The sequence below is a fragment of the Sturnus vulgaris genome, chromosome 2 (genome assembly GCF_052056855.1).
Source record: "Sturnus vulgaris isolate bStuVul1 chromosome 2, bStuVul1.hap1, whole genome shotgun sequence".
Classification (NCBI taxonomy): Eukaryota; Metazoa; Chordata; class Aves; order Passeriformes; family Sturnidae; genus Sturnus; species Sturnus vulgaris.
In genome coordinates this window covers 65,205,462-65,493,819 of record NC_142244.1, presented here as the reverse complement: position 1 = coordinate 65,493,819, position 288,358 = coordinate 65,205,462, and the positions used below count along the sequence as shown (strand labels likewise).

Below are 288,358 nucleotides of genomic sequence, written 5' to 3'. Positions count from 1 at the left end.
TGAAATCCATTTACTTTGTTTTTAAACTGATAAAATGCCTTGATCCCAATAATTTGAATGATGATAAAATTCATCATTCATTCATTAGCATTCACCTTGATGGACATTGTCACCTTTATCACTGTGGAAGCACCTAGATGAGGGTTGAGCTAAAAAAAATAAAGTGCTGTATGTTGTTTACACTTATAATCCCATGCTAGGGCATTTATCTGGGAATAGCTTCCAGTATTTATCAGCTGTTTAGGTAACCACTGAATAGAATGAGATAGAATACAAAGAAGCAAGAATCAGAACCAGGGGTACCGACACTTACAGCATGAAGACCGTCTTTCTTTCCAGTATCCACAAATCCTAAATGCTTTACTGCAATCTGTCTTGGCTCCAACAGGTTCATTCCAACAGGACAATGTTTGCTTCTGAAACTGCATTCCACATCTATGAGTATTAAAACTGGAGCATTCAACTTACTGCAAAATTTGAAGTCATAGATTCAGAAGACTGGACGTGTAGTCCTGAGACAGATGCTAAAAGCCGTGCAGGGGACAGGGCTCTGGTCAGTACACTAGCTGTTACAGATCTCAAAGTTTACATCTATTGACAGAATTCACAGAATTTTTTAGGCTGGAAAAAACCTCCAAGATAATCAAGTCGAACCTTTGACCAACCTCCACCTTGTCAACTAGACCGTAGCAGTAAGTGCTACATCCAGATGTCCAATCATTTCTTGAACACCTCGAGGGATATTGACTGAAGTATCTCCAATCCTTGACAACCTTGTCCTGTCTTTCCCTTTATTCAGAAAATGTACCGTGTGAAATTAGGAACATAAAATGACCTTGGAAATCCCTCTTCAAAAGCTTCACTCCTAAATTTTGGGTTCCAAAGTACCAACTACTCTTGCCTCTAACATTTTTAAATTCAAGTTCATCAAAGGAAAAATATAGCTTAAGACTGACTGTAAATAATTATCTGATAAGCACTTTCCAAAATAAATGTGTGTGGGGGGGGAGAGTATTAGTGTTCCAAATCCTGTTTGAGTGAGTACAAGATTACTTCAGCAGACTAGATAGATATAGGTGTTAGGAATATTGACAAAGACATTAACATGGATATTGATGTTCTTATAGATACAGGTATAGAGAGCAATAGAGAGAAAACTTAGCTTTATATAGTTACATTTCAAACTACATTTATTTCCCAAACTTAAATTTTAATTCAGTCAAAACGAAAAGGTACATGACTGGATAAAATTTAAATCATGAACCTCCTATCTGTAAAAATATTAGACTTTTTGCAACTCTTTCTGAACTCAGTAATAAGTGTAGATGAATTATAGGTTGAACTATGTATAGTTACAGGCAATCACTCATTAGCAAGGCTCCTGATATTGCTGACTATTCAGCATTTTATTACTATGAAAGAATATCAAGAATCAACTGAGAGATTAGTGGTATTCTGATGATATTGTGATGGAAAGGACTACTAACAATTTGAGTAAAGTATTTCTAAAACTGGCCTTATTTATATATTAAATCATTTCACATTAAACATCAAAAAAGTACAGTTTGTATGAAATTTTGTTGTGATTTATAATTATAATAGTTATTTTTCTTCATTTTAGAAATAGTTTCTGGAGACTAATGGTTTCACTAAATCTATCTACAATATAACTGTTCCAATTCTCTATATCATAATAAGGCCTAAGCTTTGATAGTTTTTTCTTATTTCTTCTTATTTTTTTAGCATTTACAGTACTTTTTATTCACTTAAGTATTATTATTGTTCATGCTACTGTCTCTATTTTCATATGACTTCTGCTTACAGAGATGAAATGCAAACTCTACCAATGTAAAATTTGAATTGCTTTCTTTATCTTCACAGGCCAATATGCAACTGCAATTTATTAGAGACCCAGAACACTTAATTAAAGCATCTAACTTCTACCTTTTGTTGGAATTTTAGAGACTTAATCTTCATAAAGTTTATCCACCACCTGAAGAGGGAAGGTGCCTTTCAATGTCTCTAGAAAAAGTACCAAAACAAACAAAAAACTTCAAACCCCTGCAAGTGAATAAACAAACAAATAAACCTGTTTGTTTTAATGTAGCTTCTGATATGTTTGCTTAAATTTAGCAGATTAGTCCTTGCGTGGAGGGAGGGGGAGAATAAAAGTTTGATAATTATGTCTAAACTGTGTTGACAATAAAATGTCAACTGTGCTGAGCATGGAAATGTATGGTACCTTTAAAAATCTTGCTAACTTATACAATTATTGCACTGTAAGTAAAATATTCAAATGACCAAGGCCTTGAGGGATATCAACCTAAAATAAGAGAGAATCTTCAATTTGATTGTGTTGTGGGTCAGACTGCTATTATGTTTTATTTAAACCTGGATAAATAAATCCATTGAAATATTTGAATTTTCACTAGCCAAAATTAAATGCACTCAAACCTGGAGGAATGGTGGATAACATCACAAAAAAATGAGCCACTTAACATAATTTGAAGCAATTAAAAATGAATAATGTGATTCAAAAAAACCCATCGTGCTTAGAACCTGATTCTGATCTGATCAGCTGCTATGTAAAGAATAGATGTACGCTTGTGTTAGCTCATATCAATTGTTCTGCACTTTACTTTTGTTTAGTTACATTCATTGTGGCATTATATCATCGGGTTCCAATATCTCACAGGTTGCAGTCAGCTGTGCTTCTTGATTATAAGCCAAAGGTTGACAAAAAAGCTGTCAAAGCTATAAATCCTCTATGACTTACTGCTTGTTTGTTTGCCCGTTTGTTTTAATCCTCTGTCTGTAGACTACTAACACTCAAGGACTTTCCTATTTGTTCTCCAGCACTGATAATGTAATCCCAATTATTTGGGTTTTCAGGTTAGGAAATCAAAGAATGAATTGACATAATTTTCTTCTGGCCTTGTTTAAACTGGGATAGAGTTAATTTTCTCCTTAGTAGACAGTGCAGCGCTGTTTGGATTCAGTATCAGAATAATGTTGATAACACAGTCATGTTTTGGTTGTTGCTAAGTCTTGATTACCCTAAGCTGTGGAATTTTCAGGTTCCCATGCTCTGTCAGCAAGCAGGGCCAGAAAAGAAGCTGTGGTGGGGAGCATGGCCAGAAAAACTGACCTGAGCTGGCCAAAGAGGTGTTCCATACCACAATGACATATTCAGTCTATAAACTGTGGGGACTTGGCTGGGGGCTATCAATTAGTGTTCGGACACTGGCTGAGTATTGGTGGTGAGCAATTTTATTGTGCATCACCTGGTTTTCTCAGATTTTGTTCCTCTTTGACTCTCATTATTATTGCTGTAAATATTTTTATTAGTAGTAATAGTAATGATAATAAATATTTGCGATAAATATTGCTGTTGATGTTGTTGTTATTTTAGTCTTTTAACTTATTTAAATTATTAAAGTATCCTTATCTCAACCCATGGGTCTTACCTTTTTGCCAATTCTCCCTTCCCATCCCACCAGGGGAAGAGGAGTGAGAGAGCAGCTGAGTACTAGTTAGGTTAAGTCATGATAATCCTGGTTGTCCCTCTCCTCCATCTCACTAGTGTGGAGGCCCCTTTAGTACTTGTTACAGGATTTTTACAATAAATTTTCAAGCCCTCCTTATTTCCTTTTTTTCTCTAGTTTTTTTGGCCCCACTTCCTAATTATCTTGATAATTATAGTTAATTGGTTAAGAAAAGACACCACAGCATAAGACTATTTTTTATAAAACATTACAGCAAAAAGATCCCCTTGTGGTGGGATAATTTATAAAAGCATTCTCTGTTTTCTAAGTTTCTGTGAATCTGTGAAATATTTTCTTTTGAAAGCAATAAGAATATTGTGCAATTCTAATTCAAAATCATGCTAACTCAACCTTTTTAATTTTTAATTTAGTTATATGCTGGAGCTAGTGTAGTTTCCTTGGAAACTAATAGATCTAGCGAAAAAGAAAAAGTACAAAACTTTATACACAAAAGAGACTGGTTTTTGCTTGCTGCTTAATTCTGTAGGCCACTGAAAATGTTCTCAAAGAATTTTTTTTTCAAGAAATACTTAAGAGAAAAATTTTCGCAGACCTCAATCTTAACACAAAGATGTTAAAGTGTTTATGGAACCTTTTTAAATCTAATGATATACCTGCTGATGTAAGTATAAAAGTTACCCAAATGCCTTAACTCTAATTACACAAAAGTGAAAAAAAAACGTACTAAAACAAGGGAATGAAAAAATCAGATGGTAGAAAGTAACACTTTTTTTACTGTGGTACAAATATTCAGTTATGTACACATATGGAAATAATTTCAACTACTCAAATTCCTACTTATTTTGCCAGTATATGAAAATTTTCTGATGCTATTTTTTCTGTTTGAAGTAGCTTTGGATAATTCGCTTGTAGATTTTTTTTTTTTTTACAGCATTTCAAAATTATACAGTAAATGAAATTTTTCACAGAGTGCTTCATATCAAAAACCTATTTTCAGCTTCCACTGCCCTCAATGCAATTTGTCTGGTCTTCAATGGCAGCTTCTCACACCACAGACACAGTGAGAACAGACCAGACATGAACACTGAGAAGGCAAGCACTGCGTCTGCATGGGCAGGTGCAGCTCGGCAGGCGCTTGCAGTGCCCAGGGTGCAGTCTGGCAGGGCAGATGCTGGCCATACCCCAGGAGTCATGGGGCTGCCCGAGCACTGAGCCTTCTGAGAGGTGGGGGTCAGTCACTGGGACAAACCAGACTGTGACAATGGTGCTGTGAATTTTCTGGATTGGTACTGGCATATGTGCAGCCACTTCATACAGCAAGCAAAAGAGATGTCGTTTATCTACAGTGTTTAACCGTGTCTTCTCTCTTGCTCCGTGGTGATATTTTACATCTCTTCATATTGGTATATTTACTGAATTTCTGAATTTTGTGATTGCCAGGACTCTTGCTGTCTAAATGAGGTTATATTGCAATCAAATACATGGAAAATCCAGACCGGAGGTGATGTTAAGGGCTATCAGTGAGCTGAGGACATCATCACAGTTTATTTTGGATCAAACTTTTGTTCTACGTGCTCATCCAACCCACATATAATATGTGGTTTAAAAGTTTTAAGACTTTTCAGCACAAAAACCAAAACAAAACAAATAAACAAATAAAAAACAAAACAACAACAACAACAAACAAACTAAACAAGCAAACTCACAGACATCCTTTATTCATATTTCCTTCTTTGGCACCTGCCTGTATAACAGTGCATTGTCAATGTGGCATATAAATATCTGCGCTTTAATTGCATGTAAATGGATCCTCATCATCTCATCAGGATGATCTCTCAGCTTCTTCTGTAGGCTCAGAATGCATTTGTGCATGTCATCCAGCTTCTGAGGAGCCCTAGGAAACTCTCCTTTTTTATCAAGTGACTCAAAATTTCATTAGTAAAGGAAGTTAGAATATTTAGCAGCTAGTAGCTGTTGTAATCCTCAGGCTAATGAAGTTTTTTCTTGGTTTCTATTGTAACACATCTTCAGATAGTGCTTTGACTGACCTACATGTACTCAGGTACCAAAAATTTTATAACACTCACCTAATGACCTCCTTCTGGCTCATTGTATGGGATCTACAATTGCTCCAAAAATAAACTTTGTGTAATTTCAAGCGATACTGTGACTATCTAAGGATTATTACCTCCGGGGTTTTTAGATACATTTGGACCACTAAGACTAAATAATTGTGTTTTCTTGTTCTTTCTTCATGTATGCAATAGATTAGAGTACTTGATTACAATTTATGGACTCAAACTAAAATGAAAAATAAAATATACACTTGTACAATGATTACATTCTCTCTATAAGAATATAACATTGTATTAGTTACTTTTGTACATTTTATTTGATAATTTTTATGTTACGAGCTTTTTACCAGGCCCATTTCTAGTATGTTGTGTTTTCTTCTGTAGTGTTGGATAGGGACTTGTCCAGCATGGAGAGAAACAAAAAACACTTAGCCTGTTGAATGAGCAAAATATTTTCTACAGTTTTATTTTTCACAATATTTAATTTTTTATTTTTTTTATGTGTGCTAAAACCTTTGTACAGAAAGGAATATCTGTTTGGTTTTGTTAATTTTTGAGGATTTTTTACAAGATTCACAGTCCCTGGACATTGAATGTACTTCCATATAAGTAATTTTTCCATCAGCTCTCATGTTGTTTGGGGTAGGAAGGTTATTTGGTTTCATTACTTGTTTTGAGGTTTTTGGTTTTTTATTATCTCCACAAAAGACAAGCAAAGTCTCATTGAAATAGCAAACAGACTGAAAAAAACCAACTTTGACTGAGAAGCAGAGTCATGTCTAGAAAAATTTCTTTCAGCAACCTAAATTTCAAAGGTCTGAGAAACTATTGGGAAAAAGCATATAAGAAAGAGTCTGGCTTGTTTACATAAAGTAGTTAAATTAACAATGGATCAATTGATTAACTATTGTACTGTTTCATAAATAATCATCAAACTGGTTCCACAAGGTGAAAGTAAACATACTAAATATAGTAAGTGCTGTCTTGTCAATGAAAACACAAGAAGAATGCCTTGCTTCCCCCTTGAAAAAAAAAAAAAAAAAAAGGCTGGGAAAATTTAAATGCAAGCATTTAATTTTAGATATAAAGATTTTGAGAGCTATGGATTAGTATTGTAGAGCTGGACAGCTTCATACTTGTGAAGTGTTATTTCCTTCAGGGCATTAGGTTTTATGACTGATGAGATGAATCCAGACGAAGGATCATAACCAATAACATGGATGGATTGTCATTCTGAAATTTTTCTCAATAGAGTATTTAAGAAGCAAAAATATATAAATGTTTAAATTTTTCAAAGACATAAAACACTGAAAAACTTTTATATCCATAAAAGTTCTGCTGTACATGTCATATTTGCTTTATGGTGTTTCTTTTCTTTAATTATCCTTTGCAATATTTCACTTCTAAAATTATATTTTCTTAGGTCTATATGTTTAATTCACCATTGATAAATATTATTTAAATACTTAACACCTTTTTTACAGAATGTCATCTTGAAAATTATTGTAGTGATACTCCAGACATCATGTCAAATTGTACTTAATTTTCTTTAATGTTTCCTGTTTATCTCTGCAATGCAAATACATCCCATTAAAAATAATTTCTTGCAGACATTTGAAGCAATTAAATGATCACAAATATTCACCCATCAGTTAAGGACAGCTTTTTAACCTCAGTTCTCATAATCCTAAATTTGCTAAAATATAATTTTGCAATTTTCTATACACAATTTATTTTCTTTCCATTGCTTCAGGATGATTTTCTCAGTATTTCAAATTAAGCATTAATGTAATATTAGTAGGACAACTATATAATATACATTCGAGGAAGATTTGGATAAAAAAAAGAATTTTATGAAGTCTCTGGGCCATAGTTTTTATGCTTCTTTATGGCTTTCAAAGGCACCTTTTTTAAAAATAAATCATCATATTGGTATCTATATTTAGTGCCCCTCAATCATTATTTGACACCTTTCCTTGTCTCCTTATTGCCCTGGAGTTTTTGAGGGACAATATGAATGTGTGTGCAGCCCAAAAGAAAATGGCTATTCTCTTTTTTTTTTACTAAAATGAATAGTATTGCTGCTAACAAGCTCTCTCAAATTTTTAAACACCTACACTCAGACATGATGAAGAGAAAACAATGGGACAAACTGTCATCTGAAACAGGGAAGGGAAGGGAAGGGAAGGGAAGGGAAGGGAAGGGAAGGGAAGGGAAGGGAAGGGAAGGGAAGGGAAGGGAAGGGAAGGGAAGGGGAATAATATAATGTAATTACATAGAAGCAGTTAAGAGATTACATTTAGAGTGGTCATATTTGACATTGGAATTACCTTCATGTTAGAAGTGAAAAAACATGTTACAGGGTCAAAGGTCATTTGGTATATACAGGTTTTCAGACACATGAATGATAATATGTGAAAACAAGTATATATTTATTCTATATTATTTTACTAATTTTATATTATCTCTGCATACATATATTGTTTGACATTCATGAATCTTATTATATTATATACATTTGAAAATAAGATTTACCTTTTCAGTCATCAGTAATATAATATTATTTTTTTTCTATCATCAGTAGCACTGTTTTGATTTAGTGCTTTTAATGTTTTTTAAATTTTAATCTATATGAGACATTAAAAATATGTAATGAATCCTGAAATTCCCCAAATGAAAAAAAATATAGATTAAGAAAACCCCTTTTTTCATTGAAAAAATCAAGCTCAAATCCACTACAAAGTAAAGGATTCTTATCTTGAAAATGGTTTAGAAATCTTTCAAAAAATGAAAGAATTTAAATACCTGTAAATCAATTTTATTTACCCCCATAAAAGAGGACTCAGATCAAGCAACAGTAGCCAAGCACATTGCATTTTTTGTGTGCATTTGCATATTCATCTTATTCCTTCTGCTCTCTTTCTCCTTATCTGGTTGTCCCTGAATTAGTTCCACATGTAAAATATACATTTTCCAAGTGTACAAGTGGAAACCTGATCCATGGAGTGTCCAGGATGGTTGCCTTACCTGCAGTTATGACTCAACAAGATCACAATTCAAACCAAGTGGAAAGGATTTGTAGGTCCTCCACTCACAATTCAGGATCAAGTAAATTCTTAAGCTACTTCATGTTGTTTATTGGTACAGAAATGAAGCATATAATTATTTTCCAAAAGTCAATCCTTCTGACAAACTTGAGCTCTAGAAAATTCTTCATTTATTTTTAATGCATGGAATATGCTATTCTGCTTCTCAGACTACTCTCTCTTACAAGGGCTCACAACTGAAAAATTATAGCTTGGTTAGAAACAATGTATGGATGGACCAGAAAACAATATATGAGGCATGAAATGGAAATGTCAGCTGGAAACTACTAACCATCTCTTAGCATTGCTTGTGTTTAACTAGAAAGAGGTATTTAGCAATTAGCATGTCACAGTCTGTCATTTCATTTGTCACTCCTAACAGAACTTTCTGTCTTCAGAGTAGAAGTCGTTAATTCTCTTTTCTTTTATATGTTTCTGTTTATGTCAGATACAGTTTGTTATTCTATCAAAGTATTGGAATGCAAATTGATGAGAAATGATGTGCGATCGTTTCTAATTGATTATAATACATATCAAACTAGTCTCACTTTAAAAAATGACAGAAGTAGGAGTTCAAATCCATGCTAATCACTTTTATCCAAATGATTGTCAGTTTTTGTGTATTAAAAGCTTCTTCAAAACTCTCTCATCATATAAAGACTTTTCTAGAAAGCACTTCTAAAAAGTTGTATTTTTTTCTATTACTTACAATTTTTGTTTTCATCATTAAAATGTAAATAAGATCTGTAATGCTATGAATCGTATACTTTTCCAATGAGAAAAAGAAACAGCAAATATTACTGGCAATTTTCATGACTATAAAAGCAGTACCTCAACCTATAGTCCATCTGACCCAAGAGACAAGAGGGGAAGAAAGGGAGAAAAAGGCCAAGGCATTGCATGGCACAGAAGAAAAATGAAGTCTTATATTTCTGAGCTGAAGGATCTCATACAAATCTTGATGAAAAGTGTGCAGTCAGAATTAGTTAGTTTGTCATGTCTTCATGGTTCAAGTGAAAGCAGCAGTCATTTCTGTGCCAAACATAATGCTAGAAAATACTGTCATGCTATTCTTAGAATCATTCTTATTGCTTTTAATTTAAACACTTTTGAAGAGCAGTGGTTAATAAGACATTCTGGGTTTGAGTAAATTAAGATTCAAATTCTTTTTCATTCAATTGTTTTCCATGACACCAAGAATTTATTTGAGAAACAGCTATTCAGGAAGACTTCAAAGTTTGACTACAACTTCAAATATCTAGAACCAAATTGTAAAACCTCAGCTAGCGACTGATAATGAGGGTAATTGGGTTTTAGTAATAGCAGGTCCCTGGACTGAGTGCTAAGAATCTAGGGGCTTGATTTCTTGGAAGGAAATTTGACCATTTAAAAATAAATTAATTCTGTAGTCATCAAGGTCCAAGAGAAGAGAAGAAATCAAGTTGTAAAGGTGTCTGTTTTTATAAATATTTGAGAGTGCCATTTATATTAATTTTGGAGTTTCTATATATTTTTTGACACTGAAAATTAAGAGAACTTAGATAATGTTGAAAGCAGGATGGGTCCCACTTGTTTTGCTCAGAATCTGTGTAGCATCCCCCCATCACACACACACACAAAGATCAATAACGTATTGAAAGCAAATTGCAGGTTGAAGAAAACCCAAACAAAGCAATTTTGTCATTTTTGACTAGGTATCCTATAGCTTATTCTCAGATTTACTGAGAAATCTTTTTGCTCTTTGAATGTTTTTCAATCTTTTTTTCCTCTCTAGAGCAGCATCATTACTTTTCATTGCTATAGGGCTTTCAGCTTGACCAATAAAGACATTCAGCTAAAAGAAATCATAACATCATAGAATCTTGGGTTTGAGTTGCAAGGGACTCTAAATATCATCCAGTTCCAATCCCCCTGTCGTGGGCAGGGACACCTTCCACTACATCTGGGTACTCAAATCCCCATCCAGCCTGGGCTTGAAAACTTCCAGCATCCACAGCCTCTCTGGACGGCCTGTTCCAACACCACAACCCTCACAATAAAAAATTTCTTCATAACATTCAATCCAAATACAAGATTTTTTATGTTTCTTACAACATTTAGTCAGCTAATTATTATTCGTGTTTACATATTATGAAATTGTGGAAACCCTGTATTTATTTAGGGAAGTTATAGCAAAAGTAATCTGTCTTTCCTCATTCATTTTAAAATTTCAAATTTTACAAAATCTAAGAAGAACATGCTGCAAGAGTGGTCTTTATAATTCTATTTTATTGGGCCAGTAAAAGACCTCTTGATGTTTTCTCTTTCTCTTTTTTTTATCCCCTGGACATTTTTTTACTAGTGTCTGTGGAGAATCCTGAATGTCAGCACTATCAAATCTTAAATATCCACCAGCAGAATCTTTCTACACTTCAAAATTTTCCTAATTACTTCTTTTTGTCATGTGTGGCTTTAAGAAAATGGAATAGACACAATAGAATCTGAAGGACAGCACAATGATGTGCTTCTGATCTACCCTAAACAAATTGATGTCTTCTCTTTCTTTTCCACATTCGCAAACATTACCTTAACATAAACTTGATTATAGGTTGGTGTATCTCAGCATAGGCACAAGATAAACTCACAAACAAGCACATGAACTTCTCAGAACTCCCTTCAACTTTCAGGCATATGGACTGCCTTTGCTTACCTTCATTTGTTTTTCATTTATTTTATGCAGGTGGTCATAAATTTTTGTTATTTAAATTTTTATTATTCATTTTTCCTTTCTAATGGATCATCACAAGTACAAGTTGCAGCCTTAAGTCAAATATTATATTTATTGTCCACTCATGAGTACAAAAACCTACTACTGTAAAGCTAAAAAGCAAAGTATAGCTAATGGCTAGAGATAAAAAAAAAAAAAATCTGACCAGACAGCATTTAAAAGTGTGTTTAAAAGTGCCAGATATTAAATTCATAGCTCAGTCAAAAGATTCAGTATGAACAATGAAAAGATTCTTCTTCTTCAAAATAGAGGTCAATAGTAATATTCCATAGCATAGGGATAAAAAATTTGCATTATAAAAAAATTAATGCATGTTAATATATCATTATTGCAATTAAGCATAGCATTATAGGACAACAATTAAATTGTTGAACCACTGAATGAATCAGTCCACAAAGATTCATCAGACAGCAATGTTTGGAGACAAATGATTATTACTGGCTGCAGTGTCTTTTAAATGAAGAATTTAGCCACTAATGGTCATTGCCATCCATTTTGAGCTATATACACCACTTCAAATACCCAACAGATAAACTGGTTAAATATGACATTTTGAAAAACTCACCACTTCACTTTAATTCAGCATAGATTTTTTTTTTCCCCATGGGAAATGAGTAAACTATATTTTTGATAGAAAAAACTGTCCACCCCCTGATTTAGAAAGCCAGTGAAGACAACTTAAATATGAATTTGTCACAGTCAAGGAGGAAAAAATCCACTATTTAACAGAACTGTAAATATTACTACCTTTACAAGCAACTTGTGCATATACCGGCTAGTAATACCCTCAAGTAATTTTGTCAAAAAAGGCCTAAAATAAATGTACTACTTTGCTGACATTTTTCCAGATTAAATTAATTCATTCTGTACACACCTGATTACAATTTCCATACAAACATAGAAAAAATGAATGAAAAATTATTTTCCCTCTTTTATTCTATGGATTGTTAACATCTGGCTATACAAGAGGCTATACCCGTTTTTTTGATAAAATTTAAACTTAATAATTTATTTTGGTCTTCTCATTGAAATAAGGTGATGACCCATCCCTTAAAGTGGGTTGTCACACATAATGTTAAGATAGATAGATAAAGAACAGTTAAACGCTTATTTTTCAAGTTGTCTATTAAGAATTACTTTCTGAAGTGTGAAGATTTCCTGTGAAACAGAAATCATGGTAACTGTCCTATACGCCTGAGAAGTTACAGCGAGTTAATCTTCTCCTTTGGTGCTAATTATGAATTTGAGGAGCAAGCTTTTACATCCAGGTGCAAATCTTCTTAGCTGATGGTTTTGTTGCTGTTTACTTAATTCTTTGAAGGCATTTATTCTATGTTTCCTTTAATTTCTTTGAGATTTGTTCTTAAAATATAGCATCATCTAGTCAGGCTTCAAACAATACGGTATTACAAGAAAATTATTAAAAATAAATTTCTAAATATACAACCTTTAAATTTTTCATTGGAAGTCAGATTGTTTTAAGTTAAATGCCACTTCTTATGTCAGGGATCTGTGTAAATTCACCTATATTTTTTGGTTGTTGAAACATAAGCCTCTCAAAAATTATTTCAAATGAAAAACAATATTTTATCACAATACTACAGAAACAAAATCATCAATATGTAAAATCTAGTACAGCTATAATAATGTTTAATTATAATAACTTCATATAAAATGTTTTACAGTTATGACAAATAAATTTCATAGTGTTCCCGATCAATTGCATTCTGTTCATATTTCAAGGGGATGCACATGTATCACTTTGAGAGCCATTATACTTCCTAAAATTTTAAGAAACTCCACATAAGCAGAAGTTGAGTTTTAATTTTGAAAACAGAATAAAATACACTCAATCATCAAAGATAAAGTTTAGTTACTTGCTTCAAGAACTACGGACAAGGTTTTTCTGTTTGGGTTTTTTTCTTTTAAAAGGTAGAATAATGTACTATCAATTATGACACGAAATAAATTATGTTTTGGAAATAAAAATGAGTGTAAAATACCCGATTTTTGTTCTACCATTTAGCTTAGAGAATTTGTCCATGATCTATTCAAAAAGATCAGAAGGTAATTTCTATCTCACAAGAAAGCTCCCTAACCTCCAGACAACAGAGAAGATGAGAGAAAGAAGGAGAAGCAGCACATTTCACCTGAGGGTTGCACAGATGATCAAAAATGGGGACTTAATAACATTCACAGGAACAGAATAGACTTGAAAAAGAAGTTTTTTTCTCTTTTAATGGTGGTCAACTTACAGAGAAAAATTTCATTCCTTCTTGTTTATTCTAATTTTGGCAGAGAACAACCAAATCAAATTCTTAAAATTTGTAGTTAAAGAGTGCAAATATTATGATATTTTTTTATTTTCCTGCCCCCACACCCTCATACCCCCTACCCTCTCATCCCTCAAACCCCTTCTCTACAAGAACAAAAGGAACTGTTTTTAACACTCATTCAGATACAGAAATTTTAAAACTGAGAGCTAAATTCTTTGAAATCATGGCAATTTGGATTTGTGCAGAATATTACTTCAGCTGACCTCATGGGTCATCCCAAATCTTGCAAAATCAATGTTTTTCTCAGCTGAGTTCAAAGAAATTAGGATATATTCTTGGAACTACAAAGACTATGAACTGTCATAGCCCCAAGCAAAGAAATATTAGTACGAAATATTAATAGTGTAGTTATATATATAAAATACCATGTCATGTTAGCACACTTTAAACATAGTGGATAAAGTGCTGCTGCTACCTCACCCTCACTGTCAGTTAACTAACAAGGAACCAGACCACTTTATGTGGATCAGGAAATTCACCAGAAAGCTGACTAAATCTGCACAGGCTTTGGCATATCACCCACTCCTACTGTTTTATATATGTACCAAAAACATTGCAAGAGGAAGTCCAAGGTCACTCAAGAGAAATTTCAGGGCCCTGGGAAGAATTTTCTTTTTTTTTTTTAATAAATATTTGTAAGTTGTTAATGATGTGAGAAAAATGCTGACAAATGTAGCACCTGCAAGTAGCTAAACATCTGGATAGTTAGGATTTTATAATTAAACAGCTTTTTTATTTACCTTCCTTTTGTTCTTAATGGCATAGAACATGAAAATTAAAGCAGTCATATTTTATAGGGTCACATATCTTTTACAATATTTCATAGCTTTAATTTCTTGATTTCTGCTTTCTTCTGTTTTCAAATGGACACATTCTATCTCTCAAACTCCTTTTTCAGCTGAAAGAATCTTAATTTTGTTGTGTATATCAGATAACTGTATTATTAATTAAGAAAATCATTAATAATTTAGCCAATTCACTTGGCCTGAAAGAAATCAAGATAGAAGTGCTCTATTGATTTATTAACAATATGCAATTAATCAGCAGTCATTGAAATGCGCATTCAGGATCAATATCCTAAAAACCTTTCCAGAACTCATTGTAGAATTTCTAATCCCCGACCCAGAATCACACAACAAACCCGCTTCTCCCTGGGCTACATGTGAGTGCTGGTTTTTTGTGCATCCCTCATGATCTGTGTCCCCCTACTAACGTGCACAATGGTCAGTACAGCAGAGAGCTGTGGCGCCAGACACGAACACCTGAAAGTGTGGGACCCCATACGACACCCCACTGGCTGAAGTGCAGCTGCTCGCTGCAGCTTGAAGGAAGGCTGCTGTGCACAGCCTGGACAGGAGTTGAAGCATCACAGGGTGATTTCTGGCAGCATTAAAACAGGTTTGACAGCTATTCAGACACCCTCTTTGAGGGTCTCCTGTGTGCTTCAGAAATAAAAGCTTGAAAATATGTGAAAAATACTGGGATCTCTAAGTGACTCCAGTAACCTCTGTTTTGGCAGCTATTTTGTCCCTCTAGTCCTTATTTCTCCTCATTGATTGTTAGGGAATTCTGGTTGATTAGGACTACTTTTGATCAAACAAATCCTACTAGCATAAATTTTCCTATAGTGTTATGTTTTTGCGCTTTAGAAGGACAAGACTTTGAAGTTTCAGATCTCTTCTAAATACTCAGTCAGAGTGGGAATAGAAACAATACCTCGTAGAGCACTTCATGATGCACAGTAAGTAGAGGAGAGAGATTTATAAGCATGTTTTTCTCTGTTGTGATGGAAAAGTCTTTGTAAATATAATAAAATAATGTTCATATTTACAAAATGTTTCTCCTACATCTGGCTATTCTGTATTTTCATTTAAAGATGTAAAGTTGTTTGGTTAATAAGACCAAATTTCTGCCTTAATTCTGAAAGATTAATTTTATCATTGACTTTCATCACTTCCTCTTCCCTGGCAAAAAAAAAAGGCACGATCCAAAGTCTGAGCAATACTGGTTACATTTGTGCTGTTAGACTGATTCCTTTCCCCAGGTGAAATAGTGCAGAGGAGCTACATTCCATAGAGTGTAGATCCTATAAACTATGAAATCAACGTGTCTTTATGACGCAGAAATTAGAGTTCTCTGGTGTCCTAAAAAAAAAAAAAAATCTTTGTTTTATGTGAGGCTATGGAATTTGATTCTTCAAGTGCTATTAGAGCATGTGTATTTAATACAGTCAGGACAGTTCTGGATTGACTATGAAGGGTGTATAAGGAACTGATAGAGCCCTGCCTATACACTGACTTGTATCCTGACCGGGATCTTACACCTACCTTGGACCCTGTACACATTGACCTGACATCCTGCTGCCAGCTGCTGACTGAACCTACTTACTAGCACCAGACCTGCTCTGCCCTTGCTGTTCAGGAAGATCTGTGGATCTGTGTTGGTCGCTGAGGGCGTTGCCCAGACCTTGGCCCCCAGCTCTCCATCCCTTCAGGAGCAGGGCACTATTTTTGCCACAAAAGAATTTGCACGTCTGAAGGTTGCACTATGAAGACAGATTACAATCAGTGTTTACTATAACATCTTATAATAATTAAGCTGTTCTTATTTTTATTCAGCTGCTGTTGTATATTGAAATAACTTTACCCAGTAACTCTGGCTGCTTCTCAGCTCAGACTCCTCTCACACATAGAAACGTGTCTTCATCATCATCTGAGGACCCTATCCCTATAGTTTACTCAGGTGCCAAGAGTCACAAAGATGTGTCACTAGTTTTTTACTAAGTAGTTGGAAAATACGTCTATGAGTTCTATGTTTTACGAGACATATATATATGGGAACATGTAATCTTATCTACAGAGGCAACATGTAGAGCTGTTGCCTCTTGGATGTGGTTAGAACTACAGAACGTTTTGCTGAAGCGGATGTGAGTGGCTTTGAACACATCCAGGTGCTTCTGCCACTCTGACTTTGTCAGTTCTTGCAGCTTCAAAAGGACTGACAGTTTCTGGAGCTATTCTGTTCCTTTGAGACATTCAGACATTATCCCTCAGCACATCTTTTTAATCTTTTTATTTACCTGCACTTTTTTGGTAACTATTTCTCTGTATGCATACAGAAGCACACAGATTTTCATTTCATGGACCTAGCTAACAAGAGTTTTCTTGGGTATGTGGACACATGATATCAATGCCTGTGCAACAGACATTGGATATAATGAAAAGAAATAAGAGATGGAAACAAAAGCTAAACATCTCGGACATGTTTGATGATCAAAGAAAGCATTGCCATATCTAGCATATTGCATTTTTTTTTCCCCCAGACACTTGAATCAAAAGAGAATATTATTCTTATAAAGCTTGAAAGGTCAGAGACAGACTTGATGCTTCAATTCTTCTCTGACAAATATGACCTCCTCAGGGCAGGGTTTAACTTTTGGAAAATACTTGCACTCTTTTATTAGTAAAATCATCATTCTTTTCACAGTGTGTTTGTGGTCCATCCCTTTCATCTCACTGTTGGTTTATTTCTTTTCCTAAGCTGCTCTGATATTCCCCATTTCCTGCCCAGCCATGAGAAAAATAGATTAGACAAAGCTTTCAGTGTAGGACCTTGAATATTTTTTTATTCCCAACTTTGTTGTCATGCCTAACTGAGCTACTGTTTCAGCATCATTAAGACTGAATGTAAATGGATATATGACACAGTAATGAACAAATGAAATGTTTCTTCCTGGGAGGTTAAACTTTATCATATAATACGTGTTGGAAGTATCTGCATTGCTTAAGACATGCTCTTCCTTTATACATTTATTGAAGAAGAATTTATTGAAGACAGAGCATCTGCAAAATCTAAATCAAAATTAAATAAACTCCTTCAAAAATTAATTAAGATTGGGCAAATGTCCCTCCACCCCCTGAAAAGAAAGGGAGATTTTTCTTGCTGTTGTTTTAACTTTTAGTGCTCATATTACCATTCTATTTTCTTGTGTGTATCACGAGAAGGGGGACCATATGAACAAGGTAAGAGAAGTGTCAGAAATATTTTTTGTTCCTATAGACTATATAGTGAGAATACAGAAAATAGAACTAATATCAAAAATCCTATTCCATTAAAATAATGGACTTAATTTCTAAATTAATATTTAATCTTTTTCCCACTTAGTTCTTTTCACAGGTGAGGGTCAGACCCGTCTATTGCTTTGCAATACCCAGAAATAATACTTTTATTGCAACAATTTTCCTGATAAGCAGTTAAACACTTTCCATACTGTTGTTCATCCTGGATAATTTGATCACTGTGGGGCATGTTGTGCATAATTTTACAAGAATGGAACACATACATTTACATGACAGAAAATAATTTCAACTTAAAAAAAACTATTAAGAAGAAATAAGACACAGTAAAAAACATTCCCTGATTGTTTATTGAAGAACAGCGAAGCAAATTGAAAAGGAACTATTTATGCACTTTGGTGCATATTCCTTCCTCAGATACTTTTGGTCACACTGAGGTGAGACTGAATCAGTGCCCACAGCTTACTCAGTTTTGTGTGGCAGGTAGAACATAGCAGGGGGTGAAATGAATTCATCTTTCTGTCTTCAAGTGAGCTAAAAGCAATTGTATTCTTCCCATGTGGTCATTTGAGGTGCTTGTCATGTTCAAGCTAATGATATCAGGCACCCTCAGGTTGTTTAAGTATTCATGAAGTAATTAAATTCTCATTAACATATAAATAAAAGAAAACTGAAAACAAGTTTAGGAGGCACCTAACATCTGTTCTAATGCTTTTAAGTATTAAAATGTGCCACATACAGAAGGAAAAGTGCATTCTGTCCAGGCAAGTATTTTGCATAGATTATTTATAGAAACTGTAATTAAACTGATTTGGCATATTAAGTAAAATTAACAGCAAAGCATCATTTAGGTAGTTCAGTGTCTCTGACACTCTGACTTAAATAAGAAATTTAATATAGGAAAAAGAGGAGTAAAATTAATCTTTATTTGTTCTAAGATCCAGATAAAATGACAAGAAAAATTGAAAATTTATTCTATTAGAATTAGAGAAATATAAAATCTCACACTGCAGGCATATTTCCAGCTGTTCTTTCAAAATACACTGATTTTTAATAATAAAATTCTATTAACATTTGAAAAAAACAATTCCACAAAATACTTATAAGTTTATCATTATATTTCTTTAAATTTAATTTAATGCATATTGTCATACAACTTAAGACTTCAGTTCAGACACAACCTTATTCTCTAAAATGATTTTTTCCTTCTAATATTAAGCAGTTTACTTCTTTAGATAACTATTCCCAAGAAACTATTAGAGAAAATATGTTTTACCTATTAAGGAAATCTGTGTTCTATACCATGTCACTGCAGTTTTCAGTATGATAGAAATAGCTAATAAAATTAAATAATCTTGAACCATACTTTGAGCTTGATAGGCTGAAAAACAGCAAAAGAGATAGAAAAATCTGATAGAAGAATCTTCAGAATGTGTTAAAATAACCATTGCAACAGAGACAGCTCTGGAATAATGCATTTCTGAGAAATAAATTTTCAAATGTATTTTTCAAGGGAAATATACTGAATTGATTTTCTTCTTTTCTATTTGTAACAACCTCTGTCTTGTTTTTTATCATAATCTGTATTAAAAATTTATTCTGTATCAGTTTAATTTCATTGTGGTCTTATTGACTTAGTACAAAGTACATAAGATACACACTTATTGTCCTTACTTTAGCAGGGTGGAATGTATAACCAGAGAAATTAAACATTTTCTTACTGTTCATGCTATATTGTTCATTTCAAAAAACAGTATTTCATGCCTTATTTCATGCCTTTCTCCTTGCTGTGATGCCTACAGAGGGGAACGTATGCCAGTTATGCAATGTGTTTGGTGCATGCTGAAAAGGATATATTGCAAAAAAGGGCACATAGACCTTCCTGAAATAAAAAGATAAACCTATGTTTTTTTCTGGTTTTAACTGTGGCAGACAAAATCCAAGTAATTTAAAAATAGCTGCAGTGAGTTATCATTATAGACACAAACAGCTATTATTCTTTTTATAAAGGGTGCTATTCATTACCAGTTACAACATTTACAAGCAACAAATGAAAATATTCTCCTCTTTGTTTGGTTCAAAACCTGTTATGAACTCATATCAGTACCTGTCAGCTGTTATGATTAGCAGAGAATAATATTTTCTTAGGCATTACAGCAGTGAAAGGAAACTATGTACTATTACAACCTAGAAGAAAAAACAAAAACCAGTAAAAGAAACAAAACAAAAAACCAACCAACCAAAAAAAAATCCCAAAAAACAAAACAAAACAAAACAACAAAAGAAAAAAAAAAAAAAAAAAAAAGAAAGAAACCAAAAGAAAAGAAAAGAAAAGAAACAAACAAAAAAATTTAGAAAAATAGGTCCAAAGCCCATACAGCAATGAAGACACTAGCTGAAGCCTGGATAATTGCAATCTTATACTGGTAAAAGATCATGAAAAATTAATTCAGTAACTCTTGAAACAGGAACCGAGACTTGGTTCTTACATACCTACAGGACAAGGAAATTAAACATTACAAGGCTTGCTTGAGAGAATGTCTGCCCCAGAGCAATTATCTGTGCTTACCTTGGAATCCCAACTGATCTTAGATTATCTCACAAAACACATGAGAGAAATACTGCCAAAACAAACTCTAATCTTTTTATGAACCTGGAATAGGGAGCAAAATCTTGAAGTCTGTATGAATACAAAGCATCAGTATTGGTATAATCTCTTTAATGTGGGGATGTGTAGTGAGCATGCAGTACCTCCATGCAGTACTGGTTCTAAATAAGAGCTCATCTTTTATTACTATTAGTCAAAGCACTATTTTAGAAATCTTCTTGAATAGACTTTAATTCAAGACTAAGCAGCTCTGGATCCAGGGCTGAGTTGTGATGGAGAAAAGATAGTAGAATCAATAGCCGTTAACCACGTTGGGTATATTTCATAATAATGCTACGAGTATCCCTTTATAAAGACATATTGGTATATATAAAACATGGTTTAGCCATACTACTGTCAGGAAACAAAACCAAGCCTAGATATTTACAGCTCTCTCTGGAACAGGATGCTCTCAGTTGTTTCCTATTAAACACTCATCTGTCTCTTTAGTTCATCTTCTGCTGCCAGACACAGTTACATTGAACATTACACTGACCAAAAGTGTAGTCATCAGTAGATCAAACTGATTTTTCAATTGAACATGTACTTTGCTAAATTAGAAAAGACATACCTCAAAGACTCACTTGATCATCTACACTGTACTTGTACACTCACACACTGGCTGTGTTTCTGACAACTGCAAATTTCTCTGAGGTACATTATTTCCAGTGAAATAGCTTTATGCATGTGAATGAAACTATTCCACCCACTTCTTCAAGGTTGTGACTTACTATTTTTTTATTGCTGAAATTATGTAATTGGTTTATTCCAAAATAGAGCAAGGTGTCAGTTATAGAAAACTTTCACAATTTCTCTGCAAGAGAGAGCTCTGGACAAATTTTAAGGATATTATGTCTACATAAACAGTAGTCTTTATTTTTGGAGTTCAACTCTATGTGTTAAGATTTCACAAGCCAAGGCAGGGTTAGAGCTCAGAATTCTGGATTGCTGCTATGACACTGGTGAAATTAAACTTCTGTGTCTCCATTGACTGCAATTGAAGAACTTTTTTCCAGTGCACCTTGTTGAATCTGTATCAGTGAGATCACCACTTTATGCATCTGGTTTCATTTTTTACTCACATCTCACATGGAACAGGCTGCCCTTGATGCTCCCTCATGAGACCACTCTCTTCTCACTGCGTGCAATTCATAAAAATTATCACTGTTTCACCCAGTTTGTGGTAGGGATCACACATTTTCACTACACCAGAGAATCTTGTTCTTTTTACTTTCTTATCATGGGTTTAGCAGTCCCTTGAAATTCACAGTAGAATGCCAAAACCAAGTCCCTGATGCTGGGATCAAATGGATAAAACTTATATATTAAGAAAATATAATATATTAATTACTCAAGGTTTTGGAGAGATAGTATTTTTGAAACAAAATAAATCTGTAAGCAAGATACTTCTTTCTGAAAGAAATTCACTATTCACTTATAGAATATATAAGTTAATCAATCAAAGCCAAAACAGTGATATAAAAAACAGCTAACACCAAAATAAATATGAGATAATAGAAATCGGTGGAGCAGATTTACAAAAATTTTTTTACTTTAGGTAACAAATGAATTTTTTACCACTTACCAAAGGGAAGTCCGGTATTGAAATCTTCAAGTCAAGACCGGGTGCATTCTTGAAAGGGACTTTTAGCTCAAACGCAAAGTGTGAAGATAAATATTAGAGTGATTCTATGACCTACACTATGCAGGCAACCAGAATAAATGATTTAATATATGCTTCTGGCCTTAGAAGTGGTTCATTTGTCATAATCTGCAAAAAACAGTCTCTTCATAAATTATGTCTGAATTTTAAGGAAGTACTAGATAATTAAATAAGTGCATAGGATAATTAAACAGTATCAGGTAATCTGATCAAGTCTTCTCTCCATTCTGCTTACAAAGATCTAGGATATTAGACTTTCTCACAATTTCAAATATATTGTTGGTATTTCTCTGATCATGAAAGAAACGGAAAAGATCATACATTCAATATTTTTTTTTTCAGTGATTAATGGATTTTACTACTGGAACACTTCTCATAAATGTTCTTCTTCATTAACCTAACAAGTCACTGCAGAATAAAACAAGCCAATTAAAAAAAAAAAATTGTTCATACAGATGCTTGCTTAATTTCTCCAGTTTTTCCAAGGCTCTAGAAAATATTATAGCATATGATCTGTTAGACATCTATTGTATATTAAGAGATCCTATAAGAATTATAACAAAAATATCTCACAAAGCATAGCCTAAATTCAGAGAATTATAACAGTAAAATTAGCTAGCCTAAGAGAAACTGTACTTTGGATATTTTTTCTAGGATGTTACTTTTATCAGAAGAGTGGAAGAAAAAAACTAAAACAGAATCAGTAAAAACAAAAATATCTTTATCTGTATCTTTTTTATATTTCTTTGAGATATTCTATGAACAGATTTATTAATGTTCATTTCCAAGTCTCCAGCATAACACAGACTACTCCTAAAGAGAGAGGTACATAAAAGTAAGGCAAGCATGAGAGCACCATCTTTATGATGTATTTAATTCTCAAAGAAACCAACCAAAAATAAAAGGCAAGAGTGGCACTGAATTGGACAGAAATTCATACATCCTGTTCACTCTTGTTAATGGAATTGGTAGAAAATCTATTCTACACCTTAAGAACATAAATTAAGGAGAAAAGAATGACATGAAAAATTTTGTTTAATTAAGGTCACAGAAGCAATATAATCTTTAAAAAATGTGCTTTTTGTTGAATACTTCCATTTGGCAAAAGAGTGGCAAATAACTTTTCTACCAGCAATCTGGCAATTTATAATTTTTATCTTTAGTCATTGAAGACTGAACTGGTCTTCATTATTCCTTTTTCTGATGTAGTTGAATAATGTGCTATTTTCTTTTTCAAATTTCTTTTAGTTGTTTATTTGTAAAAACTTAATTGGAGATAGTCTAGAAATATTTTTCAAAAATTTAAATAAAGGATTCTTGCTACCTTGTGCTTAAGTATCCAAATAAATTAATGGGAGTTTTGGAATATTTTAAGGGGAAAAAAAATCCTTTATCTTTTGAGTATAAATTATATTTGTTAAAGACGAAACATCCGTTTCATCACTTTTCTTAAGATAAATAAGATGGTCACCCCTGTTTAACTGACAACCTTTCATATTACAAAAGCCCCCACTTTCCATGGAGAACACTGTCAGTCAAAGAGCAGGGACAACATATACTGTCATTGCAGTTTGCTCAGTTTAGGAGTGTAAAAAGGTACAAAGAGTCTGCTGAAAGTGCTGAAACTAAACAAAACCATTCCAGGACTATTCACTGCTTTTTGGCTTCTGGGTTGTTCTGGGAGGTAGTCTGGGTTTTATGACTATTAAACAGACTTTTTGTATATGTGACGTTGATCTATATCCTCTGGTATGGATTTTAGAGATAAGTGAATAGATCTTTTTTATTAAGGATCACTTTGGTATACCTTTATTATGCTATTTTATTTACACTTGGTATTATTATTTTCATATTAATACTTTGGCTAAAGGACTTGTGCTACTTGGATATGCATTGTCATATAACAATCTACTAGAATGTGTCAATCTTTCCTGTAAAGAGATTTTTTTTCTCCCAAATGTGATGGGAATTATTTCACTGTTGACCTGTTTTTAGGCCAGACCAATAAGTAAAGTTAGAAATTCCACATTTTGTTGGTACAAGTAGTTCCTTTTCTATAGACATGCTTTCTTAAACTTGTTGTCAAATTAAAAAAATACTGAAGTCATGGATACATAGATTCAACTTTTTATTAAAAAAGAAAAAGATTTCTTGAAAACACTCACACAAATAGCTACTGAGTGCTCTGACAGTAATAGAAGAGGAAGTATAAAACTAATTTTCCCATTCTGTTGGAGGATATTTTTAGTTACACTAACAAGCACCTTTACTGTCAGTCTCATCTGTATACTTAGAACAAAATGTTAGTATGCATTTATCAATCACAGATTTGATGCATTTCTAGTGGACCAAAGTAAAGATGAAAAGGAGACTGAAGGGTAGTTTTTTCACATAAGAAAGGAATCAGGTCATTTTCCCAACAAGGCACAATGAAATAAAGGTTTCAAAAAATGTGTGTCAACATAAAATTCACTCAGTCACAACTGGTATGTTTATTTTAGCAATTGTGAATGGTAAAGACCAAAATATCTGTTCACTCACTTAAAAACCAAACAAACAAAAAAAAACCAACCCCAAAACAAACGAACAAACAAAAAAATTTGCAAATCCCACCTTTTAATTAGTATTTCTATTTATACCATTCCCAGGACTTCATTCTACCAGTACCTCAGAAGCAGTCAACTGTCTCTAGACTTTATTACTTTTGCATTTTGGATGCTTGATTCTTTTCTTCTTCTTACTTCTTATGTATCCTGAATAGATAAAATTGTAATCTAATGCTGCACTTATTTATTCCTAATAGGATTTAGCTATTTATAGTTTGTTTCTTCAATTTCACTTTACCTGCTGTATACCATCAATTAAAGCAAACATTACCGAACTTGGAAAATTCAACAAACAGATTCTTTTTTTTTTTTTTTTAATGATGAACTATGCTACCTTAATGAACCATAAACTGTTCAACACAGTGATATTTAAGTTTCACCTGTTGCAATTAGAAACTTGTGTAATCTTAGAAAAATGCTGATCACATGGGTGTTAGCTTGTCACAGCTCTGATAAGCAGAGAAAGTGTATAATCTAGTATCTAAATAATTTTTTAGGCAGATATATGATATGAGTTTAAATTTTCTTGGAGTAAAGAGTTTAGAATGAATGAGTGCTGCAACCTGGGTGTATATACTACATCTGGCAAATATTCAGATGCATAGAGGGGTCATTTATGAAATTAACACTAAAGGTAATAGGCAAATTCTTTGAAAAACAAAGCTTTTGTTTTTCTTTAGGAAAAAAATCAGTTTCTATACAACTGATAATAATATCTTCTCCTTCACTGACAGTTTATGCCAGTATTCTTACATTTATTATGTATTGCACAGAACACAGCATGTATTTATGGAAATAAATGAAGCTGTGTTTTCATGTCATGACTCTTCCTTGGAATTCTGGAGAGGAAAGAGTCAACGATATACAATAAAATTAATGACTTAACAAAGAGAGTTTTAAATGAATAGAGTAGATATAATTATTTCTATAGTTAATTAAACTGTTTTTTTAATGAGTTCATTTTTGCAGAAGGGATGTAACAATCCTTATGTTTACCTTGCTTTATATGCATTCTTTAAAAGGGTTTTTGTATCTCTCCTTCTCTTTTTCCAAGAAAATTTAAAATTTCTTATGTTTGCAGAAGGTTGTGAGCACTATATAAGATTAAACCCCTCAGGCTGTAGGAATACTTTTTTCCCTGTGAAAGAACACTCCTTTTGTTGAAATATAAAACATAAAGAAAATTTGAGATACTATACCATATGATAATCTTATTTAATCACACTAGTAAAATATTAAAAAGGCATAAACTAATCGCTGCTTAAGTTCCTCAAGAAAACAATTGTCAGATATGGTGGCAGGAATGTCAGCTTCTAGATCAGGTTGCTCAGGGCCCCACGGAACCCGGTCTTGGAGCACCTCCGGGCTTGGGGCATCCACAACTTCTTTGAGAAACCTGCTTCCTTTTTCTTAATTTAAAATCGTTCCCCCCTTGCCCTCTCTCTATCTGCCCATACAAAAAGTCACTCTATCATTTTTTTTATTATTATTATTAGCTCTTTTTAGGTACTGGAAGGCTGCTATAAGGTCTCTCCAAAGCCTTTTATCCTCCAGGCTGAATAACCCCAGATTTCTCGGTCTATCTTCACAGGAGAGGTGCTTCAGCCTTCTGATCATCTTCATGGCCCTTCTCTGGGCCCATTCCAGCAGGTCCATGTCCTTTTGAGGCGAGGGGTCCCAGAGCTGGATTCGGAACTCCAGCTGGTATCTCACGAGGACAGAGCAGAGGAGCAGAATCACCTCCCTTAACTGCCGTTCACCCTTCTTCTGATGCTGCCCAGGACACGATTGGCAGGTTTGTTTCTTTATTTCCTTCTTTCCCCTTAAGACTTCCAAACAAGAATGAAGAGAAGTAGGAATACAAAGCAAAAGGGATGTAGGAAAGGAGGAAGTCAGGCAGGAAGAGAGGGAAACTGACACGAAGTCAGGGAGAGAAGAAAATCGTATAATCAGAATATCCTGATGGATTGGACAAATTCTGTATTTATCTCAGTGTCCTACTACCTATATTTACCAGTAGGATTTTCTGAGCATTATGCTAGCACTATGAAATAATCTGCTCATACACTTAGCAACACAGGTTAATTTTTTCCTTGCCTATTTGTTTGTTTGTGGTTTTGGTTTTGTTTTGGTTTGTTTTTTGGTTTTTTTGGTGAATGGTTAGGATGGAGGATATATACTTTGAAAAGAGAAGAGGAAAGTTAATACAAGATATTATATTTGTGGAGGCTTCTGTTGCCACACAAACAGGAGCCTTCCAGGCATTTGCATTTAAAATACATAGAAAATCAGTGTCTGATTAGCTTTTCATATGTTGTAAGCATTTCACGTTATCTCCCTTTCTGACTTTTCAGAAATGCACAACACCTGGAGAGAAATATTGTATTATAAATCAGTAATTTCAGCAGAATCCTAATCAGATCCTAATTTTATAAGTTCTAACTTTTTTCATTTTATATATTTTAAAAATTGGCTTTTTACATTTTTTTTCCATTTCCACATAAGACAGTGGAACACTATTCATTGTATAGAACTGAAAGCTGCAAAGAATTAGCAGGCCAAGTACACAGAAGCCAAAGAGTCATTTCCCTGGCAAGGGAGATCATTCAAGAGCATTTGGAATAGCTCCTTCTTCCTGCTCATGTTTCTTTTTTTGTTGTTTAATGGTTTTCCAGTCAAAGAACAGAATGATAAGTAGCTGGCTTGAATTTTTTAAGAGCTCTATGACAGCAACAGTGAAAGCTTTATTGCTGTGTGACCATAATCACAAAACGTCCTTCAGTGTTTGGATTGTAATAGAAATAGTTATTGCTACAAGATATTTTAAACCCAGTATTTTTAAGTACATAATTTAGAATTTTTACTGGAAGAAATACCAGAGGATTGGACTCAGAGTTTGGAATTCTGGCATTGAAACAAATTGGCAGGGGCTTCATGCTGCTTTCACCAAAGCTGTCTGAGCATTTTTCATGTCCCTGTAATTTACAAAGATATAAATAGCCAAATCCAGTAAGGGATTTAAGCTTTTTTTTTTTTTCCTCGGTTCAATATTGTGATCTAAAATCCCTGTGTCACTCACTACCTGATGCTGGGAGTACTTATATTCCTTTTTATTACCCTTGGTGGAATTAAACTTTTTCACATGTCCATAGTAGGGTTTAGCCTTGATAGGCATCAAACTGCTTAAGATCTGTCATGAAGCTGACCCCAATGAGGACCAAAATTATCTAAAAGGTCCATTTCGCAAAAACACTATAGAATATAGAATGGCTGGAAAGGACCTTCAGAGATCATCTTGTTCCACCCCTTTGCCATAGGTAGGGGCATTTTTCACTATATTATGTACCTCAAAGACCCAATGTGATCTCAAACACAGTGCAGTGTGTGCAGTGCAGTGGTGGTGGAATCAACAGCTTCTCTGGGTAGTTTGTCCCAGTGTCTCCCCACCCTTATTGTAATTATTTTCTTTTTGAGTTCAATTCAAATCGACCCTCTTTTATTTTTAAACCCTTGCTTCTTGTTCTGTTACTACAGGCTCTGGTAAAAAGTCCCTATACAATTTTCCTACAAGCCTGTTTAGGAACTGGAAAGTTGCTATAAGCTTTTCTGGACCCTCTTCTTCTCCAGACTGAACAACCCCACCACTCCCATCTTGTTTTCATAAGAGAGGTGTTTCAATCCTCTGATCATTTTTGTCACCCTTCTATACAGGGAGAAAATCACCTCTCTCAGCCTTTCTGGCCGTGCTGCTTCTAATGCAGCCCAGGACACAGGTGGCTTTCTGGGCTGCAGGCACACATGTCCAGCTCTTCATCCACCAGTATCCCCAAGTGCTTCTCTTCAGGGGCACTCTCAATCCATTCATGTGTCAGTCTGGATTGATATTGAGGATTTCACTGCAGAACTTTCCATTCGGCCTGGTTGAACTTCATGAGGTTTGCACAAGCCCACTTCTCAAAGTCCCTCTGGATGGCATCACTTCCCTCCAGCATGCTGACTGCATCACACAGCTTGGTGTCATCAGCACACTTGCTGATGTACAACACTCTGTGTCATTGATGAATATATTAAATCATATTTGTGCTGATGCAGACTCTTACAGGAAACCCCTTACTGCTGGTTTCCGCTTTTTTCAATTGAGCCATTGACTGTAGCTCCTTGGATGCAAATATCCACCCAATTCCATGTTAATCTATTAGTTTATCCATCAAATCCATATGCCTCTGATCAAGAAGCAGGTTTATTGGGGGAGACCTTATCAAAGTGTCTTTATCAGTCCTGGAAAATGATATCTCTAGCTATTTCCTTGTCCATTGATGCCATCACTCTATTGTAGAAGACCACTAAATTTATTAGGTAAAATTTACTCCTGATGAAACCATGTTGACTATCTCTGAGCACTTCCCTGTCTTCCCTTGACATGCTCCATTATCTTACCGAGTAATAAGGTGAGTCTGACTAGATGGTACTTCCCAGGACCCTCCTTATTACCCTTTTTAAGGATGAATATGAGTAGTCCCTTTTTTCCGGTCACTGGGGACTTCTACGTGAAAATCTCATTTACACTGGAATGCATATTGACCAAAATCTAGCTCAAATAATGGATTTACTTATTTTAATGGGTGAATCTAAAAATAATTCATGTCCACGATGAGCACTTGGACTTTTTGACTTGGAAGCTTCTTTCACCAGCTGATCTTGAGCAGGACAAGAGACGAAGGGTTCTGTGTCTACCATATACAGTTTATATTCAAGTCCTCAGGAATTGAAGAATCTGCTTATTACTCAGATGTTGCTTGTCTTCTGAGAACTTTAATTTGCTGTTTGAGATCTTGTTCTGCTCTACAGTATTTTAAAGTCAAAAAAGTTAACTTAAATCACAGATGTTATAAGATAGTGTAGATAAAGAACTTTTATATAGATGGCTTAGATTTCAGCATAACTGTATATAAAAGAAGTGTCTTGGTAACTCAGTACTCTTCACACAAATCTTGTACAGTGGTGTACACTCAGTACTTCTGGGAACATTAAGATGCTTCACAAAGAGGATCCAAAAATGGTAATAAAGATCTATAATCATTCAAAATAAAACATTAAGGACAGATTTTCATTTTAATCTTCAACATTTCGTTGTTCAAATTTCGGATTCAGCATGTCATCTCTATTAACTGAAAATTAGTTTTTGAAACAGAAATTCTAACACTCAGAAATAAAAGATATTCTTCTAGAAACAGTCTTCCCAACCTTTCAGGAATATTTTATTGAAACACAGTGTGACCCCAATTTTTATCTTGTCTTGGCAAACCTTTTCTCCTATTTCTGTTCTTCAAGAACATTGTATTGTATCTGCCCCTCCCCATAGTACTTTAGGTTAGGATGGATCAGATATACTCAAAAATCAAGTCTGCTAAAGCTGTGTATCTAGAAGAAAGAAAAATTCAGGTTTTACTGTTCCAGGAAGAAAAAATCTTAATTGCAGACTCTCATGCATAAGACAGACAAATATTCAGTTTCAGCCTTGAAACCTGAAGTACATTTGTATTTAATTCAGTGACTGTGTAATGCAGAATGCATGGACTTAGATTGAAGTCTCTGCCCTTCAGATGAATAGCTTTCTCTTTTTCCAATCCTGGATGAATCTCGTTTCATTTTATTTGTCTTCATGGCAAGGCTTCAAGAAGAGAGACAAAGAACAGCCTGAAATGGTTACCGACATAACCTGCAATGTAGTTGTTAAGACATGTTATTGTGAGGTTGAAAATGGAATTTTAAACTTTTTAGATAGCAACCTTATATCCAGGGTGAATGAACTAAACACTAGAACCCATCATTCTTATCTTAAAAGGAACATGAAGACTGTATTTAGGATAGCACTTGAAGCTGTTAAGGCCAGTTGACTGGAGTTACCACCTCAGGATGTGTCAATATAGAAAGTGACATTCTTCCTTTGCAGCTGTGGGTGAGTTCCTGTTCACCATTTCATTTGATGGAATCTCAGAATGCCGAGCTGTTGTGTTTACTTCTTGCCAGGCATAATATAAGAAATCCCTACACTTATCACAGGGGTCTGTGATCCGTTTAGAGGGGTAAGTATTAAAAAGTTACACACTTGCAATCTCAGCATGTGGGGCCTCTCACCTTCTAGTAGGCCTAGTGTGGAGGGAGCAGAAAACAAAGAAGAAATTTTCCCTGCATCCTCAGAACAAGCTCCTTGGAAAACCATAGCTTAGAGATAAGAAATGGCTGGTGAAATGATGAATACAAAAGGAATTTATCTTCCCCCCCTCGGAAGACCCTCTTATCTATCTTCAGTATTAGTAGTTCATTTTCTTTTAGTATCCATAGGCCAGCTTTGAATGTAAAATCCCTCAGGGATTGGTTAGAAAGTAGAATTCCCTTGGTAATTGGTGCAAATTGTAAAACCCTCAAAAGATATAAAAACCCCTGTAAAACAATAGCCGTTGGTATATGCTAGATATAGAATAAACTATGGATTTATGCCTTTCTGCATATGCTGGTCTCTTTTCCCCGCTGGTCTGAGAGCTCACCACGAGCCAAAATTCTATCTGGAAAGGCTCGGGAACTTGCTCTGTCACTGAGGGCTGCAAAAGCAGTCTCAGGGATCCCAAAGGGACCCCAAAACCCCCACCAGTGACAGCCTAGTCCAAAGTCATTTACTTCCTCTGAACAAGAAGGTGTTTGCTTATCTTTTTGTCTTTTGTCTGCCTAATCATAGGCAAATTTTTCTTTGATCCAGGCACCTCATGTTCAATATGGTAAGGATAATTATTTTGCAATTATTTCAGGTAGGCAGAGACTACCAACCCCAATTATAATTGTAGAACCAGTTGACAGAAAAAGAAGATGAGGCCATTCAAGAGGGAGAAGAAAAGTATTTTTCTGGGGGAAGCTTTTAGTTTAAAGGTGCTGTACAGTCTATGGTGTCCAGACACCTTGATGTTTATTTTTCCTGGATTTTATATAAGGTGTGCTTGGAGTACAGGCCTTCATTTTCTTATAAAGTATATGTTTCTGAATAGACAAGGACTGGAAGAATGAAGAACTGTCCCTTTAGGTGTATTCCAAGTTGATGAATATCTAAGGAAACTCAAGGTGCACAATTAATAAAGAGACCTAAGTCACTGGCAGTGGGTAACATAAAGCATAAAGCATGGAAATTTGCTTAGGGGTCTCACTTATGCTGTGTTGCTGTTCTGAATAAGTCAATAAGTCAAACTGCCTTCTGATCCAGCAGGGCTGATCAGTGAAGGGTCCCCAGCCTGGCTGGGCACAAGGGTCTTTTCTTTCCTGGGGTAAGGACAGACAAATCAAACAGTAAAGACCAAGGAAATTTCCTCTCTTTCATGTACAGATGGACCTCTCAGTGAAGAAAAATTGGCACACTCACAGACTTATGGTCAATGGCCTGATGCCCAAGTAGAGACCAGTGAGGCATTTTTCAGGGGTTTTATTGTAACCATTGTGTTTTATATCATTGTCAGTGACATGAACAGTGGGATCAAGTGCACCCTCAGCAAGTTTGATGACAACACCAAGGTGCATGGTGCAGTTCATGTACTGGAGGGAAGGCATTCCATCTATGGGGACCTTCACAGGCTTGAGAGGTGGATCTATGGGAACCTCATGAAGTTCAACAAGGCCAAGTGCAATCTGCTACACCTGAATCAGGGAAATCCCCCATATCAATAAAAAATGAGAGATGAATGGATTGAGAGCAACCCCGGGGAGTACTTGGGGATACTGGAGGATGAAGAGCTGTACATGAGGCAGGAATGTGTGTCTACAGCCCACAAAGCCAACTGTGTCCTGGGTTGCATTGAAAAAAGTGGCACTCAGGTCAAGGAAGGTGATTCATCCTCTGTATTCTGCTCAGAGAGACACCAACTGCAGTCCTGCATTCAACATTGGATCCTCCAACATGGAGGACATGGAGCCCTTGGAGTGGGTCCAGAGGAGGGCCATGAAAATGAACAGAGGGCTGGAACACCTCTCCTGAGAAGGCAGGACAAGAAAGCTGGGTTTGCTGCTGGAGAAAAGAAGGCTTTGGGGGACCTTGTAGGAGCGTTCGAGTTCCTAAAGGGACTTAGAGAAAAACTGGAAAGGGACTTTTAACCAGGGTATGTCGTGACAGGACAAGGGGGAAAGGCTTTAAGTTGAAAGAGATTAGGTTTGTATCAGATGTTCTTTACTGTGAGGGTGGTTAAACAGTGGACCAGGTTGCCAGAGAAGTTGTGGATGTCACATCCCTGGAGAAGTGTTCACAGCCATGTTGGATGGGGTTTTAACCAACTTGCTCTAATGGAAGTTTTCTCTGCCCATGACAGGAATAGGGATAATAGACGATCTTAAATAAGCTTTCCAACCAAAATATTCTATAAATTATCTATTAAATTTCCTAAGGAAAGGGAAAAAAACCCCAAAAACACAACTTTTTTTTTAAACAAACTGGAGTCACTGCTTTGAAAAGTGCAAGCAGGAATTATATTGCAAAGAAATTATTTCAATTTTTTTTAACTCCTTTCAACTTTTATAATTTTATAATAATTATACTTTTTTATGACTGCACAGTTAGTATGTATTAAACTTCTCTATTTTTCTGTACTCTGGCAATATTGGACCTCATAGAGCTATTTATCAGTACTGTTGAGAAAGAACTTGTATCATTGTATCATTCTTTAATCCTATTCATTTGGGTGAATGCAATTGTCTTTTAAGCTAGACTTCAAATTTATTTTTGATGTAACCCTGGAGTAAAATATGTCTTCCATTAAAAAAAAAAAAAACAAAAACAACCAAAAGCATATTAAGTGAATAATAAAAAAAAATTAAATGCAAAATAATTATATAATACTGATATGATATGATATGAAGCAGATAGTCTCTTACTTTCTTATTGCCAACCTCTTTTTCTAAAACTTAATTACTAAGTCAATGCTACTCCTCCTCCACAGGAGTTAAAGTGGTTTTGCACGCAGGCTTTTGAAAACACACACATCTCATCAGGTAGAAAATATTAAGGATTTGGATACGTTTAAAGTTCCATGTGTCCAGAACCAGAGACTCTGAATTTATAGAAAATATGTACATTCAAGCAGGAAACCTCTCTGATTCTTCTGGTTGTTGTTTATTTCTTATTACTTATTCTTTTTTTTTTTTTTTTTTTTTTTTTTTTTTTAAGAAACAGATAGTAATTGCAATTTATTTTAAAATGGAGCTGGAGGTGATGTTCCATTTCTGTATCCAGGTTAGGCTCACATACAACACATATAGCATATTGTCACATCTGTGTTCTGGTCTAGAGTCATCCCTGACTAAGAATTGGGATGAAGGCACTTCTAACATATCCTGTTTAAGCTCTCCAATCAGAGAGAACATAGAATTAATATTTTTGAGATCTACTTGAAGGATATATTAGCCAATCTTTGTCTAGAAGATTTGAATCTGTATCTTCTTAAGCACTGAACCTAAACCCACCAAGTTGCAATCAATAAAGTATTTTCAGGGCAGTTGTAATAAATAGATGATGTATAAACTCAGAAGTAACTACCTCCATATTTTCAAAGAATATTAAAAGGACAGGTTCTACAGCTGAATTCATGAGGGTTTGATTCAATATTCTGTCCATGAATATTGAAGATGTTTTGAATCTAATAGACTTTATACCCCAGAGACAGTTAGTGTTATATCAAAAAATTCCAGGCAGCTGATTTTAAGATTAAAAAAAAAAAAAAAAAAAAAAAAAAAGGTGAAAGCATTTTAGTGCTTTCTGTATCAGCAAACTCTGAACAGTTTCTTCGTTTCAATTCTATTGTTTCTATATTACAGTTCTAGGGAAAAGAAAAGAAAAAAGGGCAAAATATGACACCGGAGGAGAAGGGAATCTAGCACCAGAGGATGAAGTACGAACCAGACAAGTGGACAATAAGGTGGACTTAAATCTGGTTGAACTTCCAGACTTGCAAGAATTAGAATGAGCACCATGAAGTTCAGCTGGAGGCCAGTCACCAGCATCGTGCCTTAGAGGTAAATACTGGCTTCAAATAAATGGATGAAGCTCCAAACATCATGAATGACCTCATTGACTGAGAAGAGCACAGCCTCAGAAAGTTTGCAGACAATACAACCCTACAGGGAGTTAATGACTAATCAGGTGATTGTTCTGCCATTTAGAAGGATCTTTACAAAATGAAGAAATGGCCAGAGAATAATATCATCAAGTTCAACAAAGGGAAATCACCGGAAGCAATTGAGATACTATTAGACAGGCAGGTAGATAATATCAAGGCTGTTCTTCCCACAATAGATTGGACCAGATGATCTTTCAAGATCCTGGGCCATTTTATGATTTGATGACATGCAGCATTTTGTACCTGATCAGAAATGCTGTCATGCCCAAGTTCTCTCTTAGTCACTGAATTATCCATGTTCGCTCTTGTATCACAGAAGACAAGAAACTGCATCAGCAGAAATGCTGCTAGCACCTTAAAGGAGGTGATCCCTCCTCTGCTCAGCACTGGTGAGACACATCTGGATGGCTGGATGCAGTTCTGGGCTTCCCAGTACAAAAGAGACATGGATTTACAGAATAAGTTAATGACAAACCACAAATATGGTTAATGTTTTGGAGCATGTAACATACAAGGAAAGGGTAAGAAACTGGATCTATTCAGCCTTGGGAAGATGTGATTTAATGACATCTTGTCAGATTTTATAAATAGCTGATGATTAAGAATAAAGATGGGGAAATCAAACTCATTTGAGTGATACTTATTGAGAAGACAAAGGCAATATGTACAAATGGAAATACAGGAAATTCCATTTCTATGAAACTAAATATTTCTGAAAATATGATTACTTACTGGAACAGTTTGCTCAGAGAAGTTGTGGAGTTCCTGGAGATGTGGACAGTCCAACTGGACACGGATGTAAACCATCTACTCTAGCTAAACTGCTTCAGGGAAAGGTGTTGGACTAGATGATCTCCAGAGATGTCTTCCAACATCAAAGATTCTGGGATTCTGTGAAAATAAAATATTCTGACGTTAAATTTTACATTAGTTATGTATTAAACAACCTCCCTAGCTAGTTTCATTAATTCTGCTCAACTCTTTTTACAAGTGGGCAAACTTTATAAGGAACAGGATGACCTTCCAATATTTATTTTCCACAAAGTTAAATTTTGCAGATGGTTGGTTTTTCCATACTATTTTCCCAACAGTGAAATCTAACCAAGAATACCTGCCTCAGTTATAGACTTCATTCCTCATGAAGTTCTCTAATTATTTATGGAGAGCAACGTCATTACCTCTTGATCATATTGTAGTAACTGAAGAAGTCTAACAGATGAACAGGAAAACTCAGAGTGTAAAGCTTTCTTTATGTTAAAAACCAAAATGGCTGCGTGTCTCACCCATCAAAACTATGATTTTGATACTTTTTTTTCCAGGTGTTATACTATAACCTAAATGGTTACATGAAATATTACATGCAATGGAATATTGTAAAAATATTGTATTGGAAAAATAGTGGGATATAGTGTGCATAAAATCCCACATGTAACCTGTGTGCATTCTGATGGCCTGTTCTTGTAAAGTGTACAGCAGTAGTTGTTAGTATATGCAACGGATTAATACTTTCAGTTTTCTGCACATAATAAACACTTGTTTAATGTGGTGCGACGGCTGAGCTTTCTTGCAAATATATTTTGAAGAATAAGATAGACTCTGTGCTGCTTTGCCCTTCATTTTGAATTGGTCCCAAATTCAACTTCTCTTTAGGAATAAGAACTAATTACTATGCTGGTATTTTTCAGTTTCCTGAGCATCTGTCTGGTTCTCTTAAAATATCCCAAAGGTATTTACCACTTCCAGTCTTTGCATCATTTCCTCAATTCCTGGCAGGACTTTCTTTAAAACTTAGCCCCTAAACACTACTTGGTAATGTTTCATAAGTTTTTCATTCACTCTTTGGCATGTGAAGACCTTAATTATATCCCTATGAACCTCTGGCATAGGTCCAGGTGCTGAGAAAAGAAACAGCAAGCTCACCTAAACAACACCTCTAATTGAGAAGCTGCAGTCTGAAAAGAGGCAACTAGCTGTTCAGTAGTAGTTCTCTCTTCAGAAACTGTAGTGAGGTGAATTTTACTTACAGTTATGGCATTGCCACCCAAATAAGAAATTAATTTGATCTAACAATATTTGGATCAGAAAGACTATGTTTGCAGTCTCCCCAGCCGGTGCATAATATGATAGAGTAATAATTAGGTAAAATGATACATTGTGCAGAGTCTGATAATTCATACATTCTGCTCATATATCTAAAAAAAAATTTTTTTTCCTGGCTACTGTGTGAATATACAGAAAAAGGAAAATGAGCTTGATATGCCTGGGTTAATAACTAAAACTATATTAATTGTGCACATAGGGTCTTGTTCAGTCCTAATTTATATCACCATCTGCAAAAAATGGAAGACAAAGATGTAAAAACATGGCTCTTTTCTTGGCTCTGTGGAAAAGTGTTCACTTTGAAGGGAGAAAATCTGTGAATATTTAAGTAGCATGTGCTACAATAATTTTGTTTATGTGACTTTAGGTGGGTCCACCTGCTGTGGATCTCCTCAGGCCACAGAAAGACAACATGTGTCTTTGTGGTCTGCATCATAGGCTCTAAGGAAATCTCAACTCCAGTGCCTGGACCATCTCCTTTTTCTGGTTTTCACTCACTTGGGTGTCTGCAGGGTTGTTTCTCTCATATTTTCTCACTTTTCTGCAACAGCTTCTGAGCTGTGTTTTTTTACCCTTTCTTAGATAAGTTATCACAGACATGCTACCATTATCATTGATAGGCTCAGCGTTGGTCAGTGTTGGGTCCTTAAAGCTGCCTGGAATTTCTCTATCCCCCATGGGGGGCAGTGTCTGGCATCTTCTCCTAGAAACAACCTCTGCAGCCCCCCTCCCTATCAAAACCTTGGCAAGCCAGTCCAATATAGGATGCTTGAAATTTCTCTCAGAGAGACTTTACTGATAAGAGCTATAATCTGAATTGTCTGTGCTAATAAACTGATGCAAAAATCAATTTCCATATCATTAGTTTTCATCTGCAGGTCTACTTTTAGCTCAGTAGGAAGCACTAGAAATACAAAACACTACAGAACACACTGGGATATCTCGTTTCTCATAAACATTCTGGGAAAAGTTAAGTTTCAGGTTATTATGAAAAAAGTTATAATTTTTACTGCAACATCCAAACACCATCACAACAGTTTTGCTGCCAAACTGCCATAGAGAAGGCTACAGCTGTTATCTCTAACAGTAATTATATGAATATTACATATTATGCATTTCCACATAATTTTATGAAAATTGACCTAGATAAAAATCACACAGGAATTGGTGTAAGGCTAAGCATCTTTACAGACTAAATAAAACTATTTGTGAAAGCTGACATTAAATCCAGCCCCACATCTATCCCCTCACAAATGGGCAATTTATGCAATTTTATTCATGCAATAAAGCTTTTTTTTCTTAAAAATAAATTCTCCACTGGCAATGAATATTTTGCTTCTTCTTGGGAAATTCCTACATGCATTCAGATGATCTCATAGCAGTGGACAAATTAGGATAAAAAGTGAGTCTCACCATTGTTGAAGGAAAAGTACAGCACCATTCAATATGTCTTCCTAGATCTCTTTCATGCTGGTGACAGCTGTGTGAATACTAAGCAGAACAAAAAATAAATTCCTATTTTTAGGAATAAACTATTAGTATTAACCTGCTATCACACATAAATACAGAAAAAAACCCAATTCTATTAACTTTTAATATTACTATTGGAGTGAAAATGTTAATGAAGATGATATAACAGATATGCACCTCCAAACTTCTGTCTATTAAACATTTTCTGAAATTATCTTTTTTTTCCTAAGCATTTAATTATGCTAGTCTATCAGCAATTAGATTGGACCATTGATGTTCTCATACATGTAAAAGAAAGATGTTTCTACCTGAGATATTATATGTGAAGTCTCTTCACAGTCAATTAAGAGGGAAAAAAGAGGCTTTTAGGGCATATACGACTTATTCGAAACCTCTACCTTAGAATAAACTTTTATTTAAATTCCAGGTTTTGAAAATTATATCAGAAAAGTGGTACATAATTTATAACAATAATTCTCTGTGTTCATAATTGCAAACACATGCTTGTGTTTAGGTTTAAATAAAACCCAAAGAAACAATACAACTATATTAAACAGTTATGTTTCCATAAAATGTATAATTCTGTCAATTAAAGACAGATAGTGATATTTTAAAGCAGTCTAGGACCATGTATCTTGGACATGGAATACCTATTTCAACAGATTCTCCTAGGGCATTAATCAGTCATTAACTTAGTAGGCAAAAGAGATAAGTGTTTGTTGGATGTGGAAAAGACCTTCATCCCGAAGACAGTTTATGTTAATAATTTTCTACCTTGTTCCCATTAGAATTCATGAGCTCAGGTGGAGTTGGAAAGATTTGGATAGGTGAGGTCAGCATAAAATCAAGCCAGTAAACTCCAGAAACTATCCTAGGTTTTAGAAAACTATGGGAAAAGTTGTGTTTTTAAAATAGAAATTAAAATTTGGTGACTAAGATTTTATAAAAAGGTACCTATCCATACCCTGGTTTACCACTGTGCAGTCTCATCAGGTCGGACTCTTCACTCTGGTAAGCCATTGCCTGCCACATATTTTAGCTGAAAGACAGTAATTTACATGCTGATGTAAGCAAACCAAAGGAAATCTCTGAAAGCCCATTAGTGACCTAAGGGTTCTGAACAGATATTACAGAAGCTGGTATTAGCTTCTACAGAATAAGTACTGATGTCCTGACGCACATTTATCTCAGAAGATACAGGTAGAGAAGCAAAATATGCCCCTCTTATTCAGATGTTTAGTGCACAAAATTGTATACAGATGAACTTCATTTGTGACTTGATTCTACTATAGACATATTAAAGCTATATTTCCTCCACAATAAGAAATTTACTAGTCACAAAGATAAGGTCAGCTTTGGAGAAGCTTTGAAGGATGTGAAGATATTTATATTATCTATTTTTCTGAAATTGCTTTGTATTATTATTATATTCTTCTGAGCAAAAATTAGACTTCTTATCTTGGAATGCACGACCAAACAATTAGGGTAGAATCATTCTTATGCTTTTCTTCTCTCCATTATATTTCTTTGCCTAGTCAAAACTTAATTATTCATGGAAATAGAAAGAATGAATATTTTCCAACACATGATTATAGCTGTTTTCACTGCAAAAATTTCTGAGATCATTTTTGATGTGCGTTGCAAAAAAAGAAACAAAACAGTCTGGATTTATGCTAAGTGCACTTCTTTAAAAATTCAGATGAACATTCATAGAGCTTGCTTTGCAAGGGATTCTCTAGAGAAGCTGATTTCAAAGCACATTGAGCTCAATAGGAAAAAAAAAAAGCAGCTATTTTGATCAGGCCCTACACTCTCTATTTTTTTCACAATGTATTGTTCTGCTTACCACAAAAAAAGTCACAGGGCAGAACAACTAGGAATCCTGCAGTCTGTTCACAGGATTTATATTAACAGATGCTACCAGCAAGGAGAAGCTGCAAGAAGAATTAGGACAGGTTAACATCTAATGTTATGGAGCAATATAACAAGCTAAGGAAGATTTTGTTTTATCTTACTCTTCTTCTGTTTTACTAAAATATGCAAGTGAAGTGTCAAAAGAGTCCTAAAAAAGATTATGTTTAATTGCATGAATATGCACCCTTACTTGGAAAAGTGTCACACTTATTTTCCTCATCTGTCCATCCTAAAAGCACATGACAGCATGCTCTTAAAATCTCAGGTTGAGAAATGTTTGAGTTATGAGCTCAGATTATTAGCAGAAATCTTCTGCTTTAAACATTCCAAGTACAAATTAAAGAGCATTTAAAAAGAAAAAATTAAGAATTTGGTGATGTCTGACATGCACAAAATATTTCCCTGTTCCTCTGTCCCATCCTGAATTGTTAAGGTAAAGACTAAATTGTTTTTCTTAGCCTCACTGGGATTTAGCCAAAGTGCACATATTGATTTTGCTTTGCAGTCACACCCAAAATATCTTGCAAAGTCTGGAGAGATCCCAAGAATAGGATGCAGCTGTCACCATAAGATTTGTCCTTTGTTGTTTTTTTTTTTTACAAAGAACATCTATATATGTTCACAGTATCATGTTTGATTTCATGAACATCAAACAAAATATTCTTTTTCTACCAAATTTATGTTAAAGCTGGTTTTGAAAAAGTCAGTATGCATTGCTATAAAGACAGGCAAATGTTAAGGTATAATTCTTTCCAGAACATGTGCTGTTCCTGTGAATCTTCCTCTGGGAAGATTTGTTCCAGTCTTGGAAAAAAAAATGTGAGTTCACTTTTTTGTGTCTATTAGTTAAATATTGAAGTGACCACATAAAACTTGTCTCTAGTTACTTCTTCATTTTCTCTTGGTAATTCCACTGCAAGTTAAAGAAGGGGTGTTCATTGAGAGACGGGTCTGAAAGAAAACTTACAAATAAATCTGTTCTTTATTGTGACTGAAAAAGGCCCAAATCCTTCATATCTGGTGAAGACAATAGGTTTCTCATTTCATTCTTGAATTATTTCTCATTTCATCCTTGGACAGGATGTTGAGACTTATATTTTAAGCTGTCAAAATCTTTTCTTAAAATCATGATTGAAATGTACACTTAATTAGCTCGTCTACTACTCTCTCGGAAGCTTATATTGAACAGCTTGTAGTGCTTAAACTCTATTTTCCCAGGAAGGGATGTTACAAATATGCTTGCTGAAAGACTGGAGACAAAGGACTGAGATCAGCCACACAATTGAAATCAGCTGGCAGTAAAGAGAATCTGCAGTGGATGAGCTGTGACCAGGTAGCTTCCATCTGTGGTGCCCATTAAAAGCAGAGGGCGATCAAGAGTCATCCTTGTGGTGTTGCACTTACCATTTGGACAAAAGATAAAAATAACATGGATTCAGGTATAGAAATACAAAATATGTTTCTATTCTAAAGCATTTCTTTATCTTCTTTCCTTTTTAAATTTAGTATGGTAGTAAAGAGTATTCTGTTAATAGCCCTGATTATGAATATGTTTCTTGATTAATTTATTTAGTCAAATTAATGTGCTTATAAATATATAAATTTTTTGGATTCAGGCTATATAATGCCCACAGAAATATGCAATGGTATCTCTGAAACTCCTTCCAAGAAATATAAAATACTTATAACATGTTCTAAAAATTGTTGATTTACATAGCAGTCTAATTCCACAGGAAAAATGCTCCTTATAATCCAAAACCTTTTCCAGACTTTTTAAATTATAAACGTCTATTGTATTTTTTAAATTATGAATGTGTAAATGCATTGCCTATTTGTTAAGCTCAGTGATACAGCAGTTTAGTACAAATGAATATGTTTTTTCAATTTTTTTTTAATTTAAAAACAAATATACAAGAAAAGGAATATTAATATATTAATGTATGGGGATAATAACAAATATTGCAGAGAGTAGGACTGTATAAAAAGAGAGCTTCTCCAGTTTACTTCTGACAAGAAAGTAGCCTGGTATTTTCTACAAAACTGTAGGCTCTTTCTATGGCACTTGTTTGTGATTCCTATTTAATACAACGCAGGATTAACTTTCCCATGAGCAGAATCACCTGGCAAAACATGCCTCATGGCCTTCAGTAAGTGCAGTAAAACGCTTTTCACAATAATTTTTATGGTTCTAGATGTTTTTTCATACTTATGATTAGTATAATTTTATATTATTTTTTTTGTAATTCTTTAACTAATAGAGGTACACATAGCACCATCTAGAGATATAAAAGCAAAATTTTTAGATGAATCACTATCAGACAACCAGCATACAAAACGACTCCACAATTTATAACTATTACTCATACTATATTTTCAGATGACAAGCTATAAGAAATTCACACCTTCCTAAAAATGCAAACACTTCTCTAATGTGAATTCCCTGCATGACTTTTCCAGAAATACACTGGCTGAGCAGCTTCTGACTATAATTTGTGTTCTATGGCAAATTACTAAGATAATGAGTAGATTAGACAGTATTTAATGACATTCTTAAAAGCCCCTCATGCTGAGTAGAAATATTAAATATCTCTTAAATAATATGTAGGATAAACACAGAAAATCAGACTGGCAATAATTATTATGTAGTGCTGTTCCATTAAGAAAGCAATCACTTAACCTCTGCTCTAAGATCTATGAATAAGCAGCCAGGCACAGAGAAAAAAAGATGATGTGGCTGAAGGCTAGCCGACTTGCACTACAAGCAATATTCAGCAATCTAGTTTTGTTCAGTAAGGGAATTAATCACTTGCGTCTTTGCAAAACATGTCTAAATCTACTATACAATAACAGTAATTTTGGCTCTTGAAGAAGTCTATTTGCTTTATCTTTTAATAAGGCTAGTGGATTGAAGCAAATGCTGAAGATGAGAAAAGAGTTTTTCAAGACATTATGTCTATGAAAGAATGAGGACGCACAAACAGTCTGTTACTTTCTTTTCATGCCTTTAACTGCAAATTTTCTAAGTTACTTCAGCCAGGACATTTCAGAACAACCCTTCAAATGAAAGAAAGCTAAAAACACAAAACCCCACAATGCTATATATATGATTATCAAATTTTATTTTCAGGCTAAGGTGATATTTGAAATTCTACTGCTGTGACAAGATATTTCAAGCTGTGTTAAATCAAGAATAAAATGTAAAATGAATTTACTTTTTAATATTGTATTACAATAGTCCCCATGTCCTTTTATACTGGTATACAAACAAAAGGAAATGCAATTAAATTAGTGACAACGTATGACTGTAAAATGAGCACACTGCAAGCAGTGTTAGACTAGATTATTTACAGGGAGAAAACCTATATTGAAATTTGAATTATAATAAAATTATTAAAATTATTCAACATATTATAAGAATACTGATAAGAGTTAATGACAGTATTTCTCTAAGACTACAACTATCTCCCATAAGCAAGTGATAATAAAACAAATTTGCCAGAAGAGCTGAAAAGTGGTAGCAGAAGTGTATCTGAAGGTCAGATACAGATTACCAATGTTTTAAAATTCATTACTTCAAAACTCTCCTTTTTGTGAAATATGATGGTCTTAGTAATATGTTATTGACACAGAGATACACAGCACTGGCAATTGGTGAGGAACAGCACTTTAGAAGGAAAGTTTTTTTCATCTTTACTTCATAACTTGCAATGTTTTTTCAAGCTATATACCTGAAAGTAACTTACTTTCCAATATTTTAACCTTTGACTCTATTTTAATGAGATTACTCAGATTCTCATGGATAGTTTCAATCATTAATAGCATCATGGAACTGATTTAGAAAATATTGAGAAAAAGTAAAGGCAAAATTTTATTTATCTATAACTAGATAGTCTACTCTTGATTCAAGTAGTTTGGGACATACCTTTGAGGGGAAAATTACTAAAATTGATCTAAAAAACAACAATATAACCTAGTTTTATAGGTAGGACATTGGTTATTCACATAGGCATTTCTTCCAGGAGAAAAATCAAAGAACAATTCAGGTACTTTTATAAACTTAGTAGGATGAATAACCTTCTAGAAGAGTCAGTTCCTCTGTCTGACATTTCCACTTCTCTCTCTATCCGGGAATGCAGATCAACTGTTTATATTGCACACCTTGACTGCGGTCAAGTCAATTGCACTTATTATCAGACTCATGATTTTTCATCACCTTTTTTTCCATGAAGCCACTGAAACATGAAGTTGTACTAAATTAGCCTCCACTACATTTAATGAACATTATCTGTTATCTTCATTAAAAAAAAAAAAATAAAATTCTGAAGGGTGGAGGTTTGCAACAAAGTACCTTGAGAGAAAAAAAATGAGGTAGTATATTAAGTATGTATTTTTCCTCAAAATTTGTAAGCTAAGTTTTCCTAAATGACAAATGCAAGCATAGAAAAAACATCTCTAGCTTTTATTTTTAAAGCAAATTTTAAATAGAAGGAAAAAAAACCACATTTTGGAACAGTAGTATTACTTTTTTTAAAAATGAGCGTTAAAGAACACTGAAAGAGGGACTGTATCTTTTTTGAGCTCTATGGGTTGAGCGCATGCACTAACAATTAGAAAATCTAATTAAAAGGTGAAAAAAGTGTTTTTTCCTAATAATCTGTCTTATGATTTTCAACGACCAAATACAACAAAGAATATAAATAAAAGTTGCTCTTTGACCTCCCTTTGGAGTGCAGAAATGTTGTGTACAGAACATATCAGTATGCAGCTACAGCAGGCCTCATTAGTTTGCCATCTGCCATGGTGGATAGATGCTAAAATGTTGTTATTGCAAGGTTCATTGAGCAGTAAAATTATAATATTTAAAAAAAAATGTATTTTAAGTAAAAATCCCTTGAAAGAAAACAGCTGTTGAATGATGACTGAGGCTGTGATCCCATTAAAATAAAAGACATCAAAAAAATAGAAGAAATTTTAAAACAGTTATATCAGCCTTAGTTACTTCATCCTGTAAGGATAAGTGAAAGAACTTTTCAATATGGTCATATATATTCCACAAAGTAATATTTAAATGACACAAGATACTATGTTTTATACTAGTTATTTTTGTTCCAGCATGTTTTCATTTCAGAATAATATAGAGTTTCCTAGAGCTTTTTTGTCAAAATAAAATGTAATCATATTACAAAAAAACTTAAAGATCTGAATGTTATAGAGTTAACATAGCTGCTTTTAATAGTTTTTTCATATATTGTATTTTTAGTAAACTGCTCTTGCCAAATGATAAAGATCAATGATATTATGTAATAAGCTTTTAGCTTATTAGCTTATTTAGCTTATTAGACTTTCTTGTCTGTCTCCTTCGGTATCCTTACAGAAAAGTAAAAATATTACTTTTCTTAAAAAAAGAAAATAAAAAAAAAATATAAAAAATAGAAATAGTAATAAAATCTCCGCTGTACTCTTTCTTCTTCTTGTAGTTAACATGCATTGGTCCCTACTATCCTATCATAGAATCACAGGGTCACAGAATATGTCCTATGTCCCCTGAGTTGGAAGGGACTTGCAAAAATTTAGTCCAACTCCTGGCCCTACACAGGATAAGTCAAGAATCACACCATGTGTCAGACAGTATTGTCCAAATGCTTGAACTCTGTCAGGCTTGGTGCTGTGACCACATCAGGGAACAAGTAATAATTTCTGCAATGAAAACAAATTATAGTCTCATATTGTCAAGCAATGGCTAGGTCAGCCACACCATTCCCCTCCTGCACTAAAATGTCATTCACAGTTTGGGAATGGCAGGTCTTTCAAAACTGAATGAAAGCTACTCCTGCCTTTGTGGGGCAAGTTGTTTCCCCATTGCTAGACATTGTTGCTAGCCACGTTTCACTCCTCTGACAACTATTCCTCACTCCTTTCTTATCCACAAACTCCTGATAACATTCTCCACAGTGACACAATTGCCTTGCTAGGCATTTCTCACATGTTGCTGTTACTAGGAGTTTTACTAGGATGTCATGCTCAGCTGTCTATTCTGACTGACATGTCCAATATCATTGAGAGCCCCTCTTAATCCCTGGAATGGGTATAATTTGCAATATTAAGATTTCTTGAACCAACACAGATGAATTGATTTGTTATGGCTCTTACAGGTTCAGAAATTAGTCTGAAAACTGAAATGGAAACTATAGAATAATACAGTATTCTATTATCAGTTCTAATTTTGAGAATACAATTATAGTAAAGTTTAAAAAAAAAAGGTACTATTTATTCACCTTCATAGAACAGAATACACCTAATTACTGTAAAGAGAAGAGGGTACTATAAAAATGGAGAAGGAAGAGTACTGTTATTGACTTCAGTTAGACTAGTTCTTATCTGCCAGTCTTGTATATTAGATAAAAAGACTAATGCATTTCTCTAGACACTCATCACTGAACAAGATGGGTTTGAGGGTTCTAAAATAACTCAGTACTAAGAAAGAAAATTGAACATGAATATGATGTGACCCGTGAATTGATCTATTCATGATTTTCCAGATACTCAATTTCATTTTTATCATCTGGAAATGAATGAAATAGTAGTTTTTTATGATAACTTATACGGAAACTACTAGCTATAGTTTTGTGTGACATAATTGTAATTTATTAGCTAGGTAATTTACAAGTCAATACAATCTTAGCAGCTTAGATCTTATGAGTTACTGTGACAATGTGTCATTATTTACAGCAGACGTAGTGACTGATGTACTTGCACACACTGTAACGGTTTATGTATAAGAGCATAAAATCTTTTAAAAATAGAATAAATAGCAAGAATTGTCAAAGTATAACTCATACTTGTAATGAAACAGTGCCTTAGAAATTTAACTATTTAAGTTAGAAATAGTGTTGAATATAAAACTGGAATGAAATAAAATATGCAATAGCTTAATTAAAAATATTAATATCCAAAAATCCAACCCAATTATGGAGTCTTCATAATGTCACCATAGCGTTCAAAGAAAATCAAGTTCTATCCTAAATATTAAAATGTGATACACACAAAGAATAAAAAATGTTTTAGCAATTATTTAATGTACAATTTTGGTAGTTTCTAAAAAAAGTATGACACAGTTGTTCTAGACATTAAAAAAATTTTAATAAATACAGAATGAATTATGGTAACTGTCTTAAAGAGCTTACTTTGTAATTTAAAATTAATATTTAAGAAGCATGTTCAAGAGATGAAAGACTGAGAAGGAAAAATGACAGAGCTAAAGCAGAACAACTGTTTGATTGACTGTCTTTAATGCCATGAATTTCCATTAAGTTTGGAATAGAAGTAATCTGTGATAAAGGTATGATAATTGCCAAATCTATCTTTACCTTTTTCATTATCATCTATTCTCAGATTTCTCAAAGAAAAGTCCTTTTGTCATCATGCTGAAGTTTTGCTGCCAGGAGAATCTGTCCATAGCAGGCTGGTGCTGCTCAGGAGGAGTAGGACCAAACAAGGTTAAAGAAGTGTTTAACAAATCTGATCCATCTTGCAAGTAGCCAGAATCCAAGAAAAGCGATCACTGCAGCTTTGTAAACAATGCAAGTTCCTGAGGGCAGCGTGGATCTATGTCATTACTTCCTATATTGGTGCAAATCACTTGCCACAGAGGTTCACAGAGGAGCAGTCTCTATTTTCACAATGCAACAGCATTCATCCCTATCCCTAAGAAACAAGATGTAAACATATGTGTGCGTGAAAAGCACATCCTCAAAGTGCTACTCAAGTATATTGGCTTTTAAAATGTTGTGTGTCCATCCGCTTTGCAATGCATCATATTTGTGCAAATACTGATTGAAACTAAACAAAAAATTACGCTTGACTACAGCACAAACAAGATATAGCATGAAATATCCATAGTTACAAAAGCACACAGAAAAAAATATATATATTGCCATACTTGAAGAAACCTATATGCTCCATAAAGTTATTTTGTCACTAATGATGAAAAAGTAACAAGAGAGGTAACACCTATAGAAAAACATTTTCTTACAACATATAAGTTTGCGCAGTTTCCCATAGATGTCCACAGGCACTTTAATATTAGATTGTCCTATTCCCTTTTGAAGCCTTTGCACCTGCTTTGACATCTTTCTGCTTACCTGGGAGAAGAGTTTCAGATGGATATAGTTGCTCCATATTTTCAAGCTTGCAAAAGTAGAGAGACTCTATAATTTATTCTGTAAATTACTAAATTACCCTGTAAATTACCTTTCTCATTGAAAGATAAATATTCTTTTATTGGGTGGCAGGCAAGGACAAGAAAAAAGGGAGAAGGGATGAGTTGGAAACTTCTTTATTGCAAATTGCAAAAAAATATTTTATCTTTGAGTGAATGGTAAATGTAGCAAGGCAAAGTTGGAAAGAAAAGGTCATATCTTTCATTAGTCTACCCAATATAGTTTCCAACAGCTAGGCTTCCCAGACTACTAGCTCTTCCAAGTCTGATAAAAAGGCCACAGTCTTTAAACTAAATACTGGGGGGGGAAAAGCCAACCTGTATATTATTACAGTCTTTCTGATTCATGGAGCTATATGAAATTTTCTTTTTATGCCTGAGCAGTTTTTAATTTTGCTCATTCAATTTCCTAAATTATATTTAATATCACTATGCTCCGTGTTGTTTACTGTGCATATTTCCCCTGTTAACTATTCAGGTTTGTAATTTGTTGTTATTTTTTATATTTGGCTTATGGCAACCTTGGAAAAGTCATGGCACTTACTGAGATTCTGTCACTGCCAATAAAGGGTTATTTTTGTCATTAACACTTCTGAAATTTAGAAGTGACATTGAAATGCCTAGTGTTGTGTTTCTCTTGCATATTTTAATGGAGGTATAATACATATCTATATCATCTATATCTATTTATATCTATATCATGTCCTCATGATATTCTTTACTAAAACTCTAATTTATGAAGGTATTTCCCAAGGATAACACTAGGTGAGTACAACAATTCAAATCCAGAATTAGAGATTTCTATCACAGCCAGTAAAATTCATGAGTTGAGTCTGTTGCAAATTCTATGGTATACTAGGTCATATTCCTAAACTTTTAGATTCCAGAAATCATTTTTGTTCTGAATGTGTCTAATGTTCCCATTTTACATCTCTGTTCTTTTTATTTCCTTTTATTTTTACACAATTTGGGGAGGGGGATATGTTTATCAAAGAAAATATGGTTTTTGTAAAAGATAGAAAAAATAGTCTGATAACTGTGTTTTTTCCCCATTAAACAATACATGTCCCACATGAGATTAAAACAGAGATTTCCTAGAATTAAATTCAGATTTTGATCTAAATATAAAGAAGAGAAATAGATAAAGTAATCTTTGTTTCTGACATAATTTTATCAAAGTAACTCTTTGAGTCCTGGTGGATTAAGATGAAAATTTTTTGTCAGTGTTGATTCCTAAACAATAGAATTTATTGGCAAGTAAGGCAATCTGAATTAACCAAACTGAACTATAAAGTGCATAAACAAAAATAAAAACAAAAATAGCACCTCACACACTTCTGCTCACTTGTTTTAATGGTGGCCACTGTATAGTCATAAATGGTTGAATCACAGGTAACATGTTAACTTATAGAATCCCATTGCAGCAGAATATAAATACATCTGTATGCTTTATAACTAAAAGAGAAGAAAAACAAACAAACAAACAAACAAAAACCAAACAAAACCAACCAACCAAACAAAAAATCCCCAAAAGGATAAACGATACTCAAACTGAAAAAATACCACCAAACAAATTATTTCAGTGTAATTAGAGGCTACAAAACCTACAAACTGTAAATTAACTAACCAGGATATAATGAGTAGCAATTGCCCCTGCACCCAAACAGAAGTATACTATAACAGTCAACTACCAGTGGCACATAAGTATGTTGGAATACTCTGAGTGGCATAGGCAAACAATATAAATGTATTTTACAGAGGAAGTGAGACATAAAAAAGCATGTGCATCTGTACATAGCAGGTATCCAAGTGACAGAAAAACAGTAAGTTCCCAGGCAAAAGCCAAGTGCAGGGCATTGTCAGTAGGAAGAACATGACTTGTTCTGCCTACTTACCCAAAGCAAAGGGTATCAGGACCACAGGAGAACCCTTCTTTTTAGGAGAGGGACAAGAACATAAAAAACCCAAGCACCACCCAAAAAGAGAATTGGACAAGAAACATGGCAAACTTGTTTCAATTCCCGCTTCTTGTGTCCTAGAGCTTTCAAGCCTGATCCACTTGATCTGTGCAACTAAGAATCACCACAGACCAGAGCCATTACAGCTTATTATACAGCAATGGAAAAGTGAGATGTTATTAAATAAATTTAGTGATTTTTTTGTACTCTGCACTGTCATGCTTTTGCAATTGTATGTCATATGTAACCTATTAAAATAGTTGTGTTCTTGAATAAGAGGCAGAAATAAAAATGCTTGCATAATTAGTGTTCTGGTGAATCAGAGAGTTGGAAATAACAGATATTCATTTCACAAAGACTCAGGATCTCTTTTTTCCATGATACACAAAGATTCAATCCACAAACAGATCAAAGATCATCTTTAGCAGTATCGCTTATTAGTAAGAGTCCTGTAAAGTGATTTAAAAAAAAAAAAAATGTTTTGCTCATTGACACTGATTTATTTGTTAGTACATCTTGTTCAGTTTTATCCTCTATTCTTATTCTTGTTTTTGTTAGCTTGGCAAGTCTAGGGACTATTGTTATACATGCTCAGACATTTTAAAATGTGAAGCTTTGCCATTTTTACCTTGTTTGACTGCTGCTTAGCCATATTGAACTGTGTCTTAGGCATCTCTTCTATGACGTAACCATGACGTTTTTGCCTCTCCTAAAACTTTGTGCTTTGTTGTGGACTGAATAATTCAATGATACTGGAGGCTTCACATCTTCCTATTCAGACTTTCTGTCAAAATTGTTCCAAATCCATGCCAAAGTCAGTACCCATGTTACATTCAGTCCACTGCCATTTCCCCCCAATTTCATGAAATTCCTTGAAACAATACTTAGCCATTAGTAGAAAGTGGCTTAAGGACATTCAGTATTTTCTTCTATAATGCTTGAAAGTTGTCTATATGTCACTTGATTCATATGAATATTCCACAAATTAAACAAATGAAAGAAGAAAAAAAATTAGTTTTTCTGGAGATACAAATTCTACAACATGCAGAGATGGGAATTGTTTGCAACTGCAACATTGTATTACAAGGGCAAGCAAAGTCAGGATAAGAAGGTATAAAAAATAATGTGGATAAGCAAACTTCAGTAGTAATATACTTTTGTGATAGATAAGGAAACAAAAACAATTATTTAGATACTTCAGAGAAAAAGGGAAGATAAAAGGAAAGGTAAAGGCTCTAATTATCAGAAAGGAAATACACTGGAGGGGATAAAAACTAGAATTTGTAAGTACTTGCTCTGCTTCAGTTCACTCAAAAGGACTCTAGTGTAAAATGATTAATTATGCTGGGAGTAGATGAACAACATAAGAGAACAGACATCAACACTGTTAAAGAGCAAATGAGAAAATACCTGGACCAAATTAATGTTTTGAATCTGTAGGGTCAGATTAAATCCATCAGAGAGCGCTAAAGGAATTAGTCAATGAACTTTCATAGCCAATGGCAAGTGCTTTTAGAAAACTCCAAGGAGATCCTAGAACTGCAGATTAGTAACTTCACATCAATTATAGGAAAAATACCAACTAAACAAAGATGCAATGTGAATAAAAGTAATTCTTATAAGTGCTGGAATGATGTTTAAGGCACAGAGCAAAACAAATATTAGAGTTTGAAATGAGCTTATAAAACAGGCAGAAGAAAATTAATAAGTATGATTCCTTCTGCCTAATACACTTATTTTCTAGAAGCATATACACAATCTAGGTTGTTTTTCCCTTTTTTTCTGACTCAGCTCTTTATAGATTAGCCGTTTACACTTATCAGCTTTTGCCTAATCTGCATTGATCATTATTATAAAATTCATCATGCAGTAATAGAAATGATGAAAAAAAAAAATAAACCAGGACTTATATGGGTTTGTGGATGAACAGATAGATAAAAAGCAGGTTCTATTTGCTTTTCAACTGTATTAGAAGTTTTAGAAGATATGAGCATTTAAATAATAGTGTTCAGTTGAATTATTGAATCACTGAGAAAAAAAACTGTAGAGACTTTTCACCTTTTAGTACCATGCACTGTGAAAGCCAAATTGTAGTTTTCTCTGGCCAACAAGATCTCTAATACCTGAATAGGAAAAATTTGGTTTTGTCACTGCTTATGCTTCTTACATAAGTCAATCACAAGGTGGATTCTAGACTAAATAGTATTGATTAGAACTTGAGTATTTTGCAGGGAATTTATCTTTTAAACAGTTCATTGGTATTTATTTTAAAACATACATGGTACATTTGCTTGGATGACATCCATGAAGGGCACAGAGATTGTAGGATTCTGTCAGAGAATAGAGTATATCAGAGAAAGAAGTATGAAAGAGTAGCTAGCAGTATTTTAATGCAAACAAGAAGGGTAGAAGATTACCTATCAAAAAAAGTCTTGTGCTAGGTATTTAGGACTGCTAGTAGAGAGCAGGTGGATTTTGAAAAAGGAACAGACGGATTTTTCATCGACAGAAGAGGCGAGCTGTCAAAGTAGCAGCTGTGGTTGAGAGGGAAGGACAACCAATTAATTGTCTGTGCCCTTTTTGGCACATGTCAGGTTCTGCTATCGTTTATTTACAGAGGCTCAATTCATTGACAATACACAGAGGAAGGCAGTCTAAAAAAGTTTAGGGTATTCTACATCTGGTACAACAATAAAGCAGTTTTCTTACCACATAGGTGGAGACAAATAGAGAATGAATGGTGAGCTGGACTATATGAACCCTTGCTGGGTATTTCCCACAGGGCATTGGGCAATTAAGCTGCAGTTTAATTAAGACACATACTTCATATTTTGCCTTTCTTTCTGAATTTGCAGGGTGTGCATGTTTTCTAGTAGACCATGAAACAAAATACTAGTAGGCACTTTTCTAACAAACCGCATACGTCGTGTCATTACTGTCTGGAAACTACTACATAAATTGTCAATATGTTAGAATCATCATCATTAAGTCTGCAAATTATTTCAGTTTGATGACTCCCCACGCAATGTAGCTCAGGACAATAAACACCAATTTTCTTGGAAAGCTGACACTTATGAGTGGAAGAGTTGAATGGAATAACGAGGAATGTGAAGTGGAATAGAATTACATCATGTTTCACCTTTCTAGAGCCAATTATATAGTTCAGTGAAGCAAAAATTAAATAACTAAGAATCTATTGAAGAAAATCGAAGTGCAGAAAGGTGATAACTAAAGTTTCATGTAAAGGCCAAACACTACTATGAGTATGAGCCAAAGTCTTCTCAAAATTCCTTATTCCTTCTTTGCAGATCTACTATAAAAATAAGATACAGTGCTACAATTGTAAATATACTTCTAAGATGTTTTGAGCAGGACATGAAGCACACACCTGAATAGTGTTTTAGTTCAGATAAGGAGTGTATTTTTCGAGCAAATCTGACAGAATGTCAGATGTATGAAATACCTGAGTTAGCAAATAGTGTGGGACACCCAGGAATCAACATGTAAAGCAGAGTAGTTGCAGCTGAGAATCTAATGCAAATAGTACAAGTATTTTGGAAGTTTTAACTTGAAGGTTGCTGAAGGTCATGGAGGTTTTTAAATTAGATCTAGTCTTGCCCTGTGAACTGAAATTTTGTTAGCTGTGCACTCTCAATATAAAGGAACCAGATCGTAATTTCTGAGAGTTTCTACAATGAAAATCAAAGCTCAGTAAATGGACAGCTGGAAGAACTGTTTCAAAACTGCATTGCTTGTTCAAATTAAAAACCTCATGGTCATGTACTTTTAGTGCACTATGAGCAGTGTCAGAGCACATGACATGAATTTGTTTTCAATTAAACTAAACTGAAGGTATTGAACAGCAGCATACTGCATACACTCCAGCTGCAAACAGGTAACCAATCCATAGGACAAAAACAGAGCAATATCCAAAGCAATATCCAAAGTACAAAGGAAATCAAAACAAAGAAAAGCCTAGACTCATGACTATATCATGAACATCAAACCTTGCCCCTAAAGTCTCATCTTCACTGAGATCCTGTATAATTCCTCTGCACTTGCTGGAGTAAGGATGTTTTCTCAACCTATAAACAATATGTTGTAAAACACACAAAGATATTTTAAAGTAATATCTACCATAAGAACCAGATTAGAGCAATCCTAAAACCATGTTAAAAAAACACATTTTTTTCTAATTACAGCATGTTTTCAGTGTGACAGGGAATGGGATGATTTAAGGTTCAGGAAAACAGCACAGAATACTTTGCCTTTATTGATAAACAAAGGTGCACTAGGGATATCTTCCTGGCCCCAGAAGATGACACTGGCTTGTGCAGAAACCACTTACAACTAGGCTCCTTTCTGACATGTTGACTTCTCCACAGGTGTCTGGAGTCAAGATATAAGGCAGATAACACTTCAGAAGAATTGATGACTGTGCTCACTGTATAGTTTTACTTTAAGGAAAAGAAGCTGGAAATTACTCCCAAGATCTAAATTCCCAACCTCAGCCTCTTGTGATTGGAGCTTAGCAAAATGGGTTTTTTCCATTATTAGTAAAAGGTCATGAGCTTTGTACTAACCTAATAGAGTGAATTCTTCTCTGGACTTGCTTGTCTTTTGTTGATTTTAGCTTATTTTAATCATTCCTTAAGCATGAGGTCACTGATGTCTATTTGTTTTAAATTAAAATCTGCAAATGCCATCTATATTGAAGGCTTGACAAACTGAAATAAACATTTAACAGCAAACATCAGCTCTTCCTGTAGACTAAGTTTGGGAAACAGTTTTACTGGTTTCATTTTTAATCTGTGAGACCGTGAGAAGGAAAGTGTGTGTGATATGAAAACATCTCTCTGAAAAAGTGAAGATATTATTCTTGCTTAATGAAAAAGGAGGAAGAAGTGCTAGACACCACAGGGTAGATGAAACTACTTCTCAAATTATTTTGCAATTCTGGATTGAGAAATATTCTTACTCTTATCCTGTTTAATGGAAAGGTTTGGCCACTTTAAAAATAAAGTACATGTAGAAATTATAATAAGCAATGAATGACTAGGGACCTAACATTTTATGAGTAGAAAAAATTACTTTTTTGCCAAAAAAGAGAAAAAATATGATGTTATGTGCTTTAAAGGAAAGTACATATATGAGTACATTTTAAAGCAATATATGTTAAATGCATTTAATTGTGATTTTTAAATGAATGCAAACACGTAGATATTTTTCTGATATGTAGCCCAACAGAAATTTTAGGTATGGAAGCTCAGATAATGTTATTTCTAGGAAGAGCTGCATAAAATAAAAGTAATTTTTAAAAAGCTCTATGTCTTTTTTTTTAGACCTGCAGTGACTAGGTTAATGTTGGCTTATGGCTACAATGCATGTAAGTATGTAATTTAAAACAGGAAGAGAATCTTTATTCATATATAACTCTAATCCAATTTTTTTCTCAAAATTTCTCAGCAGGATAGGGAATGGGGAATAAGAACAGGTAGAGATTTGAACAGACCCAAATACTGGTGAATGGTTTTATTACCTATCTTAGAGAAATCTCTGATCATTGAATGCTGTTATTAATTTTGTCCCGAATCTTATCGTTATCTTCATTAATTGCACCAATGAAAATTTAATCCTGAATGTAAAGTTCCACCTAGGAAGAACAAATTCAGGAACTACAGCATTTAGAATGCAGCTAAGCACCAGGATGCAAGACTAGATTCAATCAGCAGGTATTCTAAACAGCTTAAAAAAACCCACTGGCAGGTAAATGTAGAATTTGAAAAAGGAATTTATTTAGCTAAGGATGAAACTGGAATATATCTTCTCTTTGATGATGAACTAATGAAGCAGTTTGTACAGTTCTTTGGAAAACTGGTTCTGTTTTATTGTTCTCATTTTTTTCCTTTGTGTATCTGGTACAGGACTGTCATGACTGAAAGAATAATTTTGAGCTTCTTATAGTTTTGTATGGTTGAAATGCCTTTTTCAGTTAGATCTGTTATTGTTTCTTTTAGAATCTTTTTAATTTGTTTTGCTGCATCTGACACAGATAACTGGTTTGTGCTTTTCCATATCTTTGCATGTGTCTTACTTTGCATTGCATTCTGATGACTACACTGCTACCACATAAACTGAGAGGTTTCAGCATACTGGAAGCACTACTTGCTTTATCACTACAGATCTACAAATGTAAATTGCTAAAATTAAAGCAATTTGTTTGTATAAGAATATGTTTTCCTACTTCATATATAACTATATAGGCTCATTTTCTGTCTGTCTGTAATAAAATTAAAGAAAAATGCTTGTGACTCTTGTTTCTGATGCACAGTATAGGAGATTGCAAATGGAGTGACCGGGACATAAGGAGTAGATACTGTTTCAACTGGGCTTCTGAGCCAAGATGCTGAAGGGTTCTACATCATACATATTCATATTTATGCATATATGCATAAATAGATGCATATATGTGCACTTATCTCACAGAATATGCAGAGTTGAAGGGCCTCTCAAGGATCATCAAGTCCAACTCCTGTCGTTCCTGCACAACACTATCCCCAGAAGTCCTTGATCCTGAGGATGTTGTCCAAAGTCTTCTTGAGCTCTACCAGGCTTGGTGCTGTGACCACTTCCCTGGGGAGGCTGTTCTGGTGCCCAGCAACCCTCTGGGTGAAGAACCTTTCCCTGATATCCAACCTAAACCTCCCCTGACACAACTTCAGGCCATTCCTTCGGGTCTTGTAACTGGTCACTGCAGAGAAGATCAGTTCCTGCCCCTCCTCCTTCCCCTCACAGGAAGGTTATAACTGCAATGAGGTCTCCTCTCAGTCTCCTCCAGGCTGAAAAGACCATACAGCTCCTCATACAGCTTCTCCTCAAGGCCTTTCACCATCCTCATGGCCCTCCTTTGGATGGTCTCTAACAGCTTAATGTCTTTTTTATATCGTGGAGATTAAAACTGCACACAGTATTCAAGGTTTGAAGATTTATGTATATGTTTATAAATACATATCATATATACATATATAATAGATAATACATATACACATAAATCCATAAATGAGATGTGCTCATTTATATGTTTATATATATACAAAAATGTATATGTACTTGTTGTATATATATGTTTCCCACTAACAGACTTTCGTGAAATTCAGCCAGAAATGGGATCAGGATGCAGCCACTGGTGTACTTTGTGTTGGTATTAGTTGAGTGTGTCTGTCTGTGTTGATCAATGTGGCTGATGTGTGGCCATGTGCACATACACTGAATATCTGTGTCTGGTGTGTCTATGTGCTCAGCCTTACTGCTGTTTGGACCTGTGCACCTGGAGCTGCAGCAACTTAATCTCTGTCAGACAGCTGGATTTGATCTCTCACCAACAAACACACGCTTTTCTAACACCAGATGTGGTCCAGGATTTGTAAGAAGAGGGAAATGGACATCAATACATCATGGATAATTAATTTTTCAAATGTAGTGTCTTTAAAATTTACCAATTGTCCATAATGAAATCGTGATTTTTGCAAATTGTTGTTATATTTGAAAAATATTTAAACTTTAAAATGAACACAGTTCAGATTTTAAAGTTCACAGTTTAAAGTAATTTCATTGATTTTTGTCATTTGGCTTTTTTCCCTTTAATTTCTTGAAAATACAAATACATGTTTTTACATTGTTGATTTAGATCAAATGATATTTTTAAGATCTTTGAGGCAGTTGACTAAATTTAACAAATTGACCAACACAAATATATGATATAACTGATTGATTGTATAAGACTTTTTATCTGCTGCTTCATATCGTAATATAGTGTTCAAAAACTGTCACTGAACGCCCTTAAAATGAAATTAATTTTGCCACAGACATATTTTGTTGCATCATAAAATAAGTCTGAGGATGTGAAACTAATTTTCTACCAAGATTCACACCATCAAAATATTTTCATAAATGAGAATAAAAGTAGATAGTGCGGATACAGTCAAATAGAATTAATACGTGATTAAACTGTGACAGCACTTTAAGCATATTTTTCTCTCTACTCATTCAGATATGATTACTATAACACTTACTGTTAAAATCATATTTCATTTTATTTTCATGTTTTAAAGACCATTGTTCTGATTGTATATGCCTTCTGAATGAACTCTGTAGTAAAACTCATATTTAAAGCATTTTTTTCATTATGTCCTTAGGAACATAAAATACTATCAGTTTTACCACATTTAAATTTTCTACCTGAGCAAATCTACTGAAGGAATGGATTAATGAAGCTATTCCACAGTAGCAGAAGTCTGCTTCAGAACTAAAACTGGCTCTTTCATTAGAATTAATGTGGTCCACATTTTCACTGAATAGTATTTAGAAGTTCCATTCAAATTTATTTCTTTGTTTTAAACATCACTTTGAACTCTTGATGGCAAGCATAAAGAGCACAAAACACTAATAAAACATGCAGAAAAAATTCTCCACCTCAAACAAACAAACACAACAAAAAATAAATGAGCAAACCCAAACAACAAAACCCCTAGACTCTATTTTGCACACCAGCGTTGGCTGCTAGGGTCACATCAATTGGGTTTCTTTAGTCGTTTACATCATATTATCTCAATTTATATAGTAAGAGAGATCACCCTTTGTCCAAAATTACAAGAATTTTCACGGTACTCATATTGTACGGGAAAAAAAATAAATGTTTATTATTTTCGTTCACTTGACACTCCCAGGGAGCAGCAGGAGTAGGTTGCTCTGGAAAGGCTGGGCACCGGGAGCCGAGAGTGACAGCAAGGCAAGCAGGGCAGTGCCCCCAGCAGCAGCAGCAGGACCCAGAGCACTGAACAGGAGCCGAGTGGGTCTGGCGGTGCCGCCGGGTTCTGCCAGCAGCTCTGGCTGCCACACGTGGCTGCAGCCAGGAGACCCAAGGCCAGCACAGGTGGTGGTCACGTCAACAAGTCAGGATCAACATTCAAGCTCAAGTGCAACTCCAGAGCGTAGGGAGGAGGGGGACCAGATCCACACGAGGCTTCTCACAGTTCGTTCTCACTTTTTAAACACAAATGTGATCCATGGTTATACAGGAGTGTCGTATTATAGCTAACTTTGAACACCGGCAGCTAAAATCTTGTGGGAGAGGAGGCTGAAAATGAGGCTGTTGTTGCACTCAAGGCCATGGCAGACATTTTTAAAAAAAAATAAGATTAAATGGAACATCAGCATCCAGCCAGAAGCTGTCATAAAAGAAACTACAACCCCAAAGAAACTTAGGAAGTCATCACTTCTACTCCCCCAAATTCTGGGGATCATTTAATGATGCAATGCAAAAAAACCTCATTAGATGCTGTGGGAGAAGGAAGAAAAGAGGCAACTCATATCTCTAGACAATATCCAAAATTTTTTTCAGACATTACTTATTATATGTAAAAAAGAGAAAATTCACCACTCATAGTTAATTCCTTTGTTTAAATCAATTATTTAAAAATGTATACTGAGACCAGTAATACATTTATCATATATTTGAAAAGGAAAAGAAACAGACTGACAATAAAAGCTATTTATGAACTCTTTATTTATTTGCTTAAGCCCAATTTAACTTATATCCTGCTGTATTTTATCTAATGAATCATTATTGTCTATTAGGAAGAAAATATTATGAATGGAAATTTGCCTGCAAATGAATGAATGCCTAGTTATGGCAAAGTCCAATTTAATCAGCTCTAACTGGCTTGCATTTATTATGTCTCATGGTTTTCTGATAGCAATAAATAATATTTTTATAGTTTTTAAGTTCTAAAAAGAATAAAGTATTTATGCTAAAATTGTCTCAGTGTTTAAGGACATCTAGAACAAGCTTCAACAAGCTGGCAAAAATAGAACTAGAAGCTTTGAAGACATGGTTATGTCTTGATTCATAGACCCTACTATATAAACAAAAACCTGTCCCTTTAATCTATTGCTGTAAGGTTCTCAAATACATACTTGCATAAATTAATAACTCTTTATAAATTGAGGCAACATTTAAATCCTACTATAATTCTGCTGTTAATACACTAATCTATTCAAAAACTGCTTCTATGGTATGAACTTAAATCTAATCAGAAATGCAAATACTATGAAAGACCAGGTTTTCTTTTTAGTTATGTTTCTTTATAGCAATTCAAACAGGAATTAGGTAAATCCACGACAAAAGAAATATGTCTTCATAAACATGCACAGTTCAAATGATGAATTCGATTCTTATTGATTCCTATTATAAGACGAAACATGAGAAATTTATAAGTATACTACTATTACTACCACCACTACTAATAATAATGTCAACCCCCTCAAAAATAATCCTAATAATACAGGTTACATACTTATTGTTTCCAACAAAGAAAAAAGCATCATGAAACTTCCAATGTCAAGACATATGATTGCAAAGGAATTATTACCTGTATTAACAGGTCTGCATTCGTTTTAATTTGATGGATATTTTTATTTCTTTATCTTCCCAGTCACTTCGTTTGCAATAGGAATTAAATGAAATGTTTGAAGCAAATATCTAGTCATTTTGGCTTAAATTACTGTCCTTATTAACCATTATATTTTAATCTGTTTTGTTATTCTGTGTATAAAACCCTCTGAATAACTTTTTATCATACAAAACAAATGATTTTGCATATAAATACTCATAAACATGGAAATGTCTGTCTGTGGAAGAGTTTTTTATGAACATTAAGAGTGTAATGGTATATCCTAAGAAACTAATAATAAGCAATGAAGGATAGATGTGGTTGAGAAAGAAATAATTTTCTCATATTGATAAATAAATAAATAAAATAGCGATGAGAGAGGAGCAAACAGTTTAGTAGTCAGGATTGAGACACTATTTCTACTATAACATTACATGAAGCTGCATGAAAGTTTAAAAATTAATTAAATTCAACTATTTAATTTAGATTAAATATTTATCATACACTTAACACATAACCTTTTAAAGTAATTGAATAAAGTTTAAAACTAATACCAACTTAATCTATTTTCCTCATAAATAACCCAACCATGCCAGCAACAAATGTGTGCCTTTGCTCTGTAATTGATAAATTAAACTTGTAAAGACTTTTAGGATTTAACTGTTGTTCAAAAAATAGCTGTAGTGGGTTGCTTCGGTATCAATAATTGCCAAAAAATAATTAACATGTTAATTGGAATTTATTTTAGTATAGTGGTAGTTATCTAGTCAATTGCTAATTAAAACACTTAAACCATTCCTTTCAATTTATATGAACGAGATTATACTTTTATTACCTACTTCATTTTTAGATAATGATAGGGCAAGTAAATTTTTGTTCCTTATTTATTAAACTTAAGCAATAAGAACTGATACTTTACTTGCAGTGAAACCTCCTTTTATCAAGAGAACATTAATGATGTGAGTTTGACATTACATGTACTTTAAAAGTGAGGTCTGCATTTGTACATGGTGGTGGTAACTGATGCCTCTTCCTTGTCTCTCTTCTCTGTCTCTCTTCTCTGTCTCTCTTCTCTGTCTCTCCTCTCCTCTCCTCTCCTCTCCTCTCCTCTCCTCTCCTCTCCTCTCCTCTCCTCTCCTCTCCTCTCCTCTCCTCTCCTCTCCTCTCCTCTCCTCTCCTCTCCTCTCCTCTCCTCTCCTCTCCTCTCCTCTCCTCTCCTCTCCTCTCCTCTCCTCTCCTCTCCTCTCCTCTCCTCTCCTCTCCTCTCCTCTCCTCTCCTCTCCTCTCTTCTCCTCTCCTCTCCCCTCCCTTCCATAAAATGCTTTCCTTTCTTTTCTGGAAAAGATGGCAGCATGCATGCTACCGCAGGATGACACAGCCTGTGCATACATCATAAGCCTATATATGTGTGTGTATATATATATATATATAAGGAGAGAGAGACAGAGAGACAGAGAGAGAGAGATAGATATAAAAATATATACACATATATAAAATATATAATATGTAATATGTGATATATGATATATGATACATCATATATCATATATAATATATCAGATATCATATACATTATATTATATTATATATATGTAAGGGGGAAGGCAGGGGCAGCAGCTCAACCTCTCCAGGCTCCGGGATTGCTGTCAGCTGCAGATCCCCCGGACCTGCCCCTGCCCTGCCATTACAGGCTGTATCTTTTTACTGGACTGAGTGGGACCAGGACATAAAAAAAGACAGCCAAGCTTTTGGGCATCCAAGCCCTTCTTCATGTCTGAAATAGAAGCAGTAAGTTTAAGGTAACAGTTCAGAGTCTAAATAGATACGCATCAGTTAGGCAATTTTTGAAAGAAAAGACTGTTCGTGTTGAAAAGAGATGAGAGGACAAAAGAAAGCAAGACGAAGTGGAAGTAGAGCAAGGGCAATAATCTTCTTGGACAGAGGAGAGTTTGAAACAGAGGTCGTTTGAAACACTGACAGATTAGGGAGAAAGAAAAAGTCAAGAAATAATCAATTGTAAAACAAATCACTAGGAGCTTTCTGTATTTTGTACTCAAAAATACGACTCTCTGAGGAGGAGAGAATTTTTTTCTTTTCTCTTCTAAAGCTTAGTGTTCAGAGGTAGCTTGACTGCTTCTTTGAAAAGTATGCATGTCTTGACAGCAGTCCTTCATTGACAGCAAATAAAAATTAAAGTACTGAAACTGCTGTAGAAGTGGTCTGAGGTTCTTTTGAATTTGTGGCATGTAGAGGTCATTTATGATATGGTCATACTTTACAGTGTATGTCATTAGATACTAAAAGCTGGAAGACAGTGCCAGCACTTCTAATCAATAGAAATAGGATCTAGGCTTCAACTTTGATTGTATTGACATAAATACCCATCATAACAGCTGAAAATTTCATGATAAGTAAGTGCATAGAAAAATCTCACATAAGTAAATGGGGAAGGGGGTTGGTTGGTTAGAATGTTAATTTTATTTCTTTTTCTATTGTGAAGATGGCTAATCATGTATGAAAAAATATGAAAGCAGTGTAATATATAAGCAAAGGGCATCTTTGTGTAAAACTACATAATAATAATAAAAAGGAACTTAAAAGGAAGGAATGATGCTATCTGAATAACAAGGACAGATTGGTGATCTGATCTAGAGAGCTGCAGATCAATAGGCTAATTATTTCAATAAAGATAGCATTAGCTGCTCAGATCTCATATCTATTTTGGCAAACACACCTCTGTTTTGACAGACAAGCTGTAATATTTATCTTGGGGGCAGCAGCAGTTGTAGGGTTTTTTATTTGTTTGGGGTATGTTTTTGGATAGAAATGTCATCTCAGAAGTCCCAACTGAAGACAAGAAGAATACAAATGTAATGAGGGATGAGGCAGGAGGAAAAATCAATTAATTTAGGAAAATGAAAAGCCTTTTTCTTTGGGGATATTCTAGTATTTCTTTGAGTGGACAAAGATTAACAATTTAAGATTATGACTAGGTGAAAAATATAGAACTATTTTTCCAGTAGTCATATATATTGTTTTTACTTGTAGGAGGCATGCATATATATATTTGTCAGCTCATCTTACCAACTGAAGAAATTGAAAAGAGATATAAAAATATAACACAATTTTTGCTTATTTCGTGTATAAGGACGTAACAATAAGTAAGAAAGACATTGTCATGAAATGGTGTCATGAAATTTGTCCCACAAATGAAAAAAATTAATAGGATTCTGTTTTTGTTTTTTACTTTTGAGATAGTATAGGGAATCTTCTATTAGGTCTTTTTTGTGTTGGGTCTTGATAACATTAGAGTAATGATGACAAGATTTAGCACAAAGGATATGCATTGAAGAATATTGTGGTCTAATTTTCAGCATGCATATGCAAATATATCGTGTGAACAAGAAACTGTTAGCAGTTATGTTATATGTTATACACATGTTGAAAATTTATGTGAATAGTTAAATAGAACATTCAAAGCAGGTCATGGGAAAATTATTTAGCAACCCGTGGCTGAATGTTGTATAAATAATATCGCTTTAATCTTTTATGTCCTCTCAGGTGTTTCAAGTGGATGCACGGTCTTTGTTTATATGCTCCTTTATGAGATGCATCATCCTGAGAAGAAAGATTTTCACTGCTTAGTCAAGTACCATTGTCAGCAAAGGGCTAAAGGCAAATAGTATAGTGATTTGTGGATTACTCAGGTTCTCTTTTAGTAAGTGTCAGTAATTGAACAGCTGTTTCCTATGCATACTAAAGTTCAGCCAAAAGGATTTGTCAAGAAAATCAGCCAACAGAATATTTCAGTAGCTGAATTCTCAAGGCAAGAAAAACTCAAGTGAACTGTGCTGGATGCTAAATGTTGATGAAAACACTGGAATAATCTAATAATTATTATACAAATTGGAGGGGAAAAAATCTCCTGGTACTGTAATAACCAAATTATGAATGAAGGTGAAATGGCTTCTTTTTTCGTCAAGCTTTTTTATCATGGATTTAATGGCTTTCAAGAAAAAAATGTAAATTTTTAATATAGAGTAAAAAATACTTTCAAGCTGTTGAGGAGCCAATAGTACCAATTTACAAAAATCTTTATTTACATAGCAATATATTGCATTGTTCATAGGTTTGCGTTCAGTAAATAAGGCCCACTTTTGTAACACCAGAATTGATACCAATATTAGGAGCAAAATATAAATCTGAGCAATATCAGTATGAAACTGGATTTACAATGCAATCTTTGTTTTTAATGTCTATGAGTATTCCAAAATATGAAAGATACATCTTAATAAAGTATACTTATCAACCAAGCAAATAGAGCACAATCAATTTAAAATATATTAGAAATTAAAGGTCTAATCCTAAATTACTTACAGGATCAACACTCAAGGTGGACCACGGATAAAGGGAATTTAGCAATGCTAAAACCAACAGTCAATAGTTCAATAAAAAGGATGTGAAAGTGAAGGCACAGATTCATCTCAGTCTTCCAAAATGTGTGTTAAGTCTATGGAGTGGTAAAATAAAATTGCAAATTTTATTTGGCATATTCATACTAAGAGGCTTGGCTATGAATCTGAGAAAATCAAGTGAAATAGCTGTCAAGCTATGCTGAAAAGGAAAATAGAGATGATTTTTTTTAAAGAAGGTGCATGTAATTGTTATTTATGTGACATCACAGAGATACAGTAGTTACAACAGATGCCAGATTAAGTCTCCAGATCAAATAAGGAAACTAATTTGCAATCCAAGCTTTACTTCCAGTAATAAGAGCTGCAGATAAAAACATCTGTTTTACCAGAAGGTCAAGGGAGCAATAAACTAAGGTATTTTTATTGTATATGGGTAGTTTTGGGGTTTTTTTGCTGTTTGTTTTCTGGTTTGCTTTGTTTTTTTGGCAACATTTTGTCTTCAGATTCCTATTTGCTTTATTCTGAGGAAGGGCTTTTTAATGTTCTTATTCATGTTTGCCAAGACACATTCATTTGAACAGAACTCTCTTTTCCATGCCCTAAATTTTTATTTTTATTCCATTGTTTGGCTGACAGCTGCATCTATAATTATTCAAAATTAATGCACTGAAGGCATTAAACAACACCTCTTGTCTAAAACATTCCTGACAATAAATTATTATTTTCTTGTATACTTTAAATACTCAGAAATTCATCTGATTAAGCATATCTGCTTTGTTATTACAGACAAAAACAAACAAGTAAATAAACAAAATTGTATGGCCACTGATTAAGCACTTGCATTTAAAAATTCAAACAAATAATTGTTTTTCTTTGACTTAAAGACAGTTGTTGTACTATTAAAAAACATGAATTATAAAATACTCTAGGCCAAAATAATATATTAAATCAATTATAATTTACAAAATTATAATTCAAAAGTAACATTTCAGAAATAACTATGGAAAAGTTACAGTTCTACAGCAATCGTAAAATGAAACAGAGGACTGATCAAAGCATCATTAAATATAAATAATAAAAAAGTCATGGTAGTAAAGGCTGTTTTTTAGAATTTAATATTAGCATTGTGTTATATTTCTATTTAAACACCTACAGAAATAGTTCCTACAGCAGAGGCTTTAAATAACATCTGATATTCTGAAATTGGATTAACTTTACTATTTTCAAATTGTGTCTACTGACACTAAACTCAGTCCTGTCATCAAACACATACCATGAGAAACCCTAGATATCTTGTTCTCTGACTAGTTGATAAAAAGAACTCACAGGAGACTTGGGCACTTTAGGAATAACAGACAAAACAAGATAACTTAGTGTCCTGGGATGACTTTGGGATGATGAATTGTATCCCCATTGTCTGTTTGGCCCAGGAATAAGTTTTGTACCTTTAAGGCTGGATTGGAGAGTGAAGGAGAGGGGAGGAGAAGCGGTGGAATGTCTGAGGCTGTTGTTTTCAAAACACAGAGCTGGGAGTTTCCATCGTCTTTTCCTCCTAGACTGTGTCGCGGTGGTGGACAGCAGAGAGATGTCTCCTTTGCTTTTTGTTAGTTTCTGACTAACTGAAGCAGAGAAGTTCCCAGGAAAGTTTGTTTTTTTTTTTTTTTTTCCTTTTTTCCTGGAATTATTTGAACCTGCTCTGGACTGGGGACCCAGGGGAGCACCAGGAGCTCGCACCTGCGGCTACGGGGGCCTGGCCTGGGCAGCGGCAATTTACAGACTGAGCCGAGCCACCACCACAGGAGAGAGACTTTCTGAATTGGTCATCTCTTCAGAGCACTGAGAGGTTTTGTTGTTCGGTACTGGTCTGGTTGTTGGTTGGTTTTTTTTTTTGGTTTTTTTTTTTTTTTGTTTGTTTGTTTGTTTGTTTGTTTTTTGTTTGTTTTTTTTTTGTTTTGTTTTGTTTTGTTTTGTTTTGTGCTGGGCAGTGCTGTGCCTGTTGAATAAACAGGTTTTTTTCCGCTTCTCTCTGAGGAAATTTCTTCCCGAACTGGTTGGGAGGGGGCCACTTGGGTTTGCTTCCTGGGGAAGGCCCTTTCTAGATTTTCTCCCAAATTTGCCCTAAACCAGGACACTTAGGTCATCTCAAATGATGCTTTACATGTAAATATTCTACAGCCAGGAAGTTGAATTGACCTCTAGAATTTAAACCATGTAAATTGTTTTCATATACTGAAAAAAATACTGCATTCTCCTATGCAACCAGCTCTCACAATTAAAATATTCAGCATTTCTGGATCATTTGGCTAGATTTTTATTTTTAGAAATGAAAAGTACTTTCAACAAGTAATTTGCTTTCATTACCCTCACTACGACCTTCTTATGAACATCCTTTCATTATTTTTTTTTTCTTTTTGGATGTGTTTCAGTACTTGAGTTTAAATAAATGCATTACAAACTTGACTAGAATAAGGAGAATGAAGAGGTCATAGTGAGGGATAAGTATATGACGCTATCTGTAAATATTTGCAGTGCATGCATTTAGAAAACAATCTCAAAGTAGATCCTAGAGGCATAATTAAGAAAGTGGTATGAAAATGAGCAGTGAAAAAAAGTGAATATTAAGGTAAAGCTTTCAAGACAACTGTGTTCGATTACTCTGTTGAACAACAGAATAAATTCTCTAGACGTGGAGGAATTTTGCAGCACTTGAGTCAGTTAAAGTGAGACTGAACGAGATACTTGTGTGATAATTGGTGGTGAAGAAACTTTCTAGGTGACCTAATAAATCTTTCACCTTTTCTAATATTTGTCTCCATGGAAGGATAACCATTATGAATTCCTATCATTTTTATTATATTGCTCTAAATTAGTGTCACTGCGTTATTGAGGACATATTTTATTTATTCTCCTAAATAATACCTATTTAGCTTAAACATACTTTTTTCTAACAATGTCAGAAATTTTCTGTTGCACCTGCATATATGTTCTATTTGATTATGCAAGATGGAGAGACTCCTTGACCCAAGGAAGTTAAGAAGATAATAACAAAGGCACACGCATCAATCAAGACTGTATAGGAATTAAATATTCTGCTAGTCAGTAAGACAAACACCATATTATTTTTATGCTCACCATTCTTCTTCATTATTATAATGTGAAAAACAGATAAAACTGTGCCAATTAATAAGTCTAGAAGAGTATTTTATAACTATGCTTAACAGATATATATATATATATATTATTTTTTGCAAAACTGGTGCACGCATATGTGTGCCTAGTATCAGTTTGGAATATACAAGCAATTGTTTCTAGTCTCTTTTCAGTACTATTGAGATTACTTATTTCTATCTCATCAGAATTAATTTTAAGGCCTTTAAAAAAGTGCTGTGCAACGCAATGACATGGAGCTAACAAGTAATTCTTTTACATGTGATATAGCTGTGAAGTACATAGTACAACCTCACACTAGCGGCTGTATGAGATTTACTTGCTTTTCTATCACAATGCATTTTTATAGATAGAATTTTTTAAAACAAAAGCAATAAAAGTATGGGTTTATATACTTTCTTTATTTTTCTTTTCCATTAAGCCTGACATTTCTGTATAGTTAGGATCTGGAAAATAATCTGAAATATCATAGCACATGATTTTGATTAATCAGGTTGTTTATCTTAGCTATTTTTAAGGACCAGACTGCAAATTGGGTTTTACTGCATTGGTTTTGGCTCGAGTATTTCTGTAAGAGTATAGTGGGTCTCTTGAGATTAAGAACAGTATAGAACTGGGAGTAAAGGATAGCCTGTATTTATATTAGTCTTTGTGAATGCTGCAGCTTAATGATCCTGCTCTTTACCAACAACTTGTATTAATGAAGTCAAGAGCAAGGTTCCCACTGCCTTCACAAGTAAGGGTATTTATTAGGCTCTGAACATTTAGAGCATAATGCCTCTCAAAGCACAGAGCTTACTTAAGCTTCTGTGGTTTGTGGTAAGCAGTCATATGCTAACTACCTTTTGGCTTTAAAAACTTTACTGTGTAGTGAATAGACTATCACCCATCCTGGAGTCAGTTGCCCAGGACCATGTCCATACAGATTTTGAATGTTTCCACAGATGGAGTTTTCGCAGTTTCTCTGGGCAACCTGTGCAAACATTTATTCATCCTCAAAGTTAAGAAAGTCTTTACTGATGTCCAGATGGAACCTCTGTTCCCATTGTCTCTGGTCATGTCACATGTCATGACCACTAAAAAGAGCCTGGACACATCTTCTCTGCATCCTTCCTTCAGGTATTTATGCACATTCATAAGATACCCTAAGAGTGTCCACTTCTCTAGGCTGAACAGTCCAAGCTCTTTCAGACTTTCCTCATATTTGAGGTGCTTCAGTCCTTTAATCATCCTTGTCATCCTTCATTGGACTCTTTCCAGTATGTGCATGTTTCTTTTGTGCTGAGGAGTCCAGAAGAGGACATAATACTCCAGGTGTAGCCTCACCAGTGCTGAATAAAAAAACAGAAGGAACACACAACTTCCAACAGCAGGCTTTAAAACAGCTGTTCTAAAGTAGCCAAGGGTACCATTAGCCTTCCTTCTTGCAAGGGCATAGTGCTGGCTCGGGTGGAACTTTGTGCCCACCAGGATCACCATATTGCTTTCTGTCAATTGCTTTCCAGCTGGATGAGCCCTAGCATATAATGACACGCGACATTGTTCTTACGTGCACGACTTTGCATTTCTTCTTGCTGAACTTCATGAAATTTCTTTTGGAATACACTTATTATCTCTGGTTATTCTCGTTTCTCCTTTCTCGTGTCTTCTCTTTTTCTATTGTTACAAGTCATACACATAGGCAAAAGAAAAAAACAAGCAAACAGTAGTGGAAAATTATAATTTAAGCTATTATCAGAAGGAACCTAGATAATGAGCAGTGTTACGTGGATGCTGATGCTAAAGACAAAATATGATACTATTAAAAACACTTAAAGAGGTCTGAAAATTGAAAGAACCAGTGAAAGTTGTACTGTACTGAAATTCTGTGGAAGAGATGAAGGAAGATAATAACTGTGCACTGTTCTGTTGGAGAATAAGACAGTGTGCTCAGAATGTTCAGTAAATGACAGCTTGCTCCATCTTCCTTTATCAGTAGTAGTAGTTGTTTTTCTTTCACTAGGACAACATATGCAGAAGTGGTAGAATATCTCAGCAAACATTGCCTTTTCTCAACATCAGCATTGTTGCTTTGGAAAATAACAAAGAAAAAATGTAGGAAACCGGATTATACTGGGCCAAATTCTAATATACTAATATGAACATCTTTATTTAAAAGGCCAACATATACAAATACATTCCCCATGTTTAAGGCACATGATTATAGATTGAATCTATTTTTTTATTTCAGTCTTTGTGGTCTATCTCATAATTCAAATTATTAGTTTCAAATACAATGGTTAGTGTCTTAAATCTTAATATTCTCCAAAGAATTAAGCACATAAGGTATGTTGCTAAAATGTAATCCACTGCTTTTAAATCTCTGAGATTATTTTGATAGAAATATGTTTTAGATGGCTTTTCACATTCTCTGTTGCACATACAGTTATATTTTAGTTCATATCAAGTATTTTAGGAATTATTTTGTTGAAATGTTAAGAAGATAAAGAAGACACAAGATGGATTGTAAATTGGACTAAGTTAAAAACCTTAAATAACTTCTTTCTGATTTTTTCATAATTTCCTTTTATTTTAAATTGTTTTTTACAAAATTATGCATTTTAAGTGACAATTCTTTTTATAGTACCAGAATATCTTGTAGTTCATAGACAAGCTCCTGAATAGGAAGAAATATGGAATTTCAGGGACTGTTCAGCTAATCCACTTTTAAAATTACCTAGACAAGCCAGCATTTCCTCAGAAAATAACTCAGAGTACAAGAGACAGTTGTGCTAAAATATATGATTTATGCAGAGTACTACCATCATAAAGGCCTGTTTCCAAAAAGAAAACAGCTGATACAAACAAGCTACTTTTATTTATAGGCTAAACCATAATTTTTCATTATACAGGCAGTATCTTTCAATTTATCAGAATATTAGTCTCACATTTAATATTTTAATAGTTCCATATATTTACTAGAATTATTTATGTACACAGGCTACATTTATCAAACATGCAAGGAGTTGCAAAATTGGTCTGCAATTCAGCTTGGTCAGCTCTTCAAAGAAAAAAAAAGAGAAGGAAGGAAGGAAGGAAGGAAGGAAGGAAGGAAGGAAGGAAGGAAGGAAGGAAGGAAGGAAGGAAGGAAGGAAGGAAGGAAGGAAGGAAGGAAGGAAGGAAGGAAGGAAGGAAGGAAGGAAGGAAGGAAGGAAGGAAGGAAGGAAGGAAGGAAGGAAGGAAGGAAGGAACCCATCCCGATCTACCTGCAAATAAAAAATTAACTCTTTCTCCTCAGCAGTATTTTTTGCTTTCACTTTCCAATTCTCAATATACCAGAGAATATAATTTCTTCTTTTCTACTCTTAATTATCAAGAGGTAATTAAAACCAGAGCAAAATAAGAGGGCAAAACAAAACAAAAAAAAATAAATAAATAAAAATGTGATAGTAGAGCTATTTATTATGTTTAAACATATGGCATGAAAGGAGGAAAGTAATAATAGGTAAGAGATGTATGAGTTCTGTATGAGCTCATAAAAAGTGTGAAACTTAGAATGCCAAGTGCTTGAGCAATAATTCACCTATTACAGTACATCTCAGCGAACATGAATGAGCCACACAGGAATGCAGAAAAATGAACTTAAAATCTTCCACTTGAAATCTCATAATTATTTCTAAAACATAGCCCCAAACTAAAATGAAAAATTGGGAAATTTTGCATAATATAAAAAAAATATTATGTGAAAATTTATTACAATGCAACTCACTTTCAAGAATGTGGAATTTCTTTTGCATAAAAATCAAACATGCCACATTGCTTGCACCAATGGAAAAACAACAGAGCTAGGGGATTTTCTTTTTTCCCGTGATAGGGAGACAATGGGACAAATGCAGTAGACTTCACAGGGATTTTTGCACAAGTGAAATAACTTAGAATATCTATCACTCAAGGATATTATTCAAGGATAATTCTTACTATTGCCTGCACTTGAATTACATGTCATGCTGAAAACTGCTCTGACTAAACGTCTGAAAGGCAGCTGAGAAGGATTTTGAGAGATGAAGTTTTGAAATGAAGTATGACAATTCAATCTGTGATGTGTAATTCAGATTTTGGTGGAATTTAAGCTGGAATGTTACAGCTCAAATCTATATTCAAAATAATGCAAATTGATGTGACTGAAGCATTATAATTTCCTGGAGAATTTCTGGCATCTCTTCTTGCATAGAACACAGCACATCCTACTTTAGCTGTTATTAAGGTTTTTTTAAACTACACTCCTTTTCACTAAAAATGTAAGTACCAGTTTGAAGGAATTTTTAAAATGTTGCTTTGTTTTTCTTCACTTGTGTGACACAAGTTTATAAGCAACATGAAAACAGATATTATAAAAAATAGAATTCATAATACATTTATGTAATAATGAAGAAATTATGAAACTTTTTTGAAATATGGAACCACAAGAAGAAAGAACATACAAGACAAGATGAAACTTAGATTTCCCTGAATTTTTTAGACTGTTGTTTTTGAGAAATTTTTAAGACTGTTTTTTGTTTGCGTCCTTTTTCTCTTGCTTTTCCTCTCTTCTCGTGTAGATCTTCCTCATGGACTTAAGCCCTTCAGAAATAAACTGCTCCTGGGTGAGGTCCTGGACAGTTCCTTTGGGGCATTTCCATTTGCACTGGCACGGTCCTTTCCACAGGCTGCATTGCAGACATCTGCTCCAGTGTGGTTCTCTCCACAGGCTGCGGGGAAATAGCTGCTCAACCATGGTTTCCTGCAGGGGGCTCCAGAGGAATCCTGGATCTTGCATCTGGATCACTTCCTCCTTCTTCTTCTCTCTTTGCTTGGTTCCTCCCACTGTTGCTGTCAGTCAGGGAATTAACCTTTGGACGGCCGTAATAAAACACACAACAACAACGGTCTCTTGTCACGACAGGACAAGAGACAGAGACAAGTTTATTGTAACACTACCTTGCTCAAATACAGTTACATGCTACTCCAGGGACAGAATACAGCTGATTGGTTAGAGCATACAATATATCTTGTATGGATGTTTTCATTATAAACAGCAGAGTTCTCAAAATACACACTCTGTAAACAGTAGCAGGTGGGTTGCTTTGTTTCTGGGAAGACCTCGGCTCCCAGGCCCTCTCCTGGGAAAGCCTGTGTCCACACAAAACTTTCCCAGGAGCTAGCTGAGGCCTTCTACACTCCCACCACTTTTTAATCACTTCTCAGTGCCTGTGCATCACTTTGCCCTTTCTCCAGTGTCCCCAAGATGCCATCATCTCAGCTGAAATGTCTTCATCCCCTCCCAGCTTCTTCTTTTCAGCTACTTGCTAGTAGAGCAGAGTGAGAAGGAAAGAAGACCTTGACTAAGGTCTTGTAAGCACTGTTCAGCCCCAAATAAAATATCCTTGCTTACCAGTGCTCTTTTCAGGACAAATCCAAAACCTAGCACCATACAAGTTACTATGAAGACAATTAACTATATGTCCCAATCAAACCAGCACATTTGGCTTACCATGTGTGGAGGTACATTTCCACTTCATACCATTTGCATTTTCCCATCCTTACAATTGGTGTCATTGGACACCCTGGCAGGACGGGCAGTCTAATAGTTAAAGCAATGCCTTGTCATCTCTTTAGCTTCTGAAAATATAATTTGCACCTAAAAATAGTATTTAAAAAGGGTTGTGATTTTGAGTCAGTGTAGAGAGGAGTTGAGACTACAGCCCATGGAGGATTGCATTCCCTTCTCTCATTGCCAAAAGCTCTACTAGGCCCAATATCATCAAATATACAGAGTTTAAAATTCAAAAGGTTTATTGGCAAATATGGGCTCCAAAGACACAGCATGTAAGGCAGACTGTCTGGCTTGTACAAAAGTTAATTTTTTCTTTTCCCACAATTTTATTTAGGCTTTTTTCCCATGTATATGATACAACAGCCATAAGATCTGCGTGACGTGGAGAAATTGTGTCTCATAATCCAACAAGGGGGAATTCCAACAAAGGTTTCTTTGATTTTTTGTTTGTTTGTTTGTTTGTTTGTTTATTCAGACATAAGTAGAATAGATTGTTTAGCCACTTCAAGCAATGTGTCAGGGTTTCTGACATAATTTTTGTAGTGGGCTCTTGTATTATCTTTTGAGCTAATATCTAATAATCTTTTGAGATTGATCTCCCATCTATGTTTTTCATTATGTCTATAATAGTCTATGAGTTTTTCTCTGAGCCCAGTAATGGTAGTATGATCCATGTAGTGGAAAAACTTACAATCTGGAGAGATGTTATTATTCTCCAGATGGTGTGCCACTAGCCCTTGGCAGATAAGTAGGGCTATGCAAAAGCCCCTGAGTCAGGACAGTAAAAGTATGTTGTAGTCCTTCCCAAGAAAAGCCAAATTGTTACTGGGATTCTACACTACTGGATATGCTAAAGAAAGGAAGAGCCATATCAGTCACAGCATGCCATGTTGCAGCTTCTCTGTCAATAGATTTGAACATTGTTAATACAATCTGGGACAAGTGCAGCCAGGGGAGAAGCTGCTTTATTTATTAGCTGGTAATCTACCATCATGCATCAGCAAACACCTGGCTTTTTATGGGCCAAATAGGAATGTTAAGGGGAGAGTGGTGTGGCAGATAATACCCATCTCCAACAACACTTTAACTGAGTGATTCTCATTACTCCCTGGGTAACTGATACTGTTTCAAGGCTACTGGATTTGGAGGTGGCAGTAAAACCACTGGTGCGCTAAAGTACTTAACCCACCAAAATAGCCTGAATTTCTAAGGAATCTTTTCCACCTAAGGTAAAGGTAAAGAAGGTTTTACAGATCAAAATTTTATCCTCCATGACTTAACTGGGAACTTGAGACATGCTTACTCAGGCAACAAAAGTTTTCTCAGAGGTAGGATTAGGCGCATTTCATGGGATGGCTCTTCAGAACCACCAGATGAATGTTTGTATGTTGTTACTGTGGGGTAATGAAAAGGATTTCTGTGAATCTCAGTTCTTCAGCATGGTAGGTAAGAGAGATGTTGCCAGGGTTTTTTTCCCATTTATTTCCCATAGTAGATAAGTAACAGGATTTGTTCTTGATGATTGTCCTGTCCCACTCCATCCCCCAGCACATCATGATATTTTGCCACACCTGAGCAATTCTGATGTTGGTTTGGACATTGTTTTTAAAGGACAATGGAGATTAAATCCTGAGTGAATTTGACTTGGAGGATTCTTTCTCCTCCTCTGACTAGAAAGGAAGCCAAGGGTATTACTATAGTACACATCTTTTGATGGTTTCTTTTTCTTTTCCCTGGACAGTCTCCAGTCATACAAAATGATGCCCTTTGTATAAAGACGATGTCTGTAAATAAATGGAATCACATGAAAGAGATGAATAATTTGGTAGCTGGTCTCAAAAAGCTGTGGGAAAAAATTCTCTGCCTCACAGCCAATTCCCAAAAGTATGCCCAGCCTCCTCCATGTGCTTCCACAGAACTGATTTACCATACCAATCAAAAATGGACGGTTACTGTGCTGGGATAGTTTTATTATAGAATACTGAGGTGGGAAAAGATCCTTATGATCATCAAATCAAGCCATTAACCTAACACTGCCAGGTTCATCCCTAAACCACGTCCATGCTCCATATCCACACATATTTTAAATACTTTCAGAAGTGGTGCTCCACCACTTCTCTGGGCAGCTAGTGTCAATACCTAACCACCCTTTCAGTGAAGACAGTTTTCCTAATATCCAATCAAAGCCTTCCCTGGTGCAACTTGAGGCCCTTTCCTCTTGTTCTATTTCTTGTTACTTAGGAGAAGAGACCTACCTCCACCTCACTACTACCTCTTTAGTTGTTGAGAGTGATAAGGTTCCCCCCTGAACCTCCTTTTATCTAGGCTAAGCAACTGTCTGGCTCTAGGTGAAAAAATGTCAGAGTTTTCCATTATGGTCCAAAACATAGTTTTAGGAGGCAGAAGGATGGTGTTTCAGCAAGTTCTGTGTTCACTCTGAATGGTCACACTAAACTTCAGATTGCAGCCTTAATAAAAAGTATCTTTCATGTTTTAAATGCTTTGTATGTTGTGAAGTAGTCTGCTGCAAAAAGTGTAAAGTATGGTTGAGGTTTTTCCACTTGTTTTATCTGCCTCATCAAAAAGATGAAATTAGAATATTAACTGAGGCATTATCAGCTCTTAGTGTCTACTCTTGATGACTATGTTGATTGGAGGGAAAAATATATTTCTGAAACAGAATTCACTAAAGAAAGGGGAATTATATTTTAAGTTGTTGTAAAAGCTTTAGATGTATATTCGTAGCCAAAAATGTTACTGTAAAAGTTTATGGATCAGAACAGCTGGCAACACTAGAGACCCCTTTTGTCAGAAATACTTAGTATGGATCTCTTTACTAGGCAAGTCCCCTTGCAGAAAATTCATTTTTTTCATTTTGTGCTAGTCCACTAATTCCCATTGATTTGTTACCACTCTTTCAACTGCAGTTATAAATGACTGGTTTTTAAACAGTCTTCTCTTTATAAGAAGGTGATAATTTTACTGAAGACATAAAAATAGTATAAGCCATTAATTTAATTGAAAATTAGAGATTTAGAAATGCAAAAAGTCTTGGCTTTTTGCTTTTGCAATTCAACAATTAGATACAGATACCCGTAAGACCCTGCTCATAAAAGTCTTTCAATGAATTTCAAGAGTCAAAAGAAGAACCTTTGAACAGATCCATTCACCTTCCCATAAAGTAGCAGACTTTTCAAACTAAACTTCTAAATGTCTTGTCAACTGACTTGAGAGGGCAGCTTCTTCAGTAAGTCAGTGTTTTGCTCTGCAACCTCTTTAGATTCTGAGCCTGTCAACCAGGGCACAACAAGAAATCAAATGTGGCTTTTAATTCAACTCCTAGGGGGAAAAAAAAAGTAATGAAACTTTCAATTATTTTAAGTACTTTGCACGTTAAGTTATTTTCATGGAAGTTATTGAAGAACCATCAGGAACCATTTTTACTTACTACTAAGCTATGGTAGGGCTGAGATCAAATAAAGTACATATAAAGTTGAAGGCTTCAATCTTTTTTTTTTCCCCAAAAGATAGAGTAAAAGAAACCAAGTTCCAAATATGTATGGGATTAAAAAAACCAAGAAATCTGTAACTCAGGAAAAGAAAATCACAGATAAGGAATTATTTTCCCAGCTTTGCAGAAAATACATTGTTGTTCAAGTAAAAGACAGAGGAAATAGCTATAGTTGCATTCATAGAAAAGTAAAACACAGTCTAGACACATTAAGTGCCAAAGTACCAGTACCTTCTTGCTGAAGAATTGAATTCTGGGTCACTGGTTAACATGGGAAGCTCCAAAAATATTTAATTATTTCATAAAGCTGCACAGGAAGAGGAGGAAACATAGTGTACCGAAAGCTATACCAGAAATGACCTTAATATTTCCAAACCTACGTTTGGAAACCTATATATACCTATGACCAAAAAAAGCAAGCTTTAATTTTTTTTATCTATTAATTTTAAATTTTATTCTACTTTGAAAACAACATTAGATTAAATGAATTTGTTTGTGGACAGACTAAGCTAATCATCATTTTCTAATGCTGATAGAAACTTTTTTCTGAAATCTGGTTTTAAAAATAATAATTTTGAAAGCATTATACACAGTTTTGTCAAACTTTAACTATCATGATAGCAAAATAGTGTTTACTAAATGAATACCAGAGTTGTCTTTTCCCCCAGGATATCTTTCAAGATGCTGTCCATTGCCTCTAATCCACTTAGACTGAAAAGAAAAAAATCTCTGAATAAAAGATTAATATTGTATATTTTTTCTTCTGTAAAATTTTATTCCTAATGAAAGCTATCATATATATTGCCTATTCATAAATATTAATCTTTAATGTCTTTTAAAAATGTATAACAGGAACTTGGACATCTATAACGTAATCAGAAGGAATTCTCTTGGTAGGCATGTTCTCTTCAATCTTTCTTCTGAAATAAACTCAACATATTGAACACAGCACAACAATTTGCAATCTGGAATGGCCAAAACTGTAGCTGACCTCTGGGGACTTGTGATACAATACGAACTGTCTCCTGACTGGCAAACTCCATTTAATTTCTCTCCTCTTCCCTAGGAATAAATGTTCCAATACTTCTAACTTGTGACCTTAGGGAGTAACTTACCGGAAAGTCAAAGTTAAAGGAGGTAGTAATTTAAGAGAGCTTAGTTACTGCAGCAGATTTGTAGCCCAATGTGATGGGCAAAGAAATGAATTCAGGTGTAATTAGGAAGATGAGATAGAAAATCCACTAGCAGAAGAAAACTGAAAATCACACATAGAAAAAGATAGATATAGCAATTTAAAAGTTATTGGAAATCATATTCTCTATTAGCTATTTTGAGCTGGCGCACATGTCTGAATTTCCCTTAGCAAAAATGTTCTTTCTTGTATAAATAATAAATGTTCATTGGAGCACAAACTTTAAACTATTTCATTAAACTCATGTTCAGTATCTCCTTCTTCAATTCACGTTCAACTATCTCCTTAATTTTGGAGATTGATTTGGCACATATGTCTAAAATTGGAAAAAAACCAAAGTATCATGCCTTTTTCACTGTTATTAAATGTGATTGGAAGCTGTAATAAACAAAATAATCTGTTCCCTATAGATAAACTCAAATGATTGTTAATTAATATTAGAAAACCAATCCCAACAGAAAAAAAGCAAAAAACAAACCCCTACACTAGAGCCACAAAAACTAGGAGCCATTTTATTTCTGTGCTTTTTAAATGCCTAAGAAAAAAAAAACACTCCAGGATTAACTTATATTAAAATGTACTCAAATAATAGAGACTGTTCCTAAAAGAATACTACATTTGATTATTTAATTTTTTTTTTTTTTTTTTTTAGTTCATTTTCAGTAACTCCTTATTTTCCTTACTGTCTTCAAATTTTGATGGTAAATTTCCTGCATTTCTATCATGGATAGTAAAGGATTCACATTACAAAAATAATTACACGTCTCAGGAGAGAAGGAAATTAAGCAATCCACCAACGATTAAGGACAATTTCACAAGAAATGACAGGTGACCTGATATGCCAGGTGCTCTATTCTTGGTAGCAGATGATTGCAAGGACCATGAAGTTAGTTGGCATCCTTATTACCTTGAGTTAATGCCTTACTTGGAGAACAGAGGACACCTCTATCTTGTTAAGTACTACTACATATTTACTATGGTTTCTTTAAATACCACGTACTCCACTGTAAAACTGAAAGTCAAAAGTTTGCTTCTACAAGTCTGTATTCTCCATGGTGTTAGCCAATTCAGGGTGTGGTTCAGATGACATCAGTGTTTCTGATGTCCATCCCAAGTGAGAAAAAAGGTACTATGCTTACTCTAAAGACTGCATCACAACTACAGCAGGGAAATCTTGCTCCTGTGCACATACCTCAACATGAGCTGAGGGAGGGCACTCAGATTTTCTCAGGTCATTGATAAGAACTGGTCCAAATCAAAATATGTTATGTCTCTGCTTCACTGAAAAGGACAAGACTCCCTGCCTTGATTCTTCTCTGCTTCTACAAGACAGTAGGTTGATTTGCTGGTTATTCTGATATCAATGCACATTTCTGACAAAGTTTGTTTTGTTTCTTTGCATTTATGCAACCACTCTCCTTGCCTGGGTGTTGCTTGGGCCAGATTATTGAATGCCCCTTATTTGACCACTGATGATTTAACCAATCATTATCTTTTTCATCTGCCATTGCTGGTCACTTCTTCACATTATTTTTGGGTACTACTTTGCAGGTAAAATTGTTTAATTCTTCATGGTACTTTCAAGTTGCTGAAGTCACTAACCTTTAGACAAATATTTACATGCATTCACAATCATGTTTGAGGCCAGTTTTAGTGAGTCCATTCAAAAATAGAGAGTCTATCAGTGGGAAATTCACTCTTTAAGTGAAAAGGGCTTAGGCCTCCTCATGACTTGTAGAGGAAATTTCAAAGACAATTAAAAAAAATGTAGGCTTCTAACTTCAGGATCACTGAGCTACCCAAAGGTAAATGGGATGAATCTATGTCCTTATGAATACAGACAGAAAAATCTTAGACCTTAGGCTAAGTTAAACAAATCAATGCACAAATGAATAATATGTTGTCAAGTCATTCTTCAGAGAATTTCAGGCTCCTGTTCTATCTATATTTTTTTAATAGTCAGCTGATTTGGAGAATCTCATCTTTTTGTCTGCATCCGTATTAAACAATCTGAAAAAACCTCTAGGTTCCTACAGTATATTATACATACCAGCCAAGTCCCAGTTCTCTAACAGAGCAAGACTCAGGAGCCTGAGTTCCTTTTTCTTAGTCACTGACTTCTACTGAAAGTAAACCCAGACTGTCTATTTGAAAGAGCACCATACTACATTTTCTTTTTTTTTCAATTATGAATATCAATACCTGTCTTTTCCACCCTATTTTATCTTTTAGAAAGTTACCAATAGAAGCTTCAGTGGCTTTTATATTTTTTAGAGTGAATGTATGTTTTCTATCTCTAAATGCATATAGAATAGTCTCATTATTTTCTTTCTTCATTTTCCTATTACTTTTGCAGTCTGAAAAGGATAAAAACTTAATTTCACTCCCTTCTTTGCTGAACATTACTACATTTAAATTCTATTGTCGATGTAGTCTGCAAACATTTAATACACCAACAGATGAATGAAATATACTAACCAGATTATTTTAAAATGTAAATCATACTGGTACACAGCTATATAATGGGAAGAACATTAAAATTATATTTCAGTACTAGCTGAAAAGAAATCGTACATACAATTTTCTGCATTCATTGAAAAGATTGTAATCAGGAACAGTAGTAGATACCTGAGCGAAAAAAAGCAAACAAAACAATTTCTCTTTTTTTTCTAGTAGGTTGTTCAATTAAAAGAATAATCTTACAATGTTACACAAGAGGGTTTTTTTTTCTTCACCAGTAAATTAGAGCTAATACTTAGAAACTACTAAATATTACATCTTACAAATTATTATTACTTTATTAAAAACACATATAAATTAGTTTAAATGGGGTCTGAGATGAAAAATAGGCTTTGTGTTCCTTAAATTTTTTATAATCTCTTGCTAGTCACTGTTTGTTAATCAATATGTTGTTGCCAAGAAAGTGAAAAGCAAACAAACAATAGCCATAATTTATGTATGGATCTATTGCATTTGTGCCCAATTGCTGTTGAGCTGCATCGTTTATGTTCTCTATGCTGGCAAGTTTTCCTAAAATACTTGTTTTGGAGCCGTGTTCATAGCATATAATTGCATCATTGATGAGACTGGCAGAGAATAAGGGAACATTGTGTTGCCTTATGCACTAAATAGTGAGGAGAATTTTTTTTAAAAAATAAGGATAGGAGAAACAGAAATCATTGTTACTCAAGAGGAAAAAAATCAGATGCCCTCTGAATGAGAAGCTAGTCTCCAGGTTCAAAAACTTTATTGTAAAAAAAGATATAGAAGAAAATGAATACTCTTGGGAAGAAAAAACAAAACACTCAAAAAACCACTGAAACAAAACAAATATTCAAAAATCAAACAAAAACCACCCACAAAACTAAACAAACCCACAAAAGAAACAAAACAAGAGTTAATATTTAAACAGCAAAATCCTATTTCTTATATTGCAAACAATTTAACACTTTTTTCCCCCTACAACTTTTAATTTCTCCTTCTATCCTTCTTCCCTTTGTTTATAGTTTCCATCCACAATAACAGAGCTATAAATCCTCACAGAGACTTATTTAAAAAGCTCACACTCTATCTCTTGATATGTCCCTTGGATCACACCTGCTTTACCTCCATTCCTTTTAGACCCCTTTCTTCATCACATCCTATCTTTCTACTGTTAATCATTTTTTGACCTCAAATACTGTTTTCACATTTGCTCTGGCTTCCCCAAACTTAAATAATAGTCTTAATCATCTAACTTCACCACTACTTAATTTCTCCTTGGTCTCATATTTTCTCTGTTTTAATATTGCTCTAATTGACTTTAGCAAAGATAACTCCTTAGGGTAAATTTAATTGTGAGTTTTTACCTTTCATTGGTTTTGACCTATCTTTTTAAGATTATTGACACTCTCTCCTCTTAAGGAAGATACTAATACTTTCAATTTTCCTTTTACCTGTTCAGATATGTAAAATAGCTCCTTTCTGAAAACATATTTTTGTATCCCTCCAAAAAACTGCTAAAAAGACAGGCTGCTTCAATACATCGCAAAATATACTGGATTTTTTTCTTTTTCTGGTGCTTTATTAAGTAGAATATAATTTATCACATTTTTGCTGGTGATAAATAATCCTATATGAATCTTAAAAAAAAACTTGTCTAGAAAGGATTTTTTTTCTATTTCTCATTTTTAACACAATTGCAACACAATTGTGGAAATGTTTTCAGGTAGGTAATATCAAATATTAAACTTTGGTAATAGTATATGTACAACCTGTTAATTTTTTAATTAAATATGGATAACATTGCCACAAACTGTAAACCAATAAAATCCATGTAGTGAGATTCATAGATATTGTTATTGTCTGCTCTGGAAGAAAAGGCAACAAAGAAACAAGAAAGGTAATAGTGTGTTTATTCTCTTTCTGAAAGTCCTTCGCAGTGGCAGAGAATAACACTCTCTGAACTGTTACTCCAGAGTCATTTGTTTATCCCTTTGGCAGTGATTAATGGAAGTATATTTGTATGATACATTATTATATAATATATATTGTATTATAATATACCTATTATATGTTTTATATATATGTTACTTATATGTATGTTTGTATATGTTGCTATATGTATGTTTTATATGTGTATATACACACACACACACACACACACATACCACCTGCCCTCCCTTGTTTCCACCTCCTGAAAGCTACTAAGGCTACTTTTTTCACTCTGAGTTGGCTCAGTAGGTCCTTATCCATCCATGGTGGAAATTCCATCCTGGAATTTTTATCCAATTTCCTCCTTGATGGAGGACAGGGACCTCCATATGTGTCTGCCTATATTTACTGTACAGGAAGGACTGGTTTCAGTGAAAAATAAATTCTATGTAAATATGAACTCATATAATATTCGAGTGCAAAAGGAGTGTGACAATACTGAGGTGATATGCAAGAGCAATATGTGCAACTCAGGGTGGACACAATGTCACGCACCAATATGCACCCATGCCCAGACACTGGCACTAATTTCTTCAGCAGTATTAACACAATGTTCATGTACACTGTTAGCAATACAGAGCTCCACAGCAGACTGAACCACAGCCCTTCCCCTATTGTCACAGCTGTTCTAAAGGAGATTGATTTATTTATTGTCTTTAATCCAGAATACCTAGTACCCTTAGAGGTCTGGAAGATGAGCCTTCTCAGACTTTATGTTTTTGAGCAACAGGGTATTTTATTCATGAGCAGCTGGTGGTAAAATCACATATATAATCTGTGATGCTACTTATAATAGCTAATCCATGATAGCTCACCCTAGTACATTAATGGCTTTGATAAACACTCTCTGAGTGTGCATGGTGGACTTAACTTTGCAGAAGATAACAAAACAATTGCTCTTGCTGCTTGTCTCTGAAGGTAAGGCATTTGTAGAGATACCAGAATTTATATCCAGGTAACAAAATTGAATGCCTCATGAGTTTTAAAGAGAATATACCTTCTAGTTGATTGTCACAAATATCACAAATGTTATGGATTTTATTTTCCTTGTTCTCCATTTTAAAAAACAAGAATGTGCAGCACTGAATCATGCCTTTTCAATAAAGAAAAACAATAATTCATCACAGGTAATGGTTCACAAGTAAAGTTTAACCCCGAGTAGCAAAGAAAAACCTTCAGAATTTTTTTCTAAAACTGGATCTTGGGACCTGTTTGTTTTTTGGTTTTTTTCAGTGCAGCTAATACAACTTGTTCTTAAATGTTGTACTACTGGGACAAAGCTCATCTTCTCATGTAAAATTTACTAGTATTATGGGCCAGTGGTTATGACTCATTAAGGATCTGAGGGTTTTGATACAATGGAAAAATAATTTAAAAAACTGTATTGCAGAAATGGAAATATAAAAATCATGTTATATGGAAAACAAGATTAATCAACTGAACAAGATAAAAAGAACCCCATTCTTTTCATCCTCCCTACAACCACCAGAATATGAATATTGAAATATGAAATATTTTGGCAAATATTCATAATAGCATGATTAAATTAAAAAATATTGTTATCCCATTGTGCCTATGTTTCCATAAAGCAGGAAACTCTCCATTTTCTCCTTCTCCTGACTGTCAAATTGGTAACCATGAATGAAGAAAAAAGATGGACTCTGAACTGAGGTGTGGTCTCTTAAATCTACTTTTTCTCTAATTTTTGTCCTTTTCTTTTTACCTTTAAGAGAGAGGGGAAAGAAGTTCCATCAGTCTGTTGAGATCTACTAGTTTCAGAAAGAAGCATATGTTTACAAATATTACACTTGTACTATATATCTGCAACAAAGAAAAAATCTCACGTTAGCTATCATGCTGTAATTATTAATTAAATTGATAATATACTGGTAAGGAAAAGGATTTAAATATATTTTAAAAAAGGGAAAATAACACACAAGCAAAAGCTCTATAAACAAAATAATTCATATGTCAAAATTCAAACTGCTGTCAATTGCCTTTCTGCATTCTTCAGCTTGAGTATTTTTACCCCTCGATGATCTTGCTTTTTGCTAACACAAATTTGATTGTGAATACAAATAGGTTTGTACACGATTGCAGGAATTCCTGTACTTCCTGGTTATTTGTGATTACTAGTTGCATAGTGGGTGGATGATATTTGTACTATTTTAATTTTATTTTTCTCCATATGATCCAGTTATCCTAGAAGCTTCTCATATCTCTCAGGAATATTTTGATTACATAAATAAAAGAGAAGCTCATGACTCTTTGTAATAAAGATATACTTTATTATGGCTGAAGAACTCTGTGATTTTGGCTATATATGCAAAAGCAGCAGAGTGAATTAATAAATGACTGAACAGCTGTATATTGACCTCATATGGCATTGGAATTGGAATTATTTGGAGAAGTTTTAGGCACAGAAAAATAGTTATTGTAAGGAACATTGAGGCAATAGACCAGTTGAGTTGTGAGAAAGAACAATGAATACTGAGAGCTGTGGTTTGTGTTAGAATGATAATGGTTTTGGACACTTTTAATAAAAGGAAAAATTTTCATGGTATCTTAAATTTGTACTTATATGCACTATTGTTGCAAAGCAAAACCAATTATTTAATAAAATGGGCAGGTTTTAACTTGTTTTTCCTGTAACAGCAAAGTGGCATATGTAATAGTTTATTTCAGAGCAATGAACAGCATTGATGAGCTTGTCAAAACAAATTCTTAGAACCCAGTCTATGAATATTGCCATCACATCACATATTTGTAATGTTTGCTTGCTACATTTCACAGAGTTCTGGCTTTGGTATTTAGTTACCAATGTAATAGACTGATAATAAAGTCATGAAAGATTTAGTTCTCAGGTTACTTGTAAGTTTCATTTTATTGTCATTCATTGACATGGAAGAACATTAAAAAGGGAGATACATTTTTATTCTTCATAGAAGACATCAGACACAAATTGAACTGCTTGTAGTGCAGTTTTGCGCTCTAAGGTGTCTTACTCCACAGACTGCTCATCAAAATAATCAATTTGCTGTAATAATGAGCAATCATTACTTACATAAAGTCATACTTTTCTGCCTTGCAGACAGAGAGATAGGAGACCCCCATAAACTCCTTTTTATAGTTGTGTATTTTATTTTAAAGTGGTCCCATATTGAAGTCAGAAGTTACTTTTCTGTAGATAAATATGTTTTCTTGACAATGTGTTTTCCATATAGTATGTTGTTACGGGAAGTGTTTTCTTGAACTGTGACTCCTTCAGTTTCAATATCACTGCAGTATAAAATCCCTTCAATGTAGTGCTGTAACTTAAAGAATCTATGATGAGTAGGAGGTAGCATATGCTCAAGAACTGCTTCTTTTAGTAAATAATTTTCAGCCCTAATTTTATTTTACAGTGGATTTTTTTCTATTTTTTCTTTTAAATATTGCCAACAGTTACATAATGCTCTTATTTTACAATCACACAATTTGCACACTTAACATACTTTTTTTAACCTCCAGTTAAGTTTAAAAAACTTCCATCAGTCTTAAGCAAATAGGTCTAGGATGAGTAAACAGTACTGAATAACTTTCTTTTGACTCTTCTCTCTTGATTGTGTTGCAAAAAAAATTGTAGCTGCAAGAATTGCACCTTTTTAATCTATTTGCCTTATGACTTATAAATACAAAATATGAGCATTTTCTTCTCTCGAACTAATCTTTCTGTTCTGACATAAGACAGCTGCTAAAGTTAAAACCTAATTAGTTACTGCATGAAATATCCTACAGATAGTTAATGCAAAAGACTATTACTAGGCTTCACAGTATATCTATAATAATGCTAGTCATTTTATGAAAAATCTAATAATGAAAATACTTAATTTAGTGACAAAATTATATAGAGAAAGTCAAATTGCATAACAGAATGTGAGTTTCTAAAGGCTATTGAAGCCTTTGTGAGCTTGCAAACTAAGTTATTTGAACTAGCTATTTTATGAAATTGTTTTCACTATGTGACAATAATGCATATAATTACAAGTTTAAGGTTCTAGGGAAAGTTTTTTTCTTTTATTAAAAATATCCTCAAATATTGTCATACTAGCACAAACCTAACAAGAATAACCCAACCAAACCAAACCCAAAAAAACTACTACAAATATTGCTATGCTAAATCAAAAATTAAACAACCCCCCACTGGTATTGTATAAGCATAGCAGAATCCTTTAAGTATTTCCTTCCTAGGAGTCTCAAATTTCTGTCTGTCAAAACCTCTGAGTTTCACCTTTATTATGAACCAACTTAGTATATGGGTCTCATGCAGCACACAGCAGGTTATCTTGGATGTTAGTCAAGATAGCTTTTCATCCTTGCATTAACAGCAGAAATAATTATCCCAGAGGGATAGACAAAAAGGAGACTTAACCAGGACAGTATGTATGCATTTGACACATAACGTTTCACTCAATTCAATCTGACAAGAAAAGTATTTAAGGACTGAAAAAAAAAAAACCCAACCTTTTTCTGCAGAGAAATGGTGCTAATAAAGGAATAAATAACAGAAAATTTCTTATAAAATTGTGCTGTCATCCATTTATTATGCAAACATAATACATCTTCATTGCAAGGCTGGGGAATAAACGAATCACATACAAAATTTGGGTTAGCATGAGACTCTTGCACTACATTGTGACACTGCTTTGAGAGTAGAAACAGAGCTAAATAATGAGCTCATGATAGTTGGGGGTTTTTGCATAACATAAGAAACTGTAAGATAAAACCATGTAAAAAGAGGCAGTTCTAAGAGAGATTGGCCTAGAAGATCTTGAGAGGCCTTTTCCAACCTTATTCACATAAAATCCTTGTCTAAATTTTAAGGGGCATTGCCAGAAATAACATAAGTGCCTCAAAAGATATAATATGCAATGTCTTTCCTCTCATAATTTCTAATTCTAGCAATTGTAGAAGTATGAAAAGTCACAATCCTAATAACATTTGGATAAAAATAATTTAGAACAGAATGCAAGTGCCTGTAATACATAAAAGTGATAAATAACAGTATAACATCTTATGGGTAAAGAAGGGTCTAGTTTAGTGTTCCAGGCCATTTCATCACACAGCAAGAGCTGTACTTGGGTGTAAATTCTCTTTGAAGAAACACAGATGGAAATTAGACTGCATACTGAAAAGCATGTTAGGGAGAATTTGAAGTTATCTAAAAAGGATAGAATGAAAAATAACAAAAAAATTCCACACAATTTTTACTTTGGATATTTATATATTTTTGCAGGTTGTCTTGGTTTACAATGGAATAGGCAATTACCCCATAGGTCCCTTATAGTCATAAGGTCTCCTTATGATTGGAGGGGATGGAATAACTTAAAAATTGTTTCTTCAAGCCAGGAGAACAATAATTTAAATTGCTTTATAGTTTAAGACATTATGCCTATAGAGGAATTTTTACTTGTAAATGTGCTTGCACTGGGATCCCTAAAGAGCATGACATTTGTTTTGAACATTTCAGGAAGAAACTAGCCTGAAGTTTTGCACTTTTGCCCCTAATCTAAGGCAGCAATAAACAGTTTGCTCTATGAGTACCGTAGAATATTTCTGATTCTCACTTTGCTATTTCTTTTGTTGTCTTCTTTCCAAGACATCTTCTTTCAACCCATAGCCTGAAAAATAAATCAGATCTTCTCTGAGATCCCGTTTCTATTTAGAACAGTAGAAGTGGGATTTCTATAGTAGATCCAATTGACTTTTAAAGTAAAAAATGGATTAGAAAACAGTTTTTCAGCTATAATGTCTGGTACTGACAGCTTTAATAGCTCTATTAAAGAAATCATGTAGAGCCAGCTGCTTCTTTCACAACACTATTATCACCTTGAATTTTATAGCTTATGTATTACCATATTGGGTTAACCATTCTAAGCACCCCTGCTTAATATTTTCTTATACAGAAATACACAATATTTCAATTTCATATACAGTATACTGTACCTTGACTGAGAAAGTTCCTGCAGATAGTTTTAAGGAAGATTCTTCAAAAATCTGCCAAAAATCAAATAGAACTTAAGTAAAGAAAACAAACTGTATGAAGCTACATGTAAAATTTTGAGGGGATTGAGGGATACTCTTTTACCATTTTTTTCTCAAAAGTACCCCAACAAACAACTAAAATACTATTTTTAAAAACTATATCAATTTGCAATCTTGCATACAAATGAGAGAAGGACTGTTTAGTAAGAAATCCAAGCATCATGGCAGATATTCTCTGGAATAAGACATCATTCAGTTAAGCAGAAAATTGTGAAATTAAAATTCAGCACTGATTAGGAACAGTAACAGAATTTCTAAGTGGAAATCTATGCATTTCATGATATCTTTTCCCATTTGAAAATCAATTTCCATTTACTATAAATAGTAGCAATCATAATCTCTCCCCTATATATATTGATATAATTTCATGTGTAGGTTTTCCTTGTTTCATTTGTCCAGACTGGAGTGGTTTATAAGGTTTAAAAAGGAAAGGAAAAGTCCATTTTTAAAAATTATTATCTCACCCTTCCAAATTATCTTTATAGGTTCTCTGTACAATCAGGCTTCAAAAAATTTTTATACAACTGCCACTACAAAGTGTTGTTTTCCAGAGCTTTTTTCCTTCTCAAGTATGATTTCATTATGTTGATAAAAGTATGAAAACATTCTAATTTTTTATATATATATATGTACACACACATATATTAGCCTCTCATACTTTCAGATACAACATTTAAATGAATAGAATATACATATAAATAAGTGTATTGCATTTATGAAATTAAAGTGATAGCTGTATAATCAGTGTACTTACTTAGTTTTTAAAATAAACATTTTATGATTAAATAAATTAGTACCCATTATTGAACTGTGAAAGTTAAACATTTGCTAATAAATTAGTAGACAATTATGCATTATAAAATGTTATGTGACTAAGAAGTCGTTGTACTTAAGCATCATTAAACCCCAAATCAAATAATAAACACAGAAAGAAAAGATTGGAGTAAATAAGATGAAATGCTTTAATTGTATACATTGGTCTAACTTGTTTTATACTAGTGCTCCTAACCATGAAATCCAGACTTTTCATTATGACTCAAAATTCATAAGAAATCACATGAAATAAGGAAATCTCAAAATTGACTATCCACGTGTTTGTAGCTAAAACTCAGAAATATATTTTGCAAAATTATGATGTTTATGAACCTGTTTTTGGTCCAGAATGGAATTAAAACATTTTATAAAAAATTAATAATAGATAAACTATAAAATTAATTATTAAAGCATTTTCATTTAGATATAAATTTTGATACAACAAAAAGTAGTTTCTAAAATTAATTTCAAGAATGAGCATTGACTTCAAGTTTCAGCCTTATATGAAATTATCCATTAGGTAAGTAGAAAGGCATCTATGTCCCTAAAAGAGGTGATCCTTATATAATGATCTTACTCCTGCACATTTATTTGAAGTCCATATCCTTACAGCTTACTCTAACATCCAGTGTTGTGAAATAATGAATCATCAGATTACTGAAAAATTTTTGTGGAAATGGCTTCCACAACATACAGGTCATTTGTGATTGAGATTGGCTTTTTTAAAGAAAAGAGAGTCTATCTACAGTCTTCAGAAGATTACATACCCTAGAGATTTTTTTATTCTGTTAGGGACTTTTTAAGGGTTTAGTAGTTCTTTCAGAAAAAACACAAAACAACAAACAGCCCAAGTACTTCTGTCCTTGTTTTTATGTACTCTTCTTACACTGGATGGAAATTCTTTCTGTCGTGTTCTCAGTGACTATATACAGTTGTCTTCTCTTATCAAGCCTCAGGTCTTGCTTATTTGCTTGATTATGCTCAGGAGATTGCAAGTTGTCTAATAAAGGACTAGCAGAACCTTAAATTTGTGGCCTGTAGTCAGAAGAAGATATTCAGGAGATTTTCCAGCTATTTTTATCTTCCCGTAGTAAGTCCGAATCCAAATAGCAAATGCTAAATATATTTTTTTTCCTTTTCTCCACTGTTTAGGTGTATAGAAAGGCTAAATGAGAATTACATTAAAGTCTTCTTGAGTTCACACTAAATAATTTCTTAGGAAACAGTAAGATTTTCTTTTCTTCAGGCTCTACTCAAGGTATTTGTTCTAGTAATTTTTAAGCATCCCCTCTATGGTATCTCCAGAAAAATAAACACACTGTGTCTCTCTGCAGCAAGCAGAGCTTGTTGCATTGCCTATAGCAAAGCTATTGAAAATACTTCTTGACCTGAAAATTAAGAGAAATAAGAAAAAGAAAAAATTGTTCCCCAAATATTTTTTCCTCAATACCTGTATTTGCTTTTCTGTCTTGGGTTTCCCTAGGATACAGTTGACAAAAGTTTCCAGGGGAATGAATGAAACCACCCAGGGACACTTTTTCTGAAAAGCAGAACTATATCCAGCTTTGTGAAATGGGGGCAGGGAATGTCCAATCACCTAAAGTAATTTACCTAATAGAATACAACTGGTACCTTTCCCAAAGGACATTCAGCTGCTTAATGGAACAGCATGATCAACAGACTAAACACTCCTGGATATTTTTTAATCCATGATCAGCAAGTTGATTTATCATATAAAAAACCTACTTTTTCAACCATACTGCAAATCAGGTAAGAATGATGGAAAAACAGTTCTCTTGCAGCTTTAGTGAATACTTCTATATTAATTAATCTTCACATGGTCTTTTTTTGATTTTTTTTGTGTACCTAATCCTTTGCCTTGGGAAATCAGATTTTATTTTCCAAGTTCCCTTTTTCATGTTTCTCAAAAGCAGTTAAAATGTTCCAAATAGAAGGAAAGCATTTGGGGTACATTCTAAAGTGTTTTACATCAGTTCTGAAAGAATTTTGCAGTTTTTTAAATGAAAGAAAAAACAGTTTGATTTTACCGGAGATACTTATTTTCATCAGAGTTTAATTTAGTTTTGTTGTTTAGCTGTTGTTATTTCCCAATGAATACTTAAAAATCTAGTTAATTTGCATGTTAATTTATCATCTTTGCAAATTCCAAGAAGGCAAACCATTCATTTGTATCAGTGGTAGAAATTCAAACCCTGTGTCAGCAGATATGAAATAGGTCAGCTGTGAGAAAGGATCAATTCTTCTCTTCTCTCTTCTTTGCACAAGTTGTATGTACACTGAAAACAAAATTATCTGAAGAGGAATTCTCCTTCCATATCTTCCTTTGAATTTGTTGGATGCCACTCTGAAAGAGTCAAGAGTTCAAGATTTAATGTTCTAATAAAAGTATGCATCCTGAAGTGAGACCTCTGAAATGATACTGCATCATCAGTAAAGTGAATCCATCAGATATCCTATGCATTACAGTGAACAGTTTCAAATCTTATCTTCCTACAGCACTCAAAGTGAAATGAAGCTGAATAGAACAAATCCTGATTTTTCACATTTGCTGTTATTAAAGAATGGAACAAAGTAGTGCCAAGGGGAATAAGAGAATAAAGCTATGGCTATTCAGTTGTGAAGAAAGTAAATTAATAATACTAACCTCATTTCTTTTGTACATGATTTCAATTGATGCCCTGGAGAACAATTCCTTTATAGGAAAAAAGGGTGGGGAATGGACAACGGAAGCTATTGCTGTATCTTGCCTCAGTACTATTGACAAATTGTATATCAGCATCAGATTATAGGATGTCATATCTTTTATTTGAGATACATTTTTATGTATCTTCAGCTAAGTCCTCCTGATATTTATTTTCCTCATAGCTTTTCAATAATTTTTGATGGAAACTTTTGCAGTTTGTATTGTGAAACAAGTTTTAAAGCCTGGAAGGGAGGCAATGTTCATGATGTAACAGGAACCATGTAAGGCAGACAGACTTTTCAAACTAATTTTCATAACACATTATGTTTTAGATTCATCTGAAATATGAAGTCTTTCTTCTTTTTTTTTTCTGGGCATATGCTAACACAACTGTACTTCAAAAATCACTTATGTATTTTGATAAACTGAACTGACTGAGAATGGTCTTCTTCCACAAATCTCCTTCATTTAAGTTACCAAGTGAGACCTGGACAAATACTACGCATTTGTCCTTCCTGGTGTATTTAGACTGACTTTTGTTTATTATGGGGAAGGTTTGTATTAGATATTTAGAACTTGATGCAGACATTCCTGGAATTGATTAAGATCTGAGTACCTTAGAAGCCTTTCTTGAAAAAAAAAATTGAAAAGAAATCAAAAAGCATACTCAACTGAAAATACTGCAATGATGAATGGTTGATTTCAACAATCTTAAAGTAGAAAAAATAAGCAAACTTTGTATGCATGTTAATAAAATGGTTCAGGCTTACTTTTTTCTATACAAATATGTAGAATACAAACAGAAGAAAGGCAAGAAAATTACCCCATCCCGAGTTTTAGCAGGCTAACAGCCGAGCATTACTGAGGATCCATCTTGATATAGAGCAAAAATATAAACAAAATGTACATTGCTTGAGAGAATATATTAAGTCCATATTATCTAGCTTGATTTTCAGCCAAGGCCTCATAACCAGAAGCAATGGGACAGGAAGTGTGCTTTACCCTTTTCCAGTGATACAGTCTTTGCATATTAATGATAGACTTTTTTTTTCCCCTTTTTTTGTCTACAGAAAAGGTAAATCTTTTCTAACTTAAAAGCTTTACCTATGTGCAGTGGACAATATCATAAGTATATCTTATAGCTCTTCAGGGCCAGGAGGTCTAAAGATACCATTCAATACATATGCCCCTATTTTGTCTGTAAAAAGTGTTCTTTCTTCCTTTTACTTTAAAAATTACTATGAATAATGCAATTAGGTAATTTTGTACTCTTCCTTTTTCCCTTCATTAATCTGTAGATTCAGTTTTGTTGTTTGTATTTCCTCAGCTCAACAAATATTATTCCATGTAAAACATGAACAATAGAGTGATCCAGAGAGAAAGCAGTCATTTGAGATATTTCTATAATTTATCTTTGGAATTTACCACTATAACCTGAATTTCAAATAGCCATCTTTCAATTGCTAAGAATTCGTCATAATACAAAATATTTTCTCCCAGGTGATGACCTCAGCCCCACTTCTACCTTATATTAGTTGTCTGTCGTTGGCCAAATGGATGCATGTCACAAATTAACGTTTGGGGAAAAACTCCCCAAAAAAACAAGGTAAGACGAAAAACTCTTGAATTAAAAACCTAACTTTATATACATTGCTAACTACTATATATTGGCAAGCAAACTAATTGGGAAGCTATTGAGAGATATTTAAAACACAACAAAATTGAGATGTTGTGCAATAATAATTCATATTGCTAATTAAAGTAGCCAAAAAGATGTTCCAACTCTATTACTTAAATAAAAAGGTAAAAGCTTCAACTCTGCGGCACACTGGATTAAAATAAAACCTCCTTATGAAATTACCATGAAATTGAGTTGAAATACATGCAGAACTAAAGAGATTGCTTGGAAAGCATTCAGCTACAAATCTGTTCTTTTTTTCAGGCCTCCTGAAATCTCAGCTGATTTCAAGGTAACTAGTTTCAATTATTTGCTCTGCTGTTTAAGCAAATCGTGTCGAAGGCCGCAATGGTGTATATCTACAGGAGTTACTGTTGACTAGTGAAACATGGGATATCAACATTTCTCATGGGAAAAAGGGAGAAAGGAAAGAAGGAGAATCTTGATTAGCTGAAAAACAAATCCTAAAAGAGAAAAGTAAACTTAGAAAAAGTTCACTGGCAGGGTTGAAATAGTACAGTCAAATGGATGTAACCTTCACACGAATGAATACCATTAAACTATTCTTAATATGTTCTAAGCCTTTCCTTTTTAAGCCGGGTTCTATGGAGTCTATTTTTACTTTTGCCTCTGTCCAAAGTAAAACCATAACGGGGGACTGTAACATAACAGGAGCTATCTCAGATACTTTTTCTCCTGAATCATAAGCATACATGTGAATTTAGCTTAATCATACAGTATTTATAGGGAGTCCACTTTGGAAGTGGAGGAGTTATGATTCGTCCACAAAGTGTTGAAGAATTTACTCAGTATGTCACAGGGATATGGTTTAGTTTGCATGGTGGTGTTCAGATAAATTAGATTTGATGATCTTGTATCATCCACAATGACTCAGTGATTCTGTGATCCTCCTGGTTAGGTTTTATGACCTACATTTACTTTTGGAAAGCAGGTTGTGACATGAAAGACAACAAAAATTTTCTGTAGTCAACGTGCACTTCAGATTTACAGTATATAAGAGAGGACAAATTTTACATACATAATGTAATTGAACCACTGCATGTGCTGAAGCACATGTTTACTACTAAAATGTAAGCAATTGTCCAGCTTCAATATATATTGTATATCCTTAATGTCTCATCTTGACAACTCTGATCATATGAAAAAGTTCAAACAAAAATTAGCTGTGTATGTAAGTATCTTCTGATCCTCTGTATGTCTCTGCCAATATTTCTTCAGCCTTTGATGAGGCTTGAGCCTCACTTCTTTCAGGACTCTGCATTTCAGAAAATGATGCTAGCTGGACCCACTCTGATCATATCAAGTACTTTGGAATCTGTAGTTGGGACTTTCTTCAGCATTTACTGTTATCTGTGAGCTGCAGGAGTTCCATTTGGATAAGATATGTACAGTACTACTGAAAAGGTTATAAAGGATATGCTAATACAACTCACAATTCAAATGGAAAACCAGTGGTGGGGGAGGGAGAATTGGAGTAAGAAGAAATGCTTTTAGAAAATCAGTATAAAGCAGTGAGGGAACTGAACAGATCAAAGCACTATTTTCTGGTAGTGGGAGGCCTAGGTGAATAGAGGTGGAAGCCCTGCAGGCCTTTCATAAAGCAATTAAGTTTGATATTTTCATAGGGGAAAGGATCACCTTTTATAGGGTTTTTACACCCAAATATCTGCTGTAGGCTCTGTGGGAACCATTACAGAGAGAGAAAGAAAAGGAAATTCAAGTCTTTGAAAATAACCTTTTGGCAGGATACACTGAATATTCTAACTGTTTTATACTCCTTGGGTGCAATTCTGGAGTTATAATGACAGAAGGGATCATTGACGATTGTAAAGCTGAGATTTTCTGCCAGAAAAAAAACAGGAAAACTGAATTTCTCCCTGAAGATAAATACAACACTCTTACTTTGAACTTTATTCCTCCATGCAAATTATTTCTCTAGCATTACTGAAAACCTTATTCATTAATAGTGTCACCTTTTGTCAGCAAACACATAAGTCTCACAGTTCTGAGATGTCCCAGGAGAAATTTCTGTTTTCTCAGATAGAAAAGATTCAAGAGGGAAGGTTAGAAAAGATTTTATTCAACATCATAACAGGAGTCTTCAACTGGAGTCTTCACGCTGTTCTTCTCTAAATAGGTCAGATTAATTTCTTCAGATTTTCTGCCTATACTTAAAATAATAAAAAAATTCCATAACCTGGATTACAGTTCCAAACACCTCAGTTTTTCAAATTGCGGTATTAAGAGTTAAATGTAGAATTTATCTATAAATGCTGCTCTATTTTTTCCTCTAACTACTTTTTCTTCAGTCACTAACTGTTCCAATTACAATTGTAATGTTATCAGTTATCTCTTAGTGTATTAGAATGCTTATTTTTATTTTTTTTTCTTGGCATGTAATTCTTCAAGACATTGTTGCGACAGATGCTGAGCACCTCCTGAGGACAATCATTTAATTCCCTCTTGAAGGGAATAGGAAGTCAACATCCTGTGAACTTCCTATGAACTTTATTCCTAATAAAGACACAGAAAGCAGTCAGCACGGGGGATGGATTGAGCCACTGCTTATGTGCTTTGAATTTCTTGCCCCATGATTTTGGTGAGGCAATTTGTACTTTCCTGATAACAAACTCCAAAGGAAATCTACTACTGGCTCTGATATTGGCTTTGGATAGGAAGGTCTTTGTTCATATTAAGCTCAAAGAGCACAAGCCTGAGGATTGCAGTGTCAGAAAACAAAGAGCAGGATGCGTCTTCTCAGCTTCTGCCTGTCAGACACACACTGCTGAAATATTTATGGGCTTCATTGTTCTCTCAAGTATAAGGCATTCTTGTTAACATTTGGACATAATTTAGGGCATATTTCATAAGTGCAACTGTTAAATATTTATAACTAACACTCATTACTTAAAAAGCACTTCACATATACATACTTCTTTAATTATTAACAAAGAAAGTTTGGACAGACCTTGTTTTTATTGCCCTGCACTTCTGGAAATTAACTTTTCATGTATTTCTGTATTAATGTCCTAAGGGTCTTTTTTTTAATACATGAACATTGAACTGCCTCTATTCCTTTAAAGCATCATGTGCAAGACTACTGTTATAGAATACTTAACTAGATAAAACATGGTTTAATTGAAACTATTCCTGCTCATTACAGTGGAGTTGAACTTGATGACCTTTAAAGACCCCTTTCAACTGGAACTATTCTATGATTCTATGAAATTTAAAGATCTGAGAGGATCTCCATCTCTCTCTTTTGCTGCCAGAGTAGGCACCTACACGATTTCCACTTGTGTGCTTCAGAGATGCCACATTACAAACACATAGGTACAGAAATTTATAGTCCCTTTCATTTTGGAGGGCGACTAATTTTCTAATAAGTCTAATTGCAGAGTTCATTACAGTTATAAAATGAAGAAAATTTGAGTCTCTCTATATTTCCCATTTTCACTCATATGTTGGAAAGTTACATAGGTTGAAGAATTGCTTCAAATCTCTAATATAAGCGGAAAAGAATTTTACTTACTGAATTCATCCTTGAATCATTGCTAGAAATATATACTTGTATCTGACTGTTAAATATTTTCAAATAATATCTCTGTTTAATTAATTTCATTTAAAAGTTATAATTTGTTATCTTCATGTTAGGGTTTCAGGTAGAAAAAGAAATGGGAAAATTACTTCCATTTCAGGTATGAAGCATTATTATAGAATGATATCAAACATTTATTTTAAGCAAGCTAATGAAAAGGCTCGTCTGAATTGTTAGGTGAAAAAAAACCCATAAGTTTCTCATCTTGTCTGACTTTACAGTGAAACCACTATGTCAGGCTATATTATTTACTCCAAACTACAAAAGCAGAAAATATCCTGGTGTGAACAGCTGTTTATATTTTTTCTTTTCTTCTCTTTTGCACCTTTTTCATAATCCCTTCTGCTTTCCTGATTTAAGATACTTCCTAGTGCATCTTACAATTAGATTCATTAATATTACAGCATATATTTTGCTAGGATGAATATCTTTAATTACATTAGCATTATACTGACAAGCCAGGAAATAGAAGCCACTGATTAAAGCACTGGCATACAAAAACATAACAGAAAGTAACGGAAGCTTTTTTTTTTTCTTTTTTAAAATTTTTTTAATGGCGATTAAATGAAAAAAAAAAAAAAAAAAGAAAAAAGAGGGGTGTATATTCAAAAGTTGCATATCTGAAAGCTTGGAATGAAAAAATAAAGGCCTGACTTTGCAATGCTTCTTGCTAACATCATCTTCAAATCTTTAGTAACTTTTTTAGCTGAGCTGTTATCTGCTCTAAAGAGGTAGAGGTGTACAGAGATACACAGGATAACCCATAAATAAGATAGCTTAGGTATCAAAAGCATCTTACCTGCAGCAGCAGCAACTGTAACTTTGACTAATTTGCCGTACTTTTCAGCACATTATCAGACTAAATTGTTCCAAACACATAAGATAGATTTGTTTGCATCTAACCCTCTTCTGTTTACCCTGCTTTGTAGAGTACATAACATATCATAGCGATATGAACACAAATTCTTAACAACTTGAGCTGCAGTCTGTATTTTCACTTGTACTTTGTGAAGGTTCAGTAAGCCCATAAGTATGTTACAAAAAATGTGGGCTAGTAGCAAGTATCAACATCAAGACTTCTCAACCTCGTGTTATTCTAAGGTATCTTTCCAAAATTCTTGTTTGGCCTAAAGGCTTCAAAATGGAACAAACCAATGTTGTATAGACTTACATGATGTATCTGTAAAGAGTTATTCCACTGTGAAATAATGTAGGCTTCTAAAAGGAAAGATATCTTGAAGAAGAATCTGCAATAGTCTAGTGGTAGTGGTACAATTCCTGATGTTTTAGTAAGCTGGTCTGCCATTGCCTCAGTTGGCTGCATAGCACTTCATATGTTTCACAGACTACACAGACATGTCTGTGTAGAAGATAACTAGGGAACAGAATTCTTTTTCAATAAAAAAGTGTCAAAATTTCTGGATTGGAAAAAAAAATATTTCCCCTAGCATGTTAGAAATAACAATTTCTCAAAAAGTCTTTGGAGTCACAGAATTTTGTCTTGCTTTATCAAGATACAATAACTTTGATTAGTGCCTTTGAACAATGATTTTTTTGAAAGCTGGACATTCAGATTTACAAAATGAACTGATTTTCAGGGTTATTCAGGAAGCCAGGTTAAGTAATGAATATTTGGGCCATTCAGTCTTTCTGTTTCCTCTCATACACTTCCCTGTCACTCAATCTCATTCCTGACTATTCACCTTGTCATTATGACTTGCCTATTTCCATCGCTGATTTTATTTGAGAAAGGTGGTTTTAATTGAAAATATCTATAACTTTTATACCACATTGGAAGTATGTTCTTTATGACAAAATCATTCTTGCAGAAAATTCCTCTCCAGTTCCAGTAGTTAGTACAAAGTGCAGGCATCCACACTGAAACTATATTATGACTGGAAGGTTCTGCAACACCTTTTACTTGGCATCTCACTTGGCTTCCCTCTTTGCCAGGACTACTGAGAAAAGAGAGGACTAAAGGTTATAGCTCTTGTATCACAACATCATTTCTCACAATGTATTTATGGGGCCGGAGGTAAGAAAATAGTGCAGTGTTTGAAAATGGCTCTCTCCCTTTCCTTTATCAATTTTTTCAACAATAATTTTGATCAGAAATAGTAAAACAATAAATTAGGAATATTTTCTTCTATTGCTATTTCATTCATCATAATATATATATACTCCTAAGAATACCATTAACTTCTTTTATAAAAAATTAACTATGAATCAATAACTTCAGTTATTGATTAAGCTCAGTTTCCTTCTTTTTTTTTTTAAAGCAAAAAGCCTCTGTTTGCAACTCAGGGACTCACAATATAAATGATGGTGTCATAAGGTCAGAAACAGCATATCCTGTCACTAACTTTGTTGAAGGCTACTGACAAGGAGCCTGAAATAACTGAAAAATTAAAATGCATGGAAAATCCAAACTATGTGCAATTAAATTTTGGCTGTACCTCAGTCAATTACAAAGATAAATGTCCCAACCTGTTTGCAATTTCATTATTTAAAAAAAAAATTGTACTTTAATATATTTTTATGAGCAGTTTTAAAAAACTACAGTTGAGTTTTCAATCCCATTTATTGAATGAAATTTTTAGGTACCTTTTTTCTTGATTTCAACATCATTCCGTTTATTGTGGCACACAGAAAGTTCAGCTGCAGTCATTGGTCCAAACTCCACCAAATAAACTTTGGTTTTGAAGATTGATGTTGATTGATGTTATTCTACTCTCACCAGACAACATACATGCAAGGCTGCTGACTGCAATGAATACTAGGAGATCTACACTGAGTAGCAGTTAAGCCAATTACCATTTGATTTTAACTGTGAGAAAAACATTTAAAAAAAGAAGAAAAAAAAAAAAAAGGATGACGGACCCACATTACCAGCACTAGACCGGACTACTCAAATGCTCTTTAGTTGTAACTCAAAAGTATCTGCACTGTCAATATTTGTCGGTCTACATTAATCTGAACACAGGTGTCTAAAAGGCTAAAAACTGTAACTATGTGAAGTCTGAAAATGTAATTTGGATTTAGGCACATAACAGGACTTCAGTCCTCCTGTTAATCTATAGCACCAAAAATAGGCAACACAAATTAAAGTAAATAAATGAAAAATCACACAAACTCATGTGTTTCTTGTTCATCATTCTGCAGGATATAAGCACTTGCTTTTAATCATAATAAACTCTCATTGATGAACAGACTATTTCTGTTATGCTCCAAAAGCATAAGAAATAGCATAGTATTAAAACTACAGAAAAAAGATGTGTAATTCAGTTTACCTGAACATGAATTTAAATAAAAAAAACAAAACAAACAAAAAAGAACAAAACCCAATGCATTGATTAAGAAATCAGCTAGGTACTTTACCGTGACAGCAAACACATATTGGCTCAAATCTTCAGGTGTGATCTTCTCATTTTTTACCTTTGTGTCAGTACACATGTATGCAAATGTTAAGCAATTATGAGTTTATCCTCTAGCTGGGTCTTAGGCAGGTTAATCTCCTGTAATTTAGCATAATTTTCCTGCCTTGTTAAACCTTGTGTTCCTTACACTAATGCCTCTAACAAAATGGACGTGGGAATGCTGCCCTCTGGGTACGTGTGAAGTTCTATTTTCCTTCTGGTCAGCATCAAACTGATTGCATTCCCTATGAATTTTCATATATACTTTTGTTCATATGATTCCAAAACTGAAATTATCTACCTGTCTGCTTTTCATCATTTACCTGACCAATGTCTTCATGACTGTTTGTACAACAAACAGTGTGGACAATGAGCAGCAGAACTTCTCATTTGTACCAAAGTTTTCAGACCTTTGGAACATACCTCATAAAATTCATCTCAGTAAGATATCTACTCTATAATGATAGCTTGAAAACCTTTCAGAGATAATGCATCATCAATTTTGCTGCTGCTTCTTAAAGGCTATCTATGTGTTTATGCTCTCTCAGGACTCTCTCTTACAAGCAATGCTGCCAGTTCAAAAGGTATTCGGTGTAGCTGAGAGAAGCAAGACCTCAAATTCTTCAGAGTTCTTGTTGCCCTAGTTCCTTTCTTCCATGACTTCCGATCCAGAAATGAAAGCTCATACTATTTTGTTTTGGATCTGAGACCAATGATGTGCAGTGATTGCAATTTTTTCTCCCTGTTTTGGGTTCTGCTGGGTTTTCCAGCTGATCTTTGTATAATGAATACCATTCCCAGTCCAGAACAGAGGCCTACAATCTTGTTAATGCTTTCAAAAACTGCAGTCGCATTCTTTGCTTAGAAAATGAAAATCATGATAGTACTAAAAACCTCCTGTCTGCCCACTTAAGATCTCTCATTTCCATGAACTTTACAATATATGAATAAAACATATTTAATTCAAAGTGAAAATTATAATTAACATTGAACTGAATGCATTTTCAAAATACTCCAGAAAGAACTTATAATCATTTTAAAAGTATAGAAATTTGATAACATGCTTTTAATGTTTCAACTGTATAAAAGCATCATTCTCTGAAGGAAAACATCCTTAAAAGTATGTGCCACCTCTTGCAAAAAAAAAAATATAAAGCCCATATTTGAATACTTTGTAGCAATTTTTCACATGTAAAAGTTCAAAATTTGATGCAAAGTTAAACACTATTCTTCAATAACTTCTATCAAATTATTTTTCATTATAAGCAATTTACAAATTCCCATTCTTTATAAAGTAGGCTAAAAGGCATAAAAAGATAAAAGTGGCTAGAAGTAGTGCAATCAAATGTGACTGTTAAAAGAAAGGTTAGTTACTAATTTTGCTAATTCCTTTATTTGTGGTACTGTAGAAGCATCACATATGAAACAGTTAATTCTCATTGAAGACAGATGACAGGTAAGTATAAAACAGGTCAATACACATTTTATAGACTTGAAAGGGAGGTCATAAATGTGATAGCATTTTGAATCTAAGTATGATTTTTTATCAATGTACTGATACAGAAATAAAAGTATAATGTAACAATAACATAGTAGAGAGATGATTTTCACACTTTGGATGTTATTATGTAACTATTGAGATTTGTTCCAAATGAGTTCAAATAGTTGATTTAAAGCAGTGGCAGAGCAGGTAACATCCATGTTGAACAGAATATGAGCAAGTGCCAGTGATGGTGAAATACACAAACCAGTGGAATATTTAATACTTTCTTTTTACTCACATATAAGAGCCTGTTAAAACTTCACTCATTTAGCAACACAGGTTTCCACCATGATCACTTTTTAATAAAGGAATAAACAAAACTCCGGCTCATCATAGTAGAAATAATTGCTACAAGCTAAAATTTCTGGGCATTGCATTAACATTCAAAAAAGGCCTTCTCATGAGATCTAAGCATAGCATTCAAAACATGGTACCTTCCAATAGCTTGCAGGTGCAGGGACCATCTGCACAGAAAAATTCACTGGCCGTGGGCCATTACAATGTTACCATACAGTATCTGTCGCTAAATTACAATGTCATGTTGGTAATATATTTTCCCCACATTTGTGAACTTTAATTGTCTGTTTGATTTCATATGGTAATATTTTACAAGGAAATACAATCATGAGAGCATGTACTGTAGATGCATAAGTAATTTAAACAGTCAAGCTGGGTTATTTTTAATGTTCAGTATTTAAATTTGGGTTGTTTGCAACTTTACAGATAAAACCCAGGATGCATAAAGCTCTAAGGGTTAGAATATAATGTATTCAGTGTTCATTCATTCCAAGAATAATAATTGTCATAAGCAGACAAACAAACATTAGCTCAAATAAACAGATAGACAATAAAAAGCACACTGTTCTGACTTCCAAAGCTGCCTGGTGTGCAGAACAGGTTTTGGTTTTTTATGTCTAAAAACTCCAAAATACTAAAGAAACACTTCAATAGTACAAATTCAGCTTTCAGGTAATTGTTCAGAGGATGATACATTTCTGCTAGGATAAATGCAGTCATTGAGTTCAGCACTCAATTATTTGAGCTTATCATGTGTAAATCATAATGGGTATGCACATCTTTTTCAATAAATATCACTAAATGGAGAAGCTTTCTTATTCTGCAATACAGATTCCTTTCTCTGAAACAGAGGAAACCTCCTTCACTCACGATTCACTCATGAGGAGTCTATTCTGTAGTAACAATCCAGCCATTTCAATATGGGTCAGTGTTTGATTTCAATTCCTTCTCTTCTCAAAAATCAGTATTTATCTCAGCTTCAAAGCATGAACACTGGTTAAAGTTTTGACAGTGTGCCAAGACACGTATGCAGACACATATGCAGCTATGTAGACATCCCTGTCCATACACGTGTAAATTTTAGCTATATGTTGCAACTTTAATACTCTACCTTTAGGTCCAGATGAACTCATCACTAAGAGAAACTATACATAAACAATCAACAAAAAGGACCCACAAACACACAGCCAAAAAAAAAAAAAAAAAGAAAAAAAAGACTAAATATTTAATATTTCATTTTCAGTAGGTAGTAGGTAGCACACTGGTATGGACTGCAAAATTCTATGTCCTACTCATAATCTGGCAGGAGCTCAACTTGTGTTCATAGATACTCATCACAGCTGGTGTATGTGGCATCAGTAATTGCAAGGTCACAACCACAACTCTATAATTAACATTCTGTCATCACTTCCAATATAGGGTGGTATTTTCAAGGTTTGTAATCTTTATGAAATTAAAATTTTATCTAGAATTATTATGATTTAAATGTCTCCAGCATAAAAGTTTTTGCTTTTCTATTTCAGGATTAAAAAATAAAAAAAAGTCTTCAATTCTTTTTCTGTATGAGAGCAGGAATCCCGTCTAACTTTAGGCAATGATTTCTCCTCATACTCCTGTCTTTCCTCACCTTGAAGATTATATAATAATGAAACCTGGCAAGTACTTAATCACCATTACGCATTTAAGATTTTGAAAAATAATGTTTAAAAAAAACCAAACACAAAACAACAGGAAATAATCCTAACCAAACAAAACCCAACTGAAAGTTAAAATCTTGAAAATGTGTTCCCACTGCTTTCAGTTTCTGTGAAATCAACTGATTAAATTGTTGGTTAATAATAATCAAGATTATGGTATTAAAGAAGTAATTTATCTTGTCTTTCTAAAATATGTGACTTCATGGGGACATAAGGTACAGATCCTGAAAGGTGCCCAGATACATTTGGCCATAGAACATACAGCATATAGATTACAAAAGCTAGAAAACATTTTAAAGTCCCAGGATAACTTGTTGTTCTTTTGCTATGATTTGAGATCTGTTTTCCATCTAACTGAAAATTCTAAGAAAGGAATTCTTGCATGTGTTCCTAGACTCAGTAAATTCATAGTGGTAGACTATGTAAATTCAAATTCAGTAAAATACCTAAATGGTAAAAAAATAGGATTACGATAAGATTTCCTGAATTCCTGCAGAGAGATATATGATATTTTTTCATCTTTTTTTTTTTTTTTTTTTTTTTAATTTACAAGCAATATCACAACCTAGCTTCCGAGTCCTGTGTGTATTCTTCTAAGGGAAATAAACAAATCCATCCTTTTATTTTAAGAATGTCTTTGTGCTGGCCTACACTGGATAGAGAGTAAGACAAATACATTTCTTCATGCACTTTATAATGTTCTTATTTTCACATCTGAAAATATTCCACCCTTTTATAAGTCTATTATAGAGTCAATGGAAACTGTTTAATTCTTTTGGGATGCATACTTCATCTCAAGAAAGGCAGATATCTTAGTTTTCCCCTTCATTCAACAGGTCAGTTGTGCAACAACTTCTATAGGACCAAGTGGAAAGCTGTAAAAGTAGTTTGGGCAGTCTATGCACCTTTAGCTATGTTAGATGCAAGAGGGCTCAGGAATTTTTTTTTTAATTGATTTAATGACAGTGAAATTGTGACAGAAGTTTAAAGACTATCCAAGAGAAAATCTGTATCTTTCCTGTTTTATTTTTTCCATATACTTTCTCTAAGCATAAAATACTGGCTCTGTTGAAGATTTGATGGTGGCTTAAATGGATCTTGACTCTGACACAACATTGGAGTTGCCATGTTTTTATGCATATATATGGTATATAAACGTATATTAAATGATGCTTAACATTCTTTCATTACACATGAAGTACATTTAAACTCCAGTATTGACAAGAGCATACCTCTAGGTCTGTATATTTCAGTCAATTATATGCTTAGTTATACACATTTGCTCCTATAATTCTCTTTATTTCTCTAAAAATGTTATCAATTTCAATCTGTTTCTCTCAAAAACCTCTCTAAGAACCCCAGATCATATTAAAAAGTTACACAATAGATTGAAGTTTAGATAAGCAAATAATTCTTTTTAATTAATAATATTAGGAATAATACCTTAATTCATAGAATAATATATAGTAGAGGGGAAAGAGAAACAAATATTTTAAGGCAAGGGATGCATCTCAGAGACTTTTATCAGAAAATACATACTGTCTAAATCATGAAAACTTATCAACAAATATATTAGTAAAATAAAGTAGCTCCTTGTGGAGACTGGGTTTTGAAATAAAGAACTTCCAAACCAAGTTTTTGGTGCCGTTCTTTATCACATTTGTTGTGTTATATTTGTTATAAGTTAAAATAAAATAGAGAGGCTAGCTCAAATTATGACATGACCCACAGCTAAACTCAGAATGTACTCTAATTCCTAATTCCTAATTCCTAATTCCATATTAAATTAAAGTAGTTTTAGTGTGGTATGAATAGCTTAGTACATATTAATTACTATAGAAAAAAAAAGTTTTTTCCAATAATAAATACTTGTTATTAATTAATCAAATTAATGGAAAATACTTTCACTTTTTTTCATAGTCAATTTAAATATTCTTCTGAGACGGATGAAATACAGATGGAATTGTATTTTGAAAGTGAGAAAAATACATATAGATCTCAGATCAAAGTAGAAAGTCGTAAATCCTTTCTTTAACATACATGTTGAGATATAATTTTTTTATTATTTTGTGCTAATAAACATTCTGACCTGCAAAAGAGGAGAGCTCTGCTGCAAAATTCACACTTTTATCTGAGATACGTTCAGGGCCATTAATGAACTAACCACTTATTCCATGTTGTATTTGTAATAAAAAGAGCTTAATTTTTGGAAGAAAAAATAATACAATACTATTCAACCTATTTATACCTTAATGTTTTTATGTACTACGAAGAAAAGAGAAAACGAAGGAGTCTCCTTCCTCTTGCTAAACTTTTGCCATTTAAATAAAATAAACTAACATATAATAACCACTATATAGTAATGTCTGCATGCCATAATTAGGCAATACATTCAACTCTCTGCTACATCCTGTTGCAACCACCTATTACAGCAACTGAACAAATTTATTCTACAAAAGTCTTTTTTGCAATGGCAGGAACCCTAATTGAGCAAGAAATGTTTATCTCTTCTGGGATTTAAAGAGTGAGAAGAATACTAAGTTTCTGATTTTTTCTGCAAGGCTTTGAAATACCACATTTATAGGCAGTCCATGTCCAAATTTGATATTGTTCTGACAAGTTACTCTCTACTTATTTTCTCAAAGATACATTTTAGATTTTTTAAGCTGAATCTCTGAATAAGCAGTATTAACAAATGATTTTGATATAATTGCAAATTATTTCAGGGACAGGATTCTATTAATGCAATAACTGTCCAATTGTAATATCTGTGATTCTGCAGCAATTTAGCTTCAAGTCAAAACTAGTTTTCTGAGTCTAAAAAAACCCAATGTTCAGAAAATTATATATATTCAAATAAAAAGAAAATTTATAGCTGTCCAGACCAAAGGAGCTTACATTACCTCTAACCTCTCTGAAATATTGCCTGAGAAAGAATATAATGTCAGTATAAATATATCCTGAATGAAAACACAAAAACAGTTTAGAAAAATCCAGCATGCATCAAAGAAGGAAGCATCAGGTAGTTTAGTTTTATTTGAATCAGAACAACATGATTTCTTTTCACTTTCAGAGTACTTTGCTTGTCTCATTCTTTTTTAGATAGGAAAAATATTTTACTTCTCCCTGAGATGATACATTTTACTCATTTGCAAGGAAGGGATTGAGTTTTTTACATTGATTGATCTCTATCCAAGTACTTTGATATTTATTTTCAGAAAAAAAAAAGAAGATGTGGGAAAATATTCTGGAGTCAATATGTTATTCTATTTCCATAGAGCTATTGAATCATAGAATGGAAGAGGTTGGGGGCAGCTTGTGGAGATTGCTTAGTCCTAATCCCTCTTCTCACAGTGAGGGGAACTTGAATAGGTGGCTCAGGGCTGTATCTACTCATTTTTCAATACCTCAAGAATGGAGACTGCACAACCTCTCCAGGTGATCATTTCAGGCATTTGGCACCGTAACAACAACAACAACAAATTTTCTGCACTTGGATTTTTTTTTTCCCATTGCCCTCTTCTTCATTCTAAGAGTCCAGCTCCATCTTCCTTACACTGTCCCTTGGTTACCTCTATGTGTTGGCTCACACAGCATCCCAAAGATAACTCAGACATAATATTGACATTATCTGCCTCCAAGGTACAATCACCTCTTGATGAGTAAAATGTGCCACTAAAGTTACTCAAGCTCCCTCTAAATGTAAAGAAATACTACTAAAGTAAGTCAAGAATGGGGAGAAGTCAGGGAAGACTGTTATAATTTCTGGCATCAGCTGATGGGCTAAACCTGTCTTCTTTCCCATAGGGTCACTTCTTGGGTAAGAACCATATTCCATGGATGATGAATGATTATCTCGAGCTAACTGTTGTTAGTGATTAGAGATTGTTGCATATCATTTTGAATATGTTTTTGCAGTCAGATACTATTACCAGGAATCCTCGAACCATAAGCTGTCACTATTAATATGATTTTATATTAATAAAGAGTGTTATTCCATAAACTGCTAGTGCTAGTCCTTCAAGGGTGCAAGCGGTGACAGACAGAGGGTGACATGCTCAATAAGTGTGTGGAGACCCATGAGGAAGTCTCTCTGTTTGTGTGTCCCTTAATAAGTCAGTCAAAGAGCCCTTCAGTCCTGCAGACTGTTCAGCAGAGCCCCTTAACAGGATGCTGGCAGACTGGCTGGGCACAAGGATCTCAGCTTTCCTGGGGCCCCAACACAGTTATCAAACACAAAGGGTCTGAGAACATCATCTACCCTATACACATGATGCCAGCACAAAGTATTTGACTGAAGACACACACAGGCCTAAATACAACCTGCTATCAGTAATTTTAATTTCCAGAAAACAGATGGATCTCTTGAGAATTTAATTTCTAAAGGTTCCATAATTTAAAAACACCCAAAGTGGTTTGCTTTTAAACTTAAGTGCAAATTTCCCCTGGGATAGAAATTTAAATGCCAGGCCAAATTTCATCAAACAAAGTGGTTATAAATGCTGACAGGTGCTTAACTATAGTGTCTGTGGGTTTAGTTGAGTTTCTTTTACTTGGTTGGTTTTGTTTCATGGTATTTTGTTTTGTGTGGGAGGTTTTAATCCTACAGGAACATAATAGGAACTTTACAGTAAACATAATGGTAATTTTCATTTGCACTGAAATGCAAGCAAGGAAAAGACATTAGAAGACAATAGATTTTGCTAAGCATTTGGATGCAAAACAGTATTAGCTTAGATAAGAAATGGTAATAAATATGCAAATTATGTATTCAGAAGTCAACAAATGTTTTAGTTGCAATGTTAGAAATATTTTTAAGAACAAAGTTTGTCAGAAATATACTTTTCTTTCAAAACTGCTTGTTAACCTAACTTTACAGCTTTTGTTTCCTATCTTATTTATCCTCTTATCAGTATCTGTAATACCGTTATGAGCCCCCCCCAAAGAGTTTCTTTATTTTCTTCAAAAATGTACAGATTTCCATTCTTAGCCTTTTGATTAATCACAAAAAGTTTTCAGCTGAAGCTTTGCAGATCAAGACATCTTTGTGCACCCAAAAGCATTTATTATACTGAAATGTATTAAAATAAAAATGAAAGCCCTACTTTGGAGACCCTTGCAAAATTCATAAATACCAATGAGATCAATGGACTTTTGATAAAATCTGCGTTTTAAAACAGTATGTAAATTCCCATGATTGTTTACCTTTAATAGTAAATATTTATTAGATCCATGTTTTAAATTATGTGTACATTATAGTATTTTATTGCAAAAAATAGGCATTAGTCTTAGCACTTCATAGCAAGGTTAATGTTAATTCACTATGTGAAAGGTGAATATGCTCAGAATTGATTCAAATGTAGGAATAATCAGGGTTAAATAATAAAAAATCTTTCTGGATTTCAGTGTTTAGTTCTTTCATTTTAGGACATTGACTACTGAATGTATCTACATTCTACAGTCCTGAAGAAACGATGTTCCTTCCAAATCTGGTGACACAGTTCTTGTGAAGTGCCTTCTGACTTTTCTTGCAAATGAGCAGTTTATGTCTGCATGTTATAATCGCTGCTAAAGGACTCTCCATTCCTTTCTCTCCATCTTGCTGCTAGCAAGAAACAATTCAGTCATTTGCCATTAGCCTGAATGGAGACACAAGGTTGCTGTAAATGACTAATCAGCATCCAACAGCAATCAGAATGAGCTATGTTGGCATACATAAACGCTGACAAAGCAGCACTCAAGTTTAGAAAGTTAAATTAGCATTTATGTTGAGATAGCAATACCAATTTAAAAAATATATATTTTAATAAATGTTGGCCACTCATTTTTAACACAGAGGATGATATTCTGTGTCCTAAGACAGGTAACGTCAAATGTTTTGCAGAGGTATAAACTATGCAGGTATAAACTCAGGTTTCTAAAGGATTTCTACAGACTAGTTTAGACTAAATGCCACTAAATTCTCACTTGTGAAGTGAGATCAATCTTACTTTGATAATAAAAACAATCAAAATTAAATAAAAAATGAATTGCGTACTATTATAAGGGAAATTATTTGGAGGGAAACAGAAAAACTGCTATATAAAACACTTTGGGAAAAAATAGTTAACAGCTATTTTGGTAGGAAGCTAGAAAATTTAGTTCCTGTTTCTAATTTATTTATTTATTGGCTTCTTACATACCCTTTTCTCATTCCTTTCCAGTAGCATTTTCCCTTGTCACAGGAATATTCATGTGTGTATTCCCTTCTGATTTTATCATTGCTTCCACTTCTCAAATAATTATCCTTGTTTTGGCTTAGTGTGTTGTTTTCTTTTCTAAGATTGTACATTGGGGGCACAATTATTATTTTGATTAGTTATTTGTTAAGCTTTGATAATGGTATCAGACTAATAGAAAATCTTAATATATAGTTTTTATTATTAGGGACTCAGTCATTGTCTAAGAAGGGAAATCCAGGCTAAAAATATTTTAGATGATACAGAGTGTATGTTACAGCATTTCTTTATTTCTTAGTTCGCATTTATAATGGGTTTTAGGCAGGTCATAGTCATAACACAGGAATTTAATTTTATCCATCATAATAAGCCAATGTATAGCATGTAAAACCTTCTCAGCATCAGGCTTCTTCACAGCCTTTCTTCCTACAACATGAAAGTGGTAAAACCAATGCTAATAATTCTTTCAGAAGATAAGCTTTTTGAATGAATGGCAAAACTATGAAAACTAGAATTTCATGGTTTTCAGAGTACCATAGTACCATATGTTTTAAATAGATTCCTGTAAATCACTTTAAAATAGTAAAAAGGATTTTTTCACACATTTTTCCCCAAAAGGAAACCCACTGTGAAATTTGATTGCAGCTGTTGATGTAGCTTGCCTTGATAATGTGAAAGCATATTCCTCAAACAAATATACTTGTCAATTATTTTGAAAATTGATGCTATAATTTTTAATTTTAAATATTTTTTTAATTTCAAAGAATTAGATATACTTAAAAATAATAAAAAATATTTACAATAATAGGTAATTATATTTCAGTTAGAATGACTGCAGATGGGTTTTAGTTCTTTTATCAGACCACTGTGTGCTTGAACTTGATGACAACATTTTTTTCTGTTTTGACTTCCATTTAATATACTGAAGGGATAACGTGTCAGATGCTATCTATTTATGCTCTGTCTTTTCAGTCATATACTATACTTCTTTGAGTGATTAGATCAGATGTAAGTCACCGAAAAATAGTGGAAGTTGTATCTGGTTTCAAAGCAACAGATAATATCTGATGGCAAAAAAGGTTTAGAGGTTATATGCCCATTATAAAGTGGCAAATGGAGAAAAAATAAAACTACAAGGCTTTGTTCCAAAGTCATCAGTCCAAGTAAACCTATTTGGTGTTATTAATATGCTGTGGAGTATCTAACCTCTGACCATTAATCCAAAAGCCTTTTAATAAATCCTGTCACACCTGAAGAAGCATTTCAGTTGTTTTAGATATTCCAGAGACTCAAACACAAAGAGGTGCCATGTTAATAAATAATTAAATTGAGCTAAGAGTGCTAAGGGAAAGAAAACAGATTACTTATGTGGAAGATGGAAAGGAAAACTTTTTAAGAATTAAGAGAGTTCTGCAGTTTTCTCCCAAAGTTTAATGAATAACTTATGTCAAACCTGAGAAACAAGTCCAGCAAACATCAAACGTACAATTCACTTGTATACTCTTATTTATTTATTTTTGTTTATCTTGAAGTTTTCTATCCTACTCATGCAAGTTATATTCATACACATAAGAGAACATCATATTTGCATTTTAAACATCTTTGATCATCTTTGAGGCTCTTACTAACTGAAAAAAAGCAAACATGTTTGAGGATTTTTATTATTCCATTTTGAATTATCTGACAATGCACATGCTCAGCACTTGTCTAGGATTGACATGCACAGTTTTGAAATCCTCACAATTCCCTGATGTTTAAGCAACTGTTGCTTAAGCTATTATAGTTGAACCCCTGAGAATCTCTTTTGGTAAAAGTCGAAACCCAAGGTGATTTTTACATATCTAACTGCAGCCCGTTGAAAAAAGTTAAAGATGGAGTAACCTGTTGAGCCATTTTGAATTTATTTGGGAGCCAATGAAAAAGAGACATATTGTCATAAGAAAATATATGAAAATAACCCCAGGAAAACATTCAATTATTCAAATTATTTCTTTATTTTCCTCTCAGTCCACATAACCATGACTGTGTAATCTGTAGGTAACACATTATATCTGTAGAAATAGAGAAAGCTGCATCCCACTGATCCTACAAAACAGGGAAGGAGCTCCAAGGAAAGCTCAAAAAATGTATGGAAAAGAAAAAATGGGTCTGGTTTAGTAAAAAAAAAGCATAAGAAAGAGAGGTTACAGAACCATTTTCCTGAAAAGTTGTAAGAATAGACATAACATTCCATTTTGAAAACTCTTTATATTAGGGTTCATTTATAAAACAGGATAATGTTTTAAGGTACTGTTAAATGAAGAAAAATCACTTGTGACTACATTTTCTACAGGAGCAGACACTTGGATATCATATCTATGGAGTTTTTTCAACTACTCTGCAAAAGTGAGATAATCTGATATTTTGTGGTCTGTGCAGTTATCTGCAATGACAGACATAGAGGACTAGCTCAGAAACACTGTTGTGCAGACATAATTTCTCAAAGTAAAAGCAGAAAATGTTACAAAAATTGGGAGCATTCTGTAATGTCTTAGCAAGTATAACAATTTCATTTTTAAAAAAAATCACGCTGTGGAATAACTACATGATGCAAAGAAAGTTAAAATAGTAAGATCTGGTGATAAAGAGTTTTAAATTGTGATAGCAAAGCACCTGAGTTAATCTCTTTGTTGATTTTTTTCTCCTCCTCCCACCTTTCAAAATAGGAGGGGATATGAATCTGCCTCATCAAAGAACTGAAACAAAATAGGAAGAAAGGCTCAAAACTTGACACAAATGTAGAACTATGAACTTGTCTTCTGAAATCTGAGTGATACCAGCCAGAAGTAAATTATCTCACAGCAATACGATACTGGCTGCTACAGCTGCAGCAAGAACCACATCAGGGGCGTCCCAGATCTTTGCTTTTTCGTGACGCTCCTTACTGAGTTTTGTTTTATTGTGGTGAGGCATAAGACTCCTCTGCCAAAAGACATCCTCAGACTTTTCTTTCACAAGCTCAAACTTCACACAACCCACACAGGAAAAAAAGCTTTTTTTTTTTTCTCACAGATATTCTTGCTTTCTGCTGTGAAAGCTAATGAATAATCCAAAATAAATGAACATATTCAAAGGAAAAATAATTGTTCATAGAGAAAAATTGTGTTAGTGTCAGCGATAGTGTCAAAAGTACATTTTGACGCTTTTCCTCATTAATGAAAATCAACCATGATGACGCAGAATCACACCTCTCACTACAGTAAAATAGGTTGCATAAAATCTATTATTTTTCAGGTTGTCACCAATGAATGCATTGCATAGATTGACTGTGTGTTCCTTCTTTACCGCAGAAAATAAACCTCTTTTGTCCACTTAACTTGTACAGCTGCCAAACAAGCTGTTCCTCGATGTTTAATAAAGTAACCGTTTGCTTAAACATATTATATGTGAAGAAAATGCTGAAACTACGTAACTGGTCTACCTTAGAATGGAAAAACTACTCAAATATCTCTAATACACTGGCACTAAAAATAGACAATTTAGAGTTTAAGGAAATTTTAAACTTCAGGAGACTTGAGAAAATAATTTTGTCAGTTCATGGGTGTCATGGATAACCTAAAGTGTTATTTGTTTTATATCTATCTCTGCCACCCCAAAAATTTGTTAATTCTTTTTTAAGTCCCTTTGTCATTGCCAGAATCAGAATCTGAGGATGGGAGGCATTGCCAGTCCTTTTGAAGTCAGAGCCTGGAAGTCCAGGGAGCTCTCTCTGTCCTGGTAGTTTTTGGTGAAGGCCAAGTTTCTGCTTGTATTTCATTTCTCCTTATTGGTGGAAAGGGATTACCTAAAAAAGGAGGAGAACTCATTTTAGAGTGTTGCCCTTCAACCTGTCTTTTACCAAAACAATGGGAAACTGCAGACTGGAGCTGATATTTTCCACTGCAAAGGTAGAAGCCACAGTTCCACAGCCATCTTCCAGCATGTGAGTTTGGAAATGTGCTTACTTTTAATTCAGCTGAACCTATACAAAGGACAAAATATTAAATACATGCTGAAGGGGGAAAAAAAGAAAGAACATGGCTTTATTATGGTTTCTGATATTTAAAATAACATGAATTTATTTTTGTTTACTTTATCTTCTCCTTTACCACAGAAAAAAATTCCACATTCGTATTTGCCACTCTGAAGTGTTTGATTTTCCTGAGTCTTAAAAAAAATTCCCCAACCAAATCAAGTGGAATAGCAACAAAACAAACTAAAAATGTAAACAGCCTGCACATTACTTAAGATGCCATAGTTATGATGGATGATACAATGATGACAGATGAGTCCTCACTCCTATTCTAAATTCTATCAACCATATAAATTAGTAATGTCATTAATATGATTACTAGCTGCTCACTCCCCTTCTGCAGCAGCTGTTGCTTTTTCCTGGCTTTGGTCCTTTGATTAGTCCATCTAACTTAGTATTAGAAGCCAGTATAGAATTTGCTTGAAACAGGTAAAAACCTACAGTTTATTGGAGGAGAGAAATATGTTAAGGAATCATTGATTACATTTTCACATACTGTTTGCTATTTAATTGGAAAATATGTGGTGTTCATTCTAATAGCTTTCAAAGCTTTGGAAAATTTTTAAAAATTTTGGCTAGCTGGCTGTTGAGTTTTGGAGTTTTTTTGTTTGTTTTTGGGGGGAGTGGGGGAGAGTTGTTTGGTTTGGTATAGTTCAGTTCAGTTTCGTTTAGTTTTCCACTTATTTCCCAATCAGGGTACTTCATGTGGAGGTCTGTGACAGCTCCTTGGGAGAAATGCACATTAACCTAAGTCAGCCATTTGGTAGTGTCAAGCAAAATAATTTAAGCAGCAATTTTTAAAATATTGCTAATTAATATTTTCTTCCATTAGTTTCATTTGACCAGCTGAGGCAGATAGCATTCCGATCAGCATTTAGCTCTGTGAAACTAGCATATCAAAAAGCTTGTGACAGAGGCTGCATCTCTTTGATCTGATCTATGATCCCATTGATAGTCCCACGATAAACAGCATTGAGATCCCTAAGGATTTCATTAAATGTATTGAAGATATTGTATTAATTAATTCTAAAAAAATGCAAGAAGAGTTGAGGCCATTTTTTTATTATTCTTGCCATGTACCAATCCCGTAGAGAGCAGCAGAAAATAAATTCAAGCTTCATTGAATTTAATCACTGGAAATATTTTGTGGGATCACAATCTAGGTTATTAAAGTAAGCGCATTCATGTTTATAAAGTTTTTTTAAGTCTTCAGTGGTGCATATATTTATTGTATAATTCCTGATATTCTGATCCATAAACTGCACTTTCAATATCAGAAAAGTTCTGGACATTTTCAATTTCTCAGAAAAATTACTAAATATTTAATTTCTATCTATTATTGCTGAGACTTAATTACAGTACATTTATGCAATGTATTAAACAACATTTAATAGCAAGTCATGAAGGATTGTCATTAATAGTTAAACTTGAATGACAGTGATGATATAAATAAAATGCATGTCATTAAGTATTATTATTTTTTTTTATTATTCTTTGTTAGACTACAGATTACTGTAAAGGTTCAAAACTTGACATGGGCCTGGAGATCGCCTTTGAATTATTAAGGTCTTATTCTTCAAAATAAACTCCTGATTTTCAGCACAGAAGCAGAAGCACTTTACAAGCAAATATTTTCTCTGATACATAAAATCCATGCACATTCTACAGAACAGAAATAGACACAAGGATATTTCTTCTCATGATAATTCTACAAGTTTATTCTTCTGTGAATGGAAGTTTCAAAATACATTTTCTCAAATTGTTTAGCACTTCTAATCACTATTCACTTCAATATCAGAGACACTGAATGCTATGAAAATGAGAAATGAAATAGCAATATGAAGAATAAGAAAAACACTCCTCCAACCCATTTTTACTCTGCTCCCACTTTCATTTGATATTTCTCTTAATACAATAGCAATTTGGTAATTTTTTTATTCAGTCTGACAGTTTTAAATGCAACAAAAAGCAAAGTGAATGAAATCAACTTATTCCATATATTCCTGCTAATTTCTCTTCAGTCTTATGGGAATACATGACACTGAGTTTCATTGAATTCCACTGAAAATTTTCTCAGAATATTTTTTTTTTCCCAAGGCAACAAGAATAGCAAAATAGCAAATTACTTTCCCATTTAGACACTTCTGGAAGAACATTTGCAATTCAGAAATAAATTAAAAGGACATTTATGACTGTTAAAAACATAAAATGCATGGCAAAAGACTATATTCTCTCTCTTCATAATTCTGAAATAAAGAAGTGTGTATTCTTTCCTTGACTGTAGTCTCATTAACAAAAAAAAAAAGTCTTAAAATTAATAGAACATGTAATTATTGATCAAAAGTAAAAAAAAGTCACATGATGACATTTCCTTAAATTACCAGCACACCAGCACATCAGCTTTCATGGCAGACTTTCATGAGTAGCATTTAGAAACTGCAATGTGGTCTCAAAGTGTGCTATTCCTTTCCTGTTCTATTGATAACTACTTTCAGTTCACTGATTACAAGTTAGTTTTTCTAATGAGGTTTTAACTTGCTCTCTCAATACACACAATTTCTTGATGAGAAAGATAATGAAGATTATGGGGAAAGGTGAAACACAATATTTAATTTTAGTATTTCCAATCATTCTGCACAAGACATTCTGTGTTAAGGAGAAATGGCTATGGAAAGAGAAAAAAAATGAAAGAGAAAGAGAAAGAAAGAGAAAGAGAAAGGACACAAACTCCCTCAAAATGGAACTTTATTTATATGTTTTGCCCTGACAAGGAGGGTTTTTGCTTTGCCATTTGACATTGATTTGGCATTACTCTGAATTTTACAAATTAAGACTGACTTTTTATTACACACTAGTCTTGAGAAGTGATATAAACATATATGTTTTTTAAAAAGTCTGGATGACTTGTGCACTCATACTTTTAACAGACTGGAATTTCAAGAAAATTAAAGATCTTAATTTCTTTATTGATAATCAGATTCCAATTGTTGGAGTTGTTGTTGTTTTTTTTTTTTTTTTTCTTCATACAAGCTGGTTCATGGAATCTTCTTTGTGCTTAAAAATACATCATTAAAAATAAAAACCTGAATGACAGTATTCATACTTGGTGGAGAAAATCCTCTAAGTTCGAAATGTATTTGCAAACAACTCAAAAACCTAGTCAGAGTCTAAAGTTTCAGTTTTTTCTATTTTGGTTAGAACAATGTAGAAGTGAAGAATAGCCAGAGAAAATCGCTCCTTTATTCTTGTGATCATACGTGTAAATTTGAAATAATTTTGCTAGCACCCCAAGAATTTTTATTAGGTCTTGCTTCATGATGATGTAATACCCTCCCTATATCCATCTGTCTGTCCTCAAAAGTTTCTTCTATTTGAAATTCCTAATGGCAGACACATCAGGCTGGGAAGCAGTGAAGCCACTCACATCAAAGCATTTTAACCTAATGTCTTATGACTAATTGCACTGGATGTTTTGCTCTGAAGACAATTGAGGGCAACTAGACTAGGATACTTAAACCCACTTATGTGTTCTTTTTCTTCCCTTTTAAACATGCTAAGATTAAACAATGAAAAAAACATTTTTCCTGTGCTATCCTTCTGTGATGGTATTTATTTTTCCAGTATTTTTCTGTTTTTTAAATTATTACAATAAATGGGGGTAATCGTGTTATTTGCTAATTAGAATGCTTAGAATATCTTGGGGTTTGCCCCAAATAACTGTGTTAAAACTAATGAAGTCACACCCCCTGTGTACTACACACAATATTAATTCTGTACAGAAGTTTGTCACACTACTTAATCAATACCTAATTCTCATTTGAATTTTAACAGATAATATTTAAATGACTCATGGGCATTGAGTAGTTATTAAAATAAAAGCTTTTGAAAAGGTGAAGATTGTAGAATTAAACAAAGCTCAAAATATTACAATTTTTTCCTATTTATAGGAAATATTGATGGGTATATAGATTTGTGATAGATGTCAGATTATAGTAATCTCTTGTTTAGATCTTTGAGGTGTTTGTGTAGAAAAAACTCTGCATGCTTTTGAAAGTGACTGGCCAGCATGTTTAATGACAATCTCTCACCAAGAAGTTTTTAAATTACAATCTACCCCTGTGTGGTTGTTATGTATTTTATCTATGTATTTTTAAAATAATATTGCAAGAGTCAGTATCAAACTTGCTAAATTTTTCAGCTTTACATCCTACAAATTAATTTTCAGATTGCATGATTTTTCTGTCTTGAAACTCTAAAAGACTATAAAATTTTTTCTTTGCCATCTTGAAAAAGAAAACCCCAGCACATCGATTAAAGTTTCCAGTCATTTAAGTTTATTATCCCAACTTATTTGTGAATCAATCAATTCCATAAATGTTAGAAATTTTAAACTCTTTTTCACCACAAATATTTACCAACCCATAAGTGAAAGGAGGTTTATAGCCAGCTGGGGCTCAGTCTCTTCTCCCAGGCAAGCAGTGGCAGGATAAGAAGATATGGCCTCAACCTGAGCCATGGGACATTCAAGATGGAGATGAGTAAGAATTTCTTGACAGAAAAGGTTGTTAAACATTGGAACAGACTGGCCAGGGAGGTGGTGGGGTTACCATCCCATGAGTTCTTCAAGGAAGAGCTGGACATGGCACTTAGAGCTATGGCATAATATAGGAATAAAAGAAAAACTACAGGCAATCTCACCTTGATATAATTACCAAAGAAGACGAAGAGCCTTGCCCCTAATGGGTCACAGCTGTGACTAATAAAGATAGGTGTGATAAAAGGGGTGGGTTGGCTGCTCAGGGGCAACTTTGAGGAAGAAAATGTGGAGGTAGAGGAGCCCTGAGGAAGAAGGAACAATCTAGAGAGACACAGAAAGGAACAAAGTATGGAAGAGAGTTGCTGCAGTAAAAGATCTGCTGTGAGGTTTTCTGGGGCTGATGGAGTCAGAGCCTGCTGTTGGAGTTTGCAGTCAGAGTCTGCAAACCAATACTTGCAGTCACAGTCCAGCAGGAAATAGGCAGCAGTCAGTCTGCAGTTGGACCCTGCAGTAGGAGCTTGTTGTAGTCATTCAGGATGGCTAAACTGTAAAGAATAAACCAGGACCCTTTCCATGTTGTTGAATGAGAGTCTGTGTCTTGGCTCATCTCTACAACTAATAAGAGGTCTGCTGCAACAGTGCAGCTGACAAGGTAATGATCAGCCAGAAGTTGGACTCAGTTATCTCAGAGGTCTTTTCCAGCCTAAAGGAGTCTATAATTCTCTGAACATATTAGCCTACAGAATACTGTCTTTTTCTCAGGTAGCAAAAATCTTACATCCATAGCTAATGAATGGGTACGTCCTCCTGGGCACAAACTGGGATCTGTCACCACTGGACACAAGATGACAAATATGTCTTGTGTCTTTACACTTTCTCAAACATACAGGGCAACATTTGTAAACCACTTTAACCTTCAGATCAAGACAAAAAATATCAATGAAATGCTTCCACTTTTCTTCAGAGAATCAGATACACAACCCATGTACATGTACACATTAACTAACTAGTTGATTTCTATGGTTTTCTCCTAAGTAATTTTTATGCTGTGTGAACAGAAGTCTATCTGTGAATGTCTAAGCAACAGATATGCATGCAGCATCAACATTATGATTATAATATGAATGATTATTCTATACTACTATGAATATACTACTTCATTCCTTGTGATAGCTTTCTGCTGGAAAACATCAACAGACTATTGTAAATGGGAATTATCAGAAGGTAAATCAATCCCCAAAATGAGCAAACAGATTTCATGACAGAAAAACTTTTTAATATTATGTTTGCCTTCTATTAAATGGATTTCAGTGGAGATGTTGTGCATCTATGCTTTGTTAAAAGTTAAATTTCTGTGAAGAGGAAATTACAGACAGTCTTACACTAAACCAGAAACAAGTCCATTTGAAAATGAAGCTAGAACAAATGCTTCCAGAACTTGATTAGGAACTCCCTCTAAATATATTAGACTATTTAAGAATACAACCCAGAAAGCAAAGACACACAAACTGGTGAAATTATTGGCAGTACCAATCAAAGAAAATCAGATTCTTGTGGGTTGGCCTCCAGAAGCGAAATGTTTGCTTGGGAAAGGAAAAACAATATATTCTCCTTAAAAGTCAATTCCTGTTTTATAGAAAACATACTGCATAAACAAACAGTAGTGTGCAAAGATAGGACTGGTATTTAATAATATCTAATATATCTGATACAGCCAAAACTATCACAGTTTACATCTGCAGTTAGGATAAAAATGTAAAAGCAATGATCTTCTATACTTTTGTAACACAGAGATTTGTTTTATTCGAGGCATAGTCAGGTTTGCAGAGGAATCACAATTCCTTCCACATCCAAGGAAAGCTGCAACACTGAGCCTTGTGACAAGAAAAATGAGTTAACAGCAAAAACAACTGTGTCTCGTGACACATGCGAATAAACAGAACAATACATCTTGCTTTTATTTTTTCTTTTCCATCTCAAAAAACAATGGACACAATGTATGTGAGGACCTAGAAACTGAAGTGCAAGCATCAATCAGACTGGCATTTCATAGTGCAAGGCCTCCTAGCAGAGTCTTTGGTAATATCATGGTAGTACAGATTCTTAGCGAGAGCATAGTCCCAATTCACATCTTGCATTTGCACATGCTTTGACTTCAGTCATATCCTGCTTGCTTCAGAAGCTTCATCACCTTCTGAAAGCAAAAGAATTATAGAGAAGCTTAGGTGTTTTGTTTTTTTTTCTATTTTCAAAATATGGATGTACAAAATATTTATTTCCCGCTGAGACTTCCTCCTCTGGCAGGAGGAAGAAAATTATTTCAGTAGAGCTTAACTATTCCCGAATAAATAGAAGAAACAAGAGCATCAGAGTTTTGGAAATAACCATAGCATATGTCTTTGGATATGCACATTTTGTTTCTTCAGTACTAATCTAAAAATCTGGAGAACAGTGAGACAGGAAAATGCATTTAATCTCAAAGGCATGAGCTGGAACTGGACACAGACCAGAAATATCTCCAAGCTAAAATAATCTACTTTCCCAGCTGAGTAGTTGGAGCTACTTCCATAGTAACAATCTTTCTTTCCTCTATTTTTTGCCTCATCTATCCAAAGCATCAGCACCTGATGTACCACCCACAGCATTTCCAAGTTCTTTAAATTTCATACTATTTACCCAGTTGGAAGTCTTTAAGAACTATGCAATTTCCTTTGAATTCTCTTACAGTCATTGCTGATAGAAGCTATAGCTGCCATTCACATGAAAATATTTAAATTTCTAATGTACTGTACAAGAAAGAAAGAAAAAAAAAACATTTTGTTGTAGTCCATCTCACCTGCAAAAATATTTTGGTTTTTTTTTAATTGAAGGACAACATATAGCATGGATTTATATTAATCATAGTTGTGAGCCTTGATTTGAGAAGATAATTTTGGACAGAATGGAGTTGGACTTTGTGTTCTTCTTCAATTTCCACACTGAAATAAAGTGAACCAACCCTTAGTGTTCTAAATGTTATATTTAATGGGAATGTTCTTTTTATAATTTTTTTTTCCAAGAAATGTATTTATCTTTTTATCTACTACAGGTTTCCTTGGTGATAAATTGCTGAAAGAGCAAGAAACAATGATAATGGTGTCTGAGGTAGTTTTCCTGGAAAACCTGTAATTCCCAGAGTACTTTAATATTCTAAAATGTAATGTTAGTTTTATATATGTGTATGAATGCAGAAATACTGCATGTAAGAGAATATAAAAACTATCTTTTGAATACAAAACAAGTCATGACTTTAAAAATATACTGAGAAGATGATAACTTAAAAACATGTAATTTTCCCTTGAAACTTCAGTTTTGCTAAAACTTTGAAACTATGTGTGAGAGAGACTGGAAGGATTACTGTCTGGAAACGTTTTAGGTCTGTGTGTGTGGTAGAAGGGACAGGTCAGACCTTGCTGTGGTGAGGCAAAGCCCTGCTCTGCACACCCCACTCCTGGCCTGTATCCCACCCTGCAGTGGCTGCCAATGCCTGGCACAGCAAAGGCAATGCTCCACACCTGCCTCTGGAGCCCCTAAGGCAGCTCCTGAGTTTCTAGACAGGAAATCACACCCATGGGAATGGTTCAGGACAGCTGAAGGATACTTAAGCCAGAGTATCAGGCAAGTATCTGTCTTGACTCTGCCTTTTCTTTGGGTTTTATATCAGTTGAGACACTGCTGGAACCAAGAGTGATAGCTATATTCTCTCTGTCTTTTTTTCTCTTGCTCTTTCTTCGCAAAGTCTGATTAATTTAAAACAGGATGGGTTGGAGTTTGCTGAGTTAATGCTTTGTGAAATGTTTTATGTTTATTAAATGTTATTCTAAACTTTTGCCAAAGTTCCCTGATTTTCTGAAGTTTGCCAGTAAATTTTTTTGTTGTTTTGACCTATTGAGGAACATCTTGTCAATATTTTCTCCTGTGTGTCTGACTTAAGATACATTGAAGAATTTTAAGCTCTTTTAAGAGATTCATCAAGCAAGCTCTGAGGCCTTACAATGTGAAGCTGGATATATTTTTTTTTAGAAGTGGAAAAAATTCCACAACAACTCCAAGTTTGCACATTCTTGTAAGAGAGACACTGTTTGGAAGAAGCCCTACCCCATACATGACAGATTTGACATTTGAAATTATCTATTGTTCACTATAACAATTAGAAGTACTTTTAAACATTTCCAATGTGATGATATATAGGAATGTCAATTTCTGAGTTAAAAAAAGACCAAAATACTTTCTTACAAGAAAAGATCCACAGGAGATTAAAAGACAACCATTGGCATCTTCTGACACAAATCATTTGAAAACTGCTTTGGCTCTGTTTCTGGCTTTGATTAAAGAAATAATTTTCTAGAGTTTTACATCTAATTCAAATCCTTCACAGCTCTTAAGAGTCAAGATATACTTTCTTATTGGTTTAATTTTTCTTTCTACTGAGATCACTTGCATGAACTCAGGAAATGATCCGGTAAAAACCTGTCTCTGAGCTGTACACACTAGATTAATGGCAATCAAACAGACAGTGTATAAGTCAGTAAAAATAATAATTTCTTTTAGATCTTTGAAAGTCCACAGTGCAATGTTTAAGCCAAAGGCATAATAAATTTTCTGCTTTATAAAATAGATATTATAGATTTATGATGTTAATATTAAACAAACAACAAGAAACCCCCAAATTATTAAAACAAATGCATAACACTAACAGGCCACAATCAGAATGAAACTATAAATATGGACGGGTTTTGGTTTTTTTAACCAGAAGAATTGTACACTTTTTTTTCCTTGAATTTGAAACCAGGCCATACTTCTTTTTGTTGCTATTCATTTTTATTGAAAAATAATTTTCAGTGTTAAGGGAGCTCAGATGGATATTGTTTGACTTTGCATTTGTGAAATTTTCCAAATTATTTCCTATCAGGATCAGAATTGCAATGTGCATATCATGAGATAAACTGAATTATGCACTATATTTTGCTTTAATTTAGGTGTATATAATTGTTTAATCTCATCTAATGTAAGATATCTTAAGGCTAGACTTCTGAGCAATTTAATGGCTGTTTCCATAAACAGTGAAGGGAGAAACACCTCTAGAAATTAATTCACCTCATCCCAAGAGAATTATAAAGTGTTACAAAGGGGGTGTTTTCAGAGACTTTAATTCCTATCAAGCTCAGTGACAGTGATCATTGCTTTTTGTAACACTGTTTGACCTACATATAACATTTTTTTATGTTATACAATTTTATAGAAGTTTTTCTTTTCATCATGGACATATTAAAAGCAACTTTCCACTATTGTGAGATTATAATTTAAGTGATCATAATTTTTGTATCAGTCACTTAGAAACGGTAATCTGTTTCAGCATGCTAAACATATTTCTTATCTACAGGGATTTAAGTGCAATGGCTTATGTCATTCCATTTTCTAAGCTCTTGCTTTGAAAGTGTCAGAAAAAAGAATACTTCACTTGGCACTTGTTGACAGCCTCTGCATAACACAGTCCTTGAACATTTGAATCATCTGTCTTTCAGCTGAATGTAGATTGTCTCGAAGATTTCCTGAATTTTAAAGCTGAGTAGCACACATTTGTAATGATTGAACAAGGTCAGGCTCTTTTCTTTTCTTTCTTTCTTTCTTTCTTTCTTTCTTTCTTTCTTTCTTTCTTTCTTTCTTTCTTTCTTTCTTTCTTTCTTTCTTTCTTTCTTTCTTTCTTTCTTTCTTTCTTTCTTTCTTTCTTTCTTTCTTTCTTTCTTTCTTGTATTCTAGGAGATGAATTTGTATCTTTTTTTTTTTTTTTTTGTCCTTTGAGGGCTATATTGTCTCTTTTTTTCACAAATTCCATAGAATTGTTTTCAATTTTTTTTTCAGCCATCACATTGTCTTTGAACTGCTATGATTGCAAAAAAAATACAAAAAAACTTGCTATTTAATATTCAAGCAAAATAATTGAATTCACAGAAAAGTATAGCTCTAGAGACTTCTCTGACTTATTAAGGCCTCAGCAACTTCACGTAGTCCTGTAACTGGGATTACTTAACTGGAAGACCTCTAAGTATAAATATTTACTAACAATTTCCAGAATGATGGGCATGTTCAGAATTAATAGTAATGGAAGGAAAATTATAAATATGAAACATATAGGGAGCATTGTAATTAGATTTAAAATTCTATACAACCACAGATTTTTAAATATTTTTAGACATCAAAACACAGGAGAGATCTAAATTTAAGGAATTCTTCAGATATTCTTGACATAAGAATGAAGAACATATAAAAAAATTAAAAATATATTTTTTTCCTATATATATATAAAATATTTTTTTTCCTATATATTGATTGTATTTTATCTAAACAAAAGTATTTCCTCAGGATCAATGTTAAAAGTTATCTGTAAAATAATTCACAGTGTTCAAATGACCGAGAGGAATACAAGCTAACAAAATCTCCTGCATGTGATAGTAGGAAACAGACATCTCTTGGAAGTGTTTAAAGTGATTTTCTGTGATGGTGTAAAAGCTGTAAAAGCTGTAAAAGCTGTCTTTTGATAGAAGTTTGCATTTCTTCTTCTATAGAACTCAGAAATGTTATAATAAGGCGGTTAAATAATATGGAAGTATAGCAAAGCATTTAGTTCTGCAAATTAGATAAATGTTGTGGAAAGTGCATCTTCTACCACCCTGTGGCAGTTTAGAATCACTGCATATTAGCATACCTCATTAAATATATTTATCTTAATTCATACTTCCTTAATGAATTTACTCACGAGCAATATGAAAAGAACTCAAAGGATGCCTGCCCAATTGAAGGATCCCTGTCCATGTGCATATGCAACTAATAAATTGTTTAAAAGTATATGTTGTATTGGAAACTTTGCCTTTTTAGCAAACAGTGCCATTTTTAGTAAAATTAAAATACATTCTTTTATATGTTTGTCATTATTTAATTTCTAGTAGCAATTATATTGTTATAAAAGTCATAAATTCTGTCCTATTGCTACCTACAAATAGTTACGTTGGAATAACTGTCTTGCAATTTTCCAACTCTGAAGTGTTAAAGCCATCAGTCTTCCATTATGAATCAATATTGCTTGTTTTCAATCCCCTGTATAAAGATGTTGTTTTCAGGTGGCTTCTAATGGCACACATTTTGGTTTTCAAATTGTGTCAAGGCCATACAAAAAAAGTATTACCTAATATAATGTTTAGTTAGCTCCTGTAAGATAACATGCTTATATAATGCAATAGCAGTAATATTGTAAAGTTAGCATGATAATAATTTCTATTTTCAGAAAATATTCTAAATTTTTATGTCATTTAATTCAAGTTTCCAGTCTTTATTTACCAGAGAGTACTTATAACACAATACAATAATAATCTCAACAAAACATTCGACAATCTACTTTTTTCCTGTTTTCATCACGAATCTCATTCAAATCAACAATTTCAGAACCATGCTAATAAGTTCTTCAGTTATAGCAATGTACCTTCTTTTTTTGCCATAAATATCTTTCATTGCCAGAAAATGCTAAGAACATGACAGTAAATCAATCAAATACTGTTCTCAAAAGCATGGTCCTTTTTCTAGAAATTAAATGTAGAGTGTGCATGAGGCCAGGTCTGGAAAGAAATTAAATGAGCAGTTGAGAGCATGAAGATATATAACCTGCATTTTATTGCACTGGAAACATTGAAACAAAATGTTGTTCTCATTTTTTCTCGAGTTACAAGCTAGCTGTTTGAGCATTTTATAACAAATTCTGAATACTTTCAAGAGGTTAAGTCATCCATGATATGCAACACCATGCTTATAAGCTTAAAGAAGGAGATGAAGTGTGAATTTGATATGATTACAAGACTATACTTACAGAAAGATAAGGATATTAATAGTTAAGCCATATATAAAGCTTAAAATTATCCTATTCAAGGGAAGAAGCTTCAGTGGTGTTAGATGTGATATTTTACTTAAAGAGAACTCAGAGTTCAACATTGATAGGGATCTTATTTTATTGTTCTAAGAATAACAGAGATCATTATTTCATTCATATAGTACTACGTTTATATTCATTATAGACAGGATGAATGATCTCCTAAATCTCTAGGTGACAGGTATATTTTTTCCTCAAATTTGTAGTCTTTCCCTCCCTGCCCAGTGTTTCTATATATTGGTTTTTGTATAGATTAATTTAAATATTTTTGTATATTAAGCAAAATAAGGTTAAAGGTTCATATAGAGATTCATATTCATGTAGAGAGACTTCACTGATGACTAGGCTGGCACAAGCTGGTGGTTTGTATGTGTCTGCATTTGTACTGCATATGGTGTGAAACTACTCATGTGTTAAACTGCTGAACAATGTGACAAATTACATTTACCATGCACCTGGGCTACCTCACCTGCTTTGTAACCACTGAACCCTGTCCACCAGGATTTATTCTAACATTCTGATTCTCTAAGGAGCTTCACACAGAATATAAAATATCTAAAACCTCTGACAGAGAATTGCTACCACATAGTGCTTCCCCTCTGATTTATGTTGGTATGAACTTTGGAAATGGCAAGGAATTATACCTTTTAGCTAATATGAAGTATAATAGGATGTCTATCACTGAAAGACAAATTTCAGCTTTTCAGTACCTCCGGGGTTGTGGGAGCATAGATTGAAATTAGTGTTGCAAAATGGATGTCTTGAGATAATTTTGGTTTTGCCATTTATTTTTAAAGGGTTACATTCTTATTCTGTTTTCTGAGGCTTCCTTTGCACTGTGTTAAATAATAAGACACTGTGTTATTTCGATCTCTGAATAAAGGCCTCCTGTCCTTACCATCTGTTGCCTTGTCTTCACAGATACATAAATTTAATACAACATGAAAACGAAGGAAAAGCTGCAAGAAAAGAAGTTTATTCCTGGGACTCAGAAAGAGGAAGAGGGTTGTCAGAATCAGCCAGACCGGTATTCCAGGTCAGGCAACCATTGCCAAAGACGGATTGTATCCCAACCCTAAACCTTGAGAGGCATTTGTTTAAGTTGTAGTGACCCCAGGAAAAGAGTTCCAAAGAGTTATGGGATTTCCCATGTTAATACCTCATACATATTCCTAACCCTCATTTCCCAGTTAATTATCACCATTCTCAATTCCTAGAATGTTCTCCCTTCCTTGTATTCCCATTGGCCCTCAGTTGATGTAAAGTTCCACCCAACCTACCCAATTGAACCCTACTTTCCCTTACCCCACCTCTGCACCACTTTCCACTACACCCACTGGACTCTAACCTCAATTCTACCTCCTCTTTTGCCCCATATTTTTACCCTGGACTTCTCTTCATCTTAGTCTTTGACCACTGGCTCCTAAAGAGACCTTGTCCCCTTGGTTGTTGTATTCTGATTTTCAGGCCCCATCCCACATTTACTTTCATTATTATTAAAGTGTTTTATGTTGTTAAGCTGTGGTTGGTCGTACTGCTCTTCTTTTATTTCTGCCACTTTTAACCTAATAACTACGAACCCTGAGAAAGATTGTCAGGGACCACCCTCAACCCCAATAGAGGACAGTCTTTCAGTCTTTTTTCTAATGTCCACAGAAGCCACAATGCATGTGAAAACTGAAATGTCGATTTTTCTTTTCTGTTTGTTTTTTTTTTTTTACTTTATTTAGTAGTTTCTCCATTAGTAAAGACCAATTTCCTAGAGCAGTGCTTATTCCATTTGATCCACAGCTGCTATTCAGAGAGTTAGAAGATGAGGATTTACATGTTGATTTATTCTTGATTTTGATATACCTGAGAAACAAGAAGTGTTTTTTAAGGTAGTGACTCACACATCCAAACAAGCAGCTCTACCCTTCTGACTTGCAGATATACAATCTTCCTGGTTTTGTATACTTGATAGGCCTCTGAAATAGATACTCAGCTACAAATGCTATAGAAGTGATACTTCTTTCTCATCTGCCTAAATATGTGGCACAGAGGAAATCTGTATGAAATTCTTCCCACAGTCTTGTTCCCTTTGAGAGCTCCTTGCAGCCCTTTGCTTGCAACTTGACCTGTGGTTTATGTAGTGCTAAAGATGCTATACTTTATTTGCATTTATTCCATGCTAGCATGCACTGGTTTTTGACTGGGATAGTTATTTTCCTTTGCAGTAGTCAGTATGGGACTATTTTTTGGGTTTGGGAGCAAGAGCAGCTTGAATAACACAGATGTTTCAGTTGTTGCTGAGCAGTGCTTACACAGCTTTACACATCCTCAAAGATCTTTTCTGCCTCTCAGCCCACTCCATCAGTGAAGCTGGGAGTGCACAAGGAGTTGAAATGGGGCACAGCCTGGACAGGTGACCCCAACTGACCGCAGGGATATTCCATGCCACAGGCCATCATGTTCAGCATATAAAGATGGAAGACAGAGGAGGAAGCAGGGGATGCTCCGAGTGACAGTGTTTGTCTCCCCAGGTGATCATTACACATGATGGGGCCCTGCTTTCCTGGAGATGGCTGAACAGCTGCCTGCCCATGGGAAGCAGTGAATTAATTCCTTGTTTTTCTGTGGACACAGCTTTTGCTCTACCTATTAAACTGTTTTTATCTCAAATCATGAGTTTTCTCACTTTGCACTTTCACATTTCTCCCCCATTCCACAGACAGAGGAAAGGAGGGGAAGTGCAAGAATGTGGGGCTTCTGACCAAGGTTAAACCACTGGAGTAATAATATTTTGATATTTTACATGTACAGAACTGAATTGTTCATTCATATATATATGCCTGAAGTCCATGTGATTAGCATTTCTGAGATATTTAAAAAATAAATTATAATAAAAGCTAGTCAATTATTAAGTAGATACTTGTTCTCAATTCCTATGGTTCTTTATACCGGAACTTACTTGGAAAGCTAAATACTGCTTTGGGGGAAATGTACTAACTTTGAAAAATGTTTTATTTTCATTTTAAAATGGAATTTTTTTTTTATTGAAAAACTTCACTTAAAATCTGGATCCTCCTTGAGTGACAAGTTCAAGAGAAGTTTTAAGAAGTCAGTTCCAACTTATGATACTTGATTTCAGATAAGGGGAAGATCAGACCCATCTTTCTACATCAGAGGATTTCCTAGGCTTTATGTAAAGGGGGCAGAGACACAGGTGAGTCAGAAGCAGTGCTCTAATCCATATAAATATATAATCATGTTTTGATGATGCATTGTCATGTATTCCACTCTGATCTGTACGTAGTGAGATGTCTCCTGTTATTTCACCATTATTCTTTTTTTAGATTGGAAGTTTCTATCCCCATACCAAGACGACTTTCTTCTTCTTCTGTACACAGAAGTTAAGACTCGGTAAAAAAAAAAAAAGAAAGCCATGCATCTGAGCTAAGTATGTGTGCAATAGGATTGTAACGATTTGTTTCTGAGGTTATACAAGTAGAAAAAAAAAAGTAGCTTCTCAGAATGTTATTAATAACAAAAGGGAAAAACAATGTTCATAGATCCTAAAGTATCACCCTTTTCCAGCTCAGAAAAATGCATGTTTACCATATGTCCTTAATTTCTTTGTTAACACTCCGAATAGCTGTTATTAATATTTTAATCCTTTTGAAGACGTTAAATAGAGAATAGGGAATTTCAGTAAACATGTGTTTGCCCAGCTTGTAAATAAACTTTGTTTCTGGCTTAATGTATAGCCCAACAGAGTATTTCATTGGGAAGTCAGGTGGTTAGAGCAATGGCTTTACATCTTAAAGGATGGAAAGATGTTTTCATGCAAAAGCTTCTTACAAGATGACTGTGTTGTCTTGATTTAAACCAATTTATTTGGTGTAACTGTTAAATCTTGACTGATTTATATTTTTCTGTTGGACTTACCTTGTGTTACAGTGCACAAAATTATTTTATTAAAAATATTATAAAATATTAATTATCAATTTATTACTTAAAGTCATAAATGAAAGGCAGTTCCAAATATAGTTTTTCAGCATTTCTTTAGATTTTCTAATTACATAATACTGTTAATTTAAAAAAAACCCAAAGGTTTATATAAAATATGAAAATATATATTCCAACTGAATGTAAAAGAAAATTCTAATGAAGCACTAGTTCAATGAAAAAAAAACAAACTATGATTTGAATGGAGCTTTAAATAATTAGTTCCCTTTACACAGCCAAAATGAACTAAAAAGCCTGACCATAAATGAGAATCAAGTTCTTAACTTTTTCAGGTAAGTCAAGGCCAGAAAGAAGACTATGATATAGGTCTAAGGTCTGGTAAGCAGCACCAGAGATGGAGGGGGAGCCTGGCGCCTGCTCCACAGATCCCCAGTATAAGGACTGGTGCCTTGGGTGGGCACTCTGGGGTTCTGGACCATGGGCAGGGTGGAGGGAGGTCCTCAGAGGAGCATGGGCAGGGACCATGAAGCCTCTGAGTGTCCTTAGGGACTGGACAAACAGAGAATTCTTTCAGGATAGAGACATGTAAGACCAAGACTCAGTCTGGGGACAAAACTGAAATCTAGTTCTCTCATTGCCTTCATAAGTAGTTTCACTACAAAACTTTTTATGCAAAATCTGGTCTCCTCTAATTCTTCTGTCTTCAAAACAATGAAATTTATATATTCTCAGAGGATTATAATACATTTTAGATCCTAAATAGACCCCTGAGCATAGGCTGAGGAGTAGCAAAAATTCAGACATGCTGGGATTTTCTTTGCTTTGCTTTAAGCAGGTGCCTATATTTCTATTTCCGTTTGTAAAAGCATTTATGTCTCTCCATCAATTCTATGAGGAGTGTAAACACTTTATATAGCTGGTTTGGATCATTCTACTGATGCTTAGGCTTTTCGTTGGAAACCTAAAATAAGCAATCCAAATTTTCCTGTACTGCAGATGTTACAAATTTTGTGGGCTGCTATAAAGTTTACTGAACCACACAAATTTTTGGAATATTCTGAAGAAGATGAACATAAAACAAAGGATAATCTCTTGTTTGAAATCCTGCTTCAAAATGGATGTTTTGAATGAATAATGATGGGTGGTTTGAAACCTCAGATAACATTCCACTTCTATAGCAAAATTAATAGTGTCTAATTGCCATAGACTAAAAATGTTATTATTGGCAAGACAATATTCTAAGGAAACAGTCATATTCACACCATGACCTCCTCTATTTCTTCTGCTTTTATGAGTCATGCATTTCTTTACATTATTATTCCCTCACACTTCTGTAGTCTATGTATTGAAGGATTTTGTATTCCATTTTCTTTTAATCTCCTGCTTGTGTGCTATGTAAACTACTATTCTTGCTACTGGCAAGGACACTTTTATACTAATACAGCTGCTGCTTCTTCTATTGCTACAATTTGCAGTGGAACCAAGGTCTGGTCTTGAGTTTGCATCAGGATTATTTACTTTGTTCCTTCAATGCAGCATGGTTTCTTATGTTTGCCAGCTTGTCTTTTGATCATTACGATATAATCGTTATTTGTGGCAGCTCAGTAGATGTACTTGTCACTTACCTCCCTATTTTGTTTCTGTCATGCTATCCATATTTGTTTTTTGCACTACTTGCATTTACTTCTCACAGTTACAGTTGTCAAAGTATCTTAGGCTTGCTGTTCATCAACTTTCTGGTACCTATTTTATTTATATAATTTCTTCAAATTGTTGCAGCATCTAATTTTACAGAGTCTAACTAGGAAGAGGAGGGGAGAGGAGAGAATGAGGGGTTTTTTTTGATATCTCAAATCCAAACAATTTCACTTCCCATTCTGACATCTCCATAATCTTTGTCTTTTTTCACTTAGAATTTTTAAGGATTTTTATGTCTGGTAGGACAGAAAGCCCTCCAGATTTAGAAGAAGGGTAGATAAAATAATGCTGGGAACAATTTAAACTGAGAATTCCTAAACTATATAATATTTGACAAGCATTACAGGAAAATTAATTCAGAGATTAAAATATCATTTATTAAAATTTGGTCGGTGGTGCTGAAGGATGCAGAATTGAAAGCAGTATATAGATATAAAATTGGAAAAAAAATAATAGCAGAGAGAAAAAAACCAAGAACTAAAAAAGGATGGACCACAAGCTAAGAGGTTGTTGCAAAGCTTTACAGTATGTGTGCTGTTTCAGAAGGGTTTTTTTTTTTTTTTTCAACTAAAACTAATGGATAAACTGTACATGGATATATGTAACATCTTTCAGGACCAGAAAAGGTTACTGAAGTCCACATGGCTTGGTCTTTCTGTGAACTGTACTAAGAATTCTAACAGCTGATGCTACAAGCCTGGTCCAGCTAAAAGTCAACATCTTTTCCAGATATCCTTAAAAAAAAAAGAGAGAATTCAATATTTCCACCTACCTGAGCTCCACACTGTGTAACCCAAGGATACTTGCTTGTGAAAAGGAAAGGCATGGAATTGTGGCTCAGGCAATTAGACTTAGTTTCCAGGGATACACTCTAACCATAGTGCCAACAATTTTCTCTCCCATTTCTTGAATCACGCAAATTTGTATAAGATAAATATATTCTTAATTTGTCCATAAGTGACTAAAAAAGAATGATAATTATCAGTAAAGATCAGCAATGGAGACTTGAAAAAAGTAAAATAAAGTGGTTTGAAGTGATCTCTGAAGGATCTCCTGCTCCTTCCACACCAAGTATAACTATGTCCTAGATTTGATCATGTGAGCTGCGCCTTTTGATTAGCAGGATCTTGAATTTCTCCAAGGAAGCATGTTCCATCACTTTTTTTTTCATCACATACTCTTTTTGATGAAGTATTTTGCTCATGACCTTTTTTCCCAATGTCCAGTCTGAATTTCCCAGGACACAATTGGTCTTTGTCCTTTTTTACACATTCTTCTACTGAGAACAGTCAGGTTACATTGTGGAGCATCAGTCACATACCTTTAGAGAGCTTTTAATTAGCTGCTTTTAATTTGTCCTTGTCAGATTAAAGAAGTGTTTTAGCTATATAAAAATGAACTTGTGTCACATTTACTTCTGTGATATTCAAAATTTTATTTTATTAAAGTTATAGAAAACCATTAAATTTAAAATTAATGGACAATACCTGTTACTAAGAAATGTATTACTAAAGTTTTTGTAAAAAAATTCACATTATGAGATAATAATACAAAATCTGTATCAGGTGTAAGGGTTCTTTGAGGATACCTTTTGTTGAGGCTTTTAAAATTTATTTCTCATTCAAAGTAATTAAAAATAATTAAGTAGTCATGAATATCACATTTGTACAGAAGTAAAAAAATAAATGTGGCTGGCATATGCATGATTGAAGACTACTTTGGTAAAAGTTTGTAATTGAATTTTTTTTTTCTTTAAATTCACCTGATTTTCATGTTAATGTCTTTAGAAATGTCAGTTCAGTACTTTTGCTGTTACAAACTTTTCAACAAGTAGCCATAAATAGTGAATTAGCAGCAATATTGTTCTAATAACTTATTTAGGCCATAATTAATTCACAGCTTTAGGCATATTTAAATAAGAGTCTGCTTTTAAGTTTGTAGCTTTCAACAGAGCTTGTCATAGGCTAGTAAACACAATCTGTGTGAAAAAAGGCCAAAAAAAAGGCAAGACAAGGAAAAATCCCACAGTTCTCATGGTCTCATTTTGAAAAGCCTAATCTGTAGGAAACATATGCTGCAAACTAAATTACCTGCAATATCTGAGCCCACAAAGCAAATTCCTTCACCCCCTCTTTAACTTGCTATCAACTTTATAAGAGACATCTCTGGGTTCTTCGTTGCTATTCCCCAATTCCTGCTTTTCATGCAGAGGAGTTAATGGGGTTATAATTTCATAATTAAAGCAGATAATTTTAATTTCTCTGATGACTCTTTATTATGATAATCTTGTTAAGATTATGGTGTTCATTTGTTGCTGCGAATGATCATTTGGCTTTTGTAGAAACTGTCTGTTCTACCGAGCCACTAAATAATTAAGCAAGCAGAACATTCAAACCTGCAAAGTCTTGCTGTTAATGGAAGACCAAAGTCAGAGTTAACTCTCTGTGAACCTATTAAGGGATTCAAACATAGAACGTACCATATTTACTGTCAGTCATCAAATAAGAGATAAAGCTTCATTAACTGAGTATCTAATTTCACATTTAATGAAGAGCTGGCCTCCTGGATTGGATAACAGAGCAGGCTTTCATAAGAAAACAAACATAAAATGAAATTCGTCTAAACTAATTAGTAAATCCGATAGGAGGTCCAAGAAGTCAGGTCCTGGAGAGGAATGCCTAGCAGAGGAATAGTCCTGACTAAAATGTTGCCTCAGTTGCTTTAGTTGTCTTCTGCAGTGTAGCATCATGTGTGCTTTAAAGGGAAATAAGTAAATTATGATTTCATTCTCTTGTTTGCTGTGTTTTTGTGCACAAGGGTCTCCTTTACGTTAAATTTTGTAGTCAAGGATGACTGAAATAATAAATCTGGTACATCACAGTGTGACAATATGTGCCTGTGCAGTGTACACAGAGAGCGCGTTTACAAACATTGTATACATTGTATCAGTAGAAATATTTGTATTTGTTTAAAGGCTTTTGCAAACAAAACGCTTTGGTGATTTTTATGAAGCTGCTTTTTTGTTTTTAGAGGAGTAAACCACAGAAAATTCAAGATTTCCGGATTAACTTTCTGTTCTCTATTGTGAGATGTTTAGGTGGGTCAAGTTTTTTTTATTTAAAAAGCATTTGAAACTAATAGGTCTTGGGCATGTGGGGATCATGGGGACAGGACATCACAGATGGCACAGAGGGAAAGTGACACAGATCAAGACAATTGCATGCAATAATAAACATTTTGGCTTTGGAAAGCTGGCCATAAATATTTTCAAGTCTGGAGGGAAGAAGAAATGACAAAAATACTAAGATTGCATTTCTGCATTTATAACAACATTGCTGTAATAAATGAAAATATTTCTTGAGATTGAACATATTCACCAAGATTTTAAATAAAATTTATAAATACATGACATTCTTAGTAAGTTTAATAAAAGGAAAGATATTACTACTTAGAAATAAACAAGGTAAATATGTTTAAAGCAAATGTAGCATTTGATATATTATGATAAAAGTATACATTTTGAATAAATATTCCAGTTGCTGTCATAATTTCAATACCTCAATAGGAACATAGTTTCATATGAAAAATCCATCCTCTAATCATATATTAACTGGATGCAATTTTAACTTTTTGCCAATCTCCACACCTAACTTAATTCCAAAGGAATTACTGTATGGAGTTTATAAAGGACAAATAAACACATAACCAACATTTAAAAAAAAATATCATATACATTTCTCTGAAAGTATTCATGTGTAAACATAAAATAGTTGATATGTAATAAAGCAACATAAAACCCTACAATTGGAGATCACACCTTTTATCTAGTAAATGTCTTGAATGTCATTATAACAGATCATTTTGTAGTGATGTGTGTTTCTGCTAATTTAGTTGTTTCTTGCAGACTTCTGTGCATTTTATGATCTTCAGCATTTTTCATGTTCCTAACAAGGTTATCAAGTGTCAATGTTTATTGCTACCTTGAGGACATTATATGTCTTTTCCTATGTAAATTTAGCTTCTATGCAGACCTGCTATGCTTTAGCCATAAAATATATCTGCTAGTGAATCCACACATCAAGAACCTGAAAACAAGAAGATAATTTTTTTTTTTTTTTTTTTTTTTAATATGAAAAGTTACATTAGTGACATGGTGACTGAATATGGGGATTTACTATTGGGACAGGCAATCTCCAGTCTATGAAATAACTCATATCCATGTCACAGATAATGAAGACTAAATACATTTATACTGACTGTTGATAAATCACATTTGGCTTATTATAAATAATATTTCCCTGGGTGGGTGCTAAATTAAAATAGAAAATACCTTCTGAAAACCAAAGGATAGTTGTCTCCCACATTTTATATGTTACTGTGAAATTGGCTCTGGAAAATCTCATAAGCAGTTGTTTATCTATACTAGGACTATAAGAAGATCTATAAAACAAACTTCACTTACAAATGTTGCTTCCCTGAATTATATGCAGAAAGAAACTGCTGGTAAATGAAGACAGAAAACTATCTTTTCTTAATTGTGGAACTTTCGTTCTGGAGGCTGTTTAGAGGTCTTAGTGCGCACTCTAGTTCTGTTACCCCTGGAATGGCTTTCCCAAATGCCTAAGTATAAACTGAAAGCCTAATAAGCCAAATCGGTTTTCCTTGAAACCTTGTGGAGGCAAACACGTACTAAAGAATGGCACAAAGTGTACATAGACAAGACTGAGTTTTATCCACCAGATTATTTTCATCTACATTAAATAATGCTTGTGTAAAATATTATCACATTTCTGACGGCTTTTATTCTTATTTGATAGGGCATGTTTCAAATGACACATCCGATCACAATATCTGCCTATCAGGTATTAAATTCTTTGCTGTTAATAGAGATTATCACACCCTTATTCATGGGAGTTAGAATTGAAATGAGGAAGAATTCTCAAGGTGCAGAGACTATTCAGCGTTCATAAAGGGAAACAGATTATGGCTTGTGGGTGATGCATTTTCTTGTGCATGAATTAGCATGTGGGATAATTCATTGAAAACATTCACAATCAATTTTAAAAGAGTTATTTAAAGCCATATAGATGACTAACCACTAAACTTTACTTAACATGTAATGGCAGGAAATACTGTGCTTTCAAGAACAAAATATCCAGAATTATTGCCATGTCTTGTATTCTTAAAAGGCCCCCAGACTCCTACTTTTCAGAGGTCTGCCTATCTCTTTGAGTAATGGTTTCTGATGATGACTTCACGCAAATAAAATAGTATGCTTTTTTTTTTTTTTTTTTTTTTTTTTTTTTTTTTTTTTTTTTTTTTTTTTTTTTTTTTTTTTTCCCAAAGATAGACATTAAGGAAATACTTTGAAACTAATTTAGTGGGTTTAGGTCTTATCTGTAAAACCAACTATAAGATGTGAGTACCAAGGCAGTAATTATACATAAAATATAAAGAAATCCAGAAGGTTAACAAGGGTGTATATGGCAACCCTTGCTGCAAGCCTGCCACTCAGGGGATTTGTGGATCCAGGACCCATCTGAGACATGGCACAGCTTTATAAGCTTAGCTCAGAGTACTAAGAAAGGCCCATCAAAAGGCTGTTGACTGATAAGAAATCCAGATTGCAACCTGAGACAGATATGACAGTCCAAGAAAGGTGAGGATGCTGCAGCCCTATGCCTCGAGGTCCAACGATTGCAAGTTGAAGTGAATGGTAAGGTCTTACCTCAGCCTCCCAGTTCCTCACTATAAGACTTGTGTTCCCTACCCTTCACCAGCTCCACTGCCTTTCTCTGGACACATTCCAGCACCTCAATGTCCTCCTTGTAGTGAGAAGCCCAGAGCTGGACACAGGATTCAAGGTATGACCTCAGCAGTGCCAAGTATAGGGGGACAATCACTGCCCTGGTCCTGCTGGCACACTCTCCGTGATACAGGCTAGGATGCCTTTGACCTTCTTGGCTACTTGGGACATGCTGGCTCATGTTCAGCTGACTGTTCACCTGCACCCCCAAGTCCTTCTCCACCAGGCATCTTTCCAACAAGCTGTATTGTTGCATGAGGTTGTTGTGACACAAGTAGCATTTAACCTTGTTGAACCTCGTTCAGTTGGCCTAGGACCACTGGTTCAGATCCCTCTGCAGAGCCTTCTTACTCTCAAGCCATATGTTACTGGGCTTTTAAAAGATATTTCCTGAGAAGTCCAAAGTGTGATCTCCTGAAATGCAGTGATATGTTTTTTTTGGGTTTTTTTCTCCTATTTCTCAGGAGATCACGTTGCAGCAGCCAAAGCCACCTTCAGCCTTCACACATTCAACTACTGCTTTTTTGTTTGTAAATTTGAGGATCAGCATCATGTCTCAGTTATCAGTTCCTCAATTACATATGATGCTGTCAACACGCTCCTGAATTGCTTTTGTCTTTCTGTGCTATCCTTCCAGAAGAATTCAGGATGGTTATGCCTGTCACGATCCGCTGTTAATACAGGTGGGCATCGTGATGGTTCGTTTTGATCTCAGGGGTGCAAAAGACAACAAGGGGACAAGATCAGTTTATTAACAGCAATGCATTTATATTAAATGCCAATAAATCAGTTTTGTGATAGAGGGAGAGTTAAAGGAAACAAAAGTAAAGAGAGAGAGAGAGAGAGAGAGAAGGGGAATGAGGAATAGATACCAACAGATGAGATGAATGTCCTAGCCAATAGACATGTCTTCTGTGGGGAGATCTCAAAGGCTTCTCCTGAGGGTCACTTTCTTATAGTCCTTACAGTCCTTTTCCAAAGCGAGTGGTGTCTGGCCGAGAGGTGGGAGATTTATGGGCCATTGTGAGGTACTCGAGGCAGAACATGCAGTGGTGCTCCGAGAAGCAGCTGTAGGTGCAGCACCTGTTCAAAGGCAGGGTACCATAGCAGCACGGCAAGCACAGCACACCAGCAGTCACTTGGCCAGCATCCACCCCCACCAGGCCAGAACTTCTGTCCAGAAGAAGGCAGGGGATCCTTGGGATAGCCTCTATCCTCACGACGGTCGTGAGGCATATGAGGCAAACTCCGGACTGACTGTTACAATGCCACACATGAAGATCAAAGCTTGTGATTGTGATATATCTATTTCTTCACGACTAGGCAGTCTGCAGCATATAACTGCAATATCACATCACCCCTGCTGCTCTGCTTGCCAGCCCTGACTCAAAAAGTCTCAGCTGGCTCATCATCTGTCCCTATGCAAACCTCCATGCATTTCTGCATGCATTCTCACATAAAGAGCAATTTTTCACCTACTCAGCACGAGTACACCAGCCCAAACCCTGTTTTTGACACCTGCTGCACAAACAGCTATTAGCCCTTTCTCTCCTCACTGGTGGGATTGACAAGAAAAACATCCCAGGCTTCCATGTTCCAGAGGTTTCAGGGATCTTTTTCTGCAATCAAGTCACAGACCCTATTCTGTAGTTAGGACTCTGCAGATGGAGCAGGCACTGCTTTTCTGGTGCAATAAATCATGAACTCCCAGGTTTTACTGTCGCAGAAGTCTCTGTTTCTATTTCTGAAGCTCAAACTTTGAAAAAAATAAAAAGATTTCTGAGTTAATACCAGGAGGATAAGACTATATCATGCTACTGTAAATGAGTAATTGGATGATGACTATAGCAAAGAATGATTGTCAATATACTTTGAAACTTTATTTTTGCATGGGAATGTTGCATGCTGGAGAGTATACTACAGAAGTCCTAAGGCATTTCAAGATTCATTGATTTGATGGAGTATGGTTTATAGAAATGATACCTTTCATAAAGGTATATTCACTGAGGGAGAGAGAGCAAATGATTTTTGAAGATGTTAAGAATAGGCAAACTTCTAGGCATTTTAGTTAGTGAGATTAGGCTTGTCATGAGGCTTAGGATCTTTGACTAGACCTAAGTAAAACACACAATAAAAATTTAGCAATTTTTATGAGGCTTATTTAGACTTTCGTTTTCCATAAACCAGCAGGATTTCTTTTGTTAGCTTTCTGAAAGGAAGATTTATTTAATCCATCCATATGACTAATAAAATCTTACCACTTACTAAATGGAGAAGCTAATGGACAGAAATGAAAGTTTGAAGCAAGTTCCTTCATAAAAAAATGCCAAATTTGATGAAATAAAAGGGAATATCATCTATCTTGAATGATTAAAAGTGAATTAGAATAAATACTAAGATGAAATTATAATTTATCAAGTGAATTCTTGTCTCCTTCCAGGATAAGTATATACAGTTTTGAATCTTACTCCACAGAAGAAGTATTTTATAGAGTCAGTCACTATAAAGAAACATAATAATTTCCTGCAGCTAAGTCACAAAGCTTCAGTTTTACAAATTTTTTTGATTGTGGAAAACACCTGTGAAATTAATTTAAATAAAAATTATTGGCATTTTTAATGTTAATAATGTTGATGATAAATAGATATTTTAATAATTTGACCAACATTCTATTAAAATCAATTTTAGCAGTATAGAATGGAAGACAAAGCTGTAGGAAGAGAGGACTACAAAGAAATACATTGGAGTTACAGAGAATAAAAACAAAATAAAAAAAACCCAAACCAAGCCAAACCAAACCTAAATAAAATGAAAAAACCCAACCCAAACCAGCCAACCAACCAAAAAAAAAAAAAAACAAAACAAACCAACAAAACCCCAACAAACAAATAAAAAACTGAAAACTCAAAAAGAAACACAGTGTTTAGATAGCAGACTTATTGGTATTATAGAACCTGATTTTATCAAATATTTTTTTTATCAGTGGCAGTGTTGTCCAAACATGGAGTCCTTCTTAAAGGATAAAAACTGCTTGGTACCAGCTGTGGGACATCTATAGGGTTGTTAATTTTTGAATATGGAACAGTGGATTTTGAAGATGTTCTTTCCTGCTCCATCCACCACCTTGCTAATACAGCCCAGAGTACAGCTGACCTTCTTCCCTCCATGGGCACCTCCTGGCTCATGTTCATGTTCAGCTCCCAGATCCTTCATTGAAAATATGTTTTCTTGCCAGTTGACTCCAGCTTGTATTGATATGTTGGGTACCTCTCCAGGTACAGGACTTGACAATCCCCTTTGTAATTTCCATTCTTGACAACCCACTTCTCCACCTTGTTGAGATCTCTCTGAGTAACACTCCCGTCTTTTACTTCTTTCTTTACATGACTCCCTATCCTTAAAAGAGGAAAATGAAAAAATGAAATAATTGTTCCTTTTTTATGATCTTAAATGTAAAATACTCTTTTAAGAAATGAATGTGAGTTTCAGGCTGAGGAGTAAAAACAATGACCCTGTGGCATAGTTTGAATTGACTGATTCTGGCATTTTTGAAGTATGGTATTGGAAGTTGTGAATAGCATTAGTAAACTAGAAGCTTTGCCCATTTGCTATCTGAAACAAAGATGCTTGTTTTTTGAATTCTCCAGGAGACAGGCAATTTATTCTGAATTTTTGTAAGTCTGAAAATTTTAAAGATAAGTGCCTTTTGGCTCTTTATCTCACTCCTGATTTAACTCCATCTGGCTTTTATTCTGTAAAATATTTTCACCTCATGGTATAGATTGGAAAGAATACTTGAATCCAAAAGCACCTTCCCCTGGTTCCACGCAGGAGCCAGGTCTTTAGACTCTTTAGATTTATTTTAATCTTTAGATTTATTTTAGTTCTTGACCTGGAAAAAGGATAAATTGCCTGAATGCAGTTAGATAAATAGATGGTTAGTGTTTGTTTGCACTTATATTAAATTGTTTCATGCATTACTTACATTAACATACATAAAATGTCATTAATTTGATATACAATAAATTCAGATGCAAGACAGACTTGTAGAGCGATGAAGAAAAAGCAAGGTGTGTTAGCAACATGCAAAAATTATTATAGTCTGATTCTGGAGCAAGAAATTAGAAGCCATCATTATCATCCATCTCTCCTAGCAAATTATTTGAGATACTGATCATTCACTGAAGACTCAGCCCCCTCTCATTCTTTTGCCCATGGAAATGACTGTTCTTAAAACCTTCTGTGCACTGAAAGTGTGAAGGAGGGTTTTGCATCTATAAATTATTTGAAATGTGGATGTAATTGAATAAATCATTGGAACTGAACAGTAATAAAAATATTTTCAAGATAGCTGTAGAGGAGTCTTTAGAAAACTGAAATCTTTTTAATTAATATTTTTGTCAGTTTATAGTATTGGCATTTATTTGTCTTATTACTGGTATTGATCTTGAGTATATGGTCGTATAGTTCACTGACTACTGATGATTTGCATTAATGAATCATGTGAATAAATCTAGATTACAAATCCTAATCTGCTTTAAATCATGTTACTTGATATATGTAGAAAGATACTTGATATTCACAGAGATAATTCTTTGTTTTACTATAACTTTGACTTTAGTTTCTCAATGAGTCAAGTACCTGTGCAGACTCATCCATCCCTCTGAACTTTTCTTACAATACATTAATAGATCTTTGTACCATTCTGGGTCTTGGATCCCAGGTTTCCCACAGATGGGGAAGTACACATCTAGTCTAATAATGTTAGTGATAATTTGATGGTAAATTCTTCCATCTTTCTCCAGAATCGTTAGTACTTTCTCAACCTCTTGTTTGGAGAGAAACCAAGCAGTCTTCCTTAACTACTGGTTTGTAGTCTCTACCCAGAAGAGAATGGTGGAAGCTAGTTCTTTAATGAGGCCTTTCTCTTCCTGCTTAGTTTCTCACCATGATCCCAACACCAAAAAAATCAAAAGAAGTTTTTTGCAAAGTTTTATTTAGGTACTGATGAAGATATACATGTCACAAAGAAAATACAGATATTTTTGTAGATATACAAAGAAAACAATTAAAACGACTTCTATTTAAAATTATGTCTTTTTGCTTTAATGGGCAGAATACTGATTTTATTTATTTATTTGCATCATTTCTTCAAAATAGTAGATAATCAATAATGGTTTAATACATTTATATTCTGCATATATTTTCTATTTTATGAGTAATGAGATCCATGCCATAAGCATAGGCAAAATTTAAGGTAAAACTACTGGAAAAAAAGGGTGATTAGAGAATATTTATAGTAAAACATAAGTATTACAACAACAATTATCTGTGGACTTAGCGGTAAAGTGACTTTCACAGACTGAGGTTTTGGTTGAGAATTCAATGTTTTGTTTACTGCATGAGCTAACTAATCAACAAAACCAATTTTGCTGTGCACACTACAGGACATCTCTGGTTCTGCTTGCTGAGAAAGAATTTGTCTTTGTGGAAGTATCACACATCATAAACAGCGTGATAGCTGCAGTTGATATTCTAGTGATTTTACATAAATTCAAAAGAGTGCATCTAGTATTTTGTGTGCTATAGTTAATGAACCACAGAAAGGTATTGTTGCAGCTAAGAGAGTTGAATATTGGGTATATTTTAACATGTTTTAATGTATAAAGACAAAAATTACCTTTCGCACTACGCTGCCAATAAGAAATGCTCTATGCTGTGGTGAAGCTATAGACTCTTGTTGAGACTAGAGTCATGGAATTTAGAGGCTTTTCATTCTTTTTGGTTAAATATTAGTATTATAAACTTTACATGCCCTCTACCCCCAATAAAGGAGAATAATGTTAGGCTACAGAGATAGGCAAGTCACTCAGACACTGACTATGACCTGGCCTGATATTAAGCCGACTGAACAGGATATGAAAAACTACTGTTTGTGACATGAAAAATTTTTGGATGTAATAGATAACAGTGCAACAGCTGGCAAATGTTAATGATTGCACTATGAAGGACCATCACATTTCACAGTTGCTTAGGGGGCAGTTATATGAGAACTGACTAAATATCACAGACTGCTGGCAGGGGATACTGGGGACCTTTATAGAAGCAGAATTTTCTGATGTCAACAGCGCATTAATAACTTGATCTGTAATACTCTAAAGGTCAGAGATTACCTTGGTAATGGTATAAGAAATAGAAAATTTGGGTATATATATAACAAAATTGAGACTAAAAGTGAAAAGTAATTAAATGAGAGTTACATGCTTGACAGGAGACCAAGAACGGAAAAGGGAGCTATGAGGACAGCTAGAAGCAGTCAAGAAATGGGAAAGTGATAGCAAGTTATGTGATTGTTACTATTTGGGGATGTCCATTGGGCAAGCCACAAGCCTTGCTTGTGATCTCTGCAGTCTGTCAGGGTAATAAACCAGAATTTTCTGACTATACATATTTCCACAAGTAGAAATGCCAAAGAGCAAAGTGCTGGCACATGGAGACATCTCAATAACAGAGTGCTGGTGCCCATTTCAGGTTTGGCAACACTGAACCACTTCCTAAAAGAATTTGACTGCAGGTATATAGACAACTAACTTTGGAAAAGATGCAAGAACAAACCTCAAATAGAACTTCTCAGTTCATGAAAACAATGTAGCATCTTTAATAGACTGGGAGAGAGGGCCAAATGCTCAAAACTCTCCATTAATGGAAATCTTAAATCATAAATAAAAATTTTGTAAGAATAGTAAAAATATATTTGACATTTCATTGCAGGAATGGAGTAGATAATGTCATAAAATGTCTTTAAATCTTATTTTTCCATAACCCCAATTATGTTATTTGTTATTTTTAGCACAAATTCATTAAGTGTTATAAGAGAATATATTGTTCAGCTACTCTGGATACTTTTGTCTGATGATGTGTATGGAGCTATGCATTTCATGCCTGTCCACTCATTTCCTTATAAATGCTGGTTCAATATTCATCCAACACATGCATTTCTATAGTTTGACCTAAAACTTAATTGCAACATTTCAGTGTATATTGACTTGCTGAAGCAGAACTTCATTGATTTATCAGCAGGAATATATAAAATATGAAATGACTCACCTGGGAGTATCAATAAAATGTCAGTGAAGAATACGTTTGTTTTCTGCCTGTAATATCTCAGACCTGAAATAACACATATAAATAAGACCCAAACACAAAAAGAACAGTTTTTCTTTTTCTCTGTCACCCATGTCAGCTTTTATTTTTTACCTTCTTCTCTTTCAAACAGCCTGTTATACAATAAGCTTTCTAACTATCTTCAGAGAGTATTCCTGAAATTAGGAATTCTTTTTGTCGTGCATCATTGTACTTTTGGAGATATTTCAGCTTTCCTTTTTCATGCACATTTCAACAAAAGGCTGTTAGAGAACAGCCCTTGGTCATGTTAGAAGAGTTTTTTTTTTGTCTAGACAGTGAAATAATCACAATTAACATCAATGCAATCAAGGAAGAGTATTTTCAAAAAGATCTATTAATTTCCTTTTGAAATAAAAAGCCCATCAGAAGAATTTTAGAGTGAAATTGAAATCAGTGTGATTCTAAAAAGTTTTAACCAGTTGTTGAAGACCAATAGCAAAAGCAACAATATACTATCATAAGTTTACAATCAGATGCCTGTGAGAAAAGCTGAAAGCTACAGAAATTATTAGCTTTTTTTCCTTACTTCTTTTGCACTGAGCTCTTTCAAAACAAATGATCAAGTGATCAAACGTTTTCCTTATGTTTTTTTGAGCAACTCTATCTCCCACTGGCTCTGCTCTGATCACCTAAAAAAACATAGCCAGTTACCCCTTAAAGGCTGTAAGGAGCTGCTGTATGCAAGGCTCCCAACTACATGAATGGCTCTGGTTTTACAGTTTTGGCTGGTGGTAAATTTTTTTCAGATTCTTTCTGAAGTTTCATTTTTTTAGTTTCCTTTTGTAAGCATATTGGTTTCTTACTTCTTTTATAGGACGGAGGTGTGAGGAGGATCTGGGACTGCCCTGTGTTGGACAGACACACGGGAAAGTTCCATTTGTCTCCAACCCACCACCCACAGGGCTTGACTGAGCCCCACAGCCAGGAGAGTGACATCTTAGTGAAGGTGTATTTAAGGAGTGAGAAGTGAAGAAAAAACATGAAACAGTCCTGCAGAGACCAAAGACAGAAGAGAGGGAGGAGGTGCTCCAGACTCCTGAGCAGCCTGTGATGAAGTGTATGATGAGACAGGCTATCCTCCTGCAGCCCATGGGGAATCATACTGGAGCAGATATTCATAATACAGGTTGTGGAGGACACAATGCCATAGCACCTGGTTGCCTAAACGAAGCTGCAGACCGTGGATAGCTCACACAGGAGCAGCAAGATGGGTGAAAGAATCAGAAGATTAAAAATGAGAAATCTTTGGTTCAGATAAAGACAATTTAATAGGTGAAGAAAAAGCTGCATACACAAGTTGTTCTGCCATCTAAATGAAACCAATGCTCCATGACGCATGATGGTTTTGTGACATCACCACAAATATTCTGCCCCTACCTTCCCTCTTCTTCCCCCACCTTTAAATGCTGAGCACGATGCCATATGGCATGAAATTATCCCTCTGGTCATTTGGGGTCAGATGTCCCAACTTTTTCCCCTCCCAACTCCTTGTGCACCCTGAGTCTCCTCACTGTAGGAGTGGTGAGAGAAGCAGAAGAGGTCTTGACTTTGTGCAATAACTAAAACATTCCTGAACAATTTTAAGCACATATGCAAAGCACACCCCACTCTATTTGCTATTAGCAATAACTTAAATTATTTTTCCCTGAATCAAGTCTTTTTTGTTTGTGGCAGTAATTGGTAAGCGATTGCCCTGTGCTTTTTTGAACCCATAGGCTTCTTTTTCATATTTTCTTCCCCTGTTCTATTGAAAACAGTGAGTGAGCCAGTCAAGTCTAACTCAGCAAGGACAGTATATATGCAGAATTTTTTTTTTCCAAATTAAATAAAATAAATAAATATTCTTGGCTTCCTTATTGATTGTGGCATCTTTCCTTTTGGAATTCAGGTTTAGTAGGAGTTCACAGCAGAATCAAATCCAGAAGGTAGATATTATGTAGAAATGAGAATACTATCTTATCTAATTTAACCATGTCCCTGCTAGTTATACACCAATATCCTGATAATAAGCTATATACATAGATTAAATCATTTGTATGGGCTAATTTAACAACAGCCCTTTTAAGTTCTGTAATACCTTAAGCTAATAAATATCTATTCAGAATCTCTCCTTTTTGTTTTTTCTTTGGTTGTTATAAAAATAATAACAAATCCTTGTGACTTAATCGTGATATAAATAATATTTTTTTAAAAGATTTGTATCATGTTCTACTTATCCCGGGAAAATTACCTGGAGATAGATGAAATAGCCAATAACCATCCCTTCCTGATATCTTAAATTAATCTTAATTTTATAAAGCATTTAAACAGGAGGAGAGAAAGGACGACTCAAAACCAGTAAACAATATCCATATCTTGCTTTGCTGTAAAGCTAGACAGCTATATCTCAAAAGGATCCTTTCCTTCAAAATCTCTTAAGTTATATTTCTCTTTCCTGTTATGCATTTTACCCTATACACAGTGGTGATAAATGAACACATTCTCTTTGATTCTTCTGCCTCTCAGAATGGTTTTCAAACTTTATAGTTTTTTTCAGTTTCTTCTCTTCTAGTCTGATAGAGCAAATTTTGTAGGTCATTAGAAATAGTACAAAACAGAAAAAAATCTCACAAAACCTCTCAAATATATTCTTAGCTTTAAAATTGTGTCTTGAGAATTTTCAAAAATAAATGATGTGTCATGGATGATATATCAGGGAGCTTCATTCAAGTGTGACACAGATATTCTTACGCTGTTGTACATCCCCTTTGACACTTGTCTCCACATACAAAGTACTTGAATTGCTGAGTTGCAATGGTTCACTGAAGGGGAAATAACATACATTTCTAAATTTCAAACTGAAAATTTGCACCAAATTTCTTCTCAGCAAACTAGTTCTATAAACATTACATGTGATCTGCTATTCAGTTATTCTTCAAAATATGAAATAAGACTCAGTCTCCTTGTCTCTGACAATTTTTTTTTAATAGCAGTTGAAAGAGAATAGTCCCTGTGGTGACAGCAAAATTAACAAAGCCTGATGCGTACATGTGGAACAAATTCCTCGTGTGTCCTTGGAGCCATCATTATACAGGTTCTCAGCAGAGCGCTTTCTTTTAATCTTCTTGCAATCTAACAATGAGTTACATATACTTCATTCTGTCCTAAGGCATAAAAGCCTTTGCTGAATGTGAAAGCTACAGCAGTTTGGGCTGGGGGTTTTTTGTGTTTTGGGTTGGGGTTTTCTGGTGCATTGTTTTGTTTTTATTCCTCTTCCCATGAGGGTTTTGTGACCTATGCAGGAAATAGAGAATTCAGGCTAGGAATTACAGGTGAAAAGACCAAAACAGTGTTAGTCTTTTTCAAGTTAAAATTTGCATCCCAGAATAAGGTACCCGCTGAACCTAATTTCCTAGATTGTTTGGACCTGTGAGTATTAATTTGTTTTTGATACAATTAACTATACCAAACATATTTGCAATAATATTTCTCTCCTCTCTCCACCGTCGTGTGTAGGTCCAAACACCTCATTAAAAAAATTATATCAAGAAGACTGAGTATTTAAGTCCTTAACTAATTTATTTCTCCTCAAAATCTCATTTGGCCTACATTTGAAAGAACCTTTCAATATTTCAAAATGTAAACATTTTCTCTCTTCTCTGGTGTAGGAAATTGAGCTGCAGAGAAACAGGAATAATCTAATTTGTATGAAGGGGCTGCACAGAATGGATAATTCACCTTAATTCTATCCATTTCTTGAGCCAGTAGGTACTCACCATGTGGAGCCTACCTGCTTAATAAAGGCTTATATAATAACATAAATAAAGAAATAGAAAGAAAGAAATAAAGATATAAGAAATACTGGTCATAATTTTCTATGAAAGGCTTCTTTGTATACAACATGTGTCATATACTTTTTTATTACAGCATCCCTAAATACTTTGAAAATAAAAATTCAATCTATAGTTCAGAAAAGTAAATGAAATATGGAGCCAATGGTTAAGAAACATGTATATCTGAAGTAAGTAAATGCAACTACTGTAGGAGTAGAAGAGCCAATGCAAATTCAAAAATGCCTCAGTCATAAACTGGCAGTACTGTGTCAGACCTTAAAATAGTGAACCATTTAAGAACATTTAAACCTTGTTTTCTGTGCTGTTATAATTAATTAACAATAGTTTTGATGTTGAGTTTTATGATTTGTGCTGGGAAATGGACTGAGACTACCAATTCATTCCTCATTAATCATTCAAAGATAATTATTTTCAGTGCTTACCATGTGAACTGTACTTGAACGAATATCTTTAAGGATAAAAATGAGTCTACTCCCTAAACAAACACCAGAATCGGAATTCTTGCTCATTATTTTTATCAGCTTTGGTTTTATCATGTAAAAGAAACCCAAGTTATATAATAACAATGAATTTTGAAATACAGAGATAAAGAGAATGAAGATTAAGATGAAAAGTTTGGCTCATTTGATAGAAAGTTTGAGATCACTTTTTTAAAACTCTATATTTTTTTCAACTTTATTAACACTTTCATTTTAAGTCCTGACAGATAGATAGCTACTATGTAAGCAGATGGTTAAGATTTTTTACACCATCACAGTCAAGAATGTATTTAATAAATTGCTATGTCATTTCTTTCCAAAAAAATTCATTTCAATAAATTATGCACTTTATTTTTCAATCACATCACTGGAATTGGTGCAATACTTGGCAACAAAACAGCAAGCCAGTATTGCTAATGTCCAAAGGAAGCTATGACAGCAAGATTTTCTTGTACTGGTAATCAGTACAGAAATACAGAAGTCAAATAGATCATGATACATTTTAAAATAAACGTTAGTTTTACTTGAAAAATTATATCCTCATATAATTGATTTTGAATAGTTTCATACAAACAGCACAAAAAAAAAGGAATTATATTTGCCTAGACATTTTGTTTCATTGTTGCTGAATCGAATAAAATGAAGATATAATTTAAATAAGTACAAGAAAGTAGTATAAAATCCTGTGCACAAAAAGTCATCAAATTCTGTGGCAATAGCAATTACACCCTGGAAAAGTTTGTACTTGAGGAGAGATGTAGAGCTCTCAAGCTCAAACATCATCAACATTGAAATGACCTTCTTTGTCTAACAGATATTCCACTTACAGTGGTATTTCCACACATACACTGCCCCAGGCTGCTACAGAGAATTGAAGATAGTATTTGTATAAAGAAATGCAGTGCCACCATATGCCCAGCAGGCTTAAAGCTGTTGAAAACTTGGCCTGTGGTATTCATTAGAGTGAAACCTGTTTTACACTATCCTGAATAAAACACAGCAGTAATAAAACAGCTCTGGTCTCAAGGTACAGAAGTGCAATTTTCTCTTTGTTGTGAGCTATAATTGGTGAATATATTAGTATTTTCAACTTGCAAGGAAGAGAGATATTGCCTGCTATTGTCTTCACAAATATTTGTAACTGCTTTGCATCCTTTGCTTTCAGGAAGGGTATGACATTCAAGTGCCATGAACTGGAAGGAAAGAAGTGTGATATTGTTCCTAGACAAAAAACTGAATGTTCCCCTAGCTAGAGGATTGCATCCAGGAATCTTTCCCAAGGAAAAAATTAAAGATGCATATGCATTTATCTGTGAGAGGATTTTTATAAAGTATATCTCTTCTCTATAGGTGGCACAGAATGCAATTAATTAATTCCTAGCCTTAAAATGAAGCAGCATTTATCCAAGAGATTAATAAATGGCATGTAGCCTTGATACATTGCCAAAGCTTGCTTCAGTTTATTTTTGAATGATATACTGCTTTTTCATAAATACACATTCATTAGTAAAAAGCATTAAACAAATGTTGTACAGAAATGAAAACAAATCTGTTTACCAAATTGATTATGCTTGAGGCAAACATGAGGGTTGGATTTTTGTTTTTATTTTTGATTTTTTAAATAAAGCAGGAATAGTACTCCTTCTGATTTCATTTTAATTTGAGCATTTTTACAATTGCTTTCTGCAATGTGCTTTTAAAAGTAATAATAAAAAAATGCTCTACCTTTAATAACTACTTTCCTGATTTATGCAAGAGGTATTACATTTAAACAATGTTAAAATAGGGTTTTCAAATGTATTTTCCTTCTGCACTTTCCTCAAAAAATTGACAATAATTTTAGGTACCTTTATTACATATTCTATAGACCACTAGCAAAGGTATAGAAATTTGCTTTTGTCCGATACTCGACTGGCAACAGTTTTTATGATTATGAAACAAGCCCAAATCATGGAAAAATCTAGCCCCAGAGGAACAGAGAAAAATCTTGCTCTTCAAAATGTTAAGCATACATCTATTCTGTTCATTATATTAATGAGATAAAGGTGGTCAGAATATAACATTTTAAATAAAATATAGCAACATTCATCTGCTGTATGTTCAGGTATGCCTCCACATTCATTTGCTTCTAAACTACAAATTTTAGAACCTATTCAACAGCAGTAAAATAAGCATGCTATGAAATTCAGTTGGTCAGGGTTATCTTTCTGCTGAAACATAAACAATCACATGCCAGCAGTGATTGTCACAGATTGCCACACTGCCTTCTTAGCCCTTGATGGAAAGAAAATATTGAAGTGAATGACAAGTAGATATGAAATTAAAAACTTCAGAGGTTTAATAGAAGGAAAATATTTAATTAGAACTAGATGATGGTGATGAATATTATTATTATTATTAATAATAGTACTATTACTAATAACTTCATATTCTTTTTATCAGCTGAAAAAACAAAAATAAGCTAGATCTGAAAGAGTAGTTTATTGGTTATAATGTTATTTTTAAATTATTTTCTGGAAAATGAACTAAGAGTTTAAAAAGAGAAAGAGGAAAACCAACACACAGTATTTTACGAATTATGAATTTTCAGTGTGACATAGCATTAAATATTTTGTTCTTTTGTAAAAGATCTCATATTATTAATAGAGTCCAGGATGCATAATAGGGCCTTGACATAAGTTGTACTAATCTGCAAAGTTCATCAACTAATAGAAAACAAGACTATTGGAAAGTGCATTTGCAAAGTTCCACACTTGTATCTTCCACGAGGATGATCTGTCATGATATTCATAAACATGAATATGTGGCCAGGACAAGTCTGTCTATGTGTCTCAGGGAGTGAAAAGATGGTAAATGTTTTATAGACTATCCCAGGGGAGAAACGGTGCTGACAGAAGATGCCATAGCTCCACATGAAACTCCTATATGGGAATGCTCTGGTCACCTCTTGGCAGCCATGTGCCTGTATATAGGTAAATGTGGCCTTGTGGATGCATCTTTCCTGCTGTTTTTACTTGCTCATCTTCCTTGCCAGAGTGCTCTACAGTGGAATTGACAGCCCAGCTCTCTGCAGAGGGAGTGGTGGGTGGGGAATCAGTCTCGGAGGCACCATGCATCCAGCAGCAAAGGAGATGCAGAAAGAAGCCAACCCAGCCAGCAAACCAACCCCTTATGAAAGATCAAAGGTTTAAGAGCCATCACCATAGGCAATAGGGGTCATTGTATCTATGCTAGGGCAGACCTACATCTAGAGCAGGTTACTGTTTCAGACAAGGGCAAGTCCTCACTCCAGGATTTTGGATAACTTAATTGCAGTGTGAAATCACCAAAGTGGAGCAACTGAGCTAAACAGCTAAACCTTGTGGCAAGATTGGTTTAACCTGATTTTATAAACTTAGTACTGACAGAACCTAGAATACAGATTTTTCAGTTTTTAGAATAGTATGTGTTTTGAGGAGAGACATCTGTTTTGGGATAGAACACCTGCTGTGTAGCGCTTACATATGTGTTAATTGTTCAGATAATCCCTGTAAATCTACTCTCATTTTAGGTGAAGATAGGAGGAAATAAAACCAAACAATGGAAGAAAAATGAATGCCCCATTAAGCTTATTTTTATTGCAAAAAGAGTAATATGTTTTAAAATACTAGGTCAAAACTAACACTGATTCTTGGTTTCAAATTCTGTAAATTTTTATTTACTGTTCTGATAAATTGTTTTTGTTTGGCCAAGTGTTCCCTTTATTTGTCTTCTGAGAAAAATGTCAGTGGAGAGACTCCAAAAGGAACACCAGACCTGTGTGTCCTGTAATGTCTATTAATCTGCTTTTTGCCAGATGAAGAACCAAATTTTGTTTCATTAACTAGCCTTAGTTCTCTCAATCATATAGCAAAATACTTTTTTCCAGCCAAAAATAGTTTCGGAGACTCAAAAACATTTTCTAAAATAGCAGTCTTGTCACATAAGATATAATTATCATAGTGCATTTAAAGAAGCAACACTGCAGATGACGATATGTGTTAAAGTATTCCAGTTAAAATACTGAAAGGCTATAATGACAGGCTGCTTTTTAAAGCATGTCTTTCTGCATTCTCTTATAGGACACACATGATGGGACTGTAATTCAAAAAGTACTCACTTTGCATGTGTACAAGCTGCAAATTCTTTACTAGGCATATGGAATTTGTTTGGCAATAAATTAAAAACTTAGAATAAATAGTATTTAATCCATTTATATACAGAAGAATAATTTCTTCTGTTTAAGTATCTGTATGTATGTATGTATGTATGGGATATCTGTATGTATTTTTGCACTCTACAAAAGAATATTTGTCCTTTTATATATCTCTTCTCATGAAGATCTAAGAACTATCTAATTTTTGTTTCTGGCATTAATTTTGAAAGTTTTTCTATCTGATAGCTCCCATTAAATTTCTCTTAACCCGTAAGAATACATAAGCAGGAAAAAATGCTGTAATTTTGCTAAATTTTATTGCACTGCAAACAGTTGAGTCTGTCTTTCATGCAGTCATTAAGACCTGATTAAAAATTCAGAACACCTTTTACTTATCATTATATTTTATTGAGCAGTTAGAAGTAAATTGTGTCTAAATGAATTTAAAAAAAAACCTCAAAAGTTAAAAAGCTTCTTAATTCTCAAGATTCTGCTGTTCATAAATATGCCATGTAGTTAACCATATTGTTTACTACTGTTTGTTCAATGAAGAGAAATGATGGACATCACATAAAGCTCTAGTGTCTTTTACACTTCTTACTGTTTAGTAATCAAAATGACCATCTGCTTATTTACTAATGTTTTCCTAGTCAACGGGATTATTTTAGTTGACAAAACACACCAAAAGAAAAACAAACATTTCCAGACATATCCTCCCTATCCATCAACAGCAAGGGTAGACTGCATATAGATTTTTACGCTTTGGGAGTTTTTGTACTCTCTGTGAATAAGTATTCCAGCATTCATTTGAATAATTTGAGAAACCTTTTTTTCTGAAGTTTGAGGTCACTTAGAAAATTGTTTTATAATTGAGATATAAAACTGTCAAACAATAATAACTAGAATGAAATTGTCGATTGTCGTCCCTTAAAATTAAAGCATAATAAGTGAAACAATATTTATATTAGAACTAGTTGATCAAATTCTTCATGGTATTTACAGCAATTCAGAAATATCACAGATCCATAAAATATGTTGTCTAGTCAGAAAACTATGTCCATTTATGACTAAAAGCAAAATTTAACAAGAACATAGGTAAACATAGAAATTAGAAAATGGACAGAACTCTAGGGCCCAATATTTATTAGCCCTATAGGTACCATCCTGAGAACTAGCCCACACTGCAAGAATAAGACAATGTCGCAAAGTGACAGTTATTTTTTGCTATCATATAATTTGCAATAACTAAGGAATGCAATTTCTCATGCCTCTAATTCACTGCCATCGCATAGTTGCATTTCTGGGGAATGATTAGATTTTGGAAAAATGTCTAAACATGAAATAGAAATAAAAGTTAAGATAGCACAAATTAATGTAATGAGGAACAGAAACACCAAGTCAATTTGAACTTTGTATACAACTTTTCTATTCAGTGAAACACTATTAGCTTCTGCCCATTTTTGATACAATATGTTAACATTTCTCACTCCTTTATAAGCATTATTTCTCTAGCTAACTCTCCTGAAAAGAATATTCCATGTCTAATCATGCTGCAATTGTTTATAATTCTTCACAGACATGCTGGTACTGGAAAATTTGGACAGACACAGAGATTTTCTCAATTCTTACTGTGCCTAGACTAACTGAAAGGCACCCCCTTTTCATTGTGTTGATTTCTTGTGTAGGAAACAAGGCCATCCTAGACACTAACCTATGGGCACCCTGCTGTAGAACTTATCAAACTGCACACAAATAAGATCTTTTTAAATAGTCAGGAAGTGCAGGAATGGTCATATAGAACAGTCTTCTATGCATAGTCAAGTAGGATAGGTTTTGTACATGGTTTAAGATACTGAAAACAGACTTGAAGGGATCACATAAAGCTATTTGGAAGCTGGATTATATGAGTTCACAAGGAAAACATTGTAAGAAAGTGCCATTTGATCCAGATGAAAATGACATTGCAATCAAACTCCCATCAGCATTCAGAGAGCAATTTATTATCTTTTCAGAGTTGTGGAAGATAAATTAGCTTTCCTGTTCCATTTTATTTTTTTAAAGGAACTGTCTCTTCATCAAAATCTCTGCAACTGAAGCGATAGCTGGAGTTTAGCCATCATCTCTTAGATTTGTGTCCTTGTATATTTTGTTTATGATTTCTTCCTTTTCCTCTTATCACTTGTTTCAGTGAAAACTCTTTCACCAGATACAATGCTCCTTCCACCAACCTTTGCAGAAACTTTTGGGACAGAATCGCACCCACAATAGAATGTTTCTCTAGAAGTACAGTTAAGCTACATTGATTTAAATATACTTGCAATTTTATAATTTAATTGAATTTGTTCACTGAACTTACTTGCATCAACGAAAAAATTAACACATTTGAACTAGTTAAGCCTTTGCTTTCATCAATATGGAAAAATGTTAACAAGATTTCTCCTGAATTTTAGAGCTTTTCTAGTCTTACACTTTTTTGTAGTTCAGTTATGAATGTATCTTGCTTACGTTTGAAGAAGATATTGGAATGATGATCTGTGTTGTGTAAGTATTTCTTTCAAATACTTTGTGCCTCATATTTCATATCATCTTTTTACTTAATCTCCTCTGAAAACTGAGTTATGAAACGTAAGTTTCATTATTTAGAATGAAAATTACAGAACTATTTCATAGGCAACAAAATTATATTCCAGAAAGTATCTTACTTATTTCTTAAACTTCAACATTAATTGCATATATTATTGTCCAGTAACATTAAAACAAAAAAATTTGATTATTACTTCCACAGTCATATTCAAAGTAGCATTAACCATACAAACACAGTTTCAATAACTGATTTATCTCAATGCAAAATAAACAATCTGTGGTGAAACACTGCCAGAAGGTACTTATTTCTCTCTAGTAAATATAGAAGAACTTCAAAATGTTCATCTTAAACTAAGGATAATATAGTTTAATACATGATTTAAGGCTGTTGAGTACCTGTTGTCAGCATAGTGGGCTCAGTGTAGACAGATCAAAACCAGGTTCTCATGTGTGAAGTACAGCCAAGTCTTCATCTACAGAATATACATAACTGAAAATAAAGCAATTAAACCCGAATAATGTAAATTATATTGGATTTTAACTTACACAAGTGTGTTTACTAGCAACACCTCTTGTATAAAATTGTTGTGAAAAAATACTATAATTGTTATCAAATTACTATCCTTTCATGCTGATGTTGCCTACATATCATTCAGTGTTTGTGATTTATTATGAGACTGATGGTTTTGTGCCACTCAGAATTCTTTTAGCTTTTTGATTTCCAGAGTAAAATTATGTATGTCAAGTTCTCATAATGACTAATGATTATTAACACAATGCAGAAGTTCATAAGATCTTTAAAAAGGAAATGTATTAATAAAGGCTTCCTTTCCTAAAGAGAGCATTAGGCAAAAAAAACAACAAAAACCACAAGCCAGTACAAAAATTATTTATAATCTGGATCTTTACATGAAAAACTATATTTTATAGTTTCTTCATTTAGTTTCAATAACTGCCAAAAGGAATTCCTTTCTGAGTATAATCGAACTGGAAATGTGCTTTAGTATTTCAAAGAGAGTTGTTTGATCTGGCTCTGTAAGAAAAATATCTATAAATTTCTCTCTTTCTTAAAAAAAAAAAAAAAAAAAAAAAAAAGAAAGAAAAAATAGAAAAACTAGATTAACTGTAAAAGTGTTAGTGCATATTTCAGTTCATGTCCAAGAACCTAAAGACCTGCATCTAAAGATCTGTTTTATATTGTTCTAAACATTACAGAAATCACAATCAATTTTGCTCTTTTAAATTCTGTAATCTTCCTGTGTTTTCAACATTCTGCTTTGTTGCTGATTGCATACAATCATTTTCATGAACTGCCATCACTGGTTCCATTGCAAAAAAAGCAAATAAGTATTGGTTTTGGTAGCTCTGTATAGCATTCTTCATACTTCCTTGCCATTTCTTCCCCTTCTGGCTTGCATGGAAAAGGAAATGAAACCAGTAATTTCTTCAGGTTTGTACTCCATTTGCGCCCACTGGTTTGTAAACAGTGAGAAATGTGCAAACCCCATAATGGTATACCAGGGAAATGCCTTTGTTAAGATCTACTTTTAAGAACTAATTATGTAAGCTACTACTATAAAAATGTGGCTCATGTTACAAATAATAGTAATGGGAAGGAGAATTTATAACACGACCTAATTTATCAAATTCAGCTTTTGAAAAATGCAGGCATAGTAGATTTGCAAGTTTTGTGGTAATTTTAACTTGCTGATTATCACTCTGCCAACATATAATTTTTAAATTTTGTCCACACAGAATTTTAGAAGACATCACGATATCTCTTGTTTTGACATCTACCATAATATCATTTAAACCAGGCTTTTTTATGGAAAAATTCTACCAGTTGGAAGTATAGATTTGGCCTATTACAAAGCAATTTTGCAACTACATGAGAAGTTTTACACTATGAGATACAATTTAAATCAAAATTCAATTTTCCAAATATCTAATCTTCATCAAATAAATTTTTCTTGCTAAGAAATCCTATTAAATTGTAGATAGAACATAAAAGTAAATGGCTTTGTTGGTCAAAAATTTAATCCTGTTGGTTCCCTTTGTCCAGTGGCTGACTCAGGCCTGATTAATTAACCATAATACAAAGATAAACAATATAAAACCAAATCACATGGGTTTTATTAAAGATAAGCTGTAATTAGTCAGGATGGAAGTATTCATAAATACTTATCTCTCTTGAATATTTTTTGTCAGGATGAATTTTTTTTTTCCAGTTCAGAGGGGAAACACCATTTAATGTTGGTTAACTTTTCATGTGGCATACAATCTATTTCACCTTCTTTAAAAATATCAGTGTCAGTTGATCATCTGCTTATCTGCATTTCTCCAAACTTTTATCTCAAAGCAATGAAAAAATCTTGTTCTCTATTTGTCCAAGGTCAATGATAATCTTAAGTCTCCTAAATACACATTTACACAGTATTTTAACAGTTAACAGCATCTGAGGCTCATTATACATTCTGTTTCATGAGACCATTTTTAATTTTCAAGCATTTTAATTTTGTATTCAAGCTATAATTTCATAGTATACAGTTTGCCACCACGACAGGTGGCACCATGACAAAATATTTTATTTCTATTGCCATGCTCAACATTACACAAGCCTCGGCCTATTATCATTGGCTTCAGAAAAGCACAGAGGGAAAAAAGGTTCACTTGGCTTGAAATTACCATCAGGTTTATTAATTCTATAAGTCATTACTTGAAAAATGTTCTGAATGAAATTTCCTCATATATGCTGCTCCTTCTTATGCCAACACCATAGTTATTTTTTGATACAAGTGAAAGAAGCTACTTTTTGGGTTTGGAGATCCAAAGAATACATCTGGGATAAGAAATACTTAGGAGCAAATAAACTTTGTTTGCATTGTAATGCAGAAAAATCTAAATATTACCTGAGGAACTCTGAAGCAAAACTAGAAGTTTAAAGTATTTATAAGAGTGAGGAAAAAAGTACAAAAAGTACATTGGGTTAACCAGTTTTATAGCACTTTCATTACATGAACAAAGTATGGTCCTGATTTGTTTTCTTTTTTCCTTTAGCACTGTTTTGTTTAGATATAGATGGGAATGATAAGAAATTGTATCACTGTACCATAGTTCCATTGCTTCCAGAAGGGTAGAACTCCTGTTTGGAATTCAAGTCTTCCACGATTTTGAGTGTGTGTGTGTGTGTGTGTGTGTGTGTGTGTGTGTATAAAAAGAATAACTTTATAATTGCAAGTACAAGAAAGGTTAGGCATAATTCTGAGTCCTGCAAGATCTAAGGACATCAAACTGTTAGAGTGTGTCCAGAGGAGGGTGACCAAGATAGTGAAAGGCCTCAAGGGCAAGAATTACCAGGAGCAATTTAAATCACCTTGTTCGTTCAGCTGGTAGAGGAGAGGTCTGAGGGGAGATCTCATTGCAATCTACAATTTCCTCGGGGGGGCCATGGATGGGGAGGTGTTCTCTCTAGTGACCAGCAATAAGACATGAGGAAATGGTATGAAGCTGTGTCAGACAAAATTCAGATTAGACATTGGGATAAGATTCTTCACTGAAAGGGTGACTGGTCACTGGAACTGGGTCCCCAGGGAGTGGTCATTGCACCAAGCCCATCAGAGTTCAAGGAGTGTTTGAATGATGCTCTTAGTTTTATGGGCTAGTTCTAGGTAGTCCTGTGAGAAGCAGAGATTTGGACTCAATGATCCTTATGGATCCCTTCCAACTTGAGATATTCTATGATTCCATGAACTGTACATAGTCAGTTACTGATCACTAAAGAAGTGTAGCCTTGAGAGTTGGATGTGACTGTTCTTAGGGCTTAAAAAAGAAAAGAAAAAAAAAAGAAAGAAAAAACTTTATATTTCTCCAGATATGTATATTATCTTATATTTGGGGAAAAAAAAAAAAAAAAAAACAAAAACAAAAAACAACTAACCTGGCAACAAGAAGATGTAAACACACAGCTATAACCTCAACACAGGCAAATTAAGATCAGAGAAAAAAGAGCTCCCTGAGTAGTGTCTTCCCCTTCTCAAGGACACTGCACATTATCAGCACTGCTACTTAGACATCAACAGGTCTTCCTCCACCTCAGTAGAGGGTTAGCATTACTTTTAGATTTTACACGTGTAACTGTGGAAATGAGCCTACTCATGGGTTTCTCTGGTGTATTGGATTTTCATGGCCAAGCTTTAGTAGTGGGAGGCTACAGGGGTGATTTCTGTGAACACTGCCAGAAGTTTCCTCCACGTCCAGCAGAGCCAGTCTATGGTGGCTCCAAAGATGGATGTGCCACCAGCCACTAGAAATGGTGATAATGCCTCTGTGATACTATATCTAAGAGAAAGGAAAGTGATTCTGCAGACGTAATTGCTGGCAGAGAAGAAGAGAGAAAATACATGAGAGGAACAATTGCAGGCACCAAGGTCAGTGCAGGAGGAGGCGTTCCCAACACTGGAGCAGAGATTCCCCTGCAGCCTGTGGTGCAGACCACGGTGAAGCAGCTGTGCCCCTGCAGCCCATGGATATCCATGGGGATGCAGAGATCTGCCTGCAGCCCATGGAGGAGACCCATGCCAGACCAACTGGGTGCTTGAGAGGAGGCTGTGAGCTCCTAGGAGGCCCCTGGAGACAGGAGCCCACACTGGCAAGCCTGTCCTTGACGGACTGCACCCCCTGGAAGAGTGTCCCATGCTGCAGCAGTCTGGGGAAGGCCATTGCCCATGGGATGGGCTCACATTGCAGCAGTTTGCAGAGAGCTGCTGCTCATAAAATGGACTCACTCTGGAGAAGTTCATGGAGAACTGCCTCCTGCAGGAGGGACCCCATGTTGGAGGAGGGAAGGACTCTTCTCCCTGAGCAGTGGGAGAAAGAACAGCTGATGAGCTGACCATAATCCTCAATCCCTGTCTCCCTGTACTGCTGGAGTAGGAGGTAGGGCTAGGAAGGACAGAGGGATGAGGGAAAGTTTTTGAGGTTTTATTTTGCTTCTCATTATCCTTCTCTGATTCTGCTAGTAATAAGTTAAATTAATATATTTAATTCTAGCCTGTTTTGTCCATGATGGTACTTGGTGAGTGATTTCTCCTGGTCCTTATCGCACCACATAAACTCTTCTTTATGTTTTGCCTCACCTGTTCAGCTGTCCAGGGGAGTGTGAATGACTGGAATTTAGCCAGAGTTAACCCACTACATAAGGTTATTTTGATTAGCATTTCCTTTCCTTGATTATGCTACTTTACAGAGAGCCAAAGCATGTGTTCCTCTTGTCATCACCCCCCTAAAAAAAGACAAAACCCCAAGGTTAAAAAACTCTAAGAATTAAAAACCTTCATACCCTTCCTTAACTCTGAAATGTTATATTTAAAATATTTTTCCTAAACTTATTTCAATAACAATATTGTAAGAAAATAACAAATATCTGTTAGTTATCCCTTTCTTTGTATATCAAGCGAGAATAAAAGAAATTAAACACATTTAAAAGAAACAAAATATCAACAAGAAATAACCCCAAACAAGAATGTATTTAATACAGCTATAGGAATATACTCTTGAGACATTAGTAGTAGAGATTCATTTTACATTCATTAAAAAAAAAAATTGCGTAAAAAAGAAAAGTAATATGCAAGGTATTGTAAAAAAACCTCAAGAGCTAAGAATGATACAGATGCATTTATAATATTGTATCAGGATATTTCCAGCATTTTGTATTGTCTCCAAGAGGATACTGCACTTTGAATCATTAAGCTTTTCAAAGCATCAGATCTGTCTTTCGGTAATTTGTACAGCATCTGGTTTAATAAGTCTGATCGTGACTAAGACCAATAAATGTCACAAGGATAAATTACTGGTAGAATTTTAACTTCAGCACCAGTCCTGTAATATATTGTCCATGAGCTGATAATGAAGATTAAAATCCTTTTATTCTGTTTGAATGTGAAAAACCTGGAACTTGATTCAGAGCCATATTCTGAACAATATTGTGCACCTTAAATTCTCACTGATCACAGAACATCTTCTGATAAAAATCAGAGTCAAATCTCTATTGAGCTCAGATTAATGAAAGTTTGGTCACTGAGTGCTGTGTTATCAGAATTTGTCCCATAGTAGAAGTTGAACCAGTAGTTCAGTTTAAGAAAAAATACTTCTAAATTGTATGGGAAATAGAGACTCATGTAATAGAACTTCACATAACATGGAGCTCTACTGTTTTACTTTATTCAGCCTAATGATTTCCATTATCTCTTTAGTTGATAGAATCCATTTCAAAAACCAATAATCTCTTGAAATCCACTGAGCCGCAAATTAGTCATTAGAGAAAATTTTCAGAGATCATTACCTTTTCCATAGATTTTAGCTTTTCATTTCCTAAGTGCCCATGTCTAGTGTTGTTCATAAGAAGAAGAGAGTAAATTATTCAGTTCCAAAAGAATGATTCAAGTATTATTTATGCTATACACTTGTTTATTATTTGCACTGCTGCAGTTTTATTAAAGGTCACCTCTGTATCACTCTTAACCTTGAATTTATAACCTTGTATACTATTAGGTTTTAATGAAAAAAACAAATGGCATCAACACTTCATTGTGTGCCTCTTTAATGACCTACTATTTTCTATAGGAGGAATTTATTGTTTTTCTAACCTAGTGAAATACCCTCTGTCACACAAACACACACACACAAATAGAGGCATAATTTCCAACACAGAAGGGAAAGTAAGAAATGTGGTCCGTGGTCCCATTTTTTCATTCTCTTGATTTGGGTTCGTTATTGTTTTTCCTAAGTTATACCTAAAGAGTCCAGGGTTTTTGACTGGAAGGCTGGGCTGAGAGCAATTGAGTTCTGGTTTGTCTCAGAAAATGTTAAGTCTACAGTAGGAATTTGGAAGATGACAGAAATCTGAAGTATTTCAGAGAAACCATTTTTAAAGTACTTTTAAAACAGACAAATACAACAGACAACCAAAAGATTTTAAGGGAATCCAGTCTTGTTATAATAAGTAATATTAAGCAAAACTCTTCCACATAGATCTGAATACAACAAAATTGCTTATCAAATTGCAAGAATCACCCTCATAATTCACCAGGTTTTCCATACTTTCATAAATAAATGTTTCTTCCTTCACTGTAAAGCACGAAAAAGTTTTTTCTAAATAAATTAGTGAAGTTCAATCTTCCTAAAAAAAAAAGTAACACCAGCAACAGCTGTGCAATCACTTGGAATGATTTATGTGCCGTGACTACATCGCTGTGCTGTTTACTCTTATGCTTATACTGTCTAAATTGGCAATTAGTTTCTGAAAAAATGTATAGAGCAACAGCAAGGTGGGTACTTTGCAAGGCTGAGGCTGCAAACTCTGTAAGGCCAGCACAGAGCACTCTGGTTTAGAACCTTAGTGTGGTCCTCAACTGAGCATGAAAGGCTTTGGCCAGGATAGATATAGTCCTTAACAGGTGGTAAGATCAAAGCTGTGATGCTGCTTGACAGTCTTTTGAAGAGAAGTCAGATGCTTATGGAAGAGAGTTTTATTGCTTTTGAGGGAATTTGCCTAACATTCACTGCTGGAATGAGAACACCATCCAAAAAAATGTTAAATTATATATATACACACACAGAAATTACTTTTCTCCTTTGATTATTTTGTGTTTCTCTCTTAGTATTTGGCTTTAAGGAAAAAAAAATGTGTTCCTGCCTTTTCAAGGGAAAGACATAAGTATTTTGAATTAATTGTATCTTGCAAGAAAATGGATTGTACACTGGACTTGTGGCCTATAATTTATTGTATGACCACAGGAATTGTTTATGTCTCTCTATCAGCACCATGCTGTGCTAACTCAGGTCATGACTGAAATGGATTAATTTAGAAAACTCAAGAAAATCCACTCAATTCTGTCAGCCTTATGGCAGTACCTCTTTTTAGTTATGCAATATCTCAAGAACTTTTGTCAGACATACAACATTAATTTTTAAGCTATGGTGTCTTGAAACACGAGCTTTAATTTTGAGAAACGTTCTGAATCTACCCTTCATTTTGCCTTGAACAAGTACTCAGAGACATCAACCCCATGTCTCAAGATGGACATTCAAAACAAGGGGTCTTGAGTGAGAAATTTGGACTGAAGGATTATTAGAGGAATCCTGGCATCATTTTTTCTCAATTTTCCCTACTTTTAGCAGATTGAATTAATAGAAGCAAGAGAGTATTATTAGTAGTAGTATTACTACTACTAATAATAATAAAAATATGCAGAGGGAATTGTTATCCATATTTTAAGCCTCCTTAATTTCTCATCTACCATAGTTATGATTAACAACCTTCTGAATAAAAGAGAAATACCCGGAGTACTTATTTCATTTGAATAGAAGCTCAGTTTATTTGTATACTTTCATATCTGTTTCAAGTCAGTAAATAGAACCAAGTTTCATAGATTTTTCACCTCACCTACTGAGACTCTTTCACTGAGATTATAAATTTGTCTTCCTGTTATCTTTGGAAATTTGCATGAATCACATTTACATGTTAAGCTGTGTTCTGCTGATAACTCAATAGCCCTCCAGATTTTCCAAATCTTATCTAAGATGTCTCAGAATCTCAATCTGCAATTTAAAAAAAAAAAGTACAGAAGCAGAAGAGGAGTGAGAGAAGAGACAACTTACTGACATTGTGCACCAGATGCTATGTATCTTTTAAAATATGTCTAATACATTTGTTTTATTTAACAGTACCTTTTCTTCCTCTTTGCTTTAGCATCATTACCCTGGTACGTCTCTTAATTTTGCAGGTAAAAAGTATCTTTACATGCTGACTCCCTCTTAGAGACCGGGAGAAGTGGAAGAGTTTGAAACTTTACAAATATATTTCATTTTAATTAAAAAACACTACCCTGACACAAAAACTTGTAGCAGTCATTTGACATCAACTTCTTCCAGTGGAGAAAACCTGTTGGCAGAGAGTGATATTTGCTTATTGTCATGGGCTTTCCGTGTAAATATTTTCTTTGTCTTATACCTTTTGTTATTAATGTTGTTGCTGTCACCTTTAGGTTTTTTTATCTTATTGCTGTTCGCAGTAAATTGTTCTTATCTCAATCGGTAGCCTTTGCTTTTTGGTCTTCCACAAAAGGGGAGAGGAGAGCGAGCAGCGTGTATTAAATTGAAGAATACCATTCCTAAACCATGACACTCCTGTAATTTAGCAACCAAGTGAATCCAACAATAATGTGAATGTCAGGAAAACTAACAATACAGGAGCTCTTCTGGTAATTCTTTGTAACTAAAAATGCAAGGTAGAATTAAAAGAAACAAGCAAAATAAAAATATTCATGAAAATCTGTGAAAATCCATGATCTATAGACTGGGTTGCATTTTTAAAATTTTGATAGGTCCCTAACTATTCATTTTGTGTTGAAATACTTTTTTCTATGCTTATGAAGAAAGAGGGTAGTAGGACAGTTTGTGCACATGTCATAATTATATATCATTTTACTTTTCATCACACTTTTAATCATAAAACAATTAAATTGTATGTACCCATTTCCTCTTCTTAATGGCTAGAAAAATAATGCAATATGTTTTTATCACTAATTTTTCACAGATAATTTCATGTATCTTCTTAAGATGAGGGGAAAATAAGTATTTAATCTGCAAATTCATAGAAATTTATTATAGACCGATTTAAGGCAAAAATTACTTCTTTGAAAAGAAACAGTATGAGAGAATATTGGAGAAGGCAAGAAAGCATGAAAGGATATGAAAGACTAATTTCCACTTTCAAAGTATGGGTGGAGAAAGGATATTTTAGTTGTAGCCAGAGGACCAAGAGCTGTCTTTCATTATTTATGTTTGATATTCACTATGTGAACTCTAAAGTTACTATGACTGTCACTCTCCTTTATTATCTCTTGGCACAGTTTTTTAACCTGCATTTTCTGTCACTCTTTCAATTCTTCGTTTTCTTGTTCTGCAGCTCTAGAAATAATTCATTTTCAGTCATCTACCTCCTATGACTAAGGGCTTGTTTTTCTTCCCATCTCTTTGAGATATCTACTCAGACTAGAGATGACACCTGAAAATATAGAAAATTTGAATATTAGTGGGGATGCAGAAGATAAGAAATTAACATTATAGGTTGAATCCGGAGTGTACACACATTACAGTTTTGTAGGACAATGATGTAGTGTCCTGATGATATTTAAAAGAAAACTTTGTTAAGGCCATTCTCATAGTGTCATTTATAATATAGTAGTGTTTCCTCAAGGAGCTTTTTCTTTTATGCAAGTTTCACAATTGAAAAAAGCACAAAACAACCAGCAAGCCAGAACCAGAATAAAAATGCTGCCTTTATTCCAATATATTAAGGGGGTCAATGGTGGTTTTGTTGTGTTTTTAACATAGATTAACATCTTAAAACTTATTTTTAAAGTACAGCAAAAGACAAAGCTTCATGAAAGAATAAAAGACAACAGAGAAAAAATAATTGTTGTATTGGCGTTGTATCCTTTAGTTGGCAATACTGGTTTCACAGTAACCACCTATGTTTAGATTCAGACATTGAATGATGCTTATGGCTGATAATTCTATTGCTTCTTTCAATATTGCTTCTTTCATAAGAATGTCACATTATGAAATTATGTTTTACTACTATTTAGTAATCAAAGAAAACTCACCTGAATGAAAAAGCTAGACAAAGGTACTGGGCTTTGAGATAAGTTACTAAAACTTTTATAAGATGATAGGTTTTGGTTTTCTGCAAGATGCTAAGAATAAATCTACAGATACCGGTTGTTATGCTGCTAAGTTAAAACTGCCTCTATTGGCACTAGTGAAATCAATAAATTAATATTCTAAAGTTACATTCTATATATGCATTTACAGCATGGAAATTTATATTTGGTTTTTAAGATATATAAAAGCTGCAACTAAAGAAACCAGGAAGTTTTTCATAGTATTATCTCTAAAGATATTTAATAAAATCAAAACTCAATGTAAAATGTCAATGTGATATCACTTTCCTCTGGTACATTCTGCAGCTGAGCTTATTGAAATATACAGTTTTACGTAAGTCTAAATTTTTACGTTTGATTTTATGAATAATATATGGTTTTAACACTTTTTCTTTTATTAAAGTTATATTCAGATTTATTTTTGAGGTAGAGTTTTCCTTCACAGTTGCACTAGGTCCTTAATCTTATTTTCATTTAAGTGACAGCAAAAACTCAGTCTCTTGAAACTACTTTGCTTGTTATCAGCTCCTCTTCACAGTATGACAGACACACGATATCAGTGACATTATCTTTTTACTTTTTGCATTGTACAGTAAAGATGATAAGTTTTGTTTGGATCAAAATTAATAAAGACCATAGTTATTGCATAAAACTTTTTTTGTGAATAAAAATCTGTTTTATAGATTTAAACACTATTTAACACTACTGCATCCAAGTTTGGATAAAAAAGATGAAATTCAACCATTTTTCCAGCGTGGTACTGGACTGACACATAAATACAAAGTTATATTTTGTAACTTAAAATGTAAGTTGTGGGGTTTTTATCTATCAACAACTTAACATTTTGACTCAATTTTAATTTTGCATATTCATATGATTATGTGAATAAAATTGAGAGAAGACAACAGCTGATAACTTTTAGGGAATTTGATTTTCTATCCTGTATTATTTGCAGACAAGTAACCCAATAAAAAGCATTTAACTGGACTATACGTTACTGCTTGTTCCATTTCTGGTCAAATAGCAAAAAAAAAACCCATGAAAGGCTCTTAACTGAACCGGTGAAGTACAAGGTGCATGCTTTATTGCCCTTAACAAGGTTTTAAGAGCAGCAAACAGTTTCCTGATTATTTCTTCATGATCCAGTACACTCTAGACCTGCTGCACAATACTTTTCAAAGGACTTCATGGCATGACATCCAAAATATCAGCAATATCAGCAATGTACATGAGTCAGAGGGTAATTGCAGCCAGACTTCTACTGGGTCCTTGGTAAATAGCAGTTATCCTCTTCTTGCAATTTGCTTCTGGAGCTTACATAACAAAAATCAAATTAAATATGGAAGTCCCTTCTTCTGTCTTTTTCAGGGTAGCCCAAAGTGTAACTAGCCCTGCACAAAGCTAATGGATAGCAGGAAGCCAGACAGGGCTTTATTGTCCCATGGGGACAGTGTAGTCCCAGACATGATCAGTTTATGTGCCTGTCCTTGGAGCAGTCATGGAGACAGATATATAAGGCACACAACAGAGAACAGGTTTTTTGTAGCTGCTTCAAAGAATCTTTTGCAATGAGTTGAAAACACAGCCATTGAGATTGGGAACAGGCTGCTACTGCAGAGAAATAAGCCTCTCAGAAAACCCATCTTCCAGACAGAAGAAATAGTAATAAAATTCTGCCATAAATTGCAACCAGTTTCTGGGAATATGATGTTCACCTTAAGAATGGAATTGAATATCTGCATTGCAATTTTCTGAACATGGCCAAGTTGACCTTGGAAAGCACTGGGTTATCTAATGGAGGGAGGATGCCAAAGCTGGATTAAAACTGAATAACATGGGTGTTTTGCAGTTGTTTTAGCTGCAAACTAATGATCATCACCTAGTAATTCAACAAGAAGTCTTCCAGGTTAAATTCCATCTGTCTCCAGAAATGGCTTTGTTTACAGATTTGCTTCGTGGATTACGTTTCTCTGAATGATTATCTTTGCAGTGCCTAATATAAGTCCTGCATCAGCAAAGCAAGCCTTTATTAGCAGAATTTGTAATGTCTAACTGTTACTATAGTACGCTGCAATGGTTACTATATGTTTGAAAAGTGTTATTTTATATCCCGGGGCATTAATAAACCAAAGCAACCAATGGTATCCATAGTAACAAAACCCCAGAAAGAGTAGATTGAAAAACTATTCACAGGCATGCTAAACTCCTTCTGAAGCTGGGTCGTTGTTTCAGCCCTACCTCTTCTGTGCTATAAAAAAACCCCAGCATTCTCTAAATTAGGAATCTACTTTCAGATTAAAATTTCCACTTAAGCAATCGCATTGCACTACACTGTTAATAATGAAAGCATACATAAATTTGCAAAATATCTGGCTTCACTGTCCTATTTATCTTCCTGTAATAATTAGGTAATGAATCAATGTCCACTTCGCTCAGGTGAATCTAAGAAGGTAGTGCTGTGAAGGTGAAGTTAGATTAAATTTTTACTCAAAGGATAGAGAGAAACTTTTTTTGTATAGTTGAAGAAAATTACTCCTATTTTATTTTTAAATTATACTTTGATTTATTTTTAAATGTAGTTATATGTTGATTCCCTAAAATCCATTATGTATGGAGAAAATGTTCTGAAGACGAGTTCCACTAAATTCCACTTATTTGTTAAAAAGAGGCATTTGAATTTTTTGTTGTTTTTTCTTGGTTTTGTTTTTGTTTGTTTGTTTTGTTGTTGTTTTGTTTTTGTTTTGTTTGTTTGGTTTTGGTTTGTTTGTTGTTTGTTTGTTTTGCATGTTTTGTTTTTTATCTTTTTTTTTGGCTTGTTAACAATGTGAAACCTGTTAGTTTTCAGGCATTAGCCTGATTTGATAATTTGTGAAGAATGTAAAAAATTGATACTCTTAAAGTTATATTGATATATTTATAATAACTATCTTTTACTTCAGAATATATCTGATGTAAAATGAATTTCAAAAATCAAACTTTTTTTTGAGGAAAACAATTTAAATATTACTTCTGCTTCTTCTCTTCAAGGCTGTAAGGGAAAGTTTTTTAGTATATAGTCCTTGATTTTATTTTGTTAATTTGGAAGACAAAATTTTATTCATTGATTTACGGTAAATAACCTTTTATTTCCTGCTCAACAGATGGAAGAACACCTGAAAGATTCAGTGTTCAGTGTAAAGTTGATGTTTTTGATTGAAGGATGCTTTGGAAAAGCCAAATACCTTATTTGAACCCTTAGGAAATATATAGCCTACTCTTTCATTTGCAACAATCTTAGTTATTATTTATGAGGTGATGTATTTTAATAGAACAATATGTATTAAAAAAAAAAAAAAAAATCAACCAAATCCCAAATTGTTTTACCCATGCAGCTTTGCATTAATAGCTTCTGTTCCACTTTTACCCATGCAAGTGTATTCTGAATTTTCTCCAGCAATTTTAATTTTGTCTTGACTACTCTACAAATCTTATTTTACAGTTTCTCCCTACAGTCTTTAGATTAGGAAGGTTAATTAGGTGAGGATGATGTGTATCTCAGCCTTGTACTGACAACACTCAAGGTGTAACCAGTATGTGAATAGAAGTCCCAAGGCTCTTCAATTCCATGTTCACCTGCATAGAGTAGCCTGATTTGCCCATTTTTGTCTTCACGAACTTGAATAAGAACTGGGAGAGTAATTTTCAGATTGTGTTATTAACATCTAGGAACAGAGATTCAACATGCAGCAATGTGTGTTTCTATTTCCTACTTGCTCATTTTTTTCCCATGAAGCTTTGTAAAGAGGTGTGCCTTTGCCTTAATTTGCAAAAAAGGAGTGAGGATGAAAGAAACAATTGTATCAGATATCTTGACTAGTAGCTCAGTTTAAAGCATAGACCCCAATTCAGAAATACCCAGAAGATATATCAAAGCTAAAGTATGAGATACATCATTTTTCAAAACAGAATTGGAATCAGATCCTGAATAATGCAGGATAATTTTGATGTGGGTATCTTAAAAATTTTGATCTCATTTTGAATTTGCAGTTATTTTGCATTCACTCACAGACCTTTATATTTGGGATTTATATAATGATTTTATTTCTACAATAGATTTGAAAAAATTTTTGTTCGTGACAAGGTTTTCTAAGTAAATACTGGCATAACATTGTTTGAGAAGTGCTTTAGAGGTTTGTAACCTAACACCAGAGTGATAAGGGACCAAATCTACAGAGGAGCTTAGAATCTGGGATTGTTAGCCCCTTGAACATCCATGAGAACCTAAATGGTTCAACTTCTTCACGTTCTCACTGGGGAATTTCTTAAATGCACTAGGCAGGGCTAATTCCTCAAACCCTGTGCTCTGAAGGACCTGATCTGAAGCATATAGCTATACTGTCTATAAAGAATATTTGTTTTGCCATCAAAATACGGACAGATTTACTGGATTTGTTAGTGTTTTTAAAATATTATCTACTCCTATTGTTATGATTATTATGTGTTTGTTGTTGTTGATTTTATTGAGTATTTGAGATTTAATATCTAGCTTTAACTATTATTCTTATTAGCATAGAAAATTAATAGAACAGCACGAGTTCACTCTAGAGGTGTGTTTTGGTGTGTTTTCCTTGTATTTGAGCAAAGATTACACTGTTGTTAGTACACTTGAAGTCTTTAGGATCTAAAATAATTATTAGCAGTGCAGATCTAATTATTACAATCCCCTAAATTATTTTCAAAAGCCAAAACAAAGCAAATCTGACACCATTATAGCTTATTCATCAACAGAATTTACTTAGTAATTCCTTATAAACACAAAACAAAAAAGGTCCCAGTGACGAGCACCCAGATATTCCACAGCTTCAGAGCTAAATACTGGGCTAATAGTTCTGAATTGCCTAAGTCACATATGTGAATGAGTTGACTCTATATAGAACAGAAGCTTCAACTGCTTTAATATTATGACTTTCAAAGCGTAGTTTTATTTAGAATGAAAATAATATGTACGTTTCACAGGAAAAAAAAAAAATTAAAAAGAAAAAAAGAAAAAAGAAACTTGGTTTTATGGGGCTAAGTATCTTTTGCCTTGACAGGTCTCCTAGCTTTTCATATTGTGCTGAACATCTTTTTCCTAATTTTTTTTAAGTGAATATTAGAGTTAAAGGTGTTTTCATAGTGAATTATCAAAATAATATGTTCCTAAACTCTAAATCAAGTACACCCCAACCTTATGAGAGTTTTCTTAGGATTGTTTCCAAATGAAATTCTACAGCAAGTGACCCAATCATGTGAAGCATTTTTTTTAAGTGCTCTGCTGTAGACAAACTAAACTTTCAGAGATGTTTTCTATTAATCTTCCATGTTTTTTATCTATATATAAACAAATTTATTTTAAAATTAATTTTGTAACTTCTATAAATTGTTTCATCCTCTTCAGGATTTTGGACATCTTATTTATTCATGCAGTAGCTCTCTTGTGTTCAGAACTGAACGAGATCATGACTTGTTTCCTAGGTTTCTCTTGACCTCATGCCTTCTACACTGTTCAGCTTTAAAAGTGAATAAGACTGTGTATGGCTGCTTATGCAACAAACTGTTCTGGGGTAAAGTAATTAATTGGATCCATGGAAGAGCTGCCAATTTTGCTATTAGGTGGGATTAATTTCCTATAGGGAAGTTAAATAATTTTCAGTAAAGTTGTGCCTTGAATTTGCATTTTACCAACTCATCTTCTATCAGTAGTTTTGTATTATTTTCTAAAGAAACTTACACTCTTATATGAACAATTCAACACTGAAGCACTGGTGGTTGTGATGTGTTCATCATGAAAAGAATTTCTATTTGACATATGATTTTCAAGGATAACTAGGCATAGCAGAAGTAAGATAGTAAAACTGATTGCAGGCATTGATTTTAGGTTTAATAAATGGAAAAAGGGAACATTTTAATTTGTAAAATGAGCAAATTTGATGTGTGAGCCGCTTAGAGAAAATCTGGGATGGAACATCAAAATATTATTCTTTGCACAGTCATTTGTCTTACTTCAGATTCATACCAGTTTCTATCAAGATAATTAAAATCTCCCATAAAAACTCTTTTTCCTTTATCACAAACTCTTTTGCTTTCACAGGCCATTTTACAGTACCTTCTATCTGGTGGTCCATAACAAATTCCCAACACAAATTTGAATCTATTTCAATAGCTACTTTTCTTCCAGAGAAGACTTTTGACTAGCCTCCGGTTATGTACACTTCTCCCAGGTTACTGCTTTTCTGTCCTTCTTCTATATATAGACCATTGATTTCCCAAGCTCTTTTGTTTCTCCATAAAAATCTAAATTAATGCTAGCATGTCTGTCATACCATTCATTGTGTTACTTGATATAAGAGAATGACCTTTTCTGTTTCCTTCTCATCCTAGTGAAAATATTTCCACTTACTTTAATTAGAAGTGATTTGAGCTCTAAATTCTCACTAGGAATGACTGTAAAATTTCAATTATCTTTCCAGATATTGACAATTCACTCAAGAAATTTCATAGTGAAACCAGGCTGCATTACCTATATAGTTTTGTGAAGTAAAAATAGACATTTATTTTTTTTTTTTGCAGGTAGTGCAACAAAAAAAGTATGAATTATACTTTAAATTGTTTTAAGGTAGGTTTCCTACCTTCCTGTTATTTACTTTTCAGAAAAAACAAGACCATTTTTCTAACTTTCCTGAGATCATTGCAGATAATGATGACAGATAATTGTTTGTCACTTTAAATTATATTACCTTGCCAGCTGTCTCAGTGGCAAGAAAGACTGTGAAAGAAAAAAAAGATAGAGATTTTTGTTCACTACAGAGACATTTTTATCCTACTTAGTAACTCCTGCTTAAAAACTTTCCATTAATAAGAAGTACAGACTATCTCAGCTATTGATTTTGTATGCCTCGGCCTCAAAAATCACATTACAAGATAACGACAAGTCAGTATAATTTTCACCATAAATAGTATCAGACAGCACTGGTGTTGTGTTCCAACAAAAAAAAATAGATAACAAATTTGATCTCTGATAGAGACCCTATTAAAATTCAAGTCAGGAAAAAAATCCTGTTCCTGATCCTTATTTACAAGTAAATTCATCATAATTTGCTTCTCCACATTAAAACACTCTCCACAGTTAAATCCAAAGATGAATCTAAGAACAGTGTCTGATTTTGTTCGGATTTTGGGATTTTACAAAAATCTTCGTCCACTTGTTGGTGTAGCAAAAAAAAAAAAAAAAAAAAATCAGATAAATGGAAAACACATTGAATAAAGGTTAGATGGCAGGATCTGTTGTGCTAAGATAAGGGGCAATATTTTTAAATTGAAGGAAGGTGGATTAAGATTAGCTATAATAAAGGTGTTTTGTACAATGAGGGTGATAAAACGCTGCAACAGGTTGGCCAGCGGCTGAGACGCCCCATCTGTGGAAACATTCAAGATCAGATTAGGCATGGCTCTAAGCAACCTGACATAATTGAAGATGTCCCTGCTCATTACACGGGTGTTGGACTTGATGACCTTTAAAAGGTCCTTTTCAAACTATTCTATGATTCTATATCATAGCAAAAATACCTATTTCTCTCTTTACAGGATGGTAGATAATGTGCTGGTGCGCAAAGAAATGCTCAATCGAAACATTCATGTGTTTATGTTAAGTTTTATGACTATTATAAAGTTTTTACTTGTGCTTCAAGGTTTTGTTCAGATGTAGAGTGAAAGAGTGAAAACTGAACATATTTCTAAGGAGAATGATATGCCCTGAAAGGAAAGTAGCGAGCACAAGTATAACATTAGGTAATGACAAAGAGTTTTTGCTATGAGAATTTTTTCCTAAGATAACTTATAAGTCAAGAAGAAGATTGCAACAAAATCTCAAGTTTTGATATTTAAATTAATATCTCTATATCTTGTCTTATTTCTTGCTGCACTTTACATTTCTATACCGTGCCTTACACTTTCATCAAACTTTAAAAAGTTCTCAAATGCATTCATAGGTACAAACCTCAAAGGTCATTCAGCAAAATCAAAACAAAACACAATGACAAAATTAAGGCTATTGACTGTCCACAATTTTAGAAGGATTTAATGTTGACTCCAAGACTCTAGATTTAGATTTTCAGTATTCTAATGTCATCTTCAACTGTTTTTCAACTCGTCCAAACAATAGACATGGAACAGAAGAGAAATCCTCATTTATAAATTTACAGGAAGAAACCAGAAGAACATTACTGATTGCTTAAAACGATAGAATCTTGAACACTGAGCATTCCTGTGAAAAAAGGTCTGACTGTCAAGCTGACTATTTTTATTTTCTATTTTTATTATTTTTTTTTAAATTTTTGTTACCTTGCTTTTTATGCTGCATTTCCTATACATTATGAGTTGGTTTACTGTTTGAATAAAACTGAGTGGTGTGGTAACAGGTACTAATGTACACATCCATATATCTGTAATAGTTGTTTCTGTGGCTGATACTACCCCAACTGGTGCTATGTGAAAATGTTCCAGGATGGAAATAGTAACATATCTGTACAACTCCCTAATGGTTATCTCATATAATTCTGTATCAGAAGAACATTTATTTCCCTGTACCAAACTGTTTCAAATCCTAGGTGCTGATGTGTCTTAAGCAATTAGTACTTGATGCTATTTTTCACAGAGTATCTAGTATATATCATGTCTGAAACTGTATTTTATTCCTGCAGTCAAAAATACAAAATACCAATACCAAAATAGGAATATTAAACCAAAAATTTAACTCAGGTTAAGATTGGTGGGGCATAGTGGCTTATTTGTTATTCATTAAATTCCGTGTTCTTTATTAAATGCCAGAAACATAAATTTACCACAGGAGTATGCTTATCATTCTCTTCATCCTCAATGCAAATTTCTTCACCTATAACACTGTTGCTCTTTTTTTCCCTGTTATCTTATTTCTTTTGAAGCTCAGGTAAAAAAAATTCGACATCCTCAATGCAGAATTAGCAACACACAATCTCACTAAGGAAAGAAAACAGTTTTAATTTATTTTTGTTGCTGATAAGAATTTTCTTGCCCAGAACCTTGCCTTCTCTTTTACAATTCTTTTATCTGTAAATTAACTCATTTAAACACAGATGGTACAAAAGCCTGTCATTTACATAACAAGGAAAAGCAGGTAAATTTCAGCAGTGCCCCACCTACTGTAAAGTATTAATAATATGCTTCAGCAGTCTTAATTACTTTGGTGACCTTCCTAATTTAACAGATTTGACTTTCCCCATTTGTAATTTTGCAGCAATAATTGGATAACTAGGCAATGCATGTACCTAAACAAATTAGGGCTTTTTAAATAAAACTTGATTATTCACAGTTCATTAGACAAAAATCTGTATTTTAATATTAATTGCAATCACTCCTGTAGAACGTCATTCAGAATTCAATATCATGCTCTGTTTTTAAGCCCATAGAATTGTAGACTGGTTTGGGTTTGAAGGGACCTTAAAGATCATCTAGTTCCAACCCCCCGCCACGGGCAGGGATGTCACCCACTAGACTTGTTTGCTCAGAGCCCCAAACAACCTGGCCTTGAACACTTCCAGGGATGGGGCATTCACAACTTCTCTGGTCAACCTGTTGCAGTGCCTCACCACACTGATAATGGAGAATATCTTTCTTATATGTAATCTAAACCTACTGTCCTTCAGTTTAAAGTCATTAACCCTTGTCTCATCACTATACGTCCATATGAAAAAGCCCTCTTCACCTTTCTTGTAGACTCCATTCAGTTAAAGTCATTCAGTGAAAAGCTGTATATAAATTAAAGCATCTGAAATATATTAAAACTGTTAATAGAAATGTATTTATATTTATGGTTTGCCCTATACTCTGCTTTTTGACCTCACTGAGAAAGGCCAATTCATTTCAACATTATGGAATAATTCAGTTTACAATCCATTTTCTTTTTAGTTGTCTACATTTCTGCAATTGAATTGCATCACTGAAAATTACAATATCAAACAATATGATATCCTTAGCTCTGAATATCAAAGTCCAAAAATGTTACGATTGCAATTTTTTTTTGTTAATTTACACCTATTTTACAGGGCCAGTCTTAGTGTTGGTTTTAAGCTTGTTACAAAGATTAGAATTTGAGTGACATGATACAAAATATATGTTGTGTCAAAAACATTACTGTTAAAATAAAAAAGAAAAAATGTGAAGAACCACTTGACAGGATTATTCTTTATCATCACAAATCTCACAGCCTTCTCTTGTTCACTAGGTAGCTTTTGTGAAAGATTTGGTCAATTTCTGAAGATATTTTTATCTTGGTAATTGGCTGCATTATTTTATGAATATTTTGAACATTTTTATACTCTTAAATATCTCTAAACAAAGTGTGATTAAAAGAAAGTCCATGGATCCTAAAGCAGGCATTATGACTGGAGAAAATATAAATAAATAAATGAGCATAGCCTGCCAACTTACTCCTGAGAAATTACCATTGTATTTTTTCCCAGCTTAACTTTTCTGTGAGCATTCATATTCATGAAGGCAAAGGGTCAGTTGCATATATGACTTAACCACAGGACATTTTTCTCCCAGATACAGATCTAATTGAGGCAGCTGAAATGTGAGCATATTTTGCTTATCCCTGACCTACAATTTCTGTCTGTTCTAAAAGTGAGAATTAGTTTGGTCACCCTGCTGTCAGCCCAGGGCATCTTCTGACAAGAGATTTCTAATGCACTGAACAGCACTTTACATTAAGTGGTACTAATTACTGGGGCTGGGTAATCAGTTTGACCAGAAGTTGGAAACATAACTGCAGACTATTTGAAAATTCCAGCAGGAACTACTGACATAGTTATTGCTGTTTACTTTCTTATTTATTAATTCAGTAAGAATAGAAACTCTTAAAGCCCAGATATTCTCTCTCATGTATTTCTGTGCATTTAGTTATGATAAAGAGTGTATTTTAGCTTATATTTGCTAAAAGAAAGTCAGAATTTCTAACCATTTAATAAATAAGGGCTGGAAAAATTTGGGCAAAAAAGCCTCATGGAAGTTTCTGCTTCCCAGTACTCTGTCCTTCCTGAAACATTGCATCACTGTTTGGAAGCAATAGACAACCTTGCAGGAGTGTCAGGAAGGGAAGTTCATGTATTTTTCTAACCTCTATTCCGAATTACCATTTACCAAGTATATATTTTTGTGTTGTGATTGCTTCTCCATTGACATAACAGGGGTGGTAGTGATTGGCTTCAGAGAACGGTATATCAATCCTGATATAAGCATCTTGACTGAGATTAAATAAATTATTTTTCACTAATATTATTAACATTGGTACATTAATCTTGTCCTCCTTGGGGGGCAGAAAAATAAAGGTGGAAAAAAAATAAGTTTCTCTACATTTATGGCCCTCTTAATTTTCGAGCAGTTTCTCACAGAGTATTTTGCGGTTTTCTATTGCTTTTATCCCATTCACATTCTATCTTTAATTTCCAAGTACAAAGGTATTGAGAAGGAGGTTTCTCAAGGGTTTCCCTGAAAGAAAAGAGACTATTGATCTTGGGAGGCTCCATAGAAATTTGTTTGTTTTTTATAATTATTGATTGGAAGGCATGTAAAAGTATGTGTTATTATCTGTATAGATTCCAATTGTCCTGGGGATTTTTTTTCAGAAGTAGCAAAAAAACCCAGTCTGTAAAGGCAAGTCCCTTGGAGCTGTTTTAACATAAGTGTATAATTATTCAAAAGTACTTTTATGGTACTCTGGCTTTCTTAACACACTTGGACACTATGTAGATAAGGCCAGTCCATATAATGTAACTTTTTCCCCATCTTTAGGGGTCTGTGCTTTCTGTATTTTATTTGTCTAGTTTCCTTTCTTCTTACTCCTAATTTTCCTGCGGTGATTTTAACCATTTTTTATTTCTTTTTAGCTCTCTGCTAAATTGATTTCTGTTTAAGTAACCTATTACAATGGAAATTAGCAGCAGATTTGAATTCAGAAAGATAGTTTGTGTAGTATTCATCTGATAAAAGCAGATTACTAGAGTGCCTCCCTAAGAGCTACCCAAGGGTGTCTTTATGGCTTATAGACTGAAATAAGCACATCTAAAACATTATTAATTTTATACATTTAAGGGAGAAGGTTGTCCTGCTCTACTCTGCACTGGTGTCGCCTCACCTCTAGTTATGTGTGTAGTTTTGGGTGGTATAAGAAAGACAGAAAGCTATTAGGAAGCATTCAAAGGAGGGCTGCTAAAACAGTGAAAGGTAGAAGAGGTGAGGAGCAGCTGAGGTCACTTAGTCTGTGCACCCTGGAGAAGAGACCGAGGGGAGACCCCATTGCAGTCTGCAACACCCTCACAAGGGGAAGAGGAGGGGCAGACACTGAACTCTGCTCTTTGAAAGGACCTGAGGAATGGCCTGAAGTTGTGTCAGGGGAGGTTTAGTTTGGATATCAGGAAAAGGTTCTTCACCCAGAGGGTGTTTGGGCACTGGAACAGGCTCCCCAGGGAAGTGGTCACAGCACCAAGCCTGACAGAGCTCAAGAAGCATTTGGACAATGCTCTCAGGCCCAAGGTATGGCTCTGCAGGGCTAGGAGTTGCATTTCAATGATCCTTGTGTGTCCCTTGCATTTAACGTATTCTATGATTCTGTGATTCTGTGATTCTGTGATTCTGTCCTGAGGAAACCATTTACAATGAATTAGGTGGCTTCCACACCATAAGAAACAATTTCCAGTTTGGGAAAGAAGAAATTTGAGGCACAGATCATACAGCTGAGCTATGTTTATACTGCAAAAGAGAAAAACAAAAGGTCTCTGTGAATATGAAGGATACACTCTGCCTTTGACTAGTTAGTACAACCATCTAGCATTTCTAAGTTCCAGCTATGTTGTGTATATTAATGTGAAATTTCGTTGAGTATTGGAATGGGAGGTGTTGGGTTTCTTTAAAGAGAATGGCATATGATGTTCTCTTGAGTTCTAAACTTCTAAACCAAATAACTTTGCTGTCTCATTTACTTTATTTTCTTTTGTAAAGATTGCTCAGTGTTCTGTAATGTAAGTGAAGACTGTTCAGGTTTTTTACATATGCACTCTGAGATATTTCAAGATCAATTCAGTTTTTTAAACATGGTATTTGGATATTATTTGAGGGGTCTTATCTTAGCATAGTACTTAGTTTCCACCTGCTCTGGAAGTGGTGTTATATTTTAGCCATTCTCTCAACACATATTCGGGTTTACAAAGGAGAAATTGTTTATTCTGTGCAGGGTACAAGGTGAATGTTTTCCACAAATAAAGTATGCAAAGGAATAAAAAGTCAGAGAATTTATATATGGAATTCTGCATAAACCCACCTATTTAATACATTTTTACCTCCCACCTAATGCATAATTATTTAGCTTTTACAGCCTTACATAATATTTTCCACTGTGTCTATGTGGGCCTATGTGGGCCTATGTGGGTCTCTGGTGGTCATGTGGGAAGGTGCCCCCCTCCTTGGTTTTGAGCAAAGTTCAGTTCAGGATGTGCAGAATCCAAGGGCGAGGGCCAAAGAGGGTGTGATCTGCAGCATGGTGCCACTTCTCCATCAGTTCACAATCAGGACATAAAATACAAAAGATTTCCATGAGCATTAAGCAAGACCTGCCTAACACACCTAATGACATAACAGTTGCAGTCAAAAGACAGTTAAATATGAGAATGATACCATCAGCTTCCATCTGTAACAGAGATCAAAGGAAGGGACCAGGACAGAGAATTCTGCTTAAGGATTCAGAGAATTCTGCTTAAAGATATCAGAAAAAAAAAAAAAAAAAGTTGATTTTTTTCATCCTCTAACTTGTTATTTTGAATAAAATTCAGCTTATCCAAAGGCAGGTATCTATAACAGCCTAGATAATTCCATATGCAGTAGAGCTACATTTAGACAGGTGACAGGATTATACTCTTCCTCTAGAAGCAAAAAAAATTCTAATGTATCTAAATTGGATAATAGAGAAAAAATAGAAATAAATTATGAAAGATTTCTGGTTTAACTACTTATTCAGTACAGTTTTCTGAAATATTTAATTATTCCAATTTCTCTCTGGACGTTTCACTAACATCTGAAGTTCTCTGTATGTATATAGGGGTCTCATGTCATTGTTAATCAGGTAAACTTGTATCCATCCAGATTCAAAAAATGTTATTTCCCTTAGGATTTTAGTGTAGAGATTTTAAAAACATTCTTAAGATCTAAATACTCCACAAAATACAGACACATAAAAATTGAATTTAATTTTTTAATAGTGCCATATGTGGAATTGTCCCCGCTTCAGATTTTAATGAAATTATTATAGCATATGTCCGTTTTCTCTCACTTGTAGAAAAGAAAACAACCTGGTGGACATTAGATTAAAAGCTAAGGTAGGGAGACTGAGAGTTTGTATGGTTTGTATGAACAGACAAAGTCATATACTTCTGTGAACATATGGTGTTCAGATACTGCAATAATGCAAGACATGTACAGAGCTGTTATTTTCAAATTTAACGTATACATACATTAAAAAAATAGCAGAGGATGGTCTGTTGGAACTTGAAAGTTAATCTATTCCACCTCCTTTTTCTCCAGTAAAATAAGTACTTCTAGACTTCTGTAGTGGGTTGATCCTGGCTGGATGCCAGACACCCATCGAAGCCTCACTCTCACTCCCCTCCAAAGCTGGACAGGGAAGAGAAAATATAGCAAAGGGAAATGAGCTGAGAAAAAGACCAGGAGACATCACTCACCAAATACAATCACGGCAGAATAGATTGAATTAAAGATATTAATTGAATTATTGCTAACAAAATCAGGGCAGGATAATGAGATGTAAAAATAGATCTTCAGCCCCCCTTCTCCCTCCTCCTCAGCTCCACCACCTCCTCCCTAGTGGTGCAGGGAGACAGGAATGGGTGGAGTCGGTTCATCACACATGGTTTCTCCTGCTGCTCAGGGAGAGGAGTCCTTCCTTCCTCCATTGTGGGGTCACTTCCACTCCATGAACTTGTGCAACTTGGATCACTCTTCGAGAGGGTGAAGTCCTTCAAGAGCAGACGATTCCAGAGTGGGTCCCCAACAGGGTTATAGGTCCTACCATGAAACTTTCTCCAGCCTGGGTTCTTCTCCATAGGTCTCTTCCAGGACCCTGGTGCAGCACAGGGCTCCCACAAAGCCTCCTCTCAGGCACCCACCTGCTCTGATGTGTATCTCCTCCATGGGCTGCAGCTGGATCTCTGCATGTCCATGGTTCTCAATAGGTTGCAGAGGTGCGGCTTGTTCACCATGGTCTGCACCATGTGCTCCAAGGGAATCAAATACAGTGTGTGGATCACCTTCTTCCATTCCTTCTCCACTGACTAGAGTGTCTGCAAGGATGGTCCTGTCATATATTTTCACTTTCATCTTCTCTTACCACAATTACCTCTCTGCAATTAGCTTTTTTTCTTCTTCTTAAATACGTTATCACAGAGGCATTGTCACCGTTTCTAACTGGCCCAGCCCTGGCCAGCAGCACATCCATGTTTGGAGCCACCAGGAACTGGCTCTGCTGGACATGGAGGAAGCTTCTGGCAGCTTGTCACACAAGCCACCCCTGTAACCCCTCCTTTTACAAAAGCTTGGCCACACAAACTCAATACAATCTCTCTGACTTATTTTCTGATTTTTCTGTTGTATGCTGTTACCATACATGAGACTATGTAATACAGGGAAAAGCAAGGAATTTTTTTGAAAAGACTATATAATTTTCTTCTTAAGCATGACTCATGATAAATGAAACCTGCATAATCTGGTTTTATTATCTTTTAGTGTATGGGTGCAAGATTTTGACTGGAAGGGCAGGGGCGGTCTCTGTGAGAAGAGGCTGGACCTGGCTCCAGCCAACACTTGCTTCACACCAGAGTCTGTGTGGTGCAGTGTAGATGATGTTGAACATAGAAACAGCCACCAAAAAAGGGATGTAATTTAATAGAGCATGTCACTAGGACATTTGAGATGCTCTTTAGTATCCAGGACCCCTGTGCATATCTGTCTGAAATAATGTCAGACTTTCAGATTGCTTCTGGAACCTGTGTGGGAAACCACAGGATTTATAAAGATATCATCCAGCTGTGTCACAGGACATAAGGGTGCCAGTTTATGATGCTATTTATACTTCTGATTCTCCTGACTGTATGTATATATAGAATCATAGATTCATAGAATCATAGAATGGCTTGGGTTGGAAGGCATCCTAAAGGTCATTCATATCCAACCCCCATGGTATGAGTAGGGACATCTTTCACCAGAACAGATTGCTCAGAGTTCCATCCAAGCTGGCCTAGAACAATATTAGGGATGGAACATCCACAGCTTCTTTGGACAACCTGTTCCAGTGCCTCACTACCCTCACAGTAAAGAATTTTTTCCTAACATATAATCAAAACCTGCTCTTTGGTTTGAATCCATTCCCCCTTGCCCTGTAACTACGTGTGCTTATAAGATATTTCTCTTTCTTGTAGGCTTCCTTCAGGTACTGGAAGGCTGCAATTAGGTCATTCTGAGGCCTTCTCTTCTTCAGGCAGAACAATCCCAATTCTCTCAGCCTTTCCTCATAGGAGAGGTGCTCCATTCCTCTAACATTTTTCTTATAGATAACTGAAGTCCGGTATGCAGAAATATGTATATGCAGATAACATATGCACATTAGTTTTACAGCTGTACAAAAAATGAAGTCTTTTGTACAATCTGAGTATCGACCTAAAATATAAAGTTAGATAACACACAGAATTGCTTTTAAATATTTGCTAAAACACACAAACCCCATTTTCTTATGGCTTATAAAATATCAGGGGAAATATCTTGGCATAATCTTAGATTTTGTAGCAACTTTAAGCCTTAAAAGCACAATTAGAAGGATTGTAGATTTTTATTTTTTTATTTAATAGATTTTATTTCTCAAAAAATGAAATCGATTTTATATTATAAGATAGTTACATATTATTCTTCTACACACCTTATTATATTTCTTAAACTTACTTTTGTTTCAGAGGTCACTTGCGGTGAATTGAACTCTGGTTCTACAACTAATGTAAATAATGTAGATTGCTTAATTTAATGAGCTTTCACTTTCATATGCTAGATAATGAGGAGAGAACTAACTGACTTTGAGCTATACCATAGTTTTCCTAACACAGCTGATAATTAAAAGAGCCATTAATTCAGTGAAGTTACAAATAGATTATAGCAAGAAAACACACTTCACTGCTTTTCACATTTGTATACATCATATATGATACTATTAAATGAGTACTACACCAGCTTTTTCCTGTGGAAGTGTAACTGACTTGAGCATAAGCTTTCACTTAGCCATATGGAAAGATTACAGTACACAATTATTTTCCTATGCAGAGTGAAAGCAGTGGGGTAATATGAATTAGAGATTATGGTTCTCAAATAAGTATTTTAAAGTGACCATCATTCAACACATTCTATACAGCAGTAGTCCAAACAGAAATGCTCAATAATAGAGAACTTCAGAATCTCCATATTGTGATTTTCATTGTGTTTGCTAGCTTAAAGAAATGATTGAAAGGGCTTTAATGGGGAAATAACCTGATGTTATTTCTTAATATAATTCTACTTTAAAAAGTAGAATTGTTTATAACTGACTACTTTTAGCAGTCAGATTTCCCTGCATTTCTTTGCATATATAAAGCAGGTATTGATTAAATTACAAGTAAAAGTATTCCTAAATGTTGAGTGGAATCTACAGGTATAAGTAAAACATTTTTCTATTCCCTCCAAATTCAGGGAACAGAAATGCACATCGACAATCCAGTAACCTAGAAAACAAATTAATGGAAAATAAACTCCCATACCCCTGTAATGCATCTGCTTTAAGTACACCTTCAGGTTACAAGCAGTGAACAGTAAACAAACATATACCATAGAGTGTCCTCTAACTGAAATTTACTAGTCTGCTCTACTATGTTACTTAAAAAAAACCCAACTTTTCCCTGTTACAGCATCTCTACCATATTTTCTAGACTTATTAATATTCTACAATGTAATATCATATCTATTGCAATTTGACAGAATTACTTCTTTGAATGCTGAGCGCAAGAAAGCTGAGTTTTTCAGTTCATAGTACACAATAATTTAAGTTTAGTGGAAAGCATAGGCAGATTTTATAAGTGCTTCTATAACTGCAGAAAAATATACTATTTACTTCGAAATATTTTAAAATGAACATGAGGCAGTATTTAAAATCTATCTAGCAGTAAGCTGTGATACACATAAGTGTCACAGAGAATTAAAATATTTATTTCTGTATGAAGTTGTAGTGTAACTAGTATCAGTATTATGTTATCCTTGCTAAATGATCAGTTTTAGTAGTTTCATATCAAAGAACTTTACAAGCATATGGTTTACATTTCTTTCTTTTCATATCATTTAAAAAATGTGCATGACTGTATGGAAATCGTAATGTTCATATTCACAAGCATGGATGTGCATGCTATCTTTTTGCTAATTTTTATTTTGCTCTTTTTAAAATTCAGATGCATTACCACTAAAAGCAACGAGAAACCTAGGATCTTATACTACTAATAAATCAAAACTAATTCAAAAAAACTCACGTCATAATTCAACACAGTCTTTTGAAAAAAGAGAAGTTCTATCAGCCAAACCATCCAAAGTCTTTCATTTATAAGGCATTATTTAATCTGTTACATTTCTCCTAATGTCTTACTGATATTAATGTTAGTCTTCAATTGCTAGCCATGGCTGTTAAAGATTAACTTTTTTTCTTTTCTTTTTTTTTTTTTTTTTTTTTTTTTAATATGGGGAGTTGATTGCACTTCTCTTTAATTAAATGTTTTAACTGCTTGCAGTTTTTCATTCTCCATATCTATACTTTTCCCTACCTGGTATTTCCCTCTGACTTAATCCTGTTGCACATACTTTTATGTGTGAAAATGTTTACACTTTTATAAAGATTACATGCATTACATCTTGCATACCAACAATCTGTAGATTTTGTGATATTTGTGCAATTTATGCATCTAGATAATTTAAATATTTTCCCTGCTTTCCAGGCCACAATGTGGGTTATCTCTTCAGTCATCATTACTTTGTCATAAATTGTGTTTAAAACTATATGAATTACAAGAATGATTCAATATTTTCTCACATGCTCTCTTGTGTTCTGCTTTCCAATTGATGAGCTGTTTGGATTATACTTTTAATTATATATACAGAGTCAGAAAATTGAACAATTACTTTATTACTAATTCCAACATTTAATAACTCCATTTGTGTTTTGGAAACACCATGTATGTTATACACAATTTATCACACTTGTACATATTTCTATTGTATTTCTACTTTTCCTTCTCTTGTGTCATTGCCCAAAAGCCTGTAGGCTTAGGAAATAAAAAAATACTAACTTCTTTATATTTTATAGAGCAGAAATTTTCAGAGAAGTCTTAGCTCCCTACTTATCCTTAAATTCCTTCTGTTGACAAACTTATACCGATAGACATAGACTGCTAACAATGAGCCATTTTTGAGTGAGTTTGGTTGTCCTCTTAGAGGGTGGAAGACTTGGCCTAGAGGGAAGGCCCCATGTGCAAAGGGCAGGTATCCATAGCTTTGTCTATCTCTTGTGACATACTGATACCCATATAAGATAATAGATACAGAAGAATTTCTTGTCTTCTTGTACTCAGCTGGAAAAACGAAAACAATTTTATGGCCTAAATGCACTGTTTTCCTTTGTGTTACTCTATTTCATGTCTCACTTTTATGTTAAAATTGTACCTGGAAAGATCTAAATCTTGCTGCTCCTGATTTGAATTGAAAATATTCTATCAGCTATTTAAGCTTAAGATGAAAGAAATGTGTGAAGCCAGCAACAGACTAGAAAACAGAGATGCTGTCTGGGAGAAGAAAGATATCAAATACAAATAAAGATTACCCTTAAACAGATCACCTTCTGATGGGCATGAGAGGAAATTACAAGCAGTGAGTCTATATGCATGCACCCAATAATTTCCTAAATTCACAGCATTCCTTTGAAGTCTAGGAAGAATATTAAACAGCTATCTCTTATCGGTGAAATCTGAGCTACCTTCAAATATTGTCTACATGTTAAGCTGTACAGAAAGGTTGGAGAGTAATAAAGATTACACAAAGGTAATTGTGTTTAAGAAAGGCGGTTATCAGTAGAGAGAAAAAAAATATTATATGAGACCTAAAGGGGTAATGAGCACTGAAATACTGCAAATGAGAGGGCATAAAGGCAGTCTATCAAGGGAGCATAAACTAAAGAGGAAAGAATAAAGGTTTGCCGTGTCAGAAGGTGGGTCATCCTGTCCTCTTGGAGCACATATGTAAATACATACTTATTAAATTAGAACATCTGAACCCAAATGAGAAGCAGGAGGTGAAAAATAGACTTCTGAAAAGAGCAATGAGGCTTTATGAGTTACTTCATTTTCATGCTGCTCTCAATAAAATGAAATGTTGCATGTAACATGAAAAAAAAAAAAGCAAATCCTAAATTTACAGTCAGAGATGACATCCTTGGATCCCATCAGGATATAAAGTCTGTTTACTAAAGGGACAGATGTAAACATCACACAAAAGGAAGGTATAAAGAGCTTAATTATAATCTTTTACATATCTGAAAGGAAAAAAAAAATCCATAAAAGGACAGACGTGGGTAACAAAGACAAAATAAAATCATTAAGTAACTGATTTCTGAATCTTCCTATTGCCTTTTGTATGCATTAAATAAAACACAAGCCTGATGTAAATAAAGCCTACACAAAATCTGAAAATCTAATTTCAACTTCTTGAGCAAGGAAGATCTACTAATGTCTATTTATCTCATAGACTGAGATTTATTGGAAAATGGAGAAACTATGAACATACTCTGTATGACTCTGAAAATCATACAATGGATAAAGTGGAGGTTTGGAATTCAGAAAAGTATTGAAACAGCTCCCACTATCTTTTCAGAGAACGGCTTAAGTAAAATGAGAAGCTGTATCCAAATGACCTGTGAAGGCACTTTGTAAAGTATTTCAATATAGAAACCTTTGTAGAATCAAAGCTAAGAAATAGACTGGGTTATAAAACTTTTATAAAAGATTCATTTGAAATACTGCAGGAGCAATTGCCCGCTCTAGGGAAGCAACCCTAAAAGAAAGTTGAAAGTACTAATCTATTTCTTCTTATAAAAAAACAATGCATTACTGAAGTTATCCCATGTGGAATAGAGAGCAATCTCTAATAGAAAAGTTAGACTAAGGTTTTATAATCCAGTAAAAACTATAAACTTCCTGCCTACTCTTCTGTATGTATAGAAGTAGGAAACAATGAATTTTCATCTACCTTTTCAAAATCTAGAACTTAGGAGCAATATTGACTCCACAGTTTATTTAATGGCTACATTACAGAGAATTTTAATTTTTTTTTTAATACGTCTTGATAGACACATAAATGTTGCTTAGCTTCGCAACAGTTCTATAGAAGTCAAAATCTTATTTGAGGTAGACTGTGAATCTCACCTCCCTTCTTGTTGTGTAAGTTTTGTGACAATGCTTGAAATATCCAGCACAAGCAAAAGCTTGTTTATATGGCTCCCTCCTCACCCCTGAAATCTCTTTTTAAGCTGGACTTGTCTCTACAGTGTGATTACCTCAGGAATACAGGTCTTGAATGTACTAAAAGGCCTGAAACAGAAAGTAGATAAAATCTGTTAGGGACTATGAGCCCATGAAAGGTGTTTCTGGACAAATGGCTGTTCAGACAAATGATCATGACTGCTCGGTGATTTGGGAGGCCAGGCAGCAGACTCTGAGGCCACTCCTTGAGTGTCCAATTCTGGGCCCTTCAGTTTAGGAAGGATGTTAAGATACTTGAATGCATCCATAGGAAGGCAAAAAGGTTGGTGAAGGGCTTGGAACGCAAGCCCTGTGAGGAACGACTGAGGGAGCTGGGGTTATTTGGCCTGGAAAAAGGGAGGCTCAGAGGTGACCTTACCACTCTACAACTTCCTGAGAGGAGAATGTAGCCAAGTAGGTGTCAGTCTCTTCTCCCAGGCAACAACTGACAGAACAAGAGGTCTTAAGCTGTACCAGGGTAAATTTAGGTTAGATGTTAGTAAAAAATTCTTCACTGAAAGAGTGATTGGGCACTGGAATAATCTGCCCAAGAAAGTGGTGGAGTCATTGTCCCTGGATATGTTTTAAAAAAAGAAACTGGATGTGGCGCTCAGTGTCATGGTTAAGTTGATGAGGAGATGCTAGAGCACAGGTTGGACTAGATGATCTTAAAGGTCTTTTTCAACCTAGTTAGTTCTGTGGTTCTGTGATCTATACTACAGGATGGATAGTGAATCAAGAGTAATAGTTCATAAACTCTACCAGCATGCAGGCAAGTTTTTATAAACTTACTGGCAAACATCAAGTCATGCAAACTGCTAAGCTTCCACCTGGCTTTATCCCCAGCAGACTATGTAATTCAGTGTTATAGACTGTATCTGACAAGGGATGTATACGCTGTTAAATTTCTCTAACTCCAAGTAGGCAGTCAGCCCTGAGCATGTGCTTTAGGCACAAATGGTCAGGGTAATTTCTCTATACAGCTCTAGGTTCTAGATAGTTGCCCTCATGCCAGCATCCATTTTTCTTCATTGTCAGAAGATGGAGGGAGAATAAAGAATGCTGAAGACTTTCAGTGGTCATCACTGAACTAACCATCTGCTTCACTTATGATTTCATATATCTTCAAAAAATTTTAATCATATTTTCCTTCCTAAAAGCACAATCAGTTTACTGATTATTTTGAGCAATAATAATCAATTTAGTATTTTATTATTGCCTGAAAACACACTTATATTTACAGTCTTAACCCTCCATCATTACTTTCTCAGAGAAGAACCACAGAGCTGCCTGGGGAAGGGAGGGAAGAGACTTCCAGCAGGGAGCTTTTGATGAGGACACTAAAAGCACTTGTCATATAGTTGCTGCATTGACATTATTCCATCACTAAGGAAAGCTCAGATTAATTGATCAGTAAGTTATTTCACACACATTTATTTCAGAGAGAAAATGTACTGATAGCTTTAACAGACTTGTTGAAAATAAAAAATGGTTTTTTTTACAGGCAAAGCTATTAATCTTGCATATAACCAATTCAGTTTACCTCAACATTCACCATCATTTGCTAAAGCAAGGGTTTTGGATACAAAGAATTGGATGACAGCTGTACAGTTGACAGCTGTAAGAAGTATTTCTTGCCTTTTTTCTCTCTTACTAAATATTTAAAAAATTAGATCAGGAAGAATTAAGACCGTACAGGACAGTTTTTCAAAAAATAAAATACATTGTTCATATGACAACTTACAGGTGGATTTGTCAGCCAATAAGAAGATCTCTTTCTGGGGAGCCAAGGAATGCAAAAAATGGCATACATAAGTTCTTCTGCATGTGTTTCCAGGGGAACATATTTCCCAGATGTATTCTTTATTTCTTTTCTACTTCCAGAGGATGCTAAACAACTGACATGAAACCTCAGAAGATTTGTCCTAAAGAATCACAAAGAAAATGGAGGCATGGTAAGCTGCATGGAGACATAATTTGCATAATCATCTGTACAAAATATGTAATCATAGAGATGCTCTTGCTGACACTATTTAGGACCTGTAAACAGCTAAGAGTAAATAGGTTCAGTAATTTACTTTTTTTTCTACCTGCAAAATTGTAATCAGCTCTGGCTATGGTTTCAAATAAATTTTGCATAAATGAACACCAAAGAGCAATCATAGTGAAAAACACCATAGGTAGGTGCTCAGTAGTATTTTGCATAGTTCAGCACAAATAGGTAGTGATGAAGGACAAAGGGACATCTGATGGCTATATAGATATATACATTAATCTTAATATTCTGCATTGCTGTCAAAAAAAATCTAAGCTACAGAGAACTCAGTCTATCCAGACATAACTGTCACTGTCTATTTGAATAAAATATGCAGATTCATATACTTGATCACATAAAAATCAGATATTGAATAAATTATTTTTTAATCAGATTCTGTGCCTGTATTTCCTGAACAAAACAGCCAGTCACAGCTGCCTTATCCAAAGTACATGAAGGGGTTAGTTGTATTAGTGCTTTACCCTGTGCTTCAATATGGACTAGATCAGAATGTTTTTCCTCACTAAAATACCCTGAATGTAATTTGTAAGAAACACATTCTTCATCTGTACTGAGAAAAAAACACACATGAATTATATATTGCATTCAGTTTAATAAGACTAGCAAGGCAGTTACAGGATATATACAGTCCCCATTCCCTTCACTCAAATTTAAGGAGGAAAAAACAAGTAAATGGTTGCTAGCTGTTGGGCTCTTTCATATTTTAAGGTCTGCTTTCTTCTGTACCCTAGGTTGCATGTAAGCAGCAGCTGAAAAGTTATTCTTAAAAGCATCCCTATTTAATTCATTGATTCTGGTGTCTCCATTATCTTGAGTACAAAAATACCCTACTACTTATACAAGGAATGGCAATTTTATTTTTTCTCTTTCAGGTAAAACTCAAGCAAGCATCATTGTTCCCAGATAGATTGAAAATGTAGCATTTCTTTGCAAGAAATATTCTTCCCATTTCTGCATCGCAGTGTATCTCCCACTGTAGGAAACATAACATGCTTACAGACTAAAAATTTCTAACCACTGATATTGGTGAAAAGCAGCACAAAATTAGTTCTCTGTCTTCTCCCTCTTGTAACCCTTCAGCTCATAATGAATAGCAATGAGGAACTACAGCTAAATGGAACAGTCAAGCTGTGATCTCAGCTATTAATACTCATAAGCAGTGATTACACAATGCTAAGTATTGTCATTACAACATGATTTTCTGCTGTTAGGTTACAGAATATGCTGCAGAAAATCTTCAGCAAGTGAAATCAATAAGACCATAAAAGAGTTTGGTTTCTTTATTTCTTTTTAACTATGTAGCACATCAAAATAATCTCTAACAAAATTAAAATAAAATTTTAAATATTAATTTTAGAGACGGATAATGAATAAGAGCATTAAACAATAGAAAAGAAATAACAAAAATAGTCCCACGGAATTTTTGCAATAGCTATATGAGTGTTGTTAATTAAGTCTCTTGAAAAATAAGCTGTAAATGACATTCACATGTTTTAATTTATTTCAATTATTAATTAAATCCTCCCTCCAGGGTCTGAAAATCCGGTTCATTGTTTTTAAGTTTCCCTTGATCTGAGTAAAACCTAGTTCTGACTTTCCTTAGTCCTCATTATCTTTACCTCAAAACCTTAATCAAGTGCACTTTTTCAGAACTTTCCAAGTTGGGTATCTAGCCCATAATCAAACCCATTTGCTTGCTCTATCAGACACATGTTCAATACTTCCAAATAACTTATGTCCTTTCACAAGTACCCTGCTATCCCTTTCACAGATCCTCTAGTTTATAAGTCTACTTAAAGAGCACAATAAAGTTGAAAAGCAAGACAAATCTTAATGGAAAAATCATTCTTTATAATGGTATAAAGAAATATGCATTTATTAAAGAAGGAATCTATTAAAGAAGGAATATACATATATCACTCTCTTCCCAATATTTTGGCAGTGTTCTTACTGATTTTCAGATATATTTTTTAAACCCATCAAGCTTTCATTTTTATTGCACAGAAGGGATTGCTCTAAGAAGTTCTGGTGCTTTTTCTGTATTCATTCTCCTTTTGACTTTCCTTGGTCAGCCACAAAACCTGTGTCAAGTTCATCTTCTCCTGAGAAGATCCTTTGACCTGACAAACCTATTTTCTCCAGGTGATAAGAAGCTTTTTTTCTATAGTTTTCACTCTTTTTTAGTAGGTCACAAGTTTAGTACTTGACAACCATATATTTTTCTACTTTGAATACCGATGCTGTTTTGTGTGCTGTTAGTTGATGATGCTACTGTAAGTGCAGATTCCATTATTCCTTCTGCTGCCCCTTTATTATACCCCTCCTTTGAAGCCTGGGTGTGAACTGTGCCCTTCAAGAGACTCTACAGATGCTGCCAGCCTACTGTAGCAAGGATCTAGTGAGGAAGTGCAATAAAATAGAACTGTGGGGGTTTTGTTTGTTTGTTTTCTGAATAGATGGTCTTACACACTTGTCAAATTAGAGTTTTTGTTATATTTATAACTCCAGCCAGCAACTAAGTACCACCCAGCCACTTACTCATTCACCTTCCCCTTCCCCTGTGAGATGGGAAGGGGAATCAGAAAAGTGTAAAACCTGTGGGTTTACATAAGAATAACTTAATAATTGAAACATATTAAAATATTACTACAGTGATGGTAAGAATATTATTATTATTATTATTATTATTATTATTATTATTATCATTATCATTATCATTATCATTATCATTATCATTAATAATAGTTGTAACAATAATAGCAACAACAATAGAAACAATGGAGAAAAAAAGCATAAATTTTTTTGCAGGGTATTTTTTCTTAAATAGTATTAGGGACAAATAAAGTAATATCTCCTGTTTGTAATAACAAAAATGGAGTGATCTTCTCAAGATCAAAAAATGCTTGTCTACGTTTACTTTTCATAGGTGCTCTTCACAGAGATTATAAACAATAACAAAAAACTTCATTTGGCGGATAAAACCTTTTGGACACTAGTCACATGTAGTATATCAGTGAGAAAAAAAATGGTTCACATCTGGTTGTCAGTAGTAAATATCCTATTGTGATATTTAGTCTTTCTAAATTTCTTCTTTAGCTGAAGAAATTCAGATCTTTTATTTTAATATATATTGGGGAAAATAACTTCCAGTAAATAATAAATCTTGACACAGCAGGTTTTAATACTGTATCTTTTAACTTTACTATTGCAACCGTTGTGCACAGTTGTAGAAGAAAATTTTTTAGCGTGAACAGCATGTCAGACTATCCTTGCCCCTTTGGAAATGGTGGAATGAGACCTTATTTAGTCTCCTCTTTTCCTTTTTGCCATTTCCAAGTTTAACTCTACTTAAGAACTTCTCTTAATCCTAGGCTCTAAAACTAAATGGTAGTATGCTCCAACAGGGACCATTTGCTGAAAGTTCATCAGGTTTTCTCTTCTCTGTGAAACAGACTGGTACAAACTAGTGGCTTTTAGAGGTATTTTTACATGCTTTTACTAATTTGTGGTTACCATTTTGTAAGAACAAAGCTTCACTTTTCTTATAAATAAGTTTCTGTAGAAAGAAACTTTCACCTATTTGTCAAAGTTCTGTTGATATACTTTATATCAATTATTGATATAAGATTTTCTACATGTTATATTGAAATTAGAAATGAAAACTATGGGACAATGCTTAATAAGAAGGAAAGTAATTTATAAAAGTCAGAAACAACTCATGTGTTTCATTGTATTAACTTATTTAGGTCACTTTTTATTGGTATATTGAATATAAGCTTCTTTTATCCCACTTCCCTTTAGGTCAGCATGCTGTGTGTGTGAGACCATAGTACAGATTGCATTAAGTCAGGCTTCATATATTGCACAGGCACTGGACTGCTAGAGGAACTTAAATGTTTAACTACATTCAGCTACTAATTCCCCTGAGAACAGCAATACTTGAGAGTATAAATTTGTGTCTAGATATATTGGTTACATTCTCTTGTTTTTACCTTTATATCACAATAATAAATTATCATGCATATGTGTTGAAACTCTGGCTGGTGACCTCCTCTAGTTAATAAAGCTTGACATTTTAATAGGAAAAACAAATGTTTTATTTGTACAGTGTGGAGTATTTTACCAATGATCTGATGAGATTGTGTTAGTTGTTTGTTCTTTATATACTGGAGGTAAAACTCATGTTTGCTAGATGACCTATTAATCTGCTAATTCATTGAATACATGTTATAATTTAAAGGTCAGGACTATCCATTAAACTTATCAATGTGGTTCAAGATTCTTTAAATCAAAAATGTTCTAGTGTGAACCTAATTCTATGGCATGAATGCTAAAACAATAGTAAAATAAGTTAATCCTTCTAGATGATGGATTGCAGGCTGTGGCTCTTATGGCTACAGACCTTCAATAGAGTGGAGTCACAGTTAGTTCACAAGCCACGTAGGTAGGTAAATTTCCTATGGAACTTATAATTTATTTCCTCTTAAATAATATCATTAGGAAAATAATACAAAAGTAGGCTTTAGGGGTGTAATCCTATTATTTTATTGTAACACACATTATATCAGAGTAGCAGAATTTAGACTGGATTCAGCTTTCAGTTTGTTTTTGTGAGCTGTTTTAGTTAAGACATTTAGGTTGAACCAATAGAGAAAATATATACCTGATATTATCAAATTAATAGAAAATAATGGACTGGTCATGTATTACTGTGAATATTTCAAAGATTCTATGTTTTTATTTCTTAGGAAAAATTAAAGAACCTCTAAAAAGACACAGCAAATAATATTCTAGGGTATATTACATTTTGTAGCAACTATGCTGTTTAGCCATGTAGAAGAGAAAACTGGATATCAGCTTCATTTTTACTGTTATATTAACCTTCTATATAATATTGCAATTTCTTGTGATTCTCTTAAATGTCTAAATCAATGCTTTAAAAAAAAAAGTGAAAAGGCTACTTTTTTTTTTTTTTTTTTTTTTTTCTGTAATGAAGATTTCTATAGATAGAGTTCCACACAGTGTGCAAGTAACAAAAAATATATTGACAATTGCAAGTCCACTGGCAATGTTTAGTTGTGGGTGACCTTTAAAAAAATATCTTCTGCCTCCAGGCACACACATGCTATTTACACTAATCCTCTTAAATTTCCCTCACGGCTCCAGTATGCTGCTGCTTACCCTAACACCACCTTCTGCCTTCAGACCTAATTTCTCTACTCAGATTGTTTTTTTCAACATTTGATAGTAGCTGCTAACAGGGCAAATTTTCCTGTGAAGTTTGCTAGCACTGTGCAGATGATTTCAAAAACTCAGGATTGGCATTATGGAGTCCAGCCTGAGAATTAGAGGAAGGTATTCCAAAACAGATTTGCAAGTTGTTTGGAGGTAGAGTGCAGACTATAAAGGGGCTAGAAAATTAAATCCAAAGTGATTAAGAAACACAAAATTTAGGCAAGGATAGAGGGGTTTATTTGTATTGCTATATCTGCTTAATATTATCAATAAGTTATTTTCTACCAATAAGAGAACAACTTATTTAAAGTTGTATATTAAAGATGGAAAAATACAAAGAGATAATATTGTTAAGAAATATACACCCAGATAATACTATTAAAAAATACAGTCTTGGAAATTGTAATGCACATTCACAACCTAGATATCCAGATGTATCCTAGGGTGCATTAAAAGCAGCATGGCCAGAAGGCAAAGAGAGGTGACTCTTCCCTTCTACTTTGCTCTCCTGAAACCCCACCTGGAGTGCTGCATCCTGCTCAGGGGCCCCCAGCAAGAAGGACATGGAACTGGTGGAGAAATTCGTTCAAACCATAAATTTTCCTTTCTAAGTGAAGAAAAGTTCCAAACTCAGTTTTTTCTTCTATAAGTTTTGGTATCTTTATCTGTGAATTACTCATGTAAGAATGTTTGATCTAAATCTAGAAAAAGTTAGATGCACCTAAAAGTGAGATGCTTCAGTTTAGGTATTGTCAAGCCCCTGTTTAGAAATAGAGAAACTCAATTGTCTAAGTTATCCAGACTGTGTAGTGGAAATGCTTAGTATCTTAATATATAGATACCAACTAAAATCACATGGTGTGCAACAACATAGCCATTAGGAAATTCTAAACACAGGGTCCAAACTTAAATAACAACCTTCTGCTCTTTAAATTAGAAATTTACTTCTTCACAATAACTTAAAACCGTGTTTTAGACCCTTAAAATCTATGTTGTCAAAATATATTGAGAACCAGAAGTCAATAATTTATTTTCAAATAGAAACAGACTTAAAATATGAATGAATAAAAATCTAAGGTACTACATTAAAGAAAAGTTAAAATTAATTCACTTCCTTAGTAGGTCAGGATGCAGTCCTCTGTGTCACAGCAATTAGAGTACTGGCTGCAGTGAAGTCGTTTATACAGCTATGTGTCTTTTCACTGATTAATCAATTTAATTTTAATACGGCAAACCTTCAGTAAATTTGTATTCAATAAAATAAATTGTGGAATCTCGTTCCCCAAAGAAATAGGACAGTTTAGTGAAGACTGTTTTGTGACAGCTTGATAATAATTAGACCTCCATCCCAGCACTATCCATCCACTTATTTCTGTGAAACTAGAAGTCATGCATCTTTCAGATTTCTATCGCTATGTTAAAACTGCTTTAAATTACTCAGTGGGTTCAAAAATTTCTCCAGAAGGGAACTCCCAGACAGAAATACAGATTAAATAATCCCCTTTGCCATCACTGAAAACCTAAGTGATACTTATGCACTTAAGATACCACGAAGATTTTTCTCCTACATGGAGTAGGTAAACATCACTAGTGTATTTATTTGAAGCTTTCCCACAGCGGGCAAATTTTATCTGCAAAGGGCTAGTCACTTTTGTCTGTGTAAAATAGTCTCAACACAGGAAGATTTAAAGAATGCTTTAGAAATTGGTATATGCTCTATTTTATTCTTCTTTCTTTCTCAAGGGATGAATGGGTTGGAGCAATGGCAGTTTGTCTATTTAAACCTGAAATTTAACTATAATGGTTTACATGTTGTCAGGAGTAAAAGAATAATGATTTTTAAGATTGAGCAAGGTACCAAGTGTCTATCAGAGTGAAAGAAGGTCATGACGGAAATTCAGCATCACCAAATCTAAAAGGATGATAGTAACAGATGTTTGAAAAACTCTATCCCTATGTTAGAGTGGCTTGGAAAGTAGAGATTCTGGGTAATAGAAAGGAAAACTTAAAAGAAATATGAGACATGTAACTGAGGGCTTATTTTGCAGAGATGGAAGAACTAGGAATCAGGATAGAAAGCATAGCACTTGAACCTAGCAGGTTATAGGACAGGATATGTGAAAACAAAATGTGTATCCTTAGAAGTTCAGCCACTGCTGTTTTAAAAATTCTCTCTCTTAAATTCATTCTCTAGCACATAACAAAATAAACTTATACAAGCTTTTTTCCCAGTTCCAAGGCCTACACTTTAAGCCCGTGGAGGTTTCTGAAGCTTGAAAAAATAAGCTTAGAACCCTCACATATCTGTCCACATTGGTTGATATGAAATATAGTTTTTTTTTAAAAAAAATGTATGTTTATGATCAAATAAACTATGTTTCTCTGTCAAAGCATGCTGAATAAAACCCCAGAAAATCGAGTTCCCTTCTTTGAAGTAGATTCAGCTGTAAAGATATTTAGCTATATTCACTTCTCAGCACTCTTTCTAACCTCATAAATCTTGAATTCTTTCCTGCGTAGTGACATAGCTTCAATCGGAGGAATGAAGAGTAGTCCAAAAGACATGAATAACTTATAGGCTGACAGTTATGGCACTTAAAAGTAAGTGATAGTTTGTAAAGAGTCAGATCCTGTCACTGTGTATTAGTCATGCTCTAAGAACACCTCTCTGATTGAGACTTTACCTTTGTCAAAGACTGCTAGGTTCAATGCACTTTCCAAATGAAAAAAAATCAAAAAACCTCTAACTTCCTAGGAATATTTTTATCAGGAAACTACTACTCAGGCTGAATGCAAAGTTGTGGATATTTAGTTACTTCATACTGTTAGATGAGAAGTAATAAGTAAGAAAAAAATATTCCCAAAAAAAACAACCCTTAAAACAAGCAAACAACAAAAGACACACAAGAAGGGGACATAATGTGTCTAATTTATTTATTATGGAAGTCAGTGAAGGGACATGGTCTTTATACAGGTTAGGCTATGGGGAAAAAGGAGCCCAGATGTCCCACTGTCTTTCTAAATGTTCTTAATAAACTCACTTTTACACAAAAAGTAGTTGAGAGACTGCTCCTTAGTGAAGAAATCAGAACTCTAGACCAAGAACTGAGAAAAGGGCTTAGGCATGGCTGAGGAAGATACTTGCAATGTGAATGGGTTGTGTCTGCAATTTTCTCTGCTGATTAGCTTCTGACATGTTTTTTCTTAGATTTTCCTGGGTTTTTTAGAAAACAAGACTTAAACTGTCTGCCCTATCACGCTCTTTCCTTTTTTATCCATCAAAAAATTTGCAACTGATCAATTTCATTCAAATGTTGCAGAGGATTAAGGCCTCAAAATGAAAAAAAGAGTCCTTTTTAGATTCTGAGAAAAAGATGACAGATTAAGAAAAATGAAATACTTTATTAGGCTGGCCTATCAGCACACACAGTCAGGCTATCAGTCACAGTAAGCAGATCTCTGAACTCACTGTAATCTCTGTCACCAGGAAAAAGAGAGTAGGCAAGTCAGCATTTCTGTGAAAGAGTTGGAAAGAACTGGGGAAGAGGCTGGAAGTGATAATTCTGAGGTCAAGTCATCATGGGCAGTATATTATATGGGAATATAAAACATTAGTTAAACTTTGTTGCTGCAGTTGCCATGGAAAAGGTTGCTTTGCACTTCCGTTTTAAGGGCAAACTTACACAGACAGAAATAGATAAACTTTTCGGAGTTCATCCCCAGGCCTATCAGAGGCAGCCCACGAAGATAAAACATCTTTTCAGACTACAACTGGCTCAAAATATAAGCAAGATGTGGTGGGTTGTCTTGGTTAAAAGACAAATTCCCACCCGGCTGCTCAATCACTCCAGATCCCCAACAGGGCAATAATTCACACTTCATAAAAACAAATAAGTGGTGCTATTATTTGAATATTTAAATCTTTGCAATTTTTTTTCATGAGTATTGCTTTGCATAGGTGTTCAGAGTGACACGTTGCCTTGCACAGTTAGTTTATTTTTCTTAAATATTGGGAGGAGAGGAGGAATTAGGATTAGCGTTATGCTAAAGATTATCTAATTTTGGGGTGTTTAAAATATATGGAAGTAACTCTAACCTTTTATTAACTGAGGAAAAACTGTTGAAACCACATTTGTCCTTTGCTTGGTGTGCCTGGGAGTCTTTGGAGGGATTCTTTTATTGAGAGTTTTCTTCTTTATTGAGAATTTTCTTCATTGCTCTAAATTTTAAATGTAGGTACCAGACTTACTTAACAACAAAAAAAATTGCTTCACATCTATACTTCTTTTTTTTTGATCATCTTTTAAAGTTTATATTAAAGAAATATTTTCACTTTACTGTTTAAAAGAAAATGCCATATTCCTTAGTGGTTTTACCTTTCAAAGAATACTTTTAAAAGAAGAGATGAAATCGGGTTGTGGAACTGAATTTAAAATCCATAGAAACCTGAGATTTATGAATATGTTGATTCTATCTCTTAACTTTTTTATAATTGCCTTGTCTTGATTCATGGTTGCATTAACTCTGTTAACACTGATTCTTTGGTGCTTTGTCTGAGATATTTTTCTACAGAAATAGACCGTAGAGGGACCATAATCAATATTATCTCTCTTACCATTAACTTGATGTAAAATTCTTGCAAGGTTCATGGTATAACAATGCTTGCAACACATCTTCCTCGGTTCACTGGGGAGTTATGAAGTGATCTGGAAGAAATGATGGTGCAGTAGTGGATGAGAATTGGCAATTTTTCTTTTCAGAAGAATATCATGGTTTGAAAACCTGTCTCGCAGGTCTGAAAAAGAATTTTGATGAAAGAAAAAGATATCAAAATTAAGATGGTTTTGGCCTATCTGCTTTAGAGCAGAAAACAACCTTACAGATGTGCAAAATTCAGTGATGCTTAGTTTTCCAGGCATCTTAGCTGTGTTTTAGAACTCTGTTAAATCTTTTTTCCCCTTCCAATAAGGAGTGAAAAGAAGTCTTAAAATACACTGTGAGATTAATTTACACTTCTCTAGGCAGCTATAAATATTAATCCCTAGCCTATATCCTAAAACCTCTAATGACTGAGATAACACTATTTGCATCGAAATTCAGATCTCCTGTAGGCTGTTGAGTAGAATTTAAATTCGTAGCAATATTGCAGGAGTCCTATACTAAAATCCAGCAAAATAGAGCTCTTTTAGTATTTGTTCTATGTGCATAAGCCATTCCAAACCTCAGTTTAGGAAGAGTGGGACAATATATGCAAAAACCACTAATATTTCTACTTTGAGATTTTTTTAAGGAACCTGTCTTCTTCTCTATTACAGCACTTTCTGAAATGTGTGGTATTATTCAGCCACTGTTGTTTTAAATAAAATTGGGTATAGATATAACAGGTAACTATTAAAAAAAAATATGCAATTTTTTGTAATTTTAATACTGAATCAGTTGCATGAAATGATTCAGTATACAAATGAAGCATCTGTTTGAAAGTGGAATGTACTAAATCCGTATTCATGAGTCAATATAAAGCACAGTCTGAACACTGATACATGTGCTTCTGAAAAAAGCTTACCTTGATCCTTCTTATCAAATGATTGTGTTAGGCATATAATTTTAGGTTTTTCTAGCACTGAAAATTGGATTACATGGAATGAACATGAATTTATAGAAGCTAAGGATTAACTCATGAAGATCTCTATGAATTTAAAGCCATACTGCATTGATTCTATCCTTTTAGAAGAAAAATATGTGCTCCTCAGCAAGTGAGAAGGCTCCTGACACCAGTATGTGTGTGTGTGTCTGTGTGTGTGTCTGTGTGTGTGTGCACAGTAGCATTCTAACTATTGAAAATGTTTGTGGTTCTGTGACAGGCTGACCTTGGCTGGCCACCATGTGCCCAACAAGCCACTTTATCACTCCTTGTCCTCAAAAGAACAGAGAGACAAAATTGAAACAAAATTGAGACAAAAAATGAGAAAGGTCATGGTTTGAAATGAATACAGGGAGTTCACTCAGCTGGGCAAATGGGCAAAAGAGATTTGATTCAATTTACTTCCATTTATTTCTAGTTCTTGGAAACAAATCTAAAACCACCTACCCTGTCCCAACTAACTTCTTTCCAGGTTCAACTTTCTTCTTGACTTCTCTATCTCCTCCCTACACATATGTCACATATCTCACTGGAGAAAGTGGGTTGAAGTCAACTCTTAAGGCCTCATATCTGTCGGTGTTTCCTCTTCACTCTGGTACCCTGCCACAGAATGAGGTCCCTCCAGTGGGATACAGTCCTTTCCAAACTGTCCCGACATCCTTTCCCATGGGCTGCAATGCTTCAAGAACTGCTTCGTTCCATGTGATAGAGTTTAGAGACCTTCAGACACAGACTGCTCCAATATGGATCCCACAGCTTCTTTCAGAAAACCCACCATAATTTGGAGTTCTGTCCATGGGCCTTGTCACCTGTTAAGAACCTGTTCATGTGTGAGGTCTCTGCAAGCTGAAGCTTCATTCATGGTTGAAAGGGCCCACTGTAGGTCCTCCATAGGCTGCAGGTGGATATCTGCTTCATTGTGGTCCTCCATGGGCTTCAGGGGGACACCATGTGTCACCTCAGTCTTCTTCACGAGCTGCAGGGGAATTTCCATTGCAATACCTGAAGGACCTCCTCCTTCTCCTTCTTATTTGATCTTGGTGCCTGCACAGCTGTTTCACTCATATTTCTCAATCGTCTCCTAAATCTGCTGCACAGAATTTTTTACCATCTCTTTAAAATATGATATCACAGAGGGGCCACTAACATAGATAACAGGCTCAGCTTTGCCAGGTGTGGATCCATCTTTGAGCCAGCTTGAGCTGATTCTTCCCAGCATAAGGGCAGCTCCTAGTCTCTTTTCATAGAAGTCACCTCTGAAGTTTCCCTGCTACCAAAATTTTGGCATGTAAACCCAATAAAGATTCTAAAGACTCATATAGTAAAATTATAGAATACTTTAAGCTTTCAGATACAGCTGCTTAGAAGAGAGTTAATCCACTGCAGAATCTGGCTCATATCTTCATAGATGTATGACCAACTATTTTATCTCTTATTTGCATATCATTCAAATACGATGGCCTTCTGTTCTTCTAAAAGCATGCATGAATTTTCAGCACTGTCTCATAAATCTAACAAATACCTTTTCCACAAGGGGTATCACGGAAGAAATACTGTAATGGGTATCTCTTTTCCAAGAAAAAAAAAATTGAAAACCATAGTCAACAAGAACATCAATTCACATATTAATTCAGACACATTCCATTTCTGATGATATACTTGGTTGACTTGGATTGTATTTGGTTTCCAAGGCCAATCTTCAGGAAAGACAGTTATTATTAGGGGGAAAATGATAGTATCAAAATAATTTGTTGCAAATTTTTGCTCATTCTCAAATTCTCCTGAGGATCACAGGAAGATAAATATTCAGTTTAAGATCCCATAAACTATTCAGTTTGGCTCAGCTCTAGAAAAGAAATGAATTAAAGCATTTCTCATCCAGCTGAGAGCAATATACACGAAATGAACTTCAAAAGCCTTCTGTTTCCTGAGCATCAAGGACTGTAGGAAGATGCTAGAAACATATAGAATATTTCATACTGAAACTTTTCCTTTAAAACTCCACTCTGGTGGTCCATGGATCCTGGAAATTCAGGAGTAAGGTCTGTATTTCCTACTGCTTACTCTTATAAATATTGTATGCTAAAGTATCGAACTTTAAGATTAGAATATTTGAAAGCTATGGAATCATAGCAGACAAGCAAGCAAACAGAAAACCCCAGGTGAATAAACAAACAAAGAAACAAAGAAACAAAAAGAGTCAGAAGCGTGGGATAACACTCTCATCATTCCTTCAAGACGAGAATGTGTGAAAGAAAATCAGTGATTTTTCACATTTATATTTATATTTTTTTAAACTGGAACAAGATATAAAAATGTATGTATAAATATCTATTTACCCATCTCTCCCTACCCTCTGGTCCAAAAAGTCCTCATCAAATCACGGTCAATTGTCCTTCTTCATTTCTCAGGATTTAACCTGATGAAATATGCTGTAGCAAAGACTATACAACAGAACAATCATCACCTCTGCTGCTCAGTGACAATCTACATAACTCTATGTTTGGTCTATGTAACTCTTAGGAACTGACTGCATACTTATACTGTTTGTCATAGATTGTGATTTATGTGTTTTGATACATCTATCTTTTTTCCTTTTCCATAATTATCAATTGCATTACCTAGAAGTTCCAATAGAAACACAGTTTTATTAAGGGTTCTATTTTGCAGCCTTAGAACAGAAACCATTTGAAATTCTGCAGCATTATCAAAAGAAAATGTTCTATTTCTTACATACTCCTTCAGAATGTTTTGTCTCAGTAATATTCCTCTGTAACTCACAGTCCTTGTGAGTGATTTTTTTTCTGGTTATCGCTGATCGCTGAAGATGCTTTCTCTGCTGACCTCTATAACATTAGCTCTCAAATTGATTTATGAAGCTTTAGTAGATGTATAACTTGTTACCCTATGGCCTCCTTGAGGAAATTGGTAGGAGTGCTGGGCTCTGTGTACAAATGCTGCAGTGACCTAGTTATTTGGATCTGTGCAACTTTGGTAAGCATAACTTAGGTAAATTTTTTGAAACCACCTTTAACTTAAAAGGTTATAGTAAAATGCAAATAAGGTGTTTATTTACAGCATCTGATAAAGACAACATAATTATGAAATGCTTCAAAAAGACAAGTGAAGGAAAACCAATTCCTAATTTACACTAACGTAATATAAAAGATCTGTTTGGCTGCTCAGTACCTTATGTTTTGAATTGCATTTGTCAAGGAAAATCATATCTTTACAAATCCTCCTGTCTTTAACAGATAGGTTTATCTTAGAGTCCTCTCAGCATCACATTCAGATTCAAATCTGTCCTCCATCCTTCTCATTATCCAAGAGCTCCTTTCCAATCTGTAGTCTGTTTGCTATGCTATTTCCATGCAAGGTGACAGCTGTGAAAATTCCTTAATAAAGAAAAGATATTATATGGGGGATAATTCAGACATATTGTATTAATTTTTAATTTGAAAAAGAAGGTTAAAAAAAAGTTAGAGCATTTTATGAGAATGAGAATTCATTGTAGTTTATTTTCAAAGGAAGTGAGGAAAATATTTATTAAAAAAGTCAGCTTCAGCCTAGATTGGTGTCAGGTCTCTCTGTCTACAAAATAGTTCTCCGTCAATATTTATATTGGCTGCCTGGCTCTGTATGGCAAATCCTCTTTCCACATTTTCTCAGATTTACTAATACAAGAAAGGTTCAGTAGTGGACTTAGGAACTTGACTTGGTGATACAGAATTCAGTTTAAAGGTAAATTGTTTTGAGGGCTTATCCTCATGATAACACATATTCCAGTCCACAATATCATGGTGTAGATGTGATAAGTTAAGGCAGTCTCTCCTCCATTTGGTAAATTGGAATTTTAAACTGGCCTTTTTATAAGCCAATGATGAGATATTTTTACGGTTTAGACAGTGTAAAAGTGCCTACAACCAGCTGTGATAACCCTTTCTAGTTAAAAGTGTGGCTAAACTTCATAATTTTTTTATTTTCTGCAGAATATTTTTGGGGGTTTGGGTTTGTTTTGTTTGTATGTTATTTTGTTCTTTTTTTAAAAGATCACAACCAACCAAACAATATGAAGCAACCAAATAAACATTTTGCTTTAGCCCAGAGAGAAGTGACCACTATTTTAACAACAAATACAGAACCCCCTAAAAAGAAACCTAAACAACAACCCCAAACCAAACAAACGGAACAAACTCACCCACACAAACACAAAAACAAACCATGAGCAGCTGCCTTGACACTGTAGGTCGTTGTCAATTTCTGGCATTTACAGAATAAGATTTTGAGCTAAAACCTATATTTTGTTTATAAATGTGCACACGGTCCATAGAGCAAGAGAAGTGGTCTTGATTTAGAATTATCAGCATTATAACATGTTTGTTGAATTGAACTGCTGGGAAGAAGATAGGAATCCAAAAAATACAGTTTGCACCTTTCTCATTCTTCAGAGATTACTCAGTACTTCCCTCTTTAGTATCTGTAATTCTATAAATCTTAAGAATCAGAAGCTTGTATCTTTTTGATCAGAATGAGACATTAAGTCTCTTTCTACAATACTAATTAAAAAATAGGTGGATGATCAACAGCTTTCAAAGGTAATACTTCTGAAAATCAGCCTACAGATTTAGATTTTGCAGACTTTTAAAGAGCCTGGTACATAAAAATATCTCATTGAATCAATAACAAAAATTCTGATCTTCTCAACATAGCAAATGACTACACTGACGTTGATTGTCATATATCTTAACACAGAAATCCATCATCTCTGTGAAAAGCTGATGAAACTACAACAGATATATTTCAAGAAGCTTATTCAGATTTATTTCTCAGAAGGACATAATAGGTTTATGTTTCATTTTGTTTTTATATTCAAATGTAACTAGTCATTGACAGAGTTCGTAACCTGGAATATCCTGAAAACTTTTGTCCACCAGTTTATATGGTTCTTTTCCTGCCGAAAACCAAAACAAAACAAAATAAAAAATCCACTAAAAATGCACTTACAAAATAGAAATGCATCTATGATGCATCAGCATAATACCTCCTGGCATTTCTTAATTTCTCGTCATATCCTGAAAAGTGTCCTTTATATTGGCTTTTGGGTAAATATGTAGAAAATACCTGTTTTAGATGTATGAATGTGCCAATATAGTTTTATATGAGGTTCTGGGATAACAGACATTCCTGCAGAAGAACTGGATGTCCAGATGCTATTAAGTTTTTCCTCTCAAGGCAAAACCTGTACAAGTGGTCTTCATGAGGAAAACTGCTGCATGACTACTTTTGTGTAGTCAATACTTGTTTATTTTATAGACACGTGGTCCTTTGTGTAAAACCTCTGTGTAAAAATACTCACAGGATAAAAAAGTAATTTCTCTTAGAGTGCCTCTCTGCTTGCCTTTTTTATCTCTGCAAGTTTCACCACTTTTGACTGTTACTCAGAAATTAACCTTTAAGGTGAATGAATGATTTTCTTCACATTTCTTATTCTTCCAGTCACTTACGAAATACAAATAGATATCTATAACAAAATCATGGTCTTTTAATTTTCAAATACACTGGTTTCTTCAGTGCAAAAAATCATTCAAAAATTACTTTAAAAAACTATAGTCTATTTTGTGTCACTTATTTTTGAGGTAGTTATTGATGTATTTTACCAGTACACAAAAATTTTGCAAGAATAATCTTTGCTTTCAAAAGAACATCAGGAGTAAATGACAGAATGATAAAAAGATTCTACTTTGAAATAATCATTTGAACTGTACACCTGATATTAAACTGGCCTGTAGGGAGTAGCAGAACACAATACACACGTGCTGGTTAAGGAATGATATTCCCCAGTATGGTTCTCCTCCTGCAACTCCCTAAATCACACTGATGCTGGCTTGCTCAACTTCCCTTATCTTCCACTCACCCTCCCCCTAATCCACTCCTCCCTCCCACAAATGGCCAGAGAGGAGATTTGGAGGCACAATAGGCAGAGGTCATGGGCTAAGATAAGAATGAGATAAGAAAGTGAAGAGTAACAGCAACAATATTAATAACAAAAGTGTGCAAAAGAGAGGATAATTTACATGTAAAATTCTCAGGAACCCGACCTCAATGTGATACTCTCTTTCCTTCACCATCAACAAAGTGAAGTGGAATCAAATAACATCTGGGTCCTGGGCACACCCCCTTCTCCCTGCCCCATTCCACTACTGCAAAAAATCAATCTTGTCCTTGGCTGAAATGCAGACAACACACAAAATTGGATGACTTACAAATAAATGACATATCCATATTGCTAAATAAACCAGGCTAAAAGCAAACTTCATCACTGGACTATTGATTCTCCATATAGCTTGTTAAACCATTTTCTGATATAGGTTTGATCCATAGCAGTAGAAGCCAGAAAATAACATGGTTCTGAAGACAGAATGTATCAAGTAATGCCTCCAATAGGTAGTGCAGATAAAATTGGTCTGGTTTGACTTCCCAATCTTCCAAAATTATTCCACTATACTTGCACAGGCACCTCTATATCCTTTCACTCTATCACAGGCCATGTCTTTTGTGTCATGCTATGTGTGGAAAAATGATTGGGGGCACAATTAGAGTGGAAAGTTACAGACACAGTCACAGCCACATGGAAATTATGGGGGAAATGTGATTGCTGCTACCTGAATGGAATGTGGTCAGCATGCCCAGCTTCCCCAACAGAAAAAAACAATCTAAGGGAGATTAAAAGTAGGATTCCAAAAGGAACTTGGTGCTACTTTTAACTGATAGGCCTTGCAACAGTTGGCAACAAAGAGTGATAAAGGGAGATGATCTTCTTTTGAATCAGCAATTGTGACAAAATCATTTTCCTTGGACTGATGTGTATCCCTATCCTAAGGTTATCTCAGATATAATACTGATATTACTCACAACCAAAGTATGAGTACTGCTCACTGAATATGATGTATGATTAGGATCACTCATGCTCTACCTAAATGTAAAGAAATACTATAAAAGTAAGTTAAGAATGGTGAGAATTTAGGAAAGAATCCATGGTAGCTTCTTGGAACTGCTGTAGGGCTGAATGTGTCTTCTCTTCCACAGGGACACCTATTGAGTAAGAACCAGACTCTACAGGCCTTGGATGATTATCTTGAGGTAATTTTTGTTAGGGATTAGGGCTTGTCTGTGTGTTGCTTTGAATGCATTTTTGCAGTCAGACACTATCACTGGCACCCCTCAAACTTTAACCTGTCATGATATCATTATTAAAGAATGTAATTCTGTAAACTGTTAGTGTAAATCTTCAAGGGCGCTAGCAGCCTCCTGTGGTGAGTAGAGTGTGGAGACCCATGAGGAGATCTCTGTGTTGGCATGTGACCCTGAATAAGTCATTCTAATCAGCCTGTGATCCAGCACACTGTTCAGTGGAGTCCCCACAACAGGACGCTGACACCCTGGTCAGGCACAAGGGTCTCAGCTTTCCTGGAGTGCTGACAGACTAATCCAACACTTAGGATTTGAGGAATGTCCCCTTTTCATTGGACTCTGTAAAATATCAGTCTGGCAAACTCCTACACAGATCTTACACATTTCAGACGTTTAAAACCAGAAAATATTATGTGCACATGCATGCCTGTGTGTGTATATATGCATCTCCTTTTATTTTGCAGTGTTAACATAATACATTGTACTCTGCTATTATTTGCTTAAGGAATCTCATTGAAGTCGGTGAAGCTGTTTCTATACTAACTGCCTGTGAGCAGAGATACAGAGAATTCCCTGAACCATTTCTGAATTTAGAACTGGTGCAAGTCAATGCTGGAAATAGACTAATTTCCACCAATACTTTTCCCAGCATTGCTTTCTGAATCATTTCACATTTGAAGGATTCAAAATTATTTCACCACATTGATGAAAATTCCTTCTAATAGGAGAAAAAAAGGCAACTATTAAATCGAACTCAGAACTGTCTTTATTTTATTCTTTTGTTTTGAAAGAAATTTCATGTTAGTGAGTTTACAGAGGTTAAAATTATATCAAAGGCATAAGGTAATACCAAAAATAGTGAGTATAGGAGAGGAAGTCACTTATAAAAAGTGAAATAGCATTCCTGTTTTCTGATGCCTGGAGGGAAACATCCTACTAAAAAATTAAAGAAAAAGGCAATGGAGGAAAGCCATTGCTCAGGAGAAATGTCTCACTAATATACATTTATTGGTTTTTGTGACCAGACTGAATTCTGACTTTGAAAGGAGACTAGTGGAAAGAGAAAAAACGTGTTCTTTTAGAAAATGGTTATTGTTTTTTGGAGTCTAATGATCTATATTTTCATTCAGATGCTGAACTCTAATTTTATAGAGATACTGTTATATATCACATTTATTATGTCCACGTTTATCAAAACGCAAGGTGTCTCTTTTCTATTTCAGACAGGAAAATAATTCAGATAATACATTAAACCTAATTACATATTTTTAGCAAGCTATATATGTACGTCCAACTCCTGAAGATGTTTATGTGGAAAAATTAGACCAAATGTGACAAATTATCCATAAACCACATTGCTCTTCTTTTAATGAACAGTATTCTGAATTATTTTACTCATTTTTATGTGTTATAGAAATTATGCATGCCAGCCACTACAACAGAGCTGGACTAGGTTTCTGCTGAATAAATAAACCAAAAGATGTATTCCACTATAAAAATACTTTTTATTATTAGCACTTCAGCTCAAGCTGGCTGTGTCTGAAGAAAGACCCTGAATGAAGAAACCCCGTCTTACAATCTAAGCTCCCTACCCCTCACACAAAATTTGGGTCAATAGTTGTATTGAGACCTGGTGTATTCCTGTTCTTCATTGGGTCCCTTTACAGGTGAGCAATTTCTTTCCTTATCTCTGGGCTGCAGGTTCCTCTGGTGATTGTACTTTCCTTATCTTCAGTCTTGAACAATCTCTAGGGCCTTCTTTTATTTAACTAGGTAAAAGTTCACCACATCTAGGTGAAAGCTCAGAGCTTGCCACATAAAGCTTCAGCAAATTGAGTTGCTGAAGCTAGGCGAGTTATGTTAAAAAGCTTTTATAGAAATGGTATCCCAAATAACACAGAGTATGTCAAAAGGCTTTATCTTTTTTTATAGAAATATGCAATTTATTAACATAAATAAATACAAATAATGCCTCATTTAATTTAGTAGGTGATTTACACTTTGACTAATACCTGACTAAAAATCTTTGGACTAATATCAGGGGTCCAGTCCTTTAAGAAAGAACTTTACAGTATTTCCAAGCCATTCCTTAACTTAGAGAAATGAATTTCTGTACAAAATATAACACAGTTTCTGAATGTATAAAAAATTCTGAATGCCCTTGAAATCATGTATGATTTATATTGCTTTTATGCATTTTTCTGATTAAATTCTTCTAGTTACTAAAAAATATGACATTAAATGAGACATTGCTGGGTCTAAAATAACAATAAAAATATCATAGTTTACAAAAACAGCCATTTGTGCTAATTAATCCACCAGGGAAAAAAAATCTCATCTCCTACACATAAATAATATGTAATTTAATGAAACTACAGGACTCGGGAGAGTAGGAATTGCTTGTTTCTTTGTTTCAAGCATTTAGATTATTTATTAAATCTTGATGTTTAGTATTAAAATAAGTTATCTTATTCCAGCAATGTATTTTCCTTTTATCTGCAAAGAGATTAAAAAAATATAAAATTTCAACCTGAGGACAATTCCCATTAAACTCAACAGAACCTGATATATAATGGCAAGGAAAAAAAATGAAAATGAGTGCATTAAAATGTAGTATATGGTGGAATGAAAATAAAAGAGAGATAGAATACATTGTGAGATATTTTCCTCACACCTTACTATGTGCTCTTGACTTCACAGAGTAAAACAGAATATATATTTTTTTTATTACTAGTTTAAACATGAGCATAAAGATATAGTACACATTTAAGTCGATGTCATTTAGCACAAAAGATTATAATATTGTGAATTTACTAGGTAAGAACAGACAAAATCAGAATCTTTCTGATTTGTACTTTGCTTTTGATATCCTTATTAGACCTTGAGTAAGAAACTTAATGACTTTCACACAAGTGCACTAGATGCACATTGCAGTCAATTTTTGCTGCTAAAGAGGCTCTTAAGATGACCTGCTCTTCTTCCACTGGGTGCTAAGAACTTGCACTGGGTCTGAGCAAGATGTAAGAACTCATCAGACCAAAAATATTGTGATGATACTCATGAGATTCATTGTTATATTTAAAAAATTGCAAAATACTCTATCAGCTGGAAACTTTTCAAAACTAGATTTTTATTCCTATTGCTAAGTTTGATGTCGATAAACATTTCCCTTCCCTTCCCTTCCCTTCCCTTCCCTTCCCTTCCCTTCCCTTCCCTTCCCTTCCCTTCTAAAGAGAAAATTCTCTTAGAGGAAAAGAAACCACTGTCCAAGTAAAAGAATTTTTTTTTCTATATCTCCTTGCATACAACCCTCTAATGTTGCTTGAAGAATGTTTTTTCAGAAATGAGAACATTTTTAGAACTTGTGCTGACAGTCAACCTTTGTAATATTTGCACAATACTGTGCATAAAGCACAGTATTGAAAATTCTATATCACTTACTTTCAAGTTGTAAGACTAAAAATAAATAAATAAATAAATAAATAAATATAATGTAAAGCAGTCCAAGTTTTGCTTGAAAGACATTCTCTGAAATTTTATTTATTGGGTAAAGCCTGGAGGATATGTAGAATCTGTAAAGGCTATTAATACCACTGACAATTTATCTTATCAATGGAGCTAACTGATTTATCACAGCTATGTCAGCATTAATCTAGTTCCAGTTTTTCTAATACAGCCAGGACAGACATACAGGCTGAGTGGATCTTTGAAACAAGTCAGAGTGCGTATATTTTGCAACCCCATTGATTAATGTTCTCAGATTCAAACTCACAACACCATTCTACATCAGAAAAGTAAAAAATATAGTAAAATAGGTAGGATATTTGGCGGATTTGCATTTATAAACTTGCAAATATCTAAAAACTCATAGGACTGGCCTTTTAGAACATTTGGCACATCAGAGAATGTGTCATCTTCATCTGCACTTTCCTAAATTAAATTTGTCACACTGTGGACAACATTAGAAAAAGAAACTGAAGAAGGAAAGAGAAAACAAAACTAAACAAAACAAACAAAAACCCAAACCAAACCAAAACAACAAACAAACAAAAACAGAAAAACCAAAACCAACCTAACAAACAACACGCCCTCAATATCAGATTTCCTTTTTTTCACACAATACTGCTAACTTTGCTTGTAGGATCTAATTTAGCAGTTTTCAAGGAAAGAATAGGCCATGATACAAATAATCTCCTCTCAAAATAAGAAATTAAAATAATAAACCAATAATCCGTATGAAGAAAATAAAGTCAGGCAATAAAATTGTACCTAGAAATATTGTATGACAATTTTAAAAATCCACAGCAAAATCTAACTATCAGATAGCCAAGAATTTTTGACATTTCCACAGGAAATATTGCCCAGTCTTCATTCTATCAGAATCCCTTAAATTAAGCAGCTGATATCTGGTAGACTCCACTGAACCTTTAGGTAGAATAAAATTTTAAAGTGGAATAGTTGCTGCTGACACACATTATTTTCTTGCATGCAATACATTCTTCATTGCATTTCACTGTCAAATGGAAAAACTTCTCACAAAGCAGTGACTTTAAGTCATAGAAACTGCAGACCAGGATAGATGGTCTCCTCAGGAAGAGAGAAGTCACAGTCAGCATGCTGTAGCAGGAGCTAGCTCTGTGCATCATGGATACAAAGTGGTTGAATGATCTGAGATCCTTTATCAACTTTTGTTTAACTTAGAGGCATAACCAGTGGCATGAAGCATACCACCATGCACAGAAGTGAAAGTAACTCGGTGATATCACATGCTCTTCAAGACTGGTTGTTAGGTACATTTGAGTCTTTTGGAGCACCCTTCAGCAGACTGGTGATTGCTCATTGTCCTAGTTTTGGCCAAGGATGGGTGGGATGTGGAGCATGGAGCCGTGTAGGTGTGTCCGGGTTGTTATTCTATACCACTCACATCATCACTGCAGGAACACAATTAAGGGATTCTCACTTCCGTGCAGAGGTTTCCATGGCTTCATGTGGAAGAAAAAGGAGATGCACAGTTCCTCTGCTGCCATTTTTGTTCCTTCTTTCCAGGAGAGTAAATGGTGAACAGAGTGGTGGGCTTTGTCTGTCATTTTTTTGGTTGTCTCAGGTGTGGGGAAGGAGCATGACTGCAAACAATTTGTCCAACATTGTCGGTTTCTTTCTTTGCCTTAGGCTTGGGGGCAAAACGTGAGTGCAGATGGGTTTGTCTGCCATTTTCTTCTTTGTCTTGGGAGCCACATGGCACTAGCTCACATTGCATCAGTTGGACTCTGTATTTTACAAATAATAACTCTGGTTTTGTTTGGATTTCTTAATACTGTTGTTGTTGTTACTGTTCGTTTTCTTATCACATTGCTGTTTCCAATAAGATTTTCCTTATCTCAACTTGGGTAGGGGAAGGGGAGTGGCTGAATAGAGCTGGATTTCCAGCTCAGCTTAAATCACAACACTGATACTGCTCGGTCTCTAGATTTTTCCCTAGAACAATTTTTGGATTGTTTAGCTGTTAAGTTTCAAGGCAAGACCAGGATTGAAAACAGAAATCAAAGAAAGACTCATCTGTAATGGCAGTAGATTCCTACAATGTGTTTTGCTCTTTTCACCTCCATAATTTTCAATCGCTCTTCAACACACTGAAGAGGCATATAAGCACATTGTCACACTCTGGTTTGCTCTAACACATACACCTATTTCAGGTACACAGTGACACTGTTCATTGTGGTGCTATATGGTATTTAGAGACGAGTGCTTTTCACCAGCATGGGTATTAATCTCAAACACAGGTGACCTCTCTCGGGGTGATGAGTGCAGAAGGTTTCATGAAAGAGAAAAGCATAATTTTAGAGCTCAGTTGCTGTTCTTTCTAACTCATCCAGCAAAACCATACTTATCATTAATTTGATACATATATAGATTTGCCAAGCAAACCACTAGCTAGACTACTACCAGATATAACATTTTCCCTTTTGACATTTGAGTAGATTTAAACAAACTCAAAGGCATTCTCTTCCACAACTTTAGCACAGGAGAAAATTCAGCCATTGCACAACGGATGAAATGTAAACTGTGAGCACTTCAAAGCTGAACTTTTCTTTCTGCACTAGTCCATTTTACATATTTTTCACTAGCTACTAAATGCGTTGTCACTACTTTTAAAGAGACTGATGATCCGTTTGGAATTCAGAGAGTGTGTTACGCATAGAGTGATTTATATAGAAAGGTATGAAGGTGACATATTTTGTCCTGAGGCACAAATGCCCAGTGAGATCGCTTAAAAAGGGATGGCCCATCTCTAAAGTTATCTAAGAGTGAACAGAGACCACTTTCCTTTTCTCAGATAAGATCTTTAATAATCTTCGACAATTTTTGAGAAGCAGACTAGACAAGGCAACCATGACAAATATAAAAATCATGTGAAGGTGACTTTGCAAACTGCATCAATCTTTACTGCACCAGTAACTGAAATAAACTTGATTTTGTGTCATTCCCTTTTCAGTGCTCTTTTTGTACCTTTTTTTGAAGGCAGAGAAAGGGGTGGTAAGCAATGCAACTTTGCTAAATAAAGCAAAAGAAAAAGCACTTCCATATTTATATTTGTTTTGTCATATACTCCATCTAAAAGTGCAAACCACTCGAATTTTATGCTTCACATCACTGTCAACTTGAATATAGATTTGTCTAAATTGATCTTCAAGACAATCAGGATTAATATCGAATATGCTGTTCTGACTAGGTTAATAATTGACTTTCCTATCGATAACAACAGCATATCATCTGCATACAACATGATGTGTTGCCATTTACTGCCTCAACCTGTCTACTTTTAGAATTTCTTGACCATTTCTGTCAAAGTTGCCATTAATATATTAAGTAAGACCGGTGAATCAATCATATGCTGTTATTTTACAGGGTGCAAAAAATAGAAATAGATCTGAAGAAGTAAAAAATATTACAATTATGAAAATTATGACAATTATGAAATTTTTGAAATTATTAATATTTTTGCACTAACACTGAGTGTATGTTATGTACAATTTCACCATTTAATTCCCTCCATCCTAGCCCTGGTTTTCCATGAACATGCAATAATTCAATAGAATTAATGACTTCCATTAAAAAATAAAAACTGTATGTGAAACATAGGCATAACGGCTAAAACAGCTACTGTAGCTCCCATCAAGCCATAGCATGTGCATCCTGCTTTCTAATAAGACAACCTGCTGAATTTTTTTCTTTTTACTGTAAGAATATTATGTTAAATCCTTAAGTAACTAAGGATAAACTGAAGAGATACCAGAAGGGGAACTAGGAGAAAAGAAAAATGCATATTTTTCCCTCCAGGGCTTAGTGCTTGAGGGGATATGTAGACATCTTTTGATGTTTACAAGTTGAAGTGCTTTGCTTATCAGACATGGAAAATATACCTTGTAGCTTTTTGATATTGATTATTTACCTGAAGTTACTTGTTTTTTCAGTCGTGGTTTAACCCCAGCCAGCAACACTCAGTCACTTGCTCATTCCCCCAGCAGCAGGATCAGGGAGAGGATTGGAAGAGTAAAAGATAGAAAACTCATGGGTTGAGGTAAAGGCAGTTTAATAGGGAAGGCAAAAACTGCACACACAAGCAAAGCGAAACAAGGAATGAAATGACTGCTTCCCACATGCAGGCAGGTGTTCAGACATCTCTAGGAGACTAGGGCTCCATCACCCATAATGGTGACTTAGGAAGACAAACACCAAAACTCCAAATGTCCATCCTTCCTCCTTCTGTATGCAAATTCGTATACTGAGCATGATGCCATATGGTCTGGAATATCCCCTTTGTCAGTTTGGTCACCTGTCCTGGCTATGTCCTCTCCCAACCCTCCATGCATCCCCAGCCTCCTTCCCACTGTGGGAATACAAAAAGCACATAAACACTGCTCAGCAATAGCAGAAACATCTCCCTATTATCAACCCAGTGTTCAGCAGAAATCCAAAACATAGCCCCATAACAGCCACTGTGAAGAAAATGAACTCTTCTCCAGCCAAAACCAGCACAAATTTACATACAAAATTAAGGGCTACTAAAAATTTTACATAAAAATATTTAAATATCTTTAAACGTCACCTTCTACCATCCTGGAGATGCCTTGAAATGTTCTTATATTAGGCAGTGTAAGAAATAATCTTTGAAAGAGATTGAAAAGTAGCTATTTAATAAAAAATATTAAAGTATTGTTCAAAATTTTATATCCTAAGTTAATCATTGGGCACTGATGTATGCCTTTAACATACAAAATTCTGCTTGGGAAGAACTAGCTTAAAAAAAAAAACATTTGCATGCATGAAAAAAGAAGCATAAAAATACATCTCTTTATATTTCCAACTCCGCAATTATAGCGTTCTTATACTTTGAAAACTTTACAAATATATGTGTGTGTTTGTATATAGATATGCACATGTATATTCATATGTATATGTCTATGTGGGTATTTGTATGTGTGGCTTTAGTCATGTTTTGATAAATTTTAAAAACTAATTATGCACATCATATGTGAAAATGATCGTGTTTTTTCCTTATTATGTAAGTGAAAAAAATGAGAAAATTAGAAGAAAAACAATTTTCTGCTTTCAATTTTTTCCTACCTTTCTGTCATTCTCTGCTACTTGGAAACAGTAGAGAAAAAATGATAAACTTAAGGGACAGAGAAAAAGAATATAAGAAAATCAAGCTGCACAGGCTGAACATGTGGCAAAGCATATTTTCTGTTATGAAGATATACACATAAAACCAAGGCAAAACTTGGACAAAAATGAAGGACAGAAGGCTAAAGAGCTAGTCAGGAATGGATGAATAATGATCTTAGAGGAAACCTCAGGGCACCTGGATATAAAAACAGGCATTTCAGATGAAATGGATTGTTTTGAAAGAAAAAGGTGAGTTTGAGCTAGTCCTTTTCCTTAATGAATGGATTTAGTCATTCATAGTCTACTGCTGAGTTTGAAGGAGAGTACTTGGCAAAAAAATGTATTTGAACAATATAATACCATGTAAGTTCATGAGATCAGTATTGGTTATCTCCGATCCTTGTAAGTGAAGATGAATAACAGTGAACTTCAGGAAGCTAGTGTACTTCCCTGTTCTGCAACTAGAAGTGGGAAGGCATTATTTTAATACTTTTCAGATTCTCAGTAGGCATTTTAGTTTTTCTTTGATACACAGAGACTTTCATGATTGTGAACAACAGCACCTTCTCCTTTACTCCCCTACTCCCTCTTTCCAGAAATATGAGGTACCAAATGGTGTTCTTGTCATGTGCTGTTGTGGGGTCAGACATTCATCACAGTTTTCTTTAAATAAAGTCTGTTATTGCACAAACAGCAGTTTGACTTCTGGCAGATATGATTTTGGTTCTGTCTTCACTGTATGCCATATAAAGTATATATCTGTATCCAAAAGTAATGTAAATAATTACCCTCCTTGAATAAAGGAGTATTTCTACTTTTTGCATATCTGTCTCAAAGTAAATAGCAAAGTTCCTGATGAAAGTCAATGAGTTAAAATATTACAAGGAAGAAAATCAGTCTAAAAACTACTCTTATGTTTTGCGTTGAACACAACAAAATGCTTTTTGAAATCATCTTCTCTTCAAGTGCATTCTTATGAAAGTTATTGTGGGACTAAGTGTATCCCGATTTTTTTATACTCTTCAGTCTGTTTGGTTTAATATTGATTTTTGCTTGCAATTTTCCTCTTTCATCTAATAAGAAAGGCTTGATATGACAGTGAACAACCAGAGAAAGACTGTTACCCCTTAACAACGAATCAGATTTATTTCCAACCAATGTTTTGTCATTGCTTTCTTTTTTTCTTATTTAAGCCAGAAATAAGATAAAGAATATTTTTTTTCTTTTTCCTTTGTAATAACAATGGTGCGATCTGTCTAGGAAATGTTTACTCTCAACCACTGTTCTTGTTGTGAGTCACACTTAAGTTCTTTAGGCTGAACTCAATTGTCTAAGGCCGTAAAATCCCTTTTTAAATCCAACTTAATATCTCAGAATCACAGTGGCATAGAGGGATAAAAATTAGCAGCAAACTGAAGCCTTTTCACTACTCTGGTAGCAAACTAACATTCTAATAAAACAACAACAAACGATCACATAAGCACAGGCAATTCTTTTCCAATCCAATAGAATCATATTTGGTCCAGCATGACAAAGAACACTGAAATGCCTAATCCCACATTTTACACATTTTTCAATGCTTGTGGGGGCTATATCAGAACCCTGAGTATGCCAACATGCTCTGATGTTCCTGGCCAAGCTGTAAAGATCTTTCTCTGTAATCCTGTTCTACAAATGCTGCCCCTGCCAGAAGTTTGGTTACCAGTGTTCCAGGTCATCTCTGACACACTGCAACAGTGTAAAGCTGGATCAAATGGCTGGAAGAATCACAACATCGTAAAGAAGGAGCAGCAAGAGCACACCTCTGGAATCTGCAGCTATTGTCCTCTACCCAAAGGGGTTGCATTTAACTCCAGGCCCTTAGCTCTAGCCTGACCTTTGTCACCAGAACGTTGTATCTGGCTTTGCACCTTGCTGATCCTGAAGCCATATCACGTTTTTGCATTCAGTGGTGTGTCCTGGAGCACTGTTGTTGCTTTAAGGCTGAAGGATAAACTTCCCAAGGTGGATGAGGATTTTCATTGACAAAGAATAATTATTTTAGAGGCCTCCTCAGGTTTTTTTTATTGTTTCCCTTTGTGAGCTGCCCTCAACTCCCTGTTAGATTATGTTTATCTCCACTTGGCAAATATACATATGGAATGAATTTTATACTTATTAAAAAAAGTTGTACTTTCTACGTATAGGTCACCTTCTCACATAGAAACTAGCTATTTATTTCTATTAATATATACCAAGAATGCAATGGATAGTAAAGTGTCATTTTGGAAATATAAAACTATTTAAAAACTAAAATTAAATAAATCAATTATATTCACCCTACTTTCAGAGGTAAATGTGCTTTTCCCATCATACAGTCCACTTCCCATCTTACAGTCGACTAGAAAGTAGAGATTTAGTTAATGTGTGTAAATTGAAAAAAAAAAAAAAGAGAGAAAGCCTATTCAAAATTTTCTTTATCTATCAAGGGAACAATAATTTCCACGCTGCATGATGAAATTTAGGAAACTATAAGGAAGTTATAAAAGCAATTTTACAGGAAGCCCAGGAATTGAATTATTTCATCTGACTAATGGAGGAAAAAAAAAAGGGAAAAACCCCTTACCAGATTCTGTAGTTAAAAAACTCACATAACTACCCTAATTTTTATCCAAAAAGGCACTGAAATATAGTAGTTGTATTATTAAGGAATAAAAATAAACTTCTCCCAAAGTGAATAACCCAATTTTGAGAGACATCATGATTCATTATTTTCATTCTTTTCATGTATTACATGCTTAATAGAGAGAATAAAAGCAACTTCCTATTTAACATTATACTTTGGTGTTCTCATAAAATGACTCCCTACTCCACTCCTCTTTCATCCAGTTAAGAATCTGAAGGCTCAATTTAGTTAATTTTTTTATGCCACAATTTTTCTGATTTTTCTATGAGAAATTATTAGAAGATGATTCTGCAGCTAGTACAGATAAAAGCTTTAAACCTAATACTTTTCAAAATTTAGTTTCCTTTTTAGAAGGAGGGGTTAAAAAAAACCCACCTAATAGGCAGGAACATTGATTTTCTCCAATGTAAGTCTTTCCCTTTCCACAGTCTATATTCCTTCATGAGCTACTCCAGCCTGGGTTCCTGCAGGGAAACAACTGCCTCATTGTGGTCTTCATCAGAGACTGAAGTGGGATCTCTACTGCAGGTGGAATCTCTGTGCATGGACCACCTCCTCCCCTCTTTCTTTGTGACCTTGGTGTCTTCAGGGATATTTTTCTCACATATTCACAGGTTGACTCTGTTTGACATATAGAGAAAGTCATTCGACTTTGCTATCCCTGAAAACTTTGCCACACAAAACTAATACAAGGTTAAAGTTTGCATTCCCAAAATTCAGAGTCCTGCCCCTACTTTTTACTGCTTCCTCCTCTTAGTGTCATGACCTCCACCTTCTCATGGTCGCTGCAGCCAAGACCGCCCCCAGATTTCAATCCACAGCTCATTCTTCCTCATTTGTAAATAACAGGTTCAGGTGACAACCTTTCCTTGTCAGCTTCACAACCTTTCCTTGTCAGCTTCTTGAACAACTTTGCTGGGAAATTGTCATCAATGCAATCAGGGATTGCTTGTGCATTGATTATAGCCATTTAAGCAAATTTCAAGATGGTGTAAATTCTCCATGAAAATCAGGACTGGTCAATGGGAAATTTCTTTCTGATTTTACTCAACCTGACCTCCCTGAAGAGCTTGTGTCCATTCACTGTAATTCACCAGTGTGGGCATATTAAGGCATTAAGCTTCTAAATTAAAAACTTTATTTCATTTAAATGCCTAAAGTTTCATAAATTTTAAAAACTTTTTACTGGATTCTGCTCAGGTGAAATAGTGTATAAAATTTAAGTTTTGTCAAAAATAACTGCAAGTTACGGGAGAAAAAAATTATAATTACTTAAAATTCTATCACATTTGAGGGTTTTTTTTTGTTGACTTGGAAGTATCTCACCCCACCAAAGGACTCCATTCACTAATTTCAATGTCCATAAAATGTGGTAGACATAAACCTGATGCTTCTGCACCTCTTTGAAGAATCAACAATATATATTCCTTGTTTCTGTTTTCTCAACACACATAAGAAATTAATTAGAAATTGAACCCATGAGACGTCTATTGTTATGTGTCTTAGATTTCTAATCTATACTGCTGAAAGTATTTTTATTTGCTTGTGGCTATGGACATGTTGGAACCACAATGTAGGATCCTATTTCCTGGTAATAATAATAATAATAGTAATAATGTAGCTTCTCACTCAACAACCAAATATTTCTAATTCTTTTGACAGAGGAACATTCAGTCAAATTAATAGAAGCCCTGGGGAAAAAGACAAAATATCACCATTTGTAACCTAGATGGGAAAAAATATCATCAGACCTACACTTTACTAAAAATTTTATCTTTAGTAAAAAACATGATATTATTATTTATGATAGTCAAAAAGGCAATTAACTTGACTCATGATAGTTATATTCAATATACAAATAGATTTTTGTGCAGTCTGTTATGAATCACTGCCATGTAAAATGTCAAGCCTAAGAAAATTTTCTAGTAGATTAGAGAAACAGCAAATACTGCAGTTTTCAAATACCATCCCGAAAGTTTTACCTGCTCTGAATTTGAAAAACAAAATCTTATCTGAAGTATTGGAATCTGTTTTATATATATATATAAAAGAAGTTAATAAAGCTACTGCTGAGAGTAGACTTTTCATAATAAAGTAAAATTCATTTTAAACTGCTAAATTAATTCCAAAGAATACAGTTAATTTTCTGAATGTATTGGAATACATACAATATTTGACAAGGAGAATCTAATTAAAATGAAATATCATTTGAATAATATTTTAATCTTACTTATCTCAATTGGGTAAGTATTAACACATCCTTTAATTTACATTTCATCCACTGATTTCATATGCAGTGTCTCACAATGAGTAATGACATACTTAGAGTAAGAGAGTAGAGCTTTGCTGCATTGTTGCCTTTTGTCATATTCACAATAAATATAAACTCTTTATAAACTATTTTTTTTTCTTTTTTTTTGCATAGAGTGAGAAGAGATTTAAAATATCTACTAGGGTATATTTCACAATAGTTTCTTCTCAACAATTAGAAAACCAGCTTACTTGTTCCTTTCTGTTTAAAAATCAATACCATTTTTCTAACACACCCTCTAATGTTTCAGTGTCTACTGTGGATTACTTACTTAGTAGAATTTTAAGGAGTTATGACTAACTTTATCAGTTTTATGCTGACTCATATTTTTCATTTGGTACAAGCATGGCTAAAAATATATTAGAAAATTAATTGGGTGATTTCAGTGATAAAAATGCTAAAGTCAAAACTGGTTCAATGTAAATATTTAAATAAATATGTTTTGGAATATGCATGATTTCTTCATTAGTTGTGAAAGTTCTTAGGCCATTTATTTACTTGACAGTACTTTCTGTAAGGATTTTCTTGTCCTGATCTGATTTTAGTTTCTTTTAGCTGTTCGTATTCCATCACAAATAATTCTGTTTTCTGCTGACTTCTTGTTACCTGACCCCCATGCAGTTCAATTCAAGTCAGAGTAGCATTTGTGAAAGAAGCTTTTAAAGGGTGAGCATAGCACAAGGGCAGGGGTTAAATTCTAGGAAGATTATGTTGAACAATTTTATAGTATTTATAGTGGCACTTTTCTGTTAAAACTAGAAAAAATCAGATATGACTGCAAATAACATCGTAACTAAATCTTTACCAAGCACCATATTTTTTTTTCTCACTGATGTTGACCATAAGGGTTTTTGGGACTTTTTTTTTTTTTTCATATGACTGTCAAGGCAGCCACAGCACCTGGTAAAAAGCCTAAGCTGCATTCAGTGAGTGGAAACTACTGCACTACTCCATCAAGCTAACCTCACTGATGATAATATAATTTATAATTAATCAGGTAATTATATACTTAATCATAATTGTGTTTGACACCTTTTTGTTAATGTCATTATATTTTTAAGAATATGAGAAAAAAATTATAATTTTTTAAGGGAGGAAATTTTAACACTTCTGGAGTACTTAAATTTTTTGTGTTTTTTGGAGCAGCAGCAGAATAGAGAAATGGTCTCTATTTTAAATCTTGTTGAAAACTGACAGAGGCCATTGCTAATCTTGAAGTACATTCTACACGTGTAATATATTCATAAATTGGCTACTGATGAATAGTGTTAGATATAGATTTTTAATATTATTTAAAATTTCAAACACGTATTACAGAAAAACTGAGTATTTCAAAAAGATTAATATTAAAATAAAAAATGCATCCAGTATTCTGTGAAAAGAGAAATACCTTCAAGGATCTAATACCCTTTAAAATTTCATAACAGAAGCAAAATGTACATTGTAAACAAAATAGGTGACTAAAAGGGAGCATTAAAAGAAACATAGCTGAAAGAAACTATTCAATTTACAATGGAAAACAAGAAATTCCAGTCTCCGGAGAAAGAGTGTGGAGCTAGAGAATTGGGAGGGTACAAAAAAAAAAAGAAAGAAAATATCTAGGTAAAACTTATGAGAAAAACACATGTTGGAGGTGGAACTTTATGGGGCTGTATTCAAGGGTTATTTGTGGATTCAGGCATTCAATAACCTCCCTCTGACTCTGGATGAAGTTCCTGGAATGCAACTATGCTATTGATTTTTCATATTCCAGTGAGTGACAGTTCATAGTTCAGTCATTCTTTGGTTTGCCAAATTCTCTCCGCACAATGCATATTTCAAATATTTGGTAAACAATTAGAATTCTGGGACTAAAACCAATACAAAATATACAATACATCTTCTAGCAATGAAATTTCAACGTTATTTGGTCTACTAATAAAATCTAGTATGCAATTCATAAGACCTCGTGAATGAATTGTAATGCAAGTAGTGAGAACAAATTAATTTATAATATACTAATAATATAAATACATATACTGATTCAAATTAAAGGGTAAATAGAAATTGTTCTGGGTATTTCTAATATGATATTTCAAGAAAGAAGTTTTGGCAGGTTTGGTCAAAAAAGCCATCCACAAAAAAAAACATGTAATATGTCAATTAATAAATACAAAGAGAATCCTACATACTCCATTTCCATTACAATTTTATTATTTCCTAATATCCAAGTATCTTTCCCTTAGGTTAGTGAGTTAACTTTCCTTGAAATGATATTCACTAAACTAAGGTCTAAGATAAACATTCTGTTTCATTTGAACGGTTTTGCATTTTGTTTTACAAAGTTAAGAGAGGTGTGCTGATTTAGGACGGGATAAAGTTAATTTTGTGTAGTATAGTAGTGCAGGAACATGGTTTGGATTTGTGCTGGAAACTGTTGCTAACTCTGAGATGCTTTCACTCTTGCTGAGCAGTTCTTACACAGAGTCAACACCTCCTGTGCCTCAGTCCACTTCACCAGTGAGGAGGCTGGAGGAGCAAAAGAAGCTGGGCAGGGACACAGAGGCAACACTTGATCCAGACTGATCAAAGGGATATTCCAGACCGTATGGTGTCATGCTCAGCATATGAAGCTGAGGGAAGAAGCAGGAAGAGAGAGCAACAGTCAGCATAATGGTGTTTGTTTTCCAAAGTCACCATCATATGTGATGGAGCCCTGCTTTCCCTGAGATGGTTGAAAACTTCCCTGCAGCTGGAAAGTGGTAAATAAGTTTCTTGTTTTGCTTTGCTGGGCATGCTGTTTTGCTATTAGAATGCCTTTATCTCAATCCACAAGTTTTCTCACTTTTACCTTTTTGATCCACTTCGCCATCCCACTGGGTGAGAGTGACTGAGCAGCTGGGTGGACTTAGTTGATAGCTGGGTTTAAACTGTGACATTGGGTGACACAGGCATTTTGCACCATGCAATTAAAAATAGAATTGGTTTATTTCTTTACTTTTAATATGTATAACATGACAGTGATTTAGAATGTATCAGAACACAGTGGTCGTTCAGGAACCACGGAGATTCTTCTTCTATCTATAAATAATTCTGTTTCTCTGACATGCTGGTTCCAGGTCTGACTTGATCCCATGAACACTCTGAGGGCATGATGATGGTTTTGGTGTTTTTAATATTATTTTGAAATAAATAATGTATAACAAGAAATTTCTTCTTGACTATAGTTTTTTTAAAATTTTATTTTACTTTATTCTATTATTATTCACTAGGGGAAAAACCACACTGAAGTAAATATAAAAGAGCCATTCACATCTTTTGGAACTCGTATTTTTTCTATCTCCAATTTAGAAAAAAATAAAACATTATAGAATTTTAGAAAGGCTGGGATCAGAAATTATTAAGAAATAGAAATCAAACTTTTTCCTTTATTCTTCACTCTTACAGCATGCATATCTTCACTACAATTGGATAAAATGCAGGACTAGAAAAGTTAAATATATAAAGACACAACTTTCTAATATTATGCTCATAGGCACACCAGATAGGTTTTTAATTACAAAATTTAATTATAGTATCCATCTTTCATTTTATTCCTTGAGATTTAAGTGACATTACATGAGCTCATCCATCATGTCATTCTTGCTCGTCCTCTTTCTTCGGTTTTGTGTATGAGATGAAATATCACTTTACAAAAAAAGAAAGGAAATTAAAAAATCTTTTTTCTAGATATATATTATGCACAAATAGAGAAACTGTTAGAAAATTATCTGCTGAGCAATTTCCAACCAAGACAGGGATAAACATCAGGAAAGAGTACAAGATAAACAAGAAAATGATAAGGTTTCTAACTATTGATCTATGGAGTCATTTATGCAGAGTAAAATTTTCTGAATAATGATGATGATAACTCAAAAGATTTAGGTGCAGAAGGTGCAGAATCTCCACAAAATATTGTGATATTAATTTGTAAATATTAAGATAATATCACCACATTGTTCAAAGGATAGATAGAAAACTTGCTATAATTTATTAGTAATTATATATTATTAATATATTATTGTGGTAAATTTTAACATTTATGATTATTAATAATTATATAAATAGTCTTCTGCTGGCAGTTGATTGTACTGTGGAGCTTCTTCAGCACGCATCACTTGTTCTTGTTCCTCTTTGTTGGTGAGACCAAAGTTTTCACCTTCTGGCCAGTTTGTAAGGATTTCCAAAATCCCAGGGCATCAAAGTAATAGCTGAAGAACATAAAATAACTGTTGTGTAGACGTTAAAACTGGATAAGAGAAATACCAAAAGCATTAGAATACTTGCTATAAAATCATTACTCTCTAAATGCTGAAACTTTTAAAATTCTACTTTGGATCATTCCCATGCCTATAGAAGCTTACATTCATAGGTGGGACAGTAAATACAACCTTCAATCTAATGGTTTAGTGAAGACAGCTAGATTGTGGGAAACTAATTCCTGGAGGTGTTAAAAATAAGATCCTAAGCACCTTGATAAAAATCTCAAAGTTGATGCTGCTTTGAGTGGAGAATCGGAACAGATGGCTTCCTGAGTGCCTTCCAACATTAATTTTTATATGTGTCTGTGGTAACTGACACAATTATTCATATAATTTAATAAAAAGCAAAGAATAAGATTAAGATATTTAGAATCTCCAAACTCATGTCTTTCCATTGGGCTTTAATTCATTTTAGGAGTCTATTCAGAATGTCATTTATGATATTGGAAGGATTTTCAGCATTTTTTTTATAACTCTATGTACAGCAGTGCTTTTAATCTGCAGAATTAACAACAAACCTGAAGGTACAGTATTGCACAAAGAAGCAATGCTAGCTCATGTCTTAGAAAGTTGCTTATGATGTGCTATGTCCGAACAGCTTGATCTTCTTCACTTTGCTGTATCTCTTCTGTTTCTGGCTGTTCGGGACACAACCAGTTCAGTGCATGTCACTGCTTCATAAAATGTAGACATACCTTCTATGGGTCATCTTGGCCTTTTCTGCTCAGGAAACATGACAATCTTACCCAGCTTTCAAATTTTTTTCCAGCAAAAAAATTATACTCAAAACTTTTCTCTTTTCTTCTAATTTTGTATTACAAGTATTTAGAATTTCCCTTAGACTCAAAAGAGTAACATAGTAAAGTATATTTTCCTAAACCCTATGGTGTAGTATATTGCCCTATATCCAGTAATACATTTCCTCTGGCTGTACTGTTCAATATCTGTTTTGTGACAGGATGCAGAGCTTGTTTGTATCAATAGTAGTAGACCATAAGTATGCTTTAGTTTTATTAAAATAGCAATACAAGTTAATATAGTTCACTTAAATCTACATTATAATCACTGTAGAACTAAACTGTTTATTACAAAATCTTTATTTGAACATTGTTATATTATGAACAATTATCTTTTTCTTTGATTATATAATTCTTATGGTAACAAAGCAAAAACTCAGTAATTGGAGAGGATACAATACCATCTATAAATCTTACACTGCATTTCTTTTCCTTCAATAGATGCACAATAGTTTTTCTTTATGTGCTAGGACTGTGTATAAATTGCTACATAGTACAAAATTTGTCAAGACAAGACAAGATAAAACCTAGACATTTGAAGTTGTATCACAATGGTTCAGCATAATTCACATAACTTTTCAGAGACCTCTCTCCATAGTACTTTCCATTAACCCAACACCTGAAACTAAGTACTCCAAAGGTACCTCACTAATAAGGTTTATGCTTTGGGTAGATTGTAGTAAGTGAGTCAGTTCTACGTGCATATCCACAACCTGATTTGTTTGGGTCTGCTCTTTACCAGTGTGTCAATGGGCCAATGGGTGGGAAGTAGCTTGTATCCATTCTAACAAATTTTCTTCTCTCAGACAGTGTCAATGACATCCATATTGTCAGACTGAAGTGGCAGCCTTCAGGCTGTATCTGAATATCATTTGTTATAGGTGCTGACTAGCATCAGCAGCTAGTCTAACAAACTGTATCTTAGGGAAATGTGTTGTAGAAAACTTTCAGTTTCCTATTCTTGGGACATCACCATGCAAGAACAATTTACAAGCTCATCAGATCTCTTCACTGAACCTGTGGCTCTGGCACAAACTTAGGATCTGAGAAATGTCATAATGTATAGTAGAATTCAGATTAATAAAAAAAAAATCTAAAGTTGTTCAGTATTTCCTTAAACTCATGACACAAGCAGAGAAACAAATAAACAAAATGATTGCTGCCTTTCTACTATTACAAAAAAATACAAATCTATCTGAAAAATACTACAACTACGAAGGATGCCATTATTTACTGAGCTCTTAGAGAAATTATGAGTTCTTTTCTCGGTCCTTTGGTTGGCATAAAGAAATAATCACCTCTTAAAAAACTTTTCTGAAACGTTTGGTGGTGGTTCTGGTACTTGGTTAGAACATTGCTCTAAGGACTTTACAAAATGGCTGGTATGTACATTATGCCAGATAACATTTTGAATAGGATGAGTAAAAGATGATCTTAAAGACTTTTAATCAAAGTCTGATGGAGTCTATGACAGGTACAAATACATTCTTAATTACTTAATATATTGAGTGTTTTATTTCACTTATATAAATTATGGATCACCCTGTGTTATCTTGAGTGTTCAGTTTCTATTTGACTTTGTTTGTGTAATACATTTCTCAAAATATATTACATTTTCCTAAAAACAGAAATAAAGATTGAGACTATAAGTAAGCACTGACAAAAAAAAAAAAATCCACATTCTTTCTTAATCTACACTTGTGGAACTGAAAGCATTTTTGAGAATTACATTTCCATTTGTCTCATTTTTTATTAATTCAGAAAACAATATCTTTTGGATTTGTTGCATACTTTCAGAATTACAGTCTAACTTATTTAGTGCCATCTCCAGTTACGGTTGAGTTACAGAACTAAGGGATAAGGAAACAAAAATATTACTGCTGTCACACAGCAAAACACAAGAATAATGCAAAATATAAAGAAAATGTCATTTAAATGCAAGGTTTTGAAAGAAAAAAAGGTGATTGATGGCAGTTCTAAACTCTACAAGGCAGGCAAACAGTTGGAAATTTACCAGTAGTTCTGCAATTAATTAGCATACAAATATCAGTATTTCCCTGGGTGGAACATGTGATATAGATTGATGCATACATTTTATAAGTCACAAAAAATAACCCAAAGTCTTCTTTACATTTGGTCCTGGGCTGTCAGCACTTTTAACATAATTCAACTTTCTAATTAAATACGCTAGCTGCAAATTTGTGAAATATTAATAATTCAACAAATATTTGATATAGCTATATTCCACATGAGATTATTAATATTTTTATTTTTATATATATTAAAATGGACTGAAGATGCTAGGAACCTAAGAATATTAACTCTCTTGTATGTACATATAATAATGAGATTTTCAATTGTCATGTATATACATCAAAACTACTCCAAATAACGTATTGTTTATGAAACAGAGTGTTATTTTGAACAGCTTTCCTTCTGTGCAGCACTGCTGATTACTGGTAGTGTTTGCATCTAGATATGAACGTTCCATTATGACGTATTCTAGTTAATAATCAGAAACTTTAATTTTTCCTTAGTGTTTTAGTGTTGGACACTTAGCTGATAGTGTCCAAACCCCCCCCAAAATAACCCTACAGACACCTGCCCTCCATCCCCACCACCTCCCCCCACAAAAAAAAAAAAAAAAGTGATTGATCTTTTAAAGAAGAGCACATCTAAAATTTTAAGATAACTCTGCATATATCAATTTTTCATAGATTAAGGACAGATATAATATTTAATTGTATGAGGTAAAGATCATGTATTGGGTCAGACCAAAGCTGGATCTTGTTCAGTGTCTTGATTTCAAGGGTAGCTGCTTAGCTAGAAAGGCATGGAGAACAATAGACAAAAACTATTCCTGAACATACATCTCCTAATATCTTTTTACCTTCAGCTGTATTCAAAACTTCAGGGGCCAGAACCCAAGCAGAGCTGTGACATTCTTTTCATAGAAACACAGAATCTTTGAGATTAGAAAATACCTTTCACAGCTTTACACAGGACAGTGGCTTTCTGTGAACTACCACCTTCTCATTTGGATCTGATTCCTAGCTCCTGCACTGGAAGACATTCCTTAGTTCTCCATGGCACTTATGAAAACATATTTCACCCAAGGCACCTCTCTTCTGAAATGAAGACCCCTTGCTTATTAGTTATTCCTTCCACAGAAACAATTTTACTTAGACTAGAGAAAGGAAGCTGATTCCTGTCCCGCACCAGTTCTTGCTGTCACAGCACCAAGGAACTGACGGCCATGGGGAACTTTAGTGGGACACATGCACCTGGGGGGAGGTCTTGGGGATGGCCAGGGGTAGCTGGGCCTGTCAATGCCATCAGAGCATGGACATTTCTAAAAGGTCTTTTGTTCGATTGCATTAGTTCTAAAAAGTTTGACAAATATGGAAGTTTTAGAATCTACAGGATGACAGAGTAGTTAGAAAGAGAGAATTTTATGAAATGCTGAATGTGTGACAATCTGAATCGCTTGACTTGGGATGCTTCTCATATATTGAATTCCACTGAAATACTGATTAGCAAATAGCCGTGACTTCAAAGAATATAATCATCAGAGAGTTAATTCAGGCATCGTGTCTCCATGATTTTTTTTCTGCCAGGCATTCATGGAGTTCAACAAAGATATTGTTTAATGATGATAATTACACTGACTGCAACATTGCTAGAAGTTAAAATAAACAGACTTTTCAAAGATTTAAAAAGATATAATGAGAGATCTTAATTAAATACTCCTACAGTTTTCTCAGATCTAGTGTAAATACCTTCTGGGTTTTTAGAAACAGTGATGGCTTGTTTTTCTTTCTATTTAACAAGTTTTCATTTGTGCTATGCATCTTTCTCTAATTTGTTCAAGTTAGGGTCAACTGTGTTAACCTCTATGTGTTTTGTCTGAGACTTCTCAATAAGGATGAATCATTTAATTTGTAATCTTCTGCTTTACAGTATAAATACCATATTTTGTTAACCAAGCATAATAAAACACTGTGAGTTTCATAGCAATTCAATATATTTTGTGTTTACTTATTCTAATCAGTTTATTCTAGCTCAGTGATAAACTCAAGAGAAAAGGGGAAATTTTCTTTTTAAATACAACTCATCATCTTCACATTTGTATATGTGCATGTCCATGTTTGGAAAGAGATATCTAAAACATCAGAGAGAAAAAACTGGAAATGAAAGATATTGCCATGTAGCTTTGAAGACCCTCAAAAGAGCAGGAGTCTGTCTACAATCAGACAACAGACCAAAGAAAAACCTCAGAGGTAACATAAGAAACTTTCCTACAAACAAAAAAGGGAATTCTTTGAAGTTTATTTAGCCTAGGAAGCTACTGAAAATTGTTAGATTGGAAGAAGCAATATAAGAAAAAAAATGCAAAGTCACTGCAATGACACAGTGGGAAAAGAAAAGTTTTGCATTTAATTACTTCAATCAAAGAGTTATCTCTATTTTCTCATACTTTTTTTATATCACCTGTGTTCTGATAAAATGTTAACTGTAGGGTTTAAAACTATTTTGAGCCTTTTCTGTTCTCAGTGTATGTGCCTGAGAAAGAGGAGGGAGAGAGGGATGGAGAGATATTCTAGAAAATATTTTTGGATTATAAATAAAATACAGTCAGCTCAAATTATCTGTAGTATGTTACTCATATTAGTTAAATAGTCTACAGCTACTTTTGAAATCAATGTGGATTAAAAGGAGTTGATGTATAGAGAAAAATCGTTATGGAGGATATAATCATCACCCTGTACATCACAATTCTCAAGGTATGTTATTTCAGAGTAAATTAAGTTTGGTCATATGGACTGAACATATAGTTTCAGCTGAAGATGATTCAGTGCATTCCTGCAACTCATTTTCCACTTCTCTGAAATAAGTAAGCCTAGTTCTTAGGTGAAGACAGTGTTCCACAATGAACTGAAATAGTTTTAATAGGCACTGACAATAAGCAGATTGCTTCAAAAGCTTTCTCTTGTCTGGATTAAAACTTTGATTTGGATATGCTCACAGTAGTTGGTTCCTATTCAGGATTTAGGTTTTAATTCTTTTCTCTTTTTGCTTCTATAAAAATCAGAAAGCTCTGTGAGTAAACTTTGCCCCATGAGTCCATTTGATCATCAGCTAAGGACCTGTGTTGTTTTTTGCATGATATATAAAGTGTTTTGGGATTGATACATGAAGAGTATTATGAAAGTCAAAGGATACTTGCAAGTGACAGCATATTTCTGTAAATATGTTGTGCAGTGTGTATATACTTGTAATAATACTGTGATTACTCCTACTGATTTCCCATTGTTGTCTCAAAAGTTCAAAATTTGTGTATATATAATACCTTCAGCCATATGTAACCCATATAGTTGATCATTTACATTCCCTTGGTTTGGCTAGAATGGAGAAAATTTTCTTCATAGTAGCCTGTATGGTGCTGTGCTTTAGATTTGTAATTAAAACAATGTTAGGGATACAATTGTTCTAGCTATTGCTGAGCAATGCTTGTGCAACATTGAGGCTTTCTTTGCTTCTCAGCCTACTTTATCCTGAGCAAGTAGAATAGGGATAGGCAAAAATTTGAGAGGGGACACGGACAAGAGAGTTGACCCCAATGGATCAAAGGGATATCCCATGCTGTATGGCACCATGCTCAGCAATAAGTTTGCGGCATAATTTTTCGGAAAGGGTCGTAGCTCAAAGACTGAGCATTGGTCTGTTTGTAGAAGGTGGTGAGTCATTGCTTTTGCATCTCTTGCTTGTTTATATGCATGTGGTGGGCAATTGTTTTTTGTTGGTTTGATTTTTTTCCCCTTGAATTATTAAACTCCATTTATCTTGACTCACAAGTTTTTGGTATGCTTGCTCTTCTTAATCTTTCCTCCATCTCACTGTGAAGGAAGAGCAAGAAACTGATGGATGCTGTTTCTGGCTGGGATCAGTCCACTACACCCCAAAATTCCTAGTTTAAAAAGTTTGATCACAGCTGGCACAGAAGGAAATAAATTAATGAAATGCTACTGAGATTAAAGAAACAAGTCCATTACCCAGTTCTTGGGAAAGGAATAATATTTTTCAGAAATGACAGCAGAAGTTTATTGAGGGAAGGAGTTCTTATAACTTTTTTCATATTAGCAACAGAGGAATATAACTAGGATATTGACTCACAAGGTATTTATTTAATTAATATGAAATAACTTGTCATTCCTTGCTACCGCAGACTTTTAGATAAATTTTTTTCCCAAATTAAAAGGGAACACTACAAAACTTTGAATCATCATTATCAGGGTTATTTGGTCTGTCAAGAGTCCTCCTCTCTGTAGAACAACTTCATAAAGGTTTTTCAATGAATGCTCACAAAATTCAAATTGAGTTCTAAAAGGCTCAGTTTCTATGCAATTACTGTTACGGTAGAAGAGAGATTATAGATAGAATTTCAGATTTAGAATTTCTTTAAACACTAATTTCAGCATGATTTCTATTAATTTTGATGGCTGAGATTCAATTTATTTTTTACTACATCATCCTATTTGTAAATGTTTATTTAATTAGAAATTTAGATTTCAACACATCATGTGTCTGATTTTGCTCTATAAGCTAATGACTTAAGTGGTAATCCTGGGTTTGTAGAATCTGAGAAAGTTGTTCTGAAACCATGTATTAGGTAATTTTAAAAAATTATATTAACTATGTGTTCATTGTTCATCAGTTTCTGGATTGGATGAGATTTCGTCAAATTAATTTCTAGTACAGGAAACAAAGAATAAGTGATAATATATATGCTTATATAAGACTTAAACAACAGATGGTATTTTTAGAGAAATATTGAAAAATTTAACTAAAGGATTTCTCACAGGATGATGTGGTTTGATCTGCAGGAGTGAAATGAAAAATTCTCTTTACAGACTTTTAGAATTAGAGATACTATTAACTTTTCATTTTGGCATGAACAAACATTAAAAAAACACTGAGATTTTAATTTCTACTTATTATAAAATAAACGTTATGTTGTGAAATGTTGCATATACTTTTGAAATAAACTGCTGTAGAGAACTATTTTTTCAAGCACATTATCCATTTTTATTTGTTTAAATTGTTTGCTTTTTCCCCATAAATTAATACTCGATAGAGTGAAAGAAACCTACAAAATTTGAATTGTTTTTCTTCACTATGAAGTTTAACAACGACAAGTGAAAGCACTATCCCCGGGACAAAATACAACAAATAAGCCAAAGATCCAGTGCAGACCAGGGACTGTGTGGCTGAGGAGAAGTCATGCTGAAAGGAACACAGAGGTCCTGGTGGAAAACAAGCTGAACACAAGGTAACTTTGCACTGCTGCAGCAACAAAGGCAAATCGGACCATGGGCTGCATCTGTAGGGGCATTTTGGTGTAGATAGGGGACTGGAACAGGGGGGCTGGAACTGGGTGATCTTGAATGTGTCTTTCAACCCAAGCCATTCTGTGACTATCATCCTACTCCATTCAGTGCTTGTCAGGCCACGCCTGGGCAACTGGTGCTCAGTCCTGGTGCCACAAAAGAAGAAACGTGTACAGACAGTAGAGGACCAGGAAGGTGATCAAAGTACTGGAGAAGCTGCCCTGTGGGGAAAGACTGAAGAAATTAGGTCTTTTGGCCCTGAAGAAGAGAAGATTCAGGAGGCTCTTCATCAAAATATTCCAGTAATGATGATACAGAAGACATGGAGGGACTCTCTTCCCTTTCAAAACTCCGTGGTTCATTCTGGTGTATAGCTGGCAGAATCTCATGTCCCAGCTGATGTCCTTCACAAACAGATTTCTTTTTCTTTTTATATACATCTACATCAATTTTTCACAAATAATCTTTCTGTTCTTTCACTTGTCTGACAAAATTTATCTTGTGTTTATGACTGTTATTTGTATCTCATCTAAATTTAGTACTGTTTTGAATCTTTGCAATGAAACATACACGCTGCTCTGTTATATAGAGACCAAGTCTTGAATCTATACACCACCAGATAAGATAAAAATCAATCTGCTGAAATGAAATATTGATTTATAAGTGTAGTGTGTTCAACATAATTTGTTTCCAAATTATTTTTTTGTTTTATTTGTGAAATCTTTTCGTTTTCTCTTGCTTCTAATTTCAAAGGTTTTCTATGTAATGAAAGTCTAGTCTGAGATGAAGTTGTAAAGAACTTTAAATCTCTTCCTTACACCAAATCCTAGGGAGGATTTAAGTTAGGGTCCTTTCAAATATTCAGGACTCTACAACAACTTAATCTATGGTATTCAAGAGCCTTTTGTTTGTTTGTTTATTTGTTGTCATTTGGTTTTTGGTTGTGCTTTTTATTTAATGAGCAACTTTCATTTTGATTTTCAAAATAAATTAAAAATGAATGGAAGGTCCTACATTGGTAACATTTAAAAAATCTGAGCTAAAGATGATACTTCAAAAATTCCTGTTAATGATTACTAATTGTTTGGGGGTTTTAACTTTCTGTAGGAAAATATTTTCCAGCATACTTATTACCCTCAACAGTCTAACTTCATTACTTTTGGCAGTTCCCTCCACTCAAAAATGAATCTGTATTCATATTATTTCTTCTATTAAGCTTTTGTAAACCTCAACTTCATGCTCACTGATCCTTTTTTACTCCATGGAAATAAATTACTTTCCCTCAGTATGCAGATCAGGTCATCAATTGAAAGTCTGACATCATCTTTTTAATTTATTTCTGAACTTTATACTTTCTTCTCTACCCTTCAAAGGAAAGGAAAATAAGGGAAAAAATATTCCGAATAAATGACAATGAATTCCCTGAAGAGGAATTAGGCTATCAAGTAAAAATCACATTATGTTCTTAGAGAAATTAATATAAACTTGGTAATTGCCTTCAGTGGCAGCAGAATTCTACCGTTTTCTTTAGAAAATTACATACATGCATGCATACAATAAAAAAATGCAAAATATAAGTTTTCTTTTGGATCATCACAACTGCTGTTTTTGAGTGTGGTTATTTGATAGTACTTACCATAAAGAATGATGCAAAAATGGTGACAGCAATAACTATTTTAATGGTGGATTGGTATCATCTGTGCATAAGGATAATAAAAGCAGAGACTTTGTTGGTAAAAACTGTCTCTTTTAACTGTGCATTTTCATTAATCTCTCTCCAGTACAACCAGAATCAATCCTTCCAGTTGGAACACAAAAGTGATTAAAAGTAAATTTCTATGCAAGTGGAAATGTTTCTTCTTCTTTTTTTTTTTTTTTTTTTAAGTTAAATGAAAAAATATTTACATTTTTCCAAAGGGACCTGAACATTGCAATCATATGGCGAAAAAACACACATGGTGGTTTGTGTGACACTGTTTATATTAACAGTATGACACTGTTTAAGTAAAATGTTTGAAAAGAAGCCTGCATTTTGCTCATTTCACATTTCAAAGCTCAGTTTTCTTTTACTAGAATCATGCAGCTCCCAGTGGCTTCTTGGTCTGACAAATCCTTCCAAACTCTCCCTGGATCCCTGCAGGACCAGGCTGTGAGCGTGTTGCAAGCTGACCTTGTATCCATGTGTCTGCCACTCTCTGTTCCTGATAAAGGCATCTCCTTTCTATGTCATTGTATGTTTCTTCAGCCTGTAATTCACAGGCTTCTTTAAGCATATCAGTGAAGGTATATAAAGTACCTTTTTTACTTTTCAGAGGTGCTCTTAATCCAATGTGTACAACCCAAGACAAGGTGACCCCCTACTGCCTAGCATTACCCATGTTGGGACGAACCCATTAGAAGATCTGGAATAAACAAATTTAATAGCTTTACCATCCATCACACTTTGTATCAGTTCTTGCTCTCAGAAGTGCACATTAAGCTGTACTGAGCTGTGGTGCAATTATTCTCTGATGAAACAGCTAATTTGCTTTTCATTTCTGGAACAATTCACTTACAGCTAGTTCAGTTTGCAGGGTAGACATGTGCAAGGCACACAGACACTTCTGGGGGCTCCAACTAGAAGCTTTATAGTAGCCAAAAGGGTAACTATCTATCCCACCTTTAAACTCAACCTCCACAGAATAGTAGAAAAGGAAAAGCATGCTAGCAGAACTTCAATATGTACAGTTCTTGCCTTAGGCAAGGTTGACCTTTTACTTACAGACACCTCCACATCCACCACTGCCTCCACTCTCCCCTCCTTACATTTGCTATCATTTCATTGAAAATCTTCCAGACAGGAATTTAAGAGAGAGTCCCCCCTGTCTGTCTCTGGAGAAAAAAATATTCCACAGTAATGCCCTTTCTACATCAGATAATCTAACCATGAAATGCAACTCTCAGAGTTTACTAAAAGACAATATTCATGTGTCACTATTTTAGCTTATCACAGAGCTATTTGCAAATGGCATAATGAAAATATTAGAAGTCTGAGTTAATGCAAATTTAATTATTCTCAGTTTTCATATGTGGTTTTCAAACCACTGGTTTGTATATTCCTACATCACAGTAATGCCACAGTTATCTTGTGTGACACCCAGGTTAGTAGTGATGAGGTTCGATCAAATTAGTAACACTTTATCGGGGACAGATTTAAATTATATATTTGCTTTGAGCAGATCTTTTAAAGTTATTTTATTCGGTGAGTATCCCATTTAAGATATGAAAACACCTTAGAAAAGCAAAAACAATTTGTCAAAAAGATAGAAGTGAAACAAAGGATTTGAAGCAATCTTCTTTTCAAAATTCTTCACCTTTGTGGGTTTTGCCATTTTAGTGGTAAAAGTATAATTTTATATTTTCTTAAGTGTTCTTATACACCCCTTTGTTAAATGCACATATATAGTACTGGTGAGCAGACAGCTGAGAGTAACTCATTGTTCATTAGCTGTAGAAATAAATTCTTCAGTGAGTTGCTTGTGTTTCTTTGTAATTCCTATATATATTTGAAATAAATCCAGGTTAGAGAATTTCAAGAAAATGCCTATGAAAGAATAGCACAACTATTTGATAGATATGTTTTCCTACTAGAAAAAGTGCAGTAAGCTTAATAGGTGGGTATTTTGCTACCATAATCTTGGAACCATTTGCTAATAAAAAACTGTATTTCTCTTACTGCAGTCAATAAAAAAATGTTTCCCACTTTCCTGAAGAATAAAAAGAGTCAAATAGATCCTAAGTGTTGTTAGTATCTTACTAAGAAGACTGTTGACATTTTTCATAAACCGAGACGTCACTTCATTCCAAAATTTTATTGTCTAAATTTCACATTTATTAAGGTGTTTTTCTAGTGGGGATATTTTAATGGCATTCACTACAGGTGTTCCTTAATCACAGAGATAATTTAGACAGACTTGCAGACATGCAACAGGTTTATTGTCTTGGGCAAGCTGCAGAGATTCAAAACAGGACAGAAGACAGACACTTCCATATTGTCCTCCTTGTACTTTCTGCTTGATGTTTAATGTCTTTTCTTGATCATCACTGCCACCACATTTACTGCCCTTTAAAAAAATTCTGTCAAACCCCAATTTACTTGTTTCCTTTATGTCTAGGTTTACTGTCTCACACCCTTATTTGTAGTTACTTTGGTAATCTTACTTCCTTAGTGCTTCTCTCTTTTTCAGACATACAGCAAATTGTACAGTTTGAGTCTTTTCCTCTGACACTTTTTTTTTTTGCAACAACTGACTCCACAAATTCTCTTATTAGTATTTTGTCAAGAATGAGGCATATCATTTTACAATATTTTAAAATGAATTTTTAAATTATAAACCTGTCATATGGGAAACACCCAAACACTATTAAAGCTTTCTTAAATCTTTTTGTTCACAGTCTAAGTCCAGACAAAAGAGATAAAAACCGAGGTATAGGATTTTAGAATCCTAGGGGGAAAAAAAACCCAAAACATTAACTGTTAGAAACTATAAAATTCTGGTGTTCTTCCCTTGTTGTACATTTTTATCGAAAGTACTATTTTTTTAAAATATTCCATAAATCACTAAAAAGCATATAGCTATAAGAGGGCTGAGGTTTTTTTCTAAAACATTTATCAAATATATATTCTGAAATATATGTTTTATTTCTGGTTTGCATGAATTTACTTATTCTTAACATTTGGATTTTCAGGTTTGGCTGAGAGCTTGCTAAGCAGATGTCAACTCTAGTACCTTGAAGATACTGTGGATGTTGTTATTGATGTTATTGTTCAGTCTCGGTCACCTTTTGGTATCTATTCTTTGAAAATGTGCTCTTAACTTGACAAAGACCTTGCAAATGAATATCTAGATATCTAGCTTTTAAACTTTTTTTTTTTTTTTTGCCTCAAGGGTGAATTAAGCATAAGCCTTTTAATACTAACTGGAAGAAAACCATAATAGTGTAGTTTATCAGTGCCCTTGCTAAGCTAGAGGGATTACAACTGACAATACTAATCAAGAAAGAAATCTAGTTGACAACGGCCTCACTGAACAGTTTGTATACTAAAGATGAAAAGACAGTTGTTGGACGTTTTTTTTAGTTACCTAATTTTTCTTTTGTTCTTCAAAATGTTCCAAAATACAGTCTGAAAATTCAACATCTTAGTATCAGTGGCAAGTCTTGAGCTGACTTAACAGCCAGGGAGACTAATCTTCCAAGAGATTATTGATGGGGGTGATTTTATGAGTCAGTTTTACATAGAACACCCCTAAACGCAAAGGGCTAGAGCATGGGAACATATAAGTAGGCTCTGGATTGCTCCTTTATTCACATTCTGCCATTGTTAACATTTTAATTCAGCCTGTTTTTTAACAGTTCAGGTTCTCCTCTGAACCAGTATGTATTCAGCAAAGACTTCTGAGAGTTCTGGGTTAGACTGTGCTGTCTCCTGAGGTCGCTTTCAACCTCAGTTATTCTGTGGTTCTGTGCAGTATTGCTAGCTAGTAAATAAAAATATTGATATATTTTTCTTATAGTGTCAATGAGCATATTTTTCTTTTTATATTTGATGGAAAGGAGCTAGATAACCATAAATTCAGGATTACATCTTACAGCCCACAGAAAGAATGGATCATAGGTGATTGTCCTTTAATGGAGTCCCTTTCTCTGATGCCTATCTGATATCAACTGTAACAAAACCAAGATCCTACATCAGCTAGACTATTTCTGTAACCCAGTCTGCCAGCTCCTATGCTACTGACAGCATTTACTGTAATTTTAGCGCAGTTTTGGCATAAAGTTTCTGGGTTTTATTAATCATATTTGTGGGGTTTGCTTTTCCTTCTCTTAAATCCATAACAGCATTTTGAAATTTGTTTCTTTCATGTGTTTTTAATATTTTTATTAAAGTATTTTTATGTCATCTTTAAGTTACTGAAATTTTTGTATGTAAACTCAGCAAATGCTCTGAAAAATAGAAACTTATCATTGCTCATAAAACTACCATGGCCTCAAGTGTCAGTGTCAGGGAATATGAAAGATTTTCTCAATAAAGAACCCTTCAGAAAGGGTTAAAGTACTGACTTGCCCTGTTCTTGTCTTAAATGTAAATTCTTTTGTTGAACAATTTGAGTAACTATGATGCAAATGAACATTTCTGACTTCTTGTACCCAGCCAAACAAAGACTGTAAGCTCTTGTTTAATCTTAAATTCAGTTTAGGAAACCAATCTCTTTTAATAGAGAGTGCTAGAAATATGAAGTCTTAATAGATAGATACAATTAGGTCCAAATATCAGGAATGTAGAAAAAACCCAAAAACCCGTTGAATTAACAAAACTAATAAGACTGCATAGTATTTAGAAGTAGAACTGTGAAATGAGTTAATGTCGATTCCTGTTTCTGTTAAGTATTCCTGACAAGTTTATAAAGTTCGTAGCTGTGGATCTGTAGAACATTTTACTGTAGTAACCATGAGCAATGTATTAGAAAATTTGGCATCTTGTAAACCCTTCTTTGTGAACTACAGAGCTGAATCAAGGGGAGATAGTAATGTAAGAATAATTCTGTGGCAGCTATTAAATGACCATGTCTAGCTTGACAAAAAAGCTTTGCAAATATCACTCCTATGAAGAACCCCTTAGCTCTAGAAGAATAAAGATTAACTCAAGATCTGGTGCAATGTGCTGTGATAGATAGCATGAGTCTTGACACTGACAGTTATAAATGACTGATATTTTGCATTACAGTTTTTTCCCATGACTCTTCTTCTGTTGTTTGTTGTTGCTGTTGTTTTTTATTTTTATTTCACAGGTATGAAAATATTCTACTTTTTCTACACTGGATATTTTCAAAGGTCTGAGTTTTCATTCAATTTTTTCCCCAGAGGCATTAAGGGCACACATACTGTTATACTTTTTTTGTTCTTTTCATTTATTTTTTAAAGCTTTAATACACTTTTTAAAAGAGTTTTCTTCTTTCAAAAGCACACATATGACTTTTAGCTGCTACTTTGCCAGTAAATCAAGGAAAAGTATTTGCTATTTCATTTAAAAAAGATGCTTTGTTCAGGTAAGCTTGTTTCTAATTCACACTCATTCACTAGAGATTAATTATAACTTGGAATAAAATTACCTGAATTTATTTTTCTACCCTGTTCTTATTCAGGCCAGGCCATATGGGTTGAGCATATTTTTTTCCCTGTAATGTTACCCTGTAAAGAAGAAGTATATGATTTCCTCCAGAACACAAGCAACTGCCTATTTCTTATCTCTTGTACTCTTCCTTCACAGAACATATTCCTCTAATTTCATGTGACTCTATACATATATATATATATTTTGGTTTTTTGTTTTGTTTGATTTTTTGTTGTTTTTTTTTTTTTTTTTGGTTGTTGTTGTTGTTATTTTTTGGAGGGTTTTTTGTTTGTTTGTTTTTATTTTTTGTTTGGGTTTTTTGTTTGTTTTTGGTTTTGTTTTTTTGTGTGTGTGTGGTTTTTTTTGTATTTTTTTTTTCTCTGGGGTTCTTCAATTTATTATTCTTAATGCAAATTGCCTAAAGGAAATTTCTGGAATACCAGTAGCTGGAATGAGATGCACCTATCCTGCAGTATCCTGATATTATATGCATTTGTACCTTCTACACAGCTGGGAAGGGGCATCTGAAGGGGTCAGAAGTGCACAGTCAGGTTCTGTGAGTGAAGTACCATTTAGACTGTTTCTGCACAGCTCACTGACAGTATATTCCTTAATATTTAGACTACTGATTGTTTTCTAGTTTGCTGATTGTTGAGATAAAGAGAAATCTAGGCTCCTGAACTATGAAATCACTTTTGCAACTCTATCCTCACATCAGTGTATTTTAAATTTAAATTGTGATTCACACGATATTTTCTTTACAGAAAAAAAAGGGAATGGAATGGAAAATACTACAGCTATACAAATTGCAATACTGCTACTGATGTGACAATGTTACAATATGATAGTTCAAATGTTCATTATTCTCAAAAGCTAAAAATAACCTGCTTATTAATGTGTCATTGGTCTTTGCTTCACACGATGCTATTTTCCCTTGTAATAAATGAATCTTAAAGTTATTAGAATTGTATTATATAAAAAAATTACTTGCAAATCTCATATATATGTTGTCATTTTGGAGTATCAGAATAGATAGATGTAATCGTTAATAATGCAATTTTAATTTTAGAAATCTATTCACATTTACTATATCATTATTACTTTGCAATCTTTAAATTAAAATGCATTTTATGTTATCTTCTACTAATTTGCATTTAAAATCAGATAACATGCTATGCATATTTAACATAGAGGAACATAATTAACTTCTATATGCTCAGTATTCCAAGTTAAGCATGTTCAAAATATATAATTGCATGCAATTATAAAATAAGTAAATATTTTTTCTATTATATATTGATTACAACAGGAACCTATGTGATTTATCAGTTTCTACAGAATAGGTCTATTCTTAAGTGACAATTCTCAGGCTTGTTACACTTCAAAATAACATATTAAACAAGATTAACTTAATATTAAAAAAAAATCTGTTCAGCCTGTTAATAAAAAAGATAACCTACAAAAAGTGCAAAATAATATTATGAATTCCAAATTTAAATTATTTTTTAATAAATTTGTTATTTAAACAACAGAAATATAATCAGAGGAAATATATACACTACTATTCATAAATGTTGAAAATAATATCATAGCCAGGAGTATGCAGTATATTATATTAAATATACAATATTTTAGTAAAAGTATTTCACTGCTGTACTGTACTGTGATGCTGTAGTAGGTAGATGGTTTTTTGAGGACTATCTAGAATATTAGTATGATTTATATAAATATAGGGCCTTCTAATAGGATTTAATTAAAAAATGTATCTGATCATTCAGAATTTATAGATATTTAAAAGATATCTGTCAATTTTTCTTTCATCAGCCTTTAAAAAAGAAATCATTAATGTCTACAAGGTAAAGAGGATGCAGCATTTGCTCTTTGAAGGAAATTACTCTAGTCTCACTATATTTCAGCCCTGTCTGGCTGCTACAATTCCCAACTTTTTGGGGATCTGAGTTCTTCCTGCTGGTCACTGCCCCTGGTCCTGTAACAGCAACATCTGTGTGCATAAGGCACACACTTGGCACTGACATTTCTCTATCTAGGCAAAATTCAGTTTTGCTTTACTCAGACAGAAAAATCTTTCCTGTTGTGGTGGTGGTGTTGGTGTGTTTTGTTTTTTTTCTGCAGGAATGCCAAAGTAATTGGAAAAAGGAAACATAACCTATATGAGTTGGAAATGAGATGTGAAGAACCAAGATTATTGCACCTGATGTCAACAAGGAGGGAGTAGGGCTCTGCTGCCATTGAGAGAGAACTCTCTCAATATCCTCTCCAAGCCAGACTTGTGTTACACATAGTAACTTTTTGCTTGATGGCAGTGGGAATCAATGAATAAAACCTGCATTTAGGTGGAGGTGCTTCTGCAATAGCAGTGAGAGAAGGAGTAAACCTAATGTATAAGGCTTACCTATATGATAGAGACCCACACAAACACTGGGTGGGGCAAAATGTTATTCCAGTTGCATACTCAGATTTTCTTATGAGATATAACAGAGAGACTTCTGCAATGATAACTGAAAAAGACTGACATTTTTAATGTTTGTTTTTCTCTCTCTCTCTTTTTTCTTTTTTTTTTTTTTTTTTTTTTCCCTCAACACCTTCTGAAAGGATTATGTAAAGGATAAACAAAGAGATTTTGATTTACCCAAGATTGGAAAAAGAGACTGTTAAATCCAGCGTCATGTGGAAGTGAGTATGTCCTCAGACAAAATCCAATCAACAGTAATCAATCCTTTCAATTGTGCAATAACGTCTTGAGAAGATGAAGCTTTGCCACTGAAATGTGACATTGTTTTTCATTAAATAATGAAGCAATTATTATCATAGTAAACCAATGTCAAACAGCAGAGAGTAAGGACAATCCTTCACCTATCATTATCTCATATTCATTTTGTTGAAGTACTTGAAACACTGGACAAAAGTATATAGAAAAAAACCAAAACCCTAAAATATTACAACGGATTCACTTTGCAGTGAGAAAAATATTTACTTATGTTCTTGTTCACATTTTATTCTTTCATGAATAATGAAACAGTTACTGAAATACCTGTCTCCTACTGTTTTAAATGCATCTCTGAAAAGCAGATATCACACTGGAGTACATGAAGGAACCAAAAAAAGTAAAAAACCCTTGAATTCTGTAGCAATGTATATCATTTATCTGTCAGGCCTTGATCTTTCCATCTTCACCTTTCAATCATTACTGCCTCTCAGCTGTTAAAGAAAAAACCTCCAGTTATATCCAGTGTTCATTGCCAATGTCTCCATTTGCATGCATTTTTGTTTATTCCTTTGTGTAGTGGCTTTGAAAACTTGAGTGAAAGGATAAATGACTTAACTTTCATCTCTCCCATACCCTCTCATGAGCTTCTTTCTCTAAATTATGATACCTGTTGATGTATTAAATATTCACCACAGTTACAGGACTTGAATCAAAAGTCTCCTGAATCACCTAGTGAAAACACTACAGTGGAAACCTTGAAGCAGAGACTTAAAGCTAACTAAACATTCCTCCTCTTATGGTCTTTTTGCTGAGAAATCAAATATGAGAGATCTTGTATAAAAAAATTTTTTTTACAAAATTGCATTTTAAAATATAAATCTAGAACCACAAAATATCTTCAGTAATATACTAATTAAATGGGGAGAAAGGCTTCCTATTTAGCATGTGTGATATTTGGTATTATGGAGGAAATTAACAACAGAACGTTTTCTGAAGAAGTTAATGCTTCTTTATCTTATTAAAATATATACTCAAATATATTAATAGGTTTTATATTGCATAACCATATATGGAATTACATAATATGTTAAATTAAATATATAGTTTCTAATACTAGCTGAAAATGGATCTACAGCTTTATAAGGTCATATTACAAACAGCATTATGAAAGAATCTGAGACAAAACTTCCAAGCAAGCAAAATTTCAATATTAATGAAGTTTACCATTGAGAATTTGAGACATTTTGGACAGCATGTAGTTGGTGAATGTGAAACATCTAGTGTGAAGAAAATGCCTGACTTCTAGTGTCTGAAAACAGAAAGAAACTTTGAGAAAACAATCAGTTAAGAAGGAAATGAAATGGCAAACAGTGTAACAACTTATATATCTTTCTTTCCACAGCAATCATTTTAGTTATCTTTTTATGACCAAGGCAAAAGACACTTTAGGTTCTTATGCCTAGTATGATTCTCTGTGATAGATGGTTGAAAGTGACAAAGATCTTAAATTTACTTCACTTGTTATCTGGTGTGTAAAAAGGGATGTAAATATACAGTGGTTATGATTCAATGGTAGTGTAACATCTATTAAGACAGAGTATTTAGGTTGCATTTTTTAAAATATTTATTGGTTAAATAATTAGTTGTAACTACTTAAAACAAAATAAAATAAAACAAAAATTTAAGAGGGAAAAAGAAACTGGATGTCTTTTTGTTCTTGACAGGCTCTAGTTAATCCATTGCCCCCAAAGCAGATAATTAAAGGATTTTAGATGTGTTCTTGGTGAATTCAATTTGACACATTAGAGTTTATAATCCCTATGACCTCAATTATTGAGTATGAATGATGGCAAACACTACTAATCCAAATGCCTGGTGTCTTTAGTTCTTTATAAAATCCAATACTTAGTTACCTGTCTATGAATGAAGGTTATATGAATCAAACAAAAATCCCAACCTTCATCTTAAAAAAAAAAAAAGAAACAAACCCAAGCCAGTTATTCTATCTGTAAAGGTCACTCCTATGTGCATTGTCTATGATCAAAAATATATAGAAAAAATGGTCAAAAGGTTTTGTCCTTGATATGTTTAAAAAAAAAAAAGGAAATTGATAGAAGAATTTATTTTTTTAATTTTCAGTACTTCTATGCTTAAAAAAACTTGCATGCTACGTTACTTGATAACTTTGAGGAAATATACAATGAAGTTGAAGTTGCTATTCAAAACTGAGCCAGACTCTGAAGCTGAAAAAGTTCAATATTCCAGTTAAAATAAATTCCTGATATATTTAAAATTGTTTTCTTCAACTTGGTATTTTCAAACTTGAAAGAAAAAGAGATTCTCTCTTATGGAAGAGATCCAACATAGCCATTTGCTAGCCAGTAACCAGTGGGGTTCCCAAAGTCTCAATACTGGGCCCATATCTGCTTAATATCTTTATCAGTGGCTTGGATGAGAAGATCAACTGCATCCTCAGTAAGTTTGCAGAGAACACCAAATTGGGTGGGAGTGTGCCTGTGCATTAGGTTTGGTCCTTGTCTCCCTACTAGTGCAGAAGCACCTTCACCTCACAGTAGATATTACTCATTGATTCCCACTGCTGTCAAGCAAAAAGTTATTATGTGTAACACGAGTCTGGCTTGGAGAGGACATTGAGAGAGTCCTCCGTGTCTTTCCATTGAGAGAGAGTCCCTCCTCATCTACAGCAGGTGCAATAATCTTAGTTCCTCAGATCTCATTTCCAGCTCATATAGATTATGTTTCCTTTTCCCAGAGGGTAGGAAGGATCTACAGAGGGATCTAGGTAAGCTGGCTGGATGGGCTGAGGCCATTTGACAGTGTTTGAACAAGGTCACACCAACCCCATACAGCTGGAAAATGGCCCAGTGGAAAAGTGCATGCAAGTGCTGGTCAACAGGAGCTGAACATGAGACAGCAGTGTGCCAAGATACTCTTACTGTCTATTTGTGTGAAACTATTCTGTTGTTTGAAATAAATTTTGGAGAAAGTGGGTTTATTCCTGCTATACTGAAACCATCATCTCATCACATAAGTTTGTACAGTTTGAAGTATGACAATTAAATTTTCTACAACTTGAAGTGACTTTGTGTGTGACAGGCACCTACAATTATGTTATTATATATGGTTCCATTTAAACATAAAGACTGAAACCACTTTCTAAATATTTCAATGAAGACAGATTTTTTTGTCATTCCTCAGCTAATGGCGTCAACACAGGTAAAGAATTATAAAAAAACATGATAGAAATTAATGTTCCCATGAATGTCATCAAAGGGAGAAATCCATCTTTCATCACATTGCTTGAACATTGCAATGCAGCAGTAAAATGAAGGTTATCTATTGCATTGTGCTAGTAATTTTCCAGCAAGGAAGAATAATAAAAAGTCCACCTAAATCAATGAGAAGTGACTTCAGTGATACCTAAATGAGATTTAAGCACCATGTCACCTCCACATTAAAAACACAAAAAATAGTAATTACATTACTATCACTTTAACTAAGTATATCTGTTTTGCAGTGATTAGGTTTATTTCCAGTATTATATGAACTTCTAATTAGCATTATGAAGGACTGTTTTCCATGTTTTTATAAACATTTAAAAATGAAGAATTTTCACTTTTGCAGAGGTATTGGTATTTTAGGGTTTTGTTATTGTGGTTGCTATCCTTCCACAGTGTGTGTTATCTTCATTTTGCAGTTTGTATATTCTATTTTTTGTAATACTTCTAGAATCAGATTCCTTAGGCAGCAAAAAATAAGCTTTCCATCTCCCGGACAAGACTAATTAGAGCGTTAATCTAATGACAGAAATAATCAACAACAAGTGCTTTGGGCTTGAAGGACTACAGAAGAAAAAAGCCAACAGTAAATTCTCTGTGTAGGTAAGTTTTTTTTATTAAGGAGAAGGTAGGGTTGATTCTCAGCTGATACAGATCACCCGTGCAGCATTAAGCTGTCTATTGACCTTGGCTGGCTACTGAAGATGGAACTGAGCTATAGGTTTTTGCTGCTTATTATGTGTATATAGCATCTTTGTGCAAAACAAATTTCAGTAAACAATTTATATTTAATATTTTTTTTAGAATACTTTCATGAGTTCTTATAGATATTTTTAGGTTATATAAACACAAAGACTCCATAAACCCCAATATCAAATAAGACATTGTCATTTACATCCTTTCACTAACATATCTATAAATACATGAAAAGAATATCATAACTGAATTTGACCACAAAATTTATATGTAACAGCACAGCATCTTCTTAAGAGAAGTAATACATCTCTGTGTAAAGACATATCCAGGAAAGAAATAAGCCTTTGAAAGTGTTAGGAGAAAAGTGTTGAAATCATCTGGAAACAGCGCTTAAAAATAATTTTCAGATAGAAATGAAAAAGCAGTTTGTAAGAAGCAAATGATGCTTCTAGACTTTTATCTTTTTGTTTGAGCAGCTGCACACTGAAAATAAGAAAAGTATATTGATTTTTTTTTAATATAACTTTGGATTTTGAAAACAATATTGACGTTCGTAAATATATATGGTTTACAAATATTTGCATTCTATAATTGCTTCTACAGAGAACTGGAAAAGTTGAAATAGAGTAATTCATTTTTTTTCTGCAAAGAGCAGCAGAATTTTAACTAGTTTCTTTTCCCACTGTTCAGCATCTGATATGTGTTCTTCAATCAAACTTCCAAACCCCCCTCAAAAAAAGCTCACATGTGAAATGATAAAAAGCTAAATAGCCAATATATTTAGATAATAGGAATTTCTGAAAGTATTATGTGTAGTGCAAGGTTTAGCATATGTCATAATGGATTGTATAGCAGGGGTTTTTTTCATCATAGTTCAATGTCAAAGAACAGTTTAAAGTTATTTTAGTGCTTTTTAATACAAGTTGCATTGATTTAGAAATGCTTAAGGTCTTTTGTTTGGTACTACACAGGATCTGCTTGTGTGTAAAATGCATATTGGTATGTTTAAATGGATATATTGTAAATGACTAAAAAATAGGTTCATTATACAAAAAGTGGTATTATTCATTTACCATGAACATATCTCAAAATCCTCATAAGTTTAAATAGACTGCATAAAGTTGAGTAAGAAAAATGCATGTAAAAATTGGTTTTATAGCAGATTCCATATTGATTTATGAAGACATTAATTTGCCATTTAAGTCTTAAATTTGACTATCAATAATTCTTGACATTCAAAAGATCATTTTATATCAAAAATTCTAGTTAATTTCTTAAAAAGATGACTTTACACATTAGTGCATTTCCTAAAAGAGCAGTGCATATTGAACAAATTTTAAACAAAAAGAAATGTCATTAAATCGCCAAGTTATTATCGAAATTCCAGTCTGTAGTAATTGAAAAAGCATTGCCATATATTTTCTTAACATAAATAAACATATTTACTCAAGTAAGAATCAAAATGCACTAATATTCATAAAGCCACTGCATATTTTCCAGCTTTTAGTTGCTGTACCTGAAGCAAAATTACATATTTTCTTGGAAACAGGTTTAAAATAATTGTTTAATTTAAAGTTTACTTAATTCTTAGGTAAGGGCAAAGGGAAGTTCAGCTTATAACGTGATCACAGAAAGTAGGCAGAAATGATAACATAATTGAGCAATACGGTGGTAAAGATAACTTTGATATTGTTGTAAAGATAATTTGGTATATTGTTGGCAGAGAAAGAGTAAATAAAAATACTTAGTAGTTTAACAGGAGATATGTTGCTTACAAATGTCTTTGTCAAAAGAAACGTTAGTCCTCTTTACTACTTCTATAAAGCATGATTTTCTAAGAGTTCTAAAATTGCTGTATTCTAACACAAATGTATCTCTTAATATCCCACTGAGAGAGCTAAACACAGCATAGTTTCTCTGTATATGTCACAGAATAGAATAGGAAGAGTAAAAAAGACTGAACAGTTTACAACAACAAAAACAACAGATAAAGATCCAACAGGAGAATGGACTGCTCTAATTTTGGAAGAGCAGTGAGTCAGAAATGCTGGTTGACACCAGAGGCCGAAAATAACATTGAGAGCTCCCATCAGAAAGAGGACTGGAAAAGTGAATGACAGGGTAAGTAAGATTTAAATGAAAGCAAAAAGGAGAAAATTATGCAAATAAATACAGGTGTGCTAGTATACAAAGACAGTGGCAAAAAACGTATGAAATCTGAAGAGATTTATTACTTGACAGATTAAACATTGGGATCTCAAGAAAAAATTAAGTATTATTTATAAATGAAATAATTTTAAAGAGATGGGATTTCAATCCTGAGTGAAGACTAATGGATTTTGAATAAAATTTTAATTTAAAAAAAAAATATTTCTAGCAGTTCTCTCAGTATCTTTAGGGAACTCTAAAAATCTATGTTCCATATATCTTTAGTGACACAGGAAAAAAATCTTAGTATGAGAAATATTGAAGCAGCTTTGAGAGAATTTTGTTTACTGGAGGTTGTGATAGAGAACAAGCTCAGAAAGATCAGAAGAATGTTTTCAGTTTATGTCACACATGCAGAGTTAAGGAGCAGACAAAGTCAATAACAGAAAATTGGTAAAAGAGCACAGAAATATACTGCTTAATGGTAAAATAAGCTGTGAAAATGAAACCTTATATCTAATTGGGAGAGCTGTGAAGCTTCCAGCATTCTGTTCCATTTTAGTTCTGTATTTTTCAGTTACAGGAGGGTTGGATGACATCTGTCATGAAGGCTGAATTTCTAATTTAGTCTAATAGAAAAGTGAATTGCAAGAGTGTCATCTCCTGCTCTTTAAGTACCATGTCATGAGTGGAGCTGGCATGAGTTAACTAACCAGATTTCTTGTAAGCATGTCTTGTGAATAGCAGTAGAGGACAGTGTTGTGAAAATCTCCCACTAAAAGTTTTTAATGACAACTCTGATAATTTAAATGGAAACACTGACACTGGGGGGAAAATGCTCAAGCTATCTTTTATTTCCACTTTACCAGCACAAGAGACCCCAGAATATTTTCAGAATAAAGAAAAAAAAATTGAGTCATGTTTTAAGTTTAGTCTTATTGAATTTCTTAGGATGTTCAGAATACAAACATTTTTCTCCCTTTCTCTTTCAAATCACTAAGTGAAAACATAGAATATTTACCAGAAAACAAATATTACATATACATCCTCCATAAAAAATAATAAAATAAAATACGAAGTGAGAAAATGTAAATTTTGGCAAAACTTAAAGCGTAAATGAGAATTTTTAATTTCTTAATATGCAAAAAAATAGAACATGAGTTGAGAAAAGCAGTTTTGTGTGTTTAGGGGGCTCCTGTTTAATTACCAACAATATGCTTCCTTGAGGTTTCTTCAATATATTTAATTGACAGAGAATGGTAGTTGCAGAGGGAAAAGGTGGGTGGAAATTGCTTATTGCTTGAGATGAATTTATAAGCATTGTCAGGGCCCTGGGGTCATTATCATCTTTACTGTCCCTGTTCAGCCTGCCTTGGGCCTTTTCCCAAGCTGCTCATGGCCCAGGACCCCTTGCTGGCCTCCTGACACATCAACCCCTGTCCCTGCGATGCCACAGCAGGGCCAGCCCTGCCAATCCCAACCTCCCCATGGAGGTGCCCAGTGCCTGCACCTGGGGCTGCCCTGGTACCCCCAGCTGCCCTGCTCCGTGCTGTGGGGACATCCTTCCTCCTCCATGCCCTGCTGGAGGACACCATGGGAAAAGACTCCCCTGCTACCAGCGCCCCAAACCCCTGGGAACAGCAGGCTGAGAAGTGACACAGATGGACTGGATATCCTTGAAAATTGCTACAAAAAAAAAAATAGTTCAACATAGAAAGAAATTAATGAAGACAGCAGGAAGTTAAAATAAAATCATATTATTTTGTGTAAGGATTAAAGCCTGGCAAAAAATTATATGAATGGTAACTGTCCCATGGTTGGGGAGAAATGAAAATTCAAAACACTAGGGCAACAAGTTTCCACAATGCATGAAAAATTATAATTTTTTTTTTAATATTCTAACAAAAAATCTAAGCAATAATGTTATTTCAGCTAGAATTTAATTAATTTTTCACACATACATGTGGAACCAAGACATTGCTCTCTCTTTTTGTTTTTTTAATTCCCCCTTTTTTTTTTTTTTTTTTAATATTAGTTAGCAGGAAAAAGCTGAAAGCCTTAAAGTAGGAAATTATCTTTCTTTCTCTTTCTTTCTTTCTTTCTTTCTTTCTTTCTTTCTTTCTTTCTTTCTTTCTTTCTTTCTTTCTTTCTTTCTTTCTTTCTTTCTTTCTTTCTTTCTTTCTTTTCTTTCTTTCTTTCTTTCTTTCTTTTTCTCTTTCTTTCTTTATTTCATTTTATTTTATTTTATTTTATTTTCTCTGCTGTTTGAAACATACAGCCATCATTTGATCTATGAACAACATGACATCAGAAAATTAAGTTGTGCTGGCACAGCACAGGTTAGTACAAAAAGTTAAATAGAAAAATGTGGTGTCAAAAAAAGAAGATTTAAGAGGCAGAACATTAATTCCTTAAGTTACTAGTATAGATATATACTCTTCAATATTGTGGCTCCTTTAATATGTGAAACAGGCACTTGTTTCAGTACAAAGCAGTATAGAAATTCTGTTATATTACCCAGTATTTCAGCATGGAAGCACTTCCGATTAAAATACAATGCATTGTTCACATCTGAAACATCTCTGGATTTGAGAAATGAAAGCCCTAGAGAGAAATGACAGCAGGAATAGAGGGCTATGAAGGTGAAAGAAGTACCCAAGTACCCAAACTTTTTTCAATAATTACAGATTTCCTTCTTCCTAGGAAAAAAAAAAAAGTGAAACCAAGATATTTCATAATGAAAATTATTTTTCCACAGTTCTACATCTGGCAGACACAGAGCACTACTTTCTGTAATTTAAATAATCGTGGGTTGCCTTTTAAACTGTCAGGGTCTTTTCTTACACCCTTACACCTCTTAAGCTAGCTTTACTTGAATACTGCTAGCAAAAATAGGAGAGAAGGTCCTTTGCATGGTCAAAACCAATACAGACTAAAAACACCTACCAGACTATCAGTCTTAACTGATTCTTGAAAAGACCTACAGGTCAAACCAGGATATTCAAAAGGTCAAAACAGGATATTCAAAATGTATAGAAACATATGAAAATGTAAAAAAAAAACCCTGAAAAACAAAACCCTAAAATAAAAAAAAAAAAAAAAAAAAAAAAAAAAAACCACAGTGATACAAAGATCCTGGATATCTTTGCAGACTTCATTTTGAGATAAATTTTAATATGATACTCAATGCCACTTTAGTAATGATATAGAAAAAGAAACCTTGAGAGAGATGATAATAATATTACAAATGTACAGGATATGATGTATGAACAGAACTTGAAATTATTGGTATTACATTCCACAGAACTGAAAAAAGTCAGAAGAATGTTGTTTTGCACCAGTAAGCTGCTCAGATCCTCCTTTCTGCTTCCTTTTAGAAAGGCGAAAAGAACCAGAGTAAAATTGAGAAAACGTATGGGTAGAGGTCAAGGCAGTTTAATAGGTAAAACAAAAGCTGTGCACACAAGCAAAGCAAAACTGGGAATTCATTCCCCACTTCCTGTGGACAGGCAGGTGTTCAGCCACCTCCAGGAAAGCAGGGCCCCATCACTCTTACAAGTTACTTGGGAAGACAAATACCATCCCTATGAATGTTCTATCTTTTGTCCTTCTTCCCAGATTAATACACTGAGCATGACACCATATGGTCTGAAATATTCCTTTGATCAGTTGGGGTCAGCTGTCCTGACTGCATTCCCTCCCACCTTCTCGTGTATCCCCAGCCTCCTCACTGGTAGAGTGAAGAGAGAGGCAGAAAGACTTGATGTTGTGTAAACACTGCCCAGCAAAAAATAAAAATCCTGTGTGACTACCAATCCTGTTTTCATCCCAGATCCAAAAATAGCACCATACAAACTACTATGAAGAACATTAAGAGTGTGTGGGCAGTTGGATCAAATCTAGTCTGTAGAGTACTCAAAGACCAAGGAGCTATTAATTTTTAAAAGGGACTCTTAGTTAAATGACTCTTAAAACAAGCATTACTGACTATATTTGCAACTCTATCTATCAATGCCACATAAATGTCATTTGAAAGGTGTTAACATAGCAAAGTGGCCCAAACAGGCTTGGTAGATAATATACAGGGCCAGTGGATCATGTGTGGCTGCTGGAACACAAATAGAAGATCCTGACATCTCAAATAACACTGGACAAATTAGTTTTTGTTGGGCAACTGAAATGTCTTGCATCTCTAATAGCTCTAATTACTCTCTAATTCATACTGGAACACTTATTCATCTAAATTTCAAGATTAATCATTCCCAAGATGTTCAAGCACCTTCTCAAAAGCTTTACTGCTGTGAACATCAAGTGGAATTTTATTTACAAATGTATATAATATAAATGCTTTTGATATAATCGAAGAAATTAATGCACATTAAATATGTTTTAATTCTGCATGGGGATAAAAACTGGGAAAAAATCCTTCCTTCCTTTATATATATATATTATTATTTCCCACTTTTCTGAGAAGTCTTCACATAACCTGATGTAAACTTCAACTAGGAATCTGATGATATAAAACCAATCAAGAAAAGGAGAAATCTGAACTTGTCAGATGAGTGTAAGTACATCGCAAAAACTCTTAAATGAAGATTTGGAACATCAGGTCTGGAATTTTCTTGAATTGACTCAACTTGTGTTTACTAAATTGGAACAGACCAGATGCAGCTGGCAAGTTAGAACTGAAGTAATCAGAGAGGCTTAGATCTCTTTTTCCCCCCACCCCAGAAATGTGGCAATATTAGAGGGACAAGGTATGAACACAGAGGTATGTCCTCTGTCCTCTGTCTCCTAAAGATTCTCTTAGATTTGTAATGCTGAAATAAAAATAGCTTCCTGAAAGGAACAATTATGTATGTTTAATTATGTTTCAATGGACAATTAGGATCACATATAAGTCAGCAAAAACAGAGCAAAACAAGACAAACAAAAACAATAGGATTGCTATTGTTTGAAACATGAATATAATTCTTTTAGTAGAAAAAGGACATTTTCATTATATTTCATTATTTAATTGGATGGATTGTGCTAACCACGAATATAACAGCAAGAATATAACTTTCAGAGAGTAGAAGATGGATCTCAATATACATGTAATTTGCTTTGAGGATTTTGTTTCAAAGTTATCCAACCACATTTTTTGTTTTCTGTCATGAATATGATGTTTGGAATAGATGATAAAATGTCCCCTTCAGGATAAGTTGAAGAATGGAGAGGATTTGATCAACGACTTACCTTTGAGCTCATTTCTTCACATCTGATTATTAAGGTTCCTGGTAACCTCAGTATGATTCTTCAGAAGTAGCTTATGAACCCAAAGAGAAAAGAGAAAATCTTGCATTTTTTTGAAACCTTTCTTCTTTAGAAAATATCGATGTTTACCTAATACTTCCATGCATAAGGATGTAAATTCTTATATCTTTGGGCTAAGGTACATAGCTACTGATCTAATTGACCTAAAGATCTGCTTCAAATATCAGATTTTTTCATTTCAATGTATTTTAATTCTCTATGGCAATGATTAATGATGACGTGAGTCATTATTATGTCATTTCCTGATAGTCATTATGTCATTTTCCTGATAGTAATGTTGAACCTCAAAAAGAATAAAAAGATCTACAAGTTACATAAGATTTGCATCTTCCTTCTAACTTAAAGCATAAAAAATTTTAAGACTATGAGGGATATCTTGGCTCCATAGATAGTTGTGGGAGCAATTCAAAATTACCCAGAGTTTTGACCTACATCTGTACCCAAAGACACATTAGTGGTTTCTTATGGAGCAAGACAAGAAATTTTACTATAAAGAAAAATGCTGATTCAGACTTTTTTTTCTTAAATTGATACAGGCTTGTAAAACTCTGTTTATATAAACTGTAGTGGTCTGCTGTTTGTATAAAATTAATCAGGACCCCTCACATGACCTTCAAAACATATGTACATTTTTATTTGCTTGTTTTCTTACCCTCCTCCAGATGCTTTGGAAGGAGTAGAAGCTAATGCAGTAAAATTGAAACTTCACTGTTGAGATCACAAAGATTGATAATTCTGTGTCTTCAATAGATTGATAATTCTGTGTCTTCAGCCTAGATTATTGAAAGACGTTATGAAATAGGGTGGATGTAATCTGTACCAAAACCAGCCTGCTCTATGTTCCTCTCAGGAAATATCAGCATACGGCTTAAATACAGTTGGCTCAAATTTAACTGAGACACAAATAAAATGGCACCAGCAGGATTTGAAAAATACACTGATAATAAGGTGGGAGCATTAATTTTTTCTATTGTCATTACATATCGTAAAATCCTCAGCATAATGTCTGTTAGAGCCACTGCTGCTCTTGGACAAAGTTTTCTAACAGAAAAAAAAAATGCTGCTTTTATTTTTTTCTATTACAATAGAAATCTTGACAGTACCATACAGATGACAGATCTACTTAGTTTCTACAATGAAATGAACTGATAGAAGACGCTGCAACAACCTTTCTATAGTTTGCTACACAAAGACTTACCATTGACCCATAACAGCCTGTGGTTATGACTTCATTGGCTTGCTTTCTCTCATTGTGACCCATGGAGGCAAATCAATCAGGACCAAAGTGAGAGGTGTGAGGATTGTAATAACAGAATTGAACAACAAATAGCTGTTTATAGGGATTGGCATTCCCTACAGTTGCATAGAGAAAATAAATAATGGTGGTGTTTGAACAAATTTATCTGTATATATATAATTGACACATTCCCCCACAAACCAAATTTTATGATGTAAAGAAACGAAGCTTACAATGGCTTTTCATTGAGGTTAAACTATTTCCTTTGACCTGAATTATAAACAACTCTCATTTTATTGTCTCTAGGTACATAATTCCAAAATATTTTCATTGATTCCATCAGGAGAAAAAAACCCCAAACCCCAACATCTTAAAGAAACTAATAAAGCACTGCAGCAGATATCTCCACTTAAGTAATAGCAGAAACTCAAGCTCATGCAATAGCAGAATCTCAAGCTCTTGCACTTTCTTTATGATTTAAAGTAAAATACTGTGAAAGACATAATCATAACATCATGCAAATTGGAAGAGATCTCTGAAGGTACTTTTTACATTTTCGTTCTTGTTGGATAGTTAGATTAAATTGATAGGAAGTTCTTCTGCTCAGTTTTGAATAATTTCTAGGATGGAGATTCCATAACATTTAGGGGAAAACTCTTAAAGTGTTTGACCAGGTCATGGCACTTCTTTTTTTTTTTTTTTCTTTTTTTTTTTTCTTTTTTTTTTTTTTTTTTTTAATATTTAGTTGGAATTCCCTATGTTCTAGTTTTGCCCAATGAGTTTTGTCTTTCCAACATGAGCCTCTGTAAACAGTCTGGCTCCATCTTTTCTACAACTACCCAATAGGTGTATGAAGAAAGGAATCATATTTTCCCTCTCAACTTTTCCTTTCAAGGATAGTATTCCCTCAATCTCTCCTCTTCAGCCCCTTTGTCATCCTGGTCAAGATTGGCTGAACTTGCTTGATTTTATTCCTGTTTTGTACTGAAGTTCTCAATGCTAGGCACAATACTGTAGATATTGCCTAACAAGTGCCAAAAGGAAGGGGAGAATCTTTACCCTTTACCTGCTGACTATACTGTCACAATACACTACAGTCCGATAGGGAATTGGCCATTTTTTTGCTGCAAGACCATCCAGCTGACTCAGCTTCCACATGTTGCTTATCAAGAACCCAGATCCTTTTCTAGAAAGCTGCTTTCTATTTTGTTATCCTTACCCTTATTTTCTTGCATGGAAATATTGGGTCTCAGGTGTAAAACTGTATTTTTCTTTACTGAAGTTTTTGACATACCTGTTGGCCTATTTCTCCTGTATGTCGAGGTTCTTCTGAATAGCAGACATCAATGCTTCCACTGGTGTTCTCTGCAAACTTGCTGATATTGTATTGTATCCCCGCATGCTGATTGTTATTAAAGACATAAACAGTCTTCTGTATTGATTTCTGAGCCATACCACTCGTAATGACCTGCCAATTGGATGATTTTCACCACTGATCATTTCCCTATGAGACCAGCTGTCAAGCAATCCATCCACATCTTGGCTACTTGAGTCCATACCTCTCCAAGTTTTGGTAGACTATGAAGAAACTGTGCTAAAAAGGTTAAAAACCTTTAATCTCTAAAGTTATGTATACAACAGCCACTGCTCTTGCTTTTTCCGCACAGAGATTTGTCTCATTGCAGAAGGTAATCAGTTTAGCAGGGTATCATCTGCTCGTTGTAAACCCTTGGTGGCTGTTCCAGATCACCTTCTGGTCCTTCATATACTTTACAATGGCTTCATGATCTTCCCAGGAACTGGTATTAAGTTGGCTGCCCTGTAGTTACCCAGACCCTCCTTCTTACCCTAATTAAAGATGAACATTACATCTGTGTCTTTCAGTAATTCCTCTGACTTGACTTGTAAAGATGGTAGAAAATGTCTTCACATTGTCACTAGTCAGCTCCTTCAGCAGTTCTGGATCCAGTTACTTGGTCCTATGGATACCTGTATGTCTAATTATCTTAAGAAGTTCCCAAATTTAAGCTTCCTGTGCAATGGGTAATGACTTGTTCATACAGGTGCTATTTAAAGACATGATGGCCTGGGATACCCAAAGAAAAATATTATCATTTAAAACAATCAAAAAAGACATTGTAATACCTCAACTTTTTCAAAGTCCTATCTTTTTTCTCCCCAATACTCTATCACATCAAGTTACAGCCCACATTCTCCTTATTCTTCCTTGGCTGACAATATACTTACAGAAGCTTTTCTTGTTGCACTTCATAATCCTTCCCACTTTCAGTCTCAGCTGAGTTTCACTTCTTTAACTCCAGCCTTGAACGCTCTGGCATTGTCTGTATGCTCCTCCCAAGCAGACCTTTCTCTTTTCTACCTTCTATACAGTTCGATTTTCTTTTGATGTGTTCCTCTACTCTGGTACACCATGGGACTTAAGTGAATTCATAACTCAATTTGACTCCACATGAAATTCAAAATAGTCATATTCCTTTTTGTCATTCATTTTCACCTTTTTCATTCTGGAAAAAGAGGGTAACAGAACTTTTACATTAATATCAGAGCTTTCATGAGCTTGCAAATCACACTTTTAAAGCGTTTAAGTGAACAGATGACGGTTGGTATAAATCCATGGTTTTGGCAGTGAGGTGGGGTCTGCACAGGTGACACTGGAGAGAAGAGGCTGGGAGCTGCCCTATGCCAGACACAGCCTGTTCTGCCACCTCCAAGGGAGTTACTAAAGGACACATCTGAGCCTGCTGTGGACTTGGTGGTGCCTGCAAAAACATATTTATTGAGTTTAAACACCAAAAGGAAACAGAAGAGGATACTATAGCAGAAGGAATTCTTTCATCATAGAGCTGATAACACTCGTGAAAGAGCTGCAGCCAGTGGATGAACCCATTATCACAAACCCCTTGAAGTGACTTGTGACCTGTAGATAAGGACATACTGCATCATGCTTCCTGAAGGGACTGTGGCCCATGGATAGGCTCACAGCAGAGGAAACTGAAGGCATGAGCAGAGAGAGAGAAAGGAATAAGGAACAGGAGAAAGGAATCACTGCAGCCCTATCCCAATCTCCACCTCAGCCCATTGCCTCACCCAGGAGAGTGGGCTTAACCTGCATTGATGACAAGGGAGTGGAAATTTGAAAGGGGGAAGGAGAGGTGTCTGGAGTGAATGGGAAATAGGAAGAAAAGATATTTCTCTAGGTGTTTAAATATTTGTCTGCTTTGTTTTTCTAAATATCCCATCAGTAATTAAATGTCTATTCTAAGTTGAGTTAAATTTTCTAAGCAAGTCAGTAATTGGTAAGTGATTTCCCTAATGAATTTTTATGCTCTTATTCTTGCTGTTTTCTGCCTCGTCCCATTGGAACAGGGACAATGAGTGAGTGGCAGAGTGCATGCTTGACTGCCATCTTTGGCAAACACCATACAGACAGACAAAAATCCAATTGCTGCTTAAACTTCAGAGCATATAGGAATCCTTGGATATCTTCCCCTATGCTATGAAAGTTTATGAACTGTTTGCAGTTGAATTTCTTATTAGGTGTGAATATGACAGTCAACCAGACCTAGAAACTACATGGGGAAACAGATATCATACATAACAAATACATATCTCATGAAACATTCAGTAAGAGAGATAGGGAGAAAATAAGAAAGTGATTAGAAGGCAGGGTGAGTGGAGACACCTTCCCAGACCTTAGATAACACAAACTGTATCGATAAGAAAATACTCTTGCTAATGCTTTTATTAATATATAGGTATTAATATCAGTAATGTGTAGGAAGGCCATTCTCATCTATCTAAATATCAGATAATTTAATAAATTTATTCCAGAAACACGACACATGGGACCAAACCTCTTTTTTGCAAATGGAGGTTCAAAGCCATTCCTACTACTTACAGGAAACTTCTACTGCTTATTACTTCTTATCGTCTGAGTCTTTACATTCAGGCCAAAAAGTTAAGAGACCTAATTAATTGGTCTGCTTTCCTTGGCACAGCCTCTGTGCAACATAAATTTCAGGAACCAGTTGGTCATTTGCCATAGGGAAGAGTGCAAAAACCGTGAGAGAGGCATGACTGTGGAGTCAAACAGAGCCTTGCTGCTCTTTTAAACACAGACGTACTCTAAGCAGGTTTTAAAAAATATTCGCTTGCTTTAACTTTAAACGTTAACACACTGATACAAATAGCTAGGAAGCAATACATTTCTGCATCCAATGGCCTATATTATTACCATCACTGGAAACCAGTTTTAAGCCCTTATGCTAACATTGCTGTAGATCATCCTGAGCTCTTGGGTTTATCATCAATTGTTATGAAACTCACTGTGTGAAGCAGAGTTCTAGAATTCCTTAGTGAAGAGCTCTCAACAGTATGATTTTTTTTAGCTCTTTTTCTCTGTTTTTCCTTACTATGTTTTCCTTACCAGGAAAATCCTTTTACATTTCTTTGCAACATAATTTTGAGCTCTAAGTCATGACAGAGAAATGTAAGATAGAAAAATATCCTTCCCATTGCTTAGAGTTAAAATGTAAACCTAATAGAGAATAGCTCTCAATACTTTTTTTCCCCCAGAAAAGATAATAAAATACTTCCTTGATAAAGAAAAATCTGTGGCCAGGAGAATTGCTCTTAGGGATCATTACATATAAAGAGGATAGGCTGATAGGCTGTTTGAAATAGTTCCTATTTGCTTTACTACTTTTAGACATATATCTGCTTACAAAACAAAAATCTATTTGTTACAGACAGATCCCCCATGCTTGGAGATTTCCATATTAATCTAACTGTTCAGAATGCCTTAGTTTACTTCTTTTTTTTTCAGACTGCTTCTTTAATATTCAAGTTTGGTGTTATTGCACAGAATGGTGAAACCAATTTCTGATCTATTTTTTTTTTTTCTTCTCCTTTTTGGTACACTTACAAATTAGGTGTTTTTTTTCTTAAAATAAAATTTGCTTGTAATGCTATTTATCACTTTGGCACATAATTTTAATAATGTCTGTAATGATCCATAGGAGATATTTATTTACCTTGAAATTTCATTTTCGTCAGAAGTATATTTAGTGTTTGCCAACAAAGTATTCCCCAGCGCAGTGAGTGCCATCAGACTTCATATAAATCAAATAAGATAATTGAAAAGTCCTAAATTAATATGAGTAAGAAGTTACAAGCCTGAAATTTACAGTAAGAAAAATATTGGCCATTACAGATTTTGTATAAGCATACTCTAGATTAAAATCTATTTCCAGTTAAATGTCCTTGAAGGAAAGTTTTACACTTGAAAAACAAGCAAACAAGTGAACAAAACTCAACTAAAAATCAGGATATAAATTACGTTCTTATGAAAAATTTTCATTTCCTGTATCTGCTGTTTTGCATAGCACAAGATGAAAGATACATCTCCATCTCCAAGCTATGGCTTGTTTTCCAGAGTAATTTATGGAACATGTTATCAACCTCACCCTTTCATGTGTCCTAGGCATGAAATCTCAATTACCAGGAACCTTAGCTTCCATAAGTTTTCATATTGATGTCTCTTTATTACTTGATGAAAGCAATTTTACAGAAAATTTAAACTGTAAGGAAGGATTGAAGAGAACTACATTTCTATAGAAATAAAACAAGAGACTGAAGAATTCATAAGGGGAATAGGAACATTAATGCACCTTAAATCTTATTGAAAGTATATTTTCAAGTATTATTTTACTTAATATGTAATGCATCTCTGTTTGTTATTTGATCAAAGAACAAAATATAGAGTATGTATCATGGTCCTTCAGATGTTATGGATGAAGTTTGATTTCCATTCATCTATACAATGTCTTTGCCACAATATTTTTATGGTATATTTTTTAAAAATTACTTTCAATTTCCTTCTTGATATGACTGGCAAAAATTTTTATCATTTTTTTAGAGGAGAGTTGATACTTTTTCCAATTAACACTCGTGTTTATATTTTTGAACATGACAACAGATCTTATAAGATGAGTAATTTTAGTTGTGGAATAGCCAAAATTAATACCAATAATCTTTTTGCATTTATCACATCATTGTGCAATATGCCCATTTTGGGATTTCATAGGGCTAAGGAGTTTCTAGCATTGGACCACAGTAGTAGTCTCTTGTCCTACAAGAGGGAGGAAAAAAAAGAAAGAAATTTTGAAAAGACATGAAAATAAGTTCCAAAATTATTACCCTTTGGAAAAAGAAATTAGACTCTGCATTTATTTTTATATTGGTTCAAAGATCCAAGATGAGGTAACACACTTTCTGGACAACTCAGAAAACTACTGGAAAGTAAGACAAGAAGAAAAATGGATGAGGAAGTGATTTCCTAAAAGAAACTAATGCAAACAATAGGCATTGCAACAGACTTGGAAAGAGCAAAAGATGTCCAGGGACTGTTATTATTTAAAAAGCCCAGTAATCATTTGCTATTGGCTGAGTAAAAAGATCTTCTGGATGCTTCTGCATGAGAGAGCCTTTGTATTGGCTTTGATGGCAAAGAAGCCTTACTCTTTCATGGTGGGATGGAGAAGCCATTACTCAGAAGCAGGAAATGATACTTTTCAATCTGAAAACATCTTTCAACTCTTCTAAAAGTGCCATAGCAAAAATTTTCTGCTGTTATTGCTAGAGTAGAAATATTTTCCAAATGACGTTGCATTATCTTCAAATCATCTATTTCTCTTATATTGTTTCTCATACAACATTATACAGAGGTCTCCAGGGAATATTTTGCAATGAAAATTATTATTTTCATTGTTTCCTCTAATCTGCCCTTCTCTCATATGGGCAAAACTATGTTTTTAATTGTAAAGAGGGAATAGCACGTGGAACTTTCATGACATACAACAGCAAACTAAATCTATCTACGCAGTGCTTAAAAACAAAGCAGAAGATTAAAAAAAAAAAATCCAGAAATAGCAAATGTTTCTAAGCTTTCTAAAAATATAAAGATTTATTTGAAACTTTCAAATGGCTGGTCAAATTTAGGGTAAATAACACCTCCCTAATTTAACTGAATTAGAATCTTTTTCTGCTTACCTGCTTGCTTGGGTTTATTATCTCCTTTATTGACAGAAATAGAATTAAACACTCTTACAGATTTTGGATCTAAAAACTTAGATACTACATACTTTAAAGCTGAATAATGACTACTCAAAAAACCACATGAAGATGTGTAGATTTCACCTCTGGATAGAGAAGGGTTAAGAATAAATGTTATGCAGTTTCTAAAATGTATTGTATGCATTTAATGGCATTATTGTTTGAATAGAAACAGATGTATTTTGGTAACAGTAATGATTAGATTTCTGTCAATGCACAGGGAATTACTGTCATCTCTGTTTATGTTGATCAGAATTGCACAGACGTTCTGATTCATGGTCTGTACAATCCTTTTTGAAGTGCTTTCTAAAATTTAAATAATCTGGGTTTTATTCTTTTCCCTTTTTTTTTTTTTGTTTCTCGTCTGAAAATGACTGTTGGCATACAGAGGTGTCTTTTCTTTCTACTTGAGCACATAACTCCCACTGACAGTAAGATGAGTTAAGCATAAAAGGAATCTATATCTTTGGATTTTGAAGATATGGCTTGCATCCTCCTAGTCTTTTCTCTTCAGTTTCCTTTGATAACTCACTCTCAGTTGTACTAACCAATGAAGTCAAATCTATATAGACCTTGCACTTTCAGTGGAAATATCTTCCAGCATAACAGTTCTTGGTGTATAATAATCCAGAGTTGCTCTCATTTTCATTTTGAGAAAGGCATGTATGTTTTTCACAACGTGTTAATTTTATCTGATATAATGCAGTATATTGTACCTGCAACCTGATGAAACGCAGTCTACTTTTTATATACTTAATGAAATTTTTATAGCTTTCTATTTCTAACATTTTGCACATTTTAATTTCTCACTATCTTTTTACTAGCGACAACTGCCCTGAATGGCTGTTCATAGCTTTTGCCCTTCTTTATTTATATTGCATTACACAAAAGTTAGCTGATGGTAAACTAACTAAGACGTTCTCAAAGTACAAATCAGAGCCTCAATCTTTGCTCTTGAATGAAAGATGGGCTTTATTGATCAAGCTTTAAGATTATATGTTTATCATCTGATGGAAGGAGAGTAGACAAAACTGTTACATTAATCTCATCAACCTTTTTAATGTCAAGAGAAGTTGGTCTTCTCTATGCTGTTCTCCGTCTGCTATCCATAAATGTGAGATAATTCAAGATCTGCTTTTTCAAGCTAGCAGGAAGGCATTTCATTTCCAGAAGGATGCACAACCAATACATACAAGGAAAAACTTTGGGAATAGAAAGTACCACATCATTTGAGAATATAATTCGCTAATGAGCCCAAGTATGTGCCTATCCTGAGCTCTTTTATTTCTGTCATGTGAGTTATTTCCCTCTGTGTTTTTCTACGTGAATAAAGAGTAGCTACTCCTGGTCTGCTGGTCTACTGCATATGAAGATAAACAGAAAATGACAGTTAGATGAAATTTTGAGATTTCTTTTTATTTTTTCCAAGATACTAAGCTGAATTTATGCAAAATTTACTATGAAGAGAGTTAGAGATGAAAATATTTTCTTTCTTAGTTTCACAAAGAACTGAGAATGGAATTCCTCTGTAAACAGTTTACTTCCTTATAGATCAATTTCATTTTTGTTCCCAGAATAACCCAATCTATATAATTTAAATCTTTTACTGATTTTGATTCCATTTCTGTTTCCTTTCATCTGTTTCCTTTCTTATCAATGAGAAACCATTTAGATAGAAGTATCAGATTTTTTTTTTTTTATTCTTGCTTCATTTCCATAAATTTCTACAACAATACACAGATTCATGGTACTGTTAAAGAGACAAGTCTTTCTGGCTATTCAACACTTTAGTCTTGGAAGGTGAAGGCCAGAGGCTCACTGTCTCTGAAGCCAAATAGTTTTTACAGCATGCATTTCATTCACACAGCACATTGGTGGAGTTGCCTTAGAGGATCTGAATTGAACTCAAATGCCTGTCTACCTATCACGTTTATAGACTACTTGGCAGGGAAGTGACACTCTTCGCCTTGAGCACATATTTTTCAGAGTACATAAGCAGCTGAAGTTAAGACCTGGGAAAATTTTAGAAAAAAATATGACCCTAAATGAGTTTAAACACTTATTGAGAGACAGGTTGGATCTATTTGTCTCACAATATATGGAGAGAAAAGTGGTATTTTATGTGCCTGCAATACTTCAGAGATAATCTAGTCAAAGAACAGGTGATATACAATTACAAGAATTTCTTTCTTTTCTACATTTGGATCCTAATGAGAATCACAAATATATCAGCCATTTTAGGATGAACACTGTTGTATAACAGTATCTGGCAAAAGATAATGTCAAAAATTCTTTGAAATAAAATACAATTATCTAATCCTTCTTTCTTTCTTTCTTTCTTTCTTTCTTTCTTTCTTTCTTTCTTTCTTTCTTTCTTTCTTTCTTTCTTTCTTTCTTTCTTTCTTTCTTTCTCTCTTTCTCTCTTTCTCTCTTTCTTTCTTTCTCTCTTTCTCTCTTTCTCTCTTTATTTTTCTCTTTCTTTCTCCTAATATGGATAGTGTTTATTTTAGCGATGGTAAATCCTGTGCAAATTACCAGTAAATACAGATTAACCTTCCTTTTCCTTTTTCCTTTCACTAAAATTAAGGTGAAAGTCAAAGTCAGAGATATAAACAATGTCAGAAAAATAGACAATATTATCACCATTGTTTAGATGTTTAGAACATTGCCTACTCCATATTGACATGGAAAAAGTATTTTTCATATTTTCATTTCTAGTATTCTAGATGGCTAAAAGGGTGATGCTGACTACCGTGTTGGATATCAAGAGCTTACCTCTCAATTAATATAGGTATGGAACACAAAATACATAGAAGAAATTCTGAATTTCTTATACAGGTATTGTAGCTATGCACCTTATCTTGAATTTTTACCAGTGTGACAAGTAACTCAATATAATTAAGAATATCACTTTCCTTCTCTTTCATATATCCCCATAAGAAGAAAAACAGGGAAAAACCCACAAACACATGGAAATCAACAACATTAAACCATGAAACACACACAAAAACCCCAAATACTTTCCAGTATTTCTATTTCTCCATCTTACTGAGCTAAATATGAAGCTGCCACCATTCATTTCCATGCTTAATGAAGTAAGTATCTAATCCTGTTGACGAGAACATATAATAGCAAAGTGCAGTCCCAATATATACATAATTTCTGCTACAGTTCACACAAAAGAAATTGAGAAATGTAGGCCCTTCATGACACAAGTTGTTTTTTTTCTACAGCTCCAACCACAACTGTCTGTTATGTGTCTTTTTTGTCTGCTTTGTTGATGGCAGAAACTCTTGAGAAATTCAACTAGAAACCAAAATAGTAAATAAATAAATAAATAAATTTAATAGCTTCAGGAAGAAGTTAAAATTCCCTTAAAATATTTATGAGAGGTGACTCACATTGCTTTGAATGGCATAAGGAACTTAGGTTATTTATTTATTTCTGTGATACAGTAGAGGAGATATTAATTCTGGTTTAGAGTGGGAGATTACTTACTCTTTTAAATATATTTATTATTCATACTGTTGTGTCACAATATTTTATTTTTAAATAATGGAAAGTTATAAATTTTTCACCTACTATACGCTTCCTCAAAGATTACTTAAAAGATTGCCAGGTAAACATCTCACCTAAGAACAACCTAGGACACTGAAAGTGTCACTTTACTGTGGATTTGTACAATTAACTTTTAACTACATTTTTAAATTTGAGAGGCAGGTGTGTGTTAGTGACTTCATCCTTCAATTATCGAGACTTAGTTCATGTTAAGCATAACTCTAAGAACTATAAATTTCTCTATAATACTAGCAATCTGCATGATATTCTGTTGACAGTCTTTATTAAAGTTTAGGGGAAATTTGAGTCCAAATGTTGATTTTGAGGGAATAACCCCTTTTTATACTAAAAAGTAATAATTAGAAAAAAATCCAGCAAACTTTTTATTGGCTTCTACTCTTACATTAATTTCCATCCAAGTACCACAGTATTGTGGAAATACAGGTCACCCTTCTCCACAACCCTGGCCTTATTATCACTCTTCATCCTAATCTTGTCAAGTGGAAAAACTATCTCCAAAGCATAGAATCTACATTACTACTAAGTAGCCATAGCCAGGCTCTGCATCCTTCATAAGATCTCTGATTAGACCCTGGAGTAGTAATTTAAGCTTCTACCAACAAAGCAAATTAGGCGCAGACTTGTACTTGCTTTCTTCATTAGTGTGACTGATAAAAAAAAAAGTTCTGCCTTCAGAGCAGTGCCCCAAGCCATGCTATATCTTGTCTCAGGAGAACTGTAATGTCAGGGTTAGAATCATTGTTTTTCTTGATGATTTCTTTTGCCACTAGGAAGATTTCATGCTTTCTGACACATAGCCTGAAGCAGAAACTAAACCATTATTCTAAGCACAGTCTCACTTTTCCAACAAGGAAGGCAAAGGCCCATTTGGAATTAAATCTGGCTAAGGATGTCAAGGGTAAGAAGAACGGCTTCTTCAAATATATCAATATCAATATCAATGACATCCTTCAGTTCTCAACTTTTGTCATGTGATGCTATTTTTTCCAAGTTATTTTTTCTCATTAATTTAGGCAGAAGATAGAGGTGGGTTTTCTTTTTAATCTCATTCACTATCACACACACAACATGCAAGAACAACATAAATACTATAAGGAACAGTACATGGGAAATATATGATCATTACATTTCTTCGGTGTTGCACTACTGTACATACCTACATGCCCTCAATCTTTCCTGCTGAATTTCTCCTTTACTGTATTTCAACAGCATATGTTTATCTATTAAAACAAGGTTGTTTTCAGACAAATGGCAGGGACAAAATATTCAAAGGATTCAAAGCATTTTAAGGCTAGGGAATTTTACTTTACACAATTTCTCTGTGTGAAGAAAGTAGAAAATGAAATTGGATAGGGACAACAGCTATTTATTATTAACAGCAGCAATTTATTATTAAGTATTCAAATAGTTGCACTTACATTACACATAAACAAGAACCATACTCAAGAAAGAAGATTAATAAGATTAATACTTGTTTTTATCTGTTTCCAATAGTTTTCCCAAAGATGACAGGGTACCCTGCAATCATAACAATAAAGGATAAAAGCCTGAACCATCAGCTCTTTTTGTTAGATCACTTAATATTAAAAGCTACAACTCAAATCAGAAATTAGTAGTGCTACTCAGTGCTCTCTAAACCATCCATAATTAAAGCTCTCATGAGTAGCAGTTCTACCATGCTGTCTCATACCAGCTACATTTCTCCTGAAAGAAAAGATGTCAATGCAGAGCTCATTTTCTGCATATATTAATTTATATTAATAACTCTACTGGGGAAAAACATAAGAATGGGAATCAGATATAACTAATGGCAGTAGTGGTGTCCCTGATAATGTCTGTCTAGAGCTTAAACTTTTACAAAAAAAAAAAAAAAAAAAAAAGGAAGTATTGCTTTTAAACCATTTCCAGACTAAGATGCTTGATTCCATATTTTCTACATGTCGTGACATCATTAGGTAGCAAAAAATACAAGAAGCAGGAAGACAAAAGTAGAACAGGTTAAAGGAAGTGTAGCTTTGGTTTAGTAGTTGTGTCTGTCTGGTTCAGGAAAGTTCTTAATTCTTGCAGAGAAACCCATTGCCACATGTTTTTAGGGAAATAAAACTTGATGGTCCAAGGTGTATTTGTCTATATCTTCATTAGCTTTCAGAATTAAATGCAGCTCACTCTGTGTGTACATGTGCATTTATGGTGAACATGTGTATGTTTAAATATTAAAATCCCGTTAATTCTCTAGGTTTTTGGGCATATTGTCTTGTCTAGTAGTGGAGCATATAAAGATTGGTTAGAGTTTTTCCTGCCATCTGTCCTTGACATCATTAATCTCATTAATCTCATTAGGCAAGAATCATTTCTTCTCTACCTCTTAAGATATATTTACTGTATTACTCTTCCTGTAGTGGTGTGGATATCTTATATATGTTTTTCTTTGCTTTCCCTTTGATTGAGTTGACAGATCAAGAAACATTAAATAGAGACAGAGAAGAAGAAAAAATGTTTTTCACTGGAACTTAATGCAGAGATACAATTTCTCAGGGTTTTGAGGGTTTTTTGGTCAATTGCTTCTGGTTTTCTGTTAAGCAGAAAGCAATGGCCTTAACAGTGTAAGTAATGCTGAATGTGTTCACAAGACACTGATCCAAACGTGACAAGATATATACTTTTTAAGCTCTGATCTCCAGCATTTTCTCCAAAGGGAAACAAAATACTTAATATCATGAGGAGATTCTCTGTATTCTCACAGTCAGAAAAATGGTCCCGCACACAGGACCTTTACATATCTTCATTTGGTGAAGTCTTTCTGACTTCTTTTTTTTCTTTAATAGAGTCTGATTTAGAAAATAGAGGCAGACACATTCTTTTTTACATAGGGAAAAATGATCACAATCCTTCTCATTTCTGGGAAAGCATTAGTATTTCAGGGTTAAAGAGACATGTCTGTTGCTTGCTGATTGATTTAATGAATCTATATACTATTAATTTGCAGTAGCTTATATTTCTCAGAAGCGTTGAAAAAGAATCAGATTTAAATCTCTTTTATAAAGGGTGGATTAGAACATTTTCCTCACACAGAAGGATTTGTGATTTCTCAAACTGAAAAATTGTTTCTATGTGTGCTTTTCCCTTAAGAAAATGTTCCATCCACAATAGCGTTATGTAAAATCGGAAATTATTTCCTTTTCCCTTACAGTTATCTAAGCAGGTCTGATGTGCAAATTTATTCAGAAGTGAGCTTATTGTGAGAATCATAAAATCTTCAGAGGGAAAAACTTCTGAGCTGGAGTGTTTGCAGATAAATGGAACAGGACATGCCCTGAAAATGTTTTCTCATGAAAGCGGAAACACTTAAATTGACTAAAGATAACTAAAGAGATTCCCATTTGAATTGCATTACTAGAGTTAAGTAGCAAGGGACAACTTAGATGACATTTCGACATTTTCTATATGATTCGAGTGATAATTCCTCCAGTCTCCTTGACCCAGAACCCTCCTGTCTGGCACTGGAATGGGCCACGGCAGCCAATGATCCCAGCTGGGATCTGTGTCCAGGCTGAGGGATGCTGCTTCCAGTTTACAGGTTCAAACACTAATGAAGCTGACCATGTATCCCAGGGACTCACAGACGCACTAAGAGGACATTGTCACATTTACAGCTGTGGTTACACAGATGGCCACAGACAAGACGCTGCCTTCAACAGCACACATATAGAGAATTCAGATTTAATAAGAAAGTATAAGAATTTGGGGCTGACTGCAGTGAACAGGCATAGGTCTCAGACAGACATGTATGACTGCCTCCATTTTATACATGACCAGCTCCATTTATACCACTTTGTCTCCCACCAATTGTTCCTTTCTTCTTCCATTCCCCTCCACATCCTTTCATAGATCTGTACAACTTTATTAATTCCAGTAAGAGTTTCCCCTTGTTTACAGTCTTCCTACTTGCAAAGTCCATGCTGAACTTCCTGGAAGAGATGCTTGTAGTGTATACATTGCCCTTGAATGACAAGGTTTGTGTCTTGACATTGTGTTTGTGTCTCTGTACATTTTTTTCCTGCTTTTCGTTTATTTTCCCAATTGACAAGTTTGATGAAAATAGGAAGCTAGAACCCAACTTGGATCTAAGAATCTTCCTAGGTAACTAAAAGTTAGATACAAAATATTCAGTCAGATCCCACATTGTGATTACAACTTGAGTCTGATTGTATCTCAGTATTTTAGAACTGACATGTAGTTCTTTTCCTCTGAGACAATAATACTTTACACTTATAGAATCTCTCTCATCCAGAGATCTCAAACGACTTTACTAGAAACAATAAAGCTTGAACCATTCAGTAACATTCTCTTTTCATTTTGGATATTCTTTTCTCACTGTTCTATCTCACTCAAAATATTAAATTTATATATGTGATTTTATTTTCCTTTACAAGCTACATGGTCTATCTATCTGACTTGGAGATTATTTCTCTTTTCAGTATTAAATTTTCAGTATGAACTTTAATTACATGAACACAAATGCATTCATATAATTTAGCATTCAATTTCATTCTATTGCAGTCTTTCCATCTTAAATCAATAATCTCAACTGGATAATTACAATAAAGAAATGCAACCAAAAATATTATAAGGAATATAAAAAGAGTGAAGAGAGTATCAGTGCGTGTATTCTGTTAAGACCAAGGAAAAACAAAAGTAATCAGACTGCTGAGTACAGTCTAGCCAGGGGTAATAATACCCATTTCATCAGGTACATTTAAAAAATTGTGTTTCACATTCCTCTAAAGCAACTTTGCACATGTCACAGCACAAATTAGTGAAGTCTAAATTTCAGCTCAAGGCTCCATGTGTCATTTAATGGCATACTCTTGCTAACTGTAGCCAAAAGCAGACTTCCATCAGGGACACTGAAACTCCTCATTTACATAAGAATGGGAAGTTAATTGTGCTACAGATATTCTGGCTTCCCCAAGGAATTCATTAAGCATGCTGAACTTGGTGAGAATATAACTTAACTGACATTTCTAGGAAAGCAGGGAAATTCGACATGGGAAACACAACCTTTGGAAGCAAAATAAATTGTTTAATAATAATTTGATTCAAACCTTTCCAGACTGTGTGTAGAATACCTATTACACTCTCATTTCTGGAGTAATTTTCTAGATAGATATAGTTGCTTAGAGTAAGTTTTCCAGTATAAGATCCTGAGCTGCTCTTATTATTTGACAAGAGGATTTACACTTACATTTGTCAATGTTGATATTTAGAAAAGAAAAGCTAGATGACATTTTTCATCTTATATACATTGTTGTTAGTAAGCAAGTACTCAGAGTATTTATTTTTAAAAAGTACAAAAAATTGTACAAGATATTTATTTCAGTATAACTGTATAAGTAAAAATATAGCACTAAAAATGTTCTTATAGATATGATACAATCTCCAATAAAAGGTTGTAACATTTCTTATATTGAAAAATAATCTTATTGTGAAGGATTGCTTTCACAATTTCCCCTAGCAAGGGCTGTGGTAAACTGAAAGAGTTAGAAAATATTCCAGTGTAATAATTTTTATTTCTCACGAAGACTTTTTTTTCATGCGAAACTTACTTTTTTTGGAGTGAATTATTATTATACACAAAAGATTTACGTAATAGAGAGAAAGGATCTGTTTATATGTTACAGGCATTTTCTTTAATTCAAGAATAATTTTTAGATTTTTTTTTTTTCTGGATTATGGAGGAACTATGAAATCATGTTTTCAATGACCTATTCTGATAGAATAATGCATTTGTCTGTCATTGCACTTATGTATATATACAGTAAATCAAAATATCCATATTTCCATACATTGAAGAGTCTTTACTGATTTTCATTTAGCTTTACTTTATGCATGCTCATTCACTGCTGAAAGATTCTAATCAGCTAAAAAGTTTTCCCGTGCAATACTATAATGACAATAATAACAATTTTTTAGCTATTGCCTGCAATAAGATTTTACTTTTTTTAACAGTACATGGTATGTCAGCTTAAAACTATATGCTTCTTATGCTTATTTTTACAGAGACTTTAACTTCTAATTTAATTTTTATCAGCAGACTTGTAGCATTATTGCTGTCATTAAAAAGAAGGTTTAACCAGTGATGGTACTAAATTGACTGAATGCTAATAATCCCATAATTTTACGGGGGGGGGGGGGGGGGAAGAGGGAGACTTTTTTTCTTGCAATTAATTGGCTATATTGCTATTGTAATTTTGAGAATGTATGCAAAAGGTTGTATGTGTGTGTGCATACATAGTGAATGCAAAGGAGAATAATATATTTATTCTTTTATCGGTGCAAATTTCCAATTGTATTGTAAATGTTTTATAACCCTCTGCACTTTCATACCACAGTAGGCAATCAAATAGAACAGTTCAATATAACAATAATATAGACCATAATATTGCCTTTCTGAACTAAATTTTTTTTCTGAAAATTCCTATGGTAGGGATACATCAAGTGTACCATGTGCATTTTACTATTTCAAATGCATTTACAAATTATATCTATAAACTTAAGTAGGGATAGTTGCAGTAGAAAAATAGTAATGTTCTTAATTTAGGGAACAAGACGTATGGATTGAAGGACAGTAAAAGAACAATATTCAATACAAATCTGAAAAGGTCAGGAGGGAAATAAACAGGACAATAACAATAAATAACACAGGCAAAATTAGACTTCAATGCCATCAGCTAGCATGAAAATATTAAGTGGCAGAACAGAGAGAAGTCTTAGGAGTCTTTTTCACTGAAGTCCAAAGCCTAAAAGATAAGATGAGCAACCACAGTGCCAGACATCTGTAAAAATCCTGAGAAAACAGGTATCTCTTAAACCTGCTAAAAGAAAGATAATCATTGTGTTATAATATTACCAGACTGTTAACTTTATAAGAGTGATGCAACAGAGATTACATAGTGGGGAATAGTACTGTATATGAAGGATATTATGGGAAAAAGGAAGTTCTTAAAAATTTTTGTGGGTGGCAGTCATAAAAAAAGTGTTAGGGTAGAGCTCTCAACACCTTAAGCAGGGTGACTATTATATTCAGGAAATATTAAGTGATATTAGAGAAGTTTCAAAATTAGTAAGAGTTAAGAGTTTTAGCTAGCCACACATAGGCTGGACTAATGCCTGGCCAACAAAAGATGCAGAGAGGCTGCTTTCTAAAACTAGTCTTGGAAACCACGGGTAAAGATGCCATTCTGATCTAGATTCTAGTAATAACACCCAGGATTCAGTACAAAATACATTAGCGGAATAATGATGTAATAAACACAACAAAATTAACTTTCGGATTGTAGCAGAAGAAAGTAGGCAAAATAAATTGAGGAAGTTCATACCTACTTTCAAGAAGGGAACTACAAGACTATTAGGAAAGGGGAAAAAATGGCACAAGAAACTCAAAGAACCAGTCTAAATATCAAGTGGTCTAAAAGAAGATAGCAGGGTGTTTTTATAGAACTAGATAACAACAATATGCACCCCAACTCAGAATGAAAGTGGAATGTCTCACTCACCACCCTCTCCAAAACCACACCTTATCACCCAAATTAAAGCTCTCACAGTGGGAAAGGGAGGCATCTCCCAGCATATTCTCATATGCTGCATGTCCTGGAACTGTGGAGAAGTGTCTATGGATAGTTAGGATGGATGTGAAAGGTATTCAAGTGGTGGCAGATGAAGACAATTTCTTCCACCTACTGGTAGCACAGGAATCGCAAGGGGTACCTAGCACAGCTGTAAAAAAAGTCCGTGTAACTAGGTCTTTATTGGTGCAAATGCTGTCAAGTTTTTGAGGCGTGGGCAAAGGATTTTGAACTAACATCAGCAAATGGACAAGTCTAGTGGGTATATAATGATGTGCTGATAGTAATACTATCAGCTGAGAATAGAACAAAATGTCTCAGTCTAAAAACTATGAGTGTATCAAGGAGGTATCAATGGTTAAGATAATATTTTCCAGCTTTCCCCTGCATGCTGGTTTTGGCTGGTTCACAGTGGCTACTATGGAGCCATGTGTTTGGATTTTTATTGAAAACTGTGTTGATAACACAGACTTTTTCTGTTATTGCTGAGTAGTGCACAGCAATCAAGAATCACAGAATCAAGACTCTTTCCACTTTTTGTACTGCCACTCTGGCGAGGAAGTTGGGGGAGGTTGGCAGGAGACACAGCTAGGACGGGTGATCCAAAATGACCAAAGGGATATTCCAGATCATATGGCATCATTCTTGGTATATAAAGTGGGGGGAAGAAGGAGGAACTAGAAACATATAATTATGCATACATACAAAAACATAGAAACATACAATTATAGAATAAGCTGAGTTGGAAAGGACCCATCACGAGCATCAAGTCCAATTCCTGGTCCTGGGTAGCACATCTCAAGAGTCACACCTTGTGCCTGAAAACATTGTCCAAAAACTTCTTGAACTCTATCAGGCTTGATGTTGTGACCACTTCTCTGGGGAACCTGTTCCAGTGACCAGCCATCCTCTGGATGAAGAATCTTCTTCTGATATCCAGTCTAAACTTCCCTTGACTCAGATTCATGCCATTTCCTTTAGTCCTGTCACTGGCCACCAAAGAAAAAGTCCCTGCCTCTCCACTTCCCTGTGAGGATGTTGTAGACTGCAATGAGTTCTCCCCTCAGTCTTCTCCAGGTTGAGCAGACCTCAGCCTCTCCTTGTAAGGTTTCACTTCACCATCCTTGTGGCCTTTGGATGCTCTTTAATAGATCAATGTCTTTTCCATGTTGTGGTGCCCAAACCCACACCTTATGAGGTGAAAATAAAGGACAATGCATTTATGCCTTAAAGTAGACATGAAGGTTAATGAAAGCTGACTGAAATTCTCTTTAAGAAGATGTGGAAAGTTAAAATACTGCTTGATCCATTCTTCTTTCTACTATATTTAGCTTCTCCATATTTAGACAGAGACATAGTTGATCCTTCTTTAGGTAGAAGAGATTCACTTTGTTTTCTTCCAACATGTTCAGACAATTAAACTTCAGAATCTAACCTCTTGACACTAGTCCAGACACTTTAAAACAAAAACTGCAAAATATTGTAGCATAGCAATTTTCCATATTGAAACATAAAATTGTGATATATTTCTCTCTAAAATATCGGGTTTAATCATCTTTATGTTTTATGCATTATGTACATGTTTATAAAAAGTATGCAAAATCAAGCAATCACCTTTTCTTGCAAATAAAGGAAGAATTGAGAGTCTTTCATATAAAAGTGTTCTAAAAAGGCTCTTTTTTATTTTTTTCAAAATAACATTTCAATCAAATTTTAAAAGGTATGATTGACAGCCTCCTGAACCAAACTTTTTCTTAGTAACAAAATGGCAGGACAAATTATTCTTTACCTACCAGTGGACATAGTTTTCGATAACAAATTACTCATATTGAGCTTGAAAAATACATCTAAGGAATTTTTGAAGGACCCTGCATTATTTATCTGCCCAATGAAATAGTTATCTTTGTAAGAGCATCATTGTATACCTTGAAATTCTATATGTAGAAATCTCATTACTTTATGTCTCTTTGTATTCAAATTGCATTTGAAATTCTATATATGTAGACACAATTATACAGTTTGATCTGAAAAACAATAACAAAATTATTAGGGGCATTTCTTCTGTGCAAACAGAGTGACCCGCTGAGCTACTGCTGAAATGAATAAAAATAAATTACTAATTTATACTCTAAATCATCCCTCTGGCACCAACCACCCTTACCATAAGTATTGATGCAAAGAAATGAAGAAGGTAAAGAATTTGTAAACAAGAGTCATTGTAAGTGGATTTTTAATTTCCATTATTATATCCCTCTTGGATTCATGTTTTATTATACCATGCATCTTGTTATTCTTGTGGTTATATTATTTCATTGATTTTTTTCAAAGCATTGTTTCCATGTTGTGCAAAAAACTTGATCTCTGAAGAGCTGCATTTTGTTAAATTTCATTCCCCATATATTTTTAATATCAAATGCATTTTACCTCTATAGCAGTACCTTAAAGGAATGATCACGTTTCTGTAATCCCTTCTTCTTTACATCAGTCAGAATAAGTAGGCTTTGAAAACTAATGTTTTTCTTAAGCACGAAAATCTGAATTAAAATATGTTACTTATTTTGTGTTCGTTCATTTTGGCCAGTTAAGTTTTAATATTAACTAGATAGGTGAAAGTAATTCTCATTATGCAAATAAAAGCATAAACATGTGAAACAGCTCCCAATTTATGTATATCTTAAAATAGAACTCTTGTAAATCTGTCTCACAAATTTATTATCTTGTGTTTATTTTACACCAAAAAATACATCAGTAGCTCTTTATCTCTAAAGCTATGTTTAATTTGTACACAAAAATAATAAGGTAAGATGGGATAATTCTGTAAATAAAGAGCTGAAATCTTCTGGTTAAGAAATGTTAAATAAACTGCCTAAATATAAATCTCCTTTTTGTTTAATGTCCTTGAAAATTAGATATTTCTGTCTTGTTCTACTTAATTAATCAGAAAGTTTTATATCATTAAACCTTTCTACTTGGAAGATTCTCCAAAGTCTTAGCTGCTTCTGTGCTGATAAATAGAGGAAAATCAGAGAGTGAAGTTCAAGGACTGGACTCTATACTTTCCATGCTTCTTAATTGTTAACTCATGTCCTAGTTCTCCTTTGAGTCTCAATAAGTTGTTTTTTTTTTCCCAACAGTTCTGCTGCAAAAACAGTCTTTCAGGTTCATAGACGTAAAAAGATCTGTAGCATAAACTTTGAAATACCCTTCCATCTTCTGTCTAATAGCAGAGAAGGACCTAATGAGAAAGATATTGAAAAAAAACCAAACAAAACACCATCATATTCAGTGACTGAATATGAAAAAAGCCCATGACGTTTTAAAACTATGTTATCAATTAAAAATACAAATGAATATGTAAGAAATATGTAAGAAAACACTGGTCAGAAAATATGGTCAGTTAACAAATAGAGGAGAAATATGATCTTCCAATAAAAATTAATTTATAATTAAAAAGTAATAAATATATAGTACTCTGTGTAAACAGTGCTGATTACTCATTCAGATAAAATGAATACATATTTTTTGATTTACAGGTACTAGAAAAGACTGAAGAAATTCTTCAAGTAGCTTTCATTATAAAATTTCAGTGTCTCTTTAATGAAGAATCCTTTAATTATGATTTCCTGAAAATGTGCGGGACAGGCAAGAGAAAAATTAAACGCCACTTCATGCATGAGATACTTTTTAACTAAATGGACAAGTAGCGATGAAGTATATGCAGAAACACTGTTTAAACAGAGAGATTAATGTGCAAATTAAAGAACTATTTTATTTTTTTTTTTCAAAGAGAAGCAATATTTCTAGTATATGTAATAAAATCAATACTCTTAGCTTCTGAAAGGCATATTCTGAGTCTACCTTTGACTTCAATATATGAACATTTTCCTTTTACAATTTATGTGATCTTAAATGTGGAAAAAAGATACTTTATCACTCAGGAGATATTCACTATAATATTTTTAATTTTTACCTTTTATGTTATTAGTAGGTAGAAAAATTCTGATGTCTTACAGATTAGTAGATATTTTAAAAAATCAACATAACAGATTACATGTATATATTCTCTTTATGATACATTGATAAAACTTTAAGAAGTGATTTCTCTCTACTTTCATTTACATTATCTTGTCCAACATGAGCCCATGAATTTTCTTAAAGTAAACTGCATTTTTTAAGAATTCATAAAAATCTTATGGAAAATTTGGTTATTTAATACTCTATAAATTGTAAGAAATATTGTAAAAAATAAATTAGAAGTAGTCAGCAATTATACTGAAGAGCTATTTTTTTTAATATTTAAATTCTCTCCTCTTTGAGACACATAGATATTTTCAAAGAAATACAGAAAATATTACATATAAAAAATAGGAGAAAAAGCATAGAAGACATCTCCCTAGCAGTGTAATGCAAATTGTTTGGGCAAAAACATAGTTTAATATGAAACTAAACCTGGGAGAATTCTCATGCTGCATTGGTTGATGGATTATAAGAATACCTAGGACTTGCATGGGGAGTAAGAGCCATGCTGTGCCACTCCATACAAAATTAATATCGCTGTTGTATTACCATGCTATTTACATTTTTCAAATACCTGCTGGGAATTGGAAAGGCTTAGCAAATCATCGTTAAGAATGTTTCTATGTTAGGTAAGACTTGTTTTGGTTCGACATTTATTTCAATAACTGTATTTCCTCTCCTTTTTGCAGTCAGTGGTTTCAGAAACAAAAGGTTTGTGGGGCTTTTTGAAAAGGATAATAGGTTAAATAATTCTGAATTTCCATAGTAAACTAAAACCATCATAGTTTCAAATCCATCCGATTAAGAGATGGAATAATCTCAAAATAATTTGTTGATTTTTTTTTTTTTTTAACTTGGTAAACAATTTGGGTATATTATTTTCTGGATGTTTTCTGAGTAAAGAGGTTTAATTTTAATTCTATATATTGAGAGAGTCCAAACTGCTAAACAGAGAAGAAAAAATCTGCTAATTAACTAAGCTACAGCATCAGCCCAGTTGCATAATTGTGATTTCCTGAAATTCTGAGTTGAAAACAGATTTTGAAAAGAATCCCTAAATAATGGAGAATACCAAGAAGATTGATCTCCACTTTTGTCTCCGTTTTTTTTTCTTTTTCTTTTTTTTTTTTTTTTTTTTTTTTTTTTTTTTTTTAATTCTGCCATAATTTCAGCCTTTTCAGTGTGTTGATGTGTTCTATCTGCATTAAAACATCTCACAGTCTGCACAGAACACTCCAGGAATTTAAATGAGGCAGAAGTGAGCAAATTATACTGATTTTATCATTGCATGTTGCCTTGGATTTTGATTGGAAGAGTCCCAGCAAAAGACACAGTGCTCTGTTTCTAGCTGATATTTTCAGCATAAATATTTTGCACATTTAACGTATTTGAGACCGTTAATGGAAAATAGTCCTAACTCACACAGCTAATTTCATTTATGGGTGTCCATTCTATGGAATGAGACACACAAAACCATAGGAACAAATCTGTTCTGAGACACTACCTTAGAATCAAGTTACAGTTTCTTGAATTGTTAAGATAAAATTTCTAATGGTCAAAAATACAACACAATTTATGGATACAATAATGTATTGCTAATCCAATTGAAGCAAAAATTATGAGTATTTCAGTTAAAATGAAATTTATACATCAGAAATCCATAATCTTCCATTAAAATAACAAAAAGCAGAGAGAAATAATAACACAATTAAAAATATAATATATGTCATGTTTATATATTGCCGTTCCATTTTTCTGACTCTTTTTAGTCTTTCCCATTGATGAAGGATCCCTGAGCAGTCTTTATGAGAAAAGCAAAGGAGAGCAGCCTCCATGGCTACATGTGAACAACCCAAACTCCTGGTTAGACAAGATTAATGCCTATGGCATCACTATCTTCTTCTCCTGGTTTTCTTCAGTTTTGAGTTTGTGTTTGTCAGTTTGTCAGCTTCTCTGCCGTTCCTCAGCAGGTGTAAATCATCTAAATTCTTAGTGATCTTAAACCTCAAGAGGGGTCTCACAGCCCTCCTGAGCCTTCCACAGCTCAGAATGTTTTTTTCCCCAGAGTTTTCAATTCTCCTTAAAGTCTTTGTGTATTAATAGAGATTTTGATTAATAGAGAGACAATGAGAGCAGACATGTAAAAGCATCTCTTAATCTCTCAGGCTCTCACCTTTTATGGTGCTGGAGAGTTAAAGGACCAAGAAAAAAATCTAAATTATTAGCAGAGCTGATTGCTCTCCAGAATCTTGGTCTCTTTTTCCTCCATGTCACAGTGATCCATCCCTTGTTTAGAAAGCAATACCCCTAAATGTTTCCACTGGGGAAATCAAAAGCTCCACTTCAACTCCTGACTTTTATACTCAATATCAGTCAAAGTCAACAGCCCGGTTGAAAACCCATATATTCAGGGCCACTAGTCATTCATCATTAATGACTCTTGATTGTTCCATCACCTTTACTCAGCCTTTTTATTTGGTGCCAAACTTACACTGCAAAATTTTTGTACCAAAGCCCAAAGGTAATTTTAGCACGGTGTAGAAATAGCAAATGAAGGTCACAGAAAAATGTATAATCTCTGAAGCAAGATGGAATTCATTGTCACATAAATGATGCTCCAAAACACTTCACCTTTTCAACCTTTATTGAACTATATTTTCCTTAATTTTTGTATTTCATTTCAGATTCTTTTACCATAAGTTTTACCTGAGCATTAGATATAATACCAGTAATTTTAAAGTGTAAAATTCAATCCCTAGTTAACTTAGTAATATTAGTATTGAGTAATATTAATATGGATCAACAAAGCAGAAAATTCAGGTAAGACAAAATAATGTTACTGGTACTATTTACTTTTATTAAAGCATTATTTTAGAAATAACCGGATTTTTTAAAATTCACTTTTAATTGGAAGAAGCAAAATTCTCTATAATATAATATTGTTCTTCTTCAATAGCTTTATCATGTAACTGAAATTAAACTGGGGTCAAGATTTTTTTTAGGATGGAAAACATTTCAGCAGCGTTTGTAAGAGGAACAAAATTGATAAAAATATAATTAAAGTTTACTCTTTGCAGAGTTTTTTCTGTCTTTTTTTTTTTTAATATCAGAAAAATATATAATTTTACGATGTATATGGAAAACTGTACCTCCATTGTCTATGAATTCACTTCCCAGAACCAGAAAAATCTTTTGTCAAATAAAGTATATATTCATACCACATGCATCCATAAGCATTGTATAATTTACTCAAAAGATCAACTGACATTGCAAATTAAAAAACAAATATAATTTTTTTTCATCCTAAGCATCTTTAGTAGGTTTCAACAGTAATGTAAAACTGATGTAAAGATCTACATAAAAAGATCCTGGCTGCTTCCCTTTCATATCCATTTTTTGTAAATGGTATGGTATATCTGACTATACATGCTACTGTACAATTTGGTAGAGTCTCAAATTATTGGTAATATCATAAATTTTGATAGACAGTCTTCTGTTTTAAAATAAAAATTTCAAACTATGGTTCAGTTCTCAAGCTATAGCCTTTTTCAAAAATTATGAAGTTTGCTACTTGGGGACAGTATCTGATTCACAATGTATCATCTTATTTGCATAGTTTCAACAGAGAACATTTTTAGATGTTCCACACATTGGACTCAATGATTTTAGATATCTCTTCTAACTTCAATGATTCCAGGAATCCTTAATCCACAAACAACTCTGTGGATTTTTACTAACGGGTATCTTAGAATTGTGAGAATCATTAAAAATAAACTTAATGGTAATAGCTGCATCCAAGGTGAATTGAAATAAAAGAAAAAATTGAGATGAACCTTTCCTTTTCCTTCTGTATCTTAAGTATAAATTATTTGTTATTTATCCTGTAGGTACACACAAACTACTGGCACTAGCCACTGCTTGTTAAACATTCTTGAGGCTTGACTTCATTTCTTACCAGACATAGTTTTACAGAACATGTTTTTGAACAGTCAATTCTTAAGTAATGTCCATGACTTGGCAAAATAAATAAAAATAAATAAATAAATAAATGAAACAGATTCAGGGTAATATCTATACTTCATCAATCATCTCAAAGAGTTTTTCAAGCTTCCTACAGATGTTGTTTCAATGCCAGAATAGGAGAATTGTGTGACTAATAAAATAATGGAAGGTTCCATAAGTAAACTCTTACCCATACAAATTTTGTTGGGGAACACTAACAAAATCTGTAAATGTGCCAATTATGTGATTAAATAGCCAAGTCTGAAATAGCTAAAATTTTATTTCTTGCATGTAACTTGAATTATGAGGAATTATGTGAGGTCTTTTATTAGAAACACTTTTTAACATTATCACAACCACAAAGAATGATAAATTATGCAGGATCTTTTCTCCCAGGAAGTCTTGTAAATAAGAATATATTTTCTGCACAGCAAAGATTCTGATTGTCTCTAATACATATAAACTAATATTCTATGCATTTCAATGAAGTTAGTTACTACAGAAAAAAAGAAAATAAAAAGGTCTACAATTAAAAAAAATACTAGATGGGAGAAAATGGAGAAAAAAATTGGGAAAGGTAAAAAGGAAACAGGGAAAGGGAAAAGAAAGGTAAAAGGAAAGGTAAGGGAAAGGAAGAAAATATCCTCCAAATATGTTCAGATATAAGCCATTAAGTAGCCAACTAAATCCATATAAATTTAAAGCTTAACTATATATACATACCACTTTGGTATGTGAACTTTTGCCTTGTGTTGTTTTCAGAAGGTTTTGTTGTTCTTAAAATCATCATTTTTACTTGAAATTTTTATGAAGATGAGGAAGAATCCCTAGTTCCATAAAAGTGTCCCATTCTATTCAAGGAAGGGTATGGGGTTTTTCACACACTTGCCTTTAGTAAATTCAGAAGTCAGCATTCCCATTCACATCCCCTTAAATCCATTCTATAATCAACCATGCAAATCGACACATCTGAAACACAGTTAAGATTGTAGGTGGTCCAAACAATCCTATATGCATTCCTCTTTTTCTCCACAGACCACAAAACACGCTCAGGGTATCTCTTGCAGTGAGATAGGATAAATATAGGGCCTGGTGGTGGATTTTATAGTACACATCATCCACAGGGATAAGTGGACACTCTGTCCATGCAGAATAATTGGCAGACCAGTTCTCTTAATTCTGCTTTCAGTTCTGAATGCTTCAAATTTAGTAGTAATCTGGCTTTATCCCTGGGAAGAGGGTGTTTAGTGGAAAATAGATTTGCATGTATTTTTCTCTATTATTTATTTCTGTTTATTGTCAAGGAGTTGTCTGGAGCCCTGGGAAGACTTTCATGTTTTTAATCCCCACTGACAAAGGAAAATCGTTATATGCCTAATAAAAAGGGTAAAAAAGCTGGAAACAAACCCCATTTTAATTTTTCCTAAAGCCTCCAAAGTCCTCTTGGTAATCAGTGCATTGTAGCACACCTCTAGATAAGGGTTTAATGATTCCCTGTCCTATCCATCAGGAACAGCTGACTGTGGTACAGTTTCTGAGTAAAAGTAAGTAGCAGCTCATGATGTTTTTCTCTTAATAGAGAAGGCTTTATGATGGAAATGTATATGTTTATATAGGTTTTACTCTGGAATATTTCGAAGGATATAACATATGAACGCCAAAGGACTATGACTATTCTTGCCATAGGACAGAAAGTGAAGTCTTAGAGACAGAATCTCTTCTTTAGTGCCTTACTCAGCGCTGTAAATTCCATTACACTTGCAGCAACTGTTCTTCTGATACCTGCCTAAAGTTTAAATCCCACTGAATTTTCATGAGATTTGGAACCCTGAATTAAAGTCCAGAGAAGCATGCATATTATTAATTCACATTTCATGCTTAAATCTCACTGAAATGCATGCAAAAGATACATTCAAAAATTTTAATCTAGAATATTACCTCTTCTAAAGAAAAGAATTTATGATCTTTTTATTAGATTTTGAAATAATATTAAATCACACAACCAGTAGAATGAGACTTACTTATGCTTTCATGTGGTAAAAATGGAAACAAATATTATCCACATTTTTAAATTTACTAAATGATCAGGACTATTTTACTTAGTGCTATAAAACTTTTTGGGGAGTGAGCATACATATATATGCATAAGTATTCATTAATTTATTGCCATTCTAGACCGCAGTGGCAAAGGTAACAAAGGAATAACCTTGTCATAGAATTTTATCTGCATGATCAAAATCACTACTGTATTTAGAGTAGAGGTATCAAATTAGGAAAATTCTTTTTGTAATGATGAAAAAAGCCAGTTCCTTCTAGTTTTTGAGTTCTTTTGAAACAGAAAAATTATTGGAAAAAAATAATGTCATTAAGATACTTTTTTCAAGAGAGGACTGAAGCTTTGGCAGATACTTCAAAACATTTTTCAAAGACGGGAGTTAACTTTGAATTATTAGTTAGAAAACTAGTGAGCACTATAAAACTTCTTAGTGGCAAAAAAATACATTTTTAGCAACGAAAAACAATCCATATCTTTTGTCATATGAGGGTATGAACATGAACAGCAAATTATACAGAATGTAGGAAATAAAATATTTTTTTCTTTTGACTGTAATCTTGGTGCTGTGCCTTCCTGATTTTTAACACCTCTCTGTCACATCTCATAAATATTCACTGGCATTTATAATGGGTCTGAATTGATTACTTGATCCCTAATAGCATCAGGACAAGAACAGCAAAAGAAAATCAATAGATATATCTATCTTAAATTTTGGAATTATTTTCAAAGAATGATCAAATAAAAAGTATGAACAAAATCTTCCTGATGTGTGTCTGCAAAGATATCTGTCATCAGAATCATCAGATTGTTTCATTAAGTAATTTAGAGTCAGGATTTTTATATCTTTGGAATGAACTGTTATAAAAATACATTTGAAATCACTTAATGCTGATGATTAAAAGAAAAAGAAGTTCAGTTCAAAACTCATATCTTTTTACGTATGTCAAGAAAATACAAGATATTAATTTCTCTGTTGCTGCAAACAACATGAGGACTTAAAAATTTGGTTTTTGTCAAGCAATATCTATACGTTAATTTTCTTTTCTGTCCTGTGA

The 288,358-nt window shown here is 34.1% G+C and overlaps 1 protein-coding gene across 9 annotated transcripts; it reads left to right on the top strand.

The window, feature by feature from the left end:
• The first annotated feature begins 91,830 nt into the window (after positions 1 to 91,830).
• Positions 91,831 to 246,628, top strand: LOC148224831 (uncharacterized). Of its 9 annotated transcripts, none has more exons than XR_015801528.1 (6): positions 91,831 to 92,019; positions 94,454 to 94,559; positions 94,896 to 94,923; positions 128,888 to 129,002; positions 191,967 to 192,037; positions 246,080 to 246,628. XR_015801528.1 is itself a non-coding variant. In XM_088159732.1 (4 exons), exons 1-4 carry the CDS (start codon positions 91,919 to 91,921, stop codon positions 147,571 to 147,573), a joined length of 447 nt encoding a protein of 148 aa, XP_088015858.1. In that variant the 5' UTR covers positions 91,831 to 91,918; the 3' UTR covers positions 147,574 to 148,748. The 9 variants fall into 9 exon arrangements, 1 of the variants encoding a protein (XP_088015858.1); XR_015801525.1 differs by lacking the exons at positions 191,967 to 192,037; positions 246,080 to 246,628 and adding exons at positions 131,097 to 131,171; positions 147,418 to 148,736; XR_015801529.1 differs by lacking the exons at positions 191,967 to 192,037; positions 246,080 to 246,628 and adding an exon at positions 131,302 to 131,944.
• Positions 246,629 to 288,358: the final 41,730 nt, after the last annotated feature.

Excerpts from the sequence above, each read along its gene's own strand:
- LOC148224831 (XM_088159732.1), top strand. The coding sequence starts at position 91,919 with ATGATCAACAGACTAAACACTCCTGGATATTTTTTAATCCATGATCAG. Across the intron at positions 92,020-128,887 it reads TCAACCATACTGCAAATCAG|ATACATAAATTTAATACAAC; the intron begins GTAAGAATGATG and ends TTGTCTTCACAG. Across the intron at positions 131,172-147,417 it reads TAAAGGGGGCAGAGACACAG|GACGGAGGTGTGAGGAGGAT; the intron begins GTGAGTCAGAAG and ends CTTCTTTTATAG.